The sequence below is a fragment of the Schistocerca americana genome, chromosome 3, assembly GCF_021461395.2.
Source record: "Schistocerca americana isolate TAMUIC-IGC-003095 chromosome 3, iqSchAmer2.1, whole genome shotgun sequence".
Lineage (NCBI taxonomy): Eukaryota > Metazoa > Arthropoda > Insecta > Orthoptera > Acrididae > Schistocerca > Schistocerca americana.
Window position 1 is genome coordinate 301399126 of NC_060121.1, and position 288358 is coordinate 301687483.

General features: G+C 48.9%; 36 non-coding genes across 36 annotated transcripts; 21 read left to right on the forward strand and 15 right to left on the reverse strand.

The window, feature by feature from the left end:
* Positions 1 to 11204: 11204 nt before the first annotated feature.
* Positions 11205 to 11276, reverse strand: Trnaa-cgc. Its single transcript has one exon. It is a non-coding gene; the product is annotated as a tRNA-Ala (tRNA).
* Positions 11277 to 11394: 118 nt separating this feature from the next.
* Trnaw-cca lies at positions 11395 to 11466 on the forward strand. The gene has a single exon. It is a non-coding gene; the product is annotated as a tRNA-Trp (tRNA).
* Positions 11467 to 34006: 22540 nt separating this feature from the next.
* On the forward strand, positions 34007 to 34078 carry Trnaw-cca. Its single transcript has one exon. It is a non-coding gene; the product is annotated as a tRNA-Trp (tRNA).
* Positions 34079 to 40120: 6042 nt separating this feature from the next.
* Positions 40121 to 40192, reverse strand: Trnaa-cgc. The gene has a single exon. It is a non-coding gene; the product is annotated as a tRNA-Ala (tRNA).
* Positions 40193 to 40310: 118 nt separating this feature from the next.
* Trnaw-cca lies at positions 40311 to 40382 on the forward strand. Its single transcript has one exon. It is a non-coding gene; the product is annotated as a tRNA-Trp (tRNA).
* A 6334-nt stretch (positions 40383 to 46716) lies between these two features.
* On the reverse strand, positions 46717 to 46788 carry Trnaa-cgc. The gene has a single exon. It is a non-coding gene; the product is annotated as a tRNA-Ala (tRNA).
* A 6570-nt stretch (positions 46789 to 53358) lies between these two features.
* Trnac-gca lies at positions 53359 to 53430 on the forward strand. Its single transcript has one exon. It is a non-coding gene; the product is annotated as a tRNA-Cys (tRNA).
* A 276-nt stretch (positions 53431 to 53706) lies between these two features.
* On the reverse strand, positions 53707 to 53778 carry Trnaa-cgc. Its single transcript has one exon. It is a non-coding gene; the product is annotated as a tRNA-Ala (tRNA).
* Positions 53779 to 53896: 118 nt separating this feature from the next.
* Trnaw-cca lies at positions 53897 to 53968 on the forward strand. The gene has a single exon. It is a non-coding gene; the product is annotated as a tRNA-Trp (tRNA).
* Positions 53969 to 60019: 6051 nt separating this feature from the next.
* On the reverse strand, positions 60020 to 60091 carry Trnaa-cgc. The gene has a single exon. It is a non-coding gene; the product is annotated as a tRNA-Ala (tRNA).
* Positions 60092 to 71717: 11626 nt separating this feature from the next.
* Positions 71718 to 71789, forward strand: Trnaw-cca. The gene has a single exon. It is a non-coding gene; the product is annotated as a tRNA-Trp (tRNA).
* Positions 71790 to 78036: 6247 nt separating this feature from the next.
* On the reverse strand, positions 78037 to 78108 carry Trnaa-cgc. Its single transcript has one exon. It is a non-coding gene; the product is annotated as a tRNA-Ala (tRNA).
* Positions 78109 to 78224: 116 nt separating this feature from the next.
* Positions 78225 to 78296, forward strand: Trnaw-cca. The gene has a single exon. It is a non-coding gene; the product is annotated as a tRNA-Trp (tRNA).
* Positions 78297 to 78614: 318 nt separating this feature from the next.
* Trnac-gca lies at positions 78615 to 78686 on the forward strand. Its single transcript has one exon. It is a non-coding gene; the product is annotated as a tRNA-Cys (tRNA).
* Positions 78687 to 93235: 14549 nt separating this feature from the next.
* Trnaa-cgc lies at positions 93236 to 93307 on the reverse strand. Its single transcript has one exon. It is a non-coding gene; the product is annotated as a tRNA-Ala (tRNA).
* A 118-nt stretch (positions 93308 to 93425) lies between these two features.
* Positions 93426 to 93497, forward strand: Trnaw-cca. Its single transcript has one exon. It is a non-coding gene; the product is annotated as a tRNA-Trp (tRNA).
* Positions 93498 to 99590: 6093 nt separating this feature from the next.
* On the reverse strand, positions 99591 to 99662 carry Trnaa-cgc. The gene has a single exon. It is a non-coding gene; the product is annotated as a tRNA-Ala (tRNA).
* A 118-nt stretch (positions 99663 to 99780) lies between these two features.
* Positions 99781 to 99852, forward strand: Trnaw-cca. The gene has a single exon. It is a non-coding gene; the product is annotated as a tRNA-Trp (tRNA).
* A 318-nt stretch (positions 99853 to 100170) lies between these two features.
* On the forward strand, positions 100171 to 100242 carry Trnac-gca. The gene has a single exon. It is a non-coding gene; the product is annotated as a tRNA-Cys (tRNA).
* Positions 100243 to 116429: 16187 nt separating this feature from the next.
* On the reverse strand, positions 116430 to 116501 carry Trnaa-cgc. The gene has a single exon. It is a non-coding gene; the product is annotated as a tRNA-Ala (tRNA).
* Positions 116502 to 116619: 118 nt separating this feature from the next.
* Positions 116620 to 116691, forward strand: Trnaw-cca. The gene has a single exon. It is a non-coding gene; the product is annotated as a tRNA-Trp (tRNA).
* A 6538-nt stretch (positions 116692 to 123229) lies between these two features.
* Positions 123230 to 123301, forward strand: Trnaw-cca. Its single transcript has one exon. It is a non-coding gene; the product is annotated as a tRNA-Trp (tRNA).
* A 318-nt stretch (positions 123302 to 123619) lies between these two features.
* Trnac-gca lies at positions 123620 to 123691 on the forward strand. Its single transcript has one exon. It is a non-coding gene; the product is annotated as a tRNA-Cys (tRNA).
* A 6396-nt stretch (positions 123692 to 130087) lies between these two features.
* On the reverse strand, positions 130088 to 130159 carry Trnaa-cgc. The gene has a single exon. It is a non-coding gene; the product is annotated as a tRNA-Ala (tRNA).
* Positions 130160 to 130277: 118 nt separating this feature from the next.
* Trnaw-cca lies at positions 130278 to 130351 on the forward strand. Its single transcript has one exon. It is a non-coding gene; the product is annotated as a tRNA-Trp (tRNA).
* A 6359-nt stretch (positions 130352 to 136710) lies between these two features.
* On the reverse strand, positions 136711 to 136782 carry Trnaa-cgc. The gene has a single exon. It is a non-coding gene; the product is annotated as a tRNA-Ala (tRNA).
* Positions 136783 to 143286: 6504 nt separating this feature from the next.
* On the forward strand, positions 143287 to 143358 carry Trnas-gcu. Its single transcript has one exon. It is a non-coding gene; the product is annotated as a tRNA-Ser (tRNA).
* A 5979-nt stretch (positions 143359 to 149337) lies between these two features.
* Positions 149338 to 149409, reverse strand: Trnaa-cgc. The gene has a single exon. It is a non-coding gene; the product is annotated as a tRNA-Ala (tRNA).
* A 119-nt stretch (positions 149410 to 149528) lies between these two features.
* On the forward strand, positions 149529 to 149600 carry Trnaw-cca. Its single transcript has one exon. It is a non-coding gene; the product is annotated as a tRNA-Trp (tRNA).
* A 12661-nt stretch (positions 149601 to 162261) lies between these two features.
* On the forward strand, positions 162262 to 162333 carry Trnaw-cca. The gene has a single exon. It is a non-coding gene; the product is annotated as a tRNA-Trp (tRNA).
* A 31451-nt stretch (positions 162334 to 193784) lies between these two features.
* Positions 193785 to 193856, reverse strand: Trnaa-cgc. The gene has a single exon. It is a non-coding gene; the product is annotated as a tRNA-Ala (tRNA).
* Positions 193857 to 193974: 118 nt separating this feature from the next.
* Positions 193975 to 194046, forward strand: Trnaw-cca. The gene has a single exon. It is a non-coding gene; the product is annotated as a tRNA-Trp (tRNA).
* Positions 194047 to 200973: 6927 nt separating this feature from the next.
* Trnal-caa lies at positions 200974 to 201045 on the forward strand. The gene has a single exon. It is a non-coding gene; the product is annotated as a tRNA-Leu (tRNA).
* Positions 201046 to 243861: 42816 nt separating this feature from the next.
* On the reverse strand, positions 243862 to 243933 carry Trnaa-cgc. Its single transcript has one exon. It is a non-coding gene; the product is annotated as a tRNA-Ala (tRNA).
* A 5942-nt stretch (positions 243934 to 249875) lies between these two features.
* On the forward strand, positions 249876 to 249947 carry Trnaw-cca. The gene has a single exon. It is a non-coding gene; the product is annotated as a tRNA-Trp (tRNA).
* A 30073-nt stretch (positions 249948 to 280020) lies between these two features.
* Trnaa-cgc lies at positions 280021 to 280092 on the reverse strand. Its single transcript has one exon. It is a non-coding gene; the product is annotated as a tRNA-Ala (tRNA).
* Between the last annotated feature and the right edge of the window lie 8266 nt (positions 280093 to 288358).

Here is a 288358-nt window from a genome sequence, read left to right on the forward strand (position 1 = left end):
TCGTACAGGCAACGTTCACATGGCTCATACTATACGAAAGTCGACAGTCAAGTTCGCGTTTGAGAACCGCTTTGCCCGACCCAAGGCGCTTGAAGTTGAACGTTTTTTGAGAGAGGTAGTGAAATTAGATCCAAACGAACTATTTGGTATTCATCTTTCGATAGTGGCAAGTGTTGTCTATGTGAAACTTATCAATGACAATTGCTGTGACCGACTGATTCGGACGTCGGGAGGCTCTTATAAGTTCCTTCACTCCGATGGCAATGTAGGGACAGTCCTTGTGGAACCAGCGGGCATTGGAATCAGAACGGTACGTGTCTTTGAACTACCATTTGAGGTGACTGCCCACCAAGTAACTTCGGCCCTGCAAAATTATGGGACGGTCCTCGCCCATACAGAGGAGAAGTGGTTGAGCTTTGAGACGTACCCTGTTCTTAATGGTGTCCGTCAAGTGAGAATCGACCTTCAGAAACATATCCCCTCCTACGTATACATTTGTGGCTGCAGAGCGATCGTCATGTATGATGGACAACCTCGTACATGCTCTGGTTGTGGAAAAGAAGGTCACGTACGATCGGAATGTCTACAACGACGAATTGCACAATTGCCTGTGGGCGAGAACCTCGATCAGCAGCGGTCCCAAGCTATGCCACTTACGTATGTCGCTGCTGCGCGAGCAGCTGCGGTGCCATTCCCCGCTGTTACCGAACCTCCCGCTGCATCACAGGAGCAGGCCATGCTGCAGGATGCCCCGGTGGTCGACCAATCTGTGCGGCCGGCTTCAGACGCCCCCAGTCCGGATGTCTCCGCGCATGTGGACCCTCCGCAGACGGAAGTGATGGACGTGGTCTCTGACGTGACGCCCGAGACGGGAGCGGACTCCGAAACACCTAGTGCGGGACAGTCTCAACCTTCAGACGCGGAGGAAGCCCATACTTCTCGTCACCAACAAAAGAAGCGCAAGAAACAACGTATCGCGCCCCCAGATGCCGGCGAAGCAGCTCGCCCATATCGTGAAAAAGCCACACGGATTGCGCAAACGCAGCGCGGCACTCCGGCGACGAGTTCTGCAACAGACCAGGCCCCTACGCAGCGAGAGGCCAGCCCCCCTGGTCACGGTGGCGTTGACGCCTGCAGTGCGACCCCTATGGATGTGAGTACGACGCGACCCCTTGAACCATGTGATGAGCCGGATCGAAACCTTCCGAACTTGCACCGCCCCGCCCCTATGCATAATGAAGTCAATTGGGCTGATGATGTTGAGTTTGACGCTCAGGATTCCGGATCGACGGAAAAACTACCGGCCGTGGACGACACCCATGGTACCATGGGTAACGCATTACGACCAGGATGAAGTGAGCCGGTCGACGGCTCAGAGAAAGGACAGCGAACCTAAAAGCAGACGGTGCCGCGGCGATGTGTCCAATGAACCCTCAACAGGCGTATTGCATACCGACAATCAACATTAATAAAATCAGCAGTGCTCGTAAACTGCAGCTTCTCAGTGACATGTTACGAGCGGCGGAAGTCGATATCGCCCTGTTACAGGAGGTCAGGGAGTCGGATCTCCAGTCCTTGCGCACATATACCGCACATGTCCATCCTGGTACCGCACACGAATTGGGCACTGCCATCTTAACCAAAGAGGGTCTCGAAGTTACGGACGTCGCTTTTCTACCTTCGGCGAGAGGTACAGCGCTTACGCTCGCTGGCGTCCGCATTATTAATGTCTACGCTCCATCTGGCTCAAGTAATAGAGGCGCCCGCTCGGAATTCTATAGGACTGACATAATGCCCCTGTTCGCGGGCAGATATGATCACGTCGTTTTCGGAGGTGACTTCAACTGCGTGCTGTCACCCCGCGACCAGACGCCGAACTACAACACATGCCCGGAGCTCTCTGCCATTATACGTGACATGGCCTTGCTGGACACGTGGACTTGCCTTCATGGAGACGCGCCGGGGTTCACGTACTTCACGGCTACGTCAGCGAGCCGCCTGGACCGCATATATACGTCGCGCGGGCTTCGTCTCAGTCTTCAGCAGTCGGAACTCTGGCCGACGATCTTTTCAGATCATTTGGCGTATATCTGCACCATCACTCTGGCGCGCCAGGCAACCTATCGCGGCAGAGGATTGTGGAAATTGAATGTCGCTGTTCTGCAGGATCGTGATTGCCGTGTACAAGTCACCGACACCTGGACGAACTGCTTACGTCGCACACACGCCTATCAGTCGGTGCTCCTCTGGTGGCTACATTGCGCCAAACCGGCCTTGAGGAGGACACTAATGAACTACTCCCGCGAGAGGATGCAATGGTACAATGCAACGGTGGAATTTTACTTTAGTGTTCTCCGTGACATGTACAACCGTCCCGCACAACGACCGGTTAGTCTTGTGGAAATCAACCGCGTCAAAGCCAAACTGTTGCATCTCATGCGCCACAAGATGGATGGAACCGTCATTCGAGCACGACTGGGATATGAGGTCGCGCACGAACGACCCTGATTGCACCACGTGGTAGGGGAAAAGCGGCAGTATACACACAAACTCATCACGGCACTTCGGACGGTGGACGGCCGGCGGTTAACCACACAGGCCGAGATCAAAAAAGGGTTCGTGGAGTACTATGCCAGTCTGTACTCGCAGAAGACACCAGATCGAGAGGCACTTAATGACATACTCACGGCCCTGCCGCGCCGACTCGATCGCGCCACTGTTGCTGCACTGCAGGAAGATGTGACGGAAGAGGAAGTGGCGACGGCCTTGGCAAAGGGTCGCAAGAATAAATCCCCTGGGCCCGATGGACTGCCTATAGAATTCTACAGAGAATTTCAAAGTATCCTCACGCCGATGTTGAGACAGTTGTGCCAGGAGCTACTCAATTCTGAGGTGGCAGTCCCTCGCGAATTTACGCAGGGACTAATCATTCCAGTCCCGAAGACATCTTCCGGATACTCTGTGCATCAATTCCGGCCGATAACACTGCTTAACAGTGATTACAAACTCTTTGCACGACTCCTGGCCTTTCGCTTCCGACCGGCCCTTACACTGTTAACGGGAAAAGACCAGACTGGAGTCGGTGACAATCGCGCTATTCATATGGCGTTATGTGACTACCGTGATCTGATAGCCATCGCAGATGCGTGTAGAATGCAAGGTGCCATGCTTGCTGTCGACTTAGAAAAAGCCTTTGATGCAGTCGGCCATAACTTTCTCCGCGAAACAATGACGGCGATGAGTGTTCCACAACGGCTCATTGCGTCTGTCTTGCGGCTTCTTCATGGATCAGAGTCAATGATCTTAGTAAACGGACTTTTAGCAGGACCCGTACAGATACACTGCTCTGTCAGACAGGGGTGTCCCCTCTCCATGAGCTTGTTTGCCCTCGCGATTGAGCCGCTGTTGGTTCAACTCCACACAACGCTACGGGGCGTCACTGTGCGAGAAGATAAATTTGTGTACCGGGCTTACGCGGATGATGTCGTCATCTTAGTACGTTCAAACGCAGAGGTTGACATGGCAATAGCTCTGATTGAGAGATACGGCAAAGCGGCAGGTGCACAGCTCAACAGGCGGAAATCGGGAATTATGCACATTGGACGCGGGTTACCCGCGCAACCAGAAACCCGCATTAAGGTGCTTACAGAGATGAAATGTTTGGGAGTAACGTACACTAAGAATATGCGCCGCACGATCGCTCTCAACTACAAACGCCTCTTGCACAATATCCGCGCCAGTATCCGACTACACACCTTACGGTCCGTCGATGCGCTGCAGAAGGTCGAATTCGTCAACGCCTACCTGGTGTCGAAGATTATATATATAGCGCGAATATTTCCCATGCCGCGTGCGACAGCGGACAGACTGCAGGCAGTCTTCGGCCATTACGTGAACCACGGACATCTCTTTAAAGTAAGTAACGCGACGCTCACTCTCCCGCTGATAGCTGGCGGCCTCGGACTCATCAATGTCTACGTCAAGGCCTTGGCGTTGTTCGTGCGACTGACGCTATGGCATTGGAAACGCGATCATAACCGTCTGATCTCCTTCCTCCTGACGGAAATCGTGCCCCCCAACCTGGACCCGCCGATCGATATTCACCACATCCCAACGGCCTTGTGCCACTGCCGGACTTTTCTGCTGGACTACAGTTACCTGCGGACGATGCTGCCCATTGACGACCTGCCCGCAGTCCGCAGTGTGTACGACACCCTCATGTTGCGACAGCGCCGGAATGTGGTCGAAAGCAAATATCCTCGGTACGACTGGACTGCGGTCTGGTGCAATATCCACCCCCCTAACTTACCGACGGCGGCGCGGGCCACATGGTACTATTACGTGAATCGTAAATACCCGACGCAGTCACGTCTGAACCAGATTCATCTCGCGGCATCGCCGCTTTGCCCGACGTGCCAGCTGCACGATACGGACCTCCACCGGCTAGTTTGCGGGGCTGCAAAGGACGTGTGCCAACTGCTTTGTCGCCTATTGGCCTTCATCCAACGCACGGCGCCGCACGCCATTTCAGTGATGTCCCTACTCTGCCCTGATGATAACCCGTACCCGTGAACGAAGAGACACGCAGTACATTGGTTAATGGGGATAACTGTGTACTACCTATTCAGCACGTCGGAGCATGACGTGGGCGAGTACAGATCATTCTTGGAGACCCAACACTCGATACTGAAGCGAACACAGACATACCGCAAACATTATGCCCATTTTCTTATGAAGGTGTTTGAAGACTTTCTGGCGAACCGTTGACGATAGGCATGAGCAGTTAGTCTATATATCGCTGTATGGAGATGACGGTATCTACGCAGGTGACAATTGTGTAACGATACACGAAGAATCCATGCATCAATTTTTAAAAAAGTCGTAGAGCATTCGACTGCAGATCGAGAGGTCCCCGGTTCAATCCCGGGTGCCCCCTTTATTTTTCAGTATCTCGAAAAAAACAAATGACGATTGTCGCGGTGAGTTGCAAATACATGTTTGAGATGCACCCTGCACGCCATACCGAAGGCTTTGGAGCAACATTTCAATGGGGGGGATCGCAGCCCAGGGTCTTGCAGGTCATCGTCCTCCCGCCATGAGGCTTGATTAGACGTCTTTAGCCAGGCAGAGTATAACATTTTTCCTTAAGTTATGGGAACAGAAAGATCGTGAAAGGGGGTATAGCTCAGTCATAGAGCATTCGACTCCAGCCCCCAGTCGCGCTTGCGACACCGTGCTGGTCGGACGTGTCAGTGCTCCGCTCCACCGCGTGTTCACAAGGCGTGTTTTCAACTCATATTTCTGTTTTGCAAGTGTTGTGTTATTCTGCAGTTTATATCGTTTTCCATTTGTATTTTTGTTGCGGTCTTATTGTAGCGAGTTAACCGCTCGCTATCTGCTGCAATGTCCAGGTTATTTCCGCGAAAGTGTACACTCCGTTTTGATTTCGACAAGTCCACCCGATCTGTGCAACCGAGTTCACTGGAGATACATGATTGGATCGTTGATGTTATTGGGATTACATCTGACCAAGTGCACACCGCCTATTATGATACCGAGCAGTATTGTTTCTTTGTTAAATTACTGAATCCTGTATTACTGGAGAAGATCATGACGAAGCACGGAGGAAGTGCTATTTTCCGACACCGGGACGACTCTGTAAGTACAGTGCTCATTTCCAATGCCGATGTAGACTACACGAACGTGCGTATTTTTAACTTACCCCCTGAAGTAGAAAATTGTTATCTAAAGGAGGTACTGTCCAAATTCGGTGACGTTAAACAGATTCGACATGAACGGTGGTCAAGTCAACATAGGTTGCAATGTTACAGTGGCGTTCGATCTGTGGAAATGCATGTCAAGCAGAATATTCCATCCCATATACTTGTTTGTGACTATACGGCTCACGTTACTTACATTGGCCAAATACCGACCTGTCATATCTGTAATGAGAGTGGTCACTTGCGTCAAGACTGCCCCAGGCGCATGTTTGTGTTAAAGAATTCCCTCCAGCAGCGTAAAAGGCTTACTTTGGCGGATGTAGTGGCAGCCAAGCCGATGACAGAGATTGGGCTCCCTAGTTCAGAAATGCCTTCGGAACAGCAACAAGAAATTCGTTCTGATGAGTTTCCGGTTCTGGTTCGGAGAGACAAAGGTGCGTTGCCCCCTGCAAAACTCGATGCCGCGACCAATAAGAGGCGCAGAACTTGTGACAGCAGTGGCTCTGATACCGACACCTCTAGTGCGCATGAGACCGCGAAAAAGGACGATCGGGAATCCGGCTCGGAAGCGAAAGCTCCAATCGGTGAGGCTATTGTGGACGCTTCTCCTCCCACAATTTCAAGTGCCGATACTTCCGCGGAATTTAAGCAGTTGCCGCTGGCTAGTGCCTTAGAACTTCCGCGACAGCCAACTCCGGCCGACCAACCTGTACGTGTGGCTCACATTCCTGCAGGAAGTACACAAACAGAGGCCTGTGATGGTGGTATACAAACACCTCTGAGCGCCGACGGTACACATCACGTGGCAGCCGCTTCGGTTCAGGACTCACAACAAGGGGAATGTCAACAACTCCAGGAAATAATACAAACACAGCTGTCCGGGTCTGTCGGTGACAACAAACCGTTGTGGGCAGAGAATGTTGCCAAACAGGCTGATAGTGCGAGTGATAGTTCAGCTGCTCGCTCGCCGGCGGTGTCGCCGCGTGCGATCCCTTCGCGGGACGTGCCGGGAGAGCAGCTTGACATCACCCACGACCCTCCCACGCCGCCGGCTGCGGAGGTGCTCCACAGTGTCCGCCCCAGGATCCGAGTGCAACCTAATGTAAATGCTGTGCGTAAAAAGAGTAAGAACAAAGACGCAAGAATACAACTCAGTCACGTCACAGACACGAATTTCCCGGCCGCAAATATGGAATGGCATGAAGATGTTGCCCTTTAAAGATATTTGCTCCTTCCGCCTCTCCAACGTACTGTCATTATGTCGCAAGCCTATACGATCACGACATTAAATATTAATAAAATCCGGTCGGAGGTGAAACTGAGTGCCTTAAAACAATATCTCTATGAGTCGGGAACAGATATCGCTCTTTTGCAGGAGGTGGCCATGCCACACTTAACTCTTCCTGGTTTTTTTGCTATTACAAATTTTTCCCCCGACTCGAACGTGGGGACTGCCATCTTACTTAGAGAAGGCATTCCCGTCACTCAGGTTGACAAGTTAGATTCCGGTAGAGGTGTGGGTGTCACCGTTTTTGGCGTCACCATAGTTAACTTGTACGCGCCTTCTGGCAGTACCTATAGAGCGGAACGAGCAAACTTTTTTAAGGAACAAATCATCTATTTGTTACGGAAAAATCCCGAACGTGTTATCATTGGAGGTGATTTTAATTGTGTTTTATCCCAGAAAGATCAGTCCCCGAATTTTAATTATTCGCCTGAATTAAAGCGTCTCGTGACCGACCTCAAACTGAAAGACGCGTGGGAAATTAGGTACCCGACCTTGGTACGATTCACACACATCGTCGCGAATTCCTGCAGCAGAATTGACAGGATTTATGTTTCCGACGTTTTAGAGAATGTCTTGTTACAAATTGAAACAATACCCTCCAGCTTCTCTGATCACAGTGGTGTCGTTGCGTGCCTGAATTTGCTGCCACAACCAACGCGTTGGTATAAAAATCAATGGAACTTGAACGTCTCCTTATTAACGGATGCTGACCTAGAGGCGGCGGTGCGACGCGCTTGGGAGCAGTGCTTGCGCACTACCACAAACTTTCGTAGCACCATAGCGTGGTGGACTCAGCATGCCAAACCCAAACTGCGAAAAGTTGTTATATTCTTCGGTATTGACAGAGCAGCCGCGATAAAGAAGACGATGGAGTTCTACTACACTATCTTACGCGACCTCTGTGATAGAGCCGACGCCGCGAACACCAGAATAGACGACATTCGAAAAATAAAGGCGAAATTAATCAATCTTAAGAGTATGCAACTGGAAGGTCTTAAGATCAAATCTAAAGTGAAGTCGGTCAGGGACGATGAAACAGCCGCTCTATACCACCTTGTCAAACATGCTAAGAACAGAAGGAGGACTTTTATTGAGGCCCTGAAACTCGGTGATGGCACGACTGTCGACACCCAGCGAGAGATTATCAAGGCACTACACGACTATTTTGTTGACACCTACACGTCAGCGGCTACTCATGACGACTGCTATGACGAATTGTTTAGTGCCATTTCCTCTACTATAACTAGAGAAGACAATGACACCATTTCTTTGGAATTTAGTAATAAAGATGTTTTGGAGATTGTCTGCCACTCGCCGATCAGGAAGTCCCCTGGTCCTGACGGATTACCCATTGAATTTTACAGGAGGTATTGGCACATCATCGGGGACAAAATCACCCAATTAGTGAACGAAGTTTTTCAAGGGAAGCCTATACCACTTGCCTTTAAGGAATGCACAATTGTGCTTATCCCTAAAAGCAGAGGTACCAAAAATATCGCCAACTTCCGCCCCATTTCATTGTTAAACTCCGATTATAAAATAGTCGCCCGTGCAATCAACACGCGTATGATGCCCCTCACTGCAAAATTCATTGGACGTCAGCAGACATGTGCCTTCGGGAGAACTGTATTGCAAACGGCAGCTTTTTATCGGGATATCATTGCCTTAACGAACGCCAGTACCGTGAAGTGTGGGCTGATCTTTCTGGACTTTTTTAAAGCCTTTGACCTCGTCGCTCACGAGTACCTCCTTGAAACCATGAAAAGATTCGGTTTCTTGCAGAACGCGATTGACATGATCAAAAACATGGCACTGGGGATCAACGCAAGACTTTCTGTCAACTCGCAACTAACCCAACCGATTCAAATCAACAGAGGGATTCCACAAGGCAGCCCTTTGTCCATGTTACTTTTTGTTCTTTCACTCGAACCTCTGTTACTCCAACTGCAGGCGAAACTCACAGGGCTAACACTTTCAGGAGAACAAACTGTCGTAGGCGCCTATGCCGACGATGTGGGTGTGGTTGTCCGCAATGAGAATGACGTCACCACTTTAGCGGCTCACCTCCAGCAATACTGTTTGGCGTCGGGGGCTAAATTGAATGACACGAAAAGTAAATTTCTTAACCTCTGTGGCCTCCAGCGTTTGCGAGTTGGCTACGCTCAGGAAGTCAGCGTCCACAAGGCATCATATTGACGGCGTCCTCTTTAAAGATGGCGGCAGCAAACTGGAGGGAAATAGTGCGTAAACTTACCGGTGCTCTCATTGACAATTCCCACAGAAACCTCCATCAATTTGATCGGATTCATCTGGTCAACTCCTGTATTTTATCCAAAGCCTTCTACACGGCGCAGCTCCTGCCACTTCCTGCAGTCATTGCTAAGCAAATTATGTCGAAGGTCACCAATTTTATTTGGAGAGGGGAAATTTTTCGCGTGTCTGCCAAAACTGCGACACTCCACCCCCAGAATGGAGGAATGGGATTAGTAGATATCAAGGTGAAAGCGATGGCTCTCTATGTTACAAGGACGGCCGCTATAATTAACAATGATCCTTCCGGCATTACAGCGCAATTATTCACTGCCGTCAGGCCGCAAAGTCTTGACCCACCGCTGAATATTCAGCCCATCTGTTATCGGCTAAAACATATCAGAGATTATTACCTTTCACGGAGCTACATCAGTAAAGAGGTCATAAACTCTCAACGTTTAACTGCACAAGCCATAATAGCGGACTGGAGACAATATGAAGGAACGAATCCATTGGCAACGAAGATCGGTGGCTTGAACTGGGATATCGTATGGCGCAATGTCAGTTCCCGTGTCCTCAGTTCCGATGCTCGCACTGCCTGGTACAAAGCCATCAATGATGTGGTTAGCACGAACGAGAGGTTACATAAATTCGGGCTCAGTGACACCCCTCTCTGTCGTCGCTGCCAACTGACGGATACAGTTATCCACTGTTACACCTGCGGGGAACGTCTCCAGCACTGGGTTTGGCTTCGAGAAACAATCGCTCTTATTACCAGGACAACAACCGCCAATGTTTCGTCAGCACTACTGTCTCGTCCCGATGTGCATTTTTATCCGCAGACGAAAAACAATGCAGTTTTGTGGTTGCTGGGTACCTATTCCAGCTACGTCTTTAATAATTTTGGCGGTGACAATTATTTGGAATTCAAGATGTTTATGGCTATCGAATTCGCCAAAACATGCACGTACCCGAATCATGGGAAACTCTTCGGCAATATGCTTAAGATAGCGTTTCATCGCATGGGTATCGGATAGGTCAACTGAGTGTGACGGGGTGAGGCCGGGCCGCGGGACACCAGTAGTGCCGCGAAGAGGCCCCACTGCTTCTGTGTCGCGTCCGGACTCCCCCTCACACTGCGGCCTTCAATGACTCCCTGGACGCTGGCTACAGGAACTCTCATTGAGTGAGATACGAAGCTGTGTTTATGTTACGTTTATTCTTCGAGCAGCACATCTACTATGCCCAAGGGCGAAGTCTTTTCATTGTCATTTTCACCATTCCAATTTATTTTCATAGAAGGTTAAGGGTTTCGTTTTTCATTAAAAAAAATAAAAAAAAAAATAAAAAATAAAAAAAATAATAAAACAAGAAAAACGTGGTTAAGGCGTCAAAAGAAACAGGGAAAAAAAAAATTAAAAAAAAGTTGGTAGAGCGGTGGACTGTAGTGGAGGAATCACATTTATCCATAGGTCGCTGGTTCAAATCCGGCCCAGAAGAAAAAAAATAAAATAAAATAAAATAAAATAAAAGGGGTATGATTCCTGCTTTGGGTGCATGAGGTCCCGGGTTAAAATCCCGGACGAGCCCTGCCATTTTGACGGTGAAAAAAAAAAAAAAAAAAAAACTGCAGATCGAGAGGTCCCCGGTTCAATCCCGGGTGCCCCCTTCATTTTTCAGTATCTCAAAAAAAACAAATGACGATTGTCGCGGTGAGTTGCAAATACATGTTTGAGATGCACCCTGCACGCCATACCGAAGGCTTTGGAGCAACATTTCAATGGGGGGGGATCGCAGCCCAGGGTCTTGCAGGTCATCGTCCTCCCGCCATGAGGTCGAACTGTACGAAATCCACTTGCTAGGGGGAAGAATCTTGTACACTGAATTTTGTAGAATATGGTGATAGGCAAAAGTTTTCATGTACTGCTGCACGGAGAAACAAAAATTGGAGGAGCTGGGATTTGAACCCAGGACTTTCTGCATGCGAAGCAGACACTCTACCACTGAGTTACACCCCCGCCAGAGCAAGTACATCTGGGACGAGTGTCTCGTGGATCCTACTGTCATTATTTCTTAGGTTTGAACGGTACAGTAAGTGTTCGAGGAACCTATTCATGACAAGACCTAAGCAGCGTCGACTCCGTGGCGCAACGGTAGCGCGTCTGACTCCAGATCAGAAGGTTGCGTGTTCAAATCACGTCGGGGTCACAATGAAACTTTCGTTTACGAAAGCCATAGGCGAGTATGTCAGTTTAATCAGATACCAAACGATTACGGAGAACGGACGAACAGAACTTGCTTGAAAAAAGCTACTAGTGCAATTTTCGCGTTCTGAAATTAAGGTGAAGGCGCCGACTCGCACTTTCTCCAGGCGCGAAGTGTCTAGTATTTTTGATATTTATATCGTTTAACGTTAATATATAACTGAGAGATAATGATTACGCAATATTTTGCTTGATTAGACGTCTTTAGCCAGGCAGAGTATAACATTTTTCCTTAAGTTATGGGAACAGAAAGATCGTGAAAGGGGGTGTAACTCAGTGGTAAGTCGAGGTGCGGCCGTCGTGCCAGTCGGACGTGCCTGGAGCGTTGTTTACGTGCTCAGCTGCGGCTTGCGGTGCGGCACGTGGTGAGTCGAGGGCCGTTGCGGCGCGCATTACATCTTGTTGTTAACGACTAGAACCTAACATGGATCACCCAGAGTGAAAAGATACTTTGAAGTTTGTGTTTGATGGCAGTTTCTCTCGACCGAAGTATTACGAAGTCGAACGATTTCTTGATGAAGACGTAAAATTACCCCCCACCGATATCATTGGTATCCATTTGTCTATTGTTAGTAGCACGGTTTATATCAAATTGCGTGACCCAGAATTGTGCGACAAAATCATCGAGTCATGTGGCGGTACTTATAAATTTCGACACAGTGACGGGAATGTGGGTGAGGTGACCGTTGTCCACGCTGGTCTTGGTATTCGCACCGTCAGGATTTTCGAGTTGCCTTTTGAAATCACGGCCGAACAAATTAATGCTTCTCTTCAGTCCTACGGCAAAATTATCAGTAACATTGCCGAAAAGTGGGCCTCGTTCCATAAGTACCCTGTCTTGAATGGTGTGCGGAAAATTAAGATCGAATTGCAACGGCATATTCCATCCTACCTAACGATTTGTGGCTATAGGGCGATAATCATGTATGAGGGACAGCCCCGTACATGTTCCGGCTGTAATTCCACAGGACACGTCCGAGCACAGTGCATCCAACGACGTGTAACACAGCTGCCTGCGGGTGAACTAGCCACTCCCACGCAACCGACAATATTACCGACTACTTATGTAGCGGCGGTCCGTGCTAATACACCCACGGCGCCGGCTGTGGACGTGGGACTTCGTGTGGCCGATATTACGAAGGACGGAGATGTACCTATGGAAATATCTACCACTCAGGAAGCTTTGCCGGCCACTGGCTTACTAGACGCGGCGCCCCGTGACGCCTCACGTGAGGCAGCTCGGGTCGACGGCGTAGAGGCTGCTACTACCGATGTTGACAGACGGCAAGAGACAGGGACTCTTCCTCTTCCTTTAGAGAATGCGGAAGTCTCCGTCGGTAGGTCCTCCCCGAAAAAACACAAGAAACGTCGGATCGCTCGTCCTGAGGCAGCCCAATCGGCGCCCCTCTTGCGTGAAAAGGCCAAACAAGCAGGCCGCATGATCTGCGATGACACTTCGGGGACCGACGATTGTCTTCCGTCGTTGGCCTCACCCATGACTATTGACGATGATGTCTCCAACCTTGACACGGGGAGGGCAGAGACTTGTGCACCACCGCGGACGGGCCAAGTGCCGGATGCGCAGGGTGACGGCCCGCTATGCGGTTCCGGAACCGCCACAGCAGGCGCGACAACGGCTGTGTCTGTTGTCAATTGGGCGGATGACACTGAAGATATGGCCGGCACTCCCGACCGTGACGAACCGATGGCAACTGGTGATACGCTGCTTACGCCCCGGCGCAATGCAGCTTCCACGGACGGCGACGTCTAGACTTATTCGACCTCCGAAGCGGACGACTGCTGAAGGGATAAAAATCTTACCTGTTTCCATCTGCAGATGACCAGTCGTCCCATATCGCTCCGTTCACGACAGTCCTATAAGATTTCTACTATGAATGTAAACCGCATTGTCTCTCAAGCAAAAATCCACAGCCTTCGACAGTATTTACGGGCCGCTGATATAGATATTCTGTTCGTACAGGAAGCAATGACTCCACTCCTAGCCGACGTCCCCGGTTATGACGCCATTGTCAATATAGGAACGGAGGCCGGTACCATCATTCTGTATCGGGAAGGCATTGAATGTTCTTGTTTGTCCATGTTACCTACAGGACGGGGCATTGCCGCCCAGTTCCATGATGTACTCCTTCTTAATGTGTACGCTCCTTCCGGTTCCAGCGCGCGAGCGGCGAGGAAGGAGTTTTATACCGGAGAGATAGCGCCTTTAATCACCGACTTGCGCCTGCGTATTATTATGGGTGGTGACTTTAACTGCGTTTTGCGCCGCTCCGATCAAACGCCGAATTTTAACTTCAGTCAGGAACTGCTGACACTGGTCACAGAATTGCAGTTAGTCGACACGTGGGAGACCTTACACCCAGATGATGTTGCCTTTACTCACTTTACGCCGACGTCTTCCAGCAGGTTAGATCGCATATATGTGCACCGCGGTCTTTTAGCCGACGTGGGAACTTGCGAATATTGGCCCGTTAATTTCAGTGACCATATCGCTTACCACACCGTCTTTAATCACTCACCGCAGAAGGTTTACAGAGGCTTCGGACGATGGCAACTCAACTGTCGCCTCTTACAAGACGCCACTTTAGAGCGTGAGATACGGTCGGTTTGGCATTCCGTAACATCACGCAGACCCACGTACCCCACGTGGATTGATTGGTGGACGTTTTATGCAAAGAGGAAACTCATTACTTGCCTCAGACACCACGCCAGAATTCGCGCGCGCGGTGAGAAGGAAATCACTGAATTCTATTTCTGCGCCCTGCGAGAATTGTACCGGGATTATCATCAGGTGCCTAATAACATCACGCACGTACGCAGACTCCAAGCGAAAATTACATCCTTGATGGGACGGAACGCTATCGGCCACCAGATTCGTGCACGTGACTTCACCAACTTGCCGCAACAGCAGACGTCTGTTCACCATATCGTCCAACAGTTACATGCGGCGCGCAGGAAACTTATTCATAAGTTGCAAGATGCCGACGGTGCATTTTATACCCAACACCGCGACATCAAAAACCATGTTGCCAACCACTTTGCCGCACTTTACACCCGTGCGGGTGTACCACATGAGAAAGTGCGAGAATGGTATCACTCTGGACACCCACCGTACCGCATTACCGACGACCACAATCGGGACTTGCATAAATCTCCGGGCACGGACGGGCTCTCTGTCGAGTTTTACGTCAAATATTGGCCTATATTAGGGGACGGACTCACGGAGATGTACAATGAAATACTACGTGGGATTGCTCTGCCCCAAGCCTTCACAGAGGGGTTAACTGTTTTACTACCTAAGACGCCGACGCCGATCACCACCAAAGATCTGCGGCCCATTACTTTGCTCAATGCGGACTTTAAACTTCTGACGCGCGCCCTCAATGCCCGATTACGGCAGCTGTTACCCGATCTTCTGGGACCATACCAAATGAGTGCGATACGTGGTCGCTCACTGTCCACCATTTTGGCGCTGTATCGGGATCTAGTCTCCCTCACCTGGGACACCCGCACTCCAATGGCCATAGCATTTCTCGATTTTGACAAGGCTTACGATCGGGCTGACTATCGTTATCTCAGTAGCGTGATGGAAACTATGGGCTTCAGTCTTAATTTTATCCACCTCATCAACAACTGTATCCGTGGTACACGTACACGGTTCCTGATCAATAATACATTGACGGAGTACATCCAGCTCTCACGGGGTATCAAGCAAGGCTGCCCTCTCTCAACGACGCTTTATGCGATCCTCATGGAACCCTTGTTGCGCCGCCTACATCATAGCCTACCTGGATTCCAGTTTTATGGTGTCAAGTCTGTGGTCCAAGCATACGCCGACGATGTCAGCGTGCTCCTTAATGATGTTCGCGATGTCACCGCAGCGAAGCGCATTCTTGAGGAATTCCAAAGCGATAGTGGTGCAATGTTAAACGTCAATAAATCCGCCGTCTTAACGCTTGGTCAGGAACGACCGCTCACGGGCGACGCTTGGCTGCCCTGTGTACAGACTAGAAAACACCTTGGTCTCTACGTCACGGCCCGGCCACTGGACATGTCTCACAAAAATTGGATACCCAAAATTCAGGCGATAAAAGCACTCCTGCGTGACCAAAATATGCGACACCTCGATCGTTTGCAGCGAGCCTTTTTCGTCAATTCTTATGCCCTCTCCAAATTACAGTTTGTTGCCGCCGTCCTACCCATGCCAACCACAGTAGCAAGATCACTTCTAGCGGCGGCCGCCTGGTACGTCTGGAAGCTCAATATTTTTAAGGTTTCCTTCACCACGACAGCTTTGCCATGCGATATGGGAGGCCTCGGGTTGAAAAACCCCGGCATTCACGCCTTGGCTCTGTATCTGAAACGCTCATGGCGTATACTCACCGCCAGCGAAGACACCGTCACGAAGCGGCTCTATCAGCTGTTCCGCCCTCGCAACTTATCTCCGCCTGTGGACATTGGCCGCGTCAGCCCGCACTTTCAGCATATAGCACTGTATTATCTTGAAAGTAGCTATCTCGACGACGAGCTTTTCAAGAAGCCGACAGTTCAACTGTACCGCCACTTACTTCAGCCGTCACTGCCTGGCCCCTTGGAAAAGATGTATCCGGCTTGCAATTGGTCCCTCGTTTGGACTAACATTCATAATCCGACACTTCCGACAGATGTTCGCTCCAAATGGTATGACGTGGTCACTGAAACTGTACCGACGCAAGAAAAGCGACACAGGATTAATCTTGAACCGAGTCCCTACTGCGGCTTGTGCCACGTGGTGGCGACTATTGCTCATCTGTTTGTCTGCAAGGACCAAGTGCACATCTGGAACTGGACGCGCAAAAAACTCGCTGTGCTTAACCGGACTGCGCCTCATGCGATTCAGATCCACGACATTCTGCGCCCAGATTTCCGACTTTTCCCAGCTGCCAAACATAAGTTACCTATGGCTCGTGGGACATTTTATCAACTATATTCTGTCCGGCAGTGCCCCTAATGTCTTAGATTTTCAAGTCTATCTCTCAACACAACACTGGCGCACAACCAGCCAATATGGTCACCGGTATCAGTCAACATTTCAACATTTTCTTCACGTCGTCCTTGGGATGCCATAGAACATGGACAAGTGGGACATCTGTTACAACAATTCGTCATCCCTGTACTACAGTCGAAGGATATACTCTCTGCGAAGACACTCATTTGTCTCCTGGGTATGATGCATATGACAACGTCTGAATTTCACGAATATTTCCTTCCCAGTAGCAGTTCTTTCGACGATATACATAATTTGGTGTATTTTAATCAACAAAAATGCAAACCCGAAGAAAGAAAACGAACAACGAAGATGGACAGAAGACAAACGACTAACCACAATACAACGAACAAAGAGATTAGAGATTAAGGAACAAAAAAAAAAAATCATTTGGAAAATTTGTCAAAACAAACGAACAAAAAAAAAAAAAAGAAAAAAAAAAGTCGTAGAGCATTCGACTGCAGATCGAGAGGTCCCCGGTTCAATCCCGGGTGCCCCCTTCATTTTTCAGTATCTCGAAAAAAACAAATGACGATTGTCGCGGTGAGTTGCAAATACATGTTTGAGATGCACCCTGCACGCCATACCGAAGGCTTTGGAGCAACATTTCAATGGGGGGGATCGCAGCCCAGGGTCTTGCAGGTCATCGTCCTCCCGCCATGAGGTCGAACTGTACGAAATCCACTTGCTTGGGGGAAGAATCTTGTACACTGAGTTTTAGACGCATTCGGACAGCGTATCCGCGCACATCGCGCGGAGCGGTTGCGGCTTTGTTTACATCGCGTGGAGGCGCTCAGCGAGTGTTTCGAGGTCCACGTGTTCAAGTTTCTTCAACGTGAGTACCATGTCGACAGTTACTAGGGCAAACACTGCGCAATTTGTGTTCGATCGAAATGCTTTGCGGCCCACCGCTTTTGAAATCCACGAATTTATATTCGAAGATTTGAAAATCCCGGAAGATCTAGTGGATACTTTTCAGTTGGATTTCGCGCAATATTCGCTATTTTTGAAGTTCTTTTCCGGCGACATCTGTGAAAAATTTGTTGAAAAATTTGGCGGAGTGCGTAAATTTAGGCATGTCGATGGCACAGTCAGTGATGTGCAGATTGTGCCCTCGGGTTATGGTGTTAGAACGGTTCGAGTATTTAATGTGCCCCCTGAATGCGGCAATGATTTGATTGCACGTGCTCTCACTCAGTACGGCGTTGTCTTGTCGGTAGTAAACGAAAAGTGGTCTAGTGCGTACCGGTACCAGGTTAATAGTGGAGTACGTAGTGTCCGCATTGACTTGAAGAAACGCATTCCATCCTACGTAATGATTGCGGGCTGTAGGGCTCAAGTGACTTATATCGGCCAGCCACCCACATGCTCAATTTGTCATTTCACTGAGCATTTACGTGTTGATTGTCCCCGTAGACGACCCGTGCAGCTCCCACGTAGTGATGCTGCGGCTACTGGTGGCCACTTTGTGCCACTACTGAGTGAAATAGTAGCGGGCACTGTATCACAACCCCGCCCTGCCGACCCTATTCGTGCTGAGGATGTACCAAGTGAGGTGAATGTTACTGTAGACGCGCCACAGGATCGAATGGAGGACGCTCCCATTTTGTCCTCGGCTGTGGTAGAATCGGATTCAGTTGCTAAGGAGGTCCCAGATGTTTCGGATCATGCACCAGTTGCTATTTCGGAAGAGATGGACACCTCCTTACCACCGCCTCCGCCGCCTGAAGAGGTTCCCCTGGCACCGAGGAAAGGGCGTACAAAGAAAAATAAAAATAAGGGTACTAGGAGTCAGCAGTCAGATGATTTACCGTGCACCCCTGTCTCAGAGAGTGGCAGTGAGAGTGAAGTTCAGACATCGTGCCCCCCTGCCTCTGACAGCTCTGCGCGCCAGGAGCGTATAAGGGAACAAACTGCACATCTCAAGGTGTTCTTAAATACGGCACGCGAACAGGGTGCGCATGCTGCGAAGCGCAAAAGCGAGCAAAGTAGCGAGCAGCTGCCGCAGCGCACGCGCAGGCATTCGGCGACGTCGGCCGCCGGTACAGCAACAACACAGGCGGACGAGGCCACGTACACAGACACCGCTGGTGGTCGCGCCCAACCGACCGACCGACCAACGGAGACGCCCTGGTGGAAGCAGGAGGAGGACGACCCTGGATCCCATTAGCGGCTTTCGGCGGACCTGCTGTAATTCGTGCCCCGTTTACCTGCGACGTTATGTTACGCTGTTCCTGCACGCTGACAGTAATTTTCTGCACAGTATTGTCCACGAGTTACGTAATGGGTTGCAGTGCTTCTTGACAGTTTTATTGGTGTGCTTGAGACGCTGCATCTGCGTCTTCCGTTTCTCATTTTTCTTGCTAATACTTGAGTGTCTGTGTTTTAAATGGCCGCCGCTCGTCAACATCTAAAGATCTTCTCAGTTTTATCACTCAATGTAAATCGCATCATTGCTGCGCATAAAATAGCAAGTTTTATAGACTTTTTAACTTTGGGAGGCTATGACGTTGCATTGCTCCAAGAAGTTACTGTTAAGCGCTTCAATAACGTCCCTGGTTATGATGTCATCTATAACATTAACGTTGAAGGTACTTGTGGCACCGCTGTTCTTTATAAAACTGTATTGCAACCAACTAACGTTCAATTTTTACCGAATGGCCGCTTACTTACGTGTACGATCCAGGATGTCACATTTATTAATATATACGCGCCGAGTGGCACTGATCATAAACGTGCACGTTCTGTTTTCTTTAATCAAGATGTGGTTCCGTTCTTTGCGTCGACCCGCAATGTAGTAGTTGGCGGCGATTTTAACTGTGTTACTGCCGCAGCCGATCAATTTCCCACGGCTACCATGTGCCCGGAACTTTCCCAAATAATTGTGACAAATGACTTGATCGATGTTTGGCGTCATTTTCATCCTGCCACGACGCAATACACACATTTTTATGCGAACGGTGCCAGCAGAATTGATCGCATTTATGTGTCGCGGCCGCTTCAAACCTATCTTCAGAGGGTTGCGGTACATCCCGTCGCTTTTAGCGATCACTGCGGTGTTGTGTGTGACGTGCAATTACTGGCAAATAGGCAGGCGCCAACTTCCCGTGTTTGGAAACTCAATACCCGTCATCTCTCTGACGCCGGTTTACGTTGCGAGATTCAGAACGTGTGGCAGTTTTGTTCTGAAAAACGGGGAAGTTATGCCTCAGTCTTACAATGGTGGGTCGACTTAGCCAAACCGCAGTTGCGCAGTGTTGCGATGCGGTATGCAAGGGAGGCGTCATTTTGGGAGAGGCGCACCATTGCCTTTTGTCAACAGTGCCTCCAAGATGCGCTTGATGCACCCGTGGCGCCAGATCAAAACTTACGCGCACGTTTGAATAGAATTAAAAGCAAGATACTCCAGCATCACCTCCACAAGGCACAAGGTGTTCTGATCAGGAGCCGACCGCGGTGTGAGACCATTGACGAAGTGCCAACGCTTTACCACTTTGCACGCGAGAAACGGTTGGCGCGGAGGAAAGACATTACCACCCTCATCACGGACACTGGTGCTCGTCTCACGGCGAAGCATGAGATCGTTCCCCACGTCACCGACCACTTTAAGAGATTGTTCGGACGGACAGCTGCCGATGATGTCGCACGTTCCTTTCTGTTAGATGAATTGGATACTGTCATCTCCGAATCTGACCGTCAGTCACTGGATGAGATGTTGTCACGGGACGATGTGAAAGACGTGTTGCGTTCGTGTCGTCGAGGGAAGTCTCCAGGTCCAGATGGCCTTCCCATCGAATTTTACCTGGCTTATTGGGATATTTTCGGTGAGACATTGACGATCATGATAAATGAAATTGTTCGTGGTGCTGCTGTCCCTTCGAAGTTCGTTGCAGGGCGTATTATATTAATTCCGAAGACACCGACAGCATGCCGTGTTGAGGCATTACGCCCTATCACACTTTTAAATGCAGACTATAAACTGGCGGCACGATGCCTCGCAACGAAACTCAATGTGGTCATGGACAAGATAATCAGTCCCTTTCAGTCGTGTGGTGTGCAACGCCGTAGCATTTTTCACGCTGCGGCTTCATACCGAGACGTGGTCGCGTACGCAGCCATTAATGACCTGTCCGCTGGCGTTCTCTCCGTCGACTTTGCCAATGCATTCGACCGTATCGGGCACGATTATCTTCTGTCCGTCATGACAAAACTGGGGTTCGGCGGCCACTTTCTCGATGCTATACGGAATCTTTTAACATCGGCGACGTCAGTAATTGTCATCAATGGTTGGCAGTCGCCGCCCATTCCTATTACAAGATCCGTCAGACAGGGCTGTCCTTTATCAATGCTCCTATTTGTCATTGCGCTCGACCCGTTTTTGCGCGCAGTCGGTCGAATCATTGAAGGTGTCCAGGTCTGTCACGTCTCTCTCAAATGTGCTGCCTATGCTGACGACGTGGGGCTTTTCATGGGGCGGGCACATGACTTGGACAGAGTTCGCGATGTTCTGATACTGTACGAACGTGCCTCTGGCGCCGTTCTGAATACGCGGAAAACTGTATTGGTACCACTGGGTCGGCGGGGACTGTCTGCTGAACGGGACTGGTTCCGTGTTGTGCGCACCCACAAAATTTTAGGACTCGACATTGTAGCGTGCCCACAAAAAATTCAAGTTTTAAACTGGAGGCGAATTCTTGGCACTGTGAAGGCCCTATGTCGCAGCCACTCAGGTCGCCGACTCAACTTACATCAACGTGTGGCTGTCATTAACACATTCATCTTATCGAACGCGTGGTACATCGCCCAACTGCTTAGTGTTCCGAAGCCGATCGGGAGGGCGATTTCGCAGGCAGTCTACTGGCTCCTGTGGCGGCATGAAATTTTTAAAGTCAAGGCTTCGACCTGTGTCATCGACAGGCAGCTGGGCGGCCTCGGTTTCACCGACGTTCCACGCAAATGCGGCGCGCTGCTCGTCCACCGGACAGCCACCCTGCAGTCCGACAACCCGGCAGGAACCACCGCGGCACTCCTGGAGCTCTACCGCCCACACACTGAAGCGGCGCCCGTCTCTCTCGCGGCCATCCCGTATAAGATGTCCTACATACGGGAGTACTTTTTAACGAGGAGCTACGCTCTGTCAACGGCTACCGACAGACACAGGACCGCCCGCGGACTCTACGTTGCCCTGACTGGACAACCTCCGCGTCATAAACTGGTGTTCCGGAACCCCACAGTGGAATGGATGAACGTGTGGGCAAACATCAACAACCCGGTGTTGCCGTCGGACGTGAGTGCGCTCTGGTTTAAGATCGTCAACAACACCCTAGCGACGAACCAGCGGCTTGCCGACATTCATCTCCTTCCCTCTGCCAACTGTGGTAGATGTAGTGCTGTGGACACACGGGAACATCGTTTTGAGTGTGCATCGGTGTCGACGGTATGGCGGCTGCGTCAACGAATGGTCGCCCACATTAATAGAACGCCTCCTCACCTTGTGACTGTTCGTCGTGTGATAGTGCCTAACTTCAAAGCTTTCCCGCGGACGAAAAATAACGCCACTGTCTGGATCTTAGGGCATACGATTTATGCCCTTATCGATATGGCCGTCACTGATACTGTGATTTACCTGGATTATTTGTGGGCCCAGTATATGACACTGAAGGATTGCGTTCAATTTCGCGAACTGTTTGCGAATTTTTTGAAGGCGGCCTTGGATTACGGCTATGAAATGGAACTGCGGCAAACACCTTGAACTGAGATTTACTGAGCTGACGCGTTCCACCTTTAATTTCTTTTTCCTTCTTTTATTTGTTTTAGTTGTGTTATGGTTGGTGACTTGTGCCACAACCTCACTACGGGTCGTTCTGGTTTTATCTCCAAGAGAGGAGTGTCCTTTTAATTTTGAGGAATTTTATTGTGTTTACGAGACTTCATGGGTATTTTAGAAGATACAGTCTCTTAATTTCTGTTCCCGGACTGTCGTGATTTCATTTTATTACTTTCCTGTGATTTCTGTTTCTTTCGTGTGATGCACACATCGACATAAACTCTCATGTTGTGCTGTTGTGCTGCGTTGACACCTGTTTTGTAACAACTCTCTGCTACATCGGAGTGACTGACGTTAGTCAGGAGGGAGAATATTTTCCTTTTAAGCGGAATATGATTTTAGTTGAACTACGCGCAGAAGAGTTGAACCAGCGGAGGAAAGAAGACCGTCCACGAATTCCGCGATAAAATTACTCTTAGTTCCTCATTTTTCTGTGGAAGAAGACACCACACCATCTGAGCAGAAGATGATTTTTTTTAAGTTATTCCTCTGTTCTACGAAGTTCGACAGTCCAGCAAATATAGCGATGAAGCTCGCCGAAGAAGGCATATTTTGGTGAGAGTAAGGAGGGCTATAAGGGGAGTTGGGAGGCCCTAAATAAAAAAAAGAAAAAAAAAAAAAAAAAGAAAAAAAAATCCCGGGTGCCCCCTTCATTTTTCAGTATCTCGAAAAAAACAAATGACGATTGTCGCGGTGAGTTGCAAATACATGTTTGAGATGCACCCTGCACGCCATACCGAAGGCTTTGGAGCAACATTTCAATGGGGGGGATCGCAGCCCAGGGTCTTGCAGGTCATCGTCCTCCCGCCATGAGGTCGAACTGTACGAAATCCACTTGCTTGGGGGAAGAATCTTGTACACTGAATGTTGTAGAATATGGTGATAGGCAAAAGTTTTCATGTACTGCTGCACGGAGAAACAAAAATTGGAGGAGCTGGGATTTGAACCCAGGACTTTCTGCATGCGAAGCAGACACTCTACCACTTTTTTTTTTTTTACGCCTTAACCACATTTTTTTAGACGCCTTAACCACTTTTTTTTCCTTAACCACTATTTTTTTAAATTTTTTTATAAGTATTAGGCAGAAGGAGGCAAAGTGGGCAGGGGTCAAGAATAATCTGAGGCCTGGCCACAATGTCTCCACCATACCCATCACTGATTTTCGACCCTTTCGCTCCTATGATCCAAAAATACAACTGCCCACTTTAGCAAATTTATTTTTTTTTTGTTTTTTTAATTGTTTTAATTTTTTTTGTTTCAATTTTTTTTAATTAGTGTTTCCTCTTTTTTTATGGTTTTTTATATTATCATGATTAAATGAAAGGAATTCGTTCGTGAAATAAGTAATGGCTCTCCATGTGCATAAAATGAAAAATATAACTCAATCTTCTACTTGTTGTTCCTGCCTTCATTTTTTGTTTAATTTTTTTAAATTTTTTATTTGTTGTCGTTTTTGACCATTTTGTCATAGTGGAAAATCAACCAAAATAAAAGTATAAGAAATGAAACAGACAATAATTCTGCACATAGTAATATAGTCACTCAATACTGTGTGCTTTAGGTTGATGGTGTTTAGCCTATTCCCATTCTATCAAATATAATTTGTAGCATATTACCATATTTCTTCTTGTGGTCTGCATACGTACGTATTTTGTGGTATTTGCACTGTAAGTATATCTTGAAATCCTTAACGGTGTCAGTTCCAGCGTCATGAGTTACGTAAGTTACATAATTTCCTAGGAGCCAATAGACGGCATTATTCTTCGTCTCTGGAAAATAACGGTCTTGTGGTCTGTGCAGCACTGACAGCGAGATGTACTGAGGTGAAGACCTTGTAATGAGAGCTATTTGCACTTTGAGCCAATTCCAGATATGTATATTGCCGCCGCAAGTGTATCGATGGATAATTGTGTCCACTAGTCGACATCGTTGACATAGATTGGTGTCACTGAGGCCAATTTCATATAATCTTTCGTTGGTGCTAATGATATTATTAACGGCTTTGTACCATGCTGTTCTTATGTCAGAAGATAAAACTTTTAAATTGATGTTTTGCCAGATAGGAGTCCAGTGTATGTGAGGAAACTGTCTCTCTACTTTATTCTTTCCTTCACACGTCTCCCAGACCCGCATAATATCTCTTGACGTTAGCTGACGTAGCCGTGTAACTTCGTCCCTCAAGTAGCTAAGTTCAATATAAAAGGCTCGCACGTGCTGGAGACGATTGTTAATTTTTTGCACATCAATAGGAGGCTGCAGGCTGCGAGGTTTTAGAATTTCAAAAAGTCGGCTTGAAATACTTTCCGGTACTTCTCTAATGATAGTTAGTTGCCTTTTGACGAAGAGTGCAGAGGCTTTGTTGGTAATATTGATGAGACCTAAACCACCATTTCGGGGATGTAAGGTAGCCACTTTGGCGGTTACTCGAAACAGTTCTCCTTTCCACAGAAAATTTGTGATTCTGGACGTTATGTTCTTGGCTATCATTTTGGGTAGTGGAAAGAGCTGAGCGGTGTGGTATGCTGTAGCTAAGATACACGTGTTGATGTACTTAATCCTCTGAATCTGATTCATATTCCGTGATAAATTTTCCATTATAGCACCCTGCACTTTCCGTGCCGCAGCTTTCCAATTCAACGCAGTCATTTTCATTGGGCATGCGGTCAATGTGACACCAAGCGTCGTATGCTGCCTGACCAGCTTTGCCCACTCTACGTTTATGTGCTCAAAACCCCTAAGATGTAAAATTTTGCTTTTCTTTTCATTTGAATTTGCCCCAGACGCACTGCAGTAAGTCTGAATCACTACAGCTAACGTAGCTACATCGTCATTATTTCTGATTATGACGCCTACATCATCAGCATAAGCTTTTATAGCTGTTTTGCACCCTGACAGTGTTATACCTGTTAATTTATCGTGAATACGTTTAAGAAATGGGTCCAGTGAAATGGCAAATAGTGACATAGAAAGGGGGCTTCCCTGAGGAACACCGCGTCGTATTTGGAATTTTTTCGTAGCCTGACTGTTAACTGCTATGCATGCGTTTATTCCTGTCGCCACGTTTTTTATTACGTTTAAGGCTCGTTCCTGGAAACCGAGCTTTTTTAACGTCTTGAAAAGGTAGATATGATTCACGAGATCGAATGCTTTATGAAAATCCAGGAAAACATCTACATCTACATCTACATCTACATTGATACTCCGCAAGCCACCCAACGGTGTGTGGCGGAGGGCACTTTACGTGCCACTGTCATTACCTCCCTTTCCTGTTCCAGTCGCGTATGGTTCGCGGGAAGAACGACTGTCTGAAAGCCTCCGTGCGCGCTCTAATCTCTCTAATTTTACATTCGTGATCTCCTCGGGAAGTATAAGTAGGGGGAAGCAATATATTCGATACCTCATCCAGAAACGCACCCTCTCGAAACCTGGCGAGCAAGCTACACCGCGATGCAGAGCGCCTCTCTTGCAGAGTCTGCCACTTGAGTTTATTAAACATCTCCGTAACGCTATCACGGTTACCAAATAACCCAGTGACGAAACGCGCCGCTCTTCTTTGGATCTTCTCTATCTCCTCCGTCAACCCGACCTGGTACGGATCCCACACTGATGAGCAATACTCAAGTATAGGTCGAACGAGTGTTTTGTAAGCCACCTCCTTTGTTGATGGACTACATTTTCTAAGCACTCTCCCAATGAATCTCAACCTGGTACCCGCCTTACCAACAATTAGTTTTATATGATCATTCCACTTCAAATCGTTCCGCACGCATACTCCCAGATATTTTACAGAAGTAACTGCTACCAGTGTTTGTTCCGCTATCATATAATCATACAATAAAGGATCCTTCTTTCTATGTATTCGCAATACATTACATTTGTCTATGTTAAGGGTCAGTTGCCACTCCCTGCACCAAGTGCCTATCCGCTGCAGATCTTCCTGTATTTCGCAACAATTTTCTAATGCAGCAACTTCTCTGTATACTACAGCATCATCCGCGAAAAGCCGCATGGAACTTCCGACACTATCTACTAAGTCATTTATATATATTGTGAAAAGCAATGGTCCCATAACACTCCCCTGTGGCACGCCAGAGGTTACTTTAACGTCTGTAGACGTCTCTCCATTGATAACAACATGCTGTGTTCTGTTTGCTAAAAACTCTTCAATCCAGCCACACAGCTGGTCTGACATTCCGTAGGCTCTTACTTTGTTTATCAGGCGACAGTGCGGAACTGTATCGAACGCCTTCCGGAAGTCAAGAGAAATAGCATCTACCTGGGAGCCTGTATCTAATATTTTCTGGGTCTCATGAACAAATAAGGCGAGTTGGGTCTCACACGATCGCTGTTTCCGGAATCCATGTTGATTCCTACATAGTAGATTCTGGGTTTCCAGAAATGACATGATACGCGAGCAAAAAACATGTTCTAAAATTCTACAAGAGATCGACGTAAGAGATATAGGTCTATAGTTTTGCGAATCTGCTCGACGACCCTTCTTGGAGACTGGGACTATCTGTGCTCTTTTCCAATCATTTGGAACCCTCCGTTCCTCTAGAGACTTGCGGTACACGGCTGTTAGAAGGGGGGCAAGTTCTTTCGCGTACTCTGTGTAGAATCGAATTGGTATCCAGTCAGGTCCAGTGGACTTTCCTCTATTGAGTGATTCCAGTTGCTTTTCTATTCCTTGGACACTTATTTCGATGTCAGCCATTTTTTCGTTTGTGCGAGGATTTAGAGAAGGAACTGCAGTGCGGTCTTCCTCTGTGAAACACCTTTGGAAAAAGGTGTTTAGTATTTCAGCTTTACGCGTGTCATCCTCTGTTTCAATGCCATCATCATCCCGTAGTGTCTGGATATGCTGTTTCGAGCCACTTACTGACTTAACGTAAGACCAGAACTTCCTAGGATTTTCTGTCAAGTCGGTACATAGAATTTTACTTTCGAATTCAATGAACGCTTCACGCATAGCCCTCCTTACGCTAACTTTGACATCGTTTAGCTTCTGTTTGTCTGAGAGGTTTTGGCTGCGTTTAAACTTGGAGTGGAGCTCTCTTTGCTTTCGCAGTAGTTTCCTAACATTGTTGTTGTACCACGGTGGGTTTTTCCCGTCCCTCACAGTTTTACTCGGCACGTACCTGTCTAAAACGCATTTTACGATTGCCTTGAACTTTTTCCATAAACACTCAACATTGTCAGTGTCGGAACAGAAATTTTCGTTTTGATCTGTTAGGTAGTCTGAAATCTGCCTTCTATTACTCTTGCTAAACAGATAAACCTTCCTCCCTTTTTTTATATTCCTATTAACTTCCATATTCAGGGATGCCGCAACGCCCTTATGATCACTGATTCCCTGTTCTGTACATACAGATTCGAAAAGTTGTGTGTGTGTTTGTTATCAGTAGGTCCAATATGTTATCTCCACGAGTCGGTTCTCTGTTTAATTGCTCGAGGTAATTTTCGGATAGTGCACTCAGTATAATGTCACTCGATGCTCTGTCCCTACCACCCGTCCTAAACATCTGAGTGTCCCAGTCTATATCTGGTAAATTGAAATCTCCACCTAAGACTATAACATGCTGAGAAAATTTATGTGAAATGTATTCCAAATTTTCTCTCAGTTGAAACTTCCTGGCAGATTAAAACTGTGTGCCCGACCGAGACTCGAACTCGGGACCTTTGCCTTTCGCGGGCAAGTGCTCTACCAGTTGTTCTGCCACTAATGCTGCTGAGTCGGGAGGTCGGTAAAAGGAGCCAATTATTAACCTAGTTCGGTTGTTTAGTGTAACCTCCACCCATAATAATTCACAGGAACTATCCACTTCTACTTCACTACAGGATAAACTACTACTAACAGCGATGAACACTCCACCACCGGTTGCATGCAATCTATCCTTTCTAAACACCGTCTGTACCTTTGTAAAAATTTCGGCAGAATTTATCTCTGGCTTAAGCCAGCTTTCTGTACCTATAACGATTTCAGCTTCGGTGCTTTCTATCAGCGCTTGAAGTTCCGGTACTTTACCAACGCAGCTTCGACAGTTGACAATTACAATACCGATTGCTGCTTGGTCCCCGCATGTCCTGACTTTGCCCCGCACCCGTTGAGGCTGTTGCCCTTTCTGTACTTGCCCAAGGCCATCTAACCTAAAAAACCGGCCAGCCCACGCCACACAACCCCTGCTACCCGTGTAGCCGCTTGTTGCGTGTAGTGGACTCCTGACCTATCCAGCGGAACCCGAAACCCCACCACCCTATGGAGCAAGTCGAGGAATCTGCAGCCCACACGGTCGCAGAACCGTCTCAGCCTCTGATTCAGACCCTCCACTCGGCTCTGTACCAAAGGTCCGCAGTCAGTCCTGTCCACGATGCTGCAGATGGTGAGCTCTGCTTTCATCCCGCTAGCGAGACTGGCAGTCTTCACCAAATCAGATAGCCGCCGGAAGCCAGAGAGGATTTCCTCCGATCCATAGCGACACACATCATTGGTGCCGACATGAGCGACCACCTGCAGATGGGTGCACCCTGTACCCTTCATGGCATCCGGAAGGACCCTTTCCACATCTGGAATGACTCCCCCCGGTATGCACACGGTGTGCACATTGGTTTTCTTCCCCTCTCTTGCTGCCATTTCCCTAAGGGGCCCCATTACGCGCCTGACGTTGGAGCTCCCAACTACCAGTAAGCCCACCCTCTGCGACTGCCCGGATCTTGCAGACTGAGGGGCAACCTCTGGAACAGGACAAGCAGCCATGTCAGGCCGAAGATCAGTATCAGCCTGAGACAGAGCCTGAAACCGGTTCGTCAGACAAACTGGAGAGGCTTTCCGTTCAGCCCTCCGGAATGTCTTTCGCCCCCTGCCACACCTTGAAACGACCTCCCACTCTACCACAGGTGAGGGATCAGCCTCAATGCGGGCAGTATCCCGGGCAACCACAGTCGTAGTCCGATCAGGGGATGCGTGGGACGAGCTGGCCGTCCCCGACAAACCCCCATCCCGACCCCCACAGTGATGCCCATTGGCAACAGCCTCAAGCTGTGTGACCGAAGCCAACACTGCCTGAAGCTGGGAGCGAAGGGATGCCAACTCAGCCTGCATCCGAACACAGCAGTTGCAGTCCCTATCCATGCTAAAAACTGTTTTGCTAAGAACGTCTGAACTAATCTACAGAGAGCGCAAACAAATCGACAAAATTTAAACGGTTATTAAAATACAAGATTGCCTAGTAAATGCAGTAACGCTGCTACTTGCGCACTGCTGACACTGCTCGGCGGCGGAAGGAGACTAAGCGAAATTACACTATTCAGGTACTAAAACACGATGCTACACTCTCAAATACTATAATACGCCCGAAATTTATGAATTAAACAATGCAAGAACCAAAAACACGCAAAGAAATTAAGAATTAAACTATGTAACAAATGAGTGAGCTAGGAGTATACGACTTGCTGCTCAGCTGCTTATCCAACGGCGGCAGGGAGCACACTGACTGCGACCAACCGACACTGGCCGTTCAAAACAAAACAGTAGACAAACGACTACGCGAATTTACACTATTCAGGTACTAAAACGCGATGCTACAACTCTCAAATACTATAATACGCTCGAAATTTATGAATTAAACAATGCAAGTACCAAAAACACGCAAAGAAATTAAGAATTAAACTATGTAACAAATGAGTGAGCTAGGAGTATACGACTTGCTGCTGCAGCTGCTTATCCAACGGCGGCAGGGAGCACACTGACTGCGACCAACCGACACTGGCCGTTCAAAACAAAACAGTAGACAAACGACTACGCGAATTTACACTATTCAGGTACTAAAACGCGGTGCTACAACTCTCAAATACTATAATACGCCCGAAATTTATGAATTACACAATGCAAGTACCAAAAACACGCAAAGAAATTAAGAATTAAACTATGTAACAAATGAGTGAGCTAGGAGTATACGACTTGTTGCTGCAGCTGCTTATCCAACGGCGGCAGGGAGCACACTGACTCACATTTGATGTTAGTGACGGAAGTGATTGCAATTATATCCCGAAATTCCGCTAAATTGTGAAACAGAGTTTTACCTGCAATGCAGTGTTGATACGGACTAATCAGTCTACTTGCTAAGGACGAAATTTTCTTGTTGAGAATTCTTGCTATTATTTTATAGTCCGCATTGAGCAACGAAATCGGTCGGAAGTTAGTAAGATCTTTGTGTCCTTTAGTTTTGGGGATAAGGACTATTTTACTTTCTTTAAATTCAGAGGGTATCATTGCGCCCTGAAGAACTTCATTTACAATCGCTGTAATTGTCCCTCCCACTATCGGCCAATAGCGGACATAAAATTCTGCAGGTAGACCATCAGGACCTGGGGATTTTTTCAGAGGGGAGGTACACAGAGTCACATAAACGTCCTCATTACAGACGTGCGACAGGAAGGTAACGTTGTCATCATCCGTCAGCTGTGGCACAAGAAAGTCGAGGAAATCATCAATAGATTCCTCGCAGCTGGAATTTTCGGAATATAAGTTATCGAAGTAGCGATAGATCTCACTCAAAATCTCTTTCTGTGTCCTAAGACTTGTACCATTCGTCGTCCGTAATTCGTCGATAAGCATTGTTCTTCTGTTTTGAGCGTGCTTCAGAAGGTGGTATAGGGAAGTTGTTTCGTCCTCTGAGACAGATTTCGCCTTGGATTTTATTTTAAGTCCTTCCAGTTGATGCCTCTTAATGCTGAGTAATTTAGCCTTAATTTTTTTGATATCTGTCAGGCGAAGATGTGAACCAGATGTTTGACCATATAGCTCTCTGAGTACTGAGTAATAGAACTCTATAGTGTTCTTAAGATCTCTGGCCCTCTGAAAGCTATATTGCATTATCGTCTTTCTAAGTTTTGGCTTTGTCATTTTTGTCCACCATTCGACGGTAGTCGCGTATCTAGGAAGAGCACGCAGGCATAACGCCCATGCGTCTTTTATCTGATCTTCTAATTCACGGTCTTGTAACTGCGAGACATTTAAATTCCACTGGTTTTTGAAGCGGCGTATTGGCTGCGCTTGTAAATTTATACAGGCCAATACACCGGAATGGTCCGAAAAGTAGACAGGAACCGTTTCTGTTTTCAATAAAGCCGTTTCGAGATTGTCGGTAATGTAGAATTTGTCGATTCTGCTGCATGCATTGGAAGTTGCATAAGTGTACTCGACAACAGCAGGGTGTTTGCATTCCCAAGCATCCTTTAGCTTTAAGCTAGTGACGAGATGTTTTAATTCAGCAGAATAATTAAAATTTGGACTCTGACCTTTTCCTGTTGAGGACGCAATTAAAATCACCCCCCATTATAAGGTGACTGGGGTTTTTGCGTAATAAGTATATTACCTCGTCTTTAAAAAATCGTGTTCTGTCAGATCTATGTGAGCTGCCGGAAGGGGCATACAAGTTAATAAGGGACACGTCATAAATCTTGAGCCCTATTCCCCTTCCAGATTCCAGTCGTTCTACTTCCGTTACTGGAATCCCATCCCGGATTAAAAAAGCTGTCCCCACGCTAGTTTCGTGGGAGACATTTAGGTGAGCAACATACCCGGGAATATTTAAATCCGACGTGACAACTTCCTGCAGCAGGGCTATATCAGTTCCCGAGTCATATAAAAATTCTTTTAGCGCTGCTATTTTCAATGCCGACCGTATTTTATTAATATTGACAGTAGCAATAGTATAACACTGGGTCATTGCGTTATTACTCGTTGGATGTTAGGACAGTGAGTAAATAACATGCGACTAAATTATTACTTAGGAGACACAGAAAATTTAGACAGAACAGAACGTCCCATTGAGAGGTTGCTAATTACAGTATTAGTGCAATCTAGGTTTGAGATTTCCCTCCTGAATCAGTAGAAGATTGATTATCAGGAAGTTCCTCAGGAGATTCTTTCAATGACCCGTGCCTGACAGTTTCGTAACGCACATTTTGGGGTTTCGTGTCACTTTTCACGCTCTTTAACTTCGCTTGATTACGAGGAGCATTGACATTCGGTTGTGGCTTTAACTTCCTTCGTGGAGCATCCGAAGGCTCTGTGACGGGTTTTGTGGTGGTCGGTTGTGACGCCGATCCCGTCGGGTCGTCCAACTGTACGACACGGCCTGTACTGCTTAGCCCTGTCGTGTGGTCAGTACCCTTCGGGGAAGCACTAGCCGTTACAGAGGGTTGATCCAGACACACTAATTGTTTCTCGTGACTGTCAGGAGGCTGCTCGTCTTTGCAAACTGTGTCCCCTCCTGATGTTTCGCGGTTATTGCTAGAAACATCCCCGTTTTCGCAGTTTCCCACCAATTGGTTACGTTCTGATTGTTTACAAGCTTCCATCTGCATTTCCTGGAGTTGTGGCATTACTTCCTCTTCGCATTGTTTTTGTTTGCGTGCGGAGTGAGATTTGTCAGACAACTCCTCGTCAGAACAGCTATCAGTTATCTCATGGGGCCGTTTTTTTGTCTGCAATTCGGATGATGCGGGGGTGTCAACATCAGCCTTTTTATCTAAACATGGAAATTGAGTAATATCATTTACGGATAAATCAGAGTGGTTTGCTTGGGCAGTATCCACGCCCAGCGGGACAGATACATTATTTGGCAAGACATCGTTTAGGGTAAGTTTCTGGCGTTGCGTTAGATTGCTTTTCAATACAAAAACCCGCCGCGGACAATCCTGTCTAAAGTGGCCAGACTCATTACAAACATGACAGGTCGGTACTTCACCTGAATACACAATTTGCGCCCTGTAGCCATTTACAAATATATGAGACGGAATATTGGTCTTGATGTCCATCTCCACAGATCGAATTCCGTTAAAACACTGCAGTTTGTAGTGACGAGACCAACGTTCATTATTAACAGATTTCACGTCACCATACTTGCAAAGCGCATCCTTAATTAAATCATTATCAATTTCAATAGGTAAGTTAAGCACGCGAACGGTAGTGTAAACAATATCAGCTCGCCAGATCCGAACTTTGCTCTTCGAGCCGTCTCTGTGAATGAATTCTACTTCACTACCCCACTTTGCTAAAAGTCTATCTATCGTCACCGAGCTCTCAAACTTAACAAAAATACAGTATTTATCATTGTCTAACTGCATTGTATGGACGGAATCAGAGTTGACACCAATTACCTCAGTAATCCAATCGTGTATTTCCAGTGACGTTGGCTGGATATGACGGGTTTCCTTGTCGAAAGCGAAGACCAGTGTGTTTTTCCTGACGTTCGTAGACATGATTCAGAACAGGGATGAAACTCCTGTTAAAAAACCGAAATTCCGGCGAGTGACAGAACGGTGATGAACAGCCAAACACTAACGACGATACACAAACACGAAGATGAACGGACAGCCAGCAAAGGAGACAACAGCAGAACACGTATGTAAACAACACAATCGGAGCGCAGCAGTACACACGTCCACACGGTAGCACAGCTGAAGCGCGACTGCCACTGAGTTACACCCCCGCCAGAGCAAGTACATCTGGGACGAGTGTCTCGTGGATCCTACTGTCATTATTTCTTAGGTTTGAACGGTACAGTAAGTGTTCGAGGAACCTATTCATGACGAGACCTAAGCAGCGTCGACTCCGTGGCGCAACGGTAGCGCGTATGACTCCAGATCAGAAGGTTGCGTGTTCAAATCACGTCGGGATCACAATGAAATTTTCGTTTACTAAAGCCATAGGCGAGTATGTCAGTTTAATCAGATACCAAACGATTACGGAGAACGGACGAACAGAACTTGCTTGAAAAAAGCTACTAGTGCAATTTTCGCGTTCTGACATTAAGGTGAAGGTGCCGACTCGCACTTTCTCCAGGCGCGAAGTGTCTAGTATTTTTGATATTTATATCGTTTAACGCTAATATATAACTGAGAGATAATGATTACGCAATATTTTGCTTGATTAGACGTCTTTAGCCAGGCAGAGTATAACATTTTTCCTTAAGTTATGGGAACAGAAAGATCGTGAAAGGGGGTATAGCTCAGTCGATCAGTTCCGCCGCAGCAGCGGCCGTGTGCAGACGTGCCGGAGTGCTCGCTCCGCGCGTGTTAGGCGGCGCCTGCAGCTGGTTTAGTCTTGTGAGTACATCATGGCCTTTGCTATGGATGATCAGTTACGCCGTTACACGTTGCGTTTCCAATTTCCAAGTCTGGTTTCGGCGAGCGAGCTGTGCGGACGCGCTGTGTTTACGTTCTCGCCGCCGCTGGCCGTGACTGTTGTGGTGAGTGTTACGCCACTTAGCGTACTTGTTTCCCTGTAACAACGATTCATGGTTAGAAATTCGTAATGGCACAACCACCACGAAGAGACACATTGAAGTTGATGTTTGACCAGTCTTTAGTTCGACCGACATCTTTTGAAGTGGAGAACTTTGTAGAAGACTCTTTGAAACTGAATATGGACGATCTTATTGGAATTCACTTGTCGATCTGTAGTAGTACAGTTTATCTTAAGTTGACAAATGCTGTCACGTGTGATAAGATTGTTGAATCTTGTGGAGGGACCCTGAAATTTAAACATTCGGACGGTACTATCGGAGAGGTACAAGTTACTCAAGCTGGTTTAGGTCTTCGGACCGTTCGCATTTTCGAACTGCCATTCGAAATTACAGCCGAACAAATTAACTCTGTGCTCAAACCTTACGGTACAGTTCTCTCTAATGTCGCGGAAAAGTGGTCTACTATGCATAAATTTCCGGTGTTGAATGGTATTCGCCAAGTGAAAATTGATTTACAAAAGCATATACCATCGTATATCAATATCTGCGGGTACAGAGCAATAGTTATGTATGATGGTCAACCGAGGACATGCGCAGCATGTGGTTCTCCCGGACATGTCCGCACTGATTGTCCCCAAAGACGCGTGACGCAAATACCAGTAGGTGAGGCGAAAGTGCAATCCAATATGTCGCAACTGCCCGTGAGGTATGCCGCGGTACTCCGTCAACCCCCGACCACCACATCTACTACAGAGGACGACAGTACTGCTACTGGGGCTCTATTGCAGCATGAAGTACGTTTGGATACCCCCCGTCCGGATTTGCCAGCAACTGACGCTCAGATCTCGCCGGTCGGAAGCATCGAGGTGTCAAAGGTGGACGGCGACTTACAACGAAATAATGTGATGCGCACACACGACGAGGGGAAGGCAGACTTATCGGATATTGACATGATGGAGACAAACGCGAATGCCTCAGCGATACTGTCCCAGGACACCAAAAAGCGCAGAATTGCTCATGCAGGGGCGGCAAAATGTGCACCACCGTTGAGAGAAAAGGCGACGCAGTTTTGTCATATAATGCACGAAACGTCGTCGGAACACCGCCAACAGAGCCCGAAGACGCTCAAGAAATCACGGAAGGAGGACGTGCCAGACCGTGCGCCGGACATTCTGGACGCATCTGGCTCTACAGGTTCGGGAACACGCCCTCCAAAGATGAAGGATAAACAATCATTGGACATGGTCGAGGAGAAGAAACGTACACGCACAGACGATTCCTTGCTGGACTGGGCCCAGGAGATGGAAGACGATGTCGAGGACCGCGGACATGCACCCACAGCTACTACGATGGAGGGAAAGACCGACGGCGAGGAACACGGAGGCGATCGGTTCACGCGGGAGAAGGATGATGAGGACTCGGAATTTTACTAATTCGTGCGCTGCAGATAACGGATGGGCGTACAACATACGGGATTCAGACACCCCAAAATGTTAACTTCCGGACGTCAGGGAGTGGTGGTCCACCAACATGCTAGCCAACTGGTGATGCTTGATAATGATACGATTTGCAGTAAGCGTTGACAAAGGGACGTGATAAATACTTAAATCAGTAAATCTATTAAACACCACGAAACATCCGCACCAAATGGATCGTCTTCCCTTACATGCCACATCTGCAAACTTATAAAATCGCCACACTGAACATAAATAAAATCACGTCGATACAGAAGGTCGATAGTCTCCGGGATTACCTCTATAGCGCTGACGTTGATATTGCTATGTTACAAGAGGTTGCTAGTGGGTTCCGGATCAATATTGCAGGTTATGCAGTATTCTTAAACACAACGTTACGTGGCGCATCTGGCACCGCCATCTTATTAAAGGATGGAATAGTAGCATCTGACTTTGAACGGCTGGAAAACGGCCGAGGAATATCTTGTTCAATAAATGGGATTCGATTCGTAAATATCTATGCCCCCTCCGGACACCAAAATCGAGAGCAACGGTCTCGTTTTTACGCCGAAGACCTATTGTATTTGATCAGAGGAGCTAGAGAGGGAATGGTTTTAGCCGGTGACTTTAATTGCGTGCTTAAGCGGAAAGATCAACGTCCGACTTTTAATAAAAGTGCGGAGTTGGGCCGCCTCGTACGAGAGTTGCGATTGACTGACACGTGGGAGCTCATTCATGGAGACCGCCCCTGCTTCACGTTCCACACTTCTACGTCGTCCAGTCGACTTGATAGAATTTATGTCACACAGTGTTTACGTGCAAATGTCGGTGGGCCTGAAACGTGGCCAGTGTACTTTTCTGACCATCTCGCCTATCACTGTCTCCTGAAAATGCCTCGACAGAACATCTTTCGTGGCAGAAACATGTGGAAACTCAACGTCGCTGTTCTTCAAGAAGATGATTTGCGAACACGAATGGAAGTCGTGTGGGGCACCTGCAGCAGGCGACGACGGAACTTCCTCAGTACCATATGCTGGTGGTACAAATGTGCGAAACCTCAACTCATCCGTTGCTTAAAAACGTACTGTTATGAACGAAACCGCGACCAACAGAGTATGTTCGAATTTTACTTCCGCTGCCTTCGGGAATTATATGGAAGCAATTGTCCAACAGCAGACACCTTTTTACGAATTAAAAAAGTCAAGGCGAAATTAACGGCATTGAAGAGGAAACGAATAGAAGGTATTATGATCCGATCCAGGGACCATCATAGCACGGCGGGGGAAATACCCTCGGTATATCATCTTGGGGCAGAGAAGCGTCGCGCACAGCGTAAAATGATCTATAGTCTCCGGACAGAGGACGGTAACCAGGTGAATGATCAAGGCGGCATCAAGACATGTGTAGCAGAATACTACACTAAGCTTTATGCCTTGGAACCCGCGGACGAGGAGTCTGTGATACGTATGCAAACTAGCCTACCTGAAAGACTGGACACACCAGATGTAGACCTGTTGGTGGCGGACATAACCCCACAAGAACTCAAATCAGCGCTCCAAAAGGCGCAGGGAAATAAATCTCCTGGTGCGGATGGGCTACCGGTGGAATTTTATAAACAGTTTTGGTATTTGCTAGAAAGGTGTTTTGTCGAAATATGTAATGAAATTAAAGAAGGGCAACATATACCTGAAGGCTTCAACGACGGCATCATCGTTCTCATCCCTAAAGAATACCCCTGTAACGACATGAATAAATTCCGCCCCATTTGTTTACTTAACACGGACTACAAGATAGTAGCCCGCGTCATGGCAGCCAGGATCAAACGAGTCCTTCCTAACATAATACACCCTAGTCAGACGGCGGCGGTTCCTGGGCGCACGATCATTAAGAGTCTGACTGACTACAGAGAGATCATCAGCTACTGCGCAACTACAGGTCTGGAAGCGGCAATTTTAGCACTCGATCTTAATAAAGCCTTTGACAGGATCCGACACCATTACCTTTTTCCGTTGATGACCCATCTCGGATTTGGAGAACAATTCGTCCAGATGATTAAAAATCTTTTGAACCGGGCCACGTCAAAGATCAACGTTAATGGACATCTTACGCACTCAATTCCTATAGAGAAGTCTATCCGCCAGGGCTGTCCCTTGTCAATGACGCTTTTTGTCATTGCGATAGAGCCACTCATTAGGAGGATCAATCAACAGCTCCCAGGAATAAATATATATGGCAGCACCATTACTTGCATTGCATATGCGGATAATGTGGGGGTAGTGCTTACTTCTGCACATGACCTTCGTGACGTGCAGTCTATCGTTCAGGACTTTGAACAAGCGTCCGGTTCGAAACTCAACAGACGTAAAACAAAATTGCTGCCTTTGGGGAATGGGTTCCCTTTCCACGGGACTGACGAATATGAGCGAACCGACAATCTGAAACTTCTCGGTCTCAAAATGTCCAGTTGCCCTCTGAAAACGACAGCGGCGGCTTGGAGGGACATTCTCAACATGACGAGAGCGTGCCTGCAACAGAATAATAGTAGAGTACAAAATTTACTAGAAAGGGTACATTTTGTAAACACCAAAATCTTATCGAAAATTTGGTATGTGGGCCAAATACTACCTATAATTGATAAAATAGCCAGTCGGGTGATGGCAGCTGTCGGTTGGTACCTCTGGCGAGGTGATATCTTCAAAGTGGGAATCAATGTGACGACACTCCCCCCCAGTCACGGGGGCCTTGGTGTGGTCGATGTTGACACTAAATGTCGAGCACTTCTGATACGTAGAACACTCCACATTTATCACGAATACCCACACAGTGTACTCAGAGCTGTCATCGAGTCACACAGGCCCATTAGTTTAGAGGCCCCTGTCCGCTTGGACTCCATACCGCCTACATTCAATCACATCAGGAGGTTTTTCCTTGACATGAGTTACCTTCGGCGGCAGACCACTGTCTTACGCGACAAAACAACAGCAGAGCTGTATAAGTATCTGAACGACAATGGTCGAAAGAACAGAATGGAAATCAAGCACCCACATATACGGTGGTCCAAGGTCTGGAAGAACGTAACTAATACGGTCCTGGATACGGGAATCAGATCCACGTGGTACAAGGTAGTGAACGAAACAATTTCTACTAAGGAAAAGCTCCACAGAATCAAGTTGGCACCCACCGAGAAGTGCAGCGACTGCGACCTCATAGATACACTGCAGCACAGATGTATCTGTGGGGAAAATAACAAGATATGGGAATGGTGTCGGCGGCAACTGGCACTGGTCGGGAGAACTACGATCACGGCAATAACACCCGAGATGATACTGCAGCCTGATAACGACCTTTTCCCCCCGTCGAAACGGAATATGTGGACCTGGTTGGCAGGCCATACAATAGATTATATTATGACTAAAAGAAAAGACGATACGTATGATGATTTCAGAATCTACAGTGCAAGTAAAGCGACACAACTTGTCAGCAACCCCAGATACAAAATACTTTTTGCCAACTACCCAATGGCGCTCGAACTAACCAAGCTTTAATTAAAAAAATAAGGAACAACAAAGGAACAAAAAGGAAAAAAAAGTAAACAACACAATAAAAAAATACATAAAAAACATAAAATAACAAAAAAATAAATAAAAAAACATAAAAGAAAAAAAAAGAAAAAAAAAGATAAAAAAAAGTCGTAGAGCATTCGACTGCAGATCGAGAGGTCCCCGGTTCAATCCCGGGTGCCCCCTTCATTTTTCAGTATCTCGAAAAAAACAAATGACGATTGTCGCGGTGAGTTGCAAATACATGTTTGAGATGCACCCTGCACGCCATACCGAAGGCTTTGGAGCAACATTTCAATGGGGGGGATCGCAGCCCAGGGTCTTGCAGGTCATCGTCCTCCCGCCATGTGGTCGAACTGTACGAAATCCACTTGCTTGGGGGAAGAATCTTATACACTGAATTTTGTAGAATATGGTGATAGGCAAAAGTTTTCATGTACTGCTGCACGGAGAAACAAAAATTGGAGGAGGTGGGATTTGAACCCAGGACTTTCTGCATGCGAAGCAGACACTCTACCACTGAGTTACACCCCCGCCAGAGCAAGTACATCTGGGACGAGTGTCTCGTGGATCCTACTGTCATTATTTCTTAGGTTTGAACGGTACAGTAAGTGTTCGAGGAACCTATTCATGACGAGACCTAAGCAGCGTCGACTCCGTGGCGCAAAGGTAGCGCGTCTGAGTCCAGATCAGAAGGTTGCGTGTTCAAATCACGTCGGGGTCACAATGAAATTTTCGTTTACGAAAGCCATAGGCGAGTATGTCAGTTTAATCAGATACCAAACGATTACGGAGATCGGACGAACAGAACTTGCTTGAAAAAAGCTACTAGTGCAATATTCGCGTTCTGAGATTAAGGTGAAGGCGCCGACTCGCACTTTCTCCAGGCGCGAAGTGTCTAGTATTTTTGATACTTATATCGTTTAACGCTAATATATAACTGAGAGATAATGATTACGCAATATTTTGCTTGATTAGACGTCTTTAGCCAGGCAGAGTATAACATTTTTCCTTAAGTTATGGGAACAGAAAGATCGTGAAAGGGAGTATAGCTCATTAGCCCGGATCTCGTGGTCGTGCGGTAGCGTTCTCGCTTCCCATGCCCAGGTTCCCGGGTTCGATTCCCGGTGGGGTCAGGGATTTTCTCTGCCTGGTGATGGCTGGGTGTTGTGTGCTGTCCTTAGGTTAGTTAGTTTTAAGTAGTTCTAAGTTCTAGGGGACTGATGACCATAGAAGTTAGGTCCCATAGTGCTCAGAGCCATTTGAACATTTTCAGTCAGCCGGCGGCTGCGCTGGAGGTCGGACGTGCCGTGCTGTGCGCTGCGTCGCGTTAGCTCCGCGTGGTCAGCCTCTGCTCTTGCTGCAGCACGTCGTTGTCTATAGTGTTTTTGTGGCCATGGTAGCGGATTAAGAGATGTCTCAACCACAACGAAAAGACACACTGAAATTTACGTTTGATCGCAACTTTGCTCGACCGAAATCTTTTGATGTGGAACAGTGGTTAGAAGATGATGTTCACATAGGAATTGATGATATTGTCGGTATCCATTTTTCGATTATGAATAGTGTGGTTTTTGTCAAACTTGCCAGTTCGGAATTGTGTGACAGAATAGTTCAGTCCTGTGGTGGCGTCATTAAATTTACACATTCTGACGGCAATGTTGGTGAGGTTCTCGTTGCACATGCTGGTCTAGGTATTCGGACCGTGCGCGTCTTTGAACTTCCCTTTGAAATAACATGTGGCCAGATAAATGCTGTTATTTCTCCATTCGGTAAAGTTTTGAGTAATATTGCCGAACGGTGGTCTGCTGCACACAAATTCCCAGTTTTGAATGGTGTGCGCCAATTAAAAGTCGAATTGCAGAAACACATTCCGTCATTTATAAACGTCTGCGGCTATAGGGCTGTTGTGATATACGATGATCAACCGAAAACGTGTGCTGCTTGCAACTTACCAGGCCACGTTCGTGCTGAATGTCTTCAAAGGCGGGTGGCGCAGCTGCCTGCGGGCGATGCCTCTCGGCCTTCTGCTATGTCAACACTGCCCCTGTTGTACGTCGCCGTGACGCGCGGTCTTGCAGGTGGTACTGTGCCCCCCGAAGTTACTACGAATAACGACCAACAAGCGACCGACATACCGACCGACTCAAGTGTAACATCTGCAGAACACCAACCCCCCTCGGAAGAAGTAGCTGCTCCTGCCGTTGTCACTGTGGAACCGCACAATGAGGCAATGGATACGGACGCGACCTCGGTCGCCTCGAGTCGTGCTCCTTTGCATCCTGACACTTCTTTCGATGTCGGAAGCGTACCAGGTGCCAGGGAAACAAACCTGTCTTCTGGTGGTGCTACTCCGCATCCTGAAGCTTCTTCAGCAACTGACCACCGCCTCTCGGGAGCTATGAAAACAGACCTGGCAACGGCCACTTCTAGTAGTGCGACTTCGCAACCTGAGGTTTCTTCAGGTACTGACCAAAGTCCACAACGAGGTGCCTCTCCCAAGAAATCTAAAAAACGGAGGATCGCGCGCCCAGGTGCCGAACAGTCTGCACCACAACTGCGTGACCGGGCGAAGCAAATAGAGGGCAACATACGTCCGTCTGCATCTGAGAACTTGACATGTAATCAGCAGTCATCTAACGAAGTCCCCTTGGTCCTGGGCAAGGTCTCCGGTTCTGTCGGTTTGCCTATAGATGGCGTAGCACGTTCTCGACCCGACGATACAGGTCACCAGAATCTACCTGACCTTAGTGCAATACTGAATGACGAGCCTATGAGAGATCCGTCGACTTCGTGGGCCGACGATGTCGACGAAACTACCGCGGAGGAAGCACTTATGGACACCACAGGAACCGGTACAGTCGCCACGATTGCCACCCAACAAGATGACATCATTATGACTGTTAACTCCGCGGCAGATACGGCCCCAGACGAAGAGAAGTCGACTGATCCCTTCCCGAGCCATGAATATTTCTAAATTGAACAGTTTACTGACTAGTGTCCGTATGTCTATCTGATCAGATTTCTTGATGTTTTTTCGATGTGACTTGTTTTTTGCGTTTTTCCTAAAGGTACTCCCGTTTTGGCGGACGTAGTTCCGTTGCAGGCCTATAGGATTGCCACGCTGAATGTCAACAAAATATGTAGCGTCTTTAATGTAGAAAATTTAAGAGATTTCCTATATGCCTCTGATGTGGACATATTGTTATTACAAGAAGTAGCAAACATTAAACTTGACTTCCTACCCGGGTATAATGCTATAGTCAATCCTGGAATCGGATGTGACTTGGGTACTGCATTTATTTTCAAATAGGGCATCATACTTAAAGACGTAGAAAAACTGCCTAACGGCAGAGGTATTGGCGGCACCTTCCAGACCACGAGGATCATTAATGTCTATGCCCCATCTGGTTCTACCCATCGTCGCCAAAGAGCACAGTTTTTTAAGGAAGGCATTGTTCCATTGTTTGGTGTACGCTGCAACCATACCATCCTTGGAGGAGACTTTAACAGTGTCATTCATGCCAAAGACCAAACTCCGAACTTTAACAAATCGCCAGAACTGGAACGGATCGTCACTGACCTCCGTTTAACTGATTCGTGGGAGCACAAGCACGGAGCTGCCCCTGGCTTTACTCACCTCACTAATCACTCAGCCAGCCGGTTAGATCGGATATATGTCTCACCCAATCTGAAACACCGCATTCTGCAATCTGAAGTTTGGCCGACCGTTTTTTCCGACCACGCTGCATATATCTGCACATTAAATATGGAACGACAAGGAACATGTCGCTATAAAGGGCTTTGGAAACTTAATGTTTCACACTTACAAGACCCTGCCTGTCACGAAGCCTTTCTCACCACGTGGAGAGACTGTGAGACCAAACTTGCCTCCTACACCTCGACCTTGGATTGGTGGCTTAAATGCGTCAAACCTCGGATCCGCAGATGTTTCATCAACTACTCCCGGGAGAAGAGCTTTTGGCATAAAAGAACAATAGAATTTTACTTTCACTGTCTCAGAGAACTTTACCTGCAAGGTGCATCAGCTATTGGGCACCATGAACGGATTAAAAAAGTCCAGGCAAAAATACTGACGTTACGGCGACAACAGCTTGAAGGTTACCAAATAAGGTCAAGAGCAGAGACTATGGCACAAAAAGAAGCTACTTCGGTCTATCACGTGATTCGTGAAACTAACAGAGGATTCTGCAAAATACTGACGGAGCTCCAAACTGAGAATGGAACCACCTTGACAATGCATAACGACATAAAAGCGGCAATCCTAACCCATTTCGACAACTTGTTTTCAGCTAAGGTAGTAGACGAACAAGCACAGGATGAATTACTGGCCAACCTGCAAGGAAGAGTTAGTACCACGTCCGCGGACGCTCTAATTGCAGAGGCAACCCAAGAGGATGTAGCGTATGCCGTTTATAAAAGTGCAAAAAATAAATCCCCTGGAGCCGACGGAATACCAGCAGAGTTTTACCAAGTCTTTTGGAACCATATCAGACATAGAATTACAGGCATCTGTAATGAACTTCTGACACTCAATCAGGAGATACCAAAAGATTTTCGAGAAGGGATCGTCGTGTTAACCAAAAAATTCTCGGCTGGCAAGAAAATTGGCAACTTGAGACCGATCACACTGCTGAATAGTGATTATAAAATTTTTACGCGGCTCTTAGCCCACAGACTTACACATGTAATGACCAGTGTTACCGGACCGTATCAGTCTAGTGTGGGCAAGGGTAGAAACATTCAACAGACACTGGCCAACTACCGCGACATAATTTCCATAGCGGAAGTGTGCCGACTACAATGTGCCATTGTGTCGTTAGATTTTGATAAAGCCTTTGACAGGATCAGCCACTCTTACCTCCTGAAAACAATGGATGCAATGGGCTTTCCGCCGAGATTCGTTGAAGTCATACGGCGCTTGGTCAAGAATAATTTCTCAAGGATAATCATCAATGGACAGCCTAGCCGGCCAATAGAGATCGCAAGTTCCGTCAGGCAAGGTTGTCCGTTGTCCATGGCACTTTTTGCCTTGGCCATAGAACCCTTACTCGCTACCTTGACTCAGCGGTTACAAGGATTACAAATACGAGGAAACAAAATAATTTGTCAAGTTTATGCGGATGATGTTGGTTTTCTTGTTATGAATATGGCAGACATCGAGACGGCGATGCAAATCATTGACAAATACGAAAAAGCGTCGGCCGCAAAGTTGAATAACACAAAGTCCGGCATATTCAATATCGGACGTGGCATTGGCATGCGCTCACAAGGTCAGCTACGCGAGCTCACAGCCTTGAAGTGTCTAGGCGTTGATTTCCGAAAAAATATACGTCAAACTATTGCGACTAACTACAGACAAGTATTAACTACCATACGTGCTAGTGTACGGACACACAGTATTAGGCAACTAAATGAAATTCAGCGAGTGTCTCTCGCGAACGTCTCCATTACTTCCAAAGTCAATTATATCGCACAGGTTTTGCCAATGCCCGCCGTCATCGCCAAACAAATTATGTCGGCGCTAGGCTATTTTGTGAGCCGTGGTCACATATTTAAAATCCAATATGACACTCTGACACTCGCCACTAACAACGGAGGCTTAAACTTAACGGATGTTACAAAAAAGTCCCATGCTCTGTACATCTGCAATACGTTTCGGCAATGGAAACAATCAAGCAGCTGTCTCGCTGCTCACCTTCTGACAGAAATAGCTCCAGATGACCTTTCACCACCTATTAATGTGCAGCATATACCGAGCGCACTTTACCATTTGCGATGGTTTTTAATAGAATATAGCTATCTACATTTACGCATTCCGGAGAACGATATGAACACCGTAAAAGAAATATATGGCAAATTGATGGAGGAGAAGAAGAAAAATAAAATAGAACACAAATACCCATGTTATAACTGGAAAGTGATATGGGACAATATTCATCACCGTAACATACCTACTGACCTGAAAGCCACATGGTACTTCGCTGTAAACAGGAAATTTGCAACTAACTCAAAATTACATATGATCCACCTTGCAGCCTCGCCACTTTGTGAAACGTGTAATTTAATTGATAACGAAGAACATCGGTTCGTGTGTGACAAAGTTCAAGATATATGGCTGTATGTACGACGCAAGTTGGCGGTTATCCTCCGAACGTCACCTACCGCGATAACACCTGCGGATTTTTTGGCACCGGATGATGTACCCTTTCCTACCGCGAAAAGAAACGCAGTCAACTGGCTGAAAGCTGCAACAGTGCATTACCTCTTCACGAAAGACGAGAAAAGCAAAGAGGATTTTTGGATCTATCTGCTAACTGAGCATCACAAGTTACTGCAAACTCGTAAATATAAAGAAAATTATGCTCAATTTTTAAACAAGACCTTAATGTAACAGGAGCAAAAAGAAATATTTTGGACTCAGAGGACACAAAGCAAGAGCTGGTCATAATACCGCCTTAATTTACAATCACAGTGATGGAAAAAAAACAAAAAAAAGTATAAAAAAAACAAAAAAAAAGGTAGTATAGTTGTTAGTATCCCCGCCTGTCACGCGGGAGACCGGGGTTCGATCCCCCGCCGGGCAGATGCGATTTTTATATCGCGGAGGTTGCACGTGTGGACCGAAAAAGCATTACCGTTGTGATCAAGGAATGTAATTGCTAAAAAAAAAAAAAATAAATAAAAAAAAAGTCGTAGAGCATTCAAAAAAAAAAAAAAAGTCGTAGAGCATTCGACTGCAGATCGAGAGGTCCCCGGTTCAATCCCGGGTGCCCCCTTCATTTTTCAGTATCTCGAAAAAAACAAATGACGATTGTCGCGGTGAGTTGCAAATACATGTTTGAGATGCACCCTGCACGCCATACCGAAGGCTTTGGAGCAACATTTCAATGGGGGGGATCGCAGCCCAGGGTCTTGCAGGTCATCGTCCTCCCGCCATGTGGTCGAACTGTACGAAATCCACTTGCTTGGGGGAAGAATCTTGTACACTGAATTTTCTAGAATTTTTATGTACTGCTGCACGGAGAAACAAAAATTGGAGGAGCTAGGATTTGAACCCAGGACTTTCTGCATGCGAAGCACACACTCTACCACTGAGTTACACCCCCGCCAGAGCAAGTACATCTGGGACGAGTGTCTCGTGGATCCTACTGTCATTATTTCTTAGGTTTGAACGGTACAGTAAGTGTTCGAGGAACCTATTCATGACGAGACCTAAGCAGCGTCGACTCCGTGGCGCAACAGTAGTTCCGCTTGAGACGCGACAGCGATCGGACGTGCTGTGTATTCGATCCGCCGTTTCCCTCGGGTTGTGACTATATACTTTCTGTGTGTGGCGTTTCTTTGTCTTCCTTTCTTCGTTGTTTCGTCGCCTTAGTGTTTGTGTTTGTTTCTTGTGTAGTATAGCGGCTGTTGCCGCTTTAATTAAGTGTTATGGCTTCCCGGTTGTTTCCGCGGAAGTGTACTATCAGTTTTCAGTTTAACAAGGCTACCAGGAATGTTCAACCAACTTCGTTGGAAATTCACGAATGGATTGTGGATACGATTGGCATTACATCGGACCAGGTACATACGGCGTATTTTGACACAGAACTTTACTGCTTTTTTGTGAAATTGTTGAACCCGGTTTTGCTAGATAAGATTTTACTTAAACATGGTGAGCAAGTGTCGTTCCGTCATAGAGATGGTTCTGTCAGCAGTGTTACTGTTTCAAATGCGGAAATTACGTATACCACAGTTCGGGTTTATAATTTACCCCCTGAAGTTGAAAACAGTTATCTCAAGGAAGCTTTGCTTGGTTATGGTACCGTTCGGTCAATTCGAAATGAACGTTGGTCTGCACAACATAAGCTGCAATGTTATAATGGTATCAGATCGGTTGAAATGCATATTAAGTCGAATATACCGTCCCATCTGGTTGTATGTGGTTATCGTGTTCATCTTACTTATGAGGGGCAAGTTGGTACGTGTTTTCTATGTAATGAAAATGGTCATGTTCGTGCTAATTGCCCTAAGCGGGTGTTTGTGCTTAAATATGGGCTAGCACAACGCCGCAAATTAACGGTTGCCGATCTTGTGCCAGCAGCTTCCTCCACTGTCTCGTGTCAACCTCCTGCAGTAGATTCTTCACAACGGGTGACACCTTCCTCTGATGCAGGTTTTCCCCCGTTACCCACTCGCCCAGATGTATCGGCTGCTTCTACACCGATCCCGTCTGTTTCCAATAACAAACGCCGTCGTGCTAGTGATACCGGTAGCACTGATGACGAAGCTGCTGTTTCGCAGCCGGTTTGCGAATCTGACGAGAGAATTCCGGAATCTCCCATGCTTGTTTTGGATTCTGTTCCCACTGTGTCTCCTGCTTTGCCTGATGACGTCAAACTTGCTGCCACGCCGTCGGCGCAAGAGCCCCAACATTCGGTCGAGGTGGTGTTGACACCCCCCCCCCCCCCCCCCCCCCCCGACACAGGCATCACAACATGTTGACGACACTTCGGTGCAGACAGCTGTTTGTCGGAAAATCGCTTCTAGAACTGCGCGCTCCGCTTCAGCGGATTCCAAACCTATCTCTCCACCTCCTACACTTCCAATACCTACACCTTCTGATGCCGGTGCCGATGTTCCTGATGCAGTTTTCCCCTTGCTTGCTCCTTCTTCTGATTCCTCTCGTCCTGCTAATCCTTCGGATGCCTTGGTTGACGTGCCTGATCTCGAACCCCCCACTCCACCTGCTCTTGAATCTGGTGTGCATCAGATACGTCGTCGGGTGAAAGTGCCCCCCAATCTTCACGCGGTGCGGAAAAAACACAAGCATGCAAAGGATGACTCTGATTCCGTTGATTCCGGGCAATCACCCTCTGCCATGTCTGATGTTGATGATCTGGATGTAGTTGCTTCTAATGTGGTGTAATTAGGGTTCATTTTCCCTTTTTTGGTTGATGTTGCAGGCGTACACGTTTATTACCTTAAATATAAATAGCATTCAATCTGCTCTGAAGTTAGCGTCTCTGCAGCAGTTCATTTATGACTCTGCAGCTGATGTTGTTTTCCTGCAGGAAGTCTCCGTTGCACACTTGTTTGTTCCTGGCTTTCGCACTGTTATAAATTTTGCGCCTGAGTTTTCCACAGGTACTGCCTTACTAATTCGTGACGGTATCCCCGTTACCGAAATTGAGCTCTTAGACTCGGGAAGGGGTATTGGTTGTCGGTTATTTGACACAACCTTGGTTAATATTTACGCCCCCTCTGGTTCCAGCAAACGGCAGGAAAGGTCTCGTTTTTATAAAGAGGATCTGATTTATCTTCTACGCAAAAATCCTGCCACTTTGATATTGGGGGGTGATTTTAATTGTGTATTACAAGCTAAGGACCAATCCCCTCATTTTAATTATTGTTTCGAGCTACATTCTCTTGTACGTCAACTACGACTACGCGATGCGTGGGAGGTTAAACACCCCACTTTAGTTAAATTTACATTTTTTACTGCCACGTCAAGTAGTCGACTGGACCGATTGTATATTTCTGATCCCCTTAGTGTTTCTGTTTTAAATGTAGATGTTATTCCAGCCAGTTTTACGGATCATTGTGCCCTTGCGGTTATAATTAATTTGGAGCGTCAGCCTCTTAAACTTTATCGGCCGCTGTGGAAATTAAATGTCTCCTTGCTCGATGACCCTGACATCGAACCTCTAATACAGACGGCGTGGGACATGTGTTTACGTTCTCTGCGATACTATCCGTCTAAGCTTCACTGGTGGATCCACTGTGCGAAGCCAAAACTACGTCGCACTTTAATGTCCTACAGTTATAATAGAGCGCGAGATCTGAAACTGACTTTTGAGTATTATTATTCGGTGCTTCGCGAACTTTATGATACTTCTCGAATGACATGTGCCCACCTTTCTGAGATTCGGAAAATTAAAACCAAGCTCCTTAGTATTAAACGGCTTCAGATGGAAGGATTGAAGATTAAATCTAAACCGCCGTCCACCTTAGCACATGAAATGACTTCCATGTACCATCTGTTTCGTCACCACAAGAACCGTCGACGTGTATTGATTGACGGCCTTATGGCAGCTGATGGTCGCCGGCTTACCTTACAGAATCAAATAACCCATGAACTTACCTGCTACTATGAGACCTTATATGCTGTGGCTGATTCTGCTCCGCTTGATGTTGACGAGATTTTAACTGCTATCCCATCAATTTTAACAGAGGACCATAATATGGAATTTTTAGCTCCTTTTACTGCGGACGAAATTTCAGCTTTCATTGCTTGTTCACCATCTCACAAATCTCCTGGTCCGGATGGCCTGCCTAAGGAGTTTTTTGTTCGCTTTTGGACTATTATAGGGCCTGTTTTTACGGATATTGTAAATGAAATCTTGAATGGTGGCACAATTCCAGCCGATTTCAAGAGAGGTACGGTTGTCCTGATACCAAAATCTGCTGGTTTGAAGACAGCTAGTGACTTTCGTCCTTTAACCCTTTTAAATTTTGATTATAAGACGGCTGCTAGGGCTGTTAATGCACGTCTATCCCTCTTGCTTACACCTGTGATAACTCCTTGTCAAAGCTGCTTTCCAGGGCGCTCCATATTGACTCCTCTGGCGGGGTATCGTGATGTCGTGTCGATTGTCGCTGTCACCAATATTTCCTGTGCGCTTTTATTTGTTGATTTTAGTAAGGCTTTTGATCGTGTGTCCCATTCGTTTTTAGAGCTTCTGCTGCGCCGACTCGGTTTTAATGAAAAGGCGCTGCTGGTTCTTAAGAATATGACGACTGGCATTTCTGCTAAGATTGACATTAATGGCCAGCTGACGAAGGTCATTGATATTAAACGTGGCGTCCCGCAAGGTAGCCCTTTATCCATGACCCTTTATGCCCTCTCCCTTCAACCACTCCTCTCTCGTCTCAACTCGACACTTCGTGGTCTTACGATCTCTGGGGTTACCCAGACAGCAACAGCTTATGCTGATGATTTGGTTGTTTTGCTTCGTTCCGCTGCAGAAGTGCCGCAGTTGAAAATGGAACTAGATAAATTTTCTGCGGCCTCAGGTTCTCGTATCAACCCCCGTAAAAGCAAACTCCTGAATTTGCGGGGCTTTGAAAGTGTGGTTGTTCCTTGGGTTACGGCTGTTGAACACCATACACATTTGGGTATCTATCTTGAACGGTGTCCTCTTCGTATGGCTGCAAAAAATTGGCAAGCGGCCATTTCCAAGCTTCAAGGTGTTTTATTAGAACACTCATGGCGTTCGATACCGCTACTGCAAAAAAGCGTGTATTAGACACTTATGTTTTATGTAAGGTATATTACGTTGCTCAGTCGTTTCCGCTTCCCAGAATGCAGGGTGCAAAAATGGTCCAGCTTATTAACAGGTATATTTGGCGGGGGCACATTTTTAAAGTACGTTGTGATGTTCTTACGAAGCCGCGACTTGAGGGCGGCTTGTCGTTCACCGATGTCCGTGTCAAGGCTGCGGCCCTTTATGTTAAGCGCACCCTCCATCTTTTATTTTCTGAGTCCCCGACTGTTACTTCGCGATTATTCCATGTCGTTCGTCCTGCGAGCTTGTCACCGCCTATTAACGTAGGGCCTCTAAATGCGAAGCTACGGCATGTTCGGGACTTCTACATTGAGATTAGTTATCTGGATCTCCACTTACAACGTAGTCCTGTTTTTACTACGCGAACACTGCTTGACAAATGGCACAGGTCTTCTTCTTCCATCTCGATTGTTTTACAATATCCCCGTTTTCATTGGCGTAACATATGGACGAAAATCAGCTTACCCGTTCATTCCGCAACTGTTGCCTCCCTATGGTATAAGGTAGTTAATCAGCTGATTCCTACGAAAGAACGACTTCATCGTATAGGTTTATGTGTCTCTCCGCTTTGTCACACGTGTGGTTGTGTTGATACACTCCCACATCGATTTACCTGCGCTGACCGTCTTCGCATGTGGTACTGGCTGCGCCGACAATTGGCTTTACTCACCAGGAGCTCGGAATCGGCATTTACAACTGATATTCTCTGCTGGCCGGACACGGTTTTTTATCCCCGGACCAAGAATAACACCATTATGTGGCTTCTTGGCCGTTACATTTATTCAGTGGTTGATGGTGATGGTATTTCCGATTTTATTTCGTTTACTGGTTACATGCTTCATGAGTACTGGACGCAGCAATCTTTCCCACATCTTAAGAGGGACTTTGCGAATATGCTTAGTATTGTTTTCGAAAAACAGGGGGTTGGTTAAGTTGCCATTTCTATTGATCGCTCCTGTGCCAGATTCACTAATGGCACCGGTATAGGGGCATACTGATCTACCTTCCTGATGGGAAAGACATTCTCGCTAGTTTTTAGTTATTTTGCCTTCCTGTTAAGCTTTTACCTGTTTGGATGGACAACGATTCCTAAGAAGCATGTCCACATATGAGTATTATAGGACTCCGATCCAAGGACAATTGCCCGCATCTCGTGGTCGTGCGGTAGCGTTCTCGCTTCCCACGCCCGGGTTCCCGGGTTCGATTCCCGGCGGGGTCAGGGATTTTCTCTGCCTCGTGATGGCTGGGTGTTGTGTGCTGTCCTTAGGTTAGTTAGGTTTAAGTAGTTCTAAGTTCTAGGGGACTTATGACCACAGCAGTTGAGTCCCATAGTGCTCAGAGCCATTTGAACCAATCCAAGGACAATTACATCGTATTAGTGTCACTGTGCTCCAGTGCAGGGAGGAGGAGACGTCGTGGCCAGGCCTCGGGATTCGACCCCTGCCCACCGCGCCGCCGCCGACCTGCCCTGGATCATTACACAGTAATAACAAGGAAAAAAAAGTGGTTAAAAAAAAAGTGGTTAAGGCGTAAAATATAAAAAAAAGGGGTATGATTCCTGCTTCGGGTGCAGGAGGTCCCGGGTTCAAATCCCGGACGAGCCCTTGCGTTTTGTACAACGGTGTGGTAACAAATCGCATGGCGGCGGCTGTTTCGCGCATTTCCAGGCCTCCAAGTCGGCGCTAAAATCCGACAACCAGTTCTGAAACCGTTTCATGTTTCATTTGAGCCATGTGCACCGTGCTGATGGAACGTTTGATTTAAATGGTCACAGTAGAGATTGTAGCAAGTGTCTTGCTGAGTGCGACGAAAACGGCTTTCCGCCCGCAATCGAACCGGGGACCTTCTGCGTGTTAGGCACGGCGCCTGGGCTCGGCGGCAGCTGCTGCTCTTTCTGTCCTTACGAGATACCGTCGATTCGCGCAGTTAATAATAATAAAAAAAAAAAAAAAAAAAAAAAAAAAAAAAAAAAAACGGTAGCGCGTCTGACTCCAGATGAGAAGGTTGCGTGTTCAAATCACGTCGGGGTCACAATGAAATTTTCGTTTACGAAAGCCATAGGCGAGTATGTCAGTTTAATCAGATACCAAACTATTACGGAGAACGGACGAACAGAACTTGCTTGAAAAAAGCTACTAGTGCAATTTTCGCGTTCTGACATTAAGGTGAAGGCGCCGACTCGCACTTTCTCCAGGCGCGAAGTGTCTAGTATTTTTGATATTTATATCGTTTAACGCTAATATATAACTGAGAGATAATGATTACGCAATATTTTGCTTGATTAGACGTCTTTAGCCAGGCAGAGTATAACATTTTTCCTTAAGTTATGGGAACAGAAAGTTCGTGGGAGGGGGTATAGCTCAGTCGTAGAGCATTCGACTGCAGATCGAGAGGTCCCCGGTTCAATCCCGGGTGCTCCCTTCATTTTTCAGTATCTCGAAAAAAACAAATGACGATTGTCGCGGTGAGTTGCAAATACATGTTTGAGATGCACCCTGCACGCCATACCGAAGGCTTTGGAGCAACATTTCAATGGGGGGGATCGCAGCCCAGGGTCTTGCAGGTCATCGTCCTCCCGCCATGAGGTCGAACTGTACGAAATCCACTTGCTTGGGGGAAGAATCTTGTACACTGAATTTTGTAGAATATGGTGATAGGCAAAAGTTTTCATGTACTGCTGCACGGAGAAACAAAAATTGGAGGAGCTGGGATTTGAACCCAGGACTTCCTGCATGCGAAGCAAACACTCTACCACTGAGTTACACCCCCGCCACAGCACGTACATCTGGGACGAGTGTCTCGTGGATCCTACTGTCATTATTTCTTAGGTTTGAACGGTACAGTAAGTGTTCGAGGAACCTATTCATGACGAGACCTAAGCAGCGTCGACTCCGTGGCGCAACGGTAGCGCGTCTGACTCCAGATCAGAAGGTTGCGTGTTCAAATCACGTCGGGGTCACAATGAAATTTTCGTTTACGAAAGCCATAGGCGAGTATGTCAGTTTAATCAGATACCAAACGATTACGGAGAACGGACGAACAGAACTTGCTTGAGAAAAGCTACTAGTGCAATTTTCGCGTTCTGAAATTAAGGTGAAGGCGCCGACTCGCACTTTCTCCAGGCGCGAAGTGTCTAGTATTTTTGATATTTATATCGTTTAACGCTAATATATAACTGAGAGATAATGATTACGCAATATTTTGCTTGATTAGACGTCTTTAGCCAGGCAGAGTATAACATTTTTCCTTAAGTTGTGGGAACAGAAAGATCGTGAAAGGAGGTATAGCTCAGTCGCAATTCCCTCGCGGGCAGCCGTGCGGTGCGGACGTACGGAGCGGCTGGTCGTGTTTACTTCGTCGCTGCCGGCGGCGGTCGCTGTGCATGGTGAGTGCGCGCTTACAGCGATAACACTACCCTCGGTAATGAATACACGAATGCAATCATGACTCAACCGGAACGGAAAGACACTCTTAAGCTGACATTCGACCCGAAATTTGCTAGACCAAAATCCTTTGAGGTAGAACTATTTGTGCGAGATGTTATGAAATTAACGCTTGACGATTTAATTGGCATACACTTGTCGATCGTTAGTAGTACCGTTTACTTGAAATTGGTGACGCCTGAACGATGTGAACAAATTGTTGCGTCTTGTGGTGGATCTCTTAAATTCAAACATTCAGACGGAAACGTTGGCGAGGTACGACTAACGCATGCCGGCTTGGGATTGCGAACCATCAGAATATTTGAACTGCCCTTCGAAGTAACTGCCGAGCAGATTAACGCCAAACTACGGGAATATGGTTCGGTAGTAAGCAACGTTGCTGAGAAATGGTCAGGTCAACATATATTCCCAGTCTTAAACGGTGTGCGGCAAGTGAAACTCGAGTTGCTGAAGCATATTCCATCTTACCTCATTATCGGTGGGTACAGGGCCATCGTAATTTATGACGGGCGACCACGGACTTGCTCCGGATGTGGCTCTACAGCACACGTCCGCGCTCAGTGTATTCAGAGGCGCGTAGCGCAGATCCCGATTGGCGAGCGTGAGCAGCCTGGCCCCAGTTCTACGCTGCCGATCACTTACGTAGCCGCCGCCCGTGTACACACCGCTCCAGAGCTCAGCGTCGATTTCACCTTAGATGCGTACACTGATCAGAACGAGGAGAACGTACCAATGGAGACGAGTACTGTCCCGGAAACCCTCGGAGCTTCCTTACAGGAAGTTCAGGTGGGAAGTAAGGAGACGCCGGGTGGCAGCCAGGTCTGCAACGTCTTCGAACAGCCGAAGGCGGCGGAAGTTTTTCCCATGGCCGAAGACTGTGCCACTCAGGAGAACACTGCTCAAAACTCCACGTGCCCTTCCCCGAAAAAGCAGAAGAAGCGAAGAATCGCGCAACAGGGTGCTGACACAAAAGCGCAACCACTGCGCGAGAAAGCCAATCAGGTGCGTCAGAAGATGACCGACGTGCCGTCTCAGGTTTCCCCTGCAACTCCCCAGACATCCAAAAAGTCCCGCACTGACGACTCAGAGGCTGACTCCGACAACAGACCCTCCCCATCACAGACGAAGACGATGTCAGTAGATACAGAAGGTACAGGTGGCCACCAGCCAGATAGCAGTGCAGATCCGCGTGAAGCTCACCATCCGCGTAACTGGGCGGACGACGTCGAAGAATGCTCTCATGACAACGGTCTGACCGAAGTACAGGGACAAGACCGTGAAACAGTATCAGAAGTGCGGGAAACGGAATCACAAGGGCAACGGAAGACTGAATCTGCTCTTCAGACGGTCGATGCCGACCCCGACTTCTTTTAATTGATGCCCCTCCGTCATCTCTAAGGGAGCGGCTCAACGCCACGCATACCTCTGCCCTCATGCCACCCTTACAGGCATACCGTGTTGCCACGGTCAACATCAACAAGATCAGCAGTACGTCAAACCTGAGGAATCTTACGGATTTCATATATGCAGCTGATGTCGACATTGCGCTGTTGCAAGAGGTCGCCGACATTGATCTGGATCGTATCACAGGCTATAATGCGTTAATCAACCCGGGACGTGGCAGTGAACTCGGAACTGCACTTTTGACCGAAGAAGGCATCGCCGTAGCCAATGTCGACAGACTGCCGAACAGCAGAGGTATTGCGGGGACAATCCACAACACCCGATTCATAAATGTTTATGCCCCTTCTGGAACGGGAAAAAAACGCCAGAGGTCGGAGTTTTTTAAGGAAGAGATAGTGCCACTTTTTACAACCCGCACAGGCCAAGTCGTATTTGCAGGTGATTTCAACTGTGTAGTGAAACCCAAAGACCAAACGCCGCATTTTAACACTTCCATAGAACTTCTGGACATTGTTCGTGAATTAAACCTACTCGACACGTGGGAACTTAAACACGGCGACATGCCCGGTTTTACCCACGTCACCAGCCATTCTGCAAGCCGCATTGACAGAATTTATGCAACCTCCAATTTACGAAACCATATTTTGCAAGCGGAGCGATGGCCGCTTATATTCTCTGACCATGTAGCATATATATGTACCATAAATATGGAAACACAGGGTACATATAGAGCGAGAGGCCCGTGGAAACTGAATGTTTCCCATTTATCAGATCCAGGGTGCCACGCCGTCTTCCAACACACATGGGCAGATTGTGAAAGGAAATTTCCACAGTACAATTCGGCTCTCTCGTGGTGGTTAAAATGTGCAAAGCCAGCTCTAATAAAAGGGATGAAGTGTTACTCTCGCGAGAAATACGCCTGGCAGAGGACCACAATAGAATTCTATTTTCAGTGCCTACGAGAACTTTATACCGACGATAATACAGTAGTGGCCAATCACATGCAGATCAAAAGAATCCAGGCGACACTCCTAACACTGACGCGACGACAATCTGAAGGCTATCAAGTGAGAACACGCCTGCAAAATGCAGTGCGGGAGGAGACAACATCCATGTACCACGTTATACAAGAGCAAAAAAGAAGAAACAGGAAAATACTGACTGAGCTAAAAACTGCAGACGGTCGCCTTTTCGACACACAAACTGCTATTCAAGAAGAAATTTATAAACATTTTACGGCGTTACTAGCTGAAAAACCAATAGATGTGGCAGCGCAGGCAGTCCTTACGGACAGGGCGTGGGGGAGACTTGGTCCGGAACAAGCGGAAGAACTCGCCTCAGACATACTCGAGGATGAAGTGGCAGACGCCATTCTCAGAAGCCCAAGAAATAAATCGCCTGGTCCTGACGGATTACCTGCCGAGTTTTATCACACATTTAGGCGACAGTTAATTAGTAAGTTGACTCTGGTCTGTAATGACATTATGAACATTCGAAATGACAGCTTGAAAGATTTTTGTAGAGGGATAGTGGTGCTAGTACCAAAAACTCCAGGAGGCAAAACTGTAGAGAATCTCCGGCCTTTAACATTGCTTAACACTGACTATAAAATTTTCGCACGTGTCATTATGCAACGATTAAATTCAGTCATTACCAGCGTTACCGGCGACTACCAAACGTGCGTTGGACCAAATAGAAATATTTTCCACACTTTAACTGCATATAGAGATCTCATAGCGATTGCCGAAGCCTGTGACATCCCAAGTGCCCTTGTGTCCCTCGACTTTGAAAAGGCCTTTGACAGGGTGAACCACTCCTATCTCCTACGCACCATGGACGCCATGCATTTTCCTCCGAAAATCACTGATACTGTTAAAACCCTCCTGCTGAATGGTACGTCGCAAATCAATGTCAATGGACGCTTAAGCCGGCCGATCAGTATCGCCAGTTCAGTACGACAGGGCTGCCCAATGTCGATGGCATTGTTTGCCATAGCACTCGAGCCATTCTTGTACTCCCTGACGCAAGACCTTCCAGGGCTGCTCATTCATGGTCAGAAGATTATTTGCCAGGCTTACGCAGATGATGTCAGTTTTGTAGTAACGAAAGACGAGGACTTAGAGAAAGCTTTCCACATTGTCACAACGTATGAAGCTGCATCGGGGGCGAAACTTAACCGTCACAAGTCAGGCTTAATGCACATTGGACGCGGATTAGAACTCGGTGCTGCTGAAAGAATAAGAAGCTTGGAAACGATCACCTGCCTCGGGATTGAATACACACGCAATGTCCGCCGCACGGCTGCCTTGAACTATCGAAAACTGCTGGCAAAAATGCGCGCTGGCATACGGCAACATAGCCTGCGAGCTCTAAATGCCATTCAAAGAGTGGCTTTAGTTAACACCTACATAATTTCCAAGGTAAATTACGTTGCCCAAGTACTGCCATTACCAAAGACTATGGCACAACAAATGTTAGCGGCGCTTGGCCACTTTGTTACCAGGGGTCAGATATTTAAAGTAAAGTATGAAACCCTCACCCTACCAGTTTGGAAGGGAGGCCTCAATTTGACGGATGTCTACCTCAAAGCAAAAGCCTTGTATGTTAGTCAAACATACAAACAGTGGCGCAGACCACCTAACACACTGACGGCTCACATTTTGAATGAAATAGTGCCTCCAAATCTGGACCCACCTGTAGATGTAAAACACATTCTGAACTCGCTCTGTCACTTCAGGTATTTCATACTAGAACTTAGCTACATACAACGAAGAATTCCAGAGGCAGACCGACACAAAGTCAAAGCGATTTACGCCACATTGACGGAAAGTACACCACGCAATATAGTGGAGGAGAAATGTCGGGGTTATAACTGGAACCAAGTCTGGGAGAACATTCACGACCCGCTTCTTTCATCTACAGTTCGCTCAACTTGGTATAAGGCAGTCAATAGGAAATTTCCGACCAATTCGAGGTTACACAAGATTCACCTGGCTGAAACACCGAATTGTATCAGATGTCACTTAGTCGACACAGACGAGCATAGATTTACTTGTGACGCTGTCCAGGACATATGGTCCCTCTGCACACGGAAATTCGCAAGCATACTGCGAACGTCACCAAGAACGATAACACCGACACGCCTACTCAACCCTGACGAAGTTCCCTATCCCAATACAAAACGACGTGCCGTCAATTGGCTAAAGGGCCAGACTGTATACTACATACTCTCCGAGAAAGAGAAGAGTACAGAAGAATATTGGATACATTTAACGATGGAACACCAGACACTACTACGAACGACGAAATATAGAGAAAACTATGCTTGTTTTTTATTACGAACGTTGACATAGAGTCACTATGATTCAAAAATCTTTAATGGTTTTTTTTTCATAGCATTTGCCATACTAATGGGGCGACACTTTTATTCTTTTATTTTCTTTATGTTAGAAAACGTAAAAGGTACCCTGGTAGGATGTCATGGAGACTTTGGTGGCCGGGGCTTCGGAGTTAAGAGCAGCCCAAACAGGAATAACACTTGAGAGATGGACGAAAAAACGAATGTTAGACAACGGAATACATAAGCAATAGCTATTCACCGAGAAGACAAACTTTGAAGCCACCAGTCTGCTGCAATTCCCCACGGACACCTACGGCGAGTCAGGGCTACCAATCAAGAAGTATTTTCATTTCTGTCTAATGACGAGACATTTAGTTCCTTACAATTACAGCTACTGAAGCTAGCCGATGAAGGCAATTTTGGCGAGTGCAAGTGACGGTCTATAAGGGGAGGATGGAGGCCAAAAAAAAAAAAAAAAAAAAAAAAAAAGTCGTAGAGCATTCGACTGCAGATCGAGAGGTCCCCGGTTCAATCCCGGGTGCCCCCTTCATTTTTCAGTATCTCGAAAAAAACAAATGACGATTGTCGCGGTGAGTTGCAAATACATGTTTGAGATGCACCCTGCACGCCATACCGAAGGCTTTGGAGCAACATTTCAATGGGGGGGATCGCAGCCCAGGGTCTTGCAGGTCATCGTCCTCCCGCCATGAGGTCGAACTGTACGAAATCCACTTGCTTGGGGGAAGAATCTTGTACACTGAATTTTGTAGAATATGGTTATAGGCCAAAGTTTTCATGTACTGCTGCACGGAGAAACAAAAATTGGAGGAGCTGGGATTTGAACCCAGGACTTTCTGCATGCGAAGCAGACACTCTACCACTGAGTTACACCCCCGCCAGAGCACGTACATCTGGGACGAGTGTCTCGTGGATCCTACTGTCATTATTTCTTAGGTTTGAACGGTACAGTAAGTGTTCGAGGAACCTATTCATGACAAGACCTAAGCAGCGTCGACTCTGTGGCACAACGGTAGCGCGTCTGACTTCAGATCAGAAGGTTGCGTGTTCAAATCACGTCGGGTTCACAATGAAATTTTCGTTTACGAAAGCCATAGGCGAGTATGTCAGTTTAATTAGATACCAAACGATTACGGAGAACAGACGAACAGAACTTGCTTGAAAAAAGCTACTAGTGCAATTTTCGCGTTCTGACATTAAGGTGAAGGTGCCGACTCGCACTTTCTCCAGGCGCGAAGTGTCTAGTATTTTTGATATTTATATCGTTTAACGCTAATATATAACTGAGAGATAATGATTACGCAATATTTTGTTTGATTAGACGTCTTTAGCCAGGCAGAGTATAATACTTTTCCTTAAGTTATCGGAACAGAAAGATCGTGAAAGGGGGTATAGCTCAGTCGTGTCCCAGATGTACTTGCTCTGGCGGGGGTGTAACTCAGTCGTCTGTCAGCCGGCAGCGGCCGTAGCGGTCGGACGCAGGTTGTTTACGCTCTCGCCTGTGGCGGTCGCGTGCTGTTTGGTAAGTGTGCGCTTTGCTGCGTTGTTGTAGTGTGGAGTGATGAATTGCCATCGATTATAATGGATCAACTTATACGGAAAGACACATTGAAATTGAGTTTTGACCCGCACTATGCACGACCGAAGTCCTTTGAAGTTGGGTTATTCATTAGAGCCGTTATGAAAATCACTATTGATGATATGGTTGGCATTCACCTATCTATCGTCAGCAGTACGGTCTACCTAAAATTGTTGAGACCCGAGAAATGCGAGCAGGTCATTCAATCTTGTGGAGGAGTTTTAAAGTTTAACCATTCTGACGGCAATGTTGGTGATGTCAGAGTTTCGCTTGCCGGTCTTGGAGTCAGAACTGTTCGAATATTCGAATTACCCTTTGAAATATCCGCTGACCAAATTAATGCTAAATTGAGGGAATATGGAACGGTCATCAGCAATACGACAGAAAAGTGGTCGAATATGCACATTTTCCCGGTGTTAAACGGTGTCCGGCAGGTGAAGATTGATATGTTGAAGCACATTCCGTCCTACGTCACTGTGTGTGGCTACAGAGCCATTGTGATTTATGATGGGCAGCCGAGAACCTGTGCGGGATGTGGCTCCACCGAACATATCCGTGCTCAATGTGTCCAACGGCGCGTGGCGCAAATACCGGCCGGTGAGCGTGAGCAGCAGGGCCCGACGTCTACGTTGCCTGTATCATACGTCGCCGCCGCCCGGGCTAACGTTTCCTCGGAACCGAGTTTCGATGTTTCGCTAGAGAGTCTGCGCGAAGTGCAGGAAGGCGTCACGCCGATGGATACGAACGACGTACCAACTGTTCCTTCTTCACACACCTCGAAGGGGGGCAACACTCACTCGGAGCAGGGGCACCAACCGGACACCGACAGTATTCCGGCGGGCGTTCCGGTTCGAGACGACAAGTCCGACGTGGACCGGGTGGAGTCGAACGAGCTGGCTGGCCACCAGCCCCCGCGGTCTCCCAAATCACAGAAGAAACGCCGGCTAGCACATCAAGGGGCAGAAGCAAAGGCGCAAATATTGCGTGAAAAAGCGAACCACGTACGACAGAAACTGACTGAAGAGACTGAACCACCGTCGTCGGCAACCAGCAAAACGACAAAAAAATCCCGGACGGACGAATCGGACACTGATCACGGACGGAACCGCGCGACTGCTACGGTCGCAGGTTCGAATCCTGCCTCGGGCATGGATGTGTGTGACGTCCTTAGGTTAGTTAGGTTTAAGTAGTTCTAAGTTCTAGGGGACTGATGACCACAGATGTTAAGTCCCATAGTGCTCAGAGCCATTTGAACCATTTTGATCACGGACGATTACCCGCAGGCGACCGTGCGATAACAGATGCAATGGATCAGAACCCTGTATCTGACGTATCCAAGCTCTCGGATTGCGGTTTATCAGCGGACAGGTTCGTGTGTGATTGGTCGGATGACGTGGAAGAGGGTGGTCGGGAAAAAGATTTCGTAAAGATAGTCCGTTATCGGAAGCTCAAGCTGATGTGTCCCACCAGCAACAAACGGCTACCGCCGGCGTCGGCGCAGTGGCTGATGACGTAGACTTCTTTTAGATGATGTTCGCCATTAACATCCATACTCGGCTTATTGTCACCTAGATCTCTGTTTCTCATGCTGTCCTTGCAAGCTTACCGAATTGCGACATTGAACACCAATAAGATCAGTAGCCCACTAAACTTAAAAAATCTTCAAGATTTTCTCTATGCCGCTGACATTGATCTCATCATGCTGCAGGAAGTGACCAATATTAACCTTGACCGTATCACAGGCTACAATGCCGTCGCTAATCCTGGACATGGCACTGATCCAGGGACCGCGATCATGGCTAAGGAAGGGATAGTGATGTCACATGTCGAGCGCCTGGCATCTGGCAGAGGTATAGCGACTACTATCAATACTACTAGATTTATCAATCTCTACGCCCCATCCGACTCTGGGAGACGCCGACAGAGAGCAGAGTTTTTTAAAGATGACATTGTGCCACTTTTTACACCACCTTCGGAACAACTTATATTCGCTGGTGACTTTAACTGTGTCCTCAGTCCCAAAGACCAGACGCCGAACTTCAATCCGTCCGCCGAGCTTCGCACTCTCATTGAAGAGTTGAATTTAATAGACACGTGGGAGCTTAGACACGGTGACAGGCCCGGATTCACATTCGTTACTGGCCACTCAGCTAGCCGCATCGATAGAATCTACGCATTATCAAATATGAGGGAACATGTTTTGCAGGCAGAGCTATGGCCGACTGTCTTTACAGATCATGTGGCATATATATGTACCGTCAATTTAGCCAAACAAGGGACGTACAGGGCAAGGGGACCCTGGAAACTAAATGTAGCGTGTTTACCAGAACCCGGGTGTCACACAGTCTTCCGCAATACGTGGGCAGCATGCGAACGAAAGTTTCCCGCGTACGATTCTGCCATTACGTGGTGGGTAAGATGTGCGAAACCCGCCTTAACAAAAGCGATGAAGAATTATTCCCGAGATCGATGTGCCTGGCAGAAGCAAACCCTGGACTTTTACTTTCAGTGTTTAAGAGATTTATATCGAGAAGATGCAACAGTAATAGCAAATCGTACGCATATTAAAAGAATACAGGCTACGATTCTAACCCTCAAACGGAAGCAATTGGAAGGCTGTAAAGTCAGGACACGTCTGCAAAACGCTGTACGGGACGAAACGACATCAATGTATCATGTTATTCGCGAACAGAAAAGGGGGCGCAGAAAGATATTGACAGAACTGTACACTGCAGATGGTCGACTCTTAAACCAACAGCGCGACATACGAGACGAGATTTATAAACATTTCACAGCACAGTTAACGGAACACCCAGTGGCTATGGCGGCGCAGCAAGCCCTTCTGGCACGCCGTTTTGCGACATTGACCACGGCAGAAGCAGACGGCCTCGCTGCAGTCATAACTGAAGATGAAGTAGAGGACGCCATTCGAGGGAGCCCACAGAATAAATCGCCTGGCCCCGACGGATTACCGGCTGAGTTTTATCGAACCTTTCGTCACCATTTAGTTCCAAAGTTGACCTTGGTCTGTAATGATATCTTAAAGGCTGGAAGTGATATCTTAAGGGAATTCTGTGAAGGCATAGTGGTATTGGTACCCAAAACCCCAGCGGGAAAGACAGTCGACAATCTCCGACCGCTTACGTTACTTAATACCGATTATAAGATATTCGCGCGGGTCATGATGCAGCGATTCAGTACGGTACTTAGTACTGTCACGGGGGCCTACCAGACGAGCGTTGGGAACTCTAGAAACATACAGCAGACGTTAAGTGCATATAGAGATATCATAGCTACAGCCGCCGCTTGCGACATGCGATGCGCTCTAGTCTCGTTAGATTTTGAGAAAGCATTCGATAAAATCAGTCACTCATATCTTCTGTGCGCGATGGCAGCAGTGAACTTTCCACGGAAAGTTATTGACACTGTTACACTCCTGCTGCGAAACGGTACGTCCAAGATCTGTCTCAACGGACAACTCAGTAAACCTATTAACGTCGCTCGGTCGGTACGACAAGGTTGCCCGATGTCAATGGCTTTGTTTGCAGTTGCTCTTGAACCCTTACTGTTCTCCCTGGCGCAAGACCTTCCGGGAATACGCATACATGGCCAGAAGATCGTATGCCAGGCATTTGCGGATGACGTCAGTTTCGTGGTGACGAAAGATGAAGATTTGGAACGCGCGTTTCAGCTGATATCCACTTATGCAGCCGCATCAGGAGCGAAAGTCAACTGTAAAAAGTCTGGCATTATGGAACTTGGTAGAGGACTCGAACTTGGCAATAGCCAATCACTAAAAGGAATGACAACATTTAAATGTCTCGGCATTGAATACACGCGCACCATCCGCTGCACGTCTGCTCTTAATCATCGAAAATTATTGGCACAAATTCGGGCCGGCATACGGCAACATCATTTGCGAAATCTCGACGCCATCCAAAGAGTGATTTTAGTCAATACTTACATTGTTTCTAAAGTGAATTATGTCGCGCAAATCCTACCCATACCAAAGGTCATAGCACAACGAATGCTTGCAGCGCTCGGACACTTTGTCACTAGGGGACACATTTTCAAAGTCCCATTTGCAACCTTGACGCTCCCCTTGGGAAAGGGCGGCCTAAATCTGACTGATGTTTACCACAAAGCGAAAGCATTATATATCAGCAACATGTACAAACAATGGCAACGATCACCAAATTCCTTAACGGCCCACCTTCTCAATGAAATTGCACCTGCCAGCATGACGCCTCCGGTAAACGTAAGTCACATCCCGACTGCATATAGCCACTTTAGTACTTTTTTCCTAGAATACAGCTATATTCAAAGCAACATACCTGAGAATGATCTTTACAGGGTCAAAGCACTTTACAGCTGCCTGACGGACAGTAAGCCGCGCAACAGAATAGAAGTGAAGTATAGAGACTGCAACTGGGCCAAGATCTGGGAAAACATTCATGACGCACACTTACCATCGCAGGTGCGGTCTACATGGTACATGGCGGTCAATAGGATCATACCAACAAATTCAAAACTACACATGATCCACTTGGCAGACACTCCGAACTGCGTTCACTGTACTCTCCTCGATACCATCGAACATCGCTTTCTATGCGAAAATGTGAAGGACATCTGGCTTCTATTTGCACGGAAGCTCTCAAGTATGCTGCGTACTGCACCTAGGATGATTACTCCAGCTGGACTCCTCACTCCTGATGCCGTTCCATACCCCCCGGCAAAACGACGAGCAGTCAATTGGCTTCAAGGTCAGACGGTGTATTATATATTATCGGCGCCAGAAAAAAATAAAGAAGACTATTGGCTATACCTAATAACTCAACACGAGCAACTTCAACGAATAGACAAATATAGAGAAAAGTATGCTTTCTTTCTCCTCCGAATGTTGACGTAGAGAGATATTCCTCCAGGGCGCCGTCGCAGTCAGAAAATTCTGAAGGATGGCCCTTTCACAACTATGTTAGTCGCAATTAGGATTCGGATTGCGGCGATCGAACGGCCACGAATATGCAACGGACGACCCCGACAGGGGTGACGCTTTGGGGGATGATGCCTCTCCTGTCGAGAGCAATGCGAGACTGTTCTACAAGATCCCCGTCGAAATTTGTAGATCTAATATCCAAATTATAACTTATTCTTTTCTTGTTTATTTAATTAGTAAGATTCGTTTATTGAAAAGAAGACGTATTTACGTTATGTTTGACCTTCTCCTGTCAGAGGAAGAGAAGAGTTGTTCCTTCTTGCTGTGGAAGACTCCAGCATCACAAGTTTATTTTCACACATTCAGTCTCCGTCGGATAGTGATGAGTTTTCTCACATTCCTCCAGAAGATTTCATTTGCTTTCCTTCCCACATCACATATAGTGGCTTAACCAAATAACCACATGGATACAGAAGAGAATCCATTTGTTACATGATTAATTTTTTCTTTCAAAGGAGATTTTTGCCAATGGCGGAGAAGCCGAGCCGATGAAGGCACTTTTGGCGAGTGTGAGGACGGGCTAGAAGGGGAGGATGGAGGCCCGAAAAAAAAAAAAAAATAAAAAAATAAAAAAAAATAAAAATAAAAAAATAAAAAAAAAGTGGTAGAGTGTCTGCTTCGCATGCAGAAAGTCCTGGGTTCAAATCCCAGCTCCTCCAATTTTTATTCCGCCGCCGGCGGCCGTGCTGTGCGGACGTGCGGAGCGGCTGTTGCGGTGTTTACATCGTCGCTGCGAGCGGCCGGCACTGTGTGGTGAGTGCGCGCTTTCTGCGTTAGTCATAGTCTACGATCACATTCTAGAATGACATAATGGAACAGACAACGCGACGCGATACTTTGAAGTTGATTTTCGATCCGAGCTACGCCCGACCGAAATCTTACGAAGTTGAGGCATTTATCGAAGAAACTTTTCAGGTCAAAGTGGATGAATTGATTGGAATTCACCTGTCGATTGTCAGTCCAACTGTGTTCCTTAAGTTATCCAGTTCTGACAAGTGCGACCAAATTGTAGAAACATGTGGTGGGGTGGCAAAATTCAAACATTCAGACGGACACATAGGGCAGGTCACGGTTTCGCGTGCCGGAATGGGAATCAGAACGGTTCGAATCTTTGAGCTCCCCTTTGAAATAACGCCCGAGGAGATTAACAACAAACTGAGAGACTATGGCGCCATTATCAGCAATGTTGCCGAAAAATGGTCTAGCTTGCACAAGTATCCAGTATTAAAAGGAGTCAGGCAAGTTAAGATTGACATGCTGAAACATATCCCATCGTATCTCTGGATTGGTGGATATCGAGCGATCATCATTTACGATGGCCAGCCGAGAACCTGCTCGGGTTGTGGTTCGACCTAACACGTCCGCGCGCAGTGTGTTCAACGGCGTGTGACGCAACTGCCGACTGGGGAGCGGAACCCGCCTAGTCAGATGGCCACGCTACCCGTGACGTACGCCGCCGCAATTCGCAGTGACGTCGCTCCAGATATGTGTTTCGACAGGGTGGTAGTTGCTTATGCCGACGTTCCCGATGGTACCGTAGCCATGGATACTAGCAGCATAGAAGCTACAGGTCCAGCACACTCACAAGACGAGGACACTGACAGGTGTGCAGAACAAGACCAGGCTAAGACGGCAGAAGAAGGCATGTGCAAACCACTCGAAGAATTCGGGCACCACAAAGAGGACACAGTTGCAACATCGGAGGATGATGACCCGCAGCCTACAACTGTTTCACGGAAGAAACGTCGAATAGCCCGTTAGGGAGCAGCAGAAATCGCGCCAATCTTGCGTGAAAAGGCGAAACAGATAGGCCAAGAGTTGGCGGAGACGACACAAGCAGCTCCTCTGGAAGATCGATCAACAAAAACGAAGACCCGACACGAGGACACTGAACCCGACCGTGGAATCCACATTCCAGGCGGTACAGCTAGTCCGAAGGACCCTCCACCTGTACCAAAAACGGACACGCGGGAAGTTACGTGCACGCGAGATTGGGCGGATGACATGGAGGAGCAAAACCATGATGCAGAGATGGCTGACATACCACAACGTTCAGGACGGACGGCACCCTCCCGTCGACAAGATGTGTCCACCCGGCAACAAACCACCATCAAAGACGCTCGTGCAGAAGTTGATGATGCCGACTTCTTCTAAGTAGAGCAAACATCCACTTCACCTGGCAAACAGTATCCCACCTGATACGGTATAGTCGACATGTCGTCCTTGCAGGCGTACAGAATTGCGACCTTGAATATAAATAAAATTAGCAGTACCCTCAATCTGAGAAATCTCCAAGATTTTCTGTACGCCGCTGATGTTGACATCTTAATGCTGCAAGAAGTAACGGCTATCCGTTTGGACGACATCACTGGCTACAACGCCGTCATCAATCCTGGCAATGACAATAGCCTCGGCACAGCGATTATGATTAAAGAGGGGATCCTACTTACAGATGTGACGAAACTGCCGAACAGTAGAGGTCTCGCTGTCACGATAAACAACACCAGGTTTATCAACATATATGCCCCGTCAGGAACCGGAAACAAGCGCCGCAGGGCCGAACTTTTCAAGGAGGACATCGCCCCCCTTTTCGCGGTGCGATTTGAACAAATAATATTTGCGGGTGACTTTAATTGCGTGCTGAGTCCCAAAGATCAGACGCCAAATTTTAACAAATCTCTGGAGCTGGAGAACATCGTCAGAGAATTCCATCTGTTAGATACTTGGGAACTAAAACATGGTGATCAGCTCGGTTTCACCTATATCACCAGCCATTCTGCCAGTCGTATCGACAGGATTTACGCAACGTCCAGTTTAAGGCGACACGTTTTACAGTCCGAGCTATGGCCCACTATTTTCTCTGATCATATCGCGTACATATGTACGATAAATTTAGAGAAACAAGGAACTTACAGGGCGAGAGGTCAGTGGAAGCTAAACGTTGCTCATCTTTCGGATCCTGGATGTCACGCCGCCTTCCACACCACTTGGGCAGAGTGTGAAAGGAAGTTCCACTTGTATGGTACGGCGCTGAATTGGTGGCTAAACTGCGCGAAGCCCGCGATAATAAAGACAATGAAAACTTACTCCCGTGAAAAAGTCGCCTGGCGGAAGCGGACATTAGAATTTTACTTCAGCTGTCTGAGAGACTTGTGCGTTCGGGATGCTACAATCATAACAAACTATGGGCAAATCAACAGGATAAAAGCAAAATTGCTCACCCTGCAGAGACACCATCTCGAAGGCTGTAAAATACGAACGCGTTTGCAGAACGGTACACGAGAAGAAACAACATCGATGTACCACATCCTCCAAGAGAACAAAAGACAAAACCGGAAAATTCTGACGGAACTCAAAACTTCAGACGGGAGACTCTTGACAGATCAAGCTGCAATACGAGACGAGATCCATCGACACTTTAGTGAGTTACTGGCCGATACACAGACAGATGAAACAGCGCAGCAAGCTCTCACTGCTAGGACGACAGAGCGTCTCACTCCAGAAGAAGCTGATGTGCTCGCAGCAAGAATAACGGATGAAGACGTCGAAGACGCCATCTCGAGGAGTCCAAAGAATAAATCACCTGGACCAGATGGGCTACCCGCTGAATTTTATCAAACTTTTCGCGAAAAGATAATTGCTAAATTGACACTCGTCTGCAATGAAATACTAAATGCCGACACTGACCTTCCGAAGGAATTCTGTGAAGGAACAGTGGTCTTAGTCCCCAAAACACCAAGAGGCAAAACCGTGGAGAATCTTCGACCCATAACACTTCTCAATAGTGATTATAAAATCTTCGCCCGTATCATGATGCAAAGGTTTAATTCAGTTATTCGTACAGTGACAGGAGCTTACCAGACAAGTGTGGGAAAGGATAGAACGATATTTCAGACCTTATGCGACTACAGAGACATCATAGCGATATCGGAAGCCTGCAACATTCGCTGTGCCCTGATGTCGCTTGACTTTGAAAAAGCTTTTGATAAAGTTAATCATTCGTACCTGTTCCGGTGTATGACATCCATGCACTTCCCACAGAAAATTATAGCCTCCGTGAAAAACATACTGACGAATAGCACCTCAAGAATCAGTGTCAATGGACAACTCAGTCACCCGATCAATATTCACAGTTCGGTAAGACAAGGTTGCCCCATGTCCATGACGCTTTTCGCGATTGCGCTTGAACCTCTCTTAGTATCCCTGACTCGGCAACTCCGTGGACTACATATACACGGACAGAAGATCATATGTCAAGCCTACGCGGACGATGTAGGGGTACTTGTGACTGACGAAAGCGAGGTGGCAACGGTACTTGAAGTTGTGGCGACCTACGAACTGGCGTCGGGAGCTAAACTCAACCGCAATAAATCTGGTATTATGAATCTTGGTAGGGGCATAGAGATCAGAGCCGCTGGACGTATCAACACTGTGGAAAAACTAAAATGCCTTGGAATAGAATATACGAATAATATCCGCCGCACAGCCGCTCTCAATTACAGAAAATTACTTGCCACATTACGAGCAAGCATAAAACAACACAGCTTGCGTAATTTAAATGCAATACAAAAAGTGCAACTAGCCAATACCTATATAACCTCCAAAGTAAACTATGTTGCCCAAGTGCTTCCTCTGCCACGAACCATAGCACACCAAATGCAAGCAGCGCTTGGTTATTTTGTCAGCAGAGGTCAGATATTTAAGGTTTCCTATGATACCTTGACGCTATCGACACGCAATGGAGGGCTACATCTAACAGACATCTACCTTAAAGCGCAAGCGCTATACGTTAGCAAAACTTATAAACAGTGGCAACGATCACCGCGGACCTTAGTAGCTCATCTCTTACGTGAAATCACCCCAGTCAGCAGAGATCCACCAATCGATGTGCATCACATCTCCCACGAGCTGTACCACTATAAACACTTTCTTGTGGAATACAGTTATGTACGCCATAGTATACCGGAGAAGGACATATATCAGGTGAAGGAGGTTTACAACACCTTGCTGGGAGGAAAATTGCGCAATCGAATAGAAAACAAGTTTCGACATTATAACTGGAAAAACATATGGGAAAACATCTCTGACCCCCATCTACCATCCAGTGTGCGATCGACGTGGTACCTCGCAGTCAATAGAAAAATCCCCACCAACTATAAACTGCACGCGATACGTCTGGCACACACACCAAACTGTCCCAGCTGCAACGTCGTCGACACCGAAGAACATCGTTTCGTCTGTGACGATGTGAAAGACGTGTGGAATCTCTTCAGGCAAAAATTAGCACATGTGCTCCGCACGTCTCCTAACACCATTACACCGACACACGTCCTTCTACCAGATGACGTGCCATATCCTAACACTAAAAGAAGGTCGGCCAACTGGCTCAAAGGACTGACCGTCCATTACATCTCAACGGCTATGACGAAGAGTGCAGCAGACTATTGGATGTACCTGATGACAGAACTTCAAAAGCTCGAACGACAACAGAAATACAAAGAAAATTACGCAAATTTCTTGAACCGAACTTTGTGCTACCGACAAAACTGAAGGACGATTAAACGATATTTTGTACAGTCTCAGGATTAATTTTTTTATTTTATTTTATTTTTTTTAATGACATTCTCTATTAAGTTTCTCATTCCTTTTGCGCCAACAAGAAGGCTATTTCGTTTACCCTTTGCCCTCGTGTAGCAGCACTAATAGGTTGCTGACGCAAACCGAAGACGCCAGCGGGCGGAAGTACACCTGGCTCTCCTATAAAAATCGCTCCCGCACAGTGATGGAAGAATGTAGCGGACCTATTTTCTTTCCACAACTCCAAAAGAAGGGATTTTGTTCACTTGTACACATTTACTTCATTGGTCAACTATCTCTTATGGAACAAACATAGCACAGAAGCTAGCCGAAGAAGACCTACGCAGCGTCGACTTCGTGGCGCAACGGTAGCGCGTCTGACTCCAGATCAGGATGTTGCGTGTTCAAATCACGTCGGGGTCACAATGAAATTTTCGTTTACGAAAGCCATAGGCGAGTATGTCAGTTTAATCAGATACCAAACGATTACGGAGAACGGACGAACAGAACTTGCTTGAAAAAAGCTACTAGTGCAATTTTCGCGTTCTGACATTAAGGTGAAGGTGCCGACTCGCACTTTCTCCAGGCGCGAAGTGTCTAGTATTTTTGATATTTATATCGTTTAACGCTAATATATAACTGAGAGATAATGATTACGCAATATTTTGCTTGATTAGACGTCTTTAGCCAGGCAGAGTATAATATTTTTCCTTTAAGTTATGGGAACAGAAAGATCGTGAAAGGGGGTATAGCTCAGTCGTGGCAGTCGGCTTTTGGCGGCCGTGGTGTGCGGACCTCGGTAAGTCAAGCGCCTGTTGCAGTAGTTACTGCGTTATTTGAGACTCTTGATGGATTCGTATTAGAAGGAGAGATGGATCAGCCTAATAGGAGAGACACATTGAAATTTGTTTTTGACCAGAAAGGGCAGAGACCGAATTCGTTCGAAATTGAGACGTGGTTAGAAGAAGTTGTGAAAATTTCGTTTGAGGATATTATAGGTATTTCACCTTTCAATTGTGAGTAGTATTGTGTATGTCAAGCTTAAAAACACGGAATTGTGTGACAAAATTGTTGAATCTAGTGGCGGAACATTTAAGTTCAAACATCACGATGGCAATGTTAGTGAAGTTCGTGTTACGCATGCTGGCTTTGGATTAAGAACTGTCCGTATCTTTGAGCTACCATTTGAAATCACCGCTGAGCAGATCAATTCCGTGATAGCTCCTTATGGGAGAATAATTAGCAATTTTGCAGAAAAGTGGTCTCCTGCTCACAAGTTCCCCGTCTTGAATGGTATCAGGCAACTGCGAGTGGATTTACACAAGCACATACCCTCGTATATAAATGTTTGTGGTTATCGGGCTATAGTAATATATGATGGGCAGCCAAGAACCTGCGCGTCTTGCGGCGGCACAGGCCATGTCCGCTCGCAGTGTATACAACGCCGAGTGGCCCAGCTACCTGCGGGCGAAGCAGTGAGACCCCCGGCCATGTCAACGTTGCCTGTAACTTACGCAGCGGCAGTCGCTGGACAACTCCATACGCGTGACGCTCCTGACGCTACTCGGGACGCTACCCAGGATGATGCAGCTCGCGACAATGAAGTGATAATGGAAGTTAGCGACTCGATGGGGACAACACAGCCAAAGAGCCAAGAAAAAGAACCAAATATCTCTGTTCAAATAGAACAACCTCCTGAACCGGTTATAGTCCTTCAGAATGAGCAGCCTCCAGAAAACCACAAGGAAACCAACCCATCACTTGCCGGAGAACAAGACCGAGCGCAAGAAACCCAAGATGTAATGGAAAACGATGAAACCTCCCCAAGAGTCAGTCCTCCAAGGAAACATAAAAAGAGGAAACTAGCTCATAAGGGAGCTGAACAACTGGCACCCCCTTTGCGAGAAAAAGCAAAGCAGATTAGCAACAAACTGCATGAAGAACAACATCGTAATCCGGTTCTGAGTATGCAGGCACCTGACCCCTTGCAAGCCAAATCAAATACACCATGCCCCATGTCAACGGAGCAGTCGTCAAACGAGAGGTTGAAGCTGATAGTAAATTTCGATGCAGACAAGGTTTTCCCTGATACTAGAAATGCAGAAAAAGAAACATCGAAAGCTAATCAACACAAAACCTGGGCTGATGAATCGGATGAAATGCATCAAGATGAAGAATTGAACGAAACTGGAGGAACGGAACAGACTTCTGCCCCAAGAGATCAACTGAAGGCGATGAATACATCATTGCCGGAACATACATGTGAAAAAGGATTTTCCTCCGACAGCACTTCGTATGACGAATACTGATTTCGGTAATGAATAGGACAATATGAACGCAGCGCAAGCCTACAAAATCGCTACGTTGAACATTAATAAGATACGCTCCTCCCTGCATTTACAACATCTGCAAGACTTTCTATACGCTGCTGACGTTGATATACTACTGTTACAGGAAGTAACAGATATTAAATTAGAGAAGATACGTGGATACAACGCCACAATAAACACCGGTTACGGTGCAGAGCTGGGAACCGCAATTCTCACGAAAGAAGGCATCCGTGTCACACAAATAGCAAAACTTGAAAACAGCAGAGGGGTTGCAGTGACTGTTAACAATGCCCGCATCATCAACGTTTATGCACCGTCAGGCAACAATAACAGGCGTGCTAGAGCGGATTTTTTTAGAAGGGAAATCGTTCATCTCTTCGGTACACGTCAAGATTATATAATCCCAGCCGGCGATTTTAATTCTGTACTTAGCCCGAAAGACCAGACACCGAATTTCAACAAGTCCGTAGAACTGGAAAGAATAGTCCACCAAATGCAGTTAACCGATACCTGGGAACATACCCATGGCGCACAGGCCGGTTTCACATATTTTAACAGTCACTCAGCAAGCAGGCTAGACAGAATTTACGTGTCGTCCAACCTTAAGAACCATGTACTCCAGTCTGAGGTCTGGCCCACTATGTTTTCTGACCATGCCGCGTACATCACCACAGTAAATTTGGAAAAACAAGAGACTTACCGAGCGAGGGGCATATGGAAACTCAACATTACACATCTCCAAGATGAGGAATGTCGCGTAGCATTTACTAATGTGTGGCAAGAATGCGAGAAACGATTCCCGCGATACAGTTCTGCCATAGCTTGGTGGTTACAATGTGCGAAGCCTAAAATAAGAAGAATGCTGATGGATTACTCGCGACAGAAAAGTTTCTGGATTAAAAAGACAACTGAATTTTATTTTAGCTGCCTTAGAGACCTGTACACCTTGGACACACGATTAATGGAGAACTTTAGCCGGATTCAGAAAGTCAAAGCAAAACTTTTGGCGCTGAAGCGGCGACAGTCAGAAGGTTTTAAAGTCAGAGCGAGACTACACAACATTGTAGAAGGGGAAGAAACGGCTATGTACCATGTAATGCGTGAGAATAAGAGAGGAAACAGAAAAATACTGACAGAAGTTAAGTTACCTGATGGGACCAGGCACACAAAACAGCATGAAATTAAAAACGCTGTTCATAAATATATCTCAGATATGATGTCCACCAAACCTACCGTCGGCGAGGCGCGGCGTGATCTTGTTAGAAACGTATCGGGACGAATTAGTACAGAGCAAGTAGAAAATCTCATGGCCGAAATAGAAGAGGACGAATCTAAAGACGCAATAGCACAGAGTCCTAAAAATAAGTCTCCAGGACCTGACGGTATCCCCGTGGAATTCTACCAAGTGTTCTGGCCACAAATGCAAAGCAAGTTGCTATGTATGTACAACGAAATCATGAGTGGCACTGTTGCCGCTCCCAAAGAATTTCCTGAAGGGATCGTAGTTCTAATTCCTAAAAACTCACTTAGCAAAGCGATTGAAAACCTTCGCCCAGTAACATTACTCAACAGTGATTACAAAATTATGGCCCGCGTATTAGCACGAAGAATAAAAATGGTTATTAACTCTGTAACTGGCACGTACCAAACATGTGTAGGCAAAGACAGAAACATCTATCAGAATATATGCGAATATAGGGATATAATATCAACCGCAAATGTATGCCGAATAAAATGTGCTTTAGTGTCATTAGACTTCGAGAAGGCGTTTGACAGAGTCAATCATAAGTATCTTCTTGGTATCATGGAAGTAATGGGATTCCCACCACGATTCGTGAGGATTATTCAACAAATTCTGAAAAACAGTGTAGCACGAATAATGATAAACGGACAACTAAGTAGAGAGATTGAATTGACTGGATCCGTACGTCAAGGTTGCCCAATGTCAATGGCCCTTTTCGCAATAGCAATAGAACCTCTCCTCGCGACACTCACGCATCACCTGCAAGGATTGTATATAAACGGCAAGAAAATAGTGTGCAACGCCTACGCAGATGATGTGGGCGTCCTGGTTATAAATGAAGATGATGTGGCGAAAGCTCTTCAGATTGTACACACATATGAACTTGCTTCTGGCGCCAAATTAAATAAAAGGAAGTCAGGCATCAAGAACCTAGGCAGAGGAATATCCATGCAAAATCGGGGACAATTGACGGAAGTATCCACATTGAAATGTTTGGGTATTGAATTTAGGAACAACATCCAACACACTATTGCCGTCAATTATAAAAAACTACTTGCAAGCATACGAGCATCTGTACAAGGAAACAGTATGAGGCAACTGGACGAGATACAGAAAATCAAACTAGTAAATGTGTATATAACATCCAAACTTAACTATGTTGTCCAAGCTTTTCCGATGCCATTATTAGAAACAGCCAGAAGAATTTTATCCGCGATAGGAAGCTTTGTATGCCAAGGCAACATTTTCAAAGTGAAGTTCAATACACTAACACTCCCAACAAGGAAAGGAGGTTTAAACCTTGTTGATGTCAGTTACAGGTCACTAGCGTTATATGTGTGTCGAATGTGCAAGCAATGGAAACAGATGCCCGACAGCTTAACGGCCCACTTGCTGAATGAAATTGCTCCAACAAGCATGCAGCAGCCAATAGATGTGAAGCATATACCAGCTGGTCTTTGTCACCTGAAAACTTTTCTCGTTGAGTACAGTTATATCTCCTCGAGGCTCTCAGAACAGCAGTTAAAGAGAGTAAAGGACATCTATACATATTTGATGGAAGCTAAGGAAGGAAATATTATTGAAAGAAAATACCCCAACAACGACTGGTCTGCAATTTGGAAAAATATCCACGATCGGAACTTACCCTCTAAGGTGAAAGCAACTTGGTATAATGCAGTCAACAGGAAAATTTCAACTAATTCCAAATTGCACGCTATACATCTCACAAATTCGCCCTTGTGCGCGTCATGCAACCTTCTTGACACTGAAGAACACCGATTCGTGTGTGAAAGAGTAAGAGACATATGGCATATAGTTAAGCAGAAATTAGCGACAGTTAACAGAACATCTCCAACCGTTTTCACCGCCGCAGATTTTCTGACTCCAGACGCAGTGCCATACCCTGATACGAAAAGAAATGCTGTTAACTGGCTAAAAGGGCACACTGTGCACTATATCTTGAAGGCAGAAAATAAAAGCAAAGAAGATTACTGGGTGTATCTAACGACTCAGCACCATCATCTCATGCGGACGAAGGACTACAAAAAACATTACGCATGCTTCCTATATAGAATCATGGAATAAAATTATACAGAGAACAATATACAGATTAAGATTGGTACGCAATTCAGAGATGTCAGCCTTGCACGATTACAGATACCTGGAACCGGAATGTCTTCGATCCTTTCACGAGACAGAGCAGAAAAGAAATCAAGTCTGTGGCAAGACGCACAGGACTATATCCTCATGTAGAAATTAGACATCAAGTTTTATGTATTGTATTTTTTTTTTAATTATCTTATGCCATACGCGGAGAAGTTTTAAGTTCTAAAAAAACGTTCTTCAAGGGGTTGCAAGATTTTATGTTTTCCTTATGAAGATGAGAGACTTCACGTATCAGTTTATTTTAATATACTTACCTTTCCATTAGCAAGAGGAAGATTCATTACCTTTAATTAATATTAAGAAGAAACATTTATTTCTCATTTCTGTTAGCTAAGGTAATTTAGACATCCAGCTTACAGAAAAAAAATTAAGAAGCCGAAATAAAAATAAAAAAAATTAAAAATTAAAATAAATAAAAAAATAAAATAAAACAAAAAAATACAAAACACGAAAAAGTGGCCGAGCACTCGCAAAAAGTAAGAAAAATGAGGAATTGGCATCAAAAACATAAAAAAGTACATACAATAAAAAAGTAAAAAAAAAGTTGGTAGAAAAAAAAACAAAAAAAAAGTGGTTAAGGCGCTACAAAAAAAAAAAGTCGTAGAGCATTCGACTGCAGATCGAGAGGTCCCCGGTTCAATCCCGGGTGCCCCCTTCATTTTTCAGTATCTCGAAAAAAACAAATGGCGATTGTCGCGGTGAGTTGCAAATACATGTTTGAGATGCACCCTGCACGCCATACCGAAGGCTTTGGAGCAACATTTCAATGGGGGGGATCGCAGCCCAGGGTCTTACTGGTCATCCTCCTCCCGCCATGAGGTCGAACTGTACGAAATCCACTTGCTTGGGGGAAGAATCTTGTACACTGAATTTTGTAGAATATGGTTATAGGCCAAAGTTTTCATGTACTGCTGCACGGAGAAACAAAAATTGGAGGAGCTGGGATTTGAACCCAGGACTTTCTGCATGCGAAGCAGACACTCTACCACTGAGTTACACCCCCGCCAGAGCAATTACATCTGGGATGTGTCTCGTGGATCCTAATGTCATTATTTCTTAGGTTTGAACGGTACAGTAAGTGTTCGAGGAACCTATTCATGACAAGACCTAAGCAGCGTCGACTTCGTGGCGCAACGGTAGCGCGTCTGACTCCAGATCAGAAGGTTGCGTGTTCAAATCACGTCGGGGTCACAATGAAATTTTCGTTTACGAAAGCCATAGGCGAGTATGTCAGTTTAATCAGATACCAAACGATTACGGAGAACGGACGAACAGAACTTGCTCGAAAAAAGCTACTAGTGCAATTTTCGCGTTCTGACATTAAGGTGAAGGTGCCGACTCGCACTTTCTCCAGGCGCGAAGTGTCTAGTATTTTTGATATTTATATCGTTTAACGCTAATATATAACTGAGAGATAATGATTACGCAATATTTTGCTTGATTAGACGTCTTTAGCCAGGCAGAGTATAATATTTTTCCTTAAGTTATGGGAACAGAAAGATCGTGAAAGGGGGTATAGCTCAGTCGTAGAGCATTCGACGGCAGATCGAGAGGTCCCCGGTTCAATCCCGGGTGTCCTCTTCATTTTTCAGTATCTCGAAAAAAACAAATGGCGATTGTCGCGGTGAGTTGCAAATACATGTTTGAGATGTTCCGCTTTAGACGCCGTGCAGTGTGGACGTGCCTAGTCTTTCGCTCCGCCGTTGCGTTACGTATAGTGGACTATCGTTTTTGTTTACGTGTTGTGTTGCAACTTCTGTGAGTGTTTCTCCGTCGTTGTTTCGTACCTTGTGTTACTTTCTGTCCTTATTTCAGTGTTTTTTGTGTAGCGGTTTCGACCGCATATTTTGAAAATGTCGTCCCAGGTTATTCCTCGCCAGGCTACAGTTAGTTTTGCTTTTGACAAGTCAACCCGCCATGTGCAACCTAGATCTCTTGAGATTCATGATTGGTTGGTAGATACCTTTGGTGTTCATTCGGATCAGGTGCACACTGCTTATTTTGATACCGAACTGTATGTTTTCTTTGTTAAGTTTATGGACCCACTTCAGGTTGATAAAATTCTTTCTAAATACGGTCATCAAGTTCTCTTTCGGCATCGGGATGATTCTGTAAGTACCGTGCTGCTTTCCAATGCTTCCATTACGTACACCAGTGTTCGTGTTTACAACCTTCCACCGGAGGTGGATAATGTCTATCTTAAGGAGGGTCTACAGAAGTATGGTGATGTAAAGAGCATTCGCCTTGAACGCTGGTCAAGCCAACATCGCCTGCAATGTTACAGTGGTATTCGTTCAGTCGAAATGCACGTTAAGCAGAATATTCCATCTCACCTGCAGATCGGTGGATATCGTGTCCATGTAACATATAGTGGTCAGGTTGGCACCTGTTTTTTGTGCAATGAAAGTGGTCACGTGCGTACCGACTGTCCGCGGAGAGTTTTTGTTTTAAAAAATTCTCTCGAACAGCGTCGCAAGTTAACGGTCGCTGACCTCGTTGCAGGTGGTTCTGCTCTTGGTGTAGCACAGTCCAGTGGTAGTAGCGCCCCGCCACAGGTTTTGCGCACCCCTGACACAGAATTTCCTCCTTTGCGTGCTAAATCTGATGTTGTTCCGTCTGTCCCTCAGGTGGGTGTGCCACTTTTGAATAATAAGAGGCGTCGCCCACACGATGGAAATAGTACGGATGAGGATCTCCCTGAGATGCCCCAGTCCGAGCGACCGGCATCCTCCGAGCCACTGTGTACTGTAGCTGCTCCCTGCCCTCCTGAGGTAGCGGTTCCGGTGGCGGCTGCTGGCGCCCCTCCGGCCTCCGACGCAGCTTCTCTCGAGTCGGGTCGTCGGTCGGGCCTGTTGGCGCCGTCTTCCGAACCGACTTCGATGTCACAACAAGTGGAGCCGCGACAACTTCCTGCTTCGCTGCCCCATTCCTCTGCCAGCGGAGCTGCTCCTCTTCCTTCCAACTCTGCGGCCTCGGACCTTCCTGCTCACGTTTCGCCTCCGTGCAGTCCATGTTTGCCGGAAGCTAGTGCAGGTGTTGACCATTCCGTTTTGTCGGATGTTTCCCCCGCGACCCCGGATCCCGCATGTGGACCGGCGCGGGTGGTGTCGGATACAGAACTTGACCCTCCTACGTCACCGGCGGCTGAAGCTTCCTTGCCCGTCAGCCGACGCAAGTTACGCGTTCAGCCGAACGTTAATGCTGTTCGTAAAAAACCGAAACGTAAGGGATCCGCGGAACGGGGTAGCAGTCCCCCTCCCTCGGATGCCTCCGTCACCCCTGCTATGGGCTGTGACGCTGGTGCGTCGGTGTAGGTGATTTGTTTTCTCGCTTTTCTCTCTATGGTTCAAGCATACACCTTTCTTACCTTAAATGTTAACCGTATTGAGTCCGACGTTCGCATTGCCTCTTTGCGGCAGTTTATTTACGACGCCTCTGCGGACGTAGTGTTTTTGCAGGAAGTGTTGTTTTCTGATCTCTCTCTACCTGGATTTCAAACTGTTTTTAATGTCGCGCCGGAATATTCAACAGGAACTGCTCTTTTCTTTCGAGAGGGCATTCCTATTACTGGCATTGAATTCCTTGACTCTGGCCGTGGGATTGGTTGTCGTCTTTTTGATCTCCGCCTCGTTGTTTTGTATGCCCCCTCTGGTTCGGGTCACACTGTGACTCGATCGCGATTTTATAAAGAAGAGCTTATTTATCTTTTGCGCCAGAGTCCTCGGAGTCTCCTGCTCGGAGGCGATTTTAATTGTGTTTTACGCCCTGAAGACCAGTCCTCCAATTTTAATTATTGCCGTGATTTACATGACTTAGTTCGTACGATGCATCTGCGTGATGTTTGGGAACACAAATATCCAACCCTGGTGAAATATACGTTTTTTACCGCGTCCTCATGCAGTAGACTCGACAGATTCTATTTATCTGATTTTTTATGTGATAAAATTCTTTCTGTCGATGTTATTCCTACTAGTTTTTCTGACCATTGTGCTTTTACTGCAACTGTAAATCTTAGTCACCAACCTGCAAAACTTTATCGTTCCCAGTGGATGTTAAATGTTTCCCACCTTGCCGACAGTGCTATGGATGATGTTATAAGTGGCGTGTGGGAGCGATGTCTCCGCTCTGTCCCGCGATACCCCTCCTTGCTGGTTTGGTGGACTGCGTTTGCCAAGCCCAAGATTCGTCAGACTTTGATTTTTTACTGTGCTGCAAGGGCGCGTGATTTTAAGAACACGTATGAATTTTACTACTCTGTCCTGCGTGAACTATATGACGCGGCGGGTACCTCTCCTCTGCGGATCCATGATGTTCGTCGTATTAAAGCCAAGCTCTTGAGCCTTAAACGACGACAGATGGATGGTCTGCGAGTAAAGTCGAAACCTCACTCTCTTGTTGAAGGTGAACTGACCTCCTTGTACCACCTGCTACGGCATCACACTCGTCGTCGTCGCTCCTTCATCTCTTCTCTTACGGTGGATGATGGACGGCAGCTTCTTGCACAGGAGGAAATGGTTCGTGCTCTTCATCAGTATTACACTAGTCTATATTCTGCCGATGATTCTGGTGAGTCTCTTTCGGATGATGTCTTTGGGGATCTAACTGCGACGATCGCGCCTGACGCGAACGGCGAATTTCTCCGGGAGTTCCAGGTAGATGATGTTTTCGATTTTATTGCTCGCTCTCCGTCCAGTAAATCGCCGGGTCCAGCCGGCCTGCCTAAAGAATTTTATCTCCGTTTTTGGCCTCTTTTGGGTGGCATTTTTACGCAGATTTTAAATGAGATTGTCAGGGGGATGGATATGCCTGCCGATTTTAAAGTAGGGAAAATTGTTTTAATCCCGAAGTCCTCTGGTCGTTTATCTGCTGCCAATCTTCGTCCGCTCACATTGCTGAATTTTGACTATAAGACAGCTGCTAGAGCGCTCAATAGCCGGTTGTCTTCTCTGCTTCGGGGTGTGATTGGTGCACATCAATGTTGTTTTCATGATAGATCTATTCTGACACCAGTAGCCGAATATCAGGATGTTGTCTCGGTTGCGGCGGTTACAAACGTACGTTGTGCCTTTGCCTTCCTTGATTTTTATAAGGCTTTTGATCGCGTCAGTCATGTGTTTTTAGATCGTGTTTTAGGTACAATAGGTTTTAACGCTTCATCACGTGGTGTTCTTGGCAATTTGTATAGGGGAAAAACAGCTCGGGTGTCAGTCAATGGGCAGCTGACGCCGCCCATTGCTATCCGCCGCGGAGTGCCTCAGGGTAGTCCGCTCTCTATGTCTTTATTCGTATTGTCCCTGGAACCGCTGCTTCGGATTATTGCTCTCAAGCTTCAGGGTATGTCCCTCTCTGGTGGGAAGCTCTCTGTTAAGGCATATGCGGATGATGTCGTTGTTCTCCTCCGTCAACGTGATGATATCCCGTTGTTGAAAGGGGCAGTTGATGCATACTGTCGTGTCTCTGGAGCGCGTCTCAATCAGGGTAAATGTAAGTTCCTTGATATTCGAGGATTTCGCGATGCTGACGTCCCTTGGGCCACTTTTGTCGATCGCCATACGTCCTTGGGGATTATCATTTGTAAGTAGGCTGTTTAGGTTTTTTTATTGGTAACGCCACCTCTGTATGAAAATCACTGGCTGTGCTGTGTGCAGTCTGTGGCTGCTTTGCATTGTTGTAATACTCGCCATTGTAGTGTTAGGCAGCTGGCTGTGAACAGCGCGTAGCGTTGCGCAGTTGGAGGTGAGCCGCCAGCAGTGGTGGATGTGGAGAGAGAGATGGCGGAGTTTTGAAATTTGTCATGAACTGCTATATTTATATATGATGATATCAAGGTAAATACATTGTTTGTTCTCTATTAATATCTTTCATTTGCTAACTATCTCTATCAGTAGTTAGTGCCTTCCATAGTTTGAATCTTTTATTTAGCTGGCAGTAGTGGCGCTCGCTGTATTGCAGTAGCTTGAGCAGCGAAGATTTTTGTGAGGTAAGTGATTTGTGAAAGGTATAGTTTAATGTTAGTCAGGGCCATTCTTTTGTAGGGAATTTTGAAAGTCAGATTGCGTTGCGCTAACAAAATATTGTGTGTCAGTTTAAGCACAGTCATGTATAATTGTTCAAAGGGGACGTTCCATACGTCGACCCTTAGCCGAGGATACCTCACTGGAATCTTCTGATTTTTTTTCTTGTAGTTTGTGTAATTAGTGTAGATTTTGTTTATTGATAGCGCGTAATCATAGAGAGAATTTCCTTTGTAGTTGTAGTTTTTCATTGTTGTACAGTAAAACAGTTGTGGCATGCATGTAGATTTGCACCAAGTATTTCGCAGCTGCGCTGGCAATTAAGTAGACATTATTTCCATTGCTATGTTATTTTATTTTGCTCTTCAAATTGTGCTTTTCTGTGTTATCGTGTGAAATATTGTGACAATTATGGCGTGTGAAAAACGTAATACTAGGCTCCAAAGTAAACTGAGAAATGACAGTGAAGACGAAAGCAGTGTGTTAGCGCCGCAGAGTAATGAATTAACTAATGTTCAAAGTAGTAATTTGGTAATTGCGCATAGGGAAATGGAGCGGGCGGCAAACAATGGTGTAGACAGTGAAACAGGTAGTGAACAGGGAAGCGTTATCGATCGATTGGTCGGCAACAGCTCGCCTCAGGAATCGGGAATGACAGAACACAATATTGCAAATACTGCAGACTCAGGTTTTGGGTTCTCACCCTTTTCTCAAATGAGTCAAGACACGTTTTCCGCTTGTCAAAATGTGAATGTTGCCGGTGCAACTTCACTGCCGAAAAGCACTGAGGAACATGTTTCAGACACCAGTGCATTGTTATTACAATTAATGCAACAAATGGGACAAAATCTTGAAAAGTTAGACACAATGGAACAACACCAGAGACAAACACAGCAACAGTTAGACACAGTGGAACAAAATCTCAAAAAGTTAGACACAGTGGAACAAAATCTTAAAAAGTTAGACACAATGGAACAAAATCAGAGACAAACACAGCAACAGTTAGACACACTGGAACAAAATCAGAGACAAACACTGCTACAGCTTCAAAAGTTAGACTCATTGGAACAAACTCTTGAACAAACGCGTGAAGATTTAACTACTGAGTTACATAACATTGAATCGAAATGTCAAAAATCTGTTATGACGTAAAAACTCAAATTTGTGAGCATTTTCAACCTATTTTTTCGCGGCATGAAAAGGCATTACAGAATCACGAAGCAGCCATAAAAGAACTGCAAATTATTGTTCATGAAAATCATGAGACGTTGCAAGCTAAATTTGACTCAGTAGCATCTACCGATTCGGTTACGCAACTTGCAAAAACTCAGGAAAACTTAAAGAACACAGTAGATTCGATTTCAACACAAATGGACACTCTGAAACTTGGTTCAGAAAAACACATTGAGGAAATGTGTTCACTATCGGAGAAAGTAGCCGAACTTTCGGATCAGTTCACTAACTTATCTACGAAGGTAGATGATAATCTGAACGACACAAAACCGGTAGTCTTTAATGACACAGAAGAGTGCGAACAAATTAGGAAATTCAAACAAAATCAGAATCAAATTAATACGCAACACCAAAGAGAAATCCGGGAAGTACAAGATCAGCTGACTCAGGTAATACAAGAATTACGTATTTCAGAGGCCACTCGCGCTCCAATACGGGAAGAGGGACTTAGAAATACGGAACAACCACAAAATAATAACACAGGACACTTCGAAAGTTATGAAAGAAATTGGCAAGGTGCACCGAATTTTGAAATGGAACCGCCGAAACGACGTAACAATGACCGATATGCGACTCGCCGACATGATGACTTTGACTATAAGCTGTTCATTACTACACGTAAATTCAAAACATTTAAGAATTCTGGCAACGACATTCATCCACAAGCATGGCTCCATCAATTCTCTCATTGTTTTCCTCCCAACTGGTCATTAGAGCACAGATTAGAATTTATGTGTGGCTACTTAGAGAATGAACCAGCTGTAAGAATGCGATCGGTCATTCACGATTGCCACAGTGAAGGAGAGTTTTACCATGCCTTCCTCTCAGCATATTGGTCTCAGGCCACACAAGACCGAGTAAAACAAAGCATCATAATGATGAAACGTTTCGAACAATCTGAATTTTCCAGTCTTATGAAATATTTTGAAGACATGTTGCACGAGAATCAGTACCTGTCAAACCCATACAGCCCCTCAGAACTTATCCGCATTTGCTTAATCAAATTGCCTGAACATTTACGACACATTATTTTGGCAGGACGTTGCAAAGACGACATTGAAGCTTTTCAGGGACTGTTACAAGAATTAGAAATTGACACAGACAGTCGCGGGATGCGAAAACAGGAAAACAATCACTACAGGTCACATCCGTCACAATTCCGTGACGACAGGAATGATAACTGGACGCGACAAGGCTATTCTCACCTCACAAATCGTGACCAAAACAGACACCACCCGTATGACAACCGTTGGCAGAGTAGTAATAATTACAGGGAAAGATCACCTCTCCGCAGTAATGACTATTACAGAGACAATCAGAGAAACAGACAATATGGGAACCAAAATAATTATTATTACGGGAGACAGAATAACTTTAGACGCAACGGTCCAGTGCGCAGTTACGATTCAGGGAGAAATTCTCCACCACTTAACCGACAAGAAAGAAACTACAGGAACTACCGACATGACGACAGACGATCGTCTGATCGTAACGACAGACCTGAATTGCATCAGAACTGGCGGGATTCAAACAGAGCAGGGCCTTCTCGTCAGAGTGAATTTGTAGAAGTTAGGTCTCCAAATCCCAATAACGGCGCTCGCCAACAAAGAGACAGACAATGACTCGCACAGCAGGCAGCCGCGTGCGCCCGCTGGCTCCGAGAAAAATAACATAAGACGCTAGCCTTGAGAAAAATTTTAGCATTCTTTACCGACGTGTACCGCATGACAATCGCATTCGAGTTCAAACTCTGAGTACTATGAAGAGTAAAGGATTTCACCACACTTCACATATAAAACCGTTTATTGAAAGATAATCTGCTTTTTAACTTTGACTTTGCCATAAAACTTTTCAATTGACGCTACTAGTACGCTTTGTCAGACTTAGAATCTGTTAACATACAACAATGTTTGAAGTCAAATATCCAATCAAGAACCAAGAGAACTTATTTCAACAGAAATTATGAATGTATTGTTATAGTGAACAGACGACACAATGTTGTTATTTGTACATTCTTGCCTGTTAGTTGCACGATTACGTAACGTCTATAAGGCTCACATACTTAGAACATATACTGGTACTGCTAATGAGATTCTAATGCAACATTTCGGTTTACTTGAAAATATATTCTGGATTTAAAGTACTTTCAGTGAGATACCAGATGACACAGTGGTTAGTTTATGTGACAGCTACACGATTTCATCACGACGCTACTAATGAGTGACAATTTACAATGTTGCTTTTGCAGTGTTTCTGTTTTATATCTGCACAGTTTTTCTGAATTCTTCTGGAAAGTAAAACATGTTTTAGTAGTAACTTTTGTGGTACAGCAACAATGAGATTGTCTTTTCCGTAGCACAACAATACGTTACAGCACAGTATTTTCTTCATCACGGCAATAAGCGTAATAACTAAGATATCTATACATAAAGCATTTCACTTTTGTTTATCATGAGGTAAGTACATTGACTTCTGCAGAACTTGGCTTTCGGAGGACGATAAGTACGACACTTCCACAGAATTATCTTACAGCAAGACGCACATTTAGCGCTACAGGACACGCATTTGAGAGATTTTGTACTTAAGCCATTTATTTTTCAAGATTTTTGAATTACAAAGAAAGTTTTCCGTGATATATTTCATTCTATTGCTGTAATCTGTAACACCTGAGGGTATAATTACATTAATCCTCAGGGGGGTATACGCCTACTTTGTGTACCATGTGTTTGGCAACCACAAGGAACCCTAGCTAATATGGTATTTGCTTATACAACTTTACACATCGGTACCATATTTCTCTAACACACAAATTACACAGCTATCTGATCATGTAACTGAGAGATAAACTTTTTTTATTACATCAGTGACAGATGTTTACGCAATTACACAGTTGGATAACTTCACACTTATGAAATTGTATTTTGTCTGTACTTTGTGAAATGCTCATATTTTTTCGGAACCATTGTGATACTATGAGAGCTTTGAATGATGTATTTGGTATGGATTCATGATTTTTAAAGTACGTTTGAGGCAGATGACACTTTTGACATGAGCAGAGAATTTTTTTAATTATTGGAGGAAGCTACGACGATTTTGAGATTTGACTGAGGTGTTATGATGTTATTTTTACGACGACGATGTGTATTATGCTGCTGAGGTATGTTTACGATTAATAGGCTGAGGCTATATGAGTTATTTGATTATGCTTCATATTTATAATGACGAAATATTGACGAGTGTCGATGGATACGTATATGTGTAATAAGGTAAGGAGTAATGAATAGTGGGTAGGGACTCTTGACTTGTGAAAAAGGATGTTGGAAACCAAGAATCGTACTTTAAGAGTTATGAAATGTGTGTAAATGCGTGAATGTATCACAATGCCGGCGAAAATTTTTTGGACAACGTTATATTCATAGGATTTTCTTTCTACAGATTTGCAACGCTAATTCTTGACCTGTGAAATATTTTTATGTGAGACTGTCACTGTAGCGGAAACTGGTGTCGTAAATATTTCCGTAAGAAAGTTAAGTGACCACCTGCACGTAATGCGTCGTGGGCAGGCAGCTGTGTCAAACACCTGGAGAACAAGCCATTAGGGTGTGCCTTTCCGGAAGAACAGGTAGAAAAAAAAAGAAAAAAGGCAGGCCTTTATCCTCGCCATTGGCATTCCTTTAGAGAAAATATTGCAAATGCGACACCCTCATTACTTCCATTAACCTTGCTATTGACATTTCTTTGTAGAAAGCATCGCAAATATTACACGCTCATTACCTGAAAACATATGATTACTCGTACTTTTGTGCTAATTACTGCAATGCTTATGAATTGATGGGAAATATTCGTACATCTGCACACCTGATTATGACAAGTGTCTTTCTATGAGAGTTGAGAGCTACTGACTTACGAAATGCCACATGACTATTGAATGATATTTTTATGCTTTGCTTTTCGTAGTTGCTTATTTCACTTGATATCTGGTTTCCAGCTGTGTTGCAGCATTGCTTTTATAAAATAAAATGCATTTGCTAATGTGAACACTTTCTGTCAACAGATCTATTAAATAATTATTTTATGATCCACATTCTTTAAAAAAGGAGCACTTGGAAAGGAAAGAACAATAAGAAGGAACTAGTAACAGTAACACATAATTTTCTTTTCAAGTACATGGTAATATTTCTTTTACAATAAGTTGTTGTGGTGCACCACTTTAATTACTTAGACATTAAGATGTGATTATACATTTCCTTTATCTGCATTGTTATCTTTAGTGTACTATTTTTTCTGCTTGAGCTATGTCATGTTTAGATATAAGCTGCTGTTTACCAGGCATAGTGCTACTGAACTTTAATTTGTGTTACTCTGCTAAGCCAGATTTTTTTTTTTTTTTTTTTGCGCATTGCCTCATATTAGTTGTAATGTTGAATTGCTTGGTAATTTAGATTTACTGTAGCTTGCTTTGCGATTTTCCATTTTTTTTATTGCTGTTTATATTAATTGTTTTATGTGCTGCTGCATTGCCTCGTTCCTTAGTTTAGCATCTGAGCTCAGTAGATTTAAGTTAGCTTAAGAGGGGGTAGACTATATAAGAAACTAACTATTATAAATTTATAAGAAATAGGATACTGTACAGTGGAGAAAAACTATTATTGACAGAGGATGTGAACAAAATACAGAAGGCAGGCTTAGATAGGACTTTTTGGGAATAATGATGAACAAAGGGAGATCTCCATGCAAAATACTGCAGTAAAACAAACCCTGTCCTTTCCCTTTTGTGTTATCCCACTATATGTTTGTGTACCCTTGTGTATTTGTTTTCTTCCTGTCTCTGTGTAATTTCATAGAATTTTTTCTTCTTTTAATATTAAGCTACATTCACTATGATGAGGAATACTGTTATGCTCGAATATAATTGGCATTAATAATATGTTATTTACTTTGTAAAGATGTTAGACATTATTATTTCCGTTCTGTTTAATGCTCATGTGTGAAGTTGATGTTTCAAAAGTTATTGTGATCTTTTATGTATGTACTCATGTCATAATTCCACTGATGTATACGTTAGTTCGATTCTTTTGTAAAGCCTGTACTACAAATGTTATCTGTATTGTTATGTTTTTAATGATGTATTTTGTACCTTTGTTATTGTATTTTTATGTTACCAAATTGTAATTGTCACCAGTTCATGATATTATTAACTTGTAAGTTACATTTCACTGCACACGTTTCTGTTGGTCATAGTATATGGACAATATGTGAGAAGTAGGGACTGTTAGTGTTTGCACGTGTGTTAATAACTCAGCAAGGGACTGGATAACAGCATTGCTGGTTCTAAGGACAATTTCAAAAACTTTGTGAGTGCACAAGTGGTGGGTTATGGACTTGCTACATTATCTGCAAGACTCTTCAATGGTGATTGTGTACCTGCACAGTTGCAACAGATGGCTGCTGTCCGTCTCTACAAGAATTGCAGTGGGTCTGCGTCTTTGATGGCCCATCGTTACCATTATTTCTACAAGGACTACAGTGGGTCTGCACCTCTGGTGGCCCACCAATACCATACTCTCTACCAGGACTACAGTGGGTCTACTCTGTGATGACCTACCTACCAATATTCATCAAAACTTCGACTGACTCTGCAGTGGGTTTGCTCTGTTGTGGCCCATTGACCTGTCAGCATGTCGAGAGTCAGCACTGTCTTTCCGTTGGAAGGACAACACTACTTCTTCAAGACTGCATGGACATCCACTACTTCTGTGTGCATTGTCTTTTACTGCTCAGACTTTGATAAAAGAAACGGCAGTTTTACTGTGGTGAATGATCAGGACTGTCTTTATGGACTGTGAGAAAATTTTAGCTTTTGACCAACATTGTATCAATAAGTGTGTGCATTTTATATCTTTGTTACTGTAATTATGAAATTTTTTTTCAAATCTGTATTGGCCACTGCCCAAGCCAATTTGTAAAATTTTTTGTGGGGAGCATGGGGGCTATGTAAGTAGGCTGTTTAGGTTTTTTTATTGGTAACGCCACCTCTGTATGAAAATCACTGGCTGTGCTGTGTGCAGTCTGTGGCTGCTTTGCATTGTTGTAATACTCGCCATTGTAGTGTTAGGCAGCTGGCTGTGAACAGCGCGTAGCGTTGCGCAGTTGGAGGTGAGCCGCCAGCAGTGGTGGATGTGGAGAGAGAGATGGCGGAGTTTTGAAATTTGTCATGAACTGCTATATTTATATATGATGATATCAAGGTAAATACATTGTTTGTTCTCTATTAATATCTTTCATTTGCTAACTATCCCTATCAGTAGTTAGTGCCTTCCATAGTTTGAATCTTTTATTTAGCTGGCAGTAGTGGCGCTCGCTGTATTGCAGTAGCTTGAGCAGCGAAGATTTTTGTGAGGTAAGTGATTTGTGAAAGGTATAGTTTAATGTTAGTCAGGGCCATTCTTTTGTACGGAATTTTGAAAGTCAGATTGCGTTGCGCTAACAAAATATTGTGTGTCAGTTTAAGCACAGTCATGTATAATTGTTCAAAGGGGACGTTTCACATTGATCGGTGTCCTCTAAAAATGGCGGCTCTCAATTGGAAATCTGTCACCGAGAAGATACAGGGGGCTCTGATGGTCCATGAGCAGCGCTCTGCTACCATTTTGCAAAAAGTCAGAATTTTAGACACCTACGTTCTATGTAAAGTTTATTATCTTGCTCAGCTGTTCCCACTTCCAATGATGGTGGCGAAAAGGTTCCGCCAATTGTCTAGCAGGTTTATATGGAAGGGCCATCTATTCAAGTTACGTTACGAGGTTATGACGAAACCGCGTATCTCCGGAGGCTTGGGCCTCTCTGACATTACTCGCAAGGCGTCTGCTTTGTACGTCCGCCGAACGACTCTGATTGTTACGCAAGAAGTGACTTCAATTACATCCAGGCTTTTTACTGTTGTGCGTCCGGCGAGCCTTGCTCCACCTGTCGATGTCGGACGCCTAAATTTTAAGTTGAAACACATTCGGGAATTTTACATTGCGGTGAGTTACCTCGGTGACGTCTTCTTGCGGCGACCGGTGCCAACGACCAAGGGCTTGATTGCCCGCTGGGAGGGGCTGGCCGGTCCCAATCCAATAGAACTGGCGTCTCCATCTGTGTCCTGGAGGAACGTCTGGAACAATGTTAGTCTGCCGATCCACTCTATGGCCGTGGCGTCCACGTGGTATAGGGTAATAAATAATTTGGTTCCCACCAATGTACGACTACACCGTATTGGTCTTTCTGACACGGACACCTGTACTCGGTGTGGTCTCCTGGATACCCTTGAACATCGATTCACCTGCTGTGGGCACCTTGCTAATTGGCGTTGGCTCAGGAAACAACTTGCTTTTGTCACTAGGTCTGCTGAAGCCGCTTATACTATTGACATCATCGTCCGGCCCGATTCTTCCTTTTTTCCGCGAACGAAGCTCCATACCGTCATGTGGTTGATTGGACATTTCGTACATTTTGTCAACAGTTGTCATGAAGAGGATGGACACCTAGCGTTTCGGCAGTACATGCTTACTGCTTACTGGCAGCGCTTGCGATTGCCAGGCCTCCGAGATGATTTTGCCAATATGCTTAGCCTGACATTTGAAAGAGAGGGTGTTGGCTAAGGTCACCTGTGTGAGCCATTTTCTTTTATACTGTTTCTGGATTTGCCGCCTTTATGTATGTTTTCTTCTCTACACCAGGACTGAAGTTTTCGTGGACCTTTAGGGCGCACAAGAACAACAACCGAGAGACCAAGAACCGAGACAGTAGGGGATAGTACGACGCCCTTGTACAGGTGCCATTCGGAAACAGGACGGTGGAGTCATCGTGGCCAGGCCTCGGACTTCGACCCCTGCTCACTTTGCTTCCGCAGGACTGACTCTCGCACAATGAAAACAAAAAAAAATAAACTAAGAAACAGAAACAAACGGTAAATCAAAGAGAACAAGGAAGAAAAAAAAAAGGGGTATGATTCCTGCTTAGGGTGCAGGAGGTCACGGGTTCAAATCCCGGACGAGCCCTAGCGTTTTGTGCAAACTGATCGCACGTCAGTGACAAAAAAAAAAAAAAAAAGAAAAAGGGGGGGAATGATTCCTGCTTTGGGTGCAGGAGGTCCCGGGTTCAAATCGCGGACGAGCCCTGCCATTTTGACCGTGCTGAAGAGTAGGTGGAACTCAGCCCCGGTTGCAGCTCCTCAATGAAGAGTAGACGCCTTTATAGCACGTGGATATAACAAGAATGCGGCACCAGTAAAGTACGTAGGTGGAATTCGGTAGAAACGCAGACGGTAATTTTGCATGCAACGGAAAACAAGGTTGTCTTTGCGGAATATGTGCACTGTGAGTGGAGATTCAGCTTAATTGTGCGGCAGTCTACCCTCATCTTACTAGCGACGGCAACAACCAAGGGGTGGCATGTAAGATTGAGCGTGGCTAAGAGTTTCTCATTATTAGTTAGCATCACACTTTGACAGAACTGTGACAAGGCGAGTAGGGTGAGCTCAGGAAAATAGAAAAAAAAAAAAAAAAGTCGTAGAGCATTCGACTGCAGATCGAGAGGTCCCCGGTCCAATCCCGGGTTCCCCCTTCATTTTTCAGTATCTCGAAAAAAACAAATGGCGATTGTCGCGGTGAGTTGCAAATACATGTTTGAGATGCACCCTGCACGCCATACCGAAGGCTTTGGAGCAACATTTCAATGGGGGGGATCGCAGCCCAGGGTCTTGCAGGTCATCATCCTCCCGCCATGAGATCGAACTGTACGAAATCCACTTGCTTGGGGGAAGAATCTTGTACACAGAATTTTGTAGAATATGGTGATAGGCAAAAGTTTTCATGTACTGCTGCACGGAGAAACAAAAATCGGAGGAGCTGGGATTTGAACCCACGACTTTCTGCATGCGAAGCAAACACTCTACCACTGAGTTACACCCCCGCCAGAGCAAGTACATCTGGGACGAGTGTCTCGTGTATCCTAATGTCATTATTTCTTAGGTTTGAACGGTACAGTAAGTGTTCGAGGAACCTATTCATGACAAGACCTACGCAGCGTCGACTCCGTGGCCCAACGGTAGCGCGTCTGATTCCAGATCAGAAGGTTGCGTGTTCAAATCACGTCGGGGTCACAATGAAATTTTCGTTTACGAAAGCCATAGGCGAGTATGTCAGTTTAATCAGATACCAAACGATTACGGAGAACGGACGAACAGAACTTGCTTGAAAAAAGCTACTAGTGCAATTTTCGCGTTCTGACATTAAGGTGAAGGTGCCGACTCGCACTTTCTCCAGGCGCGAAGTGTCTAGTATTTTTGATATTTATATCGTTTAACGCTAATATATAACTGAGAGATAATGATTACGCAATATTTTGCTCGATTAGACGTCTTTAGCCAGGCAGAGTATAATATTTTTCCTTAAGTTATGGGAACAGAAAGATCGTGAAAGCGGGTATAGCTCAGTCGTACAGTCGTGCTCAGGCACTCGGCCAGTGCACATCGCGCGGTGACGGGCGGTAGCGCGGGCCAGTGTTTACGTCTCGAGCAGTGCTGCGGTGGAGAGCTGCGCAGCGTGTGCGAGCGCTGTTAACGTTTGTTTCTGTACCACTGTTGTAAGTAAGATGTCGACAATTAACAGAGCGAACAGCGTTCAGTGTGTTTTCGATCGTGCTGCCTTGCGACCGACGGCTTTCGAAATCCATGAGCGGATTTTTGAGGATCTGAAATTGCCGGAAGATATAGTCGACACGTTCCAGTTGGACTTTGTGCAGTACTCGTTATTTATCAAATTTATTTCGAGTGACACTTATGAGAAATTCGTTGAGGAGCATGCTGGTGTGAGACCATTTCGTCATAATGATGGCAGTATTAGCAAAAATCCAAATCGTGCCTTCGGGATACGGAGTGAGAACCGTCAGGGTATTTAATGTGCCACCTGAGTGCCCTATTGACCTGATAGCACGTTCTCTGTCACTGTACGGCGTTGTTTTGTCGGTTACCAATGAAAAATGGTCGAGTGCATATCGCTACCAAGTTAACAGCGGGGTGCGAAGTGTACGTGTGGACTTAAAAAAGCATATACCTTCGTATGTTACCATTGGCGGCTGTCGTGCACAGGTAACTTACATTGGACAACCCCCTACCTGTTCGATCTGCCATTCAACAGAACATCTGCGGATGAACTGTACACGTCGACGTCCGTTTCAACTTCCACGGGAACGTCCTGCAGACGGTAGTGAAAAGTTTGTTCCGCTATTGAGTGAGGTAGTCGCGGGGACGGTACCACCACCTCGGCAGCCGGAACGTGTTAGCGAGGCGGAGATGCCAGTTCAGGTGGAATGCAGTGCCCAAGACATTTGCGGTAGGACGGACGTCGATCCGGCACCGTCATCCTCTCCGGGGCAGTTACCGCTGGATACCAACGATGCGTCAGCCACCTCTGACACTAAGCCGTGTGAGATACAGGAGCGGGTGCAGATCAGTTTGCCTGAACCGCCCCTATCGGTAGAGACTGCAGCAGACACGAAGAAAGGCCGCCGAAGGAGAAGCAAAGGGAATAGTAGCAAAGAGGAAAAGTCGGATGATTTGAGACCCGTACACATGTCAGAAAGTGGCAGCGAGACTGAACCTCAATCTTCTTGCTCCGTGCGCTGCGAGGACACCGCGAGGCAAGATCGCATTCGTGACCAGGCCAAACACCTGAAGGCACTACTGAGCGCTGAGAGGGAACAGAGCACCGTAACGGCTAAGAGGAAGAGCGAGCAGAGCAGCGAGCAGCTGCAGCAGCGCTCCCGCAGGAACTCGGTGACGTCAGTCGCAGCCCCGCGTGGTGGCCAGGCGGACGCGACCATGTTGACAGACTCAGCCGGCGGTGGCGGGCAGGGCGGCGCGCGCACCGCGCAGCACCCCGACAGCAACGAGCCGTGGTGGCAGCAGAACGAGGAGATGCAGCAGTAGCTGCTCTCGCGCATGACCATCGCGCTGCGACATTTCCACTCTCTGAGTACTCCAGACGTTCCCAACGAGTTTGATTCAAAGACGTCGAGAAGGACGATCCAACACAGAGCTCATTGTCCTCTGAACCATCATGTGCGATAGCCAAACCTACAACGTTACCACACTTAACGTCAATAGAATTCAAAGTGCGGTGAAACTCCGTTCGCTAACTGATTTCTTGTATGGTACCAGCGTTGACATTGCCCTCCTACAGGAGGTAATCACAGTCTTAGAAGTGCCCGGTTACGTTCTCATTGATAACATCAATCTCCAGGATGCTGTAGGCACTGCCATACTTCTGCGCGACGGTATACCATTTACGGATGTGCAGCGGCTGCCTAGTGGTCGTGGCATTTCTCTTCGAGTGAATGGTGTGCAGATTGTTAACGTGTACGCTCCCTCAGGTAGCACTCATAAGAGAGATCGCTCAACATTTTATAAAAACGAGGTTCCCATTCTTCTTAGCGCTTATCGTGCACATCTCATCCTCGGTGGTGACTTCAGTTGTGTGCTTAACGACAGAGACCAAACTCCTCACACGAACAGATGTATCGAACTTGAACATTTAATTCATGGCATGCGTCTTCACGATACATGGCAACAACTGCACGGTGTAGCGTACACCTTCGTAACTAGTCATTCTGCCAGTCGGTTGGATAGGATCTATGTGTCCGAGGCCCTCCAGCGAGACGCTGTGAACTGTGACATAGCTCCTGCCAACATCTCCGACCATTGTGCGTACCAGTGTTACCTTAACCTACACCGACAGCAAATATACCGCGGGAAAGGCTACTGGAAATTGAATGTCAGCCTTCTGCAGGATGCCCAACTTGAAGAGGAGGTGAACATGACGTGGCAACAGCTCCAGCGGCAACGACGTCGTTACGATAGCGCTCTCCAGTGGTGGACTCAGTGTGCTAAGCCTAAATTACGCCTCACCCTCATGAGTTACGCCCGACAAAAAAGCTTTTGGCAGAAACAGACTATTGAGTTTTATTATCGCTGTTTGAGAGAACTGTACAGTCGCGCTAACAATCCTTCTGGCGATATCGACATAAAGATCAAACGATATAAAGCGAAAATCACGGCGATACAACGCCAACGAATGCAAGGCATCATCGTGCGAGCCCACCCCAAGGACGTTGCCGCCAAAGAACGGGCCTCTCTGTACCACATCCTCAGAACGACGAAACGGTGTAAAGCCATGTTGATTGAAGCCGTTGTTGATGACGCTGAGAATGCCATCACGAAGCAACGTGACATCATCTCGCACGTCTACGACTATTATAGTCAACTTTACAAGAAGCAAGCCGTTGATGAACACTCGTGCGACGATTTTCTTAGGACCTTGAGCTGTCGCTTGTCGCAACAGGATACTGCAAATCTGGAATCTCTTTTCACAGAGGACGAAATCCGACTGGCGGTCCACAGTGCAAAGAAAGGGAAGTCACCAGGACCCGACGGTCTCAGCGCTGAGTTTTACCAGCGTTACTGGAACCTCCTCGGTCCGACACTCCTCGAGATCGCGAATGAACTCTGGCACCTGGAAGTTATACCCAAGGCATTTACGGAAGGTATCATCCTGCCCTTACCGAAAAAAGGGAACAGCAGGAAGGTCGAAAACATGCGACCCATCACACTCCTGAATGCCGATTTCAAAATCATCACCAGATCGGTTAAGCTAAGGATGCAAACCGTTATGTACAAGGTTTTGGGCAGTTACCAGTACAGTGCAGTGCAAGGCCGAAGTGCAATCTCAGCAGCCTGCGATTTGAGGGACATCATCTGTTCGTATGATGAAACCGAAGGACAGGGCGCTCTGATCTTTCTAGATTTTGAGGAGGCTTATGACCGTGTACGTCATGACTTCCTCTTTAAAAGCATGAAGAAACTAGGTTTTGGACTTCATCTCATAGAATTAATTCGCAAACTTACAACAAACGCCTCTTCACGGATTCTCATTAATGGCCATTTTACAAAAGAAGTTTCCATTGAGCAATCCGTCCGCCAAGGATGTCCTCTGTCAATGATTTTGTACGCCATTGCAGTGGAGCCGCTACTGAACAACTTGGCGCATAGCGGGATCGGACTTAGCGTCCAGTCTGTCACTATCCCATGCATTGCGTATGCTGACGATGTATGCGTAACTGTGTCATCATCGCAACAACTTCTGTCAGCGGAAACTCTTTTACAAAAATTCACGTTTCTTTCAGGAGCAATACTCAATAGAACTAAAACCACAGCTTTGCAGATCGGTGGCGGTATCGGAGACATATCCCATGTTACCTGGTGCAAGGTCAAGGATTCTCACACAACCCTCGATGTTACTTTTGAGGCCAAACCAGACAAATTCCTGACGAAGAACTGGTCACACATGCTTAATAAATTACGTGCTGCTTTGATACTTCACTCCGACCGTGACTTGAACATACTACAGAAAGTTAAGACCATCGAGATCGCCATTACGAGCAAGATGACTTATTTGGCGCAAATTCTTCCAATCTCCGACCATCTAGCCAAGAGTATACAACAAGCGTTATGTTGGTTTCTTTTTAGGGGGCACATTTTCAAAGTTCAATTCGATACCTTAACCTTGCCTTCGTTCAAAGGTGGCCTTAACCTCACTAAAGTACACAAAAAATGTGTCACCCTGCTCCTAAATCGCATCAGGAAGGAGTTCCGTACCCGGAGGACCAGTATCATCTCAAACATCATTCAGCGGTGGAAGCCTCATAGCCTTGACCCACCCGTTAATATCGCCGGCATTCCACTTTCTTATCGACATGTGCGACTGTACTACATGGAAATGAGCTACATTCGACACAACATCGTCGATAACGGAAGCCTGACGAACAGGAAGCTTTATGGCCTTCTCACGACAACAAACCACAGGAATCGTCTCGAAGAAAAACATCCACATACATATTGGAGTATAGTATGGCGGAATGTGCACAGCGACGTGTTACCGTCACGCGTCATAGCCGACTGGTATCTAACAATCAACGATAAAGTAGCAACGAATGAAAAGCTACATAAAATTGGCCTTCATCCAACGTCCAACTGTGACGCATGCGGAAGGGTCGATGCGCTTCTTCATAGGTTCACGTGCGGACATGCAGAAGAAATTACTACATTTCTTCGTCAACGATTGTCGGTGATAGACCGTACGACGCCCTGTGGTGTAGATCTTTTAGAGATCATTCAGCCACAAAAACTGAGATATCCACGAGCAAAAAACAACGCTGCAACGTGGATCATGGGCCACACAGCATCGTTTATTATGCAGAATAGGCATGCTACTTTCCTCGACTATTATTCTTACATAGAAATTGAACACTTTAAAATGAGACAACACTGTGACTACAGGAGGATATTTGGAAATATGCTGAACATCATAATTAACGGTTAAATGCTTCAAATACAATCTTTCGGATCGCAGAGGTTGCCAGTGACCTGCATGTATGACTCCCATTTGCTTCCTGGGACTTTAGCACTTGCCGCAATTTTACGATACTATTCAGATGCTCACCAATGCAGAAGGCATTCTTTCTTTCCCATTTTCGCTTTCACATTTCTCTTCTCTCGCAGAGAGAGCGGAGCAACCTTCCTTCAATTATGAAGTGATAGTCTTTTGTGCACCATAACAATTTCTGTTTACTACTTGGCCAAAAAAAAAAAAAAACAAAAAAAAAAAACCTCAAGAAGACATTACATTTCTTATATTGCGCTACGGCAGCCTAGCAATGATATACACTTTGTTCATTATTTCTTATTACAAATTGGCGCAAATGTTAAAATAAATAAACAAAAATAAAAAAAAATAAAAAATAAAAAAAAATGGATAAGGCATCGGTCTCCTAAACCGGGAAAAACGAAAAAAAATAAAAAAAAAAGTCGTAGAGCATTCGACTGCAGATCGAGAGGTACCCGGTTCAATCCCGGGTGCCCCCTTCATTTTTCAGTATCTCGAAAAAAACAAATGGCGATTGTCGCGGTGAGTTGCAAATACATGTTTGAGATGCACCCTGCACGCCATACCGAAGGCTTTGGAGCAACATTTCAATGGGGGGGATCGCAGCCCAGGGTCTTACAGGTCATCGTCCTCCCGCCATGAGGTCGAACTGTACGAAATCCACTTGCTTGGGGGAAGAATCTTGTACACTGAATTTTGTAGAATATGGTGATAGGCAAAAGTTTTCATGTACTGCTGCACGGAGAAACAAAAATTGGAGGAGCTGGGATTTGAACCCAGGACTTCCTGCATGCGAAGCAGACACTCTACCACTGAGTTACACCCTCGCCAGAGCAAGTACATCTGGGACGAGTGTCTCGTGGATCCTAATGTCATTATTTCTTAGGTTTGAACGGTACAATAAGTGTTCGAGGAACCTATTCATGACAAGACCTAAGCAGCGTCGACTCCGTGGCGCAACGGTAGCGCGTCTGACTCCAGATCAGAAGGTTGCGTGTTCAAATCACGTCAGGGTCACAATGAAATTTTCGTTTACGATAGCCATAGGCGAGTATGTCAGTTTAATCAGATACCAAACGATTACGGAGAACGGACGAACAGAACTTGCTTGAAAAAAGCTACTAGTGCAATTTTCGCGTTCTGACATTAAGGTGAAGGTGCCGACTCGCACTTCCTCCAGGCGCGAAGTGTCTAGTATTTTTGATATTTATATCGTTTAACGCTAATATATAACTGAGATATAATGATTACGCAATATTTTGCTTGATTAGACGTCTTTAGCCAGGCAGAGTATAATATTTTTCCTTAAGTTATGGGAACAGAAAGATTGTGAAAGGGGGTATAGCTCAGTCGTAGAGCATTCGACTGCAGATCGAGAGATCCCCGATTCAATCCCGGGTGCCCTCTTCATTTTTCAGTATCTCGAAAAAAACAAATGGCGATTGTCGTAGTAGTAGTAGTAGAGGGGTTTTGGGGGCGCACGACAGCAAGGTCTTCAGCGCCCGTGGAGTATCATAGTGAGACGGGTGTCAAGAGAAGAAGAAAAAAAAAAAAAAAAAAAAAGAAACTCAGAACATTGACATAAAATGGAACATAAAACACGGGGAACAATCGTTGAAAATATGTGCTCACCCACACCGAAGCGTGGGATGAAGCAGGGCGTCAGCAGTAAAACATGGACAACACAGGAAGAAAATGGTAGAGGGAGCTAAAACAATGGAGCAGATGGAAGTGGCTGGCTGACCGCAAGGACAAAAGGGGAGGAGTCAGCCACTCTGCAACACACTAAAACCTCCAGCCTAAAAGTTTAGGCCAGAGTCCAGACACATCACAGAACTTAAAAACCCTAGACACACACGTCTCATCGTCAGCTAAAACACAAGGCAGATCCCCATCAACTTGTGCTTCTGCCCTTGCATCACGGTATAAAATGCAGTCTGTTAAAATGTGCCGGACAGATATGTGCACACCACAAGCGTCACAAAACGGAGGATCCTCCCGCCGTAATAAATAGCTATGCGTCACAGGACAGTGCCCAATCCGCAGACGTGTGAGGGCCACCTCTTCCCGCCTGAGCAACCGGCAGGAGGAACGCCACGGCCGAGTGGTTGACTTTACCGACCGCAGTTTATTGGCCGACACCGCCAGCCATTCGTCCTCCCACAACTCCATGCACTTCCTGTGGAGTGCAGCGATGACTGACTGCAAGGGGATAGGACACTGGACCACATCATGCTCTCTGCAGGCCTCCTTGGCAGCCCGGTCAGCCTGTTCATTGCCCCATATGCCGACATGACCAGGCACCCAGCAGAAGGATACCTCTTTACCCCGCTGCTGGAGCAAGTACAGTTGGCTATGTATCAGCTGGACCATCTCTTCAGTCGGGTACAGGTTCTGCAGCGATTGTAAGGCACTAAGAGAATCGGAGCAGAGAAGAAATCGATCGCCCCGAACACGATGCATCTGCTCCAGTGCCGTCAGGATCGCGTGGAGCTCCGCTGCGAAAACGGTATATTCAGCAGGGAGGCGAATCCGGGTAACATGGTCAGGGAACACCACAGAACAGCCAATGAAATTCTCCTGTTTGGAGCCATCAGTGTAAACCACAGTGAAACCGTGATGCACATCTAAAATGGTAAAAAAAAGTGACTGGAATGTAAAATCTGGCGTGCCATCCTTCTTAAAACGAGTCAAATCTAAAATAAGTTTGGGTCTCCGGAGGAGCCAAGGTGGAGATCTGCTCCAACCGCGACGTAAAACACGAAGACCAGCCATAGACATTGCAGCGAGGCAATCCTGTGCGCGAATCCCATAGGGCTGCGTCGCACGTTGCCGGTTATGAAATAACCGTGCCAGAGGAGGCTGAGCAACGGTATGGTATGCAGGTGTGTATGGTGTGGACAAAGTTTTATACGCCTGGCGTACGGTAAGGAGCCGTCGCCGCATATGAAGTGGCGGTTCACCAGCCTCTGCACAGAGGCTTGGTATGGGGCTAGTTCGGAATGCCCCAGTGGCCAACCGCAGCCCTTCATGGTGGACAACGTCCAAAATCTTTAAGTACGAAGGCCTCGCAGACCCATACACCGTGCACCCATAATCGAGCCGAGATCGCACAAACGCCCTGTAAAACTGGAGCAGACAAGTCCTGTCAGCTCCCCATGTACTGTGGCTAAGACATTTTAAAATGCTTACAGCCTGAAGCGACCGCCGTTTCAGGTCTTTAAGATGAGGTAACCACGTGAGCCTCGAGTCAAAAATGAGCCCCAGAAATCTCACCGTGTCTTTAAAACAAAGAATAGTGTCCCTCAAGCGCAACTCAGGAAAGGTGAAAATCGAACGAGAACGGTTAAAAAGAACACATACAGACTTCTCGGTGGAAAACTGAAATCCACTCTTCAGCGCCCAGTCATCCAAACGCCTAATCGTAAGTTGCAACTGACGAGTTGTCGTTGCAAGGCTTGAAGAAGAGCAGAACAAAGAGAAATCATCCACAAACAAAGAACACTGGACAGGACTTTTCACCATGGACGTAATGCGATTAATAGCGATGGCAAACAGAGTCACACTTAAAACGCTACCCTGAGGGACACCATGCTCCTGCTCAAAGCGATCAGACAGGACGTCACCAATTCGGTATCTAAAATATCGTGGCGAGAGGAAAGACTGAATAAAAAGAGGAAGACAACCACGAAAACCCCATTCGTGAAGCTGCTCCAGGATGAGACGCCGCCAAGTGGTATCGTAGGCCTTCTCGATGTCGAAAAATACACCTATAAGGTGATGACGGCGTAGGAAAGCTTGTTGGATAGCCGCCTCCAGGAGGGCAAGGTTATCGAAGGTGGAACGAAACCTCCTGAACCCACACTGATAGCGACTAAGTAGTTTTCTACTAACATCCAGACAAGGCGGCGGTTGACCATCCGCTCCAAGGTCTTCCCTACGCAACTAGTGAGGGAAATACTACGGTAGCTACTTGGGCTCAGCGGTCTTTCCCAGGTTTTAAAAAAGGGATTAAAACTGCCTCACGCCACGCGTCAGGAAAGTGACCCGACGCCCAAATGGCATGAAAAAGTGCGAGGAGGATTTCTTTGTTGCGCATTGTGAGGTGCCATAGCATACTGTAATGGATCCTGTCGTGACCAGGGGAAGTGTCACGAGCTCCAGACAATGCAGAATCCAGCTCCCACATAGATTGGTTGGTTTGTTGGTTTGGGGGATTAAAGGGACCAGACTGCTACGGTCATCGGTCCCTTTGTCCAAGTACTAAAAAAACACCCACACAGAATAAAAAACGAGTAACAGAATAGAGCACAGACGACACGGAACGAGAGAAACTGAGACAAAGACCAGACAAAACGAACTAAAAGCACACAGAGTGTGGCGGTGGTTGGCCGACCAGAGAAATAAAAAAGGAAAAGCCAACCACTTGAAACACATTAAAAAATCAGTTTAAAACCGGAGGCCAAAGGCCAGAATCAACACAAAACAATAAGATAAAAACAGAAACACTCAGATTAAAGAATAAAAACCCCCTGCCCGAATAAAACGTAAAACTAAGTCAGCCATAGCCGGGTCATCTGTTAAAAGGGCAGGGAGCGAGTCAGGCAGTGCGAACGACTGCCTGAGCGCAGCTAAAAACGGACACTCCAATAAAACATGAACCACGGATAAAACGGAGCCGCAGCGACATAGAGGCGCATCCTCACGGCGCAATAAGTGGCCGTGCGTAAGCCGAGTGTGCCCAATGCGCAGCCGGCAGAGGACAACAGACTCCTTGCGAGAGACCCGCGAGGAGGAGCGCCACACACCGGTAGCCCCCTTGATGGCCCGAAGTTTGTTGCGTGAAGGCAGGGCGCGCCGTTCAGTGTCCCAAAGGTCCAGAATTTTGCGGCGTAGGAACGCTCGCAAATCTGTCTCCGGGAGGCCAACGTCCAGAGATGGTGCACTAGTCGCCTCTTTCGCCAGCCGGTCAACATTCTCGTTGCCGGGGATCCCAACATGGCCTGGGGTCCACACGAAGACCGCAGAGCGGCCGCAACGCGCAAGAGTATGCAGGGACTCATGGATAGCCATCACCAGACGGGATCGAGGAAAACACTGGTCGAGTGCTCGTAAACTGCTCAGGGAATCGCTACAGATAACGAAGGACTCACCTGAGCAGGAGCGGATATACTCTAGGGCTCGAAAGATGGCGACCAGCTCAGCAGTGTAAACGCTGCAGCCAGCCGGCAAGGAACGTTGTTCGGAATGGTCCCCTAGAGTGAGCGCATACCCGACTCGACCAGCAACCATCGAGCCGTCGGTGTAAACAATGCCAGAGCCCTGATACGTGGCCAGGATGGAATAAAAGCGGCGGCGGAAGGCCTCTGGAGGGACTGAGTCCTTCGAGCCCTGTGCCAAGTCTAGCCGAAGGCAAGGGAGAGGAACGCACCACGGGGGTGTACGCAGAGGTGCCCGGAAAGGAGGTGGAACAGGGACAAGCCCAAGCCCGGAGAGAAGCTCCTTGACGCGTATAGCGATTGGACAACCCGACCGGGGCCGACGTTCCGGCAGACGGACGACTGACTGCGGGAACAGGAGACGATAGTTAGGATGCCCGGGCGAGCTTAGAACATGGGCAGCATAAGCGGCCAGCAAACGTTGGCGCCGGAACCGCAGTGGAGGGACACCTGCCTCCACGAGTAAGCTGTCCACAGGGCTGGTGCGGAAAGCACCAGTGGCAAGGCATATCCCGCTGTGGAGAATTGGGTCCAGCACCCGCAACGCAGACGGGGATGCGGAGCCATATGCCAGGCACCCAAAATCCAGACGGGACTGGATTAACGCCTGGTAGAGCCGTAACAGGGTAGAGCGGTCGGCTCCCCAGCGGGTGTGGCTCAAACATCGCAGTGCATTGAGATGCCGCCAACACGTCTGTTTGAGCTGCCGGATATGAGGCAGCCAAGTCAACCGGGCATCGAAAACCACCCCCAAAAACCTGTGTGATTCCACCACCGAAAGAAGTTCGCCGTTAAGAGAAAGCTGCGGCTCCGGGTGGACAGTACGTCGCCGGCAGAAATGCATAACGCAGGTCTTGGCTGCCGAAAACTGAAACCCATGCGCTACAGCCCAAGACTGCGCCCTACGGATAGCGCCCTGTAGCTGACGTTCAACAGCAGCAATGTCGGGAGAGCTGTAATAAAGGCAGAAGTCGTCAGCATACAGGGAAGCGGAGACAGAGTTTCCCACGGCTGCAGCAAGACCGTTAATGGCTATTAAAAACAGACAGACACTTAAAACGGAACCCTGTGGCACACCGTTCTCCTGGACGTGGGAGGAACTATACGAGGCCGCGACTTGCACGCGGGAGGTACGACACGACAGAAAATTGCGGATAAAAATCGGCAGAGGACCTCGAAGACCCCATCCATGAAGCGTAGAAAGAATGTGATGACGCCACGTCGTATAGTACGCCTTCCGCATGTCGAAAAAGACAGCGACCAGGTGCTGACGGCGGGAAAAGGCAGTACGGATGGCCGACTCCAGGCTCACCAGATTGTCGGCGGCGGAGCGGCCTTTACGGAACCCACCCTGAGATGGAGCCAGAAGGCCCCGAGACTCCAGTACCCAATTCAAGCGCCGGCTCACCATCCGTTCAAGCAACTTGCAAAGAACGTTGGTGAGGCTAATGGGACGGTAGCTGTCCACCTCCAGAGGGTTCTTTCCAGGTTTCAAAACGGGGATGACAATGCCTTCCCGCCATTGCGACGGAAACTCCCCCTCGACCCAAAGACGGTTGTAAAGATCGAGAAGGCGCCGCTGGCAGTCCACTGAAAGGTGTTTCAGCATCTGACAGTGGATGCCATCTGGCCCAGGAGCGGTATCAGGGCAAGCAGCGAGGGCACTGCGAAATTCCCACTCACTGAATGGAGCATTGTAAGATTCCAGGTGGTTGGTGCGAAACGAAAGGCTCCGACGTTCCATCCGCTCTTTAATGGAGCGGAAGGCCTGGGGGTAATTCGCAGAAGCGGAACTCATAGCAAAATGCTCTGCTAAGCGATTTGCAATGACGTCGGAGTCGGTACAAACTGCTCCATTCAGTGAGAGCGCAGGGACGCTGACAGGTGGCCGATAGCCGTAGACGCGTCGAATCTTGGCCCAGACCTGCGATGGAGTGACATGGAGGCCAATCGTGGACACATACCGCTCCCAGCACTCCTTCGTGCCTTGGCGGATGAGGAGGCGGGCCCGCGCACGCAGCCGTTTGAAGGCGATAAGGTGGTCGAGGGAGGGATGTCGCTTGTGACGCTGGAGCGCCCGCCGGCGATCTTTAATCGCTTCAGCGATCTCAGGCGACCACCAAGGCACAGCCTTCCGCCGAGAGGACCCACAGGAATGGGGAATGGCAGATTCGGCGGCAGTAACGATGCCGGTGGTGACCGATTGAACCACCGCATCAATGTCATCGGTAGAGAGCAGCTCAAAAGCGGCAGTGGAGGAGAACAAGTCCCAGTCAGCCTTATTCATAGCCCATCTGCTAGGGCGCCCAGAAGAGTGGCGCTGTGGTAGTGACAAAATGATCGGAAAATGGTCACTACCACACAGGTCGTCATGCACACTCCATTGGACAGACGGTAAGAGGCTATGGCTACAGATTGAAAGGTCAATGGCGGAGTAGGTGCCATGCGCCACACTGAAGTGTGTGAAGGCACCATCATTTAACAGTGAGAGATCGAGCTGCGACAATAAATGCTCAACGATGGCGCCTCGACCTGTTGCCACTGACCCACCCCACAGAGGGTTATGGGCGTTGAAGTCGCCCAATAGCAAGAAAGGTGGCGGCAATTGGGCGACCAGTGCAGCCAGGACATGCTGCGAGACATCACCATCCGGCGGAAGGTAAAGACTGCAGACGGTAACAGCCTGTGGCGTCCACACGCGTACAGCGACAGCCTCTAAAGGCGTCTGGAGAGGGACAGACTCGCTGTGCAGAGTGTGAAGGACATATATGCAGACGCCACCAGACACCCTTTCATAAGCTGCTCGGTTCTTATAATAACCCCGATAGCCACGAAGGGCGGGGGTTCACATTGCTGGAAACCAAGTTTCCTGGAGAGCAATGCAGAAGAAAGGGTGAAGGCTGATAAGGTGGCGGAGCACAGATAGATGGTGGAAGAAACCGCTGCAGTTCCACTGGAGGATGGTGTTGTCCATGGCTCGGAAAGGCGGGACGGGACTGGGAAGGCAGATTACGCCACTGGGTCACCTGCTGCCTCCGATGGAGCATCCGTGCAAATGCCATCCATTGCGTCCGCGGGACTGGCAAGAGCGAGGTCCTCAGCGGACGCCAGAATCTCCACCTCGTCCTCAGAGGCAGAGCTTGTAGGAAGCGGCGGGATCGGTGCCACCGCATTACCGTTGGTCTTGGGGACTTTCTTCCTTTTCTGCTTGTCACGCTGTGCGTTCGGCGCTTCAGGCTGCATGGGCTTCACTGGGTCAGTCTCAGGGACAGACGACGACCGCGAGGCCCGACGACCAGGGACTGGCGGTTGTTTCAACCACTTGCGGGCGTCCGCTTTTCCACTGGTCGGAACTTGCGAAGGGAGGTCCCCAAGGGATCCCTTCCTGGCGAGAGCAGCCGAAGAAGTCTTACGCTTCTCCGGCTGGGAAGGGGGAGCTGATGTCCCCGAAGGTTGGGAGGGTGTTGCTCCTGAAGAAGATGGAGCAGGAGCAACAGGGTGTGAAGTGCCCCCCACAAGCAAGGGGGCCGGTAGATGCTGACCAATCTTAGAGCCGATTCGTGATGACGGGAGAACCGTCGTTGCAGCAGCGGCGTAGGTTGACGGCATTGCCACAGGATGAAGCCTCTCATATTTCCGTCTAGCCTCGGGGTAGGTCAGCCGGTCCAAGGTCTTATATTCCATTATCTTCCGTTCTTTCTGCAATATAGTGGTGGTGGTTGTTGGAGGTTTAAGGGGGACTAAACAGCGAAGGTCATCAGTCCCCCATTCCAAAATCAGGCGAGCCGAAAAGCTACGAAGCAGATAAAAACCAAAGGGGGAGGAGACGTCCCCCCAGGCGCTAAAAGCACACAAATGCAGCAACAAACACCACAGACAAGAACAGGACAGAGGAACACCAGACAGAAAGAAACAGAAGAAAGGAAGATGGCCGGAGACTGGTTGACTGACCACGAGATCAAAAATGGGAAAGAGTCAACCATCTCACGGCACACCAGAACAGCAACAGACACAAGGACAATAGACACAGAAAGGGAAAGGCGCAGGACCTCCCTAAATCGAACCATAAAACGGACTACCACGGATAAAATTTAAAACGGTATCAGCCATCGAGGCATCGTCGGATAAAACCAAAGCCAAAGTGCCCGGGAGATTAAAAGATTGCCGGAGTGTGCGCAGTCGAGGACACTCCAGCAAAATGTGGCCGACCGTCAGCCGGGACCCACACTGACACAAGGGGGGATCCTCCTGACGTAACAGATGGCCGTGCGTCAGGTAGGTATGGCCGATGTGCAGCCGACACAGGACTACCGAGTCCCTGCGAGAAGCCCGCAGGGAGGAACGCCACACATCGGTCGTCTCCTTGACAGCCCGCAGTTTATTCGGGGCTGTCATGCCACGCCACTCAGCAGCCCACATCCCAAGTACCTTACGGCGCAACACCAGCTGCTGGTCGCGAGCCGTAAGGCCGATCTCCAAAGCTGGGGCGTCTATCGCCCCTTTGGCCAGCCTGTCTACACGTTCGTTCCCTGGGATGCCAACATGACCGGGCGTCCAAACCAGGACCACTGAACCACCAGAATGGGCAATGGCGGAAACAGCCTCCTGAATGGAGGACACCAGAGGAGAGGAGGGATAGCAGCGGTCGATGGCCTGAAGGCTGCTCAGGGAGTCACTGCAGATGACAACGGACCTACCTGAGCAGAAACGCATGTGCTCAAGAGCGCGCAAGATGGCCACCAGCTCTGCAGTAAAAATACTGCAGCCAGCCGGCAAGGAGCGTTGCTCAACATGGTCAGAGTGAGCAAAGGCGTAGGCAGTGCGACCATCAACCAGGGAACCATCAGTGTAGACAGTCTCACAGTCCGAAAATGAGGCGAGGAGAGCAAGAAAACGGCGACGGAGGGCCACAGGCGGAACCGAGTCCTTGGGTCCCTGTGCCAAGTCCAGACGGACGGACGGCCGGGACAAACACCAGGGAGGCGTAGGTGTATGGACCCGGAAGGGAGGCAGAAGAGGGAATGACCCCAGTTCTGACAGCAGGGACTGGACACGGACAGCTATGGAAAGCCCAGACCTAGGGCGCCGTTCGGGCAGATGGAGGACCATAGCAGGGAAAAGCAGGCGACGATTGGGATGATCTGGCGAGCAATGAACGTGGACAGCATAGTCGACAAGCAGACGATGGCGGCGAATCCGCAGTGGGGGAACCCCGGCCTCCACCAGTAGACTATCCACGGGGCTGGTGCGAAAAGCGCCAGTGGCAAGCCTAACCCCACAGTGGTGTATGGGGTCTAACAACTTCAACACTGAGGGGGACGCAGACCCATAGGCCAGGCTCCCATAATCAAGCCGGGACTGCACAAGGGCTCTGTACAACCGCAGCAGCGTGCGGCGATCTGCACCCCAAGACGTGTGGCTAAGGCAGCGGAGGGCGTTGAGGTGCCGCCAGCATTTTTGCTTCAGCTGAGTAACATGAGGAACCCATGTGAGCCGGGCATCAAACACGAGTCCCAAGAAGCGGCAAGTGTCCACCACGTCAAGCAGGTGGCCGTCGAGGTAAAGTGCAGGATGAGGGTGGACCGTCCGACGCCTGCAGAAGTGCATTACTCGAGTCTTGGCAGCAGAGAACTGAAAGCCATGAGTCAGTGCCCATGATGCTGCCTTGCGAACGGCGACTTGCAGCCTGCGTTCGGCGACTCCCGTTGTCGTGGAGCTAAATGAGATGCAGAAGTCGTCGGCATACAAAGAAGGAGACACCGACGACCCCACTGCTGCTGCCAGACCATTAATGGCCACTAAAAATAAGGAGACGCTCAACACCGAGCCCTGCGGGACCCCATTTTCCTGTATATAAGAGGAACTAGAGGTGGCACCGACTTGCACCCGGAAAGAGCGGCGCAATAAAAAGTTTTGAAGAAAAGCCGGGAGCCGACCACGAAGACCCCACCCATGCAACGTGGCGAGGATGTGATGCCTCCATGTGGTGTCATACGCCTTCCGCAGATCGAAAAATACAGCAACAAGATGCTGACGTTGGGCAAAAGCCGTACGGACAGCAGATTCCAGCCGCACCAAATTGTCCACTGCAGACCGGCCCCGACGGAAGCCACCCTGGGATGGAGCGAGGAGACCGCGCGACTCAAGGACCCAACACAAACGCCGCCCCACCATACGTTCGAGCAATTTGCACAAAACGTTGGTGAGGGTAATGGGACGATAGCTGTCCACCGCCAGTGGGTCCGCACCGGGTTTCAAGATGGGGACAATAACGCCCTCCCGCCATTGCGACGGGAACACGCCTTCGCTCCAAATGCGATTAAATATCGCGAGAATGTGTCTCTGGCAGTCCCTGGAGAGATGCCTCAGCATCTGCGCGTGGATGCAGTCTGGGCCTGGTGCTGTATCAGGGCAATCGGCGAGGGCGGCGAGGAATTCCCTCTCGCTGAAAGGTGCATTGTATGTTTCAGAACGACGCGTGTGGAATGAGAACTGCGTCCGCTCGGCTCGCTCCTTTAGAGAGCGAAAGGCGGGGGGATAGGATGCAGTCGCAGAGCTCTGAGCAAAGTGCGCGGCTAGCCGTTCAGCAATGGCGGCAGCGTCCGTGCAGACAGCGCCGTCCAAGGAGAGCCCAGGGACACCCATAGGGGTCTGGGAGCCATAAATCCGCCGGATCCGGGACCACACGTGCGAGGACGAGACACGGGAGCCCAGGGAGGAGACGTACCTCTCCCAGCACTCCTGCTTACGCCGTGCAATAAGACGACGGGCGAAGGCACGGAGCCTCTTAAAGGCGATGAGGGTCTCCAGAGACGGGTGCCGCCTATGACGCTGGAGAGCCCGCCTACGGTCGCGAATAGCCTCAGCAATCTCCGGCGACCACCAGGGGACAGCCTTCCGCCGAGGGAGGCCAGAGGAACGGGGGATAGCAGCCTCGGCCGCCGAAATGATGGACGTGGTGAAAACACGGACCACCTCGTCAATGTCACCCTGTGGGGGAGACGCAATGGTTACAGCGGAAGTAAAAGCAGGCCAGTCAGCCCTGTGGAGAGCCCAGCGGGGCAAGCGCCCAGAAGAATGACACTGTGGCAGTGACAAATAGATGGGAAAATGGTCCCTGCCACACAGGTCAGGATGCACCCTCCAGTGGAGGGATGGGACAAGTCCAGGGCTGCAAATAGAGAGATCGATGGCCGAGAACGAGCCATGGGCCACACTGAAATGCGTGGGAGCACCGGTGTTCAAGAGGCTAAGGTCGAGCTGAGCCAACACATGCTCCACGGCCCGACCGCGATCATCGGAGACAGTCCCACCCCATAGAGGATTGTGGGCGTTGAAATCACCCAGAAGCAGCAATGGTGGCGGGAGTTGAGCCAGCAGCTCAGCCAAGACATGTCGGGGGAGCTCCCCATCCGGAGGAATGTAAACAGAGCAAACAGTAACAGCCGGCGAGAGCTCAACCCTGGCAGCAACTGCCTCTAAGGGCGTCTGAAGGGGTACTGGCGAGCTACAGACAGAGTGGTGAACAAAGAGGCAAACCCCACCTGACGCTCGTTGACAGGCAGCACGGTTCTTATAGTATCCCCGATAACCGCGAAGGGCGGGGGTCCGCAGTGCAGGAAACCAAGTTTCCTGCAGAGCAATGCAGAGAACAGGGGAATCACTCAGAAGCATCCGGAGCTCTGGCAGGTGGCGGAAATAACCGCCGCAGTTCCATTGGAGAATGGAAGCAGGAAGGGACTGGGAGGGCGTGAATGCGACTAAGAGGCAGACAGCGCTTCAGAGCCAACCGCCGCCACTGGGGGAGAGTCAGCAGAGTCCATAGGAGAGGCCCCCAAGGGTTCCGTGAGGGCGAGATCCGCGGCAGAGGCGAGGATCTCCACCTCATCCCCGGAGCCAGGACTATGTACAGCAGGCGGTGCTGAAACCGCCGGAACGTCCTTCTTCTTGGACACATTCTGTTCCTTCTTCTCGCGTCTGCCCTTAGGGTGAGAGGGCTGGGAGAGCTTCTCTGAAGGAGCGTCAGAGGCTGACGACGACGCAGAAGCCCTACGACCAGCAGGTGGCGGAACCTTCAGCCACTGGCTGACATCTGGCTGGGAAGGAGAAGAAACGGAGGAAGGGAGAGCCCCGAGGGACCCCTTCCGTGAGAGAGGAACCGGCGGAGGCAACGCCGCCGGAGAAGGAGGGGGAGGAATCGAGCCTCCCGGTTGTGGAGCAGATGTCACTCCCGAAGTAAGCTTGGGGGGAGCGACAGAAGAGGGTTTGCCCCCAACTGCTAAGGGGGCAAGAGAGGAAGGCTTGCCCCCAGGCACGAGGGGGGCAGACAGGGATACATGGCCCCGAGGGCCCACTGAAGGCGGCACAGATGAAGCGACAACCGTCGCTCGTGCGGGCGACGATAACGTGGCTGCAGCATAAGGTGTTCGAAGGGAAGCAGGATACAACCTTTCATATTTCTGTTTAGCCTCTCGATAAGTAAGCCGGTCCAGGGTCTTAAATTCCATGATCTTCCGCTCCTTATGAAGAACGGGGCAATCCGGCGAGCATGGAGAGTGGTGCTCCCCACAGTTGACACATACAGGCGGGGGCGCACATGGAGAATCGGGATGAGACGGGCGTCCGCAATCTCGACATGTAGCGCTGGATGGGCAACGGGAGGACATATGCCCAAACTTCCAGCACTGGAAGCACCGCATCGGGGGAGGGACGTATGGCTTCACGTCGCAACGGTAAACCATTACCTTGACCTTCTCGGGCAAGACATCACCCTCGAAGGCCAAGATAAAGGCACCGGTGGCCACCCTGTTTGTCTTGGGTCCTCGATGGACACGACGGACAAAATGCACACCACGTCGTTCCAAGTCGGCTCTCAGCTCGTCATCGGATTGCAACAAGAGGTCACGATGGTAAATAATCCCCTGGACCATATTTAAGCTACTGTGGGGAGTGACGGTAACAGGGACGTCACCCAGCTTATCACACAAGAGCAACGCTCGTGACTGGGCTGGGGAGGACGTCTTGAGGAGGATGGACCCATTCCTCATTTTTGACAACCCCGCCACTTCCCCAAACTTATCCTCCAGGTGTTCCACAAAAAACATAGGCTTCGTCGGAAGAAAGGAGTCACCACCAGTCCTGCTGCAGACAAGGTATTGCGGCACGTAAGGCTCCCGCTTGGCACTAGATCGGCGTCCCTCCCATGGCGCAGCCAACGAGGGGAACGTCTGAGGATCATACTGCGCAGCATCGAAGTCGACTCTACCTCGCTTAGAGACGCTGGTGGCCGTGCGACCACCAGCTTGATGTGATTTATTGCGCTTCATTGCGCCACATCCGCCCAGATGCCACCTACTCCGAACGAGGGCTCTCCCCAAGGGCGCCACCCAGCCAAAGCAACGGGTACCTGGCCGATATCCCGTTGCCCGGAGTCCCCGTGCCCCAGACAAGATGGGCACATACTCCTTGGCATGCATGGGGAGGAAACAGCTCAGGCATCTGTAGTGCGATCCCTGCGTGGTCAGGGGGCTACCACCAAGAGGGTACATGACGACCCCACCACAACGGACTGGCTACCGTGCTGGATTTTAGGTGTTTAAAGGGTCCACAGTTGTCGTAGGCGCTAAGAAGAAGAGTGCGCACAAGGCGAGAAGGAGACCACCCAGAAGATGTTGGGCGTAGTCCCCCCCACACGACAATAGGTAACATGCAAGATGGTGGAGCATGATGGACCAATACAAAAACACCACGTAAGGTGTCCTTCCCCAAATGGCACGCACTGACAACGGAAATTTGGAAGAAAAAAGGAGGTCAAACCCAAGAGGGGACCATCACAGAAGGCCGAAACGTTTGAGACTCCTTTTAGTCGCCTCTTACGACAGGCAGGAATACCGTGGGCCTATTCTTACCCCCGAACCCGCAGGGGGATTCTGCAATATCCTACAGTCCGGCGAGCAGGGGGAATGGTGTTCTCCGCAGTTAACACAGATAGGAGGCGGGCCACATGGAGTATCGGGATGCGAAGGACGTCCGCAATCCCGACACGTCATGCTGGAAGTACAGCGAGATGACATGTGCCCGAACTTCCAGCATTTAAAACACCGCATCAGAGGAGGGATATATGGTTTCACATCACAACGGTAAACCATCACCTTAACCTTTTCGGGTAAGACATCACCCTCAAAGGCCAAGATGAAGGCACCGGTGGCGACCTGATTATCCCTCGGACCCCGATGGACGCGCCGGACGAAGTGAACACCTCGTCGTTCGAGGTTGGCGCGTAATTCATCGTCGGACTGCAGAAGAAGATCCCGGTGGAATATAATACCCTGGACCATGTTCAGACTCTTATGCGGCGTGATGCTAACGGAAACATCCCCCAACTTGTCACAATTGAGCAACCTCCGTGACTGGGCAGAGGATGCCGTTTTTATCAACACCGATCCAGACCGCATCTTGGACAAGCCCTCCACCTCACCGAACGTGTCCTCTAAATGCTCTACAAAGAACTGAGGCTTCACGGATAGAAAAGATTCCCCATCAGCTCTGGTACAGACAAGATATCTGGGCGAATACGTCTCAGTGTCACGCAATGCCTGTCGTTCCTCCCATGGTGTGGCGAGGGAGGGGAACGATTTGGGGTCATAAACGTTACCTTTAAAATGGGCTCTCGAACGCTTAGAGACTGCTGACGGCTGGCCGCCAGCGACAGATGATGTACCACGCTTCATTGCGGGTCATCCGCCCTGATGCCACCTACTCCGACCAAGGGCCCTCCCCACAGGCGCCACCCAGCCACAGCAAAGGCCACCTGGCAGGATGGCCATTGCCGGGAGTCCTGATGCCCCAGGGAGATGGGCATCTACTCCTTGGCATACGTGGGGAGTGAACGGCGCAGGCATCAGTAGAGCGATCCCTGTGTTGTCAGGGGGCTACAACCAAGAGGGTACATGGCGACCCCACCACAATGGACTGGCTACCGTGCTGGATCTTAGGTGCAAAAATGGCCAAGGTCGTCGTCACAGTTAAAAGAAACACTGCAGAGTGCAGCGTGGTAATCGCCCAAGAGATCGAAAACGAGCGGGACACCATTGCAACGACGAGAAAGACGGCTATAGGTCTAATTGCACGAAGGATACAGTGCACCATGTAAGGTGCCCTTCCCCAATTGGCTCGCTCTTCGGAATAATTTAGATAGATGGAGGTCAAACCCGAGAGGGGACCATCACATAAGGCCGAAACGTTTGAGACTCCTTTTAGTCGCCTCTTACGACAGGCAGGAATACCGCGGGCCTATTCTAACCCCCGAACCCGCAGGGGGGGCTCCCACATAGAAAAAGGGCAGTTGTAAACTTCATGAGAGGTGGGCTGGAAGTTCAGACTACACCTCTCAGCAACCGCTCTATGGCGCTGGAAACCTGGATCCTGACTGGTTGTGGCAGTAACTGTCGCAAAATATGCTGCCATAGTCTGGGCAATGTCTCGCTGATCTGTGTAGAGAGTGCCGTTATTCATTACAGCAGCTATGGGGCACCTCCCTCCTCTGCCAGAAATTCTCCTAATGGTCTCCCACACAATGGAACTTTTGGTGGAACGATTAATGGTGTTCAGAAACTTTTGCCACGACCTCTTCTTGCTCTCACGAATAATGCGGCGACATCTCGCCCTCGCCACCCGAAAGGCTGCAAGATTGTCAGCAGTCGGCCGACACTTGAACCGCCGCAGAGCCGCACGCCTGGTCCTGATTGCAGAGCGGCATTCGTCACTCCACCAAGGCACAGGTGGCCGTTTGCGGTGGCCTGTGGACTGTGGAATGGATGCCGCAGCGGCATGGTGGACCGTTTTGGTAATATGATCCACCCACACCTCAACATTCGCACAGTGTTCGAATTGGGCCAACTGGCTGTAAAGTGTCCAGTCAGCTCCACTGATTACAAATTGGCGCAAATGTTAAAATAAATAAACAAAAAAAAAATAAAAAAAAATGGATAAGGCATCGGTCTCCTAAACCGGGAAAAACAAAAAAAAAAAATAAAAAAAAAGTCGTAGAGCATTCGACTGCTGATCGAGAGGTACCCGGTTCAATCCCGGGTGCCCCCTTCATTTTTCAGTATCTCGAAAAAAACAAATGGCGATTGTCGCGGTGAGTTGCAAATACATGTTTGAGATGCACCCTGCACGCCATACCGAAGGCTTTGGAGCAACATTTCAATGGGGGGGATCGCAGCCCAGGGTCTTACAGGTCATCGTCCTCCCGCCATGAGGTCGAACTGTACGAAATCCACTTGCTTGGGGGAAGAATCTTGTACACTGAATTTTGTAGAATATGGTGATAGGCAAAAGTTTTCATGTACTGCTGCACGGAGAAACAAAAATTGGAGGAGCTGGGATTTGAACCCAGGACTTTCTGCATGCGAAGCAGACACTCTACCACTGAGTTACACCCCCGCCAGAGCAAGTACATCTGGGACGAGTGTCTCGTGGATCCTAATGTCATTATTTCTTAGGTTTGAACGGTACAGTAAGTGTTCGAGGAACCTATTCATGACAAGACCTAAGCAGCGTCGAGTCCGTGGCGCAACGGTAGCGCGTCTGACTCCAGATCAAAAGGTTGCGTGTTCAAATCACGTCGGGGTCACAATGAAATTTTCGTTTACGAAAGCCATAGGCGAGTATGTCAGTTTAATCAGATACCAAGCGATTACGGAGAACGGACGAACAGAACTTGCTTGAAAAAAGCTACTAGTGCAATTTTCGCGTTCTGACATTAAGGTGAAGGTGCCGACTCGCACTTTCTCCAGGCGCGAAGTGTCTAGTATTTTTGATATTTATATCGTTTAACGCTAATATATAACTGAGAGATAATGATTACGCAATATTTTGCTTGATTAGACGTCTTTAGCCAGGCAGAGTATAATATTTTTCCTTAAGTTATGGGAACAGAAAGATCATGAAAGGGGGTATAGCTCAGTCGCACGTCATTCGAGTCGCAGCCACGGTGCGGGACGGACGTGTGGCGGCAGCGCTGGCGCATTGGTGTAAACAACGGCTTTGGCGCTGGTACAAGGTCTGTTTTGTATCGTTTCTTTCGTTCTTGCGACTTGTGTAGCATTTATTTGAAGACAGAATGAATACGGTTAATGTTTTGAGGAAAGATACGATCAAATTTGCATTTGACAGAAACTTTGTGAGACCGAAAGCGTTTGAGATTAAGCAGTGGTTTATGGAAAAAGTACAGATTTCTGTCGATGATGTTGTTGGCGTTCATTTATCCTTTGTTTCAAATGCTGCCTTTGTTAAATTGCAAAGTCCTGACTTATGTTCTTCTATAGTAGATAAATGTGGTGGTGTCATCAAGTTTAATCATTCTGATGGATCTGTCTGTGATGTTATCGTTTCTCATGCTGGACTCGGCATCAGAACTAGTAGAGTCTTTGAGTTGCCCTTCGAGATTCCGGCCGAAGAGATAAATAAAGTTCTTAGGCCGTATGGTAGGATTATTTCGAACATTGCAGAGAAATGGTCAGAGTCCTATATGTTTCCAGACTTGAATGGCGTTCGTCAAATTAAGATTGAGCTTCAGAGGCACATACCTTCATATATAACTGTGTGTGGCTATCGAGCTATCGTTATATATGACGGACAACCCCGAACTTGCGCTCTATGTAATTCGACTGAGCACATTAGGAATGAGTGCACTAAGCGGCGTGTTCCACAGCTCCCGGCTGCGGACACTGCAGTTTCAGGCCCGGCGGTTAGTCTCAAGTTAACCTATGCGGCCGCTGCACACACTCGCGAGCCCGCAGTACCGGCCCCCCCTGCACATGTGGTACCCGAGAATAACTTAGTACCGAGTCTCGGTGCAGCTGTTCGGGAAACAGACAGGCGGCAATCACTTGATGAAACACGCGAGGTCTCCATTACGACTGAACGTCTGTCAGGTGTGCAGCAGGACGTACTGCACACCGCAGGAATTGACTTTGCACGGCATTCTTCGACTTTCCAGCACGGGGGTCCGACGGCTTCAGATCAGTCAGAAAAGGATACTGCAGGTCCACCAGACCTACATACGGAGGTAACTGAGGGGTCAACGGGGGAAACGTCGAATGGAGGAGACGTGGGAACAGCAAATGCGAACGGCCACCACTGTGTGCAGGAATCAGATACTGGCGAACCACCTAAAGTTAGCAATGAGCTGGTGACTGCACCCACCATAGGGCCTACTAACGACACTGACACCAGAAATTTCGATAAACAGAAGGGACAGAAGTCGTCAGAGGATTCCCCCACAACCTCAGCGGGAAAATCTCCAGACTCGTCTCCTGTGCGATCCCCAAGGAGAAAAAGAAACTCCAAGAAGCGGAGATTGGCTCATGAAGCTGCCGAGAGTTTGGCTCCTGCTTTACGAGACAAGCTCCGGTCCATACAGGGGAAAGACAAGGTGTTGGAAGGTTCTCCTCCGGCAAGTGCCAACGAGGGCCCTGCAGAACACGGCAGTCTTATGCACTCTGAAAACGGACGCCAACCATCCTCAAATGCGATCAACACTACAACTGCAGATGTCGTAGACGCACCCGCGCTCGATCGCAGTACTTTAGGGACCAGGCTGGACTGGGCAGAAGAAGGAGAAGAATGTACTGATGAAGATATGGAAAAAAAATTCCCTAAAAGACGAAGACAACTTTTATTAACAGAGTGGGCTTACCGAATGTAATGTGCCATAAGCAGGAGGGATACGGACAGGGCGGGAGTATTTATTCAGCCTTAGTACAACTTCAGCTCGAATAAATCATATATCAGTATGCAACAAACGTATCACGTGACTACATTAAACATCAATAAAATACAGAATGAACTTAAAGTGGCTGCTCTTAGAGACTTTTTATATCAGTCCGACACTGATATTGCATTCTTACAAGAAGTTCAAGTTTTGGATCTGTATGTAGCTGGGTATAAACATGTTTTAAATGTAGCTCCTGAGTGTCATTGTGGGACGGCGATCCTTGTCAGGGAAGGGATTGAACTGAAAGACGTATGTTTGTTAGATTCTGGGAGGGGCATTAGATGTACAATTTTTAATACAACTTTTATCAATGTCTATGCTCCGTCGGGAAAAAATGCTAGATCTGAGAGGGCTAGGGTTTTTAAAAGTGACATTTTAACTTTACTTAAAGACAACCCAAGGGAGGTTCTCATCGGCGGCGATTGGAACTGCGTTTTAAAGGAGAAGGACCAACGTCCAAATTTTAATAAATCCGGCGAACTCGATTGTCTAGTTCACCACATGAAATGGAAAGACGCGTGGGACATAAAATATCCCACTGCGGTCCGCTTTACCTACGTCAGTAGTCGGTCGCAAAGCCGAATTGATAGGATCTATGTTTCCTCGAACTTAGAAGAGAAAGTCGCTGCAATTGAAGTCGTACCCACTACTTTCTCCGACCACCTAGGCGTACGATGCAGTGTGCACTTAATGAAGCAGAAGACGTACTGGGGTAGGCCTCTGTGGAAATTAAACATCACCATGTTGGTAGAGAACTCTCTCGCGGATCTCACTGCGGTGACTTGGCAGGCCTGTCTGAGGCAGCGTTATAAATATAGAACTAATATAGAGTGGTGGACCTCTGTTGCCAAGAAAAAATTACGAGCTACTCTGATAGAGTACAGTAAAGATCGAGCGAGATGGGTCCGAAATACAATTGAATTCCACTATGCTTACTTACGCGACCTCTACGAGCAGCCGATGACTCAAGACATTTTCCTACAAATTAACAGAACCAAAGCAAAGCTCCTAGCTCTCAGGAGGTCACAGTTAGAGGGTTTAAAAATCAAATCACACACACCGACTGTTGTCGAAGAGGAAACTACCTCAATATATCATCTAATCCGCCATGAACAACAAAGGAGAAGGAATTTTATTGAGTACCTCCGAGCTGAGGACACGAGCGTCCTGACAGATCAAAAAGACATTATGAATGAGGTTTTTAGATTTTATGATACCCTTTATGGTGAACGGCCGATTGACGAACCGGTAGTGTCAGACTTCTTATCCACATCTAGCATTGCGAACACATTAACGGAAGAGGATAACCTCGTTTTTAGAACAGAAATAACCGCAGACGATGTTTTCGACTTATTGAAGTCGTCACCTTCTAAGAAATCACCTGGCCCTGACGGATTGCCTTTAGAGTTTTATAGAACTTACTGGCATGTAATTGGTCACACTTTCACTGCAGTTGTAAATGAAGTCTTGCATGGAGAGGCCGTCCCGCCGGAATTTAAAAAGTGTATCACTCTGCTTCTTCCGAAAGATAGGACCACAGAAATCAAGGATATCGGTAAAATGAGACTTATAACCTTACTGAATTCTGATTACAAAATAATAGCGCGGGTTTTCAAAGAGAGATTACGGCCGGTCTTCAACAAGGCCATAGGGTGTTATCAGACCTGTCTTCCTGGACGCAGCATGTTCAAGACTGTCAGTGAATATAGAGACATAGTCGCCATCTTTTCCAACACAACTGAACCAGGCGGTCTTGCTTTTATAGACTTCGCCAAGGCTTTTGATAGGGTGAACCACAGATACCTTTTTCAAACCTTGAAGTGTATGGGATTAACTGCTCCGAATGTGAAAATTTTAGCTAACATTTTAACAGGTATCAACACCAAGATCTGCCTGAATGGACACTATACTAAGGATATTTTGATCGGAAGCGGAGTCCCACAAGGGAGTCCATTATCCATGATGCTGTATGTTGTTGCACTGGAACCTCTTTTGAAACGTTTAACTGCTGCTTTAGATGGCATCGCCGTATTAGGTGCGAAGAAAGTTACCAATGCTTACGCTGACGACGTTGGTGTGATAATAAGAAGCGATGAAGACATTCTGCGTTTAACAGAAAATTTGCGGCTTTACTGCAACGCAACGGGTGCAGTAGTAAATGAGGCGAAGAGTGCGTTTTTACCTCTTAACGGTCTCACGGAAGCTCCGATTGCTTGGGCGAAATGTGTCGACCATCATACAGCCCTGGGTGTCACCTTTTATAGTTGTCCCCTTCGAACAATTGCATCCAACTGGAAAAAATGTTGGACAGGATTCGAGGTGCTCTCCTGTTACATCATATGAGAGAGCTCAATATAAAGCAAAAAACTAAACTTGTAAATCTTTCCGTTCTCTCTAAGGCCATGTATGTGGGGCAAATTTTACCCATCCCTAAAGGAATAGCAAAAGCTATTATGTCGACAGTCTGTCGCTACATTTGGCAAGGAGAAATTTTTAGAGTCGCTGCTGCAATGATTACCCTAAAACCGGACGAAGGAGGACTTGATCTAACGGATATACAGACGAAAACTACTGCCTTGTTTATAAAGCGGTCCCTGCACCTCATTGAGGACCACCCGACCAGCGTAACATCACAATAGTTCAAATTTTTTAGACCTGCCAGTCTGAAGCCACCTATCAATATCAGCACGATCAATTATAAATTGCAACATATTAGATTTTACTATTTGGAAATCAGCTACATGGAATCTGTTTTACACGACATACATAAGCGGAACTGCCGCTACATGGTCGATCGTTTAAGATCAAAATCTACTCGCCATAAGCAGGAGACAAAGTTTCCACATCGCAACTGGAAACACATTTGGAGCAATCTCCATAATAAATTCCTTCTTACAGACGTCCAAGTGGCATGGTATAGGGTAGTAAATGATATCGTTAGTACCAATGAGAAATTATATTCCATCGGACTTTGTGAAACAAATAAATGTCTACAATGTTCTGAACTTGACACCTTATCCCATCGGTTCCTTTGTAAAGGATATAGAGACATATGGAACGACCTCCGGAAGCAGATTTGTTTCATTAAGCGGACTGATGGTCGAGAAATTACATTGGATGCTATATTTTTCCCGGATGAGATTCTCTTTCCTCCACAAAAACATAATGTCGTGTTATGGCTCCTGGGAAATTTTATCTACTACGTTGTAACTAAACAAGGACATGACAATGTTCTGGAATATACAGAATTTATACGGGGACAATATTACAGACTGTGTCGTACCAAGGATCACAAAACGAAATTCGGCAATATGTTGAACATTCTCTTCGAGAGACATGGAGTGGGCTAACTGAGTACAGTTCAGCGCCGCACTTGGAAGAGTGCTGAAGTAGGGGATAGCTGTTGAGGGCGAAGTACGGTGGCGACTTCGCGGGCCCCCGGGCCGCTACGGTAGCCGAGAAGGCCTCAACAGAACCCTAAAAAAGCTTCACTTCCAAGTGTCCCATCAGGCGGAAGCATGCTCGCCCATACTGGATTTGAAACTAGCCCATCTTTAAGTATTTACATATATATACAATTTACTTTTTTTTTCTTTTTCTTTAAGAGGCATTTCTTCAGTTACAAAGGGACCAAGCATACATTGGCCCAGGTATTAAGGACAATGTACAAGAAGACATGTACGTCCATTCCAACATTTTTATTTTACCATGTTTGCAGGAAAAATCATTTTGGTTTACTAAATTTCATAAAGTAAAGAAAGGCTAAAGCGTTGAAGCTAGCCGAAGAAGGCAAACAAGGTGAGCGTATGGATGGGCTGTATAGGGAGAAGGGAAGCCCAAAAAAAAAAAAAAAAAAAAAAAAAAAAAATTCGTAGAGCATTCGACTGCAGATCGAGAGGTCCCCGGTTCAATCCCGGGTGCCCCCTTCATTTTTCAGTATCTCGAAAAAAACAAATGGCGATTGTCGCGGTGAGTTGCAAATACATATTTGAGATGCACCCTGCACGCCATACCGAAGGCTTTGGAGCAACATTTCATTGGGGGGGATCGCAGCCCAGGGTCTTACAGGTCATCGTCCTCCCGCCATGAGGTCGAACTGTACGAAATCCACTTGCTTGGGGGAAGAATCTTGTACACTGAATTTTGTAGAATATGGTGATAGGCAAAAGTTTTCATGTGCTGCTGCACGGAGAAACAAAAGTTGGAGGAGATGGGATTTTTTACCCAAGACTTTCTGCATGCAAAGCAGACACTCTACCACTGAGTTACACCCCCGCCAGAGCAAGTACATCTGGGACGAGTGTCTCGTGGATCCTAATGTCATTATTTCTTAGGTTTGAACGGTACAGTAAGTGTTCGAGGAACCTATTCATGACAAGACCTAAGCAGCGTCGACTCCGTGACGCAACGGTAGCGCGTCTGACTCCAGATCAGAAGGTTGCGTGTTCAAATCACGTCGGGGTCACAATGAAATTTTCGTTTACGAAAGCCATGGGCGAGTATGTCAGTGTAATCAGATACCAAACGATTACGGAGAACGGACGAACAGAACTTGCTTGAAAAAAGCTACTAGTGCAATTTTCGCGTTCTGACATTAAGGTGAAGGTGCCGACTCGCACTTTCTCCAGGCGCGAAGTGTCTAGTATTTTTGATATTTATATCGTTTAACGCTAATATATAACTGAGAGATAATGATTACGCAATATTTTGCTTGATTAGACGTCTTTAGCCAGGCAGGGTATAATACATTTCCTTAAGTTATGGGAACAGAAAGATCGTGAAAAGGCGTATAGCTCAGTCGTAGAGCATTCGACTGCAGATCGAGAGGTCCCCGGTTCAATCCCGGGTGCCCCCTTCATTTTTCAGTACCTCGAAAAAAACAAATGGCGATAGTCGCGGTAAGTTGCAAATACATGTTTGAGATGCACCCTGCACGCCATACCGAAGGCTTTGGAGCAACATTTCAATGGGGGGCATCGTAGCCCAGGGTCTTACAGGTCATCGTCCTCCCGCCATGAGGTCGAACTGTACGATTGGTCGGTTGGTTTGGGGGATTAAAGGGACCAGACTGCTATGGTCATCGGTCCCGTTTTCCAAAGACAAAGAACACCCACAGAGAATAAAAACGAGGAACAGAAGAGATCACAGACGATACAGGACAAGAGAAACTGAGACAAAGACAAGACAAAACGAACTAAAAGCACACAGAGTGTGACGGTGGTTGGCCGACCAGAGAAATAAAAAAGGAAAAGCCAACCACTGGAAACACATTAAAAATTAGTTTAAAACCGGAGGCCAAAGGCCAGAATCAACACAAAACAATAAGATAAAAACAGAAACACTCAGAGTAAAGAATAAAAACCCCCTGCCCGAATAAAACGTAAAACTAAGTCAGCCATAGCCGGGTCATCTGTTAACAGGGCAGGGAGCGAGTCAGGCAGTGCGAACGACTGCCTGAGCGCAGCTAAAAACGGACACTCCAATAAAACATGAACCACGGATAAAACGGAGCCGCAGCGACATAGAGGCGCATCCTCACGGCGCAATAAGTGGCCGTGGGTAAGCCGAGTGTGCCCAATGCGCAGCCGGCAGAGGACAACAGACTCCTTGCGAGAAACCCGCAAGGAGGAGCGCCACACACCGGTAGCCCCCTTGATGGCCCGAAGTTTGTTGCATGAAGGCAGGGCGCGCCATTCAGTGTCCCAAAGGTCCAGAATTTTGCGTCGTAGGAACGCCCGCAAATCTGTCTCCGGGAGGCCAACGTCCAGAGATGGTGCACTAGTCGCCTCTTTCGCCAGCCGGTCAACATTCTCGTTGCCGGGGATCCCAACATGGCCTGGGGTCCACACGAAGACCGCAGAGCGGCCGCAACGCGCAAGAGTATGCAGGGACTCCTGGATAGCCATAACCAGACGGGAACGAGGAAAACACTGGTCGAGTGCTCGTAAACTGCTCAGGGAATCGCTACAGATAACGAAGGACTCACCTGAGCAGGAGCGGATATACTCTAGGGCTCGAAAGATGGCGACCAGCTCAGCAGTGTAAACGCTGCAGCCAGCCGGCAAGGAACGTTGTTCGGAATGGTCCCCTAGAGTGAGCGCATACCCGACTCGACCAGCAACCATCGAGCCGTCGGTGTAAACAATGCCAGAGCCCTGATACGTGGCCAGGATGGAATAAAAGCGGCGGCGGAAGGCCTCTGGAGGGACTGAGTCCTTCGAGCCCTGTGCCAAGTCTAGCCGAAGGCAAGGGCGAGGAACGCACCACGGGGGTGTACGCAGAGGTGCCCGGAAAGGAGGTGGAACAGGGACAAGCCCAAGCCCGGAGAGAAGCTCCTTGACGCGTATGGCGATCGGACAACCCGACTGGGGCCGACGTTCCGGCAGACGGACGACTGACTGCGGGAACAGGAGGCGATAGTTAGGATGCCCGGGCGAGCTTAGAACATGGGCAGCATAAGCGGCCAGCAAACGTTGGCGCCGGAACCGCAGTGGAGGGACACCTGCCTCCACAAGTAAGCTGTCCACAGGGCTGGTGCGGAAAGCACCAGTGGCAAGGCGTATCCCGCTGTGGAGGATTGGGTCCAGCACCCGCAACGCAGACGGGGATGCTGAGCCATATGCCAGGCACCCATAATCCAGACGGGACTGGATTAACGCCTGGTAGAGCCGTAACAGGGTAGAGCGGTCGGCTCCCCAGCGGGTGTGGCTCAAACATCGCAGTGCATTGAGATGCCGCCAACACGTCTGTTTGAGCTGCCGGATATGAGGCAGCCAAGTCAACCGGGCATCGAAAACCACCCCCAAAAACCTGTGTGATTCCACCACCGAAAGAAGTTCGCCGTTAAGAGAAAGCTGCGGCTCCGGGTGGACAGTACGTCGCCGGCAGAAATGCATAACGCAGGTCTTGGCTGCCGAAAACTGAAACCCATGCGCTACAGCCCAAGACTGCGCCTTACGGATAGCGCCCTGTAGCTGACGTTCAACAGCTGCAATGCCAGTAGAGCTGTAATAAAGGCAGAAGTCGTCAGCATACAGGGAAGCGGAGACAGAATGTCCCACGGCCGCAGCAAGCCCGTTAATGGCTATTAAAAACAGACAGACACTTAAAACAGAGCCCTGTGGCACACCGTTCTCCTGGGCGTGGGAGGAACTATACGAGGCCGCGACTTGCACGCGGAAGGTACGACACGACAGAAAATTGCGGATAAAAATCGGCAGAGGACCCCGAAGACCCCATCCATGAAGCGTAGAAAGAATGTGATGACGCCATGTCGTATCGTACGCCTTCCGCATGTCGAAAAAGACAGCGACCAGGTGCTGACGGCGGGAAAAGGCAGTACGGATGGCCGACTCCAGGCTCACCAGATTGTCGGCGGCGGAGCGGCCTTTACGGAACCCACCCTGAGATGGAGCCAGAAGGCCCCGAGACTCCAGTACCCAATGCAAGCGCCGGCTCACCATCCGTTCAAGCAACTTGCAAAGGACGTTGGTGAGGCTAATGGGACGGTAGCTGTCCACCTCCAGAGGGTTCTTTCCAGGCTTCAAAACGGGGATGACAATGCCTTCCCGCCACTGCGACGGAAACTCCCCCTCGACCCAAAGACGGTTGTAAAGATCGAGAAGGCGCCGCTGGCAGTCCACTGAAAGGTGTTTCAGCATCTGACAGTGGATGCCATCTGGCCCAGGAGCGGTATCAGGGCAAGCAGCGAGGGCACTGCGAAATTCCCACTCACTAAATGGAGCATTGTAAGATTCTGGGTGGTTGGCGCGAAACGAAAGGCTCCGACGTTCCATCCGCTCTTTAATGGAGCGGAAGGCCTGGGGGTAATTCGCAGAAGCGGAACTCATACCAAAATGCTCTGCTAAGCGATTGGCAATGACGTCGGAGTCAGTACAAACTGCTCCATTCAGTGAGAGCGCAGGGACGCTGGCAGGTGGCCGATAGCCGTAGACGCGTCGAATCTTGGCCCAGACCTGCGAGGGAGTGACATGGAGGCCAATGGTGGACACATACCGCTCCCAGCACTCCTTCTTGCCTTGGCGGATAAGGAGGCGGGCCCGCGCACGCAGCCGTTTGAAGGCGATAAGGTGGTCGAGGGAGGGGTGTCGCTTGTGACGCTGGAGCGCCCGCCGGCGATCTTTAATCGCTTCAGCGATCTCAGGCGACCACCAAGGCACAGCCTTCCGCCGAGGGGACCCACAGGAATGGGGAATGGCAGATTCGGCGGCAGTAACGATGCCGGTGGTGACCGATTGAACCACCGCATCAATGTCATCGGTAGAGAGAGGCTCAAAAGCGGCAGTGGAGGAGAACAAGTCCCAGTCAGCCTTATTCATAGCCCATCTGCTAGGGCGCCCAGAAGAGTGGCGCTGTGGTAGTGACAAAAAGATCGGAAAATGGTCACTACCACACAGGTCGTCATGCACACTCCATTGGACAGACGGTAAGAGGCTATGGCCACAGATTGAAAGGTCAATGGCGGAGTAGGTGCCATGCGCCACACTGAAGTGTGTGAAGGCACCATCATTTAACAGCGAGAGATCGAGCTGCGACAATAAATGCTCAATGATGGCGCCTCGACCTGTTGCCACTGACCCACCCCACAGAGGGTTATGAGCGTTGAAGTCGCCCAATAGCAAGAAAGGTGGCGGCAATTGGGCGACCAGTGCAGCCAGGACATGCTGCGAGACATCACCATCCGGTGGAATGTAAAGACTGCAGACGGTAACAGCCTGTGGCGTCCACACGCGTACAGCGACAGCCTCTAAAGGCGTCTGGAGAGGGACAGACTCGCTGTGCAGAGTGTGAAGGACATAAATGCAGACGCCACCAGACACCCTTTCATAAGCTGCTCGGTTCTTGTAATAACCCCGATAGCCGCGGAGGGCGGGGGTTCGCATCGCCGGAAACCAAGTTTCCTGGAGAGCAATGCAGAAGAAAGGGCGAAGGCTGAGAAGTTGGCGGAGCTCAGCTAAATGGTGGAAGAAACCGCTGCAGTTCCACTGGAGGATGGTAATGTCCATGGCTGAGAAAGGCGTGACAGGACGGGGAAGGCAGATTACGCCACTGGGTCACCCGCTGCCTCCGATTGAGCACCCGTGCTAGTGTTATCCATGGCGTCTGAGGGACCGGCGAGTTCTAGGTCCTCAGCGGACGCCAGGATCTCCACCTCGTCCTCAGACGCAGAGCTGTAAGGTGGCGGTGGGGTGGCTGCCACCGCGAGTTCCTTGGGCTTAGAGCTCTTCTTCTTTGATTTCTCACGCTGCTCCTTGGGTTTAACTGGCTGGGAGGGCTTCACCGATTCAGTCTCCGGGACTGAGGAGGATCGTGAAGCCCGTCGACCAGCTGATTGCGGGCACTTACGCCACTGGCGGTCGTCAGCCTTCCCACTGGTGGAAACCTGGGAAGGGAGGGACCCCTTGCGAGCGTGAGAAGCCGAAGAAGTTGGACACTTCTCCGGCTTAGAAGCAGGGACGGACGTCCCTGATGGGGGGGATGGTGTTGCCCCTGAGGTAGGTGGCGCAGGAGCAACCCGGTGGGTAGAGCCCCCCACTGGCAAGGGGGCAGGAGGAGTCTTACTGGTTATCGAGCTGGCTGGAAGTCGTGAAACTGATGGGGCGGGCACAGGTGTCGTAGCGGCGGCGTAGGATGACGTCATTCGCACGGGATGTAATCGGTCGTATTTCCGCTTGGCTTCAGTATAAGTCAGTCGGTCCAGGGTCTTATATTCCATGATTTTGCGTTCTTTCTGGAAGATTCTGCAGTCTGGCGAGCAAGGTGAATGGTGCTCCCCGCAGTTGACACAGATGGGAGGCGGGGCACATGGAGTATCGGGATGAGACGGGCGTCCGCAATCTCGACATGTGAGGCTGGAAGTGCAGCGGGAAGACATATGGCCAAACTTCCAGCACTTGAAGCACCGCATCGGGGGAGGAATATAGGGCCTGACGTCACATCGGTAGACCATCACCTTGACCTTTTCCGGTAACGTATCACCCTCGAAGGCCAAGATGAAGGCACCGGTAGCTATCTGATTTTCCTTCGGACCCCGATGAACGCGCCGGACGAAATGTACACCTCTGCGCTGTAAGTTGGCGCGCAGCTCGTCATCAGACTGCAAAAGAAGGTCCTTATGGTAAATAACTCCCTGGACCATATTTAAACTCTTATGCGGTGTGATCGTAACAGCAACATCCCCCAACTTATCACAAGCAAGTAACCGTCGTGACTGGGCAGAGGATGCCGTTTGGATCAGGACCGATCCAGAGCGCATTTTTGACAAGCCCTCCACCTCCCCAAACTTGTCCTCTAAATGCTCGACGAAGAACTGAGGCTTTGTTGAGAGAAAAGACTCCCCATCAGCTCTCGTACAAACTAAGAATCGGGGCGAATAAGTGCTACTGCCATCCTGAGATTTACGTTCCTCCCACGGCGTGGCCAGAGAGGGGAACGTTTTCGGATTGTACTTTTCAGCATTAAATTGAGCCCGAGAACGCTTAGAGACTGCTGGCGGCTGGCCGCCAGCGACAGATGATGTACCACGCTTCATTGCGGGTCATCCGCCCTGATGCCACCTACTCCGACCAAGGGCCCTCCCCACGGGCGCCACCCAGCCACAGCAAAGGCCACCTGGCAGGATGGCCATTGCCGGGAGTCCCGATGCCCCAGGGAGATGGGCATCTACTCCTTGGCATACGTGGGGAGTGAACGGCGCAGGCATCAGTAGAGCGATCCCTGTGTTGTCAGGGGGCTACAACCAAGAGGGTACATGGCGACCCCACCACAACGGACTGGCTACCGTGCTGGATCTGAGGTGCAAAAATGGCCAAGGTCGTCGTCACAGTTAAAAGAAACACTGCAGAGTGCAGCGTGGTAATCGCCCATGAGATCGAAAACGAGCGGGACACCATCGCGACGACGAGAAAGACAGCAATAGGTCTAATTGCACGAAGGATACAGTGCACCATGTAAGGTGCCCTTCCCCAATTGGCTCGCTCTTCGGAATAATTTGGATAGATGGAGGTCAAACCCGAGAGGGGACCATCACATAAGGCCGAAACGTTTGAGACTCCTTTTAGTCGCCTCTTACGACAGGCAGATATACCGCGGGCCTATTCTAATCCCCGGACCCGCAGGGGGGAACTGTACGAAATCCACTTGCTTGGGGGAAGAATCTTGTACACTGAATTTTGTAGAATATGGTGATAGGCAAAAGTTTCCATGTACTGCTTCACGGAGAAACAAAAATTGGAGGAGCTGGGATTTGAACCCAGGACTTTCTGCATGCGAAGCAGACACTCTACCACTAAGTTACACCCCCGCCAGACCAAGTACATCTGGGACGAGTGTCTCGTGGATCCTAATGTCATTATTTCTTAGGTTTGAACGGTACAGTAAGTGTTCGAGCAACCTATTCATGACAAGACCTGAGCAGCGTCGACTCCGTGACGCAACGGTAGCGCGTCTGACTCCAGATCAGAAGGTTGCGTGTTCAAATCACGTCGGGGTAACAATGAAATTTTCGTTTACGAAAGCCATGGGCGAGTATGTCAGTGTAATCAGATACCAAACGATTACGGACAACGGACGACCAGAACTCGCTTGAATAAAGCTATTAGTGCAATTTTCGCGTTCTGACATTAAGGTGAAGGTGCCGACTCGCAGTTTCTCCAGGCGCGAAGTGTCTAGTATTTTTGATATTTATATCGTTTAACGCTAATATATAACTGAGAGATAATGATTACGCAATATTTTGCTCGATTAGACGTCTTTAACCAGGCAGAGTATAATATTTTTCCTTAAGTTAAGGGAACAGAAAGATCGTGAAAGGGGGTATAGCTCAGTCGTACACATTCGAGTCGCAGCCGCGGTGCGGGACGGACGTGTGGCGGCTGGCTTGGCGTCTTGAAGTAAACAACGGCTGTTTGCTTTCACGAGGTTAGTCACTTCGTTACCTTTGCGAGTTAGGTTATGTTTCCTGATTTCGTGATAGAATGAACGCGATTACTGTCATGAGGAAAGACACGATTAAATTTACTTTCGACCGAAATTTCTTGAGGCCTAAGGCATATGAATTAAAACAGTGGTTACTCGATGCTGTTAAGATTACTGGCAATGACATAATAGGTGTGCATTTATCGTTCGTTTCAAATGTGGCTTTTGTGAAGCTGACCAACCCAGATTTGTGTGTCTCTATTATGGATAAGTGTGGCGGAGTACTGAAGTTTAAACATTCCGACGGTACAGTGAGTGATGTTTCCGTCTCACACGCCGGATTAGGCATACGTACAATTAGGGTCTTTGAGTTGCCATTTGAGGTTCCTGCAGAGGAAGTTAATACAATCCTTCGACCGTATGGCCGTGTTATTTCGAATATTGCTGAAAAATGGTCGGAGCCACATATGTTTCCTGTCCTGAATGGAGTCCGCCACGTTAAGATAGATCTTCAAAGGCACATACCGTCATATGTAAATGTATGTGGACACCGCGCCATAGTTATCTACGACGGTCAACCCAAGACATGTGCATTGTGCAACTCAGCAGAGCACATACGCAGTGAATGTAGCAAACGGCGTGTCCCACAGCTACCGACCGGGGAGGTTGCGGTTCCTGGCGCTGCTGTCAGCCTTCAGTTAACGTACGCGGCTGCCACGTACGGTCGCAAATCTGCAGAAACGTCAACAGTTGAGCACGTGGAACAAGTCGAAGCACTGGCGGCCGCCACAACCGCCACGGAGTTGGCCGCCTCTGTGGATGACCGAGCAGCTGCTGTTAGGCCCTCTTACGCCGTCACAACTGCGATATGTGATACGGAAGGCAGACAAACAGAACTGCGGGAGAGGATACAGTCATGCAACGACGTAGGTACTGAACAGCCGTCTTCGGACTCGCAGCGGCACGAAGTGCCCCAAGAATATACCAAGTCACCGACGGAAGTCGACAAACAACTCGACCTCCGCCAGACGCACAGGGCGAACGAGCTGAAAGGCTGTCGCGTGACGGCGACGCTGGTGTCCGTAACCCAGTCGTACACCACCCGGAAATGCAAGGAGGCCAAACTCCGGAACCCCAACCGACAGATGCGGAAGTGAAGGAACCCCCAACTGAGGCTCTTAGAGAAATTAACGCGAGGAACTCTGAGACAACGACAGCACCGCTCTCACCACTGTCTTCTTCCACCGAACCACCAGAACATTCTCCTGACTTGTCTCCTACGGGATCCCTGCGGAGGAGGAAGAAGTCAAAAAAGCGTCGTTTGGCACACCAAGCGGCAGAGTCTTTGGCCCCAGCTCTCAGGGAAAAGCTGAAACATCTACAGAACAAGGATCAGAAGGCAGAAGATCTGGAGCCAGCAGGGACTACTGGGCACCCAAACAGAAAGGAAAGGCAAGAAGACCCGGGGGGTGAACATCACCCATCGCAAACTGGGATCACGACCAAAGTTCCAGGATGTGGTTCATTGCCAGGTCACCTCGCACCAGCAGCACCAGTCAATTGGGCGGACGATGACGCGGAACAGGGTGTCGATAACATGGACGGTGACCCAAGTCAAGAAGAAGACCTTTTTTATTAATAGAGTTGGCAAGATCGCCTTGAGACTAAACGAGGGACTGATGACGACAGACAGATTCCATATGCAAGTATTATGCAGTCAATAAACTTACCTGAACTATCTGGCACATGCTCCAAACTTATAATGTGACCACATTAAATATTAACAAAATTCAAAATGCCACTAAAATAGCCGCACTTCAAGATTTTCTCTATCAGTCGGACACCGATATTGCCCTTTTACAGGAAGTACTCATTCGAGACCTTCTTATCCCAGGATTCAATGCTATTATAAATGTGGCTCTTGAACATAGTTGTGGGACGGCTATTCTTGCCAGAGAGGGCATCGAAATGACAGACATTTGTAAATTAGACTCTGGGAGGGGCATTCGGTGTAACATCCATAATACAGCTATTATAAATGTTTATGCACCATCAGGCAACAATGCACGAGAAGAAAGGGCCACGTTTTACAAACGTGATATCTTAATTTTACTTCAGGACAATCCTGCTGATGTTTTGCTTGGAGGTGACTGGAATTGCGTACTCAATGACAAGGACCAACGGCCAAATTTTAATAAGTCCGAGGAGTTACAGCATCTGGTGTCGCACATGAAATGGTCAGATGCTTGGGAACTGAAATTGCCTACATTGGTCAAATTTACTTACTTTAGTAGCAGGTCGCAAAGTCGGATTGACCGATTCTATGTCTCATCTACTTTAGAAAATGATGTTGCTGGCGTTGAAGTAATACCTACCTTTATTTCCGACCACCTAGGCGTAAAATGCAGCATACGGTTAAGAAAACAGTCGGCTTACTGGGGCAGGCCCTTATGGAAACTGAATATAAGCATGTTATTGGAGGACGCCTTAGCTGCAGAAATACAAGAGACTTGGCGGGCCGCCTTACGAGTGCGTCACAAACATCGGTCCAACGTTGAATGGTGGACCGCTGTGGCGAAGAAAAAATTAAGGGCGACTCTGATAGCGTTTAGCAAGGGGAGGATGAGGTGGATAAACCACACACAACAGAGTTCCACTACGCCTGCTTACGCGATCTTTACGAGGAGCCAATGTCCCAGGACATCTTAATACAGATCAACAAAACAAAAGCAGCGCTACTCAATATTAAGAGATCACAGCTAGAAGGATTAAAAATCAGATCGCACTCACATAGTATCGTGGACGACGAAAATGCCTCAATGTATCACCTCATACAACACGCCAAACAAAGGCGACGAAATTTTATAGGGTCCCTCAGAGCCGAAGATCAGAGAGTCCTCACCAACCAGAAGGACATGATCGACGAGGCGTATCGATTTTACAATACCCTATATAGTGTCAATCAGATAGACGACAATGCTGTACGAGACCTTTTATCATCAACAGCCCTAGAGAACACTATAGCGGAAGAGGACAACCGCAACTTCTATGCTGACCTCACCACGGATGACGTTTTTGACGTAATTAGGTGCTCACCTTCCAAGACGTCACCAGGTCCAGATGGGCTGCCACTGGAGTTTTACCGAACGTATTGGCACATTATAGGCAATGCATTCACGGACATGATCAACGAAATTCTTCATGGGGTGGATGTCCCAGTGGCCTTCAAACAGAGCATAACAGTGTTACTTCCAAAGGGCAGGACCACAGGTTTAAAGGATATCACAAAGACACGGCCCATAAGCCTATTGAATTCTGACTACAAAATCGTAGCTAGGGTTCTTAAAGAAAGACTGCAACCGATTTTAGGAAAGATCATCGGTAGTCATCAGACTTCTCTTCCAGGGCGCAGTATCTTTACAACTGTAAGTGCGTACAGGGACATAGTTTCCATTTTTGCAAATACAACAGCAAATGGTGGTCTGGCTTTTATAGACTTTAGCAAGGCATTTGACAGGGTCAATCATGACTATCTTCTGAAAACCATGACCTACATGGGGTTTAATGATGGTAATGTGAACGTTTTAGCCAACATCTTAAATGGTTTAACAACGAAAGTAACTATTAATGGTCATCGCACTAAAGATATTCCCATAGCCAGTGGAGTCCCTCAGGGGAGTCCATTGTCAATGATGTTATACGTAGTTGCCTTGGAACCACTTTTAAGAAGGTTAGACGACGTATTAGAGGGCATGCTAGTGTCAGGCATGAAACAGGTGACGAACGCATTCGCAGATGACGTAGGAGTGATAATTCGCAGCGCCGCAGACATCGCAAGGTTAACAGATGACTTGCAGTCGTACTGCACCGCATCGGGTGCGAGAATCAATGACACGAAGAGCGTTTTTCTAAATCTGCACGGACTATCTGACGTCACCATCACTTGGGCGAGGGACCGGCATACTGCCCTGGGAGTTACCCTCTACAGCTGCCCTCTTCGGATAATAGCATCTAACTGGAGAACTGTACTCGACAAGATCCGTGGCGCGCTCATTTTAAATCATATGAGGGACGTCAATATCAAGCAAAAAAGTTAAGTTGATAAACTTAGCAGTTTTATCCAGAGCAACTTACATCGGACAGACTTTGCCAATACCCAAAGGAATAGCTAAAGCGATAATGTCCACCATATGTAGACACATTTGGCACGGGAATATCTTTCGAGTTGCTGTGGACACGTTGACTTTACCACCGGAAGAGGGAGGCCTCGGTCTCACAGATGTCCACAAAAGATTTACTGCCTTATTCCTTAAGCGGTCTTTGCAAGTTATCGAAAGTCAACCAGACGGTCTGACAGCTAAATTATTCAACTTTTTCAAACCACAAAGCTTCCAACCGCCGATAGATATAAGTCTGATTAATTATAAATTAAAACATATTAGGTTCTTCTACTTTGAATTAAGCTACATGAGCTGTATAGTACGGGATAAACGCAAGAGAAACTATCGCTATATATTCAATAGTTTACGAACGGCGGCAAATTGCAATAAGACACAGGCCAAGAACCCAAACCGCGACTGGAAAACTACATGGAACAACATTAACAACAAGTTACTACCAACGGAAGTTCAGGTGGCATGGTACAGAGTGGTGAATAACGTCATTAGTACTAACGAGAAACTCCATTCCATAGGTCTCAGTGACACAAACACTTGTCAGAAATGCAACGAGACTGACACTTTGGATCACCGCTTTGTCTGCAAAGGGTGTAAAGATATTTGGGAAGAGGTAAAGCAGCAGGTCGCCTTTCTGACCCGCACCGATGTGAGAGAGCTAAATTTGAATCTAATTTTCTTCCCAGAAAAGGTCTTTTTTCCTACACCAAAACATAATGCAATATTATGGCTTCTTGGGAACTACGTAAGTTACATTGTCAATTCGAAAGGTGACGATAATATCATGGAATACCGGACATATCTCCATGAGCAATACTTCCAAATACTCCACAAACAAGATCACAAAAAGAATTTTGGAAATATGTTAAGAATCCTTTTCCACAAACAGGGAGTAGGTTAAGATGTCCCAGTATCAATCATCCCCAGGAAGAAGCGAGCTAAAGTAGGGGACTGCTGGTGAGGGTGAAGTACGGTGGGGACTTCGTGTGCCCCGTGGCCGCTACGGTAGCCGTGAAGGCCTCATCAGAACCCCGAAACAGCTATGCTTACGGCGGTATCACTAATAGCAGCTGCATTTAGAATCACAGTTCATGCTTCTCCCGAAGTGGATCTTCAAATTAATTTCCTTCTTTCATTTCAAATAAAAAAAAAATTAAAAGAAATAAAAAAACTAGATAACTAAATAACTAAATACAATAAAACACAAAATAAAAATTATAATAATGATAAAAAAAGGGTAGAAGAATGCTCGCTTTCGACGTGGGCGGCCCGTTATCTTTTTCATGGCCACAGCAATTTAAAAAAAAAATAAAAAAAAATTAAAAAAAGTGGTTAAGGCGTCTCAAAAAAAAAAAAGGTTGGTAGAAAAAAAAGTGGTTAAGGAGTCTGACTAAGAAAAATAAAGTGGTTAACAAAAAAAAAAAAAAAGTCGTAGAGCATTCGACCGCAGATCGAGAGGTCCCCGGTTCAATCACGGGTGCCCCCTTCATTTTTCAGTATCTCGAAAAAACAAGTGGCGATTGTCGCGGTGAGTTGCAAATACATGTTTGAGATGCACCCTGCACGCCATACCGAAGGCTTTGGAGCAACATTCCAATGGGGGGGGATCGCAGCCCAGGGTCTTGCAGGTCATCGTCCTCCCGCCATGAGGTCGAACTGTACGAAATCCACTTGCTTGGGGGAAGAATCTTGTACACTGAATTTTGTAGAATATGGTGATAGGCAAAAGTTTTCATGTACTGCTGCACGGAGAAACAAAAATTGGAGGAGCTGGGATTTGAACCCAGGACTTTCTGCATGCGAAGCAGACACTCTACCACTGAGTTACACCCCCGCCAGAGCAAGTACATCTGGGACGAGTGTCTCGTGGATCCTAATGTCATTATTTCTTAGGTTTGAACGGTACAGTAAGTGTTCGAGGAACCTATTCATGACGAGACCTAAGCAGCGTCGACTCCGTGGCGCAACGGCGCATTCCGGCTCTAGCTGTCAGCGCGTTAGGACGTGTCCGCTGCTGCTCCGTGTACGTTAGTGGTGACGCCGCGTCCTGAGTTTAGTTTGTTGCTGTTTGTGAATTTCTGTGTTTCTACGTGTCTGGTGTCATTGTGCTAAGTTTCTGTGTATTTTCGTCCGTTATAACGGTTGTGTTTTGGTGGAATTTCGGTCTATTACCGGAATCTCCTCGCGACTGAAGAAAAATGGCTGGAATTGTACGGAAGAATACCCTGGTTTTCTCTTTTGAGAAGGAAACGCGTGCAGTGCAACCTACGGCTTTGGAAATCCATGACTGGCTGACCGACGTAATTGGAGTAAGTTCTGATTCCGTACATACCACCCAGTTAGATGCTGACAAACACTGTGTCTTTGTAAAAATTTTTAATCCTGTTGATGTTGAGAAGCTGTTATTGAGGTGCGGTAGTGTTGCTGAATTTGTGCACAGAGATGGGTCTAAAAGTAGTATTTCAATTCGCAAAGCGGATATCACGTATAAATCTGTCAGAGTGCTCAACGTTCCTATTGAATTAGATAATCAGCTGATTAAAGAGGCGCTTTCGAAATACGGGGAGATCCAGTCTGTTGTCAACGAAAGGTGGTCGAAACTGTATAAATTGCAGTGTTTCAATGGCATTCGATCAGTAGAAATGGAAGTTAAAGCCAATATCCCATCTTTTATTTCTATTGCTGGTCATAAGGCGCATATCGTATATTCAGGGCAGGTGCAGACATGTAATATTTGCAATGCAACGGGTCATTTCCGTCAAGACTGTCCCCGCCGTGTCTATGTCCTTAAAAATAGCCTTACGCAGCGTCAGCGACTTACGCTTAATGATGTTCTGCCTAACAATCATCAACCTCCCCCAGCCGGTAATGAGGGAGCCAGTACTTCTGAAGTAACTGCCGTAAATGTCGCTGATTTCCCTCCCTTGCATGTAATTACCGATCGCAGTTCTTCTACCCACGAATGCGATCTGCAAACTAAAAAGAGACCTTTAGACACAACTGAAGACTGTTCAGACGATGATATACCACAGTCCAACCGTAAACAAAAGCAATGCAGCGAGGGTGCAGGTGAGGACGTAGACAGTAAACATGCGGCAGTGACGCCAGCAGCAGAGGCCCTCCCGCCGTCAGCTGCTGTTGCCACAGTGTTAGAAAACGTGGACGCGGATACACTGGCTCCGACCACGGTAACACGGAAGCCGAGTTCTGAGGACCAGAAAGTGATGGATCGGACTCAGCCTTGCGAATCTACATACACACAGCACTCCCTCCCCGATGCACAGATAGAAGTCGCGGAAGGAACTGAAACTGGAACTAGACTTAGCCAACAGGACTGTGTAGAGGCCACCTCCGAACAATCGGCGCAAGATGCGGATCACTCGCGGCCACACACTGCCACTGCAGAGGTTCAACGACGCAGGCTAAAACCTCAACCGAACCTCAAAGCATCTCGTCATGCCGATAAACAAAAACTAGGAAAAGATGATGTGAAAGCCAAAAACGTATCATATGAAATAATTACTGCAGTATCCCCTGAGAAAAACTCACAGAACGTTGATGGTGCAAAACCCCACTGTAAAGATAAGTCTGACCCAGTAAAGAATTCGTCACTGAACTGACACAGCCAAGTCTAACTCGAGAAATGATACTGCTAAGTGCCACCAGGTTCCTGCACAATTTCGGTGACAACGGAATTACCAATCTGCGAAATTCGTATTTGACTGTTTTTAATATAGTTCTTTTTCTTCTTTTTCTTCTATTACCTCCAGGAGTAATTGTTATTTTTCTCTGACAGTAGGGATTTTTTTCCTTATTTTCACGAGGAACCTACATGTGCCAGGCATACACAATAACAACTATAAACATTAACAGGATTAAGTCAGAAACGAAGATTGCTGCTCTCAAGGATTTCCTTTACGAATCAGGAACTGACATTGCTTTGCTGCAAGAAGTCGCGATGCCTGACCTTAAAGTTGCCGGCTATGTAGCAATACTAAATATCTCACTCGAAACAAGGGTGGGGACAACAATTTTAATCCGGGAAGGGATCCCTGTAACTGATGTCGAGAGACTGGACTCGGGCAGAGCAATAGGAATTAAACTTTTTGACGTTACTATTATTAACCTGTATGCCCCGTCAGGGACCTCCAATAGACCAGCAAGGGCAAATTTTTTTAGAGAAGAAATGACATATTTATTACGGAAAAACCCGCCAGAACTTTTAATTGGCGGCGATTTTAACTGTGTACTAAATAAAAAAGATCAGACTCCCAATTTTAATTGCTGTAACGTATTCAAGCGGTTAGTAACGGATCTAAAACTCAGAGATACTTGGGAAATTAAATATCCCACTGTTGTTGCATATACGTATATAGCTACACAGTCCTGTAGCAGGATTGATAGGATATATGTGTCACAAGGTATGGAAAGATCCTTAGTTAAAGTCGAGACAGTTCCTGTATATTTCTCCGACCATTGCAGTATGCTGGCTTCCATCAATTTAAGGGCACAACCAACTCGCCGTTTAAGAAGTCAGTGGAAGCTGAATGTATCTTTGCTACAGGACGATGAGTTAGCAGATGTTGTCAACGAAACGTGGAACATGTGCTTGCGCTCGATAGGTCGCTATGTGACTGTTACGGACTGGTGGTGCAACAGGGCCAAACCAAAACTGAGGAACGTTTTAATTCAGTACAGTCTTCTTGAGTTCTCTGGATCGTTGAACACCGTAGAATTTTATTACGCAATGTTACGGAACTTGTATGAACAGGCGAGCACTTCCGGCATTCGCTTGGAAGACATTCAAAAAACTAAGGCCAAATTACTCCGCATTAAACAACAACAGCTGGAAGGACTAAAAGTAAGGTCAAAAGCCAAGACATTATCAGAGGACGAAACTGCTTCCTTATATCACCTATTGAGACACGCAAAACATAGGAGACGAACCTTTCTTGATGAGATCCAGACTCCGACCGGTCTGACCATTACTTCTCAGAAAGAGATCGTCAACGAGGTTTTCAAGTATTACCACAATCTCTATTCCGCCAGTCAGTTATGCGAAGAATCCTTCGAAGAATTTCTTGGCGGCATAGTTCCTTAGCTGTCAGAAGAGGAAAATGAAGGACTTCTTACTGATTTCACTGAAGAGGATCTCCACGACACGGTCCGCAAGTCTCCTTTAAACAAGTCACCGGGGCCGGATCGGTTGCCCGTTGAATTTTATCTACGATACTTGCCACTCATCGGAGAAAAGTTTACTCAAATGGCAAACGAGATTATCCAAGGAAAACCACTACCTGCTCCTATGAAAGAATGCACAATAGTATTAGTTCCTAAGACTACATCGAAGCGCAATCTACACAACTTTCGCCCTATTTCGTTGCTTAACTCCGACTACAAAATCATAGCTAGACTGTTAAATAACAGACTTTCACTTTTAGCCAAAAAAATAGTAAGTCCACATCAGTCATGTGTATCTGGCAGAACTATTTTCAAAAGTATTGCGGAATACAGGAATTTAATTGCCATCACCTCTGTGACGAACATCAAATGTGCCATTTGTTTTATCGATTTTCACAAAGCCTTCGACCGTGTGGATCACAGGTTCCTTCTTACAACAATGAGAAAAATAGGCTTTGACGAACGAGTTCTCAGTGTGATCACGAACGTTGCATTGGGAATCAGCGCAAGTATCTCTGTCAACTGCCAAAGAACTAAGCAGATCCCGATACGGCGTGGCGTTCCTCAAGGCAGCCCGCTTTCCATGCTTCTATTCGTCTTTTCCTTGGAGCCGTTACTCCGCAGTCTTCACGTCAATCTAACAGGTATTACGTTAGCAGGTCACAAAACAGTCACAAATGCATACGCTGATGATGTAGGCGTCGTATTACGGAACGTCGATGACATTACCAAATTAGAATTGCTCATTAAAAAGTACTGCAGCGTGTCGGGAGCTACCGCCAATGCTAATAAGAGCAGATTGCTAAACCTGCGGGGTTTTCAACACGTAACTGTCACTTGGGCAACACAGGTCACTCAGCGCAAATCACTTGGGACGACTCTGACTATGTGTCCAATCAAAATGGCGGCCATTAATTGGAAAACAATATCCGGGTGCATTCAAGGAGCCACCAGAGAAAACCTGCTCCGACCTTTAAATCAGTTTCAAAGAATTCGTTTAATTAATAATTGCCTTTTATCAAAAGCTTATTATACGGCGCAACTCTTTCCACTCCCCACCATGATCGCTGGAAAGATAATGTCAATCGTCACTAACTACCTATGGCGAGGTGAAGTGTTTAGAGTGACTGGGAGAACAGCTACCCTAGATCCCAGCAATGGAGGACTGGGATTAACGGACATTAAGGCCTCTGCTCTTTTCCTCAAACGGACCACTAGTCTTCTCAACGAAAATGCTACCAGCATTACAACTAAGTTATTTGAAATTCTTACACCTGCAAGTCTCCACGCGCCAGTTGATGTGCAAAAAATCAATCCCCGCCTTCGTCATGTGCGTACATTTTTCATCGATCTGAGTTATATTAATAGCGAAATAACTAATTCGCGGCAGTTAACGGCCCGAGCAATTCTGTGTCTCAAAAAGAAAAATGAAGGGAAGAATAAAATAGAGGAAAATATCCGCATTACGATTGGACAACTATATGGAAGAATATTAACCTGCGTGTTCTCTCCTCCGACGCAAAAACATCATGGTACAAATCGGTCAACAATATAGTTAGTACCAACGAACGGTTGCACTCAATCGGGATTAGCCAAACAAACCTTTGTCTCAAATGTAATCTCGTCGATACAACAGTACACAGATTCACGTGTGCTGGGCATATGAAGAACTGGCAATGGTTGAGAGACCAATTGGCTTTTCTGACACGATCGCCCACGGACAATTTTCAGCCTCTGATACTTCTCCGGCCACAGGTACAGTATTTCCCTGCAACCAAAAACAACTCAATTCATTGGTTAATAGGAACATACGTTAGCTATGTCATTAATAACTTAGGAACCGACAATCTCATTGATTTTCATATGTACCTGAAAAATGAATATGATAGAATAGTTAAATATCCAGGCCATAAACAGACGTACGGCAACATGCTCAAAATTGTCTTTGAGCGACTGGGCATCGGATAACAGAGACGAGCAAACAAAAGACTCCGTTTTATACAACAATAATTGGAGCAGCAAAGAACCGTATATGATTCAGCTCATCTTAAATTTTAAGTACCATATTTAAGTAGAACAAATGAAGGGAGTCCTGCAATTTATTTCACGCATTTATTAAGAGAAGAAAGTCATTTATTTTACGATTATCCTCAACCAGCCATTCAATTCAATTTTTGCAATTATGAAGCCTAGCCAAGATCGACAATTAATAATACAAAATTCAAAGCACGCAATAAATGGAAATACCGTCACTAGGTGACAGATGAGAGGCGGCATTGAGGCCAGGCCTCAGCATTTTTTGACCCCTGCCCTCCTTGCCGACGCTTATCTGACACTGAAATCTAAAAAAATAAAAAAATTAAAAAAAAAAGTGGCTAGGATACCTGGCTTTCACCCAGGAGGCCCGGGTTCGATTCCCGGTACCGGAACGGAATTTTTTCCACACGAATCGTGACATGTTTGAGCTGTCCGAGCGGCCGTTTCCCGTCCTGCTCGCAATATAGCTACTGTTTCGTGACCGTCAGCAGAATATAGACTAGGGAAGCAGACACACGACGACCACAGAAAAAAAACAAAAAAAAAATTAAAAAAATGGATAAGGCGTCGGACTTAAAAAAAAAAAGTGGCGCAATTGGTTAGCGCAAGGTACTTATAAGGCAGTAGCCGTGAGCAATGGCGGGGTTGTGAGTTCGAGCCTCACCTGGGGCATACTTTTATTTCGTAGCAGCTGACTATGGAAGCATCGGGACGCTAAAAAAAAAAAAAAAAAAAAAAAAAAAAAAAGTAGCGCGTCTGACTCCAGATCAGAAGGTTGCGTGTTCAAATCACGTCGGGGTCACAATGAAATTTTCGTTTACGAAAGCCATAGGCGAGTATGTCAGTTTAATCAGATACCAAACGATTACGGAGAACGGACGAACAGAACTTGCTTGAAAAAAGCTACTAGTGCAATTTTCGCGTTCTGACATTAAGGTGAAGGCGCCGACTCGCACTTTCTCCGGGCGCGAAGTGTCTAGTATTTTTGATATTTATATCGTTTAACGCTAATATATAACTGAGAGATAATGATTACGCAATATTTTGCTCGATTAGACGTCTTTAGCCAGGCAGAGTATAATATTTTTCCTTAAGTTATGGGAACAGAAAGATCGTGAAAGGGGGTATAGCTCAGTCGTAGAGCATTCGACTGCTGATCGAGAGGTCCCCGGTTCAATCTCGGGTGCCCCCTTCATTTTTCAGTATCTCGAAAAAACAAATGACGATTGTCGCGGTGAGTTGCAAATACATGTTTGAGATGCACCCTGCACGCCATACCGAAGGCTTTGAAGCAACATTTCAATGGGGGGGATCGCAGCCCAGGGTCTTGCAGGTCATCGTCCTCCCGCCATGAGGTCGAACTGTACGAAATCCACTTGCTTGGGGGAAGAATCTTGTACACTGAATTTTGTAGAATATGGTGATAGACATTCGCGCCTCGTCTTCGGCGCGAGACGGACGTGTGGCGGCCGCTGCGGACGTTTCGTGTCAACAAGGCTGTTTTCCTGCGAGCCAGGTAGGCCGGCTCGCAAGCGCATTACTTCACTTCATTGTGTATTGATTTGATGAAAATGAGAAAAGACACGATTAAATTCGCTTTCGACAGAAATTTCGTACGACCGAAAGCTTTTGAAATCAAACTGTGACTCACAGAAAAAGTTGGAATTACTAAAGATGATTTAGTTGGAGTGCATTTATCGTTTGTGACTAACTCGGCATATGTGAAATTGGCAGACCCTGCTAAATGTGTCGCAATTGTTGAACAATGTGGAAGTATTATTAAGTTTAATCACTTAGACGGCTCAGTTAAGCGATGTCGTAGTATCCTATGCTGGGATGGGAATACGGACAGTAAGAGTATTTGAGCTTCCTTTTGAAATGCCTGTAGTCGAAATCAATCGTGTTCTCGGGGCGTATGGCGGGGTAATTTCCAATGTTGCGGAATTGTGGTCAGAGCCGCACATGTTTCCCGTTTTGAATGGCGTTCGCCAGGTTAAGATGGAACTTCTCAAGCACGTTCCTTCCTTTGTAATTATTGGAGGATACCGTGCGTTGATCATTTACGATGGGCAGCCTCGTACCTGTGCCATTTGTAACTCGACAGAGCACGTACGTGCTGAGTGCAGTAGACGGAGGGTTCCTCAATTATCAAGTGTAGAGTCCGCAGGTGCAGGGCCTGTAGTTCACCTGCAGATGACGTACGCTGCTGCCACGTCACCTTTGCGATCAGCTCGGCAGACATCTTTCGAACTAGGGGACCAATGCGAGCATCCCGAGAGTGTTTTCAGCCATATAGACAGTGGTAGATCCGTAGCTATGACTAACCATACGGCGCCCCAGCGCACCACCAATGAAAGTCAGGTACCTGTACCTTCCGACTGTGCCGATCCTTCTCGTAGCTCGCGAGCAGAACCTTCTGCGGTTACTGTGGATACCTCCCTGCAACCGCCTGATTGCGAACGACAGGACGAGACCAACACGAAAGTAGCGGCAACGGACGATCCAGTTAAGAATATTGTTGGGCAAGACATGATCATAGATCACTCGATCATCCAACTGACACAAGGAGTGAATGACTACGGTTCTGCTTCCCACAGCGCGGCTGACAGGCCCCCTGCGACAGAGGCGAGTCTACCTGCGGTAGAACTTTCTTCCACGCCTGGTGAAAAGAGCAGCGTTGGATCTTCGACTAGGACACAGGACCGGCTTGCATGGCCGACTTCGTCTCCGCATTCGTCCGAAAAATCCCCCGATTCGTCTCCAGAGCGGTCAAGATCGCCTCGGAAAGCTAGGAAACGTCGCAAAAAGCGGTTAGCACACCAGGCTGCTGAAAGCTTAGCCCCGGCTCTGCGGGATAGGTTGAGAAGCATTCAGGAACAGACAACGATCGAAGACCATGGCCGGAGGGAACCTGAGGTCGGAAGCATAACATCGCATCTACGGACATCACCTGAGAACGATGTCCGGGACGAAGGAGCACCAGGCCTCGAATTTTCAGACCATCAGGACGTACCTAATTCCCAACGTAGACAATCTACCCAAAATAGTCGTTATGACTGGGCAGACGATACGGAGACAACAATGCCACATGTATCTGCGAACAATGGTATGGCATGTTAACCGCAACGTCTCAAGCTCACGACTACACTTTGAGCCCACGAATGACACGTGAATTCGGCCTACATATGCCTAATCGCCGGAAAGTCCAGTAAACAATAACAGCTCTTGCTTATGGATCAAACGTATCACGTTCTGACTGTTAATATTAACAAGATCCAGAGTGCAACTAAAATTGCTGCCCTCCGGGACTTCATATATCAGTCCGATACCGATATTGCGCTTTGTCAAGAAGTGTGTTTTTCAAATTTGTATGTTCCGGGATTTACTGCAATTCTCAATGTCGCCTCAGAAAGCGCTTGCGGCACCGCTGTCCTGGTCAAGGAAGGTATTGCAATAACAGATGTAACCATGTTGGAATCGGGGCGGGGAATCAGTTTTAAGATTTTCGGTGTTACGATTATAAATGTTTATGTACCTTCGGGAAGCAGTGGTCGAACAGAAAGAGCCAATTTTTTTAAAAATGATCTAGTGTATTTACTAAAGGGAAATCCCGTTGATGTAATAGTCGGAGGTGACTGGAATTGTGTCCTACACAGGAAAGACCAAACACCAAATTTCAATTTCTCCCCAGAACTAGACGGTCTTGTGAAAACAATGAAATGGCAGGACGCTTGGGAGGTCAAATACCCCGTGTCTGTCCAGTACACATATTTTAGCACTAAAGCGCAAAGTCGGATCGACCGTATATACGTAAGTTCAAATTTAGCCAGCAAAATCAGTGGCGTCGAACGAATACCAACTTTCTTTTCCGACCATCTAGCACTAAGGTGCAGCATTGGACTTCCTAAACAGAAGACATACTGGGGCCGTCCTTTTTGGAAATTGAATATCGCCATGCTTCGAGATAACGCCCTAACTGAGCAGTTAGAAGCTTCTTGGCAACTTTTACTCCGACAAAGCCACAAATACCGGTCAACGATAGATTGGTGGACGTTATGCGCCAAAACGAAACTTAGATCTACTCTCATTTCTTACAGTAGGGAAAGGGCACTTTGGTCTCGGCGCACTGTCGAATTCTATTATACTTGTCTGCGTGACCTTTATGATATGCCCATGTCCGCGGCTGTCAGAACGGGTATCAAACAGGTCAAGGCCGAACTTCTTAGTCTTAAACGCATACAGCTGGAAGGAATGACAATAAAATCACGAGTTCAAATCACAGTGGAAGAAGAACACGCTTCACTCTATCATCTACTCCAGCACGAAAAACATCGTCGAAGAAATTTTATTCAGTCATTGCTCTCTAAAGATCAAAGTATTTTAACTCAACAAAAAGATATTTTAAACGAAGCTCATAGGTATTATAATCAATTGTACAGTGCTCTCCAGTATAACCCAGATCGTGGACAGGAACTGCTCCGAAACTGTGATATGGAACAACTGGTAACTGCGGAACACAACAGGAGCCTCACTGTTGAAATCCTGTCTGAAGACATTTTAGCAGTAATTAAAAGCTCACCTGTTAAAAAATCACCTGGGCCCGACGGTTTACCCGTAGAATTTTATTCCCAATATTGGCATATTATAAGGAATAAATTCACACAAGTCGTCAACGAAATCTTGAGTGGAGGGCACATACCTGACGAAATGAAAGCGTGTGTCACTGTTTTACTTCCTAAGGGAAACAATTCGGATGTCAAACAGCTCAACAAAATGAGACCGATATCCTTAATGAACTCTGTTTTTTACAACCCTGGCAATAATTTTATAATCAGACTCCGACCGGTGTTTGATACAGTAATTGGTCCCCATCAAACGTGTCTCCCGGGTCGGAATATTTTTAAAACAGTCTGCGAATACAGGGACATAATCAGTATCTTCTCAACGACATTGACGAAGGCTGGCCTCGTTTTTATCGACTTTTCTAAAGCCTTTGATAGGGTAAACCATGAATATTTATTTACCACTCTGATGCATATAGGTTTTAACGACAAATTTTTAATTGTCTTAAAAAATCTATTGCAAGGCATGAAAACCAAAATTTTAATAAATGGACACTATACTCAAGATGTCGAAATAGCAAATGGTGTCCCGCAGGGAAGTCCTTTATCAATGATGCTGTTTGTGGTAGCACTAGAACCTTTGCTGAAACGATTAAACAAGGAATTAGAAGGCATCTCAATTTCAGGGGTCAGTAACGCTTCCAACGCTTACGCCGACGACGTCGGTGTCATCGTCAGAAGTAATGACGACGTTGTAAGACTGAGGGAGATTGTTCGCCTTTACTGCTTCGCAACGGGAGCGCAAATCAACGATATGAAAAGCTCCTTTCTAAATCTCCATGGCTTCAGGAACACTGCCCTCGAATGGGCCAGGTCTGTAGACCATCACACTGCGTTAGGTGCGAGGTTCTACAGATGCCCCCTGCAAACAACGACATTCAACTGGAAGAAGGTCTTACATAGTATTCGAGGTACTTTAATAATGAACCGCCTTAGAGACTTGAACATTATCCAAAGGGTGCAATTAATCAACTGCGCTGTCCTTTCGAAAGCAGTATATGTAGGTCAAATACTGCCGATACCTAAAACGATATCCAAAACCATCATGAGCTTCATCTGCAAGTATGTTTGGAGAGGTGAGATATTTAAAGTGGCAGCCAGTACTATAACATTAAAACCGAGAGAAGGAGGCCTCGGACTGACCGATATCCGCCGTAAAACTACGCCTCTTCAGCTTTTAGAAGACCGCCACAATAATTTATCATCGAAACTTTTCCAAATCCTTACACCGGAGAGTATGGAACCACCTATTAACATAAGTAAAATATCTTACAAATTGCAGCACATCAGATTCTACTATTTAGAACTCAGTTACCTGCACTGCATTGTCGCGGATAGGACCAAAAGAAACTGTAGTTCCATCATGGATTGCCTTACTACAAAGGACAATCGCAACAGAATGGAATCAAAATATCCCACCCGAAATTGGCAAAATATATGGAAGAATATAAACAATAAAGTACTGTCCACCAATGTGCGCGGTGCCTGGTACAAGGTTGTCAATAATACCGTTGCCACAAATGAAAGATTACAGTCTATAGGATTGAGTGACACAAATCAGTGTCCACGTTGTAATGTGATAGACACCCTACGGCATCGTCTCATATGCAACGGCTACCAGGTCATTTGGGACAGAGTCCGCCAACAGGTGGCGTTTATCAATAGGAACGACGGCAGACACCATACTGTCGACATTCTCGTCAACCCCGAAAGCGTTGCTTTCCCTGTTCAGAAGAATAATGTTACCCTATGGCTACTGGGGAACTATGTCAATTATGTCATTAATAACCTCGGTCTGCCCGACGTACTGGACTATGAGCAACATGTATTACTGGAATATTATAAAATATGTGGACAACGACACAACAAGACATTGTATGGTAACATGCTAAAAATATTATTTGACAAACAAGGCATCGGATGAAGTACGCAATGACGAATAGCGGATAAAATATCGGAGTTTGCGATGCCAAAGTAGGGGATTGCTGCTAAGGGCGAAGTACGGTGGCGACTTCGTGGGCCCCAGGGCCGCTACGGTAGCCGTGAAGGCCTTCGCAGAACCCTGAAAAGGCCTTGCATTCTATGCCTGAATCCGCATGCAAAAAAAAAAGTTGAAAGAAAAGAGAAAAAAAAAGAGTGGCTAAGGCGTCTGAAAAAAGAAAAAAAAGGGGTATGATTCCTGCTTAGGGTGCAAAACAAAATGACACAAAAAAAAAGTCGTAGAGCATTCGACTGCAGATCGAGAGGTCCCCGGTTCAATCCCGGGTGCCCCCTTCATTTTTCAGTTTCTCGAAAAAACAAATGACGATTGTCGTGGTGAGTTGCAAATACATGTTTGAGATGCACCCTGCACGCCATACCGAAGGCTTTGGAGCAACATTTCAATGGGGGGGATCGCAGCCCAGGGTCTTGCAGGTCATCGTCCTCCCGCCATGAGGTCGAACTGTACGAAATCCACTTGCTTGGGGGAAGAATCTTGTACACTGAATTTTGTAGAATATGGTGATAGGCAAAAGTTTTCATGTACTGCTGCACGGAGAAACAAAAATTGGAGGAGCTGGGATTTGAACCCAGGACTTTCTGCATGCGAAGCAGACACTCTACCACTGAGTTACACCCCCGCCAGAGCAAGTACATCTGGGACGAGTGTCTCGTGGATCCTACTGTCATTATTTCTTAGGTTTTGAACGGTACAGTAAGTGTTTGAAGAACCTATTCATGACAAGACCTAAGCAGCGTCGACTCCGTGGCGCAACGGTAGCGCGTCTGACACCAGATAAGAAGGTTGCGTGTTCAAATCACGTCGGGGTCACAATGAAATTTTCGTTTACGAAAGCCATGGGCGAGTATGTCAGTTTAATCAGATACCAAACGATTACGGAGAACGGACGAACAGAACTTGCTTGAAAAAAGCTACTAGTGCAATTTTCGCGTTCTGACATTAAGGTGAAGGCGCCGACTCGCACTTTCTCCAGGCGCGAAGTGTCTAGTATTTTTGATATTTATATCGTTTAACGCTAATATATAACTGAGAGATAATGATTACGCAATATTTTGCTTGATTAGACGTCTTTAGCCAGGCAGAGTATAATATTTTTCCTTAAGTTATGGGAACAGAAAGATCGTGAAAGGGGGTATAGCTCAGTCGTAGAGCATTCTAGTCGCGCTTGAGACACGGAGCTACACGGACGTGCTGAGAGCGCTGTTAACCGGAGAGTTTGCGAGTTGTGATATTTGTGTTGTGTTTACTTTCTGTTAGAAATGCAGTGAAATTTTCCGTTAATTGTTTTGGAGTTTCTAACCGTTTTCGTTGTTATTATTTAGCGGCCTCGACCGCTTGTTAATTTCTGATATGGCCAGGTTATTTCCCAGGAAAAGTACCCTCCGCTTTGAATTTGAAAAGTCAACCCGTCACGTACAACCGACGTCACTGGAAATTCATGACTGGATAGTGGACGTTATTGGTATCAATTCTGATCAGGTGCACACTGCATATTACGACATGGAGCAATATTGTTTTTTTGTCAAATTGCTGAACCCTGTGTTGCTGGATAAGATACTCATGAAGCATGGCGGGCGAGTTGAATTCCGGCATCGGGATAACTCTGTAAGTACCGTCACCGTTACTAATGCCGACGTAGAATATAAAAATGTACGTATTTTTAATCTGCCCCCGGAAGTTGAATATTGTTATTTAAAAGATGTGTTAAGCAAGTATGGGGATGTCAAACAGATTCGAAATGAACGCTGGTCTAGCCAACATCGCTTGCAGTGTTTCAGTGGTGTTCGGTCAGTAGATATGCATGTGAAAGTCAATATTCCTTCCCATATTATGGTTTGCGATTACATGGTTCGCCGGCCGGGGTGGCCAAGCGGTTAAAGGCGTTACAGTCTGGAACCGCGAGACCGCTACGGTCGCAGGTTCGAATCCTGCCTCGGGCATGGATGTGTGTGATGTCCTTAGGTTAGTTAGGTTTAAGTAGTTCTAAGTTCTAGGGGACTGATGACCTTAGAAGTTAAGTCCCATACTGCTCAGAGCCATTTGAACCATTTGATTACATGGTTCAAGTTACGTACTCTGGTCAAACTTTGACGTGTCACATCTGCAATGAGAGTGGCCACATGCGTCAAGATTGTCCTAAACGGGTTTTCGTCTTAAAAAATTCCTTACAGCAACGGAAACGGCTAACGCTCGCGGAGATTATTACCGATAATCAAGCGGCAGAAAGTGCTACAGCCGGGGGTGTAGCTGCGTTGCCTGAACCGGAAGTCGTGCGCATTGAGGAATTTCCAACCTTGCCTCGGACAAGTACGGACGAACCGACACTTGCGACCGGAGACACTGCTACCAACAAACGGCGTAGGACTTGTGACGGTAGTAGTTCTGAGGACGAAGCCCACAGTACACCAGAATCAAAGAGACAGGACTCGCAGGAACGTAGATCTGATACTAAGTTCTTAAAAGGTTCCGTTCTAGTAGACGATATTTCCTCTGGCATGTCACATAGTGACATTTCAGCTGCTGTCGCGGCGTCGCAGGGGACGGATGGTCGGCCCTCCAACCAACCACAGCAACAGGTTCCGGTGGACCGACCGACATGTGAACAGCAGGTCGCTGCAGGGGTTCACCACGGCGTAAACAGTCGTGATAGTAAACAAACCACGCCTCTAGCTGAGGATGCCGAACAGCCAACGGCGGCGGCTCGCAACACGGCAACACAACAGGAATGTTGTCATAACACGGAACGCGAACATAAACAGCAGTCGGTGACGGAAAATGTCAACACACCACTTCATGTGGAGTTTGATAACAAACGTGTTGACAGCGAAAGTACTTCCGCAGCTGGGTTGCCGCCGGAGGACACGGCGCGAGTGATTGGTTGGTTGGTTGGTTTGGGGGATTAAAGGGACCAGACTGCCATGGTCATCGGTCCCTTTTTCCAAAGACATAGAACACCCACAGAGAACAAAAACGAGGAACAGAAGAGATCACAGACGATACAGAACAGGAGAGACTGAGACAAAGACAAGACAAAACGAACGAAAACCACATAGAGATGGACGGTGGTTGGCCGACCATAGAAATAAAAAAGGAAAAGCCAACCACTTAGAAACACATTAAAAAATCAGTGTAAAACCATAGGCCAAACGCCAGAGTCGACACAAAACAATAAAATAAAACAGAAACACTCAGATTAAATGATAAAATCCCCCTGCCCGAATAAAACGTAAAACTAAGTCAGCCATAGTGGAGTCGTCTGTTAAAAGGGTAGGGAGCGTATCAGGCAGCGCAAATGTCTGCCTGACCACAGCTAAAAGGGGGCAGGCCAACAGAATGTGGGCCACTGTCAAAGCCGCCCCGCAGCGACATACAGGAGGGTCCTCCCGGCGCAGTAAAGAACTGTGTGTCAGCCGGGAGTGGCCAATGCGGAGCCGGCAAAGAACTACCGATTCCCTGCGAGTGGCTCGCAGGGATGACCGCCACACAGCCGTCGTCTCCTTGACAGCACGGAGTTTATTGGACAATGGCAGTTCGCGCCATTCCTCGTCCCATAGCGCCAAGATTTTGCGGCGGAAGACTGCCCGCAAATCAGCCTCTGGGAGGCCAAGGTCCAGAGATGGCTTGCTGGTGGCCTCTTTCGCCAGGCGGTCAACATGTTCGTTACCCGGGATACCGACATGACCGGGGGTCCACACAAAGACCACAGAGCGGCCGCAACAGGCAAGAGTATGCAGAGACTCGTGGATAGCCATCACCAGACGAGAACGAGGGAAACACTGGTCGAGAGCTCGTAAACCGCTCAGGGAATCGCTACAGATAACGAAGGACTCACCTGAGCAGGAGCGGATATACTCTAGGGCACGAAAGATGGCGACCAATTCAGCAGTGTAAACGCTGCAGCCATCCTGCAAGGAACGTTGTTCGGAACGGTCCCCTAGAGTGAGCGCATACCCGACACGACCAGCAACCATCGAACCGTCAGTGTAGACAATACCAGAGCCCTGATACGTGGCCAGGAGAGAATAAAAGCGGCGGCGGAAGGCCTCTGGAGGGACTGAGTCCTTCGGGCCCTGTGCCAGGTCCAGCCGAAGGCAAGGGCGACGAACACACCATGGGGGTGTATGCAAAGTAGCCCGGAAAGTAGGTGGAACAGTGAAAACCTGAAGCCCAGAGAGAAGCTCTTTAACGCGGACCGCTACTGGACAACCAGACCGGGGCCGACGATCTGGCAGATGGACGACCGATCGCGGGAACAGGAGACGATAATTTGGATGCCCGGGCGAGCTGAGAACATGGGCAGCATAAGCGGCCAGCAAACGTTGGCGTCGGAACCGCAGGGGAGGGACACCTGCCTCCACGAGTAAGCTGTCCACAGGGCTGGTGCGGAAAGCACCAGTGGCAAGGCGTATCCCACTGTGGAGAATTGGGTCCAGCACCCGCAACGCAGACGGGGATGCTGAACCATATGCCAGGCACCCATAATCCAGACGGGACTGGATTAACGCCTGGTAGAGCCGTAGCAGGGTAGAGCGGTCGGCTCCCCAGCGGGTATGACTCAAACACCGGAGTGCATTGAGATGCCGCCAACACGTCTGTTTGAGCTGCCGGATATGAGGCAGCCAAGTCAACCGGGCATCGAAAACCACCCCCAAAAACCTGTGGGTCTCCACCACAGCAAGGAGTTCGTCGGCAAGATAAAGCCGCGGCTCAGGATGGACTGTTCGGCGCCGGCAGAAATGCATAACGCGGGTCTTGGCTGCCGAAAACTGAAACCCATGGGCTACAGCCCAAGACTGCGCCCTACGGATAGCGCCCTGTAGCTGACGTTCAACAGCTGCAATGCCAGTAGAGCTGTAATAAAGGCAGAAGTCGTCAGCATACAGGGAAGCAGAGACAGAATTACCCACGGCCGCAGCAAGCCCGTTAATGGCTATTAAAAACAGACAGACACTTAAAACAGAGCCCTGTGGCACACCGTTCTCCTGGACGTGGGAGGAACTATACGAGGCCGCGACTTGCACGCGGAAGGTACGACACGACAGAAAATTGCGGATAAAAATCGGCAGAGGACCCCGAAGACCCCATCCATGAAGCGTGGAAAGAATGTGATGACGCCACGTCGTATCGTACGCCTTCCGCATGTCGAAAAAGACAGCGACCAGGTGCTGACGGCGGGAAAAGGCAGTACGGATGGCCGACTCCAGGCTCACCAGATTGTCGGCGGCGGAGCGGCCTTTACGGAACCCACCCTGAGATGGAGCCAGAAGGCCCCGAGACTCCAGTACCCAATTCAAGCGCCGGCTCACCATCCGTTCAAGCAACTTGCAAAGAACGTTGGTGAGGCTAATGGGACGGTAGCTGTCCACCTCCAGAGGGTTCTTTCCAGGTTTCAAAACGGGGATGACAATGCCTGCCCGCCATTGCGACGGAAACTCCCCCTCGACCCAAAGACGGTTGTAAAGATCGAGAAGGCACCGCTGGCAGTCCACTGAAAGGTGTTTCAGCATCTGACAGTGGATGCCATCTGGCCCAGGAGCGGTATCAGGGCAAGCAGCTAGGGCACTGCGAAATTCCCACTCACTGAATGGAGCATTGTAAGATTCCGGGTGGTTGGTGCGAAACGAAAGGCTTCGACGTTCCATCCGCTCTTTAATGGAGCGGAAGGCCTGGGGGTAATTCGCAGAAGCGGAACTCATAGCAAAATGCTCTGCTAAGCGATTGGCAATGACGTCGGAGTCAGTACAAACTGCTCCATTCAGTGAGAGCGCAGGGACGCTGACAGGTGGCCGATAGCCGTAGACGCGTCGAATCTTGGCCCAGACCTGCGAGGGAGTGACATGGAGGCCAATGGTGGACACATACCGCTCCCAACACTCCTTCTTGCCCTGGCGGATAAGGAGGCGGGCCCGCGCACGCAGCCGTTTGAAGGCGATAAGGTGGTCGAGGGAGGGGTGTCGCTTGTGACGCTGGAGCGCCCGCCGGCGATCTTTAATCGCTTCAGCGATCTCAGGCGACCACCAAGGCACAGCCTTCCGCCGAGGGGACCCACAGGAATGGGGAATGGCAGATTCGGCGGCAGTAACGATGCCGGTGGTGACCGATTGAACCACCGCATCAATGTCATCGGTAGAGAGAGGCTCAAAAGCGGCAGTGGAGGAGAACAAGTCCCAGTCAGCCTTATTCATAGCCCATCTGCTAGGGCGCCCAGAAGAGTGGCGCTGTGGTAGTGACAAAAAGATCGGAAAATGGTCACTACCACACAGGTCGTCATGCACACTCCATTGGACAGACGGTAAGAGGCTATGGCTACAGATTGAAAGGTCAATGGCGGAGTAGGTGCCATGCGCCACACTGAAGTGTGTGAAGGCTTCATCATTTAACAGCGAGAGATCGAGCTGCGACAATAAATGCTCAATGATGGCGCCTCGACCTGTTGCCACTGACCCACCCCACAGAGGGTTATGAGCGTTGAAGTCGCCCAATAGCAAGAAAGGTGGCGGCAATTGGGCGACCAGTGCAGCCAGGACATGCTGCGAGACATCACCATCCGGTGGAATGTAAAGACTGCAGACGGTAACAGCCTGTGGCGTCCACACGCGTACAGCGACAGCCTCTAAAGGCGTCTGGAGAGGGACAGATTCGCTGTACAGAGTGTGAAGGACATAAATGCAGACGCCACCAGACACCCTTTCATAAGCTGCTCGGTTCTTGTAATAACCCCGATAGCCACGGAGGGCGGGGGTTCGCATCGCCGGAAACCAAGTTTCCTGGAGAGCAATGCAGAAGAAAGGGCGAAGGCTGAGAAGTTGGCGGAGCTCAGCTAAATGGTGGAAGAAACCGCTGCAGTTCCACTGGAGGATGGTATTGTCCATGGCTGAGAAAGGCGTGACAGGACGGGGAAGGCAGATTACGCCGCTGGGTCACCTGCTGCCTCCGATTGAGCACCTGTGCTAGTGGTATCCATGGCGTCTGAGGGACCGGCGAGTTCTAGGTCCTCAGCGGACGCCAGGATCTCCACCTCGTCCTCAGACGCAGAGCTGTAAGGTGGCGGTGGGGTGGCTGCCACCGCGTATTCCTTGGGCTTAGAGCTCTTCTTCTTTGATTTCTCACGCTGCTCCTTGGGTTTAACTGGCTGGGAGGGCTTCACCGATTCAGTCTCCGGGACTGAGGAGGATCGTGAAGCCCGTCGACCAGCTGATTGCGGGCACTTACGCCACTGGCGGTCGTCAGCCTTCCCACTGGTGGAAACCTGGGAAGGGAGGGACCCGAGGGACCCCTTGCGAGCGTGAGAAGCCGAAGAAGTTGGACACTTCTCCGGCTTAGAAGCAGGGACGGACGTCCCTGATGGGGGGGATGGTGTTGCCCCTGAGGTAGGTGGCGCAGGAGCAACCCGGTGGGTAGAGCCCCCCACTGGCAAGGGGGCAGGAGGAGTCTTACTGGTTATCGAGCTGGCTGGAAGTCGTGAAACTGATGGGGCGGGCACAGGTGTCGTAGCGGCGGCGTAGGAGGACGTCATTCGCACGGGATGTAATCGGTCGTATTTCCGCTTGGCTTCAGTATAAGTCAGTCGGTCCAGGGTCTTATATTCCATGATTTTGCGTTCTTTCTGGAAGATTCTGCAGTCCGGCGAGCAAGGTGAATGGTGCTCCCCACAGTTGACACAGATGGGAGGCGGGGCACATGGAGTATCGGGATGAGACGGGCGTCCGCAATCTCGACATGTGAGGCTGGAAGTGCAGCGGGAAGACATATGGCCAAACTTCCAGCACTTGAAGCACCGCATTGGGGGAGGAATATAGGGCCTGACGTCACATCGGTAGACCATCACCTTGACCTTGTCCGGTAACGTATCACCCTCGAAGGCCAAGATGAAGGCACCGGTAGCTATCTGATTTTCCTTCGGACCCCGATGAACGCGCCGGACGAAATGTACACCTCTGCGCTCTAAGTTGGCGCGCAGCTCGTCATCAGACTGCAAAAGAAGGTCCTTATGGTAAATAACTCCCTGGACCATATTTAAACTCTTATGCGGTGTGATCGTAACAGCAACATCCCCCAACTTATCACAAGCAAGTAACCGTCGTGACTGGGCAGAGGATGCCGTTTGGATCAGGACCGATCCAGAGCGCATTTTTGACAAGCCCTCCACCTCCCCAAACTTGTCCTCTAAATGCTCGACGAAGAACTGAGGCTTTGTTGAGAGAAAAGACTCCCCATCAGCTCTCGTACAAACTAAGAATCGGGGCGAATAAGTGCTACTGCCATCCTGAGATTTACGTTCCTCCCACGGCGTGGCCAGAGAGGGGAACGTTTTCGGATTGTACTTTTCAGCATTAAATTGAGCCCGAGAACGCTTAGAGACTGCTGGCGGCTGGCCGCCAGCGACAGATGATGTACCACGCTTCATTGCGGGTCATCCGCCCTGATGCCACCTACTCCGACCAAGGGCCCTCCCCACGGGCGCCACCCAGCCACAGCAAAGGCCACCTGGCAGGATGGCCATTGCCGGGAGTCCCGATGCCCCAGGGAGATGGGCATCTACTCCTTGGCATACGTGGGGAGTGAACGGCGCAGGCATCAGTAGAGCGATCCCTGTGTTGTCAGGGGGCTACAACCAAGAGGGTACATGGCGACCCCACCACAACGGACTGGCTACCGTGCTGGATCTTAGGTGCAAAAATGGCCAAGGTCGTCGTCACAGTTAAAAGAAACACTGCAGAGTGCAGCGTGGTAATCGCCCATGAGATCGAAAACGAGCGGGACACCATCGCAACGACGAGAAAGACGGCAATAGGTCTAATTGCACGAAGGATACAGTGCACCATGTAAGGTGCCCTTCCCCAATTGGCTCGCTCTTCGGAATAATTTGGATAGATGGAGGTCAAACCCGAGAGGGGACCATCACATAAGGCCGAAACGTTTGAGACTCCTTTTAGTCGCCTCTTACGACAGGCAGGAATACCTCGGGCCTATTCTAATCCCCGGACCCGCAGGGGGTGGCGCGAGTGATTCCGGCCGTAGTGTCGGGACCGTCGTCGGCCGTTGACATTCCCCACGACCCGCCCACGCCGCCGTCTGCCGAGATGGCTCATAGTGGGCGCCGCAGGAACAGAATCCAACCAAATGTGAACGTTGTCCGAAAGAAAACTAAGAATAAAGATGCCGGGGGCAAACACAACGAGCATGACTTGGCTTCACAACCGGATAAACAAATGGAATGGCATGACGATCCGACCGTTGGCGATGATTAATTCCTCCCCCATCCTGCATAGGTCTCAGTATGTCGCAGGCATATAAAATAACAACGTTAAATATTAACAAGATCCGCTCTGACGTCAAGGTGCGTGCTCTACAACAATATCTTTACGAGTCGGATACAGACGTCGCCCTTTTACAAGAGGTGGCCTTGCAGCAAATAAACCTTACCCGTTTTGTTGCAATACTTAATTCTTCCCCAGAAACGAACGTGGGGACGGCCGTCTTAATTAGGGAAGGTATTCCAGTTGCCCACATTGAAAGATTAGAATCCGGTCGAGGACTGAGTGTCACTATTTTTGGCGTGACTGTTATTAATTTGTACGCGCCTTCCGGGAGTACTCGTAGAGCTGACAGAGCACGCTTTTATAAGGAAGATATCATTTATTTACTGCGGAACAATCCTCCGCAGCTGATCATTGGAGGTGATTTTAATTGTGTATTGTCCAGAAAAGATCAGACACCGAATTTTAATTATTCACCTGATTTAAACCGTCTTGTTTACGATCTTAAACTCAAGGACACCTGGGAAGCTCGGTACCCAACTTTAGTGAGGTACACACACATCGTTGGAAATTCCTGTAGCAGGATCGACAGGATTTATGTGTCTGAACACTTGGCAACTAACTTATTAAATGTAGAAACTATTCCTACCAGCTTCTCAGACCACAGTGGCGTGGTTGCGTGTATCAACTTACAACATTAACCCACGCGCTGGTTTAAAAATCAGTGGCATCTTAATCTTTCATTATTAACCGACTCAGACCTGGAGGAGGCCGTCAGGCGTGCTTGGGACCAGTGCCTCCGCACTCTTCATGCCTTCCCTAGCATTATAGCATGGTGGACCTATAAAGCGAAGCCCAAACTGCGCAGGGTTCTTATGTCCTTTGGTATTGAACGGGCTACTGGAATTCGCAGGACAATGGAATTTTATTACTCCGTATTAAGAGATTTGTATGACAGAGCGGATGCCACGGCTACTAGAATCGGGGAAATTCAGAGAATCAAAGCTAAATTAATCAGTCTGAAACGGGAGCAGTTAGAAGGACTTAAGGTTCGATCCACAGTAAAATCAGTACGCGCAGACGAAACGGTGGCCTTGTATCACCTTGTCAAGCACGCGAAGAATAGAAGGAGGGCTTTCATTGATGAACTTAAACTCGAAGATGGCACGACGGTCACAAATCAACGCGATATCGTCAGGGAACTTTACAGCTACTTTGTCAGGACTTACACTTCAAACGCTCCCCATGCAGACAGCGCTTCTCAACTCCTTGAAGTTCTTCCTTCGAGGATAACTGCAGACGAAAGTGAAAGTCTTTTTTCGGGTTTCAGTCACGAAGACGTTTTCGACATCATCTGCAGTTCCCCTACTAACAAGTTCCCTGGGCCTGACGGTCCTCCCATTGAATTTTATAAAAAGTACTGGCGCATAGTCGGAGCGAAGATCACAGACATGGTGAACGAGGTCTTGCAGGGGCAGTCTGTTCCAGGAGAGTTTAAAGAATGTAAAATTGTTCTCCTCCCTAAGACCAGAGGTGGAAAATCTGTAACAAATCTTCGGCCGATATCACTACTGAATTCCGATTACAAGATTGCAAAGCATGTTGGAAGTGAGCGGCAGAAGCCTCATCTTAACTGCACGAGCTACAAACAGCAAACATGTGCTTTTCGGCGGACTATACTGCAAACGGTCGCCTTTTATAGGGATATTATTGCGCTCGCTGACGCCAGCAACGTAAAATGTGGTCTGCTCTTTCTCGATTTTTTTAAGGTATTTGATCTTGTCAATCACACGTACCTACTAGAGACACTGCGGCGCTTGGGCTTCTTACCGTCCGCGATCGCAATAATAAAAAATGTAGCCATCGGAATCACTGCAAAAATTTCAGTAAATTCGCAACTCACGAAACGGCTCCTAATCGACAGAGGTGTCCCTCAGGGCAGCCCTTTGTCGATGTTGCTGTTCGTCATTTCGCTCGAGCCGCTCCTCACGCACCTGCAGGCGAAGCTTAGTGGTTTAACGATCTCAGGAGTGAAGTCCGTAACAGGAGCCTATGCGGATGATGTTGGGATTGTTATCAGAGATGAGTCTGACGTCACTGCGCTTGAAGCTGTCCTCAAGACCTACTGTCAGGCGTCTGGAGCACACATCAATGAACAGAAAAGCAAGTTTTTAAATCTGCGGGGCCTTGACCGTCTTCAAATTTCATGTGCCACACACGTCAATGAACTTAAAGCTCTAGGGATAGTGTTGAAGGCGTCAATATTAAACATGACGGCGGCGAACTGGAGGGATGTGGCTCACAAAATCAACGGTGCAGTAATTGATAACTACCACAGAAGTCTGAACCAATTTGACAGAATTACGTTGATTAATACGTGTGTTTTATCTGAGGCCTTCTACACGGCGCAGGTTCTTCCTATTCCTGCAGGAGTGGCTCAAAATATCATGTCAAAGGTTACGAATTTTCTATGGAAAGGCGAGATCTTTCGTGTATCTGCAGGAACAGCAGCACTACACCCAACGCATGGAGGGATGGGATTGGTTGACATACGACGCAAAGCACTGGCTCTGTACGTGTCACGTACGGCGGCAATCATACAGGATGAACCTCATGGTCTTACGGCACAGTTATTTCATGCTGTCCGGCCACACAGTCTTGAATCTCCGCTGAATGTTCAACCTATTTGTTACCGGCTTAAACATATCAGAGAGTATTAATTATCTCGAGTATAGCTACCTTAGTCACCAGTTACGGCAAACTCAGTCTTTAACGGCAAAAGCAATTTTGGCGGAAAGGAGGGAACACGAAAGCCAGAATCCGATTGTTAACAAATATAGTGGAGTCCAATGGGATGCAGTATGGCGAAACGTTGGTTCCACTGTTTTGAGCTCGGATGCTCGTACTGCGTGGTACAAAGCAGTCAATAATATCATAAGTACCAATGAGCGACTCCACCGGATAGGGCTGAGTGCTCCCGACCTCTGTCTTCACTGCAACCTCACAGATACCGTGCTGCACAGATGCACCTGTGGGGAACGTCTCCACAACTGGAACTGGATTCAGCAACAAGTCGCACTTATCACTCGCAGTGTTCCCGCCAATCTCCAGGCGATGATGATCTATCGACCTGATTTTAAGTTTTACCCACAGACGAAAAATAATACTGTGAGTTGGTTACTGGGTAATTATTATAGTTACATCTTTAACAAACTTGGGGATGATGATCCTGTCGCATTCAAAATGCATATGGCAACCGAATTTCACAAAACTCTTCAATACAAGAATCATGGCAAGAACTTTGAAAATATGCTAAAAATAATATTCAAAACAATGGGAATAGGGTAGTGAACCGGGAGTGTGGGGGTGGGTTTGGACGCGGAGCACCTGTAGTGCCGCGAAGAGGCCCCACTGCTTCTGCCTCGTGTCCTGACTTCAGCCACTGCCCCTCGGTACCTCCCTCCAACAGTGCACATGGATCACCAGAATACACTTGGATCCGAGATGAGAAAACCTCTTTTTTTATTTTCTTCTTGAAAAAATGCTCACGGCTGTCCCTAAAGGAGGGGATTTCGTTTAAAAAAAATAAAAACAGAAGCACCAAAAAACGATTAAAAGAAAAAAAATAAATAAAAAAAATTGAAACACTTTAAACTCAATTGCAAAACAAAGTGGCGCAATTGGTTAGCAAAAAAAAAAAAAAAACCGCAGATCGAGAGGTCCCCGGTTCAAACCCGGGTGCCCCCTTCATTTTTCAGTATCTCGAAAAAACAAATGACGATTGTCGCGGTGAGTTGCAAATACATGTTTGAGATGCACCCTGCACGCCAGACCGAAGGCTTTGGAGCAACATTTCAATGGGGGGGTTCGCAGCCCAGGGTCTTGCAGGTCATCGTCCTCCCACCATGAGGTCGAACTGTACGAAATCCACTTGCTTGGGGGAAGAATCTTGTACACTGAATTTTGTAGAATATGGTGATAGGCAAAAGTTTTCATGTACTGCTGCACGGAGAAACAAAAATTGGAGGAGCTGGGATTTGAACAGAGGACTTTCTGCATGCGAAGCACACACTCTACCACTGAGTTACACCCCGCCAGAGCAAGTACATCTGGGACGAGTGTCTCGTGGATCCTACTGTCATTATTTCTTAGGTTTGAACGGTACAGCAAGTGTTCGATGAACCTTTTCATGACAAGACCTAAGCAGCGTCGACTCCGTGGCGCAACGGTAGCGCGTCTGACTCCAGATCAGAAGGTTGCGTGTTCAAACCACGTCGGGGTCACAATGATATTTTCGTTTGCGAAAGCCATAGGCGAGTATGTCAGTTTAATCAGATACCAAACGATTACGGAGAACGGACGAACAGAACTTGCGTGAAAAAAGCTACTAGTGCAATTTTCGCGTTCTGACATTAAGGTGAAGGCACCGACTCGCACTTTCTCCAGGCGCGAAGTGTCCAGTATTTTTGATATTTATATCGTTTAACGCTAATATATAACTGAGAGATAATGATTACGCAATATTTTGGTCGATTAGACGTCTTTAGCCAGGCAGAGTATAATATTTTTCCTTAAGTTATGGGAACAGAAAGATCGTGAAAGGGGGTATAGCTCAGTCGTAGTTCCGCTTGCGACGCCGTGCAGGTCGCACGTGTTGTGCCTTCGCTCCGCAATAGCGTGTGCAAGCCGTGACTACTTTCGTTGTTTACGTTGTTTACTAGATTTGCTGTCTTGTGCTTCCGTCACTTCACTTCGCTTTTAGTGTTTTGTGTCGTTTTGTGTTAGCGGTCTCGACCGTTTAATAAGTGGATATGTCGTCCAGGTTGTTCCCAAGGAAATGTACTCTGTGTTTCAAATTTGACAAGTCTACACGTCATATTCAACCGAGTTCCATGGAAGTTCACGATTTCATGGTGGATGTCATTGGTCTGACGTCTGACCAGGTTCATACTGCCTATTACGACACCGATCTCTACTGTTTCTTCGTCAAGTTGTTAAACCCTGTGTTACTGGAGAGGATTCTGTTAAAAAATGGTAGCAGAGCTGAGTTCCGTCATCGTGACGCCTCGGTGAGTACTGTTCTCATATCCAATGCTACTGTAGAGTACAAAAATGTCCGTGTGTACAACCTGCCGCCGGAAGTTGAAAACTGTTATTTACGTGAGATTTTGACGAAGTATGGGGAGGTCAAGCAAATCCGTAACGAACTTTGGTCTAGTCGACATCGGTTACAGTGTTTTAGTGGCGTCCGGTCAGTCGAAATGCACGTCAAGCAAGATATCCCCTCCCATCTTATTGTCTGTGGGTATAAAGTGCATGTCACGTACAGTGGGCAACCAGGCACATGCTTTATTTGTAGTGAAACTGGCCACTTGCGTACGAACTGCCCTAAACGTGTATTTGTTCTCGAAAGTACTTTGGAACAGCGTAAAAAATTGACATTGGCCGATCTTGTTAGGGAGGCACCAATCACGGACATCGAACGCCCTAGTGATAGTGAAATATTGCCCCCGGAGCCTGGTTTGCCTGTTGCCGACTTTCCACCCTTTCCTTCAAAACCGGGTACAGATACGCCTGCTTCCAAATCTGACGCGCAGCTGCTGAGCCACAAACGGCGACGAACGTGTGATGATGATAGTCCGGTTACGGTTACTGACTCAAGTTTTTCTGAACCGTCGCACGCAGCTGTCGACGCTGCGGCGAGGCCAACGAGTCTTTCTCGTTGGCCTCGCGCTGCGGCTATTGACGTCATTCTGAGTGACGTACAGGCAGCTTTGGCACCACAACAGCCGAGCACGCCGCCTGAAGTCGCGACGTCACCACAGGCCGAATCACAACAAGCGCGTGCTTCCGATAAGCATAACGAGCAAGGCAGTACTTGTGTACAAACTGAACGAAGTCAAAGTCCGTCTACAAACAAACACGAAATTCGTGCTAGTGACAACAAACAAACTTGTCCACCTTCGGAGTCAGTTCTTTCTGCGGATCAGATGGCTGAGGCGTCACATCACGTTATGGATTGCGAAGTCACTCAGGACCCTCCCACACCTCCGTCTGCCGATGTGTTCCCTAGCAGAGCACGTAGTAGGACCAAAGTTCAACCGAACGTCAACACAGTACGGAAGAAAAACAAACCCAACGACTCCCAAGTGACTGTTCGTGATCCTCCCGACAATGCAGACCATTCCGAAGTTTCTATGCCCTTGTAATGCGACCAGTGTTGTTTAGTTGGTTGGTTTGTTGGTTGATTTGGGGGATTAAAGGGACCAGACTGCCATGGTCATCGGTCCCTTTTTCCAAAGACAAAGAACACCCACAGAGAATAAAAACAAGGAACAGAAGAGATCACAGACGATACAGAACAAGAGATACTGAGACAAAGACAAGACAAAACAAACTAAAACCACACAGAGTGTGACGGTGGTTGGCCGACCATAGACAGAAAAAAGGAAAGGCCAACCACGTAGAAACACATTAAAACAAATCAGTGTAAAACCATAGGCCAAAGGCCAGAATCAATACAAAACAATAAAATAAAACATAAACACTCAGAGTAAATGATAAAATCCCCCTGCCCGAATAAAACGTAAAACTAAGTCAGCCATAGTGGAGTCGTCTGTTAAAAGGGCAGGGAGCGTAGCAGGCAGCGCAAATGTCTGCCTGACCACAGCTAAAAGGGGGCAGGCCAGCAAAATGTGGGCCACTGTCAAAGCTGCCCCACAGCGACATAGAGGAGGGTCCTCCCGGCGCAGTAAATAACTGTGTGTTAGCCGGGAGTGGCCAATGCGGAGCCGACAAAGGACGACGGAGTTCCTGCGGTTGGCTCGCATGGATGACCGCCACACAGCCGTCGTCTCCTTGACAGCACGGAGTTTATTGCGCATTGTCAGTTCGCGCCATTCATCGTCCCATAGCGTCAAGATTTTGCGGCGGAAGACTGCCCGCAAATCAGTCTCTGGGAGGCCAAGGTCCAGAGATGGCTTGCTGGTGGCCTCTTTCGCCAGGCGGTCAACATGTTCGTTACCCGGGATACCGACATGACCGGGGGTCCACACAAAGACCACAGAGCGGCCGCAACAGGCAAGAGTATGCAGAGACTCGTGGATAGCCATCACCAGATGAGAACGAGGGAAACACTGGTCGAGAGCTCGTAAACCGCTCAGGGAATCGCTACAGATAACGAAGGACTCACCTGAGCAGGAGCGGATATACTCTAGGGCACGAAAGATGGCGACCAGCTCAGCAGTGTAAACGCTGCAGCCATCCTGCAAGGAACGTTGTTCGGAACGGTGGTGGTGGTGGTTGTTGGATGTTTAAGGGGGACTAAACAGCGAAGGTCATCAGTCCCCCATTCCAAAATCAGGCGAGCCGAAAATCTACGAAGCAGATAAAAACCAGATAAAACACTACAGACAAGGACAGAGGAACATCAGACAGAAATAAACAGAAGAAAGGAAGATGGCCGGAGACTGGTTGACTGACCACGAGATCAAAAATGGGAAAGAGTCAACCATCTCACAGCACACCAGAACAGCAACAGACACAAGGACAATAGACACAGAAAGGGAAAGGCGCAGGACCTCCCTAAATCGAACCATAAAACGGACTACCACGAATAAAATTTAAAACGGTATCAGCCATGGAGGCATCGTCGGATAAAACCAAAGCCAAAGTGCCCGGGAGATTAAAAGATTGCCGGAGTGTGCGCAGTCGAGGACACTCCAGCAAAATGTGGCCGACCGTCAGCCGGGACCCACACTGACACAAGGGGGGATCCTCCTGACGCAACAGATGGCCGTGCGTCAGGTAGGTATGGCCGATGCGCAGCCGACACAGGACTACCGAGTCCCTGCGAGAAGCCCGCAAGGAGGAACGCCACACATCGGTCGTCCCCTTGACAGCCCGTAGTTTATTCGGGGCTGTCATGCCACGCCACTCAGCAGCCCACATCCCAAGTACCTTACGGCGCAACACCAGCTGCTGGTCGCGAGCCGTAAGGCCGATCTCCAAAGCTGGGGCGGCTATCGCCCCTTTGGCCAGCCTGTCTACACGTTCGTTCCCTGGGATGCCAACATGACCGGGCGTCCAAACCAGGACCACTGAACCACCAGAACGGGCAATGGCGGAAACAGCCTCCTGAATGGAGGACACCAGAGGAGAGGAGGGATAGCAGCGGTCGATGGCCTGAAGGCTGCTCAGGGAGTCACTGCAGATGACAACGGACCTACCTGAGCAGTAACGCATGTGCTCAAGAGCGCGCAAGATGGCCACCAGCTCTGCAGTAAAAATACTGCAGCCAGCCGGCAAGGAACGTTGCTCAATATGGTCAGAGTGAGCAAAGGCGTAGGCAGCGCGACCATCAACCAGGGAACCATCAGTGTAGACTGGCTCACAGCCCGGAAATGATTCGAGGAGCGCAAGAAAACGGCGACGGAGGGCCACAGGCGGAACCGAGTCCTTAGGGCCCTGTGCCAAATCCAGACGGACAGACGGCCGGGACAAACACCAGGGAGGCGTAGGTGTATGGACCCGGAAGGGAGGCAGAAGAGGGAAAGACCCCAGTTCTGACAGCAGGGACTGGACACGGACAGCTACGGAAAGCCCAGACCTAGGTCGCCGTTCGGGCAGATGGAGGACCATGGCAGGGAAAAGCAGCCGACGATTGGGATGGCCTGGCGAGCAATGCACGTGGACAGCATAGTCGGCGAGCAGTCGATGGCGGCGAATCCGCAGCGGGGGAACCCCGGCCTCCACCAGTAAACTATCCACGGGGCTCGTACGAAAAGCGCCAGTTGCAAGCCGGACCCCACAGTGGTGTATGGGGTCTAACAACTTCAACACTGAGGGTGACGCAGACCCATAGGCCAGGATCCCATAATCAAGCCGGGACTGCACAAGGGCTCTGTACAATTGCAGTAGCGTGCAGCGATCTGCACCCCAAGACGTGTGGCTAAGGCAGCGGAGGGCGTTGAGGTGCCGCCAGCATTTTTGCTTCAGCTGAGTAACATGAGGAACCCATGTGAGCCGGGCATCAAACACGAGTCCCAAGAAGCGGCAAGTGTCCACCACGTCAAGCAGGTGGCCGTCGAGGTAAAGTTCAGGATGAGGGTGGACCGTCCGACGCCTGCAGAAGTGCATAACCCGAGTCTTGGCAGCAGAGAACTGAAAACCATGAGCCAGAGCCCATGATGCTGCCTTGCGAACGGCGACTTGCAACCTGCGTTCGGCGACTCCCGTAGTCGTGGAGCTAAATGAGATGCAGAAGTCGTCGGCATACAAAGAAGGAGACACCGACGACCCCACTGCTGCAGCCAGACCATTAATGGCCACTAGAAATAACGAGACGCTCAACACCGAGCCCTGCGGGACCCCATTTTCCTGTATATAAGAGGAACTAGAGGTGGCACCGACTTGCACCCGGAAAGAGCGGCGCAATAAAAAGCTTTGAAGAAAAGCCGGGAGCCGACCACGAAGACCCCACCCATGCAACGTGGCGAGGATGTGATGCCTCCATGTGGTGTCATACGCCTTCCGCAGATCGAAAAATACAGCAACAAGGTGCTGACGTCGGGCAAAAGCCGTACGGACAGCAGATTCCAGCCGCACCAAATTGTCCACTGCAGACCGGCCCCGACGGAAGCCACCCTGGGATGGAGCGAGGAGACCGCGCGACTCAAGGACCCAACACAAACGCCGCCCCACCATACGTTCGAGCAATTTGCACAAAACGTTGGTGAGGGTAATGGGACGATAGCTGTCCACCGCCAATGGGTCCGCACCGGGCTTCACGATGGGGACAATAAGACCCTCTCGCCATTGCGACGGGAACACGCCCTCGTTCCAAATGCGGTTAAAGATGGCGAGGATGTGTGTCTGGCAGTCCCTGGAGAGATGCTTCAGCATCTGCGCATGGGTGCAGTCCGGTCCTGGTGCTGTATCAGGGCAATCGGCGAGGGCAGCGAGGAGTTCCCTCTCGCTGAAAGGAGCATTGTATGTTTCATAATGACGCGTGTGGAATGAGAACGGCGTCCGCTCGGCTCGCTCCTTTAGAGAGCGAAAGGCGGGGGGATAGGATGCAGTCGCAGAGCTCTGAGCAAAGTGCGCGGCTAGCCGTTCAGCAATGGCGGCAGCGTCCGTGCAGACAGCGCCGTCCAAGGAGAGCCCAGGGACACCCACAGGGGTCGGGGAGCCATAAATCCGCCGGATACGGGACCACACGTGCGAGGACGAGACACGGGAGCCCAGGGAGGAGACGTACCTCTCCCAGCACTCCTGCTTACGCCGTGCAATAAGGCGACGGGCGAAGGCACGGAGCCTCTTAAAGGCGATGAGGGTCTCCAGAGACGGGTGCCGCCTATGACGCTGGAGAGCCCGCCTACGGTCGCGAATAGCCTCAGCAATCTCCGGCGACCACCAGGGGACAGCCTTCCGCCGAGGGAGGCCAGAGGAACGGGGGATGGTAGCCTCGGCCGCTGAAACGATGGACGTGGTTAAAACACGGACCACCTCGTCAATGTCACCCTGTGGGGGAGACGCAATGGTGACAGCGGAAGTAAAAGCTGGCCAGTCAGCCCTGTGGAAAGCCCAGCGGGGCAAGCGCCCAGAAGAATGACACTGTGGCAGTGACAAATAGAGGGGAAAATGGTCACTACCACACAGGTCAGGATGCACCCTCCAGTGGAGGGATGGGACAAGTCCAGGGCTGCAAATAGAGAGATCGATGGCCGAGAACGAGCCATGGGCCACACTGAAATGCGTGGGAGCACCGGTGTTTAAGAGGCTAAGGTCGAGCTGAGCCAACACATGCTCCACGGCCCGACCACGATCATCGGAGACAGTCCCACCCCATAGAGGGTTGTGGGCATTGAAATCGCCCAGCAGCAAAAAAGGTGGCGGCAGTTGTGCTATCAGAGCAGCCAGGACATGCTGCGCGACAGTACCATCAGGTGGAAGGTAAATACTGCAGACGGTGATAGCCTGTGGCGTCCACACCCGAACAGCGACAGCCTCTAAAGCTGTTTGTAGAGGTACAAACTCGCTGTGAAGAGAGTTCAGGACATATATGCAGACGCCACCAGACACCCTTTCGTAAGTTGCCCGGTTCTTAAAATAACCCCGATAGCCACGGAGGGCGGGGGTTCGCATTGCTGGAAACCAAGTTTCCTGCAGAGCAATGCAAAGGAAAGGATGACGGCTGATAAGGTGGCGGAGCTCAGCTAAATGGTGAAAGAAACCGCTGCAGTTCCACTGGAGGATGGTACTGGCCATTGCTGGGAAAGGCGTGACGGGACGGGGAAGGCAGATTACGCCACGGGGTCACCCGCTGCCTCCAAGTGAGCACCTGTGCCAGTGCTGTCCATGGCGTCGGAGGGACTGGCGAGATCGAGGTCCTCAGCAGACGCCAGGATCTCCACCTCGTCCTCAGACGCAGAGGTTGAAGGTTGCGGTGGGACAGGTGCCACCGCAATGTCAGGATGCTTGGGAGCCTTTTTCTTCAACGGCTTCGCACGCTGTGCCTTGGGAGGGTCTGGCTGGGAGGGCCCCACGGGGTCAGTCTCAGGGACGGACGACGACCGTGAAGCCCTATGACCAGCGACCGGTTGTTGCTTCAAAACTTTGCGGGTATCCGCTTTGACACTGGGCAAAGCCTGGGAAGGGAGGGCCCCAAGGGACCCCTTCCTGGCTAGAGTAGCCGAAGAAGCCCTACGCTTCTCCGGCTGGGAAGGGGGGACGAATGTCCCCGATGGTTGGGGTGGTGTCGCTCCTGGAGTAGATGGAGCAACAGAGGGCGAAGTGCTCCCCACAACCAAGGGGGCCGGGTCATTTTGACATAGCTGAGAGGCAACAGTACGTGACGACACGGGAGAGGATCGGACCGCTGTTGCAGCAGCGGCATAGGTGGATGTCATGGGCACAGGATGGAGCCGCTCATATTTCCGCCGTGCCTCTGTGTAGGTCAGGCGGTCCAGGGTCTTATATTCCATTATCTTTCTTTCCTTCTGGAAGATCCGACAGTCCGGTGAGCAGGGGGAATGGTGTTCTCCACAGTTAACACAAATGGGAGGCGGAGCACATGGAGTATCAGGATGCGAAGGACGTCCGCAATCCCGACACGTGATGCTGGAAGTACAGCGAGATGACATGTGCCCGAACTTCCAGCATTTAAAACACCGCATCGGAGGAGGGATATATGGTTTCACATCACAACGGTAAACCATCACCTTAACCTTTTCGGGTAAGACATCACCCTCAAAGGCCAAGATGAAGGCACCGGTGGCTACCTGATTATCCCTCGGACCCCGATGGACGCGCCGGACGAAGTGAACACCTCGTCGTTCAAGGTTGGCGCGTAATTCATCGTCGGACTGCAGAAGAAGATCCCTGTGGAATATAATACCCTGGACCATGTTGAGACTCTTATGCGGCGTGATGCTAACGGAAACATCCCCCAACTTGTCACAATTGAGCAACTTCCGTGACTGGGCAGAGGATGCCGTTTTGATGAGCACAGAACCAGAGCGCATCTTGGACAGGCCCTCCACCTCCCCGAACTTGTCCTCTAAATGCTCCACAAAAAACTGGGGCTTGGTCGACATGAAAGATTCTCCATCAACCCGCGTACACACGAGGTACCGGGGTGAATATTCTCCACTGCCTTCTTTAGCAAGTCGTTCCTCCCATGGAGTAGCTAGGGAGGGAAACGATCTCTGATCCAATTTCTTCACGTTGAGGTTAGACCTCGATCGCTTAGAGACTGCTGGTGGAGGCCCACCAGCGATAGATGATGTACCACGCTTCATTGCGGGTCATCCGCCCTGATGCCACCTACTCCGACCAAGGGCCCTCCCCACGGGCGCCACCCAGCCACAGCAAAGGCCACCTGGCAGGATGGCCATTGCCGGGAGTCCTGATGCCCCAGGGAGATGGGCATCTACTCCTTGGCATACGTGGGGAGTGAACGGCGCAGGCATCAGTAGAGCGATCCCTGTGTTGTCAGGGGGCTACAACCAAGAGGGTACATGGCGACCCCACCACAACGGACTGGCTACCGTGCTGGATCTTAGGTGCAAAAATGGCCAAGGTCGTCGTCACAGTTAAAAGAAACACTGCAGAGTGCAGCGTGGTAATCGCCCAAGAGATCGAAAACGAGCGGGACACCATTGCAACGACGAGAAAGACGGCTATAGGTCTAAATGCACGAAGGATACAGTGCACCATGTAAGGTGCCCTTCCCCAATTGGCTCGCTCTTCGGAATAATTTAGATAGATGGAGGTCAAACCCGAGAGGGGACCATCACATAAGGCCGAAACGTTTGAGACTCCTTTTAGTCGCCTCTTACGACAGGCAGGAATACCGCGGGCCTATTCTAACCCCCGAACCCGCAGGGGGGGGTGTTCGGAACGGTCCCCTAGAGTGAGCGCATACCCGACACGACCAGCAACCATCGAACCGTCAGTGTAGACAATACCAGAGCCCTGATACGTGGCCAGGATAGAATAAAAGCGGCGGCGGAAGGCCTCTGGAGGGACTGAGTCCTTCGGGCCCTGTGCCAGGTCCAGCCGAAGGCAAGGGCGACGAACACACCATGGGGGTGTATGCAAAGTAGCCCGGAAAGTAGGTGGAACAGTGAAAACCTGAAGCCCAGAGAGAAGCTCTTTGACGCGGACCGCTATTGTACAACCAGACCGGGGCCGACGATCTGGCAGATGGACGACCGATCGCGGGAACAGGAGACGATAATTTGGATGCCCGGGCGAGCTGAGAACATGGGCAGCATAAGCGGCCAGCAAACGTTGGCGTCGGAACCGCAGGGGAGGGACACCTGCCTCCACGAGTAAGCTGTCCACAGGGCTGGTGCGGAAAGCACCAGTGGCAAGGCGTATCCCGCTGTGGAGAATTGGGTCCAGCACCCGCAACGCAGACGGGGATGCTGAGCCATATGCCAGGCACCCATAATCCAGACGGGACTGGATTAACGCCTGGTAGAGCCGTAGCAGGGTAGAGCGGTCGGCTCCCCAGCGGGTGTGGCTCAAACACCGGAGTGCACTGAGATGCCGCCAACACGTCTGTTTGAGCTGCCGGATATGAGGCAGCCAAGTCAACCGGGCATCGAAAACCACCCCCAAAAACCTGTGGGTCTCCACCACAGCAAGGAGTTCGTCGGCAAGATAAAGCCGCGGCTCAGGATGGACTGTTCGGCGCCGGCAGAAATGCATAACGCAGGTCTTGGCTGCCGAAAACTGAAACCCATGCGCTACAGCCCAAGACTGCGCCCGACGGATAGCGCCCTGTAGCTGACGTTCAACAGCTGCAATGCTGGGAGAGCTGTAATAAAGGCAGAAGTCGTCAGCATACAGGGAAGCGGAGACAGAATTTCCCACGGCCGCAGCAAGCCCGTTAATGGCTATTAAAAACAGACAGACACTTAAAACAGAGCCCTGGGGCACACCGTTCTCCTGGACGTGGGAGGAACTATACGAGGCCACGACTTGCACGCGGAAGGTACGACACGACAGAAAATTGCGGATAAAAATCGGCAGAGGACCCCGAAGACCCCATCCATGAAGCGTAGAAAGAATGTGATGACGCCATGTCGTATCGTACGCCTTCCGCATGTCGAAAAAGACAGCGACCAGGTGCTGACGGCGGGCAAAGGCAGTACGGATGGCAGTCTCCAGGCTCACCAGATTGTCGGTGGCGGAGCGGCCTTTACGGAACCCACCCTGAGACGGAGCCAGAAGGCCCCGAGACTCCAGTACCCAATGCAAGCGCCGGCTCACCATCCGTTCGAGAAGCTTGCACATAACGTTGGTGAGGCTAATGGGACGGTAGCTGTCCACCTCCAGAGGGGTCTTTCCAGGTTTCAAAACGGGGATGAGAATGCCTTCCCGCCATTGCGACGGAAACTCCCCCTCGACCCAAAGACGGTTGTAAAGATCGAGAAGGCGCCGCTGGCAGTCCACTGAAAGGTGTTTCAGCATTTGACAGTGGATGCCATCTGGCCCAGGAGCGGTATCAGGGCAAGCAGCGAGGGCACTGCGAAATTCCCACTCACTGAATGGAGCATTGTAAGATTCTGGGTGGTTGGTGCGAAACGAAAGGCTCCGACGTTCCATCCACTCTTTAATGGAGCGGAAGGCCTGGGGGTAATTCGCAGAAGCAGAACTCATAGCAAAATGCTCTGCTAAGCGATTTGCAATGACGTCGGAGTCAGTACAAACTGCTCCATTCAGTGACAGCGCAGGGACGCTGACAGGTGGCCGATAGCCGTAGACGCGTCGAATCTTGGCCCAGACCTGCGATGGAGTGACATGGAGGCCAATGGTGGACACATACCGCTCCCAGCACTCCGTCTTGCCTTGGCGGATAAGGAGGCGGGCCCGCGCACGCAGCCGTTTGAAGGCGATAAGGTGGTCGAGGGAGGGGTGTCGCTTGTGACGCTGGAGCGCCCGCCGGCGATCTTTAATCGCTTCAGCGATCTCAGGCGACCACCAAGGCACAGCCTTCCGCTGAGCGGACCCAGAAGAACGGGGAATGGCAGATTCGGCGGCAGTAACGATGCCGGTGGTGACCGATTGAACCACCGCATCAATGTCATCGGTAGAGAGAGGCTCAAAAGCGGCAGTGGAGGAGAACAAGTCCCAGTCAGCCTTATTCATAGCCCATCTGCTAGGGCGCCCAGAACAGTGGCGCTGTGGTAGTGACAAAAAGATCGGAAAATGGTCACTACCACACAGGTCGTCATGCACACTCCATTGGACAGACGGTAAGAGGCTATGGCTACAGATGGAAAGGTCAATGGCGGAGTAGGTGCCATGCGCCACACTGAAGTGTGTGAAGGCACCATCATTTAACAGCGAGAGATCGAGCTGCGACAATAAATGCTCAACGATGGCGCATCGACCGGTTGCCACTGACCCACCCCACAGAGGGTTATGAGCGTTGAAGTCGCCCAATAGCAAGAAAGGTGGCGGCAATTGGGCGACCAGTGCAGCCAGGACATGCTGCGAGACATCACCATCCGGTGGAATGTAAAGACTGCAGACGGTAACAACCTGTGGCGTCCACACGCGTACAGCGACAGCCTCTAAAGGCGTCTGGAGAGGGACAGACTCGCTGTGCAGAGTGTGAAGGACATATATGCAGACGCCACCAGACACCCTTTCATAAGCTGCTCGGTTCTTATAATAACCCCGATAGCCACGGAGGGCGAGGGTTCGCAATGCTGGAAACCAAGTTTCCTGGAGAGTTATGCAGAAGAAAGGGTGAAGGCTGATAAGGTGGCGGAGCTCAGCTAGATGGTGGAAGAAACCGCTGCAGTTCCACTGGAGGATGGTGTTGTCCATGGCTGGGAAAGGCGTGACGGGACTGGGAAGGCAGATTACGCCACTGGGGCACCTGCTGCCTCCGATGGAGCATCCGTGCAAATGCCATCCATTGCGTCCGCGGGACCGGCAAGAGCGAGGTCCTCAGCAGACGCCAGAATCTCCACCTCGTCCTCAGAGGCAGAGCTTGTAGGGAGCGGCGGGATCGGTGCCACCGCAGTACCGTTGGTCTTGGGGACTTTCTTCCTTTTCTGCTTATCACGCTGTGCCTTCGGCTCTTCAGGCTGCATGGGCTTCACTGGGTCAGTCTCAGGGACAGACGACGACCGCGAGGCCCGACGACCAGGGACTGGCGGTTGTTTCAACCACTTGCGGGCGTCCGCTTTGCCACCGGTCGGAACTTGCGAAGGGAGGTCCCCAAGGGATCCCTTCCTGGCGAGAGCAGCCGAAGAAGTCTTACGCTTCTCCGGCTGGGAAGGGGGAGCTGATGTCCCCGAAGGTTGGGAGGGTGTTGCTCCTGAAGAAGATGGAGCAGGAGCAACAGGGTGTGAAGTGCCCCCCACGAGCAAGGGGGCCGGTGGATGCTGACCGATCTTAGAGCCGATTCGTGAAGACGGGAGAACCGTCGTTGCAGCAGCGGCGTAGGTCGACGGCATTGCCACAGGATGGAGCCTCTCATATTTCCGTCTAGCCTCGGGGTAGGTCAGCCGGTCCAAGGTCTTATATTCCATTATCTTCCGTTCTTTCTGCAATATCCTACAGTCCGGCGAGCAGGGGGAATGGTGTTCTCCGCAGTTAACACAGATAGGAGGCGGGGCACATGGAGTATCGGGATGCGAAGGACGTCTGCAATCCCGACACGTCATGCTGGAAGTACAGCGAGATGACATGTGCCCGAACTTCCAGCATTTAAAACACCGCATCGGAGGAGGGATATATGGTTTCACATCACAACGGTAAACCATCACCTTAACCTTTTCGGGTAAGACATCACCCTCAAAGGCCAAGATGAAGGCACCGGTGGCGACCTGATTATCCCTCGGACCCCGATGGACGCGCCGGACGAAGTGAACACCTCGTCGTTCGAGGTTGGCGCGTAATTCATCGTCGGACTGCAGAAGAAGATCCCGGTGGAATATAATACCCTGGACCATGTTCAGACTCTTATGCGGCGTGATGCTAACGGAAACATCCCCCAACTTGTCACAATTGAGCAACCTCCGTGACTGGGCAGAGGATGCCGTTTTTATCAACACCGATCCAGACCGCATCTTTCACAAGCCCTCCACCTCCCCGAACTTGTCCTCTAAATGCTCTACAAAGAACTGCGGCTTCACGGATAGAAAAGATTCCCCATCAGCTCTGGTACAGACAAGATATCTGGGCGAATACGTCTCAGTGTCACGCAATGCCTGTCGTTCCTCCCATGGTGTGGCGAGGGAGGGGAACGATTTGGGGTCATAAACGTTACCTTTAAAATGGGCTCTCGAACGCTTAGAGACTGCTGACGGCTGGCCGCCAGCGACAGATGATGTACCACGCTTCATTGCGGGTCATCCGCCCTGATGCCACCTACTCCGACCAAGGGCCCTCCCCACGGGCGCCACCCACCCACAGCAAAGGCCACCTGGCAGGATGGCCATTGCCGGGAGTCCTGATGCCCCAGGGAGATGGGCATCTACTCCTTGGCATACGTGGGGAGTGAACGGCGCAGGCATCAGTAGAGCGATCCCTGTGTAGTCAGGGGGCTACAACCAAGAGGGTACATGGCGACCCCACCACAACGGACTGGCTACCGTGCTGGATCTTAGGTGCAAAAATGGCCAAGGTCGTCGTCGCAGTTAAAAGAAACACTGCAGAGCGCAGCGTGGTAATCGCCCAAGAGATCGAAAACGAGCGGGACACCATTGCAACGACGAGAAAGACGGCTATAGGTCTAAATGCACGAAGGATACAGTGCACCATGTAAGGTGCCCTTCCCCAATTGGCTCGCTCTTCGGAATAATTTAGATAGATGGAGGTCAAACCCGAGAGGGGACCATCACATAAGGCCGAAACGTTTGAGACTCCTTTTAGTCGCCTCTTACGACAGGCAGGAATACCGCGGGCCTATTCTAACCCCCGAACCCGCAGGGGGGTGTTGTTTAGTGACCCTTTCCGTACCTCACTGTAATAATGGCACAAGCATACAAATTCGTCTCCCTGAACATAAATAAGATTCGATCTGATCTCAAAATTGCGGCCCTAAAGCAGTTTCTATACGAATCTGACGCTGATATTGTGTTGTTACAGGAAGTTACTGTTTTGCATCTCTTCATCTCTGGTTTTAAAACCATATCAAACGTTGCTCCTGAGGAAAGTACAGGTACCGCACTTTTAATACGGGAAGGTATTCCAGTTGGGGAGATCGAGTTTTTAGATTCCGGTCGAGGAGTGAGCTGTAAAATTTTTGATGTAACCCTTGTTAACTTATATGCCCCGTCAGGCAACAGCAACAAATTCGAACGGTCACGTTTTTATAAGGAGGATGTTACGTATCTGTTGAGGAGAAGTCCTCAAAACCTGATAATAGGAGGTGACTTCAACTGTGTTCTACGTAAAAACGATCGGTCCCCTAATTTTAACTACTGTAAAGAACTGCACGAGCTCGTTACGGATATTAAGCTGAAAGATGCTTGGGAACTGAAGTATCCTACTTTAGTTAAATTCACTTTTTTCACCGTTACTTCATGCAGCCACCTGGATAGAATTTATCTATCGGACTGTATCAGTGACAGACTCCTAGCGGTTGACGTAATCCCGGCTAGTTTTAGCGACCATTGCGCTTTTACGGCAACAGTTCACTTAAATCGACAGCCTACCAAATTACACTCCTGGAAATTGAAATAAGAACACCGTGAATTCATTGTCCCAGGAAGGGGAAACTTTATTGACACATTCCTGGGGTCAGATACATCACATGATCACATTGACAGAACCACAGGCACATAGACACAGGCAACTGAGCATGCACAATGTCGGCACTAGTACAGTGTATATCCACCTTTCGCAGCAATGCAGGCTGCTATTCTCCCATGGAGACGATCGTAGAGATGCTGGATGTAGTCCTGTGGAACGGCTTGCCATGCCATTTCCACCTGGCGCCTCAGTTGGACCAGCGTTCGTGCTGGACGTGCAGACCGCGTGAGACGACGCTTCATCCAGTCCCAAACATGCTCCATGGGGGACAGATCCGGAGATCTTGCTGACCAGGGTAGTTGACTTACACCTTCTAGAGCACGTTGGGTGGCACGGGATACATGCGGACGTGCATTGTCCTGTTGGAACAGCAAGTTCCCTTGCCGGTCTAGGAATGGTAGAACGATGGGTTCGATGACGGTTTGGATGTACCGTGCACTATTCAGTGTCCCCTCGAAGATCACCAGTGGTGTACGGCCAGTGTAGGAGATCGCTCCCCACACCATGATGCCGGGTGTTGGCCCTGTGTGCCTCGGTCGTTTGCAGTCCTGATTGTGGCGCTCACCTGCACGGCGCCAAACACGCTTACGACCATCATTGGCACCAAGGCAGAAGCGACTCTCATCGCTGAAGACGACACGTCTCCATTCGTCCCTCCATTCACGCCTGTCGCGACAGCACTGGAGGCGGGCTGCACGATGTTGGGGCGTGAGCGGAAGACGGCCTAACGGTGTGCGGGACCGTAGCCCAGCTTCATGGAGACGGTTGCGAATGGTCCTCGCCGATACCCCAGGAGCAACAGTGTCCCTAATTTGCTGGGAAGTGGCGGTGCGGTCCCCTACGGCACTGCGTAGGATCCTACGGTCTTGGCGTGCATCCGTGCGTCGCTGCGGTCCGGTCCCAGGTCGACGGGCACGTGCACCTTCCGCCGACCACTGGCGACAACATCGATGTACTGTGGAGACCTCACGCCCCACGTGTTGAGCAATTCAGCGGTATGTCCACCCGGCCTCCCGCATGCCCACTATACGCCCTCGCCCAAAGTCCGTCAACTGCACATACGGTTCACGTCCACGCTGTCGCGGCATGCTACCAGAGTTAAAGACTGCGATGGAGCTCCGTATGGCACGGCAAACTGGCTGACACTGACGGCGGCGGTGCACAAATGCTGCGCAGCTAGCGCCATTCGACGGCCAACACCGCGGTTCCTGGTGTGTCCGCTGTGCCGTGCGTGTGATCATTGCTTGTACAGCCCTCTCGCAGTGTCCGGAGCAAGTATGGTGGGTCTGACACACCGGTGTCAATGTGTTCTTTTTTCCATTTCCAGGAGTGTATTTCGTTTCCCGTGGATGTTAAACATATCGCATCTGGCGGACGCTGATTTATTTGACGTTATCAGGCATGTGTGGGAAACTTGTTTGCGTTCCATCACTTTTTATCCGACTAAAGCGATGTGGTGGACCACTGTTGCGAAACCAAAGCTTCGAAAAGTCTCATTTATTATAGTGCTCAGAAAGCACGCGCCTGCAAGAGGACCTTTGAGTTTTACTACACTGTGCTGCGACAACTGTATGATTCATCCACTGCGAGCAACACTAACTTTCCATCAATTCAACGTGTCAAGGCTAAACTTGTCAGCTTGAAGCGTCAACAATTGGAAGGTCTGAAAGTTAAATCCAAACCTAAATCTGTTTTAGCCGACGAAATGACATCTATGTACCATTTATTCAAGCATTTATCACGCCGCCGCCGGGCTTTCATTGATGTTTTGGAAAGAGATAATGGGGAATTACTCTCTACTCAAGCGGCCATTATTAGTGAAATTCACCAACACTTCCAACGACTATATTCCAGTGAGATTGTCAATGAACCTGCTGTCAGTGCAGTGGTCAATGTTTTTGATAGGGCGATTACTCCTGCTGACAATGTCGACTTTTTATCGGATTTCACTCCCGAGGAAGTTTTAGCCTTGATCTCCAAGTCGCCTTCCTTTAAATCGCCTGGTCCTGATGGTTTGCCCAAGGAATTTTATATCAAATTCTGGAATGTCCTTGGTGGTACTTTTACTGAAATTGTTAATGAAGTCATGAGTGGTGGTCCTCATCCTGCCGAGTTCAAAGTGGGTAGAATTGTTTTAGTCCCGAAGAGAACTGGTCACAAGCGAGTTGATAATCTCCGTCCAATCACATTATTGAACTTTGATTATAAAACGATTGCCCGAGCGATTAATAGCAGAATGACCCCCATCCTTGGGAAAGTTATTCATTCACATCAGTCTTGCCTTCCAGGGAGATCCATTATGACTCCGGTTGCGGAGTACAGAGACGTTATTTCAGTAGCGGCCGTAACCAACATCAAATGTGCTTTCCTCTTTCTTGACTTTTGCAAAGCTTTTGACCGCGTTACTCATCACTATTTAGAACGCATCCTGCAACGAATTGGACTCGAAGAACGAGCTGTGGCAGTCATTCGGAATATGATAACAGGCATTACTGCTAGGATCACCGTTAACGGTCAGCTGACACAAGCTGTCAGTATACGACGAGGTGTACCGCAAGGCAGTCAGTTGTCGATGTCGCTCTTTGTTTTGTCGCTCGAGCCATTTCTGAAGAGATTGTGTATCACATTAACTGGCCTTTCTGTCTTAGGGAGCAATCTTACTGTGAGGGCTTACGCCGATGATGTTGCTGTTATCCTACGTCATGAGTCTGAAGTGGCCCAATTGCGGGCTGAGATTGATACTTACAGCACTGCTTCTGGAGCGAAACTCAGTGAGGGTAAATGTAAGGTTCTAAGCTTACGGGGCTTCGAATCTCTTGCTATACCGTGGGCGCAGATCGTCGAACAACATGTTGCTCTGGGAATCATCATCGATAGGTGTCCCTTACGTATGGCAGCTAAAAACTGGAAACTTACTGCCAATCGAATACAGGGAGCTATAGTGGAAAACACCTGGCGATCGACAAATATCCTCCAGAAGATCAGGATTTTGAATACATACATACTCTGTAAAGCTTATTATGTCGCTCAGGTGTTCCCTCTTCCCAAAACGCAAGCCCATAAGATCATGCGTTTGTCCAGCAGGTTTGTGTGGCTCGGTCATATTTTTAAGTTAACCTATACCACACTGTCTAAGTCAGTGCAAGCTGGGGGCCTGCAACTCAATGATATCCGTCGAAAGGCGACATCACTCTATATAAAACGAACAACTGTGATAATTACCAAGATGCCCCATACTATCACATCGAAGCTGTTTCGCATTGTTCGCCCTAAATGTATGAAACCGCCAATTGACATCGGGAAACTCAACTTTCAATTGCAACATGTCGGTGTTTATTACCTCGAAATGAGTTACTTAGGTGACAGTGTTTTCACAAGTCCTTGTCTCACGACAGTGTTCTTAATTGCTCAGTGGCAGAAGTACGAAGCTCCAAATACAATTGAAATGCACTACCCAAGGATCGTCTGGACGGCAGTGTGGACCAATATTACTCTAAAAATTCATTCCTCCGATGTGCTTTCCGCCTGGTATAAAGTTGTCCACAATCTTATTCCAACCAACGAAAAACTCAACCGCATTGGCTTAAGTGCTACTGACAACTGCCTCAAATGTGGATTAGTTGACACTCTGAGGCACAGGTTTACTTGCTGCGGGCATCAGTTCAACTGGCATTGGGTGCGGAAACGATTGGCGCTGCTCACACGTAGCACTGAAAGTCTTTATACCACTGATATCCTCCTGTGGCCTGATACACGGTATTACCCAAAAACGAAAAACAATACTGTTATGTGGATGCTGGGACATTTTGTCACTTACGTCATAATTAAACACGGAGACGACAATATTACTGCCTTTACTGCTTATATGGAAACTGCATATTGGCCAAGAAACCAGTTCCCGCACATTAAGAGGGATTTTGGGAATATGTTAACAATACTGTTTGAAAAACAGGGAATTGGGTGATTCTAAAGTAAATCCGCGATTACTGTCAACATTTCCACGGTGAAGTTCCCAAGTACAAGTCAACACTGAATACGATTTTCGTTATCATTTCGCCTATGGCGCATGAAGAACCTGAAGTTTTCTTTTCTTTCTTATTCCTCATTATTTGTTTTTTGAGGGAAGGGATTTTTTTTCCTTGGTTTTGAGAAAGTTCTCTATTTTTCGTTGCACTTGTATTACAAAGAAGATGAAGCAATGTACTACTTGTAATCCGGAAGAAATAGAATTCTTTTTGTGTACTGTTGTACGACGCCAGTGAATCTGGAGACTTTGATTTCACTTTGACTGTAGCTGAAGAAGTTCGCCAAGGAAGGCATTCATGTAGAGCGCAAGGAGGGCTGTAAGGGGCGAAGGGAGGCCCTTAAAAAAAAAAAAAATTCGACTACAGATCGAGAGGTCCCCGGTTCAATCCCGGGTGCCCCCTTCATTTTTCAGTATCTCGAAAAAACAAATGACGATTGTCGCGGTGAGTTGCAAATAGTCTACTCCGTGGAGCGACGGTAGCGCGTCTGACTCCAGATCAGAAGGTTGCGTGTTCAAATCACGTCGGGGTCACAATGAAATTTTCATTACCGCTTGAGACGCGGCAGCGTGCGGAAGCTCGGAGCGCTCAGTGTCACTTGCTTTGTTTACGTTGCATTTGTGCTTTCGGTTTCACGTGATTGTGCGTGGTTGTGTGTTAGTGTCATTGTTTTCTGTGTTTGCTGTATGCAGTTAGCCCATTTGGGTTAATTTGCACAATGGTTCCCACGATTCCAAGGAAAAATACCCTGCAGTTCGAGTTTGACAAGGCTACACGATCAGTTCAGCCAAGTTCACTTGAAGTTCATGCATGGATCGTCGATACAATAGGCATAACCACTGATCAAGTTCACACTGCCTACTACGACCTGGATTTGTACTGCTTTTTCGTGAAGCTCCTGAATCCCCTCTTACTGGAACGACTTTTGCAGAAACATGGCGGCGGTGTCGAGTTCCGGCATCGCGATGGCACTGTGAGTACTGTCCAAGTTACTAGCGCGGATGTCGAGATCTCTAACGTGCGTATTTACAACCTGCCCCCTGAAGTAGACAACTGTTTCTTAAAAGATGTGCTCACGAAATATGGCGAAGTGCGTAACATTAGACTTGAAAAGTGGTCCAGGCAACATAAGTTGCAATGTTTTTCTGGCATCAGATCGGTTGAGATGCAAGTTAAAGTCAACATCCCATCCCATGTATTTGTTTGTGGGTATAAGGTGCAGGTTACATATTCTGGGCAAGCTTCTACGTGTTTTAACTGCAATGAAAGTGGTCATTTACGGCAAAATTGCCCTAAAAGAATGACCGTCTTAAAGCCTACTTTCCAACAACGTAAGAGGCTCACTTTAGCTGATTTAGTGACAGGCACCCAATTACCAAGTAATGAGCCGTCCCTTTCCACTGATACTGTGACTGTACATGAAAAACCTTTTGAAGACGAGTTCCCTGCTATTCCTCATGCGAAGGGCGGGGATCAGAACCCTCTCACCCGTCCAGTCGCTGCGGTAGCGTCCAAGAGACGTCGAACGTGCGACAGTAGTAGTTCAGATGAAGGCGTCTCAGTACCGGTAACACCTGCCACACTTGATATCAAACAACCGGCAGGCGACATTGAGCTTTCGCAAGACGCTACACCAGAATCAAGTGTTGATGTTAATACTTCTTCGCCCGATGACGGTAGTGCTACGTCCCAGGTTGGTTCTCGCTTACCGTCCACGTCTGTCGAGTCGGTTCCCCAACAAACCGATAGTGAACCTCAGCACGTTGCCCACAGTGACGTCGACGGTGTGTGCGCAGGTCCCCACTCGTATCACAGCCACGCGACACTAACAACAAACACGCTGACGAGTGTGTCAACACAGAGCGAGATCTCAGCCTTGCTTGTCAACAACCTGACCGGGAGAGTGTTTCCAAACAATCCCAACGTGTGGGTAAACAAGAACTTAACGCGTCTCCGGAAGGACTATCCGGCGAGACGCACAGGCAGGTTGCTGTAGCAGGGCAACCTGCACAGGAGACCTGTGTCGATTCTCCGATGCCGCTTTCTGCGGAAAAAAGTCGCAAGCGTCGTGAGGAACAAAAAGAAATTCCAACCGAACTTGAATGTACCACGCAGCAAACACAAACTGCAAGCCCTCTCGGATGCGAACGATGGTGATGGCCACTCTCCACCAGCTGGTTCACGAATGGATTGGTTTGCCGGTGACGATGATGACGTTAATTTAAAGTAGCTCCGTCAGTTCCATGGCACAAGCGTACAAGTTCCTGAGGGTTAATGTTAACAGGATCACGTCTGAATTGAAACTTGCAGTCTTTAGGCAGTTCGTATATGAGTCTGCCGCTGATATACGTCTATTGCAGGAATTCCTTGTTCCCGATCTGGTCATTCCCGGCTTCCACTATATTACCGATGTTGCCTTCGAACTTCGCACTGGTACAGCCATTCTCGTGCGTGGAGGCATCCCCGTCTCAGACGTTGAAACACTGGAGTCGGGGCGTGGCATATGCTGCAAAATATTCGGCGTCACGCTCGTGAACCTATACGCGCCCTCAGGGAGTAGACACAGGTTCGCAAGGACCGAGTTCTTTAAAGACGAACTAATTTACCTGCTTCGTAAAAATCCGACTGCCCTAATATTAGGAGGAGATTTTAACTGTGTTGTACATCAAAAAGATCAGCGGCCGCATTTTAACTATTGTAAGGAGCTTCATGATCTGGTTTTACGAATGAATCTAAAGGATACGTGGGAACTCCTTCACCCTACCCTTGTGAAATTTACATACTTCACTTCCACCTCGAGTAGCCGCCTCGACAGAATATATGAGTCTTCTCAGCTCGGAGAACATGTTGTTGACTCGGAGGTCATTCCCGTCCCATGCAGCGATCACTGCGCCTACGCCGCCGTTATACAACTGGACAGACAACCCACCAAACGATTCAGAAGTCACTGGATGTTCAATATTTCCCACCTTCAGGACGCCGATCTCGAGGTACTTGTCACACGGACTTGGACTTTTTGTCTTCACTCTGTCAATAGATACCGTACGAAAGTAGAGTGGTGGACGTCCTTTGCTAAACCAAAGTTGCGTCGGACTTTGATTTCGTACTGTAATACGCAATCAAGGGATGCAAAGAGGACCACCGAATTTTACTATTCGATTTTAAGGGAGCTCTACGACAAATCTGGCGTCAATAATATTTACACGGCTCAAATAAAGCAAATCAAGGCTAAGATGCTCAGTATCAAACGTAAACAACTAGAAGGATTAAAAATCAAGTCAAAAGTCAACTCTTTTGTTCAATCTGAGACAACTTCCATGTATCATCTTATTAAGCATCAGACGAACCGTAGACGCTTATTTATAGACGAACTGGCAACTGATAACGGGGAACTTCTCACTCGGCAACCTGACATAGTCACGGCAATCCAGAGGTATTATCACGGCCTGTACTCGGACTACCCAACCAATCATGGCTTGACTGCTACTGTACTCCAGTTGATGGACACGTCCGTTACTGAGGATGATAATCGTGACTTTCTGGCTGCGTTTAGTGTCGAGGAGACTTTAGAACTGATTGTTAAGTCGCCAGCTAACAAAGCCCCAGGACTGGGCGGCCTTCCCAAGGAGTTTTATCTTCGGTATTGGGGTGTAATTGGTGTTACTTTTACAGAAATTTTAAATGAAATCATTGCTGGGGCGCCTGTTCCTGCTGCGATGAAGGAGGGTAAATTTGTCCTTGTTCCCAAACGCAAAGGGTGTAAGCGATTTGATAATCTGCGCCCGCTCACCCTGCTCAATTTTGACTACAAAACTATAGCCAGAGCTGTTAATACCCGAATGTCTCCGCTCATTCACAAAGTTGTCCGGCGGCACCAGGCGTGCATGCCAGGACGGAATGCCATGTCTGCGATGTCTGAAATTCGGGACCTCATCTCCATTGCCTCAGTCACCAACCTGAATTGTGCGCTGCTTTTTCTAGACTTTCATAAACCCTTTGATCATGTGAACCACCGATACCTTTTTCACATAATGGACAAAATAGGACTCGAAGAAGGGGTGATAATAGTCCTTCGCAATTCGATATCTGGTATATCAGCGAGGATACAAGTCAATGGACAGCTGACGCAACCGATATCCATTAAGCGGGGTGTCCCCCAGGGCAGTCCACTCTCTATGTCACTTTTTGTGCTGTCACTGGAACCCTTCCTTCGGTCTCTTTATCACCAGTTGTCAGGAGTGTCAATGTCCGGTCACACATTCATAGTCCGTGCGTACGCTGACGATGTTGCCGTACTGTTACGCAGTGACGACGAGGTGGTCCGTATTAAACGGGCGATCGACCATTATAGTGAAGTGTCTGGAGCACAACTAAGTGACCGGAAATGTAAAGTGCTCGATATCAAGGGTTTCGAGAGCTTAACTATACCGTGGGCGCATGTTGTGGAATCTCACAAACTACTAGGAATCACCTTGAATAGGTGCCCTCTCAAAATGGCGGCCTCCAATTGGAAGTCAGTGACGCATCTGATACAGGGTACCATTGTCGAATGTCGCTGGCGTGCTGTGAACATTATCGAAAAAATCAGGATTCTCAATACCTACGTCTTCCCCAAGGCGTATTATGTTGCACAGTTCTTTCCCATTCCCAAGCTTCAGGCCAGAAAGATCATGCAGGTTGCCAATCAATACATCTGGAAGGGAAACATATTTAAATTGTCCTCCGATACCCTAGCCAAGTCGAGAACTACTGGTGGGCTTGAGTTAGTTAACATCGCCGGGAAGGCAATGGCCTTGTACATCAGGCGGACCACGACTTTACTGCATGACAGCCAATGCACTGTTACTCAAAAGTTGTTCCTCACAGTGCGTCCAGCGAGTGTTCGACCACCGATTGACGTCGGAAAAATCCATTACAAATTGAAACACATCAGAGAATTTTTCCTTCATGTTAGTTATGCAGATGTGGGTGTTCTACAGCGACGACCACTGTCAACTCGGGACTTGCAACGTGAGTGGGAAAAGTCGGCGGCCCCAAATACAATAGAACAGAAGTATCCGACTACCAACTGGACAACGGTGTGGGCCAACGTCAGCTTGAAAGTACACTCTTCGGATGTTGCTTCAACCTGGTACAGGGTGGTAAATAACACGATTGCCACCAATGAAAAGCTACATGCAATTGGGTTAAGTGACACTAATCTCTGTCCCTATTGTGGGCTCATCGATTCTCTGATCCATCGGTATACCTGCGGTGGCCATGCACTGAATTGGCGATGGGTCAAGAAGAGGATCGCCGTACTCTCAAGGAGCGCGGAAGACAATCTGCAGTTGGATATCCTCATGCGTCCCGACAAAAAGTTTTACCCTGCCACGAAAAACAATACGGTAATGTGGATCCTGGGGCACTATGTTAACTATATCATTAATGTTCGTGGAGAGGACGATTTTATTAGTTTTCTAACCTACATGGAGCTGGCATACTGGAAAATTCAATGTGTCACTGACAGTAAAAAATTATTCGGCAACATGATGGACATGACTTTTGAAAAACATGGCATAGGATGACCACATTGGACGATGGAAGCCAGTCAAGAAGAAATTTATTCTGTTTTATTTCTATATTTTTTTCTTAAGTTGTACTTTCTGTTATACCTGGTCAATGTATTTCTTTTCATTAGTCTCCCTTTCCTTGTTGCTTATTCATGACAATTTCACACCTCTAATGGAAGAGGAATGTATTTCGATATGGATCAAAACACACAAACGACACACGAGAAAGAAGTAATGTTTATTTACAAATGTGTCAGCACTATATACCTCGGAGCACAGGGTTAACAACTCTAACCGACAAAAAAATAATATAACAGCAAAGATAAGAAACAAAGGTTTATAACAAGTGTCTGCTTGAAGGAGTGAATCAGGGATGGGTGGGCGGAGCCATCGCGGGCAGGCCTCGGGTTTCGACCCCTGCCCGCCTTGTCTCCACCTGCAAGGAACTGACCACTCTGCATTCGCTTCACACAAGAGTCAGGCACAAAAAAAAGTGGCGCAACAGTAACGCGTCTGACTCCAGATCAGAAGGTTGCGTGTTCAAATCACGTCGGGGTCACAATGAAATTTTCGTTTACGAAAGCCATAGGCGAGTATGTCAGTTTAATCAGATACCAAACGATTACGGAGAACGGACGAACAGAACTTGCTTGAAAAAAGCTACTAGTGCAATTTTCGCGTTCTGACATTAAGGTGAAGGCGCCGACTCGCACTTTCTCCAGGCGCGAAGTGTCTAGTATTTTTGATATTTATATCGTTTAACGCTAATATATAACTGCGAGATGATGATTACGCAATATTTTGCTCGATTAGACGTCTTTAGCCAGGCAGAGTATAATATTTTTCCTTAAGTTATGGGAACAGAAAGATCGTGAAAGGGGGTATAGCTCAGTCATTCCGAGTCGCAGCCACGGTGCGGGACGGACGTGTGTCGGCGGCGTTGGCGCTTTGGTGTAAACAACGGCTGTGTCGCTGGTACAAGGTCTGTTTTGTATCGCTTCTTTCGTTCTTGCGACTTGTGTAGCATTTATTTGAAGACAGAATGAATACGGTTAATGTTTTGAGGAAAGATACGATGAAATTTGCATTTGACAGAAACTTTGTGAGACCGAAAGCGTTTGAGATTAAGCAGTGGTTTATGGAAAAAGTACAGATTTCTGTCGATGATGTTGTTGGCGTTCATTTATCCTTTGTTTCAAATGCTGCCTTTGTTAAATTGCAAAGTCCTGACTTATGTTCTTCTATAGTAGATAAATGTGGTGGTGTCATCAAGTTTAATCATTCTGATGGATCTGTCAGTGATGTTATCGTTTCTCATGCTGGACTCGGCAGCAGAACTATTAGAGTCTTTGAGTTGCCCTTCGAGATTCCGGTCGAAGAGATAAATAAAGTTCATAGGCCATATGGTAGGATTATTTCGAACATTGCAGAGAAATGGTCAGAGTCCTATATGTTTCCAGTCTTGAATGGCGTTCGTCAAATTAAGATTGAGCTTCAGAGGCATATACCTTCATATATAACTGTGTGTGGCTATCGAGCTGTCGTTATGTATGACGGACAACCCCGAACTTGCGCTCTATGTAATTCGACTGAGCACATTAGGAATGAGTGCACTAAGCGGCGTGTTCCATAGCTCCCGGCTGCGGACACTGCAGTTTCAGGCCCGGCGGTTAGTCTCAAGTTAACCTATGCGGCCGCTGCACACACTCGCGAGCCCGCAGTACCGGCCCCCCCTGCACATGTGGTACCCGAGAATAACTTAGTACCGAGTCTCGGTGCAGCTGTTCGGGAAACAGACAGGCGGCAATCACTTGATGAAACACGCGAGGTCTCCATTACGACTGAACGTCTGTCAGGTGTGCAGCAGGACGTACTGCACACCGCAGGAATTGACTTTGCACGGCATTCTTCGACTTTCCAGCACGGGGGTCCGACGGCTTCAGATCAGTCAGAAAAGGATACTGCAGGTCCACCAGACCTACATACGGAGGTAACTGAGGGGTCAACGGGGGAAACGTCGAATGGAGGAGACGTGGGAACAGCAAATGCGAACGGCCACCACTGTGTGCAGGAATCAGATACTGGCGAACCACCTAAAGTTAGCAATGAGCTGGTGACTGCACCCACCATAGGGCCTACTAACGACACTGACACCAGAAATTTAGATAAACAGAAGGGACAGAAGTCGTCAGAGGATTCCCCCACAACCTCAGCGGGAAAATCTCCAGACTCGTCTCCTGTGCGATCCCCAAGGAGAAAAAGAAACTCCAAGAAGCGGAGATTGGCTCATGAAGCTGCCGAGAGTTTGGCTCCTGCTTTACGAGACAAGCTCCGGTCCATACAGGGGAAAGACAAGGTGTTGGAAGGTTCTCCTCCGGCAAGTGCCAACGAGGGCCCTGCAGAACACGGCAGTCTTATGCACTCTGAAAACGGACGCCAACCATCCTCAAATGCGATCAACACTACAACTGCAGATGTCGTAGACGCACCCGCGCTCGATCGCAGTACTTTAGGGACCAGGCTGGACTGGGCAGAAGAAGGAGAAGAATGTACTGATGAAGATATGGAAAAAAATTCCCTAAAAGACGAAGACAACTTTTATTAACAGAGTGGGCTTACCGACTGTAATGTGCCATAAGCAGGAGGGATACGGACAGGGCGGAAGTATTTATTCAGCCTTAGTACAACTTCAGCTCGAATAAATCATATATCAGGATGCAACAAACGTATCACTCGACTACATTAAACATCAATAAAATACAGAATGAACTTAAAGTGGCTGCTCTTAGAGACTTTTTATATCAGTCCGACACTGATATTGCATTCTTACAAGAAGTTCAAGTTTTGGATCTGTATGTAGCTGGGTTTACAGAAGTTTTAAATGTAGCTCCTGAGTGTCATTGTGGGACAGCGATCCTTGTCAGGGAAGGGATTGAACTGAAAGATGTATGTTTGTTAGATTCAGGGAGGGGCATTAGATGTAAAATTTTTAATACAACTTTTATCAATATCTATGCTCCATCGGGAAATAATGCTAGATCTGAGAGGGCTAGGTTTTTTAAAAGTGACATTTTAACTTTACTTAAAGACAACCCAAGGGAGGCTCTCATCGGCGGCGATTGGAAGTGCGTTTTAAAGGAAAAGGACGAACGTCCAAATTTTAATAAATCCGGCGAACTTGCTTGTCTGGTCCACCACATGAAATGGAAAGACGCGTGGGAAATAAAATATCCCACTGCGGTCCGCTTTACCTATGTCAGTAGTCGGTCGCAAAGCCGAATTGATAGGATCTATGTTTCCTCGAACTTAGAAGAGAAAGTCACTGCAATTGAAGTCGTACCCACTACTTTCTCCGACCACCTAGGCGTACGATGCAGTGTGAAATTAATGAAACAGAAGACGTACTGGGGTAGGCCTCTGTGGAAATTAAACATCACCATGTTGGTAGAGAACTCTCTCGCGGATCTCACTGCGGTGACTTGGCAGGCCTGTCTGAGGCAGCATTATAAATATAGAACTAATATAGAGTGGTGGACCTCTGTTGCCAAGAAAAAATTACGAGCTACTCTGATAGAGTACAGTAAAGATCGAGCGAGATGGGTCCGAAATACAATTGAATTCCACTATGCCTGCTTACGCGACCTCTACGAGCAGCCGATGACTCAAGACATTTTCCTACAAATTAACAGAACCAAAGCAAAGCTCCTAGCTCTCAGGAGGTCACAGTTAGAGGGTTTAAAATCAAATCACACACACCGACTGTTGTCGAAGAGGAAACTGCCTCAATATATCATCTAATCCGCCATGAACAACAAAGGAGAAGGAATTTTATTGAGTACCTCCGAGCTGAGGACACGAGCGTCCTGACAGATCACAAAGACATTATGAATGAGGTTTTTCGATTTTATGATACCCTTTATGGTGAACGGCCGATTGACGAACCGGTAGTGAGAGACTTCTTATCCACATCTAGCATTGCGAACACATTAACGGAAGAGGATAACCTCGTTTTTAGAAAGCAATAACCGAAGACGACGTTTTCGACTTATTGAAGTCGTCACCTTCTAAGAAATCACCTGGCCCTGACGGATTGCCTTTAGAGTTTTATAGAACTTACTGGCATGTAATTGGTAACACTTTCACTGCAATTGTAAATGAAGTCTTGCACGGAGAGGCCGTCCCGCCGGAATTTAAAAAGTGTATCACTGTGCTTCTTCCGAAAGGTAGGACCACAGAATTCAAGGATATCGGTAAAATGAGACCTATAACCTTACTGAATTCTGATAACAAAATAATAGCGCGGGTTTTCAAAGAGAGATTACAACCGGTCTTCGACAAGGCCATAGGGTGTTATCAGACCTGTCTTCCTGGACGCAGCATGTTCAAGACTGTCAGTGAATATAGGGACATAGTCGCCATCTTTTCCCACACAACTGAACCAGGCGGTCTTGCTTTTATAGACTTCGCCAAGGCGTTTGATAGGGTCAACCACAGATACCTTTTTCAAACCTTGCAGTGTATGGGATTAACTGTTCCGAATGTGAAAATTTTAGCTAACATTTTAACAGGTATCAACACCAAGATCTGCCTGAATGGACACTATACTAAGGATATTTTGATCAGAAACGGAGTCCCACAAGGGAGTCCATTATCCATGATGCTGTATGTTGTTGCACTGGAACCTCTTTTGAAACGTTTAACTGCTGCTTTAGATGGCATCGCCGTATCAGGTACGAAGAAATTTACCAATGCTTACGCTGACGACTTTGGTGTGATAATAAGAAGCAATGAAGACATACTGCGTTTAACAGAAAATTTGCGGCTTTACTGCAACGCAACGGGTGCAGTAGCAAATGAGGCGAAGAGTGCGTTTTTATCTCTTAACGGCCTCACGGAAGCTCCAGTTGCTTGGGCGAAATGTGTCGACCATCATACAGCCCTGGGTGTCACCTTTTATAGTTGTCCCCTTCGAACGATTGCATCCACCTGGAAAAAAATGTTGGACAGGATTCGAGGTGCTCTCCTGTTACGTCATATGAGAGAGCTCAATATAAAGCAAAAAACTAAACTTGTAAATCTTTCCGTTCTCTCTAAGGCCATGTATGTGGGGCAAATTTTACCCATCCCTAAAGGAATAGCAAAAGCTATTTTGTCGACAGTCTGTCGCTACATTTGGCAAGGAGAAATTTTTAGAGTCGCTGCTGCAATGATTACCTTAAAACCGGACGCAGGAGGACTTGATCTAACGGATATACAGACGAAAACTACTGCCTTGTTTATAAAGCGGTCCCTGCACCTCATTGAGGACCACCCGACCAGCGTAACATCACAATTGTTCAAATTTTTTAGACCTGCCAGTCTGAAGCCACCTATCAATATCAGCACGATCGATTATAAATTGAAACATATTAGATTTTACTATTTGGAGATCAGCTACATGGAATCTGTTTTACACGACATACATAAGCGGAACTGCCGCTACATGGTCGATCGTTTAAGATCAAAATCTACCCACCATAAGCAGGAGACAAAGTTTCCACATCACAACTGGAAACACATTTGGAGCAATCTCCATAATAAATTCCTTCCTACAGACGTCCAAGTGGCATGGTATAGGGTAGTAAATGATATCGTTAGTACCAATGAGAAATTATATTCCATCGGACTTTGTGAAACAAATAAATGTCTACAATGTTCTGAACTTGACACCTTATCCCATCGGTTCCTTTGTAAAGGATATAGAGACATATGGAACGACCTCCGGAAGCAGATTTGTTTCATTAAGCGGACTGATGGTCGAGAAATTACATTGGATGCTATATTTTTCCCGGATGAGATTCTCTTTCCTCCACAAAAACATAATGTCGTGTTATGGCTCCTGGGAAATTTTATCTACTACGTTGTAACTAAACAAGGACATGACAATGTTCTGGAATATACAGAATTTATACGGGGACAATATTACAGACTGTGTCGTACCAAGGATCACAAAAAGAATTTCGGCAATATGTTGAACATTCTCTTCGAGAGACATGGAGTGGGCTAACTGAATACAGTTCAGCGCCACACTTGGAAGAGTGCTGAAGTAGAGGATAGCTGTTGAGAGCGAAGTACGGTGGGGACTTCGAGGCCCCGAGGCCGCTACGGTAGCCGAGAAGGCCCCAACAGAACCCTAAAAAAGCTTCACTTCCAAGTGTCCCATCAGGCGGAAGCATGCTCGCCCCTACTGGATTTGAAACTCGCCGATCTTTAAGTATTTACATCTATATACTATTTACTTTTTTTTCTTTTTCTTTAGGAGGCATTTCTTCAGTTACAAAAGGGACCACGCACACGGTGGTCCAGGTATTATGGAAAATGTACAAGAAGACTTGTACGTCCAATCCAACAATTTTATTTTACCATGTTTGCAGGAAAACACATTTTGGTTTACTAAATTACATAAAGTAAAGAAAGACTAAAGCGAAGAAGCTAGCAGAAGATAAAAAAAAGTGGTTAAAAAAAAAAGTGGTTAAGGCGTAAAAAAAAAAGAAAAAAAATGTCGTAGAGCATTCGACTGCAGATCGAGAGGTCCCCGGTTCAATCCCGGGTGCCCCCTTCATTTTTAAGTATCTCGAAAAAACAAATGACGATTGTCGCGGTGAGTTGCAAATACATGTTTGAGATGCACCCTGCACGCCATACCGAAGGCTTTGGAGCAACATTTCAATGGGGGGGATCGCAGCCCAGGGTCTTGCAGGTCATCGTCCTCCCGCCATGAGGTCGAACTGTACGAAATCCACTTGCTTGGGGGAAGAATCTTGTACACTGAATTTTGTAGAATATGGTGATAGGCAAAAGTTTTCATGTACTGCTGCACGGAGAAAGAAAAATTGGAGGAGCTGGGATTTGAACCCAGGACTTTCTGCATGCGAAGCAGACACTCTACCACTGAGTTACACCCCCGCCAGAGCAAGTACATCTGGGACGAGTGTCTCGTGGATCCTACTGTCATTATTTCTTAGGTTTGAACGGTACAGTAAGTGTTGGAGGAACCTATTCATGACAAGACCTAAGCAGCGTCGACTCCGCTGCGCAACGGTAGCGCGTCTGACTCCAGATCAGAAGGTTGCGTGTTCAAATCACGTCGGGGTCACAATGAAATTTTCTTTTACGAAAGCCATAGGCGAGTGTGTCAGTTTAATCAGATACCAAACGATTACGGAGAACGGACGAACAGAACTTGCTCGAAAAAAGCTACTAGTGCAATTTTCGCGTTCTGACATTAAGGTGAAGGCGCCGACTCGCACGTTTTCCAGGCGCGAAGTGTCTAGTATTTTTGATATTTATATCGTTTAACGCTAATATATAATTGAGAGATAATGATTAAGCTATATTTTGCTCGATTAGACGTCTTTAGCCAGGCAGAGTATAATATTTTTCCTTAAGTTATGGGAACAGAAAGATCGTGAAAGGGGGTATAGCTCAGTCAACAATTCTGGCTCTAGCTGCCGCCGCGTACGGACGTGCCACCGTTTGCTGCGTGTAGTCAGTGCTTCGCCAGTGTTTACATTGAGTTTCGGTGTCTTTGCTTTTTGTGATTTTCTTCGTGTGTAACTTGTGTTTCTTCTGCCTACTGTGTTCTGTTGTGTGTTTTCTACCGACGTTCATTTATCGTTTGTGGAGTTTTCGGTAATTACCGGAATCTCCCCTTGATTTCTGCATACTATGGCTACAACTGTGAGGAAGAATACGCTGGTTTTTGCTTTCGCCAAGGAAACACGACGTGTTCAGCCGACTGCTCTGGAAATTCATGATTGGCTTGATCAGGTACTTGGCATTAATTCTGATATGGTGCATACCACTCAGCTAGACACTGACAACTACTGTGTTTTCGTAAAATTTTTGAGCCCCGTTTCGGTAGATAAGATTATTGGAAAATTCGGGTATCATGTAGAATTTTTGCATAGAGACGGCACTACAAGTAAAGTAGCTATTAGGAGAGCTGATGCTCTTTATAGATCTGTGCGGGTGTTAAATTTACCTATCGAGATAGATAATGAGAAAATCAAGGTTGCCCTGTCTCAATATGGTGAGGTTAAGGATATAGTTAACGAACGTTGGTCGAAGCAATTTAAAATTCAGAGCTTCAATGGTATTCGTTCGGTAGAGATGGAAGTAAAGGCGAATATCCCATCTCATATAACTGTTGACGGGCATAAAGCACACGTGATTTATACAGGTCAAACCCCTACGTGCCATATATGCAATGAATCGGGTCATTTAAGGCAGGACTGTCCCCGTCGTGTTTTTGTACTAAAAACGAATTTAGTCCAACGCCGCAAGATGACCTTGAGCGAAGTTTTGGCAACTGATAATACAGCCAAACACGGTGACGGTTCGGATCCTGTACCTAGATCTGGAAATATTGCTGTTGATGGTAGTGATTTTCCACCCCTGGTAACACGCTTCAGTTGTGATTCCTCTGCCCGAGAGTTGGACGTACTAAACAAGAAACGACCACTTGAACATACAGATGATCATTCCGATGATGAAACCTCCCGACAATCTCCTGCTGTACGTAAACAGAAAGCTAGCGATGAAAATCTGCCTGTGCCCCAAGACGAAATGCAAGTGGATTTAATTACAGTTTCTGATACATCTCGCTCATTGCCAGAAAATGAAACGGCAGCTGCCGACAGCGCGAAAGTAGAAGTTCCCCAGGCAGTGACTACTTGCCCAGCTGTGAACAGCGATAATCAGCTGTTTACAGTTGGGAAGTTCGCGGAAGCGGTAGAACAACAACACCGCGACACCGCAACAGCACAGCAACCGGCACCAGAGTGTAAACAAGAGGAACTGTTTACTTCTGAAGACAAATAAGCAAACACCGTCGCAAGCATCACAACAAACGAAGGTAGCAAGTAAACAGCAGGCAGTGTTTACAAACCAGATCTCTCGAGACACTGTTGCTGAAGCGGCCACGCCGAGTGCTGCCACAACAAAATCAGGTCAGGGTTTTCAGGGCGTACACCGCCGTACGCTAAAACCACAACCGAATCTTACTGTTTCTCGCACCCAAGCCAAACAAAAAGCCGAAACGTCAGATGTAAAATCGCAGAAAAATATACGATATGACATTGTCAGAGAAGGTGCTCCAGATGAGCCTCCTAATACACTCAATGTCGAACAGCCCTTCAGTATTAACGTACGGGATGACAATGGAAGACAAGCTAACGTTTAGCAACCGTGTTACGAGGAATAATGCAGAATTCTAAACGACTGTAGTTCTACAACGGATTTCAGCATACCAAAAGTACAACAGTTTTTGACCAAGGTTGTAGGTGGCCAATAGCCAGGTACAGATGCAAGCATACTTTATCACAACGATAAATATAAATAAAATTCGAACCTCATTAAAGCTAGCTGCTCTCAAGGAATTTTTGTATGACTCTGGAACAGATATCGCGTTGCTACAGGAGGTTGTAACGACGTCACTTGTAATACCAGGATACACCGCCATTGTTAACGTATCTTGTGAAACACAAACAGGAACAGCGTTTCTGCTCAGGGAAGGAATTCCCGTGTCTCAAGTAGAGCGTTTGGAATCTGGAAGGGCCATTAGTATAAACGTTTTAGGTACCACATTGATTAACTTATATGCGCCCTCAGGAAATAGTAATAGACAGGACAGGGCAGCATTTTATAAAGAGGAAATTATATATTTATTACGTCGAAACCCAAACAGTTTTATAATGGTCGGTGATTTTAACTGTGTGTTAAATCGTAAAGATTAACAACCACATTTTAACGGTTCGTTGGAACTTAAACGCCTAGTAACTGACTTAAAACTTAAGGACGCATGGGAACTAAAATATCCAACGAATGTTGAAAAAATGGTTCAAATGGCTCTGAGCACTATGGGACTCAACTGCTGAGGTCATTAGTCCCCTAGAACTTAGAACTAGTTAAACCTAACTAACCTAAGGACATCACAAACATCCATGCCTGAGGCAGGATTCGAACCTGCGACCGTAGCGGTCTTGCGGTTCCAGGCTGCAGCGCCCTTAACCGCACGGCCACTTCGGCCGGCAACGAATGTTGAATATACGTATATAACACAGACTTCGCTCAGTAGAATAGACAGAATTTATGTTTCCCAAAACTTAGAACGATGTCTACTTAATTCAGAAATCGTACCTGTATATTTTAGTGACCACTGCAGTATGAAGGCGTGCATTAATTTAGCTCCACAGCCGATTCAGATTTTTAGGAACCAGTGGCATCTAAATGTCTCTCTCTTAAAAGAGCAAGATTTGGCAGACGCAGTATCGGAAGCGTGGACCTTATGTCTGCGATCGATCGACAGGCACCCCACAGTATTAGATTGGTGGATTAAGGTTGCAAAACCGAGACTGAGAAAAGTGTGTATCAGATACAGCAGAGAAAGAGCGCGGGAGTTAAAAAACCGTATGGAATTTTGTTACAGATTGTTGCGGGACCTCTATGAACAGGCAAACGTGTCAACCATTAGATTATACGACATCAAACACACTAAAGCGAAATTACTCGCCTTTAAAAGACAACAGATGGAAGGCTTAAAACTGAAGTCAAAGGCGAAGTCGGTGGTAGACGATGAAACAACATCCTTATATCATCTGCTTCGGCATGCAAAGAATAGGCGACGAACTGTCATTAGTGAAATTAAAACATCCAATGGGACAACACTAACGTCTCAGAAGGAGATTCTCAATGCAGTATACCAATACTACCATGCATTATATTCCTCCAGCCCACCTCACGAGGGGTCTCTGCGAGAGGTTCTCAGTGTTATATCCCCACAACTGACGAATTCTGAAAACGACGAAATCCTTTCTGAAGTCAGTAACGAAGAGGTTCGTGAGATAATAACCAAGTCCCCGTTAAATAAATCTGCTGGACCCGACGGACTGCCTGTAGAATTTTACTTAAAATTCTGGTTTTTAATTGGTGACACTTTTACATGCATTGTCAATGAGATTTTTAACGAGCAGACGGTGCCTGAAGATTTTAAAGATAGCAAAATTGTACTTATACCGAAAAACAAAGGGACGAAACGTTTAAACAATTACCGCCCTATTTCACTTTTAAACTCGCACTATAAAATAGTATGCAGGATTTTAAAAAAGAGACTTTCCCCTCTGACCGACAAATTAATTAGTCAACATCAGTCATGTGCAGCAAACAGAAGTATTTTAAATACAAATTCTGAATATAGAGACATCATCGCCTTAGCATCAGTTTCCAATATCAAATGTGCTCTACTCTTTATAGATTTTAATAAGGCTTTCGACTCGGTGAATCACCGTTTCCTGTTTGGGGTACTGACAAAAATGGGATTCGTCCACAAAACTGTTAATGTTATAAAAAACACTGCTACTGGTCTGCACGCTAAATTAGCCGTCAACTGTCAACTGTCGCGGCAAATTCAAATAAACCGCGGAATCCCACAGGGAAGTCCCTTATCTATGTTTTTGTTTGTTGTGTCGTTAGAGCCCTTTTTACGAAGTGTTCATGAAAGGTTAAAGGGCATAACTATAACTGGCAGGAAAACTGTAGTGAGAGCCTATGCTGACGATGTTGGTGTCGTCATAAGAGGGCAAGATGATGTAATTCGACTAGGGGCCATTCTTCAAAACTACTGCCGCGCATCGGGTGCGACAAAGACCGAAAATAAAAGTACAATCTTGGGAATGCGGGGTCTTGAACGGATACACATCGATTGGGCGAAGTCAGTTACCACCCATACAACCCTGGGGACAATCCTGACGGCATGTCCCATGAGGATGACGGCCCTCAACTGGAAAGATGTTTCAACAAAGATTCAAGGGGGACTCACTGAGAACTCACAACGACTTATGAACCAGGTTCAAAGGGTCAAGTTCGTTAACTTATGCATTCTCTTAAAGGCATTCTATATGGCACAAGTTTTTCCCTTGCCGAAGTTGATAGCTCAGAAAATAATGTCGAGAGTTGCAGATTACTTATGGAAGGGGGAAATCTACAGGGTTAACCTACAAACTGCGACCTTACATCCTAGAAATGGAGGCCTCGGGCTGGTGGACATACGCAATAAAGCTTCTGCGCTTTTCATAAAACGGTCTTTAAACATATTTCACGCCAACCCAGGCAGTATTACTACACAATTGTTTCAATGTGTCTAGCCAGAAAGCCTTCAGCCACTGGCAGACGTACAAAAGATTAACCCCCGACTGCGATACGTTAGAATCTTGTACACAGAATTGAGCTGTGTTAACGAGAAACTCAGAACTTCACTGCACATTACAGCCCGAGATATCATGAGAGAAAGACAACAATACGAAGGCCAAAATAAAATTGCCACGAAATATATGATTTACAACTGGGATGCAATTTGGGAGAATATTAGTTTTAACGGGCTCAATTCACATGTGGTAACGGCATGGTACAAAGCCGTCAATGATATTGTCAGCACCAACGAACGGCTTTATAAAATTGGGAAAGCTGAAACCCCCTTATGTCAGCCATGTAAACTGGTTGACACCGTGATTCATAGATTCACGTGTGGTGGAAATTTCAACAATTGGATTTGGCTTAGGAAACGTCTTGCACTACTGCAACGAACGTCACCCAATTCTATTACTCCTATGATGCTTTTCAGACCTGAAATTAAGTATTACCCCAAAACCAAAAATAATGCAATACACTGGTTAATGAGACAGTCTGTCCATTACATTGTCAATAAAATAGGTGGTGACGATGAAACGGAATTCAAGCTTTTTATGAAAATGGAGTACAGTAAAGTTAAGCACTATGCAGACCACAGAAAAATGTATGGAAACATGTTGATCATTTTATTCGAAAGAATAGGTGTTGGTTAAAAAGCACAGTCTAACACTAAAGTTACTGTTTTAGGGGTACTGAAGGAATGAAGTATGAGATCTACGTTCAAGATAAAGGAAATGCCTCTTCTTTTATCCATTTTTGTTATGTCGGTCCCCCCAATATGTGTCTCATAAATATTCGATGTATATTGCAGTAAAATAACATGTTTCCTACTCGAATGACTGTTGAATGATAACTCGAATGACAGCCTTCCAATGAGATCTCCACCCAGACGTCGTACAACCAGTGCTCAGCACCATAATAAAAAGTGCAGGCAAAGACCACACACGACTACAACCGCTTTTCTATAACATGTAAAATGTACTGAAGGAGCCATTCGGTGGGAGTAATGGCGGGGGCATCGTGGCCAGGCCTCAAGTTCTTTGACCCCTGCCCTCTTTGTCCCCGTCATGCGGCCTACTGATATGCTTCCGAAAAGACACACAAAAAAAAAAGTGGTTAAGGCGGAAAAAAGTTGAAAATAAAAAAAAAAGTGGTAGAGCACTGGTAATGCAGAAAAAAAAAGATAGCTCAGTCGGTAGAGCATTAGGCTTTTAAACTAAGGGTCCAGGGTTCAAGTCCCTGTGCGGGCGGAAATTTTAATACTTTGGTAGCGATTCGTCTGGTAGCGGTGGAAACGCTAAAAAAAAAAAAAAGTCGTAGATCATTCGACTACAGATCGAGAGGTCCCCGGTTCAATCCCGGGTGCCCCCTTCATTTTTCAGTATCACGAAAAAACAAATGACGATTGTCGCGGTGAGTTGCAAATACATGTTTGAGATGCACCCTGCACGCCATACCGAAGGCTTTGGAGCAACATTTCAAGGGGGGGGGATCGCAGCCCAGGGTCTTGCAGGTCATCGTCCTCCCGCCATGAGGTCGAACTGTACGAAATCCACTTGCTTGGGGGAAGAATCTTGTACACTGAATTTTATAGAATATGGTGATAGGCAAAAGTTTTCATGTACTGCTGCACGGAGAAACAAAAATTGGAGCAGCTGAGATTTGAACCCAGGACTTTCTGAATGCGAAGCAGACACTCTACCACTGAGTTACACCCCCGCCAGAGCAAGTACATCTGGGACGAGTGTCTCGTGGATCCTACTGTCATTATTTCTTAGGTTTGAACGGTACAGTAAGTGTTCGAGGAACCTATTCATGACGAGACCTAAGCAGCGTCGACTCCGTGGCGCAACGGTAGCGCGTCTGACTCAAGATCAGAGGGTTGCGTGTTCAAATCATGTCGGGGTCACAATGAAATTTTCGTTTACGAAAGCCATAGGCGAGTATGTCAATTTAATCAGATACCAAACGATTACGGAGAACGGACGAACAGAATTTGCTTGAAAAAAGCTACTAGTGCAATTTTCGCATTCTGACATTAAGGTGAAGGCGCCGACTCGCACTTTCTCCAGGCGCGAAGTGTCTAGTATTTTTGATATTTATATCGTTTAACGCTAATATATAACTGAGAGATAATGATTACACAATATTTTGCTTGATTAGACGTCTTTAGCCAGGCAGAGTATACTATTTTTCCTTACGTTATGGGAACAGAAAGATCGTGAAAGGGGGTATAGCTCAGTCGTAGTAGTTCGGTGCTAGCGGCCGTGCGAAGCGGAGGTCCGATACTTCCGCCTGTGCGGCGTGTGCGAGTGTTTGTTTACTTGTGGACTTCGTATGCGCGCGGGCTAGTAACTACGATCATGGCGAACAAGTACAGGAAAACTGCACTACGATTCAATTTCTGCAAAGATTACAAACGACCAAAAGCTTTAGCAGTGGAACGATTCATTCGAGAGGAAGGCAAGATACCGCCAAACGATATTGTCGGAATTCACCTGTCCGTCATTAGCCCCACGGTGTATTTTAAGATGGTAAATGGTGGTGGTGGTGGTTGTTGGATGTTTAAGGGGGACTAAACAGCGAAGGTCATCAGTCCCCCATTCCAAAATCAGGCGAGCCGAAAATCTACGAAGCAGATAAAAACCAAAGGGGGAGGAGACGTCCCCCCAGGCGCTAAAAGAACACAAATGCAGAAACAAACACTACAAACAAGAACAGGACAGAGGCACACCAGACAGAAAGAAACAGAAGAAAGGAAGATGGCCGGAGACTGGTTGACTGACCACGAGAACAAAAATGGGAAAGAGTCAACCATCTCACGGTACACCAGAACAGCAACAGACACAAGGACAAAAGACACAGAAAGGGAAAGGCGCAGGACCTCCCTAAATCGAACCATAAAACGGACTACCACGGATAAAATTTAAAACGTCATCAGCCCTGGAGGCATCGTCAGATAAAACCAAAGCCAAAGTGCCCGGGAGATTAAAAGATTGCCGGAGTGTGCGCAGTCGAGGACACTCCAGCAAAACGTGGCCGACCGTCAGCCGGGACCCACACTGACACAGGGGGGGATCCTCCTGACGCAAGAGATGGCCGTGCGTCAGGTACGTATGGCCGATGCGCAGCCGACACAGGACTACCGAGTCCCTGCGAGAAGCCCGCAGGGAGGAACGCCACACGGCGGTCGTCTCCTTGACAGCCCGCAGTTTATTCGGGGCTGTCATGCCACGCCACTCAGCAGCCCACATCCCAATCAGCTTACGGCGCAACACCATCTGCTGGTCGCGAGCCGTAAGGCCGATCTCCAAAGCCGGGGCGTCGATCGCCCCTTTGGCCAGCCTGTCTACACGTTCGTTCCCTGGGATGCCAACATGACCGGGCGTCCAAACCAGGACCACCGAACGACCAGAACGGGCAATGGCGGAAACAGTCTCCTGAATGGAGGACACCAGAGGAGAGGAGGGATAGCAGCGGTCGATGGCCTGAAGGCTGCTCAGGGAGTCACTGCAGATCACGACGGACCTACCTGAGCAGAAACGCATATGGTCAAGAGCGCGCAATAGGGCCACCAGCTCTGCAGTAAAAATACTGCAGCCAGCCGGCAAGGAGCGCTGCTCAACATGAGCAGCATGAGCAAAAGAGTAGGCAGTGCGACCATCAACTAGGGAACCATCAGTGTAGACAGTCTCACAGTCCGAAAATGAGGCGAGGAGAGCAAGAAAACGGCGACGGAGGGCCACAGGCGGAACCGAGTCCTTGGGTCCCTGTGCCAAGTCCAGACGGACGGACGGCCGGGACAAACACCAGGGAGGTGTAGGTGTATGGACCCGGAAGGGAGGCAGAAGAGGGAATGACCCCAGTTCTGACAGCAGGGACTGGACATGGACAGCTATGGAAAGCCCAGACCTAGGGCGCCGTTCGGGCAGATGGAGGACCATAGCAGGGAAAAGCAGGCGACGATTGGGATGATCTGGCGAGCAATGAACGTGGACAGCATAGTCGACAAGCAGACGATGGCGTCGAATCCTCAGTGGGGGAACCCCGGCCTCCACCAGTAGACTATCCACGGGGCTGGTGCGAAAAGCGCCAGTGGCAAGCCTAACCCCACAGTGGTGTATGGCGTCTAACAACTTTAACACTGAGGGGGACGCAGACCCATAGGCCAGGCTCCCATAATCAAGCCGGGACTGCACCAGGGCTCTGTACAACCGCAGCAGCGTGCAGCGATCTGCACCCCAAGACGTGTGGCTAAGGCAGCGGAGGGCGTTGAGGTGCCGCCAGCATTTTTGCTTCAGCTGAGTAACATGAGGAACCCATGTGAGCCGGGCATCAAACACGAGTCCCAAGAAGCGGCAAGTGTCCACCACTTCAAGCAGGTGGCCGTCGAGGTAAAGTGCAGGATGAGGGTGGACCGTCCGACGCCTGCAGAAGTGCATTACTCGAGTCTTGGCAGCAGAGAACTGAAACCCATGAGTCAGTGCCCATGATGCTGCCTTGCGAACGGCGACTTGCAGCCTGCGTTCGGCGACTCCCGTAGTCGTGGAGCTAAATGAGATGCAGAAGTCGTCGGCATACAAAGAAGGAGACACCGACGACCCCACTGCTGCTGCCAGACCATTAATGGCCACTAAAAATAAGGAGACGCTCAACACCGAGCCCTGCGGGACCCCATTTTCCTGTATATAAGAGGAACTAGAGGTGGCACCGACTTGCACCCGGAAAGAGCGGCGCAATAAAAAGTTTTGAAGAAAAGCCGGGAGCCGACCACGAAGACCCCACCCATGCAACGTGGCGAGGATGTGATGCCTCCATGTGGTGTCATACGCCGTCCGCAGATCGAAAAATACAGCAACAAGATGCTGACGTCGGGCAAAAGCCGTACGGACAGCAGATTCCAGCCGCACCAAATTGTCCACTGCAGACCGGCCCCGACGGAAGCCACCCTGGGATGGAGCGAGGAGACCGCGCGACTCAAGGACCCAACACAAACGCCGCCCCACCATACATTCGAGCAATTTGCACAAAACGTTGGTGAGGGTAATGGGACGATAGCTGTCCACCGCCAGTGGGTCCGCACCGGGTTTCAAGATGGGGACAATAACGCCCTCCCGCCATTGCGACGGGAACACGCCTTCGCTCCAAATGCGATTAAATATCGCGAGAATGTGTCTCTGGCAGTCCCTGGAGAGATGCTTCAGCATCTGCGCGTGGATGCAGTCTGGACCTGGTGCTGTATCAGGGCAATCGGCGAGGGCGGCGAGGAATTCCCTCTCGCTGAAAGGTGCATTGTATGTTTCAGAACGACGCGTGTGGAATGAGAACTGCGTCCGCTCGGCTCGCTCCTTTAGAGAGCGAAAGGCGGGGGGATAGGATGCAGTCGCAGAGCTCTGAGCAAAGTGCGCGGCTAGCCGTTCAGCAATGGCGGCAGCGTCCATGCAGACAGCGCCGTCCAAGGAGAGCCCAGGGACACCCATAGGGGTCTGGGAGCCATAAATCCGCCGGATCCGGGACCACACGTGCGAGGACGAGACACGGGAGCCCAGGGAGGAGACGTACCTCTCCCAGCACTCCTGCTTACGCCGTGCAATAAGACGACGGGCGAAGGCACGGAGCCTCTTAAAGGCGATGAGGGTCTCCAGAGACGGGTGCCGCCTATGACGCTGGAGAGCCCGCCTACGGTCGCGAATAGCCTCAGCAATCTCCGGCGACCACCAGGGGACAGCCTTCCGCCGAGGGAGACCAGAGGAACGGGGGATAGCAGCCTCGGCCGACGAAATGACGGACGTGGTGAAAACACGGACCACCTCGTCAATGTCACCCTGTGGGGGAGACGCAATGGTTACAGCGGAAGTAAAAGCTGGCCAGTCAGCCCTGTGGAGAGCCCAGCGGGGCAAGCGCCCAGAAGAATGACACTGTGGCAGTGACAAATAGATGGGAAAATGGTCACTGCCACACAGGTCAGGATGCACCCTCCAGTGGAGGGATGGGACAAGTCCAGGGCTGCAAATAGAGAGATCGATGGCCGAGAACGAGCCATGGGCCACACTGAAATGCGTGGGAGCACCAGTGTTCAAGAGGCTAAGGTCGAGCTGAGCCAACACATGCTCCACGGCCCGACCGCGATCATCGGAGACAGTCCCACCCCATAGAGGATTGTGGGCGTTGAAATCGCCCAGAAGCAGCAATGGTGGCGGGAGTTGAGCCAGCAGCTCAGCCAAGACATGTCGGGGGAGCTCCCCATCCGGAGGAATGTAAACAGAGCAAACAGTAATAGCCGGCGAGAGCTCAACCCTGGCAGCAACTGCCTCTAAGGGCGTCTGAAGGGGTACTGGCGAGCTACAGACAGAGTGGTGAACAAATAGGCAAACCCCACCAGACGCTCGTTGACAGGCAGCACGGTTCTTATAGTATCCCCGATAACCGCGAAGGGCGGGGGTCCGCAGTGCAGGAAACCAAGTTTCCTGCAGAGCAATGCAGAGAACAGGGGAATCACTCAGAAGCATCCGGAGCTCTGGCAGGTGGCGGAAATAACCGCCGCAGTTCCATTGGAGAATGGAAGCAAGAAGGGACTGGGAGGGCGTGAATGCGACTAAGAGGCAGACAGCGCTTCAGAGCCAACCGCCGCCACTGGGGGAGAGTCAGCGGAGTCCATAGGAGAGGCCCCCAAGGGTTCCGTGAGGGCGAGATCCGCGGCAGAGGCGAGGATCTCCACCTCATCCCCGGAGCCAGGACTATGTACAGCAGGCGGTGCTGTAACCGCCGGAACGTCCTTCTTCTTGGACACATTCCGTTCCTTCTTCTCGCGTCTGCCCTTAGGGTGAGAGGGCTGGGAGAGCTTCTCTGAAGGAGCGTCAGAGGCTGACGACGACGCAGAAGCCCTACGACCAGCAGGTGGCGGAACCTTCAGCCACTGGCTGACATCTGGCTGGGAAGGAGAAGAAACGGAGGAAGGGAGAGCCCCGAGGGACCCCTTCCGCGAGAGAGGAACCGGCGGAGGCAACGCCGCCGGAGAAGGAGGGGGAGGAATCGAGCCTCCCGGTTGTGGAGCAGATGTCACTCCCGAAGTAAGCTTGGGGGGAGCGACAGAAGAGGGTTTGCCCCCAACTGCTAAGGGGGCAAGAGAGGAAGGCTTGCCCCCAGGCACAAGGGGGGCAGACAGAGATACATGGCCCCGAGGGCCCACTGAAGGCGGCACAGATGAAGCGACAACCGTCGCTCGTGCGGGCGACGATAACGTGGCTGCAGCATAAGATGTTCGAAGGGGAGCAGGATACAACCTTTCATATTTCTGTTTAGCCTCTCGATAAGTAAGCCGGTCCAGGGTCTTAAATTCCATTATTTTCCGCTCCTTATGAAGAACGGGGCAATCCGGCGAGCATGGAGAGTGGTGCTCCCCACAGTTGACACATACAGGCGGGGGCGCACATGGAGAATCGGGATGAGACGGGCGTCCGCAATCTCGACATGTAGCGCTGGATGGGCGACGGGAGGACATATGCCCAAACTTCCAGCACTGGAAGCACCGCATCGGGGGAGGGACGTATGGCTTCACGTCGCAACGGTAAACCATTACCTTGACCTTCTCGGGCAAGACATCACCCTCGAAGGCCAAGATAAAGGCACCGGTGGCCACCCTGTTTGTCTTGGGTCCTCGATGGACACGACGGACAAAATGCACACCACGTCGTTCCAAGTCGGCTCTCAGCTCGTCATCGGATTGTAACAAGAGGTCACGATGGTAAATAATCCCCTGGACCATATTTAAGCTACTGTGGGGAGTGACGGTAACAGGGACGTCACCCAGCTTATCACACAAGAGCAACGCTCGTGACTGGGCTGGGGAGGACGTCTTGAGGAGGATGGACCCATTCCTCATTTTTGACAACCCTGCCACTTCCCCAAACTTATCCTCCAGGTGTTCCACAAAAAACATAGGCTTCGTCGGAAGAAAGGAGTCACCATCTGTCCTGCTGCAGACGAGGTATTGCGGTACATAAGGCTCCCGCTTGGCACTAGACCGGCGTCCCTCGCATGGCGCAGCCAACGAGGGGAACGTCTGAGGGTCATATTGCGCAGCATCGAAGTCGACTCTACCTCGCTTAGAGACGCTGGTGGCCGTGCGACCACCAGCTTGGTGTGATTTATTGCGCTTCATTGCGCCACATCCGCCCAGATGCCACCTACTCCGAACGAGGGCTCTCCCCAAGGGCGCCACCCAGCCAAAGCAACGGGTACCTGGCTGATATCCCGTTGCCCGGAGTCCCCGTGCCCCAGACAAGATGGGCACATACTCCTTGGCATGCATGGGGAGGAAACAGCTCTGGCATCTGTAGTGCGATCCCTGCGTGGTCAGGGGGCTACCACCAAGAGGGTACATGACGACCCCACCACAACGGACTGGCTACCGTGCTGGATTTTAGGTGTTTAAAGGGTCCACAGTTGTCGTAGGCGCTAAGAATAAGAGCGCGCACAAGGCGAGAAGGAGACAACCCAGAAGACATTGGGCGTAGTCCCCCCCACACGACAATAGGGAACATGCAAGATGGTGGAGCATGATGGACCAATACAAAAACACCACGTAAGGTGTCCTTCCCCAAATGGCACGCACTGACGACGGAAATTTGGAAGAAAAAAAAGGTCAAACCCAAGAGGGGACCATCACAGAAGGCCGAAACGTTTGAGACTCCTTTTAGTCGCCTCTTACGACAGGCAGGAATACCGCGGGCCTATTCTTACCCCCGAACCCGCAGGGGGGTAAGATGGTAAATGACGCGGCGTGTGAGAGAATTCTACAGGCGACAAAAGCAGGTCTCCGATTTTGCCATGGTGACGGGAATGTCGGTACGGTTACTGTAGACCATGCTGGTCTTGGTGTACGGACAATACGTGTTTTTGAGCTGCCATTTGAGCTTCCGGCTGAAGAAGTTATCGAGGCTTTTAAGCCATACGGCACGGTACATGGCCACACGGCAGAACGCTGGACACAATTCGCCACGTACCCCGTTCTTAACGGAGTGCGACAGATCACTATTGATCTTCCGAAGCATATACCATCCTATCTGACAATTGGTGGTTGTCGGGCGGTGGTGAATTACGATGGTCAACCACGTACATGTTCTGGCTGTGGCCGGGAGGGACACCTCAGGTCGAACTGTATGCAACGGCGGATTACGCAAATGCCTTCAGATGTGCGGGAGCCGTCGCCGGCGATGACAGTACTACCGATCACCTATGCCAAAGCCCTCACTGCGTCCGCTGATGACCGAAAGGTTGGTTGGTTGGTTTGGGGGATTAAAGGGACCAGACTGCCATGGTCATCGGTCCCTTTTTCCAAAGACAAAGAACACCCACAGAGAATAAAAACAAGTAACAGAAGAGATCACAGACGACACAGAACAAGAGATACTGAGACAAAGACAAGACAAAACAAACTAAAACCACACAGAGTGTGACGGTGGTTGGCCGACCATAGACATAAAAAAGAAAGGCCAACCACTGAGAAACACATTAAAAAATCAGTGTAAAACCATAGGCCAAAGGCCAGAATCAACACAAATCATTAAAAGAAAACAGAAACACTCAGAGTAAATGATAAAATCCCCCTGCCCGAATAAAACGTAAAACTGAGTCAGCCATAGTGGAGTCGTCTGTTAAAAGGGCAGGGAGCGTAGCAGGCAGCGCAAATGTCTGCCTGACCACAGCTAAAAGGGGGCAGGCCAGCAAAATGTGGGCCACTGTCAAAGCTGCCCCACAGCGACATAGAGGAGGGTCCTCCCGGCGCAGTAGATAACTGTGTGTCAGCCGGGAGTGGCCAATGCGGAGCCGGCAAAGAACTACTGAGTCCCTGCGAGTGGCTCGCAGGGATGACCGCCACACAGCCGTCGTCTCCTTGACAGCACGGAGTTTATTGCGCATTGACAGTTCCCGCCATTCAGCGTCCCATAGCGCCAAGATTTTGCGGCGGAAGACTGCCCGCAAATCAGTCTCTGGGAGGCCAACGTCCAGAGATGGCTTGCTGGTGGCCTCTTTCGCCAGGCGGTCAACATGTTCGTTACCCGGGATACCGACATGACCGGGTTGGTTGGTTGGTTGGTTTGGGGGATTAAAGGGACCAGACTGCCATGGTCATCGGTCCCTTTTTCCAAAGACATAGAACACCCACAGAGAACAAAAACGAGGAACAGAAGAGATCACAGACGATACAGAACAGGAGAGACTGAGACAAAGACAAGACGAAACGAACGAAAACCACATAGAGATAAACGGTGGTTGGCCGACCATACAAATAAAAAAGGAAAAGCCAACCACTTAGAAACACATTAAAAAATCAGTGTAAAATCATAGGCCAAAGGCCAGAGTCGACACAAAACAAAATTAAAACAGAAACACTCAGATTAAATGATAAAATCCCCCTGCCCGAATAAAACGTAAAACTAAGTCAGCCATAGTGGAGTCGTCTGTTAAAAGGGCAGGGAGCGTATCAGGCAGCGCAAATGTCTGCCTGACCACAGCTAAAAGGGGGCAGGCCAACAGAACGTGGGCCACTGTCAAAGCCGCCCCGCAGCGACATACAGGAGGGTCCTCCCGGCGCAGTAAATAACTGTGTGTCAGCCGGGAGTGGCCAATGCGGAGCCGGCAAAGAACTACCGATTCCCTGCGAGTGGCTCGCAGGGATGACCGCCACACAGCCGTCGTCTCCTTGACAGCACGGAGTTTATTGGACAATGGCAGTTCGCGCCATTCCTCGTCCCATAGCGCCAAGATTTTGCGGCGGAAGACTGCCCGCAAATCAGTCTCTGGGAGGCCAAGATCCAGAGATGGCTTGCTGGTGGCCTCTTTCGCCAGGCGGTCAACATGTTCGTTACCCGGGATACCGACATGACCGGGGGTCCACACAAAGACCACAGAGCGGCCGCAACAGGCAAGAGTATGCAGAGACTCGTGGATAGCCATCACCAGACGAGAACGAGGGAAACACTGGTCGAGAGCTCGTAAACCGCTCAGGGAATCGCTACAGATAACGAAGGACTCACCTGAGCAGGAGCGGATATACTCTAGGGCACGAAAGATGGCGACCAATTCAGCAGTGTAAACGCTGCAGCCATCCTGCAAGGAACGTTGTTCGGAACGGTCCCCTAGAGTGAGCGCATACCCGACACGACCAGCAACCATCGAACCGTCAGTGTAGACAATATCAGAGCCCTGATACGTGGCCAGGAGAGAATAAAAGCGGCGGCGGAAGGCCTCTGGAGGGACTGAGTCCTTCGGGCCCTGTGCCAGGTCCAGCCGAAGGCAAGGGCGACGAACACACCATGGGGGTGTATGCAAAGTAGCCCGGAAAGTAGGTGGAACAGTGAAAACCTGAAGCCCAGAGAGAAGCTCTTTGACGCGGACCGCTACTGTACAACCAGACCGGGGCCGACGATCTGGCAGATGGACGACCGATCGCGGGAACAGGAGACGATAATTTGGATGCCCGGGCGAGCTGAGAACATGGGCAGCATAAGCGGCCAGCAAACGTTGGCGTCGGAACCGCAGGGGAGGGACACCTGCCTCCACGAGTAAGCTGTCCACAGGGCTGGTGCGGAAAGCACCAGTGGCAAGGCGTATCCCGCTGTGGAGAATTGGGTCCAGCACCCGCAACGCAGACGGGGATGCTGAACCATATGCCAGGCACCCATAATCCAGACGGGACTGGATTAACGCCTGGTAGAGCCGTAGCAGGGTAGAGCGGTCGGCTCCCCAGCGGGTGTGGCTCAAACACCGGAGTGCATTGAGATGCCGCCAACACGCCTGTTTGAGCTGCCGGATATGAGGCAGCCAAGTCAACCGGGCATCAAAAACCACCCCCAAAAACCTGTGGGTCTCCACCACAGCAAGGAGTTCGTCGGCAAGATAAAGCCGCGGCTCAGGATGGACTGTTCGGCGCCGGCAGAAATGCATAACGCGGGTCTTGGCTGCCGAAAACTGAAACCCATGGGCTACAGCCCAAGACTGCGCCTTACGGATAGCGCCCTGTAGCTGACGTTCAACAGCTGCAAGGCTGGGAGAGCTGTAATAAAGGCAGAAGTCGTCAGCATACAGGGAAGCGGAGACAGAGTTTCCCACGGCCGCAGCAAGACCGTTAATGGCTATTAAAAACAGACAGACACTTAAAACGGAACCCTGTGGCACACCGTTCTCCTGGACGTGGGAGGAACTATACGAGGCCGCGACTTGCACGCGGAAGGTACGACACGACAGAAAATTGCGGATAAAAATCGGCAGAGGACCCCGAAGACCCCATCCATGGAGCGTAGAAAGAATGTGATGACGCCACGTCGTATCGTACGCCTTCCGCATGTCGAAAAAGACAGCGACCAGGTGCTGACGGCGGGAAAAGGCAGTACGGATGGCCGACTCCAGGCTCACCAGATTGTCGGCGGCGGAGCGGCCTTTACGGAACCCACCCTGAGATGGAGCCAGAAGGCCCCTAGACTCCAGTACCCAATTCAAGCGCCGGCTCACCATCCGTTCAAGCAACTTGCAAAGAACGTTGGTGAGGCTAATGGGACGGTAGCTGTCCACCTCCAGAGGGTTCTTTCCAGGCTTCAAAACGGGGATGACAATGCCGTCCCGCCATTGCGACGGAAACTCCCCCTCGACCCAAAGACGGTTGTAAAGATCGAGAAGGCGCCGCTGGCAGTCCACTGAAAGGTGTTTCAGCATCTGACAGTGGATGCCATCTGGCCCAGGAGCGGTATCAGGGCAAGCAGCTAGGGCACTGCGAAATTCCCACTCACTGAATGGAGCATTGTAAGATTCCGGGTGGTTGCTGCGAAACGAAAGGCTCCGACGTTCCAGCCGCTCTTTAATGGAGCGGAAGGCCTGGGGGTAATTCGCAGAAGCGGAACTCGTAGCAAAATGCTCTGCTAAGCGATTTGCAATGACGTCGGAGTCGGTACAAACGGCTCCATTCAGTGAGAGCGCAGGGACGCTGGCAGGGGTCCGATAGCCGTAGACGCGTCGAATCTTGGCCCAGACCTGCGAGGGAGTAACATGGAGGCCAATGGTGGACACATACCGCTCCCAGCACTCCTTCTTGCCTTGGCGGATAAGGAGGCGGGCCCGCGCACGCAGCCGTTTGAAGGCGATAAGGTGCGCTAAGGAGGGATGTCGCTTGTGACGCTGGAGCGCCCGCCGGCGATCTTTAATCGCTTCAGCGATCTCAGGCGACCACCAAGGCACAGCCTTCCGCCGAGGGGACCCACAGGAATGGGGAATGGCAGATTCGGCGGCAGTAACGATGCCGGTGGTGACCGAGTGAACCACCGCATCAATGTCATCGGTAGAGAGAGGTTCAAAAGCGGCAGTGGAGGAGAACAAGTCCCAGTCAGCCTTATTCAGAGCCCATCTGCTAGGGCGCCCAGAACAGTGGCGCTGTGGTAGTGACAAAAAGATCGGAAAGTGGTCACTACCACACAGGTCGTCATGCACACTCCATTGGACAGATGGTAAGAGGCTATGGCTACAGATTGAAAGGTCAATGGCGGAGTAGGTGCCATGCGCCACACTGAAGTGTGTGAAGGCACCATCATTTAACAGCGAGAGATCGAGCTGCGACAATAAATGCTCAACGATGGCGCCTCGACCTGTTGCCACGGACCCACCCCACAGAGGGTTATGGGCGTTGAAGTCGCCCAATAGCAAGAAAGGTGGCGGCAATTGGGCGACCAGTGCAGCCAGGACGTGCTGCGAGACATCACCATCCGGTGGAATGTAAAGACTGCAGACGGTAACAGCCTGTGGCGTCCACACGCGGACAGCGACAGCCTCTAAAGGCGTCTGGAGAGGGACAGACTCGCTGTGCAGAGTGTGATGAACATATATGCAGACGCCACCAGACACCCTTTCATAAGCTGCTCGGTTCTTGTAATAACCCCGATAGCCACGGAGGGCGGGGGTTCGCATTGCTGGAAACCAAGTTTCCTGGAGAGCAATGCAGAAGAAAGGGTGAAAGCTGATAAGTTGGCGGAGCTCAGCTAGATGGTGGAAGAAACCGCTGCAGTTCCACTGGAGGATGGTGTTGTCCATGGCTGGGAAAGGCGTGACGGGACTGGGAAGGCAGATTACGCCGCTGGGTCACCTGCTGCCTCCAAGTGAGCACCTGCGCCAGTGCTTTCCATGGCGCCGGAGGGACTGGCGAGATCGAGGTCCTCAGCGGACGCCAGGATCTCCACCTCGTCCTCAGACGCAGAGTTTGAGGGTGGCGGTGGGACAGGTGCCACCGCAATGTCAGGTTGCTTGGGAGCCTTTTTCTTCAACGGCTTCGCACGCTGTGCCTTGGGAGGGTCTGGCTGGGAGGGCCCCACTGGGTCAGTCTCAGGGACGGACGACGACCGTGAAGCCCTATGACCAGCGACCGGTTGTTGTTTCAAAACTTTGCGGGTATCCGCTTTGACACTGGGCAAAGCCTGGGAAGGGAGGGCCCCAAGGGACCCCTTCCTGGCTGGAGTGGCCGAAGAAGCCCTACGCTTCTCCGGCTGGGAAGGGGGGACGAATGTCCCGGATGGTTGAGGTGGTGTTGCTCCTGGAGTAGGTGGAGCAACAGTGGGCGAAGTGCCCCCAACAACCAAGGGGGCCGGTGCATTGAGACATGGCTGAGAGGCAGCAGTACGTGACGACACGGGAGAGGATCGGACTGCTTGTGCAGCAGCGGCATAGGTGGATATCATGGGCACGGGATGTAGCCGCTCATATTTCCGCCTTGCCTCAGTGTAGGTCAGGCGGTCCAGGGTCTTATATTCCATTATCTTCCTTTCCTTCTGGAAGATCCGACAGTCCGGTGAGCAGGGGGAATGGTGTTCTCCACAGTTAACACAAATGGGAGGCGGAGCACATGGAGTATCAGGATGCGAAGGACGTCCGCAATCCCGACACGTGATGCTGGAAGTACAGCGAGATGACATGTGCCCGAACTTCCAGCATTTAAAACACCGCATCGGAGGAGGGATATATGGTTTCACATCACAACGGTAAACCATCACCTTAACCTTTTCGGGTAAGACATCACCCTCAAAGGCCAAGATGAAGGCACCGGTGGCCACCTGATTATCCCTCGGACCCCGATGGACGCGCCGGACGAAGTGAACACCTCGTCGTTCGAGGTTGGCGCGTAATTCATCGTCGGACTGCAGAAGAAGATCCCTGTGGAATATAATACCCTGGACCATGTTGAGACTCTTATGCGGCGTGATGGTAACTGAAACATCCCCCAACTTGTCACAATTGAGCAACCTCCGTGACTGGGCAGAGGATGCCGTTTTGATGAGCACAGAACCCGAGCGCATCTTGGACAGGCCCTCCACCTCCCCGAACTTGTCCTCTAAATGCTCCACAAAAAACTGGGGCTTGGTCGACATGAAAGATTCTCCATCAACCCGCGTACACACGAGGTACCGGGGTGAATATTCTCCACTGCCTTCTTTAGCAAGTCGTTCCTCCCATGGAGTAGCTAGGGAGGGAAACGATCTCTGATCCAATTTCTTCACGTTGAGGTTAGACCTCGATCGCTTAGAGACCGCTGGTGGAGGCCCACCAGCGAGAGATGATGTACCACGCTTCATTGCGGGTCATCCGCCCTGATGCCACCTACTCCGACCAAGGGCCCTCCCCACGGGCGCCACCCAGCCACAGCAAAGGCCACCTGGCAGGATGGCCATTGCCGGGAGTCCTGATGCCCCACGGGGATGGGCATCTACTCCTTGGCATACGTGGGGAGTGAACGGCGCAGGCATCAGTAGAGCGATCCCTGTGTTGTCAGGGGGCTACAACCAAGAGGGTACATGGCGACCCCACCACAACGGACTGGCTACCGTGCTGGATCTTAGGTGCAAAAATGGCCAAGGTCGTCGTCACAGTTAAAAGAAACACTGCAGAGGGCAGCGTGGTATTCGCCCAAGAGATCGAAAACGAGCGGGACACCATGGCAACGACGAGAAAGACGGCTATAGGTCTAATTGCACGAAGGATACAGTGCACCATGTAAGGTGCCCTTCCCCAATTGGCTCGCTCTTCGGAATAATTTAGATAGATGGAGGTCAAACCCGAGAGGGGACCATCACATAAGGCCGAAACGTTTGAGACTCCTTTTAGTCGCCTCTTACGACGACATGACCGGGGGTGCACACAAAGACCACAGAGCGGCCGCAACAGGCGAGAGTATGCAGAGACTCGTGGATAGCCATCACCAGACGAGAACGAGGGAAACACTGGTCGAGAGATCGTAAACCGCTCAGGGAATCGCTACAGATAACGAAGGACTCACCTGAGCAGGAGCGGATATACTCTAGGGCACGAAGGATGGCGACCAGTTCAGCAGTGTAAACGCTGCAGCCATCCGGCAAGGAACGTTGTTCGGAATGGTCCCCTAGAGTGAGCGCATATCCGACACGACCAGCAACCATCGAACCGTCAGTGTAAACAACACCAGAGCCCTGATACGTGGCCAGGATGGAATAAAAGCGGCGGCGGAAGGCCTCAGGAGGGACTGAGTCCTTAGGGCCCTGTGCCAAGTCGAGCCGAAGGCTAGGGCGACGAACACACCATGGGGGTGTATGCAAAGTAGCCCGGAAAGGAGGTGGAACAGTGAAACCCTGGAGCCCAGAGAGAAGCTCTTTGACGCGGACCGCTATTGTACAACCAGACCGCGGCCGACGTTCTGGCATACGGACGACCGACCGCGGGAACAGGAGGCGATAGTTTGGATGCCCGGGCGAGCTTAGTACATGGGCAGCATAAGCGGCCAGCAAACGTTGGCGTCGGAACCGCAGTGGAGGTACACCTGCCTCCACTAGTACGCTGTCCACAGGGCTGGTGCGGAAAGCACCAGTGGCAAGGCGTATCCCGCTGTGGAGAATCGGGTCCAGCACCCGTAACGCAGATGGGGATGCTGAGCCATAAGCCAGGCTCCCATAATCCAGACGGGACTGGATTAACGCCTGGTAGAGCCGCAACAGTGTAGAGCGGTCGGCGCCCCAGCGGGTGTGGCTCAAGCATCTCAGAGCGTTTAGATGCCGCCAACAAGTCTGTTTCAGCTGCCGGATATGAGGCAGCCAAGTCAACCGGGCATCGAAAACCACCCCCAAAAACCTGTGGGTCTCCACCACAGCAAGGAGTTCGTCGGCAAGATAAAGCCGCGGCTCAGGATGGACTGTTCGGCGCCGGCAGAAATGCATAACGCAGGTCTTGGCTGCCGAAAACTGAAACCCATGCGCTACAGCCCAAGACTGCGCCTTACGGATAGCGCCCTGTAGCTGACGTTCAACAGCTGCAATGCCTGTAGAGCTGTAATAAAGGCAGAAGTCGTCAGCATACAGGGAAGCGGAGACAGAATTTCCCACGGCCGCAGCAAGCCCGTTAATGGCTATTAAAAACAGACAGACACGTAAAACAGAGCCCTGTGGCACACCGTTCTCCTGGACGTGGGAGGAACTATACGAGGCCGCGACTTGCACGCGGAAGGTACGACACGACAGAAAATTGCGGATAAAAATCGGCAGAGGACCCCGAAGACCCCATCCATGAAGCGTAGAAAGAATGTGATGACGCCATGTCGTATCGTACGCCTTCCGCATGTCGAAAAAGACAGCGACCAGGTGCTGACGGCGGGAAAAGGCAGTACGGATGGCCGACTCCAGGCTCACCAGATTGTCGGCGGCGGAGCGGCCTTTACGGAACCCACCCTGAGATGGAGCCAGAAGGCCCCGAGACTCCAGTACCCAATGCAAGCGCCGGCTCACCATCCGTTCAAGCAACTTGCAAAGAACGTTGGTGAGGCTAATGGGACGGTAGCTGTCCACCTCCAGAGGGTTCTTTCCAGGCTTCAAAACGGGGATGACAATGCCTTCCCGCCACTGCGACGGAAACTCCCCCTCGATGGTGGTGGTTGTTGGATGTTTAAGGGGGACTAAACAGCGAAGGTCATCAGTCCCCCATTCCAAAATCAGGCGAGCCGAAAATCTACGAAGCAGATAAAAACCAAAGGGGGAGGAGACGTCCCCCCAGGCGCTAAAAGAACACAAATGCAGCAACGAACACTACAGACAAGAACAGAACAGAGGAACACCAGACAGAAAGAAACAGAAGAAAGGAAGAGGGCCGGAGACTGGTTGACTGACCACGAGATCAAAAAAGGGAAAGAGTCAACCATCTCACGGCCTACCAGAACAGCAACAAACACGAGGACAAAAGACACAGAAAGGGAAAGGCGCAGGACCTCCCTAAATCGAACCATAAAAAGGACTACCACGGATAAAATTTAAAACGTCATCAGCCATGGAGGCATCGTCAGATAAAACCAAAGCCAAAGTGCCCGAGAGATTAAAAGATTGCCGGAGTGTGCGCAGTCGAGGACACTCCAGCAAAATGTGGCCGACCGTCAGCCGGGACCCACACTGACACAAGGGGGAACCTCCCGACGCAAGAGATGGCCGTGCGTCAGGTACGTATGGCCGATGCGAAGCCGACACAGGACTACCGAGTCCCTGCGAGAAGCCCGCAGGGAGGAACGCCACACATCGGTGGTGGTGGTGGTTGTTGGATGTTTAAGGGGGACTAAACAGCGAAGGTCATCAGTCCCCCATTCCAAAATCAGGCGAGCCGGAAATCTACGGAGCAGATAAAAACCAAAGGGGAGGAGACGTCCCCCCAGGCGCTAAAAGAACACAAATGCAGCAACGAACACTACAGACAAGAACAGGACAGAGGAACACCAGACAGAAAGAAACAGAAGAAAGGAAGAGGGCCAGAGACTGGTTGACTGACCACGAGATCAAAAAAGGGAAAGAGCCAACCATCCCACGGCCCACCAGAACAGCAACAGACACGAGGACAAAAGACACAGAAAGGGAAAGGCGCAGGACCTCCCTAAATCGAACCATAAAAAGGACTACCACGGATAAAATTTAAAACGTCATCAGCCATGGAGGCATCGTCAGATAAAACCAAAGCCAAAGTGCCCGGGAGATTAAAAGATTGCCGGAGTGTGCGCAGTCGAGGACACTCCAGCAAAATGTGGCCGACCGTCAGCCGGGACCCACACTGACACAAGGGGGGATCCTCCTGACGCAAGAGATGGCCGTGCGTCAGGTACGTATGGCCGATGCGCAGCCGACACAGGACTACCGAGTCCCGGCGAGAAGCCCGCAGGGAGGAACGCCACACATCGGTCGTCTCCTTGACAGCCCGCAGTTTATTCGGGGCTGTCATGCCACGCCACTCAGCAGCCCACATCCCAAGCACCTTACGGCGCAACACCAGCTGCTGGTCGCGAGCCGTAAGGCCGATCTCCAAAGCTGGGGCGTCTACCGCCCCTTTGGCCAGCCTGTCTACACGTTCGTTCCCTGGGATGCCAACATGACCGGGCGTCCAAACCAGGACCACTGAACCACCAGAACGGGCAATGGCGGAAACAGCCTCCTGAATGGAGGACACCAGAGGAGAGGAGGGATAGCAGCGGTCGATGGCCTGAAGGCTGCTCAGGGAGTCACTGCAGATGACAACGGACCTACCTGAGCAGAAACGCATGTGCTCAAGAGCGCGCAAGATGGCCACCAGCTCTGCAGTAAAAATACTGCAGCCAGCCGGCAAGGAGCGTTGCTCAACATGGTCAGAGTGAGCAAAGGCGTAGGCAGTGCGACCATCAACTAGGGAACCATCAGTGTAGACAGTCTCACAGTCCGAAAATGAGGCGAGGAGAGCAAGAAAACGGCGACGGAGGGCCACAGGCGGAACCGAGTCCTTGGGTCCCTGTGCCAAGTCCAGACGGACGGACGGCCGGGACAAACACCAGGGAGGCGTAGGTGTATGGACCCGGAAGGGAGGCAGAAGAGGGAATGACCCCAGTTCTGACAGCAGGGACTGGACACGGACAGCTATGGTAAGCCCAGACCTAGGGCGCCGTTCGGGCAGATGGAGGACCATAGCAGGGAAAAGCAGGCGACGATTGGGATGATCTGGCGAGCAATGAACGTGGACAGCATAGTCGACAAGCAGACGATGGCGGCGAATCCGCAGTGGGGGAACCCCGGCCTCCACCAGTAGACTATCCACGGGGCTGGTGCGAAAAGCGCCAGTGGCAAGCCTAACCCCACAGTGGTGTATGGGGTCTAACAACTGCAACACTGAGGGGGACGCAGACCCATAGGCCAGGCTCCCATAATCAAGCCGGGACTGCACAAGGGCTCTGTACAACCGCAGCAGCGTGCAGCGATCTGCACCCCAAGACGTGTGGCTAAGGCAGCGGAGGGCGTTGAGGTGCCGCCAGCATTTTTGCTTCAGCTGAGTAACGTGAGGAACCCATGTGAGCCGGGCATCAAACACGAGTCCCAAGAAGCGGCAAGTGTCCACCACTTCAAGCAGGTGGCCGTCGAGGTAAAGGTCAGGATGAGGGTGGACCGTCCGACGCCTGCAGAAGTGCATAACCCGAGTCTTGGCAGCAGAGAACTGAAAACCATGAGCCAGAGCCCATGATGCTGCCTTGCGAACGGCGACTTGCAACCTGCGTTCGGCGACTCCCGTAGTCGTGGAGCTAAATGAGATGCAGAAGTCGTCGGCATACAAAGAAGGAGACACCGACGACCCCACTGCTGCAGCCAGACCATTAATGGCCACTAGAAATAACGAGACGCTCAACACCGAGCCCTGCGGGACCCCATTTTCCTGTATATAAGAGGAACTAGAGGTGGCACCGACTTGCACCCGGAAAGAGCGGCGCAATAAAAAGCTTTGAAGAAAAGCCGGGAGCCGACCACGAAGACCCCACCCATGCAACGTGGCGAGGATGTGGTGCCTCCATGTGGTGTCATACGCCTTCCGCAGATCGAAAAATACAGCAACAAGGTGCTGACGTCGGGCAAAAGCCGTACGGACAGCAGATTCCAGCCGCACCAAATTGTCCACCGCAGACCGGCCCCGACGGAAGCCACCCTGAGATGGAGCGAGGAGACCGCACGACTCAAGGACCCAACACAAACGCCGCCCCACCATACGTTCGAGCAATTTGCACAAAACGTTGGTGAGGGTAATGGGACGATAGCTGTCCACCGCCAGTGGGTCCGCACCGGGCTTCACGATAGGGACAATAAGACCCTCTCGCCATTGCGACGGGAACACGCCCTCGCTCCAAATGCGATTAAAGATGGTGAGGATGTGTCTCTGGCAGTCCCTCGAGAGATGCTTCAGCATCTGCGCATGGATGCGGTCCGGTCCTGGTGCTGTATCAGGGCAATCGGCGAGGGCAGCGAGAAATTCCCTCTCGCTGAAAGGAGCATTGTATGTTTCATAATGACGCGTGTGGAATGAGAACGGCGTCCGCTCGGCTCGCTCCTTTAGAGAGCGAAAGGCGGGGGGATAGGATGCAGTCGCAGAGCTCTGAGCAAAGTGCGCGGCTAGCCGTTCAGCAATGGCGGCAGCGTCCGTGCAGACAGCGCCATCCAAGGAGAGCCCAGGGACACTCACAGGGGTCTGGGACCCATAAATCCGCCGGATACGGGACCACACGTGCGAGGACGAGACACGGGAGCCTAGGGAGGAGACGTACCTCTCCCAGCACTCCTGCTTACGCCGTGCAATAAGTCGACGGGCGAAGGCACGGAGCCTCTTAAAGGCGATGAGGGTCTCCAGAGACGGGTGCCGCCTATGACGCTGGAGAGCCCGCCGACGGTCGCGAATAGCCTCAGCAATCTCCGGCGACCACCAGGGGACAGCCTTCCGCCGAGGGAGGCCAGAGGAACGGGGGATGGTAGCCTCGGCCGCTGAAATGATGGACGTGGTTAAAACACGGACCACCTCGTCAATGTCACCCTGTGGGGGAGACGCAATGGTGACAGCGGAAGTAAAAGCTGGCCAGTCAGCCCTGTGGAAAGCCCAGCGGGGCAAGCGCCCAGAAGAATGACACTGTGGCAGTGACAAATAGATGGGAAAATGGTCACTACCACACAGGTCAGGATGCACCCTCCAGTGGAGGGATGGGACAAGTCCAGGGCTGCAAATAGAGAGATCGATGGCCGAGAACGAGCCATGGGCCACACTGAAATGCGTGGGAGCACCGGTGTTTAAGAGGCTAAGGTCGAGCTGAGCCAACACATGCTCCACGGCCCGACCACGATCATCGGAGACAGTCCCACCCCATAGAGGGTTGTGGGCATTGAAATCCCCCAGCAGCAAAAAAGGTGGCGGCAGTTGTGCTATCAGAGCAGCCAGAACATGCTGCGCGACAGTACCATCAGGTGGAAGGTAAATACTGCAGACGGTAATGGCCTGGGGCGTCCACACCCTAACAGCGACAGCCTCTAAAGCTGTTTGTAGAGGCACAAACTCGCTGTGAAGAGAGTTCAGGACATATATGCAGACGCCACCAGACACCCTTGCATAAGCTGCCCGGTTCTTAAAATAACCCCGATAGCCACGGAGGGCGGGGGTTCGCATTGCTGGAAACCAAGTTTCCTGCAGAGCAATGCAAAGGAAAGGATGACGGCTGATAAGGTGGCGGAGCTCAGCTAGATGGTGGAAGAAACCGCTGCAGTTCCACTGGAGGATGTTATTAGCCATGGATGGGAAAGGCGTGAAGGGACTGGGGAGGCAGATTACGCCTCCGGGGCCCCTGCTGCTACGGAGTCACCACCTGGACAACAACCATCTACCGCATCCGAGGGACTGGCGAGATCCATGTCCTCAGCGGACGCCAGAATCTCCACCTCATCCTCAGACGCAGAGCTTGTAGGAAGCGGTGGAATGGGTGCCACCGCAATGTCGGTAGCCTTGGGGAGTTTCTTCTTTTGCTGCTTCGCGCGCTGTGCCTTTGGTGTCCCAGGCTGGGAGGGCGCAACTGGGTCGGTCTCAGGGACAGACGATGACCGTGTGTCCCGACGACCAGGGACTGGCGGTTGTTTGAGCCACTTGCGGCCGTCGGCTTTGGAACCGGTCGGAGCGTGCGAAGGAAGGTCCCCAAGGGACCCCTTCCTTACGAGAGGAGCCGAAGAAGTCTTACGCTTCTCCGGCTGGGAAGGGGGGACTGATGTCCCCGATGGTTGGGGGGGTGTTGCTCCTGAAGGAGATGGAGCAGGAGCAACAGGAGGTTTAGTGCCCCCCACCATCAAGGGGGCAGGTGTGGGACTTCGACTCTGGGAGCTGACTGGTGCGGATGGAATTGTAGAAGGAGTGACAGTTGCGGCATATGAAGCTGTCATGCGCACCGGATGAAGTCGATCATATTTTCGCTTCGCCTCAGTGTACGTCAGGCGGTCGAGAGTCTTTATTTCCATGATCTTCCGCTCCTTCTGCAGAATCGGAGAGTCTGGCGAGCAAGGCGGATGGTGCGCACCACAGTTCACACAGATTGGAGGCGGCGCACAGGGATGATCTGGATGGGAAGGTCGACCGCAATCGCGACAGACGAGGTCGGACGCACAGCGGGAAGACATGTGGCCGAACTTCCAACACTTGAAGCATCGCATCGGGGGAGGGATATACGGCTTGACATCACAACGGTACACCATCACCTTGACCTTCTCAGGTAACGTGTCACCCTCGAAGGCCAAGATGAAGGCACCGGTGGCAACTTGACGATCCCTCGGACCCCGGTGGACGCGCCGGACGAAATGGACACCTCGGCGCTCCAAGTTGGCGCGCAGCTCGTCGTCGGACTGTAAAAGCAGATCCCTGTGAAAGATAATGCCCTGGACCATGTTCAGACTCTTATGGGGCGTGATAGTGACAGAGACATCCCCCAGCTTAGTACAAGCGAGCAAGGCCCGCGACTGGGCGGAGGATGCCGTTTTTATCAACACGCCACACATCGGTCGTCTCCTTGACAGCCCGCAGTGTATTCGGGGCTGTCATGCCACGCCACTCAGCAGCCCACATCCCAAGTACCTTACGGCGCAACACCAGCTGCTGGTCGCGAGCCGTAAGGCCGATCTCCAAAGCTGGGGCGTCTATCGCCCCTTTGGCCAGCCTGTCTACACGTTCGTTCCCTGGGATGCCAACATGACCGGGCGTCCAAACCAGGACCACTGAACCACCAGAACGGGCAATGGCGGAAACAGCCTCCTGAATGGAGGACACCAGAGGAGAGGAGGGATAGCAGCGGTCGATGGCCTGAAGGCTGCTCAGGGAGTCACTGCAGATGACAACGGACCTACCTGAGCAGAAACGCATGTGCTCAAGAGCGCGCAAGATGGCCACCAGCTCTGCAGTAAAAATACTGCAGCCAGCCGGCAAGGAGCGTTGCTCAATATGGTCAGAGTGAGCAAAGGCGTAGGCAGTGCGACCATCAACCAGGGAACCATCAGTGTAGACAGGCTCACAGCCCGGAAATGATTCGAGGAGCGCAAGAAAACGGCGACGGAGGGCCACAGGCGGAACCGAGTCCTTAGGGCCCTGTGCCAAATCCAGACGGACAGACGGCCGGGACAAACACCAGGGAGGCGTAGGTGTATGGACCCGGAAGGGAGGCAGAAGAGGGAATGACCCCAGTTCTGACAGCAGGGACTGGACACGGACAGCTACGGAAAGCCCAGACCTAGGTCGCCGTTCGGGCAGATGGAGGACCATGGCAGGGAAAAGCAGGCGACGATTGGGATGGCCTGGCGAGCAATGCACGTGGACAGCATAGTCGGCGAGCAGTCGATGGCGGCGAAACCGCAGTGGGGGAACCCCGGCCTCCACCAGTAAACTATCCACGGGGCTCGTACGAAAAGCGCCAGTTGCAAGCCGGACCCCACAGTGGTGTATGGGGTCTAACAACTTCAACACTGAGGGTGACGCAGACCCATAGGCCAGGCTCCCATAATCAAGCCGGGACTGCACAAGGGCTCTGTACAATTGCAGTAGCGTGCAGCGATCTGCACCCCAAGACGTGTGGCTAAGGCAGCGGAGGGCGTTGAGGTGCCGCCAGCATTTTTGCTTCAGCTGAGTAACATGAGGAACCCATGTGAGCCGGGCATCAAACACGAGTCCCAAGAAGCGGCAAGTGTCCACCACGTCAAGCAGGTGGCCGTCGAGGTAAAGTTCAGGATGAGGGTGGACCGTCCGACGCCTGCAGAAGTGCATAACCCGAGTCTTGGCAGCAGAGAACTGAAAACCATGAGCCAGAGCCCATGATGCTGCCTTGCGAACGGCGACTTGCAACCTGCGTTCGGCGACTCCCGTAGTCGTGGAGCTAAATGAGATGCAGAAGTCGTCGGCATACAAAGAAGGAGACACTGACGACCCCACTGCTGCAGCCAGACCATTAATGGCCACTAGAAATAACGAGACGCTCAACACCGAGCCCTGCGGGACCCCATTTTCCTGTATATAAGAGGAACTAGAGGTGGCACCGACTTGCACCCGGAAAGAGCGGCGCAATAAAAAGTTTTGAAGAAAAGCCGGGAGCCGACCACGAAGACCCCACCCATGCAACGTGGCGAGGATGTGATGCCTCCATGTGGTGTCATACGCCTTCCGCAGATCGAAAAATACAGCAACAAGGTGCTGACGTCGGGCAAAAGCCGTACGGACAGCAGATTCCAGCCGCACCAAATTGTCCACTGCAGACCGGCCCCGACGGAAGCCACCCTGGGATGGAGCGAGCAGACCGCGCGACTCAAGGACCCAACACAAACGCCGCCCCACCATACGTTCGAGCAACTTGCACAAAACGTTGGTGAGGGTAATGGGACGATAGCTGTCCACCGCCAGTGGGTCCGCACCGGGCTTCACGATGGGGACAATAAGACCCTCTCGCCATTGCGACGGGAACACGCCCTCGCTCCAAATGCGGTTAAAGATGGTGAGGATGTGTCTCTGGCAGTCCCTGGAGAGATGCTTCAGCATCTGCGCGTGGATGCAGTCCGGTCCTGGTGCTGTATCAGGGCAATCGGCGAGGGCAGCGAGGAGTTCCCTCTCGCTGAAAGGAGCATTGTATGTTTCATAATGACGCGTGTGGAATGAGAATGGCGTCCGCTCGGCTCGCTCCTTTAGAGAGCGAAAGGCGGGGGGATAGGATGCAGTCGCAGAGCTCTGTGCAAAGTGCGCGGCTAGCCGTTCAGCAATGGCGGCAGCGTCCGTGCAGACAGCGCCGTCCAAGGAGAGCCCAGGGACACCCACAGGGGTCTGGGAGCCATAAATCCGCCGGATCCGGGACCACACGTGCGAGGACGAGACACGGGAGCCCAGGGAGGAGACGTACCTCTCCCAGCACTCCTGCTTACGCCGTGCAATAAGTCGACGGGCGAAGGCACGGAGCCTCTTAAAGGCGATGAGGGTCTCCAGAGACGGGTGCCGCCTATGACGCTGGAGAGCCCGCCTACGGTCGCGAATAGCCTCAGCAATCTCCGGCGACCACCAGGGGACAGCCTTCCGCCGAGGGAGGCCAGAGGAACGGGGGATGGTAGCCTCGGCCGCTGAAATGATGGACGTGGTTAAAGCACAGACCACCTCGTCAATGTCACTCTGTGGGGGAGACGCAATGGTTACAGCGGAAGTAAAAGCTGGCCAGTCAGCCCTGTGGAGAGCCCAGCGGGGCAAGCGCCCAGAAGAATGACCCTGCGGCAGTGACAAATAGATGGGAAAATGGTCACTACCACACAGGTCAGGATGCACCCTCCAGTGGAGGGATGGGACAAGTCCAGGGCTGCAAATAGAGAGATCGATGGCCGAGAACGAGCCGTGGGCCACACTGAAATGCGTGGGAGCACCGGTGTTCAAGAGGCTAAGGTCGAGCTGAGCCAACACATGCTCCACGGCCTGACCACGATCATCGGAGACAGTCCCACCCCATAGAGGGTTGTGGGCATTGAAATCGCCCAGCAGCAAAAAAGGTGGCGGCAGTTGTGCTATCAGAGCAGCCAGGACATGCTGCGCAACAGTACCATCAGGTGGAAGGTAAATACTGCAGACGGTAATGGCCTGGGGCGTCCACACCCGAACAGCGACAGCCTCTAAAGCTGTTTGCAGAGGCACAAACTCGCCGTGAAGAGAGTTCAGGACATATATGCAGACGCCACCAGACACCCTTGCATAAGTTGCCCGGTTCTTAAAATAACCCCGATAGCCACGGAGGGCAGGGGTTCGCATTGCTGGAAACCAAGTTTCCTGCAGAGCAATGCAAAGGAAAGGATGACGGCTGATAAGGTGGCGGAGCTCAGCTAGATGGTGGAAGAAACCGCTGCAGTTCCACTGGAGGATGTTATTAGCCATGGATGGGAAAGGCATGAAGGGACTGGGGAGGCAGATTACGCCTCCGGGGCCCCTGCTGCTACGGAGTCACCACCTGGACAAACGCCATCTACTGCATCCGAGGGACTGGCGAGATCCATGTCCTCAGCGGACGCCAGAATCTCCACCTCATCCTCAGACGCAGAGCTTGTAGGAAGCGGTGGAATGGGTGCCACCGCAATGTCGGTAGCCTTCGGGAGTTTCTTCTTCTGCTGTTTCGCGCGCTGTGCCTTTGGTGGCGCAGGCTGGGAGGGCGCAACTGGGTCGGTCTCAGGGACAGACGACGACCGTGTGTCCCTACGACCAGGGACCGGCGGTTGTTTAAGCCACTTGCGGCTGTCGGCCTTTGTACCGGACGGAACTTGGGAAGGGAGGTCCCCAAGGGACCCCTTCCTTACGAGAGTAGCCGAAGAAGTCTTACGCTTCTCCGGCTGGGAAGGGGGGACTGATGTCCCCGATGGTTGGGGGGGTGTTGCTCCTGAAGTAGATGGAGCAGGAGCAACAGGAGGTTTAGTGCCCCCCACCATCAAGGGGGCAGGTGTGGGACTGCGACTCTGAGAGCTGACCAGAGCGGATGGAAGTGGAGAAGGAGTGACAGTGGCGGCATAAGAAACTGGCATGCGCACCGGATGAAGCCGATCATATTTCCGCTTCGCCTCAGTGTACGTCAGGCGGTCGATAGTCTTTATTTCCATGATCTTCCGCTCCTTCTGCAGGATCGGACAGTCTGGCGAGCAAGGCGGATGGTGCGCACCACAGTTCACACAGATTGGAGGCGGCGCACAGGGATGATCAGGATGGGAAGGTCGACCGCAATCGCGACAGACGAGGTCGGAAGCACAGCGGGAAGACATGTGGCCGAACTTCCAACACTTGAAGCACCGCATCGGGGGAGGGATATACGGCTTGACATCACAACGGTACACCATCACCTTGACCTTCTCAGGTAACGTGTCACCCTCGAAGGCCAAGATGAAGGCACCGGTGGCAACTTGACGATCCCTCGGACCCCGGTGGACGCGGCGGACGAAATGGACACCTCGGCGCTCCAAGTTGGCGCGCAGCTCGTCGTCGGACTGTAAAAGCAGATCCCTGTGAAAGATAATGGTTGGTTGGTTGGTTGGTTTGGGGGATTAAAGGGACCAGACTGCTATGGTCATCGGTCCCTTTTTCCAAAGACAAAGAACACCCACAGAGAATAAAAACGAGGAACAAAAGAGATCACAGACGATACAGGACAAGAGAAACTGAGACAAAGACAAGACAAAACGAACTAAAAGCACACAGAGTGTGAGGTGGTTGGCCGACCAGAGAAATAAAAAAGGAAAAGCCAACCACTGGAAACACATTAAAAAAAAATCAGTTTAAAACCGGAGGCCAAAGGCCAGAATCAACACAAAACAATAAGAGAAAAACAGAAACACTCAGAGTAAAGAATAAAAACCCCCTGCCCGAATAAAACGTAAAACTAAGTCAGCCATAGCCGGGTCATCTGTTAAAAGGGCAGGGAGCGAGTCAGGCAGTGCGAACGACTGCCTGAGCGCAGCTAAAAACGGACACTCCAATAAAACATGAACCACGGATAAAACGGAGCCGCAGCGACATAGAGGCGCATCCTCACGGCGCAATAAGTGGCCGTGGGTAAGCCGAGTGTGCCCAATGCGCAGCCGGCAGAGGACAACAGACTCCTTGCGAGAAACCCGCAAGGAGGAGCGCCACACACCGGTAGCCCCCTTGATGGCCCGAAGTTTGTTGCGTGAAGGCAGGGCGCGCCATTCAGTGTCCCAAAGGTCCAGAATTTTGCGGCGTAGGAACGCCCGCAAATCTGTCTCCGGGAGGCCAACGTCCAGAGATGGTGCACTAGTCGCCTCTTTCGCCAGCCGGTCAACATTCTCGTTGCCGGGGATCCCAACATGGCCTGGGGTCCACACGAAGACCGCAGACCGGCCGCAACGCGCAAGAGTATGCAGGGACTCATGGATAGCCATCACCAGACGGGAACGAGGAAAACACTGGTCGAGTGCTCGTAAACTGCTCAGGGAATCGCTACAGATAACGAAGGACTCACCTGAGCAGGAGCGGATATACTCTAGGGCTCGAAAGATGGCGACCAGCTCAGCAGTGTAAACGCTGCAGCCAGCCGGCAAGGAACGTTGTTCGGAATGGTCCCCTAGAGTGAGCGCATACCCGACTCGACCAGCAACCATCGAGCCGTCGGTGTAAACAATGCCAGAGCCCTGATACGTGGCCAGGATGGAATAAAAGCGGCGGCGGAAGGCCTCTGGAGGGACTGAGTCCTTCGAGCCCTGTGCCAAGTCTAGCCGAAGGCAAGGGCGAGGAACGCACCACGGGGGTGTACGCAGAGGTGCCCGGAAAGGAGGTGGAACAGGGACAAGCCCAAGCCCGGAGAGAAGCTCCTTGACGCGTATGGCGATCGGACAACCCGACCGGGGCCGACGTTCCGGCAGACGGACGACTGACTGTGGGAACAGGAGACGATAGTTAGGATGCCCGGGCGAGCTTAGAACATGGGCAGCATAAGCGGCCAGCAAACGTTGGCGCCGGAACCGCAGTGGAGGGACACCTGCCTCCACGAGTAAGCTGTCCACAGGGCTGGTGCGGAAAGCACCAGTGGCAAGGCGTATCCCGCTGTGGAGGATTGGGTCCAGCACCCGCAACGCAGATGGGGATGCTGAGCCATATGCCAGGCACCCATAATCCAGACGGGACTGGATTAACGCCTGGTAGAGCCGCAACAGTGTAGAGCGGTCGGCGCCCCAGTGGGTGTTGCTCAAGCATCGCAGAGCGTTTAGATGCCGCCAACACGTCTGTTTCAGCTGCCGGATATGAGGCAGCCAAGTCAACCGGGCATCGAAAACCACCCCCAAAAACCTGTGGGTCTCCACCACAGCAAGGAGTTCGTCGGCAAGATAAAGCCGCGGCTCAGGATGGACTGTTCGGCACCGGCAGAAATGCATAACGCAGGTCTTGGCTGCCGAAAACTGAAACCCATGCGCTACAGCCCAAGACTGCGCCTTACGGATAGCGCCCTGTAGCTGACGTTCAACAGCTGCAATGCCAGTAGAGCTGTAATAAAGGCAGAAGTCGTCAGCATACAGGGAAGCGGAGACAGAATTTCCCACGGCCGCAGCAAGCCCGTTAATGGCTATTAAAAACAGACAGACACTTAAAACAGAGCCCTGTGGCACACCGTTCTCCTGGACGTGGGAGGAACTATACGAGGCCGCGACTTGCACGCGGAAGGTACGACACGACAGAAAATTGCGGATAAAAATCGGCAGAGGACCCCGAAGACCCCATCCATGGAGCGTAGAAAGAATGTGATGACGCCACGTCGTATCGTACGCCTTCCGCATGTCGAAAAAGACAGCGACCAGGTGCTGACGGCGGGAAAAGGCAGTACGGATGGCCGACTCCAGGCTCACCAGATTGTCGGTGGCGGAGCGGCCTTTACGGAACCCACCCTGAGACGGAGCCAGAAGGCCCCGAGACTCCAGTACCCAATGCAAGCGCCGGCTCACCATCCGTTCGAGCAACTTACAAAGAACGTTGGTGAGGCTAATGGGACGGTAGCTGTCCACCTCCAGAGGGGTCTTCCCAGGTTTCAAAACGGGGATGACAATGCCTTCCCGCCATTGCGACGGAAACTCCCCCTCGACCCAAAGACGGTTGTAAAGATCGAGAAGGCGCCGCTGGCAGTCCACTGAAAGGTGTTTCAGCATCTGACAGTGGATGCCATCTGGCCCAGGAGCGGTATCAGGGCAAGCAGCGAGGGCACTGCGAAATTCCCACTCACTAAATGGAGCATTGTAAGATTCTGGGTGGTTGGTGCGAAACGAAAGGCTCCGACGTTCCATCCGCTCTTTAATGGAGCGGAAGGCCTGGGGGTAATTCGCAGAAGCGGAACTCATAGCAAAATGCTCTGCTAAGCGATTGGCAATGACGTCGGAGTCAGTACAAACTGCTCCATTCAGTGAGAGCGCAGGGACGCTGGCAGGTGGCCGATAGCCGTAGACGCGTCGAATCTTGGCCCAGACCTGCGAGGGAGTGACATGGAGGCCAATGGTGGACACATACCGCTCCCAGCACTCCTTCTTGCCTTGGCGGATAAGGAGGCGGGCCCGCGCACGCAGCCGTTTGAAGGCGATAAGGTGGTCGAGGGAGGGGTGTCGCTTGTGACGCTGGAGCGCCCGCCGGCGATCTTTAATCGCTTCAGCGATCTCAGGCGACCACCAAGGCACAGCCTTCCGCCGAGGGGACCCACAGGAATGGGGAATGGCAGATTCGGCGGCAGTAACGATGCCGGTGGTGACCGATTGAACCACCGCATCAATGTCATCGGTAGAGAGAGGCTCAAAAGCGGCAGTGGAGGAGAACAAGTCCCAGTCAGCCTTATTCATAGCCCATCTGCTAGGGCGCCCAGAACAGTGGCGCTGTGGTAGTGACAAAAAGATCGGAAAATGGTCACTACCACACAGGTCGTCATGCACACTCCATTGGACAGACGGTAAGAGGCTATGGCTACAGATTGAAAGGTCAATGGCGGAGTAGGTGCCATGCGCCACACTGAAGTGTGTGAAGGCACCATCATTTAACAGCGAGAGATCGAGCTGCGACAAGAAATGCTCAATGATGGCGCCTCGACCTGTTGCCACTGACGCACCCCACAGAGGGTTATGGGCGTTGAAGTCGCCCAATAGCAAGAAAGGTGGCGGCAATTGGGCGACCAGTGCAGCCAGGACATGCTGCGAGACATCACCATCCGGTGGAATGTAAATACTGCAGACGGTAACAGCCTGTGGCGTCCACACGCGTACAGCGACAGCCTCTAAAGGCGTCTGGAGAGGGACAGACTCGCTGTGCAGAGTGTGAAGGACATATATGCAGACGCCACCAGACACCCTTTCATAAGCTGCTCGGTTCTTAAAATAACCCCGATAGCCACGGAGGGCGGGGGTTCGCATTGCTGGAAACCAAGTTTCCTGGAGAGCAATGCAGAAGAAATGGTGAAGGCTGATAAGGTGGCGGAGCTCAGCTAGATGGTGGAAGAAACCGCTGCAGTTCCACTGGAGGATGGTATTGTCCATGGCTGAGAAAGGCGTGACGGGACGGGGAAGGCAGATTACGCCACTGGGTCACCTACTGCCTCCGATGGAGCATCTGTACAAATGCCATCCATTGCGTCCGAGGGACCGGCAAGAGCGAGGTCCTCAGCGGACGCCAGAATCTCCACCTCGTCCTCAGAGGCAGAGCTTGTAGGAAGCGGTGGGATCGGTGCCACCGCAATACCGTTGGTCTTGGGGACTTTCTTCTTTGTCTGCTTGTCACGCGGCGCCTTCGGCGGTTCAGGCGGCATGGGCTTCACCGGGTCAGTCTCAGGGACAGACGACGACCGCGAGGCCCGATGACCAGGGACTGGCGGTTGTTTCAACCACTTGCGGGCGTCCGCTTTTCCACTGGTCGGAACTGGTGAAGGGAGAGCCCCAAGGGATCCCTTCCTGGCGAGAGCAGCCGAAGAAGTCTTACGCTTCTCCGGCTGGGAAGGGGGAACTGATGTCCCCGATGGTTGGGAGGGTGTTGCTCCTGGAGAAGATGGAGCAGGAGCAACAGGGTGTGAAGTGCCCCCCACAAGCAAGGGGGCCGGTGGATGCTGACCGATCTTAGAGCCGATTCGTGGTGACGGGAGAACCGGCGTTGCAGCAGCGGCGTAAGTTGACGGCATTGCCACAGGATGGAGCCTCTCATATTTCCGTCTAGCCTCGGGGTAGGTCAGCCGGTCCAAGGTCTTATATTCCATTATCTTCCGTTCTTTCTGCAATATCCTACAGTCCGGTGAGCAGGGGGAATGGTGTTCTCCGCAGTTAACACAGATAGGAGGCGGGGCACATGGAGTATCGGGATGCGAAGGACGCCCGCAATCCCGACACGTCATGCTGGAAGTACAGCGCGATGACATGTGCCCGAACTTCCAGCATTTAAAACACCGCATCGGAGGAGGGATATATGGTTTCACATCACAACGGTAAACCATCACCTTAACCTTTTCGGGTAAGACATCACCCTCAAAGGCCAAGATGAAGGCACCGGTGGCGACCTGATTATCCCTCGGACCCCGATGGACGCGCCGGACGAAGTGAACACCTCGTCGTTCGAGGTTGGCGCGTAATTCATCGTCGGACTGCAGAAGAAGATCCCGGTGGAATATAATACCCTGGACCATGTTCAGACTCTTATGCGGCGTGATGCTAACGGAAACATCCCCCAACTTGTCACAATTGAGCAACCTCCGTGACTGGGCAGAGGATGCCGTTTTTATCAACACCGATCCAGACCGCATCTTAGACAAGCCCTCCACCTCACCGAACTTGTCCTCTAAATGTTCGACAAAGAACTGAGGCTTCACGGATAGAAAAGATTCCCCATCAGCTCTGGTACAGACAAGATATCTGGGCGAATACGTCTCAGTGTCACGCAATGCCTGTCGTTCCTCCCATGGTGTGGCGAGGGAGGGGAACGATTTGGGGTCATAAACGTTACCTTTAAAATGGGCTCTCGAACGCTTAGAGACTGCTGACGGCTGGCCGCCAGCGACAGATGATGTACCACGCTTCATTGCGGGTCATCCGCCCTGATGCCACCTACTCCGACCAAGGGCCCTCCCCACGGGCGCCACCCAGCCGCAGCAAAGGCCACCTGGCAGGATGGCCATTGCCGGGAGTCCCGATGCCCCAGGGAGATGGGCATCTACTCCTTGGCATACGTGGGGAGTGAACGGCGCAGGCATCAGTAGAGCGATCCCTGTGTTGTCAGGGGGCTACAACCAAGAGGGTACATGGCGACCCCACCACAACGGACTGGCTACCGTGCTGGATCTTAGGTGCAAAAATGGCCAAGGTCGTCGGCACAGTTAAAAGAAACACTGCAGAGTGCAGCGTGGTAATCGCCCAAGAGATTGAAAACGAGCGGGACACCATGGCAACGACGAGAAAGACGGCTATAGGTCTAATTGCACGAATGATACAGTGCACCATGTAAGGTGCCCTTCCCCAATTGGCTCGCTCTTCGGAATAATTTAGATAGATGGAGGTCAAACCCGAGAGGGGACCATCACATAAGGCCGAAACGTTGGAGACTCCTTTTAGTCGCCTCTTACGACAGGCAGGAATACCGCGGGCCTATTCTAACCCCCGAACCCGCAGGGGGTGTGAAAGATAATGCCCTGGACCATGTTCAGACTTTTATGGGGCGTGATAGTGACGGAGACATCCCCCAGCTTAGTACAAGCGAGCAAGGCCCGCGACTGGGCGGAGGATGCCGTTTTTATCAACACCGATCCGGACCGCATCTTTGACAAGCCCTCCACCTCCCCAAACTTGTCCTCTAAATGCTCTACAAAGAACTGAGGCTTCACGGAAATAAAGGATTCCCCATCAGCTCTGGTACAGACAAGATATCTGGGCGAATACGTCTCACTGTCACGCAATGCCTGCCGTTCCTCCCATGGCGTGGCGAGGGAGGGGAACGATTTGGGGTCATAAACATTACCTTTAAAATGGGCTCTCGAACGCTTAGAGACTGCTGACGGCTGGCCGCCAGCGACAGATGATGTACCACGCTTCATTGCGGGTCATCCGCCCTGATGCCACCTACTCCGACCAAGGGCCCTCCCCACGGGCGCCACCCAGCCACAGCAAAGGCCACCTGGCAGGATGGCCATTGCCGGGAGTCCTGATGCCCCAGGGAGATGGGCATCTACTCCTTGGCATACGTGGGGAGTGAACGGCGCAGGCATCAGTAGAGCGATCCCTGTGTTGTCAGGGGGCTACAACCAAGAGGGTACATGGCGACCCCACCACAACGGACTGGCTACCGTGCTGGATCTTAGGTGCAAAAATGGCCAAGGTCGTCGTCACAGTTAAAAGAAACACTGCAGAGTGCAGCGTGGTAATCGCCCATGAGATCGAAAACGAGCGGGACACCATCGCAACGACGAGAAAGACGGCAATAGGTCTAATTGCACGAAGGATACAGTGCACCATGTAAGGTGCCCTTCCCCAATTGGCTCGCTCTTCGGAATAATTTGGATAGATGGAGGTCAAACCCGAGAGGGGACCATCACATAAGGCCGAAACGTTTGAGACTCCTTTTAGTCGCCTCTTACGACAGGCAGGAATACCGCGGGCCTATTCTAACCCCCGAACCCGCAGGGGAAAAACTCCCCCTCGACCCAAAGACGGTTGTAAAGATCGAGAAGGCGCCGCTGGCAGTCCACTGAAAGGTGTTTCAGCATCTGACAGTGGATGCCATCTGGCCCAGGAGCGGTATCAGGGCAAGCAGCGAGGGCACTGCGAAATTCCCACTCACTAAATGGAGCATTGTAAGATTCTGGGTGGTTGGTGCGAAACGAAAGGCTCCGACGTTCCATCCGCTCTTTAATGGAGCGGAAGGCCTGGGGGTAATTCGCAGAAGCGGAACTCATACCAAAATGCTCTGCTAAGCGATTGGCAATGACGTCGGAGTCAGTACAAACTGCTCCATTCAGTGAGAGCGCAGGGACGCTGGCAGGTGGCCGATAGCCGTAGACGCGTCGAATCTTGGCCCAGACCTGCGAGGGAGTGACATGGAGGCCAATGGTGGACACATACCGCTCCCAGCACTCCTTCTTGCCTTGGCGGATAAGGAGGCGGGCCCGCGCACGCAGCCGTTTGAAGGCGATAAGGTGGTCGAGGGAGGGCAGATTCGGCGGCAGTAACGATGCCGGTGGTGACCGATTGAACCACCGCATCAATGTCATCGGTAGAGAGAGGCTCAAAAGCGGCAGTGGAGGAGAACAAGTCCCAGTCAGCCTTATTCATAGCCCATCTGCTAGGGCGCCCAGAAGAGTGGTGCTGTCTTCTTCTTCTTCTTCGGTTATCAACCCACAGGTTGGTTGGCAGCAGCACGCCATTCCGTTCTTTTGTCAACTTTCTTCTTCATATCTGCATAGGTCTGGCACCCGATGTCATTTATTACTTGTTGAATGTAGCTTAATCTAGGTCGTCCTCGGCGAGTTCTTCCTTCAATGATTCCTTCTAATATTCTCTTAATGAAATTGTTATGCCGTAAAATGTGACCTATGAAGGTTATTCTTCTTTTCTGTATATTTCGCCAAAGAGATCTGTTTTCTTTCACTCTTCTGAGGACATCTTCGTTTGTAGCCTTGTCTCGCCAGCTGATTTTTTCCATTCTCCGGTAGCACCACATTTCGAATGCCTCTAATCTTCTCTTTTCTTCTTTTCCACTAGTCCAAGTTTCACATCCGTAAAGGGCTGTACTCCACACATAGGTTTTCATGACTCTCTTTCTTACGTCTAAACTAACGTTTCTACTCGTCAGTAAGTTTCTTTTTCCATTGAATGCTATTTTGGCAAGTTGTATTCTGTTTTTAATGTCACTTTTGCTCCTTCCATCTGCTGTTATTTTGCTACCTAAGTAGTTAAATTCTGTAACCTGCCCTAGTTTCTCTCCCTTTATTGTTATTCGTATGGGTTCATTGTAGTTCAGGGCGCCACTCACCATCACTTTAGTCTTTTTCTTATTTATTTTCATTCCATACTGTTCTTTTAAGGTGTTTTCCATTTCATTGAGTGGTGCTGTGGTAGTGACAAAAAGATCGGAAAATGGTCACTACCACACAGGTCGTCATGCACACTCCATTGGACAGACGGTAAGAGGCTATGGCTACAGATTGAAAGGTCAATGGCGGAGTAGGTGCCATGCGCCACACTGAAGTGTGTGAAGGCACCATCATTTAACAGCAAGAGATCGAGCTGCGACAATAAATGCTCAATGATGGCGCCTCGACCTGTTGCCACTGACCCACCCCACAGAGGGTTATGAGCGTTGAAGTCGCCCAATAGCAAGAAAGGTGGCGGCAATTGGGCGACCAGTGCAGCCAGGACATGCTGCGAGACATCACCATCCGGTGGAATGTAAAGACTGCAGACGGTAACAGCCTGTGGCGTCCACACGCGTACAGCGACAGCCTCTAAAGGCGTCTGGAGAGGGACAGATTCGCTGTGCAGAGTGTGAAGGACATAAATGCAGACGCCACCAGACACCCTTTCATAAGCCGCTCGGTTCTTGTAATAACCCCGATAGCCACGGAGGGCGGGGGTTCGCATCGCCGGAAACCAAGTTTCCTGGAGAGCAATGCAGAAGAAAGGGCGAAGGCTGAGAAGTTGGCGGAGCTCAGCTAAATGGTGGAAGAAACCGCAGCAGTTCCACTGGAGGACGGTATTGTCCATGGCTGAGAAAGGCGTGACAGGACGGGGAAGGCAGATTACGCCGCTGGGTCACCTGCTGCCTCCGATTGAGCACCCGTGCTAGTGTTATCCATGGCGTCTGAGGGACCGGCGAGTTCTAGGTCCTCAGCGGACGCCAGGATCTCCACCTCGTCCTCAGACGCAGAGCTGTAAGGGGGCGGTGGGGTGGCTGCCACCGCGAGTTCCTTGGGCTTAGAGCTCTTCTTCTTTGATTTCTCACGCTGCTCCTTGGGTTTAACTGGCTGGGAGGGCTTCACCGATTCAGTCTCCGGGACTGAGGAGGATCGTGAAGCCCGTCGACCAGCTGATTGCGGGCACTTACGCCACTGGCGGTCGTCAGCCTTCCCACTGGTGGAAACCTGGGAAGGGAGGGACCCGAGGGACCCCTTGCGAGCGTGAGAAGCCGAAGAAGTTGGACACTTCTCCGGCTTAGAAGTAGGGACGGACGTCCCTGATGGGGGGGATGGTGTTTCCACTGAGCTAGGTGGCGCAGGAGCAACCCGGTGGGTAGAGCCCCCCACTGGCAAGGGGGCAGGAGGAGTCTTACTGGGTATCGAGCTGGCTGGAAGTCGTGAAACTGATGGGGCGGGCACAGGTGTCGTAGCGGCGGCGTAGGATGACGTCATTCGCACGGGATGTAATCGGTCGTATTTCCGCTTGGCTTCAGTATAAGTCAGTCGGTCCAGGGTCTTAGATTCCATGATTTTGCGTTCTTTCTGGAAGATTCTGCAGTCTGGCGAGCAAGGTGAATGGTGCTCCCCGCAGTTGACACAGATGGGAGGCGGGGCACATGGAGTATCGGGATGAGACGGGCGTCCGCAATCTCGACATGTGAGGCTGGAAGTGCAGCGGGAAGACATATGGCCAAACTTCCAGCACTTGAAGCACCGCATCGGGGGAGGAATATAGGGCCTGACGTCACATCGGTAGACCATCACCTTGACCTTTTCCGGTAACGTATCACCCTCGAAGGCCAAGATGAAGGCACCGGTAGCTATCTGATTTTCCTTCGGACCCCGATGAACGCGCCGGACGAAATGTACACCTCTGCGCTCTAAGTTGGCGCGCAGCTCGTCATCAGACTGCAAAAGAAGGTCCTTATGGTAAATAACTCCCTGGACCATATTTAAACTCTTATGGTGTGATCGTAACAGCAACATCCCCCAACTTATCACAAGCAAGTAACCGTCGTGACTGGGCAGAGGATGCCGTTTGGATCAGGACCGATCCAGAGCGCATTTTTGACAAGCCCTCCACCTCCCCAAACTTGTCCTCTAAATGCTCGACGAAGAACTGAGGCTTTGTTGAGAGAAAAGACTCCCCATCAGCTCTCGTACAAACTAAGAATCGGGGCGAATAAGTGCTACTGCCATCCTGAGATTTACGGTCCTCCCACGGCGTGGCCAGAGAGGGGAACGTTTTCGGATTGTACTTTTCAGCATTAAATTGAGCCCGAGAACGCTTAGAGACTGCTGGCGGCTGGCCGCCAGCGACAGATGATGTACCACGCTTCATTGCGGGTCATCCGCCCTGATGCCACCTACTCCGACCAAGGGCCCTCCCCACGGGCGCCACCCAGCCACAGCAAAGGCCACCTGGCAGGATGGCCATTGCCGGGAGTCCCGATGCCCCAGGGAGATGGGCATCTACTCCTTGGCATACGTGGGGAGTGAACGGCGCAGGCATCAGTAGAGCGATCCCTGTGTTGTCAGGGGGCTACAACCAAGAGGGTACATGGCGACCCCACCACAACGGACTGGCTACCGTGCTGGATCTTAGGTGCAAAAATGGCCAAGGTCGTCGTCACAGTTAAAAGAAACACTGCAGAGTGCAGCGTGGTAATCGCCCATGAGATCGAAAACGAGCGGGACACCATCGCAACGACGAGAAAGACGGCAATAGGTCTAATTGCACGAAGGATACAGTGCACCATGTAAGGTGCCCTTCCCCAATTGGCTCGCTCTTCGGAATAATTTGGATAGATGGAGGTCAAACCCGAGAGGGGACCATCACATAAGGCCGAAACGTTTGAGACTCCTTTTAGTCGCCTCTTACGACAGGCAGGAATACCGCGGGCCTATTCTAACCCCCGAACCCGCAGGGGGGGATGACCGAAAGGACACAGCCCCGGTGGAAGATCAAGATGGCACCCTCCAAAACCTTGTCGCAGACGTCGGGATGACAGAGGATGCTGCTCCATCGAGCATACAATCTACGGCGACAACAGCAGATGAGACCGAACTCCCACCAAGCACACCGATAGTACAAGAAGCAGTTCCAGCCACTACGGATGCTGTTCCATCTGGAACGCACTCTGTGACGACAACATTAGTTTCGACCGAACTCTCGCCAAGTTCAACGATAGGACTCGAACCACTTCCCGTTCCTACGGATGCTTTTCTGTCGGACAGCCGTGATTCCCTACAATCTGAGGACACGGACGGAAGATCACGCAAACAACGTTCCCCGAAAAGAAGGAAACGGCGGCGTCGCACGACATCTCCTTCGGATGACTCCCCTTGCCCCGACGACGATGTGCCTCTGGACCAAGACGACACAACAGCCTCTACGAAACAGGATGAGGCACTGGGAACTGTTCGATCAGACCCACTGCGGTCTGTCACATTGATGGTACCGGGACGTGGTGCTGCTGAAGAGAAATCACAGCCAGTTGGCTCTCCAGACGCAGATGCTGTGGCTATGGACACGAATATATCACTGCCTGAAAAGATGTGGTATGACGACATTGAGGAGGCGCCGGACGTCATACAGAGGCAGCCGGCACTCACGAAGACGGCCTAATAATTGCTGACGGTGAAGGGAGAGGGGCGAGAGAACGTCTTCTCACTCAGCCCCTAGCGCCGATGCAGGGAGATGTTGTTGCGCCTCGACAGAGTGGGATTCAACGCCATGCGAACCGTATTGCGACATTAAATATCAATGACGTGCGTTCACCGGCCAAAATACACCTGCTGAAGGAAACGATTTGGGCATCTGATGTGGATATTGCTTTGCTGCAGGAAGTCCACATAGCTGCACTCCCATACATCGCAGGCTACCGAGCCTATTCGTCACATGGAGATCACAATGGGAGTGGGGTGGCAATTTACGTGCGAGATGGCTTCCCAGTGGAAAACGTGTGTTATCTTCCGTCGGCCAGGGGAATGGCTTTCACGACGTTTGGGACACGCATCATCAATCTTTATGCACCGTCGGGAAACAATCGGCGGCGGGAAAGGGCGCGATTTTATGCTATTCCATGGACGTTATGAATGTGTAATAGTTGGTGGAGATTTCAACTGTGTTCTCAGCCAGAAATACCAATGGCCGCAAGCAAACATCAGCCAGGAGTTGCTAATCGTTGTCAACGATCTTGTACTTAGTGACACGTGGGAATTACGACATGGAGTTGCACCGGGATACACCTATGTGACAAGTCATTCGGCGAGCAGATTAGATCGCATTTATATCTCACGGGCTCATGCAAATGATGTCCAGGACGCGGAACGCTGGCCACTGGCATTTTCCGATCACAGCGCTTACATCTGTACGGTGCTTCTTCCCCGTAGAGAGGTGTGGAACAGTAAGGCCCCGTGGAAACTAAATATTCAACATCTACATGATCCTGAATGCCGTCAACGGATCCTTGAGACATGGACGATGTGCGAGCGAAGGGTCGGAAGGTATACGACGATGCTTGATTGGTGGCTGACTTGTGCTAAACCGGAGCTTCGCCGTACGTTCACCTCATATAGCAGGGAGATGGCAGAATGGCGCCGCCGTACCACCGACTTCTATTTTGCAGCACTGCGCGACCTGGATGATGGTCCGCCGGGACAGGACATCTGGATCGAACGCAAAAGGATAAAAGCTAAACTAGTGGCTTTAGCTCGGAAACATCTTCAGGGAACCATGGTGCGCGCCAGATGTCACGATACGATAAGGCACGAGATTCCTTCCATGCACCACGTCGTGAATGAACGAAAGCGCCGACGACGAGTTTTGGTACGGGAATTAATTACCCGCGAAGACCGAAGAGTGACGCGTCAAGCGGACATTGTCTCTGCATTCGTCGACCATTACCACCACATCTATCGGGAAGAAGCAGCCTCTGTCGATGACCTCGACCGTATAGCCACGTCCGTCTCCCGTACACTGACGGTGGAAGCCGCGGGAACCTTACTGGAAGCCATTAGCTGTGAGGAAGTACATGATGCGATCGCACAAGGTGAGTTGAATCGGTCCCCAGGCATTGATGGGCTTCCTGCTGAATTCTATCGAGAATTTCGCAACGAAATGGAACCGCGATGGACGGAAATGTACAACGAGATGTTAAATTCCGATGCGCCTATTCCACCGGCTTTTATGGAAGGCCTCCTGGTGCCAGTACATAAACCGAAGCCAGGAATTACGGTCACACATTATCGCCCCATCACCCTGCTTAATGCCGACTATAAGATCTTTGCACGGTTGCTAGCGTCCCGATGTCGTATGTTCATTCGTAGCGTTCTCTCTCCAGAACAGACGACACCGGGTGGATCGGTGAATGTGCAAACAGCTACTGGTGAATGCCGTGATGTGATAGCGCTGGCGGAGGAGTGCCGGCTTAAAGCGGCGATGGTGGCGGTTGATTTTGACAGTGCTTTTGATAAGGTGCGCCACAACTATCTGTATGCTGTACTGGAACAAATGGGTTTTCCAGACCGTTTTACTGGTCTCATTAGAAGGTTTTATGGGGGCGCACAATCCTTGGTACAGATTAATGGGCGTATAGCAGGGCCCATTCAAATTCGACGCTCCATTCGCCAGGGCTGCCCTCTTTCGATGCTGCTGTTCGCGATAGCGTTGGAACCATTAATTGGGAGGCTCACCAATTCTCTTTCTGGGATGGAACTACGGGGCTACACCTTCAAATGTCGTGCCTATGCGGACGACCTCCTGCTGCTCGTTCGTTCTGAGGAAGAGGTGAAGACGGTTCTTGAACTGTTGTTGGGCCACAGTGTGACGGCGGGTAGTGCTGTGAAAATGAACAAATCGGCGGCAATGCCGGTTGGAAGGGGCCTTACGCCGGAAGAAATCAGTCCGTTTCCTTATGTGCAACGATTCCGCTATCTCGGCATAGACTTTACCTCATCTGTAAAACATACTGCGGCAGTTAACTACCGACGTATTTTACTGACAACACGTACCACGGTCCGACAACATCTCCTACGGCGCTTGATCCTTTGCAGCGAGTCGAGTATCTGAACATTTATGTGGTTTCTCGAATGGTGCATATTTCGCAGATCCTGCCCCTACCACTCACGCTCGGACGTCGACTTCAATCAGCACTAGGCTATTTTGTGATGATTGGATCGCCCCTCAAGGTGCGATACGAAACACTCACTCTCCCTACGGACAAGGGGGGACTCGGACTTACGAATGTTCACTGCCGAGCGACGGCGCTCCTTCTAGCCACGGTGTACAAGCAATGGATTAGCGGACGTGATTCCCTTACATCCCGCCTACTCGATCTCCTGGTTCCACGGAGCGAGGTGGCGCAGAGGTAGCACACTGGACTCGCATTCGGGAGGACGACGGTTCAATCCCGCGTCCGGCCACCCTGATTTAGGTTTTCCGTGATTTTCCTAAATCGCTCCAGGCAACTGCTGGGATGGTTCCTTTGAAAGGGCACGGCCGACTTCCTTCCCCATCCTTTCCTAATTCGATGAGACCGATGACCTCACTGTTTGGTCTCTTTCCCCCAAACAACCCAACCCCCCCCCCTCCCCCCCCCCCCCGCCCTACCGTCCTGGTTCCAGCGTCCCTCACACCTCCGGTGGCGGTGGGCAACATTACGCCACATTTTGCGCATGTTTCAACATTTATCGTGGAACTTAGTTGTATCAGAGACAAGCTTCCGCGCACGAGACCGCCATGCGCGAAGAATTTTTATGTTTGGCTGCTACGACGGATAAGTCGTATTATCATTGAACTCAAACACCCCAGGTTGCATTGGCCGAAGATTTGGAGACATGTGCACCAAAAATTCCTTCCTACCTTCGTTCGGGCACTGTGGTTCTCTGTCGCCTGTGGCAAGTGCAACACCAACCAACGGCTCCATGCAATTGGACTAGTGGACACTCCACTATGCCCGAAATGTCACCAAGTGGATGACGACCATCACCGTTTTACTTGTATCGCGGTGGAGGACGTTTGGCTCCTAGGAAGACAGATGGTGGCTTGCTACCTCCGTGTGACCCCGCAACATATTACCCCTGCTTCCTTCTTACATCCGGAGAGTGACTACTTTCCGGCTACTAAATCACAGACGATCATCTGGATCAAAGGTGGGACGATCGCTTACCTCTATGGGGATGCTGCCAAGTCGCGACTTGACTTTTGGTATTTCTTGCAGCAAGCCCACAATGAGGTTCATAGATGGTCACACTATCGGAAAACCTTTGCCAATTATCTTCAGGCAGTCTTCCTTGACCCCCCACGCAGTTGGGATGTGCCGGGAGCAGCCGGTGTGCACATTTGACAGCTGATAATGAACCTCACGTTTCTCTCACCACTCAATATGTAATAAACATACTATACGATAAAATGATCTACATGTTCCTTTTCACAGAGTGATCTTTATTGAAAATAAAAAAAAAATAAAAAAACATCCCTGTTCCTTTAAAATTGTGATTTGATTTAAAATGATTTTTCTTTTTTTTGCAGAGGAAAAAAAAAGATGGTAGAGCGCTCGCTTAGCATGTGAGAGGTACCGGGATCGTTACCCGGCGCCTCCAGAGTTAAAAATAAAAAAAAAACAACGAAAAAGACAAAAAAAGGTCTTAGAGCATTCGACTGCAGATCGAGAGGTCCCCGGTTCAATCCCAGGTGTCCCCTTCATTTTTCAGTATCTCGAAAAAACAAATGACGATTGTCGCGGTGACTTGCAAATACATGTTTGAGATGCACTCCGCACGCCATACCGAAGGCTTTGGAGCAACATTTCAATGGGGGGGAACGCAGCCCAGGGTCTCGCAGGTCATCGTCCTCCCGCCATGAGGTCGAACTGTACGAAATCCACTTGCTTGGGGGAAGAATCTTGTACACTGAATTTTATAAAATATGGTGATAGGCAAAAGTTTTCATGTACTGCTGCACGGAGAAACAAAAATCGGAGGAGCTGGGATTTGAACCCAGGACTACCTGCATGCGAAGCAGACACTCTACCACTGTGTTACACCCCCGCCAGAGCAAGTACATCTGCGACGAGTATCTCGTGGATCCTACTGTCATTATTTCTTAGGTTTGAACGGTACAGTAAGTGTTGGAGGAACCTATTCATGACAGTAGTAGTAGTAGTAGTAGAGGGGTGTGGGGGGCGCACGACAGCAAGGTCTTCAGCGCCCGTGCAGTATCATAGTGAGACGGGTGTCAAGAAGAAAAAAAAAACCCTCAGAACATTGACATAAAATGGAACATAAAACACGGGGAACAATCATTGAAAAAATGTGCTCACACACACCGAAGCGTGGGATGAAGCAGGGCGTCAGCAGTAAAACATGGACAACACAGGAAGAAAATGGTAGAGGGAGCTAAAACAATGTAGCAGATGGAAGTGGCTGGCTGACCGCAAGGAAAAAAGGGGAGGAGTCAGCCACTCTGCAACACACTAAAACCTCCAGCCTAAAAGTTTAGGCCAGAGTCCAGACACATCACAAAACTTAAAAACCCTTGCCACACACGTCTCATCGTCAGCTAAAATACAAGGGAGATCCCCAACAACCTGTGCTTCTGCCCTTGCATCACGGTATAAAATACAGTCGATTAAAATGTGCCGGACAGAGATGTGCACACCACAAGTGGCACAAAACGGAGGATCCTCCCGCCGTAATAAATAGCTATGCGTCACAGGACAGTGCCCAATCCGCAGACGTGTGAGGGCCACCTCTTCCCGCCTGAGCAACCGACAGGAGGAACGCCACGGCCGAGTGGTTGACTTTACCGACCGCAGTTTATTGGCCGACACCGCCAGCCATTCGGCCTCCCACAACTCCATGCACTTCCTATGGAGTGCAGCGATGACTGACTGCAAGGGGATAGGACACTGGACCACATCCTGCTCTCTGCAGGCCTCCTTGGCAGCCCGATCAGCCTGTTCATTGCCCCATATGCCGACATGACCAGGCACCCAGCAGAAGGATACCTCTTTACCCCGCTGTTGGAGCAAGTACAGTTGGTCATGTATCAACTGGACCATCTCCTCAGTCGGGTATAGGCTCTGCAGCGATTGTAAGGCACTAAGAGAATCGGAGCAGAGAAGAAATCGATCGCCCCGAACACGATGCATCTGCTCCAGTGCCTTCAGGATCGCGTGGAGCTCCGCTGCGAAAACGGTATATTCAGCAGGGAGGCGAATCCGGGTGACACGATCAGGGAACACCACAGAACAGCCTAGGGAAGTCTCCTGTTTCGAGCCATCAGTATAAACGACAGTGAAACCGTGATGCACGTCTAAAATGTTAAAAAACAGAGATTGGAACGTAAAATCTGGTGTGCCATCTTTCTTAAAACGAGTCAAATCTAAAATAAATTTGGGACGCCGGAGGAGCCAAGGTGGAGATCTGCTCCAACCGCGACGTAAAACACGAAGACCAGCCACAGACATCGCAGCGAGGCAATCCTGTGCGCGAATCCCATAGGGCTGCGTCGCACGTTGCCGGTTATGAAATAACCGTGCCAGAGGAGGCTTAGCAACGGTATGGTATGCAGGTGTGTCCGGTGTGGACAAAGTTTTATACGCCTGGCGTACCGTAAGTAGCCGTCGTCGCATATGAAGTGGCGGTTCACCAGCCTCTGCACAGAGGCTTGGTATGGGGCTAGTTCGGAATGCCCCAGTGGCCAACCGCAGCCCTTCATGGTGGACAACGTCCAAAATCTGTAAGTACGAAGGCCTCGCAGACCCATACACCGTGCACCCATAATCGAGCCGAGATCGCACAAACGCCCTGTAAAACTGGAGCAGACAAGTCCTGTCAGCTCCCCATGTACTGTGGCTAAGACATTTTAAAATGCTTAAAGCCTGAAGCGACCGTCGTTTCAGGTCTTTAAGATGAGGTAACCACGTGAGCCTCGAGTCAAAAATGAGACCCAGAAATCTCACCGTGTCTTTAAAAGAAAGAATAGTGTCCCTCAAGCGCAACTCAGGAAAGGGTAAAATCGAAAGAGAACGGTTAAAAAGAACACATACAGACTTCTCGGTGGAAAACTTAAATCCACTCTTCAGCGCCCAGTCATCCAAACGCCTAATCGTAAGTTGCAACTGACGAGTTGTCGTTGCAAGGCTTGAAGAAGAGCAGAACAAAGAGAAATCATCCACAAACAAAGAACACTGGACAGGACTTTTCACCATGGACGTAATGCTATTAATAGCGATGGCAAACAGAGTCACACTTAAAACGCTACCCTGAGGGACACCGTTCTCCTGCTCAAAGCGATCAGACAGGACGTCACCAACTCGGTATCTAAAATATCGTGACGAGAGGAAAGACTGAATAAAAAGAGGAAGACAACCACGAAAACCCCATTCGTGAAGCTGCTCCAGGATGAGACGCCGCCAAGTGGTATCGTAGGCCTTCTCGATGTCGAAAAATACACCTATAAGGTGATGACGGCGTAGGAAAGCTTGTTGGATAGCCGCCTCCAGGAGGGCAAGGTTATCGAAGGTGGAACGAAACCTCCTGAACCCACACTGAAAGCGACTAAGTAGTTGCCGGGATTCTAACATCCAGACAAGGCGGCGGTTGACCATCCGCTCCAAGGTCCTCCCTATGCAACTAGTGAGGGCAATACTACGGTAGCTACTTGGGCTCGAGCGGTCTTTCCCAGGTTTTAAAAAAGGGATTAAAACTGCCTCACGCCACGCGTCAGGAAAGTGACCCGACGCCCAAATGGCATTAAAAAGTGCGAGGAGGATTTCTTTGTTGCGCATTGTGAGGTGCCATAGCATACTGTAATGGATCCTGTCGTGACCAGGGGAAGTGTCACGAGCTCCAGACAATGCAGAATCCAGCTCCCACATAGAAAAAGGGCAGTTGTAAACTTCATGAGAGGTGGGCTGGAAGTTCAGACTACACCTCTCAGCAACCGCTCTATGGCGCTGGAAACCGGGATCCTGACTGGTTGTGGCAGTAACTGTCGCAAAATAGGCTGCCATAGTCTGGGCAATGTCCCGCGGATCTGTGTGGAGAGTGCCGTTATTCAGTACAGCAGCTATGGGGCACCTCCCTCCTCTGCCAGAAATTCTCCTAATGGTCTCCCACACAATGGAACTCTTGGTGGAACGATTAACGGCGTTCAGGAACTTTTGCCACGACCTCTTCTTGCTCTCACGAATAATGCGGCGACATCTCGCCCTCGCCACCCGAAAGGCAGCAAGATTCTCAGCAGTCGGCCGACACTTGAACCGCCGCAGAGCCGCACGCCTGGTCCTGATTGCAGAGCGGCATTCGTCACTCCACCAAGGCACAGGTGGCCTTTTCCGGTGACCTGTGGACTGTGGAATGGATGCCGCAGCGGCATGGAGGACCGTTTTGGTAATATGATCCACCCACACCTCAACATTCGCACAGTGTTCGAATTGGGCCAACTGGCTATAAAGTGTCCAGTCAGCTCCACTGAGCACCCATCGTGGTGGTCTCCTGTCGGGGCCCACGCCATCTGGCAGGTGAATCCAGATTGGGAAATGATCACTGCCGTGCAAGTCAGCGACCACTTCCCAGTGAGCACTAGCGGCAAGAGCTGGAGAGCAAAGCGAGAGATCAATGGCAGAGAACGACCCAGTCGCCGTGCAGAAATGAGTACTCTGTCCTCCATTGAGCAAGTAGGCACAGGATGACAGGAGAAGCCTCTCAATTGCTCTACCCCTGGGGCAGGTAGTTGCAGAGCCCCAAAGCACATTGTGGGCATTAAAATCACCACAAATAATGAATGGCTGGGGGAGCTGTGTAAGAAGGTCGGTGAGGGCCGCTTCATCAAGAGCATCATGTGGGGGCAAGTAAAGTGAACATACAGTCAATGGATGACGCACGTGCACGGACACAGCGACGGCCTGTAGAGTCGGCGTAAGTGAGAGAGGCGAGGAATGGTAGTCCGTCCTGACGAAAATACCTACGCCTCCTCTAGCTCTCTCTCCACGCAGGTCGTCCTTTTTGTGGAGTGTATAGCCTCGTATCTCAGGGGAGTATGATGGATGAAAATACGTCTCCTGGAGACAGAGACACAATGGTCGACCCTGAGAAAGTAGACGAAGTTCCTCCACATGCGTCCTGAACCCTTGCAAGTTCCACTGGAGTATGGGAGCCATCTATGTTGGGGGTAGCACCTTCATCCTGTCTCTCCGACGGGGCGGGGAGACCGCAGCAGGTGGAGGGGCAGGCGTGGGACGAGATGATTGCCCCACACATACATCGTACTCCATCAACTCTGGGGAAGAGTCAGATGAAGCCTCGCGTAAAACAACATCCGCATGGTCAGATGGTTTACCACGGGATTTGACCCGCTGTTGCTGCTGCACAGTAGCTTTCTGTGGCTTGGTGGACTTTGGGGGAGCGGATGTGGGAGTGGTAAGTGGCGCACTGGGCTTGGGGACAACCTCAGCTGTTGGAGGCGCGAGGGGCTGGACCAAGTCCGCCACTGTACCTTTGTCTGCCGTTCGAGTAGGGGCTACTGGCTCTGGAACACTGGCTGCATTGCAAGTGCACTGGCAGCTACAGGTGTTAGTGCCAACACTCACCACCTCAGTCTGCGTTGAGGCATCGACCTTTGGAGTAGGCTTCTGTACCAGGGATGCAAAAGATGTAGCAAATGTGGGAGGTTGCATCGACTTATAAATCTTCTTGGCCTCACCATAGGGGATACGCTTGGTTGTTTTGATTTCCTGGACCTTGCGTTCCTCTAAAAATATGCGGCAGTCCCTACTCCAAACAGGGTGGTTCCCAGAGCAATTAATACATTTAGCCGGAGACGAGCAACCAACTCCTTCATGAGCAGCCTGACCACAGTTTCCACAAGTCGCTTCGCCTTTACAGCCTAAGGTGGTATGCCCAAAACGCTGGCATTTGAAACAGCGCATTGGGGCCGGGAAATAAGGCCTCACACTAAGGCGAAGGAAGCCAGCTTTAACATGTTCAGGAAGTGTTGTGCTACTGAAGGTCAGAATAAAGGAGTCGGATTTGACAAGAGTGCCATCAACCCTCTTCATGATGTGTTGGACATCAACGATACCTTCCGGAGCCCACTCACGTTGCAGTTCTTCCTTGGGAATATCAGCTAGATCCCGGCATGTCACAACACCTTTGCTATAGTTCAAGGTGCTGTGCAGTTCGGTGTCTATGGCATACTCTCCAAGGCATTTAGCAGATTGGAGGTTAGTTGCTTGCTGGGAAGTGGAAGTTTCCACTAGCAAGGTCCCATTACGTAAGCGCTTCACCGATTTTAAGGAGCCACAGATTCCCTCCAATCCCTTTTGTATATAGAAGGGCGAAACCTTCTCGAAACTACCCTCCTTCCGTTTCACAATGAGAAACACATTCGGATTACCAGAATGCATTCTGTTACCTAAGACTGGACTTTTTAAAGAAGCGCCGGAGTCAGGGGGACTGACTGCACGGGCCCTCTTAAGAGACTGGGTGTTAGAACCTTCCAGCGGCCCACCCTTTCCGCTGGGAGGAGGAAAAGAGAATTTCGAAGGATCCATCTCGGTCCCACGAGCAGCTAGGGAACTAGAAGTCCACCTAGACAGAGCCCCGCGTGCCTAGGTAAGCCTTATACAACTGAGGTGCGGCAGGTTCCCCAGAGGTTGCCCGCTACCGACTGTTCCACCTCAACAGCCATGCATCTCATCAGCGCGCAGCACACCTTGAGATTGAGGGGTTTTTTATAGAGGTTTATTCCATCCTCGCGATCCGGGCGGTCAAGCCAAGATCCCCATTCCCTGAGACACACAACATTCCACCGCCGCGCCGCACGGTGGTCGTTGAAGTATGCTTAGAGGTTACGGTGACAGGGGACTGGCGGCGCTTACCAGTCCCCAGCTCAGGAACCCCGGGGTCGCCAAGCCCGTACCCAGCAAACGAATGCTGAGCCCCTGGGGGCTATATTCATGACAAGACAAGACCTAAGCAGCGTCGACTCCGTGGCGCAACGGTAGCGCGTCTGACTCCAGATCAGAAGGTTGCGTGTTCAAAACACGTCGGGGTCACAATGAAATTTTCGTTTACGAAAGCCATAGGCGAGTATGTCAGTTTAATTAGATACCAAAACGATTACAGAGAACGGACGAACAGAACTTGCTTGAAAAAAGATACTAGTGCAATTTTCGCATTCTGACATTAAGGTGAAGGCGCCGACTCGCACTTTCTCCAGGCGCGAAGCGTCTAGTATTTTTGATATTTATATCGTTTAACGCTAATATATAACTGAGAGATAATGATTACGCAATATTTTGCTTGATTAGACGTCTTTAGCCAGGCAGAGTACAATTTTCTTCCTTAAGTTATGGGAATCGAAAGATGGCGAAACGGGGTATAGCTCAGTCGTAGAGCATTCGACTGTAGATCGAGAGGGTCCCCGTTCAATCCCGGGTACCCCCTTCATTTTTCAATGAGTTCCGCTTGAGACGCGACAGCGATCGGACGTGCTGTGTATTCGATCCGCCGTTTCCCTCGGGTTGTGACTATTTACTTTCTGTGTGTGACGTTTCTTTGTCTTCTTTTCTTCGTTGTTTCGTCGCCTTAACGTTTGTATTGTGTCTTGTGTTGTATAGCGGCTTTTGCCGCATTAATTGTTATGGCTTCCCGGTTGTTTCCGCGGAAGTGTACTATCAGTTTTCAGTTTAACAAGGCCATCAGGAATGCTCAACCAACTTCGTTGGAAATTCACGAATGGATTGTGGATACGATTGGCATTACATCGGACCAGGTACATACGGCGTATTTTGATACAGAACTTTATTGCTTTTTTGTGAAATTGTTGAACCTGGTTTTGCTAGATAAGATTTTACTTAAACATGGTGAGCAAGTGTCGTTCCGTCATAGAGATGGTTCTGTTAGCAGTGTTACTGTTTCAAATGCTGAAATTACGTATACCACAGTTCGGGTTTATAATTTACCCCCTGAAGTTGAAAACGGTTATCTCAAAGAAGCTTTGCTTGGTTATGGTACCGTTCGGTCAATTCGAAATGAACGTTGGTCTGCTCAACATAAGCTGCAATGTTATAATGGTGTCAGATCGGTTGAAATGCATATTAAGCAGAGGTGTACAAATTCCCCTTGCAGCCTGCTTGCCCCTAGCACCTCTGCAACCATTCATGCAGGTCAGCCTGCCGCGATGTAAACACAAGAGTGCGCGTGTACTGAGGCATAGTGGGCAATGCGGGCGATACGGGCTCCCGCAAGCCCGGGCTACCTGGGTTCCCGCAAGCCTGCCAAGCTTCACGGGACCCGCTCAGCTTGCTGCGCCTGACAACAGGTTGCGCTGTCAAGCTACCGTGACTAGAGTAGCCAGGTAGTTAGCCTGCAGTTCATTTATCGCAACGGTGGAGGCAGCACTATGAATAGGTCGAACTTTAGTGAGATTGAAAAAAAATTGACAACTGGCGAATACATGCTGGTAACGAAACAGAGCACAAGTGCCGCATGGGAAACGTTTTCGTGTGTTTATAAGGCCGCTTCAAATACACTCCTGGAAATGGAAAAAGGAACACATTGACACCGGTGTGTCAGACCCACCATACTTGCTCCGGACACTGCGAGAGGGCTGTACAAGCAATGATCACACGCACGGCACAGCGGACACACCAGGAACCGCAGTGTTGGCCGTCGAATGGCGCTAGCTGCGCAGCATTTGTGCACCGCCGCCGTCAGTGTCAGCCAGTTTGCCGTGGCATACGGAGCTCCATCGCAGTCTTTAACACTGGTAGCATGCCGCGACAGCGTGGACGTGAACCGTATGTGCAGTTGACGGACTTTGAGCGAGGGCGTATATTGGGCATGCGGGAGGCCGGGTGGACATACCGCCGAATTGCTCAACACGTGGGGCGATGTTGTCGCCAGTGGTCGGCGGAAGGTGCACGTGCCCGTCGACCTGGGACCGGACCGCAGCGACGCACGGATGCACGCCAAGACCGTAGGATCCTACGCAGTGCCGTAGGGGACCGCACCGCCACTTCCCAGCAAATTAGGGACACTGTTGCTCCTGGGGTATCGGCGAGGACCATTCGCAACCGTCTCCATGAAGCTGGGCTACGGTCCCGCACACCGTTAGGCCGTCTTCCGCTCACGCCCCAACATCGTGCAGCCCGCCTCCAGTGCTGTCGCGACAGGCGTGAATGGAGGGACGAATGGAGACGTGTCGTCTTCAGCGATGAGAGTCGCTTCTGCCTTGGTGCCAATGATGGTCGTATGCGTGTTTGGCGCCGTGCAGGTGAGCACCACAATCAGGACTGCATACGACCGAGGCACACAGGGCCAACACCCGGCATCATGGTGTGGGGAGCGATCTCCTACACTGGCCGTACACCACTGGTGATCGTCGAGGGGACACTGAATAGTGCACGGTACATCCAAACCGTCATCGAACCCATCGTTCTACCATTCCTAGACCGGCAAGGGAACTTGCTGTTCCAACAGGACAATGCACGTCCGCATGTATCCCGTGCCACCCAACGTGCTCTGGAAGGTGTAAGTCAACTACCCTGGCCAGCAAGATTTCCGGATCTGTCCCCCATTGAGCATGTTTGGGACTGGATGAAGCGTCGTCTCACGCGGTCTGCACGTCCAGCACGAACGCTGGTCCAACTGAGGCGCCAGGCCCAGGTGGAAATGGCATGGCAAGCCGTTCCACAGGACTACATCCAGCATCTCTACGATCGTCTCCATGGGAGAATAGCAGCCCGCATTGCTGCGAAAGGTGGATATACACTGTACTAGTGGCGACATTGTGCATGCTCTGTTGCCTGTGTCTATGTGCCTGTGGTTCTGTCAGTGTGATCATGTGATGTATCTGGCCCCAGGAATGTGTCAATAAAGTTTCCCCTTCCTGGGACAATGAATTCACGGTGTTCTTATTTCAATTTCCAGGAGTGTAAATCGGTAGGTGTGTCTCAATGCAAACTATGTAAAAAGCTCTTAAGTACTTATTCGGGAACCTCGAGTATGTTATGACATGTGTGCAAATTTGACAAGCAGTTCCCTCACTCCGTAAATATCTTGAAAGAGGACAAAGATTTAGTGGCCGAAAAGTGCGTCGAAATGTGTGCTAAGGACCTGAGACCATTTAGCAGTATAGAGGGAGAAGGTTTTTTTAATTTAGGGCAGACACTGATCGACATAGGTAAAAAATATGGCTCAGTTGATATTAAAAATGTTATGCCTTCCCGAGTGACAGTAGCTAGGAAAGTTCAAACCTTAGCTGATAAAGTGCGCAGCAAAATGCTCCCAGATATAGTGCATGCGATTCGTTCTGGTATATGTGCCAGTACAATTGATCTATGGACAAAGGGGTGCATTACATGTCCGTGACAATGCATTACATAAATTCAGACTGGCGTTTGAATAAATGTGTACTAATGTGCTCTGCGTTTCCTGACTGCCCAAAAACTGGCTCGAATATTTGAAACGAATTGGAAGATGGCTTAGAAACTATGGGTGTTTCTCGTGAAGACATTGCCAAAATTACGTTTGTCACAGACTAGGGCAGTAACATTGTCAAAGCTCTCGAAGTATATCAGCGTCTTCCATGCATGGCTCATAGTATAAACACAGTCTTGAAACATGTTCTGAGCGAACAGTTTTTGAAAGAAAATGTTCCAAATATATTAGCCATTCTTAATACAGTGCGGGCTACGGTTTCGCACTTCAAGAGAAGAGGTCTCTGTGTGAGACTGAACTCATCTTTAAAGCAGTGGGTTTCAACTCGTTGGAATAGTTATTTTGACATGCTTGTATCAGTCCATTCTCAGATTGATTCAGTGAAGGCTGTTTTACATAATGAAGGTGCCTCTGATAAGATGCTGGGTTATGACCACCATATAACTGGCCAGCTTATAGAATTTCTTAAGCCGTTTAAAGAAGCCACAGTTGATCTAGAGAGTGACAAGGATCCAACCCTACATTTAGTTCTACCGTGGTTTTATGCCTTAAAAACTCACTGTACCGTACGGGATAACGATGAAGAGGTTTGTAATTCTATTCCATCTGAATATTATAGAACCACTTGTGAAATATGTATGTTGAGAAAATGTATTTTCAGGACATGAAACCTTTGAAACAAGCCGCTGATGCCTTCCTAGAACAGAAAATGTGCATTAGTATGTTGCATAAAATTGCAACGTTTATGGTGGCTAACTACCGCACATTAAGAAAGTTAACCGAGGATGAAAAAATTGAAGTTTACCAAGCAGCACGACAGATGTGTGCTGAAGGTAAGCTCCTAAGATAATGCATATATTCTTCATCTACATGTACATGGTTACTCTGCAAGACACACGCAAGTGCTTAGTTGAGGGTTCATCGAACCACTTTCAACTGATTTGTCTCCTACAGCTCTCCGTCTGAGCGCTGCTTTTTTGTATTTTATTCTGATGATCATTTCTTCCAATGGATATGGGACTCAACAATATCTCTTCGAATTCGGAGGTGTAAGTTGGTTGGTTGGTTGGTTGGTTTGGGGGATTAAAGGGACCAGACTGCCATGGTCATCGGTCCCTTTTTCCAAAGACATAGAACACCCACAGAGAACAAAAACGAGGAACAGAAGAGATCACAGACGATACAGAACAGGAGAGACTGAGACAAAGACAAGACAAAACGAAACGAACGAAAACCACATAGAGATAAACGGTGGTTGGCCGACCATACAAATAAAAAAGGAAAAGCCAACCACTTAGAAACACATTAAAAAATCAGTGTAAAATCATAGGCCAAAGGCCAGAGTCGACACAAAACAAAAATAAAACAGAAACACTCAGATTAAATGATAAAATCCCCCTGCCCGAATAAAACGTAAAACTAAGTCAGCCATAGTGGAGTCGTCTGTTAAAAGGGCAGGGAGCGTATCAGGCAGCGCAAATGTCTGCCTGACCACAGCTAAAAGGGGGCAGGCCAACAGAATGTGGGCCACTGTCAAAGCCGCCCCGCAGCGACATACAGGAGGGTCCTCCCGGCGCAGTAAAGAACTGTGTGTCAGCCGGGAGTGGCCAATGCGGAGCCGGCAAAGAACTACCGAGTCCCTGCGAGTGGCTCGCAGGGATGACCGCCACACAGCCGTCGTCTCCTTGACAGCACGGAGTTTATTGGACAATGGCAGTTCGCGCCATTCCTCGTCCCATAGCGCCAAGATTTTGCGGCGGAAGACTGCCCGCAAATCAGTCTCTGGGAGGCCAAGGTCCAGAGATGGCTTGCTGGTGGCCTCTTTCGCCAGGCGGTCAACATGTTCGTTACCCGGGATACCGACATGACCGGGGGTCCACACAAAGACCACAGAGCGGCCGCAACAGGCAAGAGTATGCAGAGACTCGTGGATAGCCATCACCAGACGAGAACGAGGGAAACACTGGTCGAGAGCTCGTAAACCGCTCAGGGAATCGCTACAGATAACGAAGGACTCACCTGAGCAGGAGCGAATATACTCTAGGGCACGAAAGATGGCGACCAATTCAGCAGTGTATACGCTGCAGCCATCCTGCAAGGAACGTTGCTCGGAACGGTCCCCTAGAGTGAGCGCATAACCGACACGACCAGCAACCATCGAACCGTCAGTGTAGACAACACCAGAGCCCTGATACGTGGCCAGGATAGAATAAAAGCGGCGGCGGAAGGCCTCTGGAGGGACGGAGTCCTTCGGGCCCTGTGCCAGGTCCAGCCGAAGGCAAGGGCGACGAACACACCATGGGGGTGTATGCAAAGTAGCCCGGAAACTAGGTGGAACAGTGAAAACCTGAAGCCCAGAGAGAAGCTTCTTGACGCGGACCGCTATTGTACAACCAGACAGGGGCCGACCATCTGGCAGATGGACGACCGATCGCGGGAACAGGAGACGATAATTTGGATGCCCGGGCGAGCTGAGAACATGGGCAGCATAAGCGGCCAGCAAACGTTGGCGTCGGAACCGCAGGGGAGGGACACCTGCCTCCACGAGTAAGCTGTCCACAGGGCTGGTGCGGAAAGCACCAGTGGCAAGGCGTATCCCGCTGTGGAGAATTGGGTCCAGCACCCGCAACGCAGACGGGGAGGCTGAGCCATATGCCAGGCACCCATAATCCAGACGGGACTGAATTAACGCCTGGTAGAGCCGTAGCAGGGTAGAGCGGTCGGCTCCCCAGCGGGTGTGGCTCAAACATCGCAGTGCATTGAGATGCCGCCAACACGTCTGTTTGAGCTGCCGGATATGAGGCAGCCAAGTCAACCGGGCATCGAAAACCACCCCCAAAAACCTGTGCGATTCCACCACCGAAAGAAGTTCGCCGTTAAGAGAAAGCTGCGGCTCCGGGTGGACAGTACGTCGCCGGCAGAAATGCATAACGCAGGTCTTGGCTGCCGAAAACTGAAACCCATGCGCTACAGCCCAAGACTGTGCCCTACGGATAGCGCCCTGTAGCTGACGTTCAACAGCTGCAATGCCGGGAGAGCTGTAATAAAGGCAGAAGTCGTCAGCATACAGGAAAGCGGAGACAGAGTTTCCCACGGCCGCAGCAAGACCGTTAATGGCTATTAAAAACAGACAGACACTTAAAACGGAACCCTGTGGCACACCGTTCTCCTGGACGTGGGAGGAACTATACGAGGCCGCGACTTGCACGCGGAAGGTACGACACGACAGAAAATTGCGGATAAAAATCGGCAGAGGACCCCGAAGACCCCATCCATGAAGCGTAGAAAGAATGTGATGACGCCACGTCGTATCGTACGCCTTCCGCATGTCGAAAAAGACAGCGACCAGGTGCTGACGGCGGGAAAAGGCAGTACGGATGGCCGACTCCAGGCTCACCAGATTGTCGGCGGCGGAGCGGCCTTTACGGAACCCACCCTGAGATGGAGCCAGAAGGCCCCGAGACTCCAGTACCCAATGCAAGCGCCGGCTCACCATCCGTTCAAGCAACTTGCAAAGAACGTTGGTGAGGCTAATGGGACGGTAGCTGTCCACCTCCAGAGGGTTCTTTCCAGGCTTCAAAACGGGGATGACAATGCCTTCCCGCCATTGCGACGGAAACTCCCCCTCGACCCAAAGACGGTTGTAAAGATCGAGAAGGCGCCGCTGGCAGTCCACTGAAAGGTGTTTCAGCATCTGACAGTGGATGCCATCTGGCCCAGGAGCGGTATCAGGGCAAGCAGCGAGGGCACTGCGAAATTCCCACTCACTAAATGGAGCATTGTAAGATTCCGGGTGGTTGGTGCGAAACGAAAGGCTCCGACGTTCCATCCGCTCTTTAATGGAGCGGAAGGCCTGGGGGTAATTCGCAGAAGCGGAACTCAGAGCAAAATGCTCTGCTAAGCGATTTGCAATGACGTCGGAGTCAGTACAAACTGCTCCATTCAGTGAGAGCGCAGGGACGCTGACAGGTGGCCGATAGCCGTAGACGCGTCGAATCCTGGCCCAGACCTGCGATGGAGTGACATGGAGGCCAATTGTGGACACATACCGCTCCCAGCACTCCTTCTTGCCTTGGCGGATAAGGAGGCGGGCCCGCGCACGCAGCCGTTTGAAGGCGATAAGGTGGTCGAGGGAGGGATGTCGCTTGTGACGCTGGAGCGCCCGCCGGCGATGTTTAATCGCTTCAGCGATCTCAGGCGACCACCAAGGCACAGCCTTCCGCCGAGGGGACCCACAGGAATGGGGAATGGCAGATTCGGCGGCAGTAACGATGCCGGTGGTGACCGATTGAACCACCGCATCAATGTCATCGGTAGAGAGAGGCTCAAAAGCGGCAGTGGAGGAGAACAAGTCCCAGTCAGCCTTATTCAGAGCCCATCTGCTAGGGCGCCCAGAAGAGTGGCGCTGTGGTAGTGACAAAAAGATCGGAAAGTGGTCACTACCACACAGGTCGTCATGCACACTCCATTGGACAGACGGTAAGAGGCTATGGCTACAGATTGAAAGGTCAATGGCGGAGTAGGTGCCATGCGCCACACTGAAGTGTGTGAAGGCACCATCATTTAACAGCGAGAGATCGAGCTGCGACAATAAATGCTCAACGATGGTGCCTCGACCTGTTGCCACTGACCCACCCCACAGAGGGTTATGAGCGTTGAAGTCGCCCAATAGCAAGAAAGGTGGCGGCAATTGGGCGACCAGTGCAGCCAGGACATGCTGCGAGACATCACCATCCGGTGGAATGTAAAGACTGCAGACGGTAACAACCTGTGGCGTCCACACGCGTACAGCGACAGCCTCTAAAGGCGTCTGGAGAGGGACAGACTCGCTGTGCAGAGTGTGAAGGACATATATGCAGACGCCACCAGACACCCTTTCATAAGCTGCTCGGTTCTTATAATAACCCCGATAGCCACGGAGGGCGGGGGTTCGCATTGCTGGAAACCAAGTTTCCTGGAGAGCAATGCAAAAGAAAGGGTGAAGGCTGATAAGTTGACGGAGCTCAGCTAGATGGTGGAAGAAACCGCTGCAGTTCCACTGGAGGATGGTGTTGTCCATGGCTGGGAAAGGCGTGACGGGACTGGGAAGGCAGATTACGCCACTGGGTCACCTGCTGCCTCCGATGGAGCATCCGTGCAAATGCCATCCATTGCGTCCGTGGGACCGGCAAGAGCGAGGTCCTCAGCGGACGCCAGAATCTCCACCTCGTCCTCAGAGGCAGAGCTTGTAGGAAGCGGCGGGATCGGTGCCACCGCATTACAGTTGGTCTTGGGGACTTTCTTCTTTTTGTGCTTGTCACGCTGTGCCTTCGGCGCTTCAGGCTGCATGGGCTTCACTGGGTCAGTCTCAGGGACAGACGACGACCGCGAGGCCCGACGACCAGGGACTGGCGGTTGTTTCAACCACTTGCGGGCGTCCGCTTTTCCGCTGGTCGGAACTTGCGAAGGGAGGTCCCCAAGGGATCCCTTCCTGGCGAGAGCAGCCGAAGAAGTCTTACGCTTCTCCGGCTGGGAAGGGGGAGCTGATGTCCCCGAAGGTTGGGAGGGAGTTGCTCCTGAAGAAGATGGAGCAGGAGCAACAGGGTGTGAAGTGCCCCCCACAAGCAAGGGGGCCGGTGGATGCTGACCGATCTTAGAGCCGATTCGTGACGACGGGAGAACCGTCGTTGCAGCAGCGGCGTAGGTGGACGGCATTGCCACAGGATGGAGCCTCTCATATTTCCGTCTAGCCTCGGGGTAGGTCAGCCGGTCCAAGGTCTTATATTCCATTATCTTCCGTTCTTTCTGCAATATCCTACAGTCCGGCGAGCAGGGGGAATGGTGTTCTCCGCAGTTAACACAGATAGGAGGCGGGGCACATGGAGTATCGGGATGCGAAGGACGTCCGCAATCCCGACACGTCATGCTGGAAGTACAGCGAGATGACATGTGCCCGAACTCCCAGCATTTAAAACACCGCATCGGAGGAGGGATATATGGTTTCACATCACAACGGTAAACCATCACCTTAACCTTTTCGGGTAAGACATCACCCTCAAAGGCCAAGATGAAGGCACCGGTGGCGACCTGATTATCCCTCGGACCCCGATGGACGCGCCGGACGAAGTCGTTCGAGGTTGGCGCGTAATTCATCGTCGGACTGCAGAAGAAGATCCCGGTGGAATATAATACCCTGGACCATGTTCAGACTCTTATGCGGCGTGATGGTAACGGAAACATCCCCCAACTTGTCACAATTGAGCAACCTCCGTGACTGGGCAGAGGATGCCGTTTTTATCAACACCGATCCAGACCGCATCTTGGACAAGCCCTCCACCTCACCGAACTTGTCCTCTAAATGCTCTACAAAGAACTGAGGCTTCACGGATAGAAAAGATTCCCCATCAGCTCTGGTACAGACAAGATATCTGGGCGAATACGTCTCAGTGTCACGCAATGCCTGTCGTTCCTCCCATGGTGTGGCGAGGGAGGGGAACGATTTGGGGTCATAAACGTTACCTTTAAAATGGGCTCTCGAACGCTTAGAGACTGCTGACGGCTGGCCGCCAGCGACAGATGATGTACCACGCTTCATTGCGGGTCATCCGTCCTGATGCCACCTACTCCGACCAAGGGCCCTCCCCACAGGCGCCACCCAGCCACAGCAAAGGCCACCTGGCAGGATGGCCATTGCCGGGAGTCCTGATGCCCCAGGGAGATGGGCATCTACTCCTTGGCATACGTGGGGAGTGAACGGCGCAGGCATCAGTAGGGCGATCCCTGTGTTGTCAGGGGGCTACAACCAAGAGGGTACATGGCGACCCCACCACAACGGACTGGCTACCGTGCTGGATCTTAGGTGCAAAAATGGCCAAGGTCGTCGTCACAGTTAAAAGAAACACTGCAGAGTGTAACGTGGTAATCGCTCAAGAGATCGAAAACGAGCGGGACACCATTGCAACGACGAGAAAGACGGCTATAGGTCTAATTGCACGAAGGATACAGTGCACCATGTAAGGTGCCCTTCCCCAATTGGCTCGCTCTTCGGAATAATTTAGATAGATGGAGGTCAAACCCGAGAGGGGACCATCACATAAGGCCGAAACGTTTGAGACTCCTTTTAGTCGCCTCTTACGACAGGCAGGAATACCGCGGGCCTATTCTTACCCCCGAACCCGCAGGGGGGTGCCCTTATTTAGACTCTTTCGACCTCTTCCGGCAATAGTAAGGCTCTCCAACTTCGTAGCAATGCTCCAAAAGAGTGTTTTGTCATTGAAACGCCTACAGCATTTTCTGTGTGTCCATTCCTATTTAAGTAGGTCGTAATTGTAATCAGAGGTATTAAGTAGAATCTACAGCCTTTAGATTTGACTGGTTGATCTTGTAAACGAAGTTTAACGGACTTAGTTTAGTACACACAGGGATAACCTCGCTCTTGTCATTATTTATTGCCAACTGCTAATTTTCACACCAAAAATATATACCTTATTTAAATCGTCCTGCAGTTAGTTTTGATCTTCTGGTGACTTTACAGGACGATAAATGATAGCATCATCTAAAACCTATTATAATTTCAACTATGTGTAGTACGATCTTCACATTATTCTGCAAATATTAATTGGAACCTGTACAGTTTCAGTACAAGTGCCCAATCACGGCAACCAAGAAACAAATCCAGGGCCGTACAAAATGGCGAAATTTGAGGACTGGGTAGAAGAGCCCCCTCTCCTACATGATGAAGTCAGCGGATACTTGCAAGAACACTGTGTGAACGAGGGAGATATTCTACAGTGGTGGAAAAATAACTCCCAACGACTTCCTCGACTTGCGCATGTGGCAAGAAAAATATTAAATATACCAGCCACTAGTGCGTCTAGTGAGAGAATTTTTAGTTGCGCTGGAAACCTAATTAGCGAAAAACGATCACGTCTTAATGCAGACAGACTTAACGATCTCGTCATAATAAATTCAAACACTAATCAGCAGACACATTGAAAATACAGTAGAACATTAAACGGGAAACTATGAGTTTGAGCGCAAATTTACTAATTAAGAGTGCAGATTTCTTTCTTGTGCTTTCTGGGCGTCAATTTCTGAGATAGAAATTTTGTAATGCATACAGTTCATTTTTATTTTAGACTAAAATTTTTGATTTCAATCCTTCCAAGTGACATTAATTATTGTTTGTAAACCATTTTCTGTTACTTGGGTTTGCAAAAGTAGCCAAATATTTTTAGGAGTATCTGGTTTGGCCTAAATAATACTTTCAGGGGAACTGAAGGAAAATTTGTAAAGATTTTATGTTGAAAAGTGTTCTGCAAAATAAAATATTCATTTGTGGAGTAAGGCAATACACATTATGGGTTTAAATTACAATTTATTTTGTTGAGTTCCACACACATTGCAAAATGTAATTTTATTCTTGTATTTCTATATTAAGGGGAATCCCACATGCAGAGTCAAGATGCTGAAAACCTAGACACTACAAATACTCCTAAAATGAAGAGCGTCTTTTTCCATGAATGTATTGTAGTAGGAATATAATGGAAACTCTGAGCCACTCTCCACAGCGTCTATATCTGCGTCATGAGGATTCAGACTCGTCGTTTAGGTCTGTGTTATGAGGGTCTAGAGTCGTCGTTTAGATTTTCATCATGCAAGTAAACACTCGTCGTCTTAGTCTGCATCATGATGGTCCGAAATATGGTCCCTCATGATGCAGACCTAGACTACAAGTGTGGACTCTCATGACGCAAACGTAGGAGCCGCAAAAAATGGCTCAGGGTCGCCATTGTATTCCCAGTACTATAGTTTTTAGACGAACTGGATACGAAACAAGTCCTTCGATTTTGTTAAAATGCATTTTGGCAATTTAGAATGATTTTTCCAACTTCGAATGAATTCACAGAACCAGTAAAATACATCCTGGAAACGTAGTTAAATATTTATATAATTGGTGTCACACTTGGCTGAAACATACTAAAGTTAAAGAATCTAGACTTCCAAAATCTTAATTTGGTTCTCATTGCAGTACAGTGGTTAATAGGGGCGTAGATAATTTATTCTTCTGGGGAGGTGACCAATCTTCTTTTTGGGGGGTGGAGGTTCACTTCTTTAGTACAAATATCCTTCCGTTTCGGTGTTGAAAAGTGCAGCACAGACTGCATTGCGTTGCCTGGGCATTTATTTATTCCATACTCTCGTAGTCCATCTTCCCTCCCGTATTTTCTCTCTATCCATTTAGTCCTCTCCCACTATCTCTTTGATCACCTCCACCCCCCCCCCCCACTCCCCATCCCTTGGCCGGCCGAAGTCGCCAAGCAGTTCTAGGCGCTACAGTCTGGAACCGCGCGACCGCTACGGTTGCAGGTTCGAATCCTGCCTCGGGCATGGATGTGTGTGATGTCCTTAGGTTAGTTAGGTTTAAGTAGTTCTAAGTTCTAGGGGACTGATGACCTCAGAAGTTATGTCCCATAATTGCTCAGGGCCATTTGAACCATTTTTGAACCCATCCCTTGGCCCATCTCCCCCCCACCCTCTATCTTTCTCCTCGTCCTCTCTCTGTTGGATTCCGCCACCTCAGTTCATCTCCTCTTCACCTATCTATGAAAACTCATATATATCTGTCAACTTTTGTGGTGATCAGTGAATCAGTGTCAAAGTTTATTGCTAGGTAGCATTTATTGTAATACTTTTTGATACGCAGCATTGATAGTTTTGTTTTCTGGTGCGTAAACAAATGAAGTTGAAGGTGTCCCGACAGGGCAATATGCGACATACAAATAGCCATGTGAAAAACATGATTTTCAAGATTGATGCCACAAACATATAACAACTGCCCCTGCGATTTATCTATCGACATGGCAAATGTAAGCTGCACTGGAAATTATAACCGTTTAAAGTCGAATGGCATGTCGGTCGGAATCTTAGTGATATTGGAATCAAACTGTCCTCACCTTTGTACTTTCCTTTTAAAATTGTGGCTTCGATTACGTTGTTCTTTAACTTCTTCCCCGCAAGCCGGGTGCCATTACAAAGACGTGGCTGGTTTACCTTTCGCAACATGATTGCCGATCCGACTTAATTACAGATTGGGAGGCGGTAATCCGGGGAAATCCAGCGAATTTAAAAATTCCGTAGGATAGTTGACTACATCATCTTGGTTAGTAACGGAATAAACCGACTTGTATGTCAGCAATTCGCCAGGTGTCATATTTTGAATCTGAAAATTCATTTCGTTAACATCAAGGTTTTTTGCAGCCAATATAACACGTTCACTCAACCAAAAATGGTTTGCAACTGTTAAACGACATTTGCTGTGCGCGAATTGTCCAACACGATGACTGTGAATGTGCCAGACATCTCTCAAATTTCAAAAAAATCATAGACATTTCGTTTAAAAGAGAATACCTTACAAAAGATTTTGACATCGTTTGCGGGTTACCATGAAAGTTCACTACGTACGCATGTTTCCATGGAGAAGGATTTTGAATATTTACATGTATATATATGTATATGCGTATATATATGTATATGTATTTGTCTATGAGTAAATATATATATATATATATATATATATATATATATATATATATATATATATAATTATTCACGTTTGGGCCCTACTGGACCACGCGAAGTACAATCACAGGGCATTCAGTTATTTTCTTTTAGACTTTCTCTCTGCCCAAATTGTTTTCATTCTCTCGGAATGAGCTCTTTTCCTTTCATCAGACCATGTGGTTCCAGTTTTCTTTGGTTTTTCAGCTTGACCAACTACCCAGTCATGAATTTTTTGCCTAAATAATTTTCTGTCTTGAATTTCATCTTGTTTTATATCTGCCTCTTTCATGTCCTCTTTTATAGCAGCAATCCATTTTATTGTCTCAAATTTAGCTTTACTTCGATTTTCGTAGAATTCCACTACTTGTTTAGTTAGTCTGGTAGCATCCATTCTTTTAATATGCCCATAAAATTTTAATCTGCGATTTTTCATATCCGAATATATGCTGGTGCATTGTTGAATTTCACTATTTGCTCTTAGCCTGTATGTTCCTTCTTCAGTATATTTTGGACCTAGAATTTTTCTGATTACTTTTCTTTCTCTTTTTTGGATTTCTTGAATGTCCTTTTTTCTGTTTAAAATTAGCGTTTCAGCCCCATAAAGGCACTCTGGTTTTATGACCGTGTTGTAATGTCTCAATTTAGAGTACGTCGAGAGACATTTTTTGTTGTAGATGTCTTTTGTAAGTCTAAAAGCTGTCTCCATCTTTTGACAACGAATTTCATTTCCAATTTTTTCTAGACCAGTCTCTGAGATTGTTTCACCTAAATATTTGAATTGCGAAACTCTTTTGATTTTTCCATACTTAGTTTCCAAAAGTTTGGGTGCCAATTTGTTGCTAGTCATATACTGTGTTTTTTCAAATGAGATTTGGAGACCTACTCTTTCTGCTGTTTCTTTAAGAATTTCTATTTGTTTCTGAGCAATTTGGATGTCCTGCGTTAGAATAACCAAGTCGTCTGCAAAGGCCAAACAGTCTATTCGAATATTTGTTCGTCCTAATTTCACTGGTTGGTCAATTTTGAACTCCAATTTTCGTTCGCGCCACTCTTGTATTACTTTTTCTAGAACGCAGTTAAACAGCAACGGAGAGAGTCCATCACCTTGCCTCACGCCTGTTTTTATTTCAAAGGATTCTGAAATTTCTCCTCTGAACTTTACTTTTGATTTTGTACCAGTTAGCGTGTCTCTGATAATTGCCGTGGTTTAGGATCCAGGCCTTGTTCTTTCACAATTTGGAAAAGAGATTCACGATCCACTGAGTCATAAGCCTTTCTAAAATCTACAAAGGTACAAACTAGTTTTTTATTGTAAATTTTTTGATGTCTGAGAATTAGTTTGAGGACTAAAATCTTTTCTGGGCAAGATCTATTTGGCCTGAAACCTGCTTGATATTCGCCAATTTTCCATTCAAGTTGTTGTTGTGCTCGGTTCAGAAGACATTGAGAGAGGATTTTGTATGTGACTGGAAGAAGAGAAATTCCTCTGTAATTATTAACATCAGTTTTGTCTCCCTTCTTATGAAGTGGGTGAATCAAGGCGGTTTTCCATTCATCAGGAATTTTTTCAGTTTGCCATATGTTTTGCATGATTGAAGTAATTTCTTTAACGGTTTTTGGACCAGCTGCCTTTAAAAGTTCTGCAACAATTCCATCTTCACCAGATGCTTTGTTGTTTTTCAACCTATGAATTTCTTTAATGATTTCCTCTTCATTTGGTGCAAGTGAAACTGGATTGCATTGTTGGGGAATTTTTGGTGGAAATCTTTCTGTGGGCTCGGGGCAATTTAGAAGATTCTTAAAATATTTAGAAAGTTCTTTGCAATTTTCTTGGTTGTTAAGAGCCAACTGTCCATTTTCCTTCTTGAAGCAAAGATTCTGGGGTTGGTACCCCTTTATTTTGGTTTTAAAAGTTTTATAAAAATTTCTGGTATTGTATTTCTGAAAATCTTCTTCAATTTCTAAGAGTTGACTATTCTCATATTGTCTTTTTGTTTGTCTAATTAGTTTTGAAGTGTCTTTTCTAGTTGTCAGGAATGTATCATATGTGTCTTCTGTCTTGTTGCTATTCCATGCTTTAAATGTCTCTTGTCTGGCTTTGATTGCATGATCACAGTTTTCATTCCACCAAGCATGTTTCTTGTGTTTTCGTAAAGGAATTTGATCTTGAGCTGTTTTGATAATCTTGTGTTTGAGTTGTTCCCAATTTTGTGCACTTGTTTTGTCAAATTCGTCTGCTAATAATGATGGTTGGATTTTACTGGTGTCAAATTTGGGGATTAATGGTGTCCTTTTGTTGAACTTTTGGGGGTTTAGCTTTAGTTTCACACGGGTTAAGTAATGGTCTGAGTCAATATTGGCGCCTTTACGAACTTGAACATTTAAAATTTCTTTGTGACGTGGATACGAGATTGCAATATGGTCAATTTGGAATTCACCTATGTCCTTGTTAGGTGATTGCCATGTCTTTTGTTTTGAAGGTTTTTTCTTAAAATGACTTGACATAATTTTGAGATTGAAATTTCTGCAAAATTCTACCAGCCTCTTTCCATTTTGATTGGTCCATTTATGTGCAAGGAATTTACCGACCGTTTTTCTAAATTTTCTCTCTTTCCCTAACTGTGCATTAAAATCACCCATTAAAATCTTTACATAATTTTGAGGAATTTTGGAGACTGTATTCTCTAACACTTCCCATGACTTATTTACTTTTTCTGGATTTGTTTTATTCTCCTGGTTGATAGGCATGTGTGCGTTAATTAAACAGTACATTTTATTTGCACATTTCATGGAAATTGTCATTAGTCTGTTGTTTACTGGATTTACTTCGATTACGGAGCCAAGAATGTCTTGCGAAATTGCGAATGCAACACCCAGATGCGGAGTGTTTTTAAGAATTCTTTTGTCTGTTTTACTTTTAAACAATCGGTAGTTTCCAAAATCCATGGTATTCTCATCAGGCAACCTTGTTTCTTGCAGGGCTAAAATTTTGATATTTTGTTCTTTTAGTGTGTCTCCTAATTTATAGAGTTTTCCTGGTGTCAAGAGAGAGTTAATATTGATAGTTCCAAAAAATGTTTCGACCTTGGGCATGAGTCGGTCAAAAGACTTCGATTTCCTCTGGTTTGGGATATAGCGTTTCAGCCTAGTCTCCCCAGAATCCGATAGACTAGTTGCGCCACTGATGGCGGAGGATTTGTTACCACCTGGGGTAATTTTGTAATTACTAAAACGCTCCATAATAGTACTTAGAATCAAAGGGTTGAGCTCAGAAAAGCTCAGTGGTTAAGACTGGAGTGGTTAGTTCCAGAATTTGTATTATGGCCGCACCTCTGGTGAACAGACGCCGACCACAGTGCCGCTTTTTACAAGTCAGACGCAAGGTGGATTTATTGTATTATATATATACATACATATACATACATACATACATATATATATATATATATATATATATACACATGCACATGTAAATATTCAAAAACCTTCTCCATGGAAACATGCGTACATAGTGAACTTTCATGGTAACCCGCAAACGATGTCAAAATCTTTTGTAAGGTACTCTCTTCAATGTACTGTCCGAAATATTATGTAGACAGTGATGTTCCTCTTGATGGTCAAGTGTGCAAAATTTCTTCAAGATCGGAATAAAATTGTAGGTTGGTGTAGAAGTGTGTATGTAAAGTACCCTCCGCCATGCACCATTCAGAATTTTAAGTAGGCAGCGCCCTTCATCCTGCTTTGAATATCAAGTGTGCCAAATTTCATCAAGATCGGAATAAATACGTACAATTTGTCGAGTTCCGTTATGTAAAGGAAGCTCTGCCATGCACCATATGAAATTTTATGTAGACTGTGACCTTCCTCTTGGTTTCAAGGTATAGTGTGCAAAATTTCATCAAGATTGTATGCAATACAAACACACGGACACAATGAAAACGCACTTTCAATTTTTGTCAAATTTTCCAATTTTTCGGTCGATTTTCGAAAAATTTTATTTCATAAAAACCTTGTCCTGAGAATTACGAACACAGCAAAAAAAATTTAGCCGAACTGGTCCAGGCGTTCTCGAGTTTTACGCTTATCAACACATTTGGCAATTAATTTTTATTTATATAGTTAAGAAGCCCGAAATATACGCGTAAAGGAAGAATATACAAATAAAACCAATATTTTTTTTACCTGAAATTAATACATATATATATAATGTTGGGGTTTGTCTTTTGGTGCTCAGGTAAGTTGGTTGGTTTGGGGGATTTAAAGGGACCAGACTGCTAGGGTCATCGGTCCCTTTTTCCAAAGACAAAAAACACCCACAGAGAATAAAAACGAGTGACAGAATAGAGCACAGACGACACGTAACAAGAGAAACTGAGACAAAGACCAGACAAAACGAACTAAAAGCACACAGAGTGTGACGGTGGTTGGCCGACCAGAGAAATAAAAAAGGAAAAGCCAACCACTAGAAACACATTAAAAAAACAATTTAAAACCGGAGGCCAAAGGCCAGAATCAACACAAAACAATAAGAGAAAAACAGAAACACTCAGATTAAAGAATAAAAACCCCCTGCCCGAATAAAACGTAAAACTAAGTCAGCCATAGTCGAGTCATCTGTTAAAAGGGCAGGGAGCGAGTCAGGCAGTGCGAACGACTGCCTGAGCGCGGCTAAAAACGGACACTCCAATAAAACATGAACTACGGATAAAACGGAGCCGCAGCGACATAGAGGCGCGTCCTCACGGCGCAATAAGTGGCCGTGCGTAAGCCGAGTGTGCCCAATGCGCAGCCGGCAGAGGACAACAGACTCCTTGCGAGAGACCCGCAAGGAGGAGCGCCACACACCGGTAGCCCCCTTGATGGCCCGAAGTTTGTTGCGTGAAGGCAGGGCGCGCCATTCAGTGTCCCACAGGTCCAGAATTTTGCGGCGTAGGAACGCTCGCAAATCTGTCTCCGGGAGGCCAACGTCCAGAGATGGTGCACTAGTCGCCTCTTTCGCCAGCCGGTCAACATTCTCGTTGCCGGGGATCCCAACATGGCCTGGGGTCCACACGAAGACCGCAGTGCGGCCGTAACGCGCAAGAGTATGCAGGGACTCCTGGATAGCCATAACCAGACGGGAACGAGGAAAACACTGGTCAAGTGCTCGTAAACTGCTCAGGGAATCGCTACAGATGACGAAGGACTCACCTGAGCAGGAGCGGATATACTCTAGGGCTCGAAAGATGGCGACCAGCTCAGCAGTGTAAACGCTGCAGCCAGCCGGCAAGGAACGTTGTTCGAAATGTTCCCCTAGAGTGAGCGCATAACCGACTCGACCAGCAACCATCGAGCCGTCGGTGTAAACAATGCCAGAGCCCTGATACGTGGCCAGGATGGAATAAAAGCGGCGGCGGAAGGCCTCTGGAGGGACCGAGTCCTTCGAGCCCTGTGCCAAGTCGAGCCGAAGGCAAGGGCGAGGAACACACCACGGGGGTGTACGCAGAGGCGCCTGGAAAGGAGGCGGAACAGGGAAAAACCCAAGCCCGCAGAGAAGCTCCTTGACGCGTATGGCGATCGGACAACCCGACCGGGGCCGACGTTCCGGCAGACGGACGACTGACGGCGGGAACAGGAGACGATAGTTAGGATGCCCGGGCGAGCTTAGGACATGGGCAGCATAAGCGGCTAGCAAACGTTGGCGTCGGAACCGCAGTGGAGGGACACCTGCCTCCACGAGTAAGCTGTCCACAGGGCTGGTGCGGAAAGCACCAGTGGCAAGGCGTATCCCGCTGTGGAGAATTGGGTCCAGCACCCGCAACGCAGACGGGGATGCTGAGCCATATGCCAGGCACCCATAATCCAGACGGGACTGGATTAACGTCTGGTAGAGCCGTAACAGGGTAGAGCGGTCGGCTCCCCAGCGGGTGTGGCTCAAACATCGCAGTGCATTGAGATGCCGCCAACACGTCTGTTTGAGCTGCCGGATATGAGGCAGCCAAGTCAACCGGGCATCGAAAACCACCCCCAAAAACCTGTGCGATTCCACCACCGAAAGAAGTTCGCCGTTAAGAGAAAGCTGCGGCTCCGGGTGGACAGTACGTCGCCGGCAGAAATGCATAACGCAGGTCTTGGCTGCCGAAAACTGAAACCCATGCGCTACAGCCCAAGACTGTGCCCTACGGATAGCGCCCTGTAGCTGACGTTCAACAGCTGCAATGCCGGGAGAGCTGTAATAAAGGCAGAAGTCGTCAGCATACAGGAAAGCGGAGACAGAGTTTCCCACGGCCGCAGCAAGACCGTTAATGGCTATTAAAAACAGACAGACACTTAAAACGGAACCCTGTGGCACACCGTTCTCCTGGACGTGGGAGGAACTATACGAGGCCGCGACTTGCACGCGGAAGGTACGACACGACAGAAAATTGCGGATAAAAATCGGCAGAGGACCCCGAAGACCCCATCCATGAAGCGTAGAAAGAATGTGATGACGCCACGTCGTATCGTACGCCTTCCGCATGTCGAAAAAGACAGCGACCAGGTGCTGACGGCGGGAAAAGGCAGTACGGATGGCCGACTCCAGGCTCACCAGATTGTCGGCGGCGGAGCGGCCTTTACGGAACCCACCCTGAGATGGAGCCAGAAGGCCCCGAGACTCCAGTACCCAATGCAAGCGCCGGCTCACCATCCGTTCAAGCAACTTGCAAAGAACGTTGGTGAGGCTAATGGGACGGTAGCTGTCCACCTCCAGAGGGTTCTTTCCAGGCTTCAAAACGGGGATGACAATGCCTTCCCGCCATTGCGACGGAAACTCCCCCTCGACCCAAAGACGGTTGTAAAGATCGAGAAGGCGCCGCTGGCAGTCCACTGAAAGGTGTTTCAGCATCTGACAGTGGATGCCATCTGGCCCAGGAGCGGTATCAGGGCAAGCAGCGAGGGCACTGCGAAATTCCCACTCACTAAATGGAGCATTGTAAGATTCCGGGTGGTTGGTGCGAAACGAAAGGCTCCGACGTTCCATCCGCTCTTTAATGGAGCGGAAGGCCTGGGGGTAATTCGCAGAAGCGGAACTCAGAGCAAAATGCTCTGCTAAGCGATTTGCAATGACGTCGGAGTCAGTACAAACTGCTCCATTCAGTGAGAGCGCAGGGACGCTGACAGGTGGCCGATAGCCGTAGACGCGTCGAATCCTGGCCCAGACCTGCGATGGAGTGACATGGAGGCCAATTGTGGACACATACCGCTCCCAGCACTCCTTCTTGCCTTGGCGGATAAGGAGGCGGGCCCGCGCACGCAGCCGTTTGAAGGCGATAAGGTGGTCGAGGGAGGGATGTCGCTTGTGACGCTGGAGCGCCCGCCGGCGATGTTTAATCGCTTCAGCGATCTCAGGCGACCACCAAGGCACAGCCTTCCGCCGAGGGGACCCACAGGAATGGGGAATGGCAGATTCGGCGGCAGTAACGATGCCGGTGGTGACCGATTGAACCACCGCATCAATGTCATCGGTAGAGAGAGGCTCAAAAGCGGCAGTGGAGGAGAACAAGTCCCAGTCAGCCTTATTCAGAGCCCATCTGCTAGGGCGCCCAGAAGAGTGGCGCTGTGGTAGTGACAAAAAGATCGGAAAGTGGTCACTACCACACAGGTCGTCATGCACACTCCATTGGACAGACGGTAAGAGGCTATGGCTACAGATTGAAAGGTCAATGGCGGAGTAGGTGCCATGCGCCACACTGAAGTGTGTGAAGGCACCATCATTTAACAGCGAGAGATCGAGCTGCGACAATAAATGCTCAACGATGGTGCCTCGACCTGTTGCCACTGACCCACCCCACAGAGGGTTATGAGCGTTGAAGTCGCCCAATAGCAAGAAAGGTGGCGGCAATTGGGCGACCAGTGCAGCCAGGACATGCTGCGAGACATCACCATCCGGTGGAATGTAAAGACTGCAGACGGTAACAACCTGTGGCGTCCACACGCGTACAGCGACAGCCTCTAAAGGCGTCTGGAGAGGGACAGACTCGCTGTGCAGAGTGTGAAGGACATATATGCAGACGCCACCAGACACCCTTTCATAAGCTGCTCGGTTCTTATAATAACCCCGATAGCCACGGAGGGCGGGGGTTCGCATTGCTGGAAACCAAGTTTCCTGGAGAGCAATGCAAAAGAAAGGGTGAAGGCTGATAAGTTGACGGAGCTCAGCTAGATGGTGGAAGAAACCGCTGCAGTTCCACTGGAGGATGGTGTTGTCCATGGCTGGGAAAGGCGTGACGGGACTGGGAAGGCAGATTACGCCACTGGGTCACCTGCTGCCTCCGATGGAGCATCCGTGCAAATGCCATCCATTGCGTCCGCGGGACCGGCAAGAGCGAGGTCCTCAGCGGACGCCAGAATCTCCACCTCGTCCTCAGAGGCAGAGCTTGTAGGAAGCGGCGGGATCGGTGCCACCGCATTACAGTTGGTCTTGGGGACTTTCTTCTTTTTGTGCTTGTCACGCTGTGCCTTCGGCGCTTCAGGCTGCATGGGCTTCACTGGGTCAGTCTCGGGGACAGACGACGACCGCGAGGCCCGACGACCAGGGACTGGCGGTTGTTTCAACCACTTGCGGGCGTCCGCTTTTCCGCTGGTCGGAACTTGCGAAGGGAGGTCCCCAAGGGATCCCTTCCTGGCGAGAGCAGCCGAAGAAGTCTTACGCTTCTCCGGCTGGGAAGGGGGAGCTGATGTCCCCGAAGGTTGGGAGGGAGTTGCTCCTGAAGAAGATGGAGCAGGAGCAACAGGGTGTGAAGTGCCCCCCACAAGCAAGGGGGCCGGTGGATGCTGACCGATCTTAGAGCCGATTCGTGACGACGGGAGAACCGTCGTTGCAGCAGCGGCGTAGGTGGACGGCATTGCCACAGGATGGAGCCTCTCATATTTCCGTCTAGCCTCGGGGTAGGTCAGCCGGTCCAAGGTCTTATATTCCATTATCTTCCGTTCTTTCTGCAATATCCTACAGTCCGGCGAGCAGGGGGAATGGTGTTCTCCGCAGTTAACACAGATAGGAGGCGGGGCACATGGAGTATCGGGATGCGAAGGACGTCCGCAATCCCGACACGTCATGCGGGAAGTACAGCGAGATGACATGTGCCCGAACTTCCAGCATTTAAAACACCGCATCGGAGGAGGGATATATGGTTTCACATCACAACGGTAAACCATCACCTTAACCTTTTCGGGTAAGACATCACCCTCAAAGGCCAAGATGAAGGCACCGGTGGCGACCTGATTATCCCTCGGACCCCGATGGACGCGCCGGACGAAGTGAACACCTCGTCGTTCGAGGTTGGCGCGTAATTCATCGTCGGACTGCAGAAGAAGATCCCGGTGGAATATAATACCCTGGACCATGTTCAGACTCTTATGCGGCGTGATGGTAACGGAAACATCCCCCAACTTGTCACAATTGAGCAACCTCCGTGACTGGGCAGAGGATGCCGTTTTTATCAACACCGATCCAGACCGCATCTTGGACAAGCCCTCCACCTCACCGAACTTGTCCTCTAAATGCTCTACAAGGAACTGAGGCTTCACGGATAGAAAAGATTCCCCATCAGCTCTGGTACAGACAAGATATCTGGGCGAATACGTCTCAGTGTCACGCAATGCCTGTCGTTCCTCCCATGGTGTGGCGAGGGAGGGGAACGATTTGGGGTCATAAACGTTACCTTTAAAATGGGCTCTCGAACGCTTAGAGACTGCTGACGGCTGGCCGCCAGCGACAGATGATGTACCACGCTTCATTGCGGGTCATCCGCCCTGATGCCACCTACTCCGACCAAGGGCCCTCCCCACAGGCGCCACCCAGCCACAGCAAAGGCCACCTGGCAGGATGGCCATTGCCGGGAGTCCTGATGCCCCAGGGAGATGGGCATCTACTCCTTGGCATACGTGGGGAGTGAACGGCGCAGGCATCAGTAGGGCGATCCCTGTGTTGTCAGGGGGCTACAACCAAGAGGGTACATGGCGACCCCACCACAACGGACTGGCTACCGTGCTGGATCTTAGGTGCAAAAATGGCCAAGGTCGTCGTCACAGTTAAAAGAAACACTGCAGTGTGTAACGTGGTAATCGCTCAAGAGATCGAAAACGAGCGGGACACCATTGCAACGACGAGAAAGACGGCTATAGGTCTAATTGCACGAAGGATACAGTGCACCATGTAAGGTGCCCTTCCCCAATTGGCTCGCTCTTCGGAATAATTTAGATAGATGGAGGTCAAACCCGAGAGGGGACCATCACATAAGGCCGAAACGTTTGAGACTCCTTTTAGTCGCCTCTTACGACAGGCAGGAATACCGCGGGCCTATTCTTACCCCCGAACCCGCAGGGGGGGGTGCTCAGGTAAAATAAAAACTTTTGATTAACGTTCATAATACGACAATGACGCGCGCAGACTAAACGGCTGCGTAGCGCAGCTCAGCAGTAATATGGGCAGGCAAGCAAGATTCCCGCAGCCTGCCCGGGTTGGGCTCTGCTTGGCTTGGCTGGGAGTGAAGCAGCCTGCCCGTTCTGTTGACAACGAGCGGCGGCCTGCCCGCCTGGCCACCGGGCAAGCATGGGCGGGTTAAAAGCGGGACATGTGCACCTCTAATATTAAGTCGAATATACCGTCCCATCTGGTTGTATGTGGTTATCGTGTTCATCTTACTTATGAGGGGCAAGTTGGTACGTGTTTTCTATGTAATGAAAATGGTCATGTTCGTGCTAATTGCCCTAAGCGGATGTTTGTGCTTAAAAATGGGCTAGCACATCGCCGCAAATTAACGGTTGCCGATCTTGTGCCAGCAGCTTCCTCCACTGTCTCCTGTCAGCCTCCTGCAGTAGATTCTTCGCAACGGGTGACGCCCTCCTCTGATGCAGGTATTCCCCCACTACCCACTCGCCCAGATGTATCGGCTGCTCCTACACCGATCCCGTCTGTTTCCAATAACAAACGCCGTCGTGCTAGTGATACCGGTAGCACTGATGACGAAGCTGCTGTTTCGCAGCCGGTTTGCGAATCTGACGAGAGAATTCCGGAATCTCCCATGCCTGTTTCGGATTCTGTTCCCTCTGTCTCTCCTGCTTTGGCTGATGACGTCAAACTTGCTGCCACGCCGTCGGCGCAAGAGCCCCAACATACGGCCGAGGTGGTGTTGACATCCCCCCCCCGACACAGGCATCACAACATGTTGACGACACTTCGGTGCAGACAGCTGTTTGTCGGAAAATCGCTCCTAGAACTGCGCGCTCCGCTTCAGCGGATTCCAAACCTATCTCTCCACCTCCTACACTTCCAAGACCTACACCTTCTGATGCCGGTGCCGATGTTCCTGATGAAGTTTTCCCCTTGCTTGCTCCTTCTTCTGATTCCTCTCGCCCTGCTAATCCTTCGGATGCCTTGGTTGACGTTTCTGATCTCGAACCCTCCACTCCACCTGCTCTTGAATCTGGTGTGCATCAGATACGCCGTCGGGTGAAAGTGCCCCCCAATCTTCACGCGGTGCGGAAAAAACACAAGCATGCAAAGGATGACTCTGATTCCGTTGATTCCGGGCAATCACCCTCTGCCATGTCTGATGTTAATTATATGGATGTAGTTGCTTCTAATGTGGTGTAATTAGGGTTCATTTTCCCTTTTTTGGTTGATGTTGCAGGCGTACACGTTTATTACCTTAAATATAAATAGCATTCAATCTGCTCTGAAGTTAGCGTCTCTGCAGCAGTTCATTTATGACTCTGCAGCTGATGTTGTTTTCCTGCAGGAAGTCTCCGTTGCACACCTGTTTGTTCCTGGATTTCGCACTATTATAAATTTTGCGCCTGAGTTTTCCACAGGTACTGCCTTACTAATTCGTGACGGTATCCCCGTTACCGAAATTGAGCTCTTAGACTCGGGAAGAGGTATTGGTTGTCGGTTATTTGACACAACCTTGGTTAATATTTACGCCCCCTCTGGTTCCAGCAAACGGCAGGAAAGGTCTCGTTTTTATAAAGAGGATCTGATTTATCTTTCACGCAAAAATCCTGCGACTTTGATATTGGGGGGTGATTTTAATTGTGTATTACAAGCTAAGGACCAATCCCCTCATTTTAATTATTGTTTCCAGCTACATTCTCTTGTACGTCAACTACGACTGCGCGATGCGTGGGAGGTTAAACACCCCACTTTAGATAAATTTACATTTTTTACTGCCACCTCAAGTAGTCGACTTGACCGATTGTATATTTCTGATCCCCTTAGTGTTTCTGTTTTAAATGTAGATGTTATTCGAGCCAGTTTTACGGATCATTGTGCCCTTGCGGTTATAATTAATTTGGAGCGTCAGCCTCTTAAACTTTATCGGCCGCTGTGGAAATTAAATGTCTCCTTGCTCGATGACCCTGACATCGAACCTCTAATACAGACGGCGTGGGACATGTGTTTACGTTCTCTGCGATACTATCCACCTAAGCTTCACTGGTGGATCCACTGTGCGAAGCCAAAACTACGTCGCACTTTAATGTCCTACAGTTATAATAGAGCGCGAGATCTGAAACTGACTTTTGAGTATTATTATTCGGTGCTTCGCGAACTTTATGATCCTTCTAGAATGACATGTGCCCACCTTTCTGAGATTCGGAAAATTAAAGCCAAGCTCCTTAGTATTAAACGACTTCAGATGGAAGGATTGAAGCTTACATCTAAACCACCGTCCACCTTAGCACATGAAATGACTTCTATGTACCATCTGTTTCGTCGCCAAAAGAACCGTCGACGTATATTGATTGACGGCCTTATGGCAGCTGATGGTCGCCGGCTTACCTTACAGAATCAGATAACCCATGAACTTACCTGCTACTATGAGACCTTACATGCTGTGGCTGATTCTGATCCGGTTGATAATGACGATATTTTAACTGCTATCCCATCAGTTTTAACAGAGGACCATAATACGGAATTTTTAGCTCCTTTTACTGCAGACGAAATTTCAGCTTTCATTGCTTGTTCACCATCTCACAAATCTCCTGGTCCGGATGGCCTTCCTAAGGAGTTTTTTGTTCGCTTTTGGACTATTATAGGGCCTGTTTTTACGGATATAGTAAATGAAATTTTGAATGGTGGCACAATTCCAGCCGATTTCAAGAGAGGTACGGTTGTCCTGCTACCAAAATCTGCTGATTTGAAGACAGCTAGTGACTTTCGTGCTTTAACCCTTTTAAATTTTGATTATAAGACGGCTGCTATGGCTGTTAATGCACGTCTATCCCTCTTGCTTACACCTGTGATAACTCCTTGTCAAAGCTGCTTTCCGGGGCGCTCCATCTTGACGCCTCTGGCGGGGTATCGTGATATTGTGTCGATTGTCGCTGTCACCAATATTTCCTGTGCGCTTTTATTTGTTGATTTTAGTAAGGCTTTTGATCATGTGTCCCATTCGTTGTTAGAGCTTCTGCTGCGCCGACTCGGTTTTAATGAAAAGGCGCTGCTGGTACTTAAGAATATGACGACTTGGCATTTCTGCTAAGATTGACATTAATGGCCAGCTGACGAAGGTAATTGATATTAAACGTGGCGTCCCGCAAGGTAGCCCTTTATCCATGACCCTTTATGCTCTCTCCCTTCAACCACTCCTCTCTCGTCTCAACTCGACACTTCGTGGTCTTACGATCTCTGGGGTTACCCAGACAGCAACAGCTTATGCTGATGATTTGGTTGTTTTGCTTCGTTCCACCGCAGAAGTGCCGCCGTTGAAAATGGAACTAGATAAATTTTCTGCGGCCTCAGGTTCTCGTATCAACCCCCGTAAAAGCAAACTCCTGAATTTGCGGGGCTTTGAACATGTGGTTGTTCCGTGGGTTACGGCTGTTGAACATCATACACATTTAGGTATCTATCTTGAACGGCGTCCTCTTCGTATGGCTGCGAAAAATTGGCAAGTGGCCATTTCCAAGCTTCAAGGTGTTTTATTCGAACACTCATGGCGTTCGATACCGCTACTGCAAAAAAAGCATGTATTAGACACTTATGCTTTATGTAAAGTATATTACGTTGCTCAGTCGTTTCCGCTTCCCAGAATGCAGGGTGCAAAAATGGTCCAGCTTATTAACAGGTATATTTGGCGGGGGCACATTTTTAAAGTACGTTGTGATGTTCTTACGAAGCCGCGCCTTGAGGGCGGCTTGTCGTTCACCGATGTCCGTGTCAAGGCTGCGGCCCTTTATGTTAAGCGCACCCTCCATCTTTTATTTTCTGAGTCCCCGACTGTTACTTCGCGATTATTCCATGTCGTTCGTCCTGCGAGCTTGTCACCGCCTATTAACGTAGGGCCTCTAAATGCGAAGCTACGGCATGTTCGGGACTTCTACATTGAGATTAGTTATCTGGATCTCCACTTACATCGTCGTCCTGTTTTTACTACGCGAACACTGCTTGACAAATGGCACAGGTCTTCTTCTTCCAACCCGGTTGTTTTGCAATATCCCCGTTTTAATTGGCGTAACATATGGACGAATATTAGCTTACCCGTTCATTCAGCAACTGTTGCCTCCCTATGGTATAAGGTAGTTAATCAGCTGATTCGTATAGGTTTATGTGTCTCTCCGCTTTGTCAAACGTGTGGTTGTGTTGATACACTCCCACACCGATTTACCTGCGCTGACCGTCTTCGCATGTGGTACTGGCTGCGCTGACAATTGGCGTTACTCACCAGGAGCTCGGAATCGGCATTTACAACTGATATTCTCTGCTGGCCGGACACGGTTTTTTATCCCCGGACAAAGAACAACACCATTATGTGGCTTCTTGGCCGTTACATTTTTGCAGTGGTTGATGGTGATGGTATTTCCGATTTTATTTCGTTTATTGGTTACATGCTTCATGAGTACTGGACGCAACAATCTTTCCCACATCTTAAGAGGGACTTTGCGAATATGCTTAGTATTGTTTTCGAAAAGCAGGGGATTGGTTAAGTTTCCACTTCTATTGATCGCTCCTGCGCCAGATGCATTAATGGCACCGGTATAGGGGCATACTGATCTCACTTCATGATAGGGAAGACATTCTCGCTAGCTCTTAGTTATTTTGCCTTCCTGCCAAGTTTTACCTGTTTGGATAGACAACGCATCATAAGCCCCGTGTCCACATATAAGTATCATACGACTCCGAGCCAAGGATAATTACTACGTATTGGTGCCACTGTGCTTCAGTGCAGGAAGGAGGAGACGTAATGGCCAGGCCTCGGGATTCGACCTCTGCCCAACGCGCCTCCACCGAGCTGCCCTGGGTCATTACAATGGTATGAAAAAGAAAAAGTGGCTAGGATACCTGGCTTTCTCCCACGAGGCCCGGGTTTAAAGGAAAAAAAAAGCGGTCTAAGGCGCTGGTAAAAAAAAAAAAAAAAAAAAAAAAAGAAAAAAAAAGGGGGGTATGATTCCTGCTTCGGGTGCAGGAGGTCCCGGGTTCAAATCCCGGACGAGCCCTTGCGTTTTGTACAACGGTGTTGCAGCAAATCGAATGGCGGCGGCTGTTTAGCGCGTTTCCAGGCCTCCAAGTCAGCGCTAAATCCGACAACCAGTTCTGAAACAGTTTTATGTTTCATTTGAGCCATGTGCACCCTGCTGGTGGAACGTTTGAAGTTGACTGAAATGCTCACAGTAGAGATCGTAGCAAGTGTCTTGCTGAGTGCGACGAAAACGTGTTTCCGCCCGCAAACGAACCGGGGACCTTCTGTGTGTTACACAGACGTTACAAAAAAAAATGGATAAGGCATCGGTCTCCTAAACCGGGGATTGTGGGTTCGAGTCCTTAAAAATAAAAATAAAAAATAAAAAAAAGTCGTAGAGCATTCGACTGCAGATCGAGAGGTCCCCGGTTCAATCCCGGGTGCCCCCTTCATTTTTCAGTATCTCGAAAAAACAAATGACGATTGTCGCGGTGAGTTGCAAATACATGTTTGAGATGCACTCCGCACGCCATACCGAAGGCTTTGGAGCAACATTTCAATGGGGGGGATCACAGCCCAGGGTCTTGCAGGTCATCGTCCTCCCGCCATGAGGTCGAACTGTACGAAATCCACTTGCTTGGGGGAAGAATCTTGTACACTGAATTTTATAGAATATGGTGATAGGCAAAAGTTTTCATGTACTGTTGCACGGAGAAACAAAAATCGGACGCGCTGGGATTTGAACCCAGGACTTTCTGCATGCGAAGCAGACACTCTACCATTGAGTTACACCCCCGCCAGAGCAAGTACATCTGGGACGAGTGTCTCGTGGATCCTACTGTCATTATTTCTTAGGTTTGAACGGTACAGTAAGTGTTGGACCCGGGGTCACAATGAAATTTTCGTTTACGAAAGCCATAGGCGAGTATGTCAGTTTAATTAAATACCAAACGATTACAGAGAACGGACGAACAGAACTTGCTTGAAAAAAGCTACTAGTGCAATTTTCGCATTCTGACATTAAGGTGAAGGCGCCGACTCGCACTTTCTCCAGACGCCAAGTGTCTAGTATTTTTGATATTTATATCGTTTAACGCTAATATACAGGGTGATTCAAAAAGAATACCACAACTTTAAAAATGTGTATTTAATGAAAGAAACATAATATAACCTTCTGTTATACATCATTACAAAGAGTATTGAAAAAGGTTTTTTTTTTTACTCAAAAACAAGTTCAGAGATGTTCAATATGGCCCCCTCCAAACACACGAGCAATATCAACCCGATACTCCAACTCGTTCCACACTCTCTGTAGCATATCAGGCGTAACAGTTTGGATAGCTGCTGCTATTTCTCGTTTCAAATCATCAATGGTGGCTGGGAGAGGTGGCCGAAACACCATATCCTTAACACACCCCCATAAGAAAAAATCGCAGGGGGTAAGATCTGGGCTTCTTGGAGGCCAGTGATGAAGTGCTCTGTCACGGGCTGCCTTGCGGCCGATCCATCGCCTCGGGTAGTTGACGTTCAGGTAGTTACGGACAGATAAGTGCCAATGTGGTGGCGCTCCATCCTGCTGAAATATGAATTATTGTGCTTCTTGTTCGAGCTGAGGGAACAGCCAATTCTCTAACATCTCCAGATACTGTAGTCCAGTTTTGATTGGTCGGTTTCTAGTGTGCAAGTTGATTTGCTGGAATCATAACAACGTCATCTTGGCAGAAATATTTTATTGAGTGACCAAACCGACATGGAGGGAGAGTATTTTAATTGAAGACGTACTGATAACAACTCGCAACGTGTCGTTACTGGACACGAGGAAATTTACGCGGGAGAAATCGCACTAGGCGCGCGTATTGAACGTGCACAGATCTACGGGACAGTGGACGTAAAGAGGCACCAACGGAGCGGCTCTCTACACGGACAAGATGTAAAAAAGCAAGGTACACCACCATGTAGATCGAAAAAGAGTGAAGAAGCACATGGAAACAAAATGGCAACTTTTGATACACCGAAAAGTGCATCAAACGCCGAGAAAATTACCGCAGTAGAAGAAATACTTAGTGATTTTGCGGCCGAATTGAAAAGTAAGAAGGTTTCCACCAACGTTTCCCAACTCGTGAGAAATAGAATCTGGGCATTAGTACTGACACAATCGAGACTAGAAGGAGAGATAGATGTGTTAAATACAGAAAATACCCGACTTCGACAACAAGTAGAAGTGCTCACTACAACTAGAGCACTACAGGATTCGCAGTCCACCGAGGCCCTCCAACAGGCGAGGCTCGAAGGCCAAATAGATATGTTAAAAGAGGAAAATGACAGGTTGAGACAACAGGTGGATAAACTGCTGCGCGAAACGATACCAGATGCAAAACAGAAAATACAAAATCTAGAGGATGAATTGCGAAAAGCACGAGAGGAAAACAGCCACCTTCAAGGCGTTGGGATAAAAACGACACAGACTTTCGCATCTGTGGTTGCAGTAGGTAACCCAAAACAACGTAAATCGGTTGCGAAGATGGAAAAAGCCAAGGAAAAGCAGGCTACAACACTATTTTTTAGACCTACAAACAATCAAAACACCAAAGATGTTCGGGACGCATTGACGAGAGAAATAGATCCTCAACAAGAAAAATTGAAAATTATGGCTATAAGAACCACACCGACAGTGGTGATAGTTGAAACGGCATCCGAAGAAGACTGTAAAAAGTTACAGGCAAGGGCAGGAACGATACAACATATTAGGTGTGAAGAAACTAAAAAACGAAGACCATTACTTATAACTCAAGGTGTCCCAACTACAGTTACGGAGAGTGAATTTTTATTACAGCTTTATAAACTAAACATGGAAGGAAATATTAGCGAAGAAGAATTTTCTGAAGGGGTGAAGATCAAATTTAAAGCAGGGCAGAAGGGGAGGAGCACAACTAGCATAGTGCTGGAAGTTACACCAAAGATAAGAACAATTCTTTTGAATCGAGAACGAGTCTTTATAAATTTTTTGGCACTGTATATTGAGGACTACGATGCAATAAGTAAATTTTTTAAATGCTGTGGGCTAGGCCACACAACTAAGTACTGTGATGATGAATAAATAACCTGTGCCAAGTGTGGGAAGAAGGGACATAAAAAAGCTGATTGCTTGTCAAGGGAACCCCCAATAGGATGCATTCCGTGTAAAAGAAGAAACAAAGTTTGTAACAAAGGAGGAAGCTCAGACTGCCCAACATACAAGATGCTGCACGACAGACTGATTGCTAAAATCCAATATGAATAGAGAAGGAAACGTAAATAAAATGAGGATACTACAGTTAAATATGAAGAATAGCATCATGGTGAGTAACGAGCTTCCTAAGGCAATGGAGGAGACACGAATTGATATAGCATGTTTGCAGGAACCGTACTCAAGAAATGGCAAATTGATATGTATCCCAAGTAATAGTAGAGTGATAACAGGAGATACACCACCGATGGCAGCATTGGTTGTAAAACCAGCAGATATAACTATTACTAAAATTACTCAGTTAAGTAATACTCATGCAACAACAGTAGAACTGAAAAGAGGAAATGATACGTGGATAATAGCATCCTTGTACGCCCAATATTCCCATGACATAGAACCATATGCAGATTGGATTAAGATGGTGGCCGAATATGCAAGAGGAGGAAAATTGCTCATCGCAGCTGATATTAACGCAAAGTCAACCGTTTGGCATGCAAACACTACAGATGATAGAGGAAGAATCATCAATGAAATCCTCGCTGGGCACAACCTATACGTTCTAAACAAAGAGGGAGAACCACCAACGTTCGACAATGGTAGGTCACAGAGCGAGATAGATATAACTATAGTAAACGACAAAGCCTTACCACACTGCCATAGGTGGGAAGTGCGACCAGGGCTTGTACATAGTGACCATAATGGGATAGTGATAGAGTTACATGGCACTCTAGAGACAAGAAATCGAGAAGGAAAGCAGTTCAATCCGAAGAGAGCAAACTGGCTTAAACTGAGACAGATAGTAGAATCAGCTGATCTTGCTTCAAAACGTGGTAGTGTGGACTACAGAATTCACGTCCTCACGCAACTGTTAGTGAGGGCACAGGAAGAAAGCATTCCAAAGCACAACTGCAGGCCCAAAACACGAACGCCATGGACAAATGAATTATCCCTACTTCGAAAAGATAGTAGGAAGAAACGCAAATTTTATCAAAAGGCGATCACCGCACAAGATAAAGAAATCAGACTGGCTGACTATCGTGATGCGAAGGCAAAATATAAAGAAAAATTAATCGCCGCAAGGAAACAGCATTGGGACAAAATATTTGGGGCACGCCATATAAGCTTTTGACGGAGAAGATTAAATCGCCCACCATACTGTCTACACTGAAACAAGAAAATGGGAACATGACGAGAGGATGGACGAGCACTGCGGAATATCTGCTTTTTAAACTTTTACCAGACGATGACTTGACGTCAGATAACCTAGAACACGCGAATATGCGACGATGTTTTAATGATGTCTATCTGACAGAAGCAGTAACTCCCCCTTTCGCGAATGAAGAAGTACAAAGGGCAATTCTCAGTATGAAAAGTCGGAAAGCACCGGGCCCGGACAGTATATATCCGGAGACATTACACCAAGTAGCAGTACAGATAACGCCTTTCTTGACAAAGGTTCTAAACGATGCATTATTAGAAGGGAAAATACCGGCTTCGTGGAAAACAGCAAATACGGTGATAATAAAAAAGGCAGCCGATAAAGACCCTTCAAATCCGAGGTCATACAGGCCTATATGTTTATTAAACACCTTGGCGAAAGTTCAAGGAAGACTATTATGTGATCGTCTGCAAGCCTACAGAGAGCTTCAGGGGCTCAGTGAGCATCAGTATGGTTTTCGCAAGAATAAGTCAATAGATGACGCCATCAATCAAGTGCTTCGAATTATTAATGATACTGACAGGAAATATGCAGTAGCAATATCGATAGATATACAAGGAGCATTTGACAACATGTGGTAGCCTGGATTATTCTTGCGGTTAAGAGAGCTGCAGCTCCCGGGAACCCTGTACCACAGCTTGAAAGATTACTGCCGAGATAGGGTCGTCCAATGGGAAGAAGGTAACAGGAAGGCAGTTAAAAAGATAACAAAAGGATGCCCACAAGGATCGATCCTAGGGCCCCTATTCTGGGATATCACAATTGAGCCACTTCTCTGTCTCATGGAAGAAAGTGTCAATACAGAAGGGATCGTGGGCTATGCTGACGATCTAACAGTTTTAGTCACGGCGAACTCAAGAGCCGAATTGGAAACCAAGGCAAATGACACCCTGCTTGAAATGAACAATTGGTGCCAGAAATATAAGTTAACAATAGCCCCAGCAAAGACGTCATATATGTTGATGAAAGGAAACTTACAGCGGAATCCAGTGATAAGATTGGGTAATAATAACATTGCCAGGAAGAAGGTAACTAGATACCTTGGAGTCCAGCTAGACGAAAGACTATCATTTATGCAGCATATAAAGCTGACGACCGACAAGGCAGTAGCTATTCTACATAAACTCGCCAGAATAAATACCGCAGAGTATAGGATGGCACTAAGAATGATTAAGACGTATTACTATGCAATATATGAGTCGATAGTGAGTTTTGCCTCTAGCACATGGGCACACAGATTACGTCTATCGACATATGTGACAGCCGCCAGAAGTGGTCAGAGGAATGTACTCCTGCGGCTATCTGGCGCTTTTGGAACAACATCTACTGAAGCTCTATGTGTAGTGCTTGGCACGTATCCTATAGATATAACAATAAGGTACAGAGCAGCAGCGTATTGGCTGAGACGAGGGCAGAATCACAAAGTTCAGGAGATAACTGACGAGGATGTCCCAACCAGATACGACTTAAAGCGATGGAGACTGATGAAGTGGCAAAGGCAGTGGGACACCAGTGAAAAGAGCAGGCGCGTATATGAGTTTTTTCCTAATATTGAAGAGCGGCTGAAAATGAGACATGCTGATCCAGGTGTAGGCATGATGCACTTCCTTACGGGTCACGGACCGTACCCAACGTACTTTAATCGTATACATCGGGACAGAGATGCCAATTGCATATGCGGACACGTGGGTACACCAGAGCATGTTGTTCTCCAGTGCAATAGATATGAACCTGGTGAGGCATTACAACTGCTACAAGACGATGTGAAGCAAGCGCTGCGGGACCCTGATAAATGGAAGCTAATCAGTGAAATGGCAGAGTCTCGAGAGCCCTTAAGGAAGAGTACAGAAGAGACAGACAACGCCTACCTGCGCAGATTCGGCCACAGCAACGACAGACACTCCAGGACGACAGTGAAAGCGAGGAAACAGAGGGAGACAGCACGGATGAGAGCTAACACGATGTGCATACCAAGGATTGTAAAGTTATAATGCTCTGACGGCATAAATAGAAACTACAGATATGATGTACTAATTGCAAGTTTTATGACTGACTAACTGTAAGTTTTACGAATTGACGTAGTAGTAATATTTTAAGCTTTTAACTTGTTTTTGAGAAATGTAAGCTAGTGACTGACAACAATTTAAATGTTAATATTTATGTCAATGGCAAGTTTTATGTTATAGCATCCTAGATAGGTAAGGTTTTAACGTGTTAAATGCATGTAAAACAACAAGCTACATATGATATCTTTAATCCTAAGTTTTATATTCCTATAATCAAATATTGGTAAAGTTTGATTGGTCATATAGAAGAAGCAAATTAATATGAACACAAAATAAGTCTGTCTCAATTGAAAGTCTGCATTCTTGACAAATGAACAGTAACTGTATGTATAGTTAACTTAAACAAAATTTTATCAATATACTCCTGCATGTTTAAGACATAATCTTTAACCACTACTTAATTTCATACAATATCTTAACTTACACTAACTTTAAACTTTAGAATTATAATTTGTTAAATCTATGTATATTTATTTTGTAATAAGTATTTATGGCTGCAATCTATACTTAGAAAGAGGGCATAGTGGTCCACCTCCACGTTGGTGGGACACGGGCAACGACACACAGAGTATGGTTGTAGCGCTCTGTGTGTCAGCTAAGAGACCAGCCCATTGGCTAGAAAGGACCCGTCTTATGTATAAAGATGGCGGGTTATTACAAAGAGTAGCAGCAGAGAAAAAAAAAAAAAAAGTCCAGTTACAGTAGCACCTTCGAAGAAAAAGGGACCAAAAACTTTATTGGCTGAAATGGCACAGAAAACGTTCACCTTAGGCGAGTCACGTTCATACTGAGTTGTTTCCCGCGGATTCTCAGTGCCCCATATACAGACATTGTGACGGTTGGCGGTGGTGGTGGTGGTGGTTGTTGGGATGTTTAAGGGGGACTAAACAGCGAAGGTCATCAGTCCCCCATTCCAAAATCAGGCGAGCCGAAAATCTACGAAGCAGATAAAAACCAAAGGGGGAGAAGACGTCCCCCCAGGCGCTAAAAGCACACAAATGCAGCAACAAACACTACAGACAAGAACAGGACAGAGGAACACCAGACAGAAAGAAACAGAAGAAAGGAAGATGGCCGGAGACTGGTTGACTGACCACGAGATCAAAAAAGGGAAAGAGTCAACCAGCTCACGGCACACCAGAACAGCAACAGACACAAGGACAATAGACACAGAAAGGGAAAGGCGCAGGACCTCCCTAAATCGAACCATAAAACGGACTACCACGGATAAAATTTAAAACGGTATCAGCCATGGAGGCATCGTCAGATAAAACCAAAGCCAAAGTGCCCGGGAGATTAAAAGATCGCCGGAGTGTGCGCAGTCGAGGACACTCCAGCAAAATGTGGCCGACCGTCAGCCGGGACCCACACTGACACAAGGGGGGATCCTCCTGACGTAACAGATGGCCGTGCGTCAGGTAGGTATGGCCGATGCGCAGCCGACACAGGACTACCGAGTCCCTGCGAGAAGCCCGCAGGGAGGAACGCCACACATCGGTCGTCCCCTTGACAGCCCATAGTTTATTCGGGGCTGTCATGCCACGCCACTCAGCAGCCCACATCCCAAGTACCTTACGGCGCAACACCAGCTGCTGGTCGCGAGCCGTAAGGCCGATCTCCAAAGCTGGGGCGTCTATCGCCCCTTTGGCCAGCCTGTCAACACGTTCGTTCCCCGGGATGCCAACGTGACCTGGCGTCCAAACAAAAACCACCGAACGACCAGAGTGGGTAATGGTGGAAACAGACTCCCGAATAGAGGACACCAGAGGAGAAGAGGGATAGCAGCGGTCGATGGCCTGGAGGCTGCTCAGGGAGTCACTGCAGATGACGACGGACACATCTGAGCAGGAACGCATATGCTCAAGAGCTCGCAAGATGGCCACCAGCTCTGCAGTAAAAATACTGCAGCCAGCCGGCAAGGAGCGTTGCTCAACATGGGCAGCGTGAGCAAAAGCGTAGGCAGTGCGACCATCAACCAGGGAACCATCAGTGTAGACAGGCTCACAGCCCGGAAATGAGTCGAGGAGCGCAAGAAAACGGCGACGGAGGGCCACAGGCGGAACCGAGTCCTTTGGTCCCTGTGCCAAATCCAGATGGACGGACGGCCGGGACAAACACCAGGGAGGCGTAGGTGTACGGACCCGGAAGGGAGGCAGAAGAGGGAATGACCCCAGTTCTGACAGCAGGGACTGGACACGGACAGCTACGGAAAGCCCAGACCTTGGTCGCCGTTCGGGCAGATGGAGGACCATGGCAGGGAAAAGCAGGCGACGATTGGGATGGCCTGGCGAGCAATGTACGTGGACAGCATAGTCGGCGAGCAGACGATGGCGGCGAATCCGCAGCGGGGGAACCCCGGCCTCCACCAGTAGACTATCCACGGGGCTGGTGCAAAAAGCGCCAGTAGCAAGCCGAACCCCACAGTGATGTATGGGGTCTAACAACTTCAACACTGAGGGTGACGCAGACCCATAGGCCAGGCTCCCATAATCAAGCCGGGACTGCACAAGGGCTCTGTACAATTGCAGTAGCGTGCAGCGGTCTGCAACCC